Raw genomic sequence first — 274377 nt, 5'->3', positions numbered from 1 at the left:
TAGGCGGTCATTCGGTAATGACCAATTGGCTAATTGAAACGAATAAGTATTTATTGTTTCTTTGAAAACGCTGTATTACCATTTGCATGCCTCTGTTGCCTGTTTTCAAAAAGCAAATTCTGAAATTTCACTCTAAACTCGATTCGAAGTCGAACAATATATTTTTGATTTGGGCTAGCATGTATCTTTAAACTTTAAAATGTAAGGTTTCTAAAATACACTTACTTCATTAAAAGCAGATTCTATTATCGAATATTCTAAACATCCACAATGGACTTAAAATATAGTATTCAGCAAGACAGTGTTTGCGATCTCGACTGTCCAACTACTCGCGCAGTCATGGGCTGTCAACACGTAACAAGAACAGGCACTCGGAGGAATAAGCTAATCTGGTCGTGATTTATCTGTCGTTTTGTACTGTTACAGAACAGATAAGTTTAGATAGATACAAAATGTTGGAACACTCAAGGGAGTTTTAAGTTTAATGTTTAATTAAATTGTATTTTTAATTAAAAATTAATTGACACACTCACTTGTGACTACGTTAAGCATTTTAGCGGCAGTAAGGGCCTTATTACAAAAAACTTAACCCGGGATAAACACTGGTTTAAAATGTCATTTACATAGGTACCTACTAAATTCCAATTTAAACTAGAGTTTAACTAAATGTACCTAAGTATCTCCTCTATCTATTTACTTAAAATTGAACCTTCATTATTGTAACTTTATTTTCATTGCTATTTATATCACGTTGGCAATACAAAGATATTCAATAACCACCATAATNGACCATAAACTTTAGTCAACATCATTGCTTACAATCCTAATATCGTATAGGTACGTCATTCAAAGAAAAAACATTTCACATTCTAGACAAAATCTACATCAAAATAATCTGCCAGCAGCAGTTCTATGAATGACATTACCGACCCAACAGCCTGTCAACACAGTAACAGACACCGACCGGTCGATTTGTCGGGCATTGTTCCGACCAACTGACGTTCCGCCTTATCCAGAACGTACTCCACTAATTACCAGTGTATCATGCTGAGTTCTGGAACGGGAAAGTGGTTTCAAAAGTTCTAAATAAAAAATCTTTCAGTAGATTGGAGTTGGAGAAGTTGGAAACATAATGACGTAGTCATTAAGTTTATTACTGTCTTAATACTAAGTTATAGGATATTATGTTTTTTAGCTGTTTAGTTAGCTAATTAAATTTATAGTTAATTCAATGCACATTTTTAATGACTTCTAAATTCGATTATGTTAATCTTGAGACTAAGTTACACAATCTGTGTGATTGAAGTCATTGTAAGAAAAATGTATCTAAGTTTTACTCAATATCACTTTCAAAAAACAATTCTAGTTTGGAAATACGGTAAAAATATAGGTGCTGATTATATGATGCGACATCACACACGCTAGAGCCGTCATTAGATTGATTACAGGTATCCACTGGAAGGTATAGTTCGCAACAATTTTGTACATTTTAAAATACATTAAGTAATCAAATTATTTATCAAAATCACACTGTTTTTCCTCTTTTACTTGGGTCAAATAGATTTTTTTTTTATCCACAACGAGGAAGCTCTTGGCCTGTATCTCACCTGATGGTAAGTGACGATCAGGCCGAAGGTGGAAGCGAGCTTCACCCGGAATCCTCAACCACGGAGGAACGAGCTATCTTACCTCTAACTGCCGGAACACAACAATGCTGTTAACATTGTTGTTATGGCGACAGACTTAGGTAAGATGGTGGTAGCTAGCCAGGCGGACTTAGAACAAGCCCTACCACCAACCAAACCGAACAGAAAAATCTGCCCCCACTGGGAATCGAACCCGGGACCTCTGCGTCTGAAGCAGGTGGTCTAACCACTAGACCACAGAGGCGGTTAAACGATTTGATTTAGGGCGGGTTGGACGATTTGCGATGAAGTTTTTTTGTACCTTATTAACTCGACTTTTTACTGCTTGCACGAAGTGACTTGCTAGGTAGGTATTACATATTGCTAACAAACTTTTTTCAGCTGTTCGTATAAGTATGGGTTTTAAGAATTTTTGATATATAAAGAAGAAAATATGCAGTCTGTTTAATCTATACTAATATTATAAATGCGAAAGTAACTCTGTCTGTCTGTCTTGCTTTCACGCCTAAACCACTGAACCGATTTTGATGAATTAATTTGGCATAGAGATAGTTTAAGTCCCGGGAAAGGACATAGGATAGTTTTTATTCCGGTTTTCGAAACAAGGACGCGCGCGATAAAGTTTTTCTGTGACAGACAAAATACCACGCGGGCGAAGCCGCGGGCGGAAAGCTAGCTTGCGAATAAAGCACGTCCAAAATGGTAATTTCTGACCTCACATTAACCGAGCGGTCAATCTCATGAACTCGACCACGCGGTCGTATCGATTGGTTCCTATTTAGAATCCGAAACACAAAATTTTCAGCTTCCAGCGAAACTCCGCCTGATTGCGATGCGACGCGCGCCCGCGCTCGCCCGCGTCTGCCAACGCACGTGTGAAGTATACAGGGTGTCTGAAAAATACCAGAGAAAGTTGGTTACGAACNATTAAATTAATAGTTAATTCAATGCACATTTTTAATGACTTCTAAATTCGATTATGTTAATCTTGAGACTAAGTTACACAATCTGTGTGATTGAAGTCATTGTAAGAAAAATGTATCTAAGTTTTACTCAATATCACTTTCAAAAAACAATTCTAGTTTGGAAATACGGTAAAAATAGGTGCTGATTATATGATGCGACATCACACACGCTAGAGCCGTCATTATATTGATTACAGGTTACCAATCGTTCAAGTTATCTATTATAGTTATTACAGTACCACTTTTACATTAATAAGGACTACTAGGCAATCATTCTAATAATCCTCGGAAAAGTAAATTTTTCTTATACAAAATTCATCTACTGGAAGGTATAGTTCGCAACAATTTTGTACATTTTAAAATACATTAAGTAATCAAATTATTTATCAAAATCACACTGTTTTTCCTCTTTTACTTGGGTCAAATAGATTTGTCTCAAAAAGCGGCACTTCTCACGCCTAACTCTCAAACCTAAATTCGTTTGTTGAATTTAGCCTAACGCAAACACTTTCACAACGCTAATATTATTTTATCGCCCAATGTCAGAACAATAATACGATTTGACTATCCAAACTAATATCATAAATTCATATTTAAAGTTTTTGACAACAGTTTAAATTGTAGATGCAGTAGTCTTTTGATCAAGAGTCGTACCGGTACGATATTACTCTGTGACAGACCGAAATAGTTACCTATTATGTACTACCGAATTTACGAACAGAAGTCACTATAGCATGACTCTACCTACAAGGAACACGATAGAGGAAGTAAAGTCTTACTATTATTTTGTCAGACTTAACAGCCTTTGGGGTTCGTCCCACTTGCATCCAGTTTATTCCAGCTTGTCGCCGGATGTCATATTTTAAGTTGTCTTTGTCTATACTCTATATTATATTAATATTTCAACTTAATATAGAAAAAAGAAACGGCGCGCTATTCTATTATTTTTACTACTCTATGCCAATATTTAATTGTTTGCGCGCGTCAAGTTTTCAATTATGATAATTGAGCGGTCACAGCTGCATTTCTTGTCGCCGACGCGTGGCGTGGCAATCTCTCGTATGCAAACAATCAAGTGGGCTTAGAGCGGCATAGCGATAGCAAATATACTTACCGATAGCAGTTAGCTATCACCAATTAATATTTATGTCTATCATTTCGTTATTCAACTGTTTGATGGGTTGGTTTAATGACAACCTGTCATTATAACTGTAGGGAACAGATTCTGATTAAGTTTCGCGTGCAGCCCAGCTCTACGTCCTGGTATTTACTGGTAGCTTTATTAACTTGTCATGTCCAATCAACATTTCAACTATAAAAGCCCCCAACACCAGATTTCCAAGTGATGGTCAAATAGAACACATTTAAAAAAAATAAGTATAAAGACTCATCTCTCTGATCAGACAAATCTCATTTTATTTTTGCAAATGGGCTTTTAAAAAGCACTAATAGAGCAACTAAGTAAATGAGTACAGAAGGCCTATAGAGTGATAAAAATATCAATTACTCACTGGAATGTATCTACACTCCCAGTAACACCATTTTGATCAATAAGTCACAACGAAATAAATCCGAAACCAATAAATTAAACAAAATTTAGTACACTCCGAGATTTTACCTTAAACAAAAATAGCATAAATTGGAAACAATAAATTTCATCTTAAAAGAGTATTTGCGAATATTTACCGGTATAAAACAATGAACTCGCACGAAGTTCGCGCAGGTAGAGGTTTTGATATATCTCTGGCTATAAATTCCGGTCATGGAAAACGGAGGTTGCCATATTTTAAAAATTACAGAACAAAGTTTTCCATTTTAAGGACGAAATCTGCGGCGCTTTCAAATTCAGACCGAAGATGATTTTTACGTGAAATTGCCTCAACCGAGTGCTTTGGATGTTTTATGCAAAACGGTATTTCAAACGTCATTTGACTTCTACTTATGGAAGTAAAATTTCACGTTTAACTCCTGTATTAACGCTATTGTTATAACTTTGGTACATGTTATTTATTTTATTTTAATCCTATGTAAGCTAAACTGTTATAATTTTTGCCCCGCCTCTGTTTATCTGCTTGATCTGTGGTTAACTGGTAGAGAATGCCACCCGGCCTTAAGTCCGTCACTATACATCAGTTTTATGTGCAAAAGTTTAAGTAAATAAATATTTTTATTTACAGCAATTATTTCAAAACGTGCCTGTTATTCTAAGTAAAAAAAAATAACTCAGACATGCCGATATAATTTAAGTTTACTCCCACGAAAATATCAAAATTCATTCATTCATTCAAGTTTTATCAAAGTTAATAAAATTGCTACTTTAGATTCATGTTTTGTTGCTGAAAGCCAAACACGCTTCTCATCACCATTATGGGGAAAGGAAAACATAACCGCGAAAATTATTCCTATTTCTCGATAGTAAAATATGGCGTTGCCGTTTCCAAATCGTGTACAGGAAACCGAAGCTTCACACGTATGGACAATATTTCAATTCACGGGTGTCACTGGGAAAGATCAAAAGGCCCTACAAAAATGTATAAGTAATTCACATAAATGTTCCCCCATATCTCTGTTTGGGAGAGACCTAGGGTTGCTAGCTCAGAAGATTTCCACTAACAGTGGAAAAACAAAGGTAAGAAGGACTAATAAAAAATGTGATTGCTGTGATAACCAATTTTGTTTTACATCTCACTAAATTACATATTGAAACATTAATTTCATTTTAGTTTGCTTATGTATATACCTACCTAAGCAAAACTTTCCAGTGTGATGTCAGGATTTTGGTTTCTACTTTATTTTCATTTTCGTGCTCAATAATTAAATTACAATATGGTCAAACTATTTTGACATAATTAATCTTACTTTATAGTACTTTTTCATAAGTAACATTTAGTTAGGTATAGGATAAAAAACACGAAGCTCAAACATTTTCCACCATTTTTCCGGTCCCAGAGGAATAATTCTCACGGGTAAATATTGTAGGTGCTGTCATCCCCTCCGAAATCCCCGTAAATCCATTTTGGAGGGGACCTGCCTCCGGCATGCAGTGACTGAGACGTATGCAAGGGGATCAATGAGATAAATTGCTCGCCGCTGTCACTTATTTCACGCGGAATGGATGCGTCGACCGGTCGGCGAGCGCTGTTTGGGAGAGACCTAGGGTTGCTAGCTCAGAAGATTTCCACTAACAGTGGAAAAACAAAGGTAAGAAGGACTAATAAAAAATGTGATTGCTGTGATAACCAATTTTGTTTTACATCTCACTAAATTACATATTGAAACATTAATTTCATTTTAGTTTGCTTATGTATATACCTACCTAAGAAAAACTTTCCAGTATGATGTCAGGATTTCGGATCTACTTTATTTTCATTTTCGTGCTCAATAATTAAATTACAATATGGTCTATTTTATTTAATTAATTTTGACATAATTAATCTTACTTTAAAGTACTTTTTCATAAGTAACATTTAGTTAGGTATAGGATAAAAAACACGAAGCTCAAACATTTTCCACCATTTTTCCGGTCCCAGGGAAATAATTCTCACGGGTAAATATTGTAGGTGCTGTCATCCCCTCCGAAATCCCCGTAAATCCATTTTGGAGGGGACCTGCCTCCGGCATGCAGTGACTGAGACGTATGCAAGGGGATCAATGAGATAAATTGCTCGCCGCTGTCACTTATTTCACGCGGAATGGATGCGTCGACCGGTCGGCGAGCGGAGCCGGTGGGAATGCGCGTTCTAATGGTGCGCGTGGGCATTCGCACTGATCTAGCGTTGGTACAATGCTGTCTTTGCATAGACGTGAAATACGGCTTTGAATGTTAGTGGCGTGCTTTGATTCTCGTGTGGGACATATAAATGGAAAATATGAGGTGTGTTATAAGAAGGTAACGCAAGCTCATACCTATTAATCTGATAGATTCCATAATTCTACCGATAAATTTTTTCTTCAAAAGTAATGACAAACTGAAAGGAGTGTGGGGTACCTATAGTTATTTTCTTGGCTATTTTGTGGGTGATTGAGATGTAAGTACATCGGCACAGTAAGGTACATTGCTAAAAGTGATTCATATACCTCTTTATAATACCCAGAATGCCTTTAATCTATTGACTATATACTTAACAATCAAAACTATTAGTAATTTTCATCGTCCCACACATTACATTGCAATGAGAATAGTACGAGTACCTATGTTCTGTTAGCACTTTATTTAATTTGTATAGACTTTTATCCCGAATTACTGTAAAAGCCGGTGTATTTTCAACCGACTTCAAAAAAGGAGGAGGTTCTCAATTCAACCCGTATGTTTGTTTTTTTTTTTCTATGTTTGTTACGCGATAACTCCGCCAATTATGAACCGATTTGAACAAATCTTTTTTCGGTGTATAGGTAATACCTCAAGGGTGGTCCCATTTAAATTTAATAATAAAAAAAACAACCCCCAAGGGTGGAAAATTGGGGATGAACTTTTTTTAGGACAATGGAAAGTGATGGACCAGAATGAGGGTGATTAATCAGAAGCTAATAGTAATATTATGGATATTGAAAATAGTAAAACAGTGAAGCAATAATGATCAAATGATTAAAACAAAGCGCCTAATAAAAAAGCTCCTCAAAAGTTAATTAAATAATAAATTGTATTTATTTCAAATTAAAACAAGGAAGGGATGTAGTGTATAGACATTTGTCTCGAGCGCATACGTCACAGCCCAGTCAGCGGTGGGGGCATTCGGCGTCCGACCGTGGTGCGGGCAGGTCGTGCTGTGTGCGTTGGCGAGCCAAATAATAATCTAATGGCGGAGATAAAGGTGTACAATACAACCGTAAAAGCCGGTTATTTTACAACTGTGCTGTTTGTTTGTTAACGTTTGCTCGTTTCCTAATGAATGGACTTTCCCTACTTACGTTGTCGAACTGAATTGAGCTTTATTGGTCGGCCGCAGTGGCTACCGAAATGCATAATGGATGCAACAAACAAGTAATTATCATTAATTTGAAATTATACGTCTATTTCATGACAATGAAATAACTATTTTTTATATTTAGAGTGAAATGCCCGAATCGAAGAGTCAATATCATAACCCAAAAAAAAAGTTTGACCCATTGACCTTCTTTACCTGTCAGCATTCAGAAACTGCAAATTCGAAAAGATAATCGAATCAAGTCGTCACCTAAAATTTAATATTTCAACAGGTTTTGTAGGCCAATTATTCGAGAACGTCTAATCTCAAAAGTTAATCTGCACTAAACTCGTTGAGTATTCAGAGATTCCCTTTGAGGCAGAGGAATTTACATCACCATGAAATACCGCTTATCTCGTCATTGATAACGCCGTCAAAATTTCCACTCCCATTACTCTTGATTACATTATACAAATACAGCATGGAACTAATAGGAGCACTTGGAATTTTGCTCGCGAATTATTCTGTTATGAGACTACAAATAACCGCAAATTTATGTTGATAGCTATCAAGTGCTCCGCGTTACGTAAAACGTGTTTAAGACGGTGAGGGCGATAACACGACACTAGTGTTAACATCTGGGCTGGTTCCTCCCTTCGCAAACATGCCAGGCGGCTCATGTCTTCATTTGCATGTTCCGAGGCATCGGCGCCGCGATGTTGATGTGATTATCCGAATTTATTCAAAGTAGACGCCTCCCTAAATTGGAACGCATTTTCGGAGAACAACGTCCTATCCCACTGTTAGATGGAATTTGTAATTCTTCATCTGTACCGCTTTATTTGCATAACTTTTACGTTTGCCGATCGCCCTCAGCAACATACAACGACGTTACTTAAACGTATGGGAAGTGCAGATCTACTTAGGTAGCGACTACGTTTGTCCACATCGGTCAGGATTTCGTCGAGCAACTGAAATTTTCGCATAGCCCCAAACCAAAACGGAATTGCAAATGACATTCTGACAAAACCGATGGACCTCAAATAAATGGGTAGCAAGTATTTTGGAGACCGTAATAGCTTTTGCACGAGTATTACTCGTATTGGATAGCTGAGGCTGCATAAATGATATGAGAATTAACCTTGTTTGCTGGAACAACGACAGTTGGTCGAACTTTGCAAAACATTTCGTGACTTCTGTCGACCCAGAGCCACGTATGAAATATTCAGGTCGGAGTCAGCATCTCCCGTAAGAGATAAGTTAATAATTACTTTGAGACGTTCTATAGTAGCTAAATAGATATCTATCTATACTTATAATAAATCTGTAGAGAGGTCAATTCTGTACATGAAATATATTTTCAAAATAACTATCAGGGGGTGAATAGTGATCGATACTGATGCCAAAAATGCAATCAGTAAAATTTTTGTCTGTCTGTCTGTCTGTCTGTCTGTCTGTCCGTCTGTATGTTCCTTATAGAAACAAAAACTACTCGATGGATTTTAACGAAATTTGGTACAATTATTCTTCTTGCAAAATTCCCACGGGAACGGGAGTTCGCGGGAAAAAACATTTGTATGAAAAAATCTAAACCGCGTAAGATAGATGAAGGGGGTAAAACGGGATCCACGCGTACGATGTCGCGGGCGGCCGCTAGTACCTGAATAAAGTTATCGTACGGTTTACAATGATTTTCAATACTCTACTGAAAATAAAACACAATCAATCGAATTGCGTAACATTATTCAGATAAAAACGTGAACTCCCCGGAGATTGATAATAGCTCGATACAGCCAAGAAAACTAATCTATCCGCTACTGTGTAAGCATAATAGGGGGCAATCTCGTCGTAATCAAGTTCACTTGTCGTTTTCGAGTACGATATTGCGCTGCAAGTCAAATCGATAGCAAGCGGGCCCGGGACAATGGAGGCTCGTTTGACCGCCCCATAAAAGTGAGATATAACAATAACCCCCCACCGGCTGCATCCTTCTCCTTTCGGATAACTACGATTAAAAGGCCATTGTTGAACTTAATCCTTAATCTATTCGATTTCGCAACTTAATAAGACCCTCTCAGTTTAATAAAGTCACTCTAGACCAATTTTCTTATCTACAGAGAGTACCAGACAGAATAAGGTTGGCGTAATTTTCAATTTCCAATGTATTATTCTGGGTTACTGAAGGCAGTTGATTTTGAAGTCGACTATCGTATCTGCGATTGAATGTAATGACTGAGAGAACATTATTTCCTTTGAAAATATTTAAGACTTGATTTTAGTTTAAGGTAATTTGAGTAAAATTTACCGTCTAGCAGATATTTATTCCATCACGATGTTAGGGAATTTCAATTTATCGCTTAAACTTTAGATACCTTTACCTAAAAATATGAATATGTACAATAAGACTTGATATTAATTATATTAGCTTTATTAACATTTTACAAACTAAGTATTACCTACTGTAACTACTAAGTAATTCCATAATAGCATATAATAGAAAAATACGATTGAAAACAAGTTTCATTACGAAAACGCGTATTTGCGCCACAAGTAAGTAAATATTGAGCTATTTTAATGATTAAACGAAAACAAAGCGCCGCCGCCGCTCTGACAAATTTCCCAATAATCCTTTACTGCCTGTAAAATACTATTCGCGCAAAAGCGCTCAGTGCGAGCAGGGTTGCCAGGCGTCCGGCTAGAGCCGGACATCGGTAGGTAAAAATGCTTTTTAAAAGTACTTGCAAAAATAATTTATATTTTTATTAAATGTCCGGACAAATTGAACGGTGTCCGGCCTGTCCGGTTTTGGTAGGCTTTTCACATTTACCACTCACACATGCACGATTCATTATAATTTAAGAAGTTTTTTGGTAAATGATAAAACCTATTACGTAAAAATAATTTTATCGTATTATTATTAAGACACAAAATCCTTAATAATTAAGGGTGTCGGGCATTTTTACCTAAATGTCTGGCCAAACTGGCTGTTCTGTCCGGCTATTAGGTTAGACGACTTGGCAACCCTAAGTGCGAGCAGATTTTTCCGGTCATACTGGTTCATTGAATTTTTCACCGCAGAGGTAATTATTATGGAAAATATTGTATTGATAGAACGAATTTATTCGTGCACATATTAAATATGTTTGGTAATGTCACTATTGATGATGACAATTTATTTATATTGGAGCAAGTTAAAATGATAATAAAATCAACAAGCGACCCGGACATTTTGCATTTATTTATTAGCTGAAACTGTTGAAACTCATTCAAAATAATTAATTACAAGTAGGCTTTTTAAAATGGCATTTACACGTCCCAGTATTATTTTAACCCGACCACTGCTTCGGGACTATAAATGAGCCAGTGTTAAGAAGTTTATTGTTAATTTTTATATCATTCTAAGTTCATAGCTTCAGACGATTGAGTCGTGTTTTTTTTAAACCGGCCAGTAAGTACAGGAACATAATAGCAATGCATTCTTCTTGAATATTAATAACAAGACAGAATCTACGCTTGAGTTTGAGTCGAATTTTAAACGTTTTCGTTTCGACTCGGTTTACGAGCACCGTCTTAAATGTTGCCCCACATGAAAACAGATGCTCCGCCCTTACACTTAGTCACGTCATCAAACACCATACACTGTATCTTAATGGGGTGTTTGAGATAACTGAGGACCGTGGAGAAATTAAGCCACTAGTTGTTGTTGATTGTAAATGGTTGGAATGACACCCAATGGTATTATAATGAGCACGAAGCATGGTGTCGAAGTCTGGTAATTTTTAAAGAACAAAATTGGTGATGAAAACGATCATCTGAGTGAATAGAATACCTAAGTACTCTATGAAGAAAAGAAAACTAGAGTGGACAAGATAAGACCTAAAACTTATTTAAAAGGACAATGGGCAAAATGGTACCCGGCTCCAATAGATATGCTTCTAGTGTCATTTGAAAGGTCTTACCAAGACGAACAACTTTTACTATGACCACCAGCCTCAGATCTAGTTGTGTTCGAAGATAAACATACTTTTTTGCAGAATGGTATCCGGCTCCAATAGTTATGTTTGTAGTGTCATTTGAAAGGTCTTACCAAGACGAACAACATTTACTATGGCCACCAGCCTCAGATCTGGTTGCGTTCGAAGATAAACATACTTTTTGTGTAGTCGAAGTATCACACGTATCCATCGTATGGTACTTAGGNTTTATCGCTTTAACTTTAGATACATTTATCTACCTAAAGATATTATTATGTACATTAAGACTTGATATTAATTATATTGGCTTTATTAACATTTTACAAACTAAGTAGGTATTATTGTAACTACTAAGTAATTCCATATTAGCATATAATAGGAAAATACGATTGAAAACAAGTTTCATTACGAAAACACGTATTTGCGCCACAAGTAAGTAAATATTGAGCTATTTTAATGATTAAACGAAAACAAAGCGCCGCCGCCACTCTGACAAATTTCCCAATAATCCTTTACTGCCTGTAAAATACTATTCGCGCAAAAGCGCTCAGTGCGAGCAGGGTTGCCAGGCGTCCGGCTAGAGCCGGACATCGGTAGGTAAAAATGCTTTTTAAAAGTACTCGCAAAAATAAATAAGTTTTTTTTATTGAATGTCAGGACTAAATGGTGTGGCCTGTCCGGCTTTTGTTAGGCTTTTTACATTTACTACTCACTTATGCACGATTCACTAGAATTTAAGAAATTTTATGTTGAATGATAAAAGTTTTACGTTAAAATAATTTTGGCGTTAGACACAAAATCCTTCATAATTTTAGGGTGTCGGGCTTTTTACCCAAATGTCCGGCCAAACTGGCTGTTCTGTCCGGCTATTAGGTTAGACGACTTGGCAACCCTAATGCGAACAGATTTTTCCGGTCATACTGGTTCATTGAATTTTTCACCGCAGAGGTAATTATTATGGAAAATAATGTACAATATTATATGGATAGAACAAATTTATTCGTGCACATATTAAATAGGTTTGGTAATGTCGCTATTGATGATGACAATTTATTTATATTGGAGCAAGTTAAAATGATAATAAAATCAACAAGCGACCCGGACATTTTGCATTTATTTATTAGCTGAAACTGTTTAAACTCATTCAAACTAATTAATATTTTGCAAGTAGGCTCTTTAAAATCGCTTTTACAAGTCCCAGTATTACTTCAACCTTACCAATGCTCCGATACAATAATAGGCCAGTGCTGAGAAGCAGAAGATTGTATTTTTTATACCATTCTAAGTTCATCATTTCATTTGAGTCGTTTTTTTTAAACCAGACAGTACAGGAATGCATTTTCTTCTTGTAGGGGAAAGTAGTACGAGATGATCCCCTTAAGCGGGAATTGCTGTAAAATACNATCTTGTAGGTTTCGTGTCCAGTGGTTTGTTCGTCCAAGTACTTAGGTTATGCGAGGCATGAAGGGTTTACTGCTCCAGCATTCTTTCTTAACTCTATAATTATTTATAAGGAAAATTGTGAAATAAATATTTTTATTTGAAGAACCCCATGGTTTAAAATGTAATTTCCATACCAAATGACAATTTAAGCCAGAGTTCAACTAGGGTGTAACTTAATTTTATTAATAAAGGGGTTAGAGTTTTATTACTTCTTAAGGATTTTATTATGGGTTGCTAAAGCGAATAAACCCACAAGACCCAATAAGTCCACCCACAAGATGGACCGACGACCTCATAAAGGTAGCGGGAATACGCTGGATGCAGGCTGCAAGCAACCGGCCATTGTGGAAGTCAATGGGGGAGGCCTATGTTCAACTGGACGTGCTATGGCTAAAATGATCATGATAACAATGAAGAAAGAGAATCAAGGGTAGTTCGTCGTAGGTATAATCCTTTCCTTTTCAATGCTTCTTTTAGTTATATTAATAGATTGTAGTCATAGTACATACTCGTATACATGGATGATTGTGTTATACTTTCTTATTATACTTAGTGGAATTTCTGCTTTCAAAACGTGAATTAGAACTGGCCCCATAGGCTAGCAGATATTTTCCTACATCTAAAGGCCTTTTGAAATATATATTGGTTATGGCTATTGGAGCGGGTACCACTTTCCATACATTTGTGCCCATCATCCTTTGTTTGAGTAAACATTGATAGTAATAGGATATTGTTCTTCGCTAATTAATTTTGATTAAATGAATTTTCATTCTGCAAAAAGTTTGATCGCGCGTCCCTACGAATGATGACTTTCTGAAATAGGTATTTTATTTGCTTTTCTCTTTTAACTTCCTTTTTACTTCTCCATACTTTGTGGTTGCCTAGTTAAATTACCTATAGAACTATCCTCTATCTTGCGCCTGCTCAGAACAAATGATTTATTAGTTGTAGAAACTGTATCTCCTTTTTAATCAATGACTATCTAACATTAACAGAAGTCTATAAAATCAATCAAATATTAATCACGTACATTGGGACAAGATCCTAGCTTAATGACTAGGTTATCTGTGCTACACAGGCTACTGTCGTAAAATTACCCGCACTTCGGCGGAACTACACAAGTTGGTGTGACGGCAATTTCCGATAACTACCCGCGATTACACTGCCGGTCGATACTACAAGTTCCCAATCATTCAGGATTCATTTCATTTTATAATCGTTACAGCAGTAAATAACCGTCATTTCAGGACTGAAACAAAATGACGAAACCTTTGAATTAAAACTTACTACCGATTTTGATTCCGTAAACTCCCTGGATAAAAATGCGTTATGAAAAGTAGTGATGAGACATATTACAGAATATGGTTAGGTATGCATAATATTATTCTAATCGAAAATAGTTCAATTATGTTTATTTTTCACTGTATAAGCAGCGTATACTTAGCTGATGATAACAAACTTTTGTCATTTTGTGATTGTGTAAAAATCGAGGCTCTATAAAACATTTTCCTTCTTTGTTACGCCTCTTCTGTGTAAGTATCTAAAACGTTAATACTCTCCTGAGTCACAGGTTGTGACTTCGATTTCGATGGTGAAAAGCACTTTGTGTATTTCCCAGTTTGGCTAAGACATGACAATAGGCCTGATTGACCTAAGATATTGCATGTTTCGGAGATCGAGTAAAGCCATCGGTCAGATTGAGCCATCTCGGTCTTATGCGACTCATAAAATCGGACACTAGGGTTGTGACCCGAATTACAACGCACACAATTTCATGCTTGCATGCATGCGCACGAACAGAACAGGTATATTTTAAACTCAATAAATCACAGAAAGATGTGTAAGCATTTTGAAAATTTGTCTTGTTTTTAAGTCACGATAATAATTGAAATAACAAATCATTTTTATTTTTAAAACTGTCTTAGACACATCAGTCCATTTTTTTACAATACAGCGCTTATTACAACTGCTTAAGATGCCATAATAGCTTGATTTGCAATCTTCTGTGCTATTTAACTATGACTTGGTCATAAAACAAACTGAAAACTGTTTAACTCTTCGTTATTTATTTAAGCGTCCAAGAACTGTTTCTCATTATAGACAAGCCAACTAGAACTCTGTAAAAGTGACTACTTATAGTCAAAGCAAATTAATTACTCTTAGCCCAGCTCATTAGGCTATAGCTATTTAATTAAAGCTCTAAGTTTAGTACATTCTATGTTCCTAGCCCGTGAATGTGCACAGTTAATAAATCCGTGGTCATATTAAATATATTGTTTTAGCTATAACTCGAGAGCTAAACGGCAAATTGTACGGCATTACGAATGATAAACGGGTGAACTAGTTCCGTTCGATATTACAAGCAGGCGTCATAAGAGCTCATTAGTTCTGCACTTTAATAACCGAGTTACGTTAGAGATGTGCAGTATTCGATTAACGAGATTTGGATTACGATGATTACGATTTTATGGCACTGTCGCCTTGTCACAAGATGAAATGGACAGCAGACAGTTAACCTACAGCACTGTCATTTTTGCACAGTTCTACAGAAAGCTCATTTCTTTTTATTAAGTATTAGTTTATTTATGCTAAAGCTCGTGCTCAGGTCGTGTTTAATACTCATTTCAGAAACAGATAATTCTAGAGCGTAATTTCTTCGCAACCAAAATTTTCAATCTAATAACTTAAATGTAGCGTAGACTAAAAAAAAATAACTTCTTTATTTTTTCTTCTTTATCACACACATTGTTTTCTCTTCTATACTTAAGTTAGTTGCCGATAATATGCGAATGAAATCGTTTTACCACCCGAGAAATCGAGTGAGCATCGCATGGACATCCCTATTCGGGCGCTGCCGTCTGCATAAATTGAAAGCGTCTGTTATGGCTTCCATTAAAACCTTTTACGATTCGGCCCCCATTCTGCTTCCTCCCATGCATGTTAAGTTATTATAATTTGAGTGTCTACAGTGTGCACTGTATTGTTCTGAACAAAGTTCCGACAATATGATTAGTTTTCGCCACGTAAGCAGGAATGTTAAATTTATGCGAACGGTGGTTAGTTGGAAGCATTCTTAGATTATACACGGACAATAAGTACCTCTAAATCTAACTCTTGACCAAAGATTTGTCTGAAAAAACTAAATCAATATTCTGCGTAACTTAGTTTTTTTGTAGAAAAAGTTACATTCCTGTCACTCTATGTTTTAGGAACTATGTCCTAGATTAATTAAACCTTCTTATTAACTGCTACTTAACATAAGCAATTGGCAAGTAAGTATAATTCAAGGCATTTTAATGCCCTATGCAAGTGACAGCACTTTATTTTATGGGCCACTTTGACAAGGAAGAAAGTTATATGCCTTATATCCAGCTTATCAAAAGAATGATAAAAGATGGTTTCAAATAACAATAAATTCAAAAGACGAGACTTACTGGCGCGAAGGTATTAAATTGCATCGATAATTTTAATCGATCGATACTGCTCGAGGTGGTTTTAAATGAAATCGTAAAGCATCTAGACGCGTCATATTTTAGTAATTGACTCGTTTCGGTTTAAATCATCAAAAGGCCTGACGGGGCGAGCGTTCCATTCGAATTTATCCCAACTAATATTATAAATGCGAAAGTAACTCTGTCTGTCTGTCTGTCTGTCTGTCTGTCTGTTACGCTTTCCCGCTTAAACCTCGCAACCGATTTTGATGAAATTTGGCATAGAGATAGTTTGAGTCCCGGGAAAGAACATAGGATAGTTTTTATCCCGGTTTTTGAAACAGGGACGCGCGCGATAAAGTTTTTCTGTGACAGACAAAATTCCACGCGGGCGAAGCCGCGGGCGGAAAGCTAGTCGGATATAAATCGATCCCCCATAATTGTTTATGTGGGATTAATTGTTCGGTGGATACGCCGTCGGGAGAGCCGTATATCACGGCTGACGCGCGATTCAATTAAACCTGCCTGACAGCGATGGTCAAACGCGTAAAGTTCCGAGCCTAAACACACTAACACTAGAGCACTAGATCTGATAGCAAATATCTAGTAATACGTAATAGATACCGACCTGAGAAGGTTTAAGTTGCTATTGAATGGAACAACTGCTTAAGGTACCAAACCAACAATGAAGAGGACACGTTTTTACATGCGGCAAAGATAATGCATCAATATTTTTCTTTCTTTCTTCTTCCACAAAATATACCTCATTACCGTTCAGTTATGACGTCTTACTGTTAAATAACTAAATTTCTAGTTAGTCACTAATCAAACTCTAACGTCTATCGTTTCAACCGTGGTTTCAACACTCCTGTATCCATTTCCACGCTTACAATAACACCCTAAAATATCAAAACCACTATTATTCCATCCGTAAAGATAAGCTGTATTTATTTTAACGATTCCACTTCGTCTCTCTGTAAAGGAATATGGTGATGAGTAAATGAAACAAAAGAAAGAGTTTTCTCCTCCTCTAGCATTAGAGCACTAATTAAATCTGAAAATATCATGCAACTGGCTTCTTTCATTAGTGGCGAGCGAGTCCGAGCAAACGCAAACTTTTCTAGACCGGACGGGCGGGGGACATGCGAAAAAAGTGTCGTTTGCCTGGCTTCGCATGCGATAGTTACTGCCGGGGGTTACTTTTAGCACCGACGATTCGGTTGTAACAAATTTACAATTTAGTTTTTTTTACAAAAGTGACACTTTTTACGGACTAAGTAGGTGTGGTTGACACACCATATAGCTAAAAGTTAATTATGTTAAGTAATTGTAATATACATACACAATTATTTAGCAACAAAATGTTAGTGTTACCTTCCTTTAAGTAGGTATGTACCTATTAGTGATTGTAGGCCTATTTGTAAAAAAAAAAACATTTTCTAAGAAAATTCGTGAAGGTATCAAATTCATCCGGATTTCAAGCTTTTATATTGAGAGCTGTAAAAGAACCAACACAATAAACTTAAATCACAATTTAAGAGATTTAAGCGTTTAGGATCTGGCCAAAGAAAATCACTGTGCTTCGTGTATTCTCAGAACTGGATATAATCTGTACTCTGACAACACGACTTTTTTCACGGACTAGCCATCAATCGCCAAATGTAAAAATTGTCTATGCCTTAGTTAACAATTTGAATTAGGTGGCGGAGCATGATATCAAGTTATCGTCTCGCCCTAAGGGGGGTTGTTAAATCTCGCACAGATAATAAAGTGGACCGTATTTACGAGAGCTCGTTGCGAAGTTATAGGTCGATTCGATTAGCCCGATACAGTTTGAGCACACGTCCAAGTCCAACGTTGTGTATTTAGACTGCCGTTTATGGGCGTGCCTTTTAATGACTTTAGTTTTGATTAACTAGATTTCATGTTATTGTTTGGGGTATTATAATGTTTTGATGACGATCTGTTACTGACCTAAATTCGATTTAAGTTTACATCGTATTATACGGCACTGTTTTAATTAACATTATGGGGCTTATTACACAGTTAGACGTGGTTGAACACTTGTTTAAATTGACATTCAGTAAACTAAACTAAACACATTTTTAACGTGTGTTTAAATTCTTTTTAATTAGGCCCTGTCTCTTTAGCTTTCAGTCGAAAGTTCATCGTAAAAGTCAACATTTGACTGAAAGTGATAGAGCATTCATTTAAGTGACAGTAGTATTAGATTATAACTAATCTAATACTACTGTCACTTAAATGAATCGAATATGCGATTTGAAATCTGTTTGCTGATTGTTGAAATAGTAACCTATTTCAACAATCAGCAAACAGATTTCAAATCGCATTGGGTAAGAGATTTAATAATTCGCTCGAGATAATTTGCAATTAATAGGCTGTCTTCAACCGCCGTGTTGATGGGGACCTAAAACAACAGGGATATTCAAATGCTTCAGATAATTATTATGTTTTGAGAATATGTTTAAATATATCCAAGCTTTATTAGTAAAGACGACTTAAAATAGACAACGTTTTGATAGCTTTAAAAATAATCAATCGTTTTCTTTAGTGTCATTTTGCGACAAAAACATATAGACTAAGGCTGAGTTGCACCACCTAACTTTGACGGTAATTATAACGATAACCGGTGCTTTTTATATGGAGTTTGACAGATTTTTGACGTTTGTCAAAGTTAAAGTAAGATGGTGCAACCCAGCCTAAGAGTCCAACATTCTATCCTATATTGGGAGCATACGCTGACAAACGACCAGCTATTAGTCTAATAGTTATAATGATACTGCTAAGTTTGTTGATTGGTTTTCAAGACCATTTGATTATACTGCCATGGACTTCAGAGCAATTATTGTTTCATCTAAATATTTGAGCAGTTTGGCCACACCAAGTAGGAGCAGCTAACAGATTCCCTTAGGGAAGTTGTTCTACCAAACTCCCAAATCGCCCGGCTGCGGAGTGGTCACTGGTATTATTTATGTAGATTCGTGCGAGTAGGGTTACCAGGCGTCCGGATTTACCCGGACATACCTAGTTAGGCTTTTTGTCCGACTTTCTGGCTTTTGTTAGGCATTTTACTCGTACATTTACGTTCTTTCCCCCGGGATAAACTTGGTGGTTGAGTTTGTATTCCCAGTCAAGCTTTAGATCCTGACTACACATGAGTTGCAGCGATGGGAACGAGATGCGTTGTTAAAAGTGACTTTCGTACATTTCGTAAATGAGCGAGTGTCAAGAAAGATTTAAGTATGGTATAATCAAAGAAGCTTGATGATTGTGCATAAAAATCTTTTTCGCACCTATTAATACTGAAGAACAAAAAACTCAATAATGTAGTGTATCCGTCCTTACCCAAATGTCCGGCCAAACTCGATCTGTCCGGCTATTACGTTTAACAACGTGGCAACCCTACGTATGAGTCTGTTTGCGAACTATGCTCCGAAATATGTACGGGACTACGAGCTCGGATGGCTTGATTACCTACATTTCAGCATGATATGTATATTGTATGTAGCAGAATAAATAATAGCACAATCAGCAACAAAAGTTACTTCAGTTTGACGTTCGTGAAAAAAGCCCGGCAGAAGTTATTTGCGAATGAGGGTTTTTCATATTTCACTCCAACTGCTACGTGTACTGCTTTATGCCATTTAGGTTGATGAAAACCACAAATAAAAGTTTAAGCAACCTAAGTGGGTATTATGTAGTATTTTTCGCTGAAAAACTAAAAGTTCAGCCGAATTGTTCATGAAAAACGTTTATAAATGTCATGATTACCCCATACTTAGTAAGGTACTTTTTAAGTTCTTAATGTCAATATCAAGTATGCCAGGCCATTGAATTTTGTTTCGTATAAAAACTATTATTACAATAAGTAGTAATATACAGTGTGAGTCACGTTAAAGTGTACATATGAAAATAGATGAAACTAGACTATTTTTATCGACAAAAAAGAGGTCAAAAATTTTTGAGATTTTTTTTTTTAATTTTTTACAGATTTTTTTTTCTTCCAATTACTTATTGTAAAGAAAACGTAATAACTTTTAAACTAAGCGGTATATCCTGATAAAATAAAAACAGTAATAATGCTAAATAACAGGCGATACTAAAAAAATACATAAAATATACAAAAAAGGCCAACAAATAATAAAAAATGATACTTTTTGAAAAAAATCTGCTTTTAAATTCTTGTTTTTTTGGTTATTTGATAAATTTCTCCAAAAAATGCCCCTATAACCGGTGGTTTTTATTACTTTGTATTATTCTCTATCGTATTACCTTCGTAAAACCTAAAATCGNTGGGAATTTATTCTATCGAGTCAACTTCATCAAATCGTGTTTCCATCCGTTAATAGCCCTAGAAAATATCCTCAACTATGCCCAAAAAAAATCTTAGCCTTTCATTTTACTGTTTAAGACCTCAAAAATGAAAAATGAAAACCTCATTTTCGCCATTTTCTGTTACCCGGCCTTAACAACGAAACTGAAAATGGCTCTAGATTTGTAATTTTGATAAAGACAAGTTAGATTTCAAATAAAAACAAAAGATTTCGAAGTAAAATAAGCATTTTAGTTAAAATTAAAATTGTCTCTACCTGTAGCGGAGAATAATGTTTTGGCAGGCCTTTGTTCAAACGATCATAGCAAATGTTGTGATAGGGATAGAGACATGCGATTTTTGGTTTTACAAAGATAATACGATTGAGAATAATAAAAAGTAATAAAAACCACCTATTATAGGGGCATTTTTTGGAGAAATTTATCAAATAACCAAAAAAAAAAAAGATTTTTTTCAAAAAGTATCATTTTTTATTATTTGTTGGCATTTCGTGTGTATTTTATGTATTATATATATATTTAGCATTATTAATGTTTTTATTTTATCAGGATATACCGCTTAGTTTAAAAGTTATTACGTTTTCTTTACAATAAGTAATTGGAAGAAAAAAAAATTAAAAAAAATCTCAAAAAAATTTTGACCTCTTTTTTGTCGATAAAAATAGGTCTAGTTTCATCTATTTTCATATGTACACTTTAACGTGACTCACACTGTATAGGCACGCCGGGCACACATACTCTGTAACGTCAATGTATTCTGAGAACCAGTAGATTCAAGTCCACACTCAACCCAGCACGACATAAAACACAACACCGAACTTTATGTTTTCTTATAATTCTCCAACGACGTGTGAAATATAAGAGCGGAATAAACATAAAAATCACATCTACGGGGTTTTACGCCTCAGCAAATAAGTCATTGTCGAGAGTTCAAGTTTACTTGATCGACCGTAAACGCAACTTAGCCCTTATGATGCTGTTTACGGTCATTTTTGTAACTAAAATCCCCTGGCAACACGTGTGGATCAATCTGAAACAATTCAGTGCATTTTAACCTTGAGAAATTACAATTTATTTAACCCACGGCTTTAGGCAATGTACTTAGCAACTAGTTGCTCCATATTATCTGAAGTAAGTAGTTATTAAAAATCATATCAGTCGGAGACTTTTTTAACAATAATATCAAGTGTCAACAATTTCCCAATGGAGTCCCAGACCAAGAGCTGGGTAAAAGACATTAATAATAATGACGAATATGAAAATACATACGACAAAAAAACTTTAACTATTGTATGGAAAAGTATCATTTCATGACAGCATTACCCTAACATTGATAATCTGATCTAATGAAATCCAGATCGTAAAACAAAAGAACATTTCCGACTCAAATACAGAACAATAAAAGACATAAACCCAAGTTAACTCCTCGACTCCATAAAAACCTTCATAATGTAGGACCCATTAAGATGACACTCGAACGGCAAACAACGCAAAGACAAATTCTTCCATTTGCCAACACAATTTTACTGCTCTAGTTGCGGTTTTCATAAAATTAATATCTCGTGGTGGAACAGGTAAACGCCAACTTCGGGACGTGGAGCGAACTTTCTGGAGACAGGAAAGCAGAAAATTTAATATTCCCTCGGCATGTACTGACGACGGCACATCACGCGACTTCTTACGTTGTTGCAATAGAGGCTATTTTCCATCAAAAACGTAGCCTCGTGTGCTGATGACTGTACCTACTCCATGTTAGCAGAAGCCACTACGAAACTGGATCTTATCGAAATTAAAAAATAAAATGTAACCGCATAACCTACTTGCAGTTATTGCGTTAAAAAACAAATATGGAAGAAGTTTAAGTACGAGCTTTTGAACAAGATTAGTTCTCTCTGAGTCTTGAAGTAGGTACTAGTAATTATTGATACGCATTACATTATCAATGAAACACCTTATGTGCCTTATATTCTGTGTATTAATTAAAAGCAAACAATCTGGAAATAAATCCTGAAAAGATCGCCTCCTGTAGTTACACGACGCACATGTATTTAATAATCTGTACCTACATATTTTCTTCTTGCTTAGCCACCTAATAAGAAAGATGTCATTTCTGTGCACCCTGTCTATTAGTATCTACTTAAAAGTCCTAGCTTACAGCCGTCAAGTATAGAAACGCAACGCTGCACTCAAGACGCGTCTTAAGTTCTCATACGAGCTAACTATGAGCCACTGGCTTGGATCCTGTTCACAGAACGTTACAAGATAATATGTTAAGCATCCCAATAATTATTGTTTACGGTTGGAAGCTACCAGCTCCCCGATTTATCACAATAGGCTGTAAAGGTGATATACTAGGAGACGGACAGCTCCAAAGCTACCTCGTATAAGAAGGACATTTTATCGCCACTAAATTATGTTCTTTGGTGCATTACCACTAGTTTATAAGCACTGAAAGGGATATAGGCCCGTTGATGTATGTGTTGCGGGGAAAAATATAACATTCCACGCTTTATGTGTGCGTAAAACATGAAGCTTCTTTATTTTGTTGCTCACTCGGCGTTTAGCAGGTAGTAAAAAGTCCTGTGCATTATTGCTATCTGCGTCCAGCGCTTCCCTGTTCACCTACGATGTCGTCGGTCCACCTTGTAGGTGGACGTCTCACGCTGCCTTTTCCGGAACGCGGCCTTCATTCCAGAACCTTGCTGTCCCATCGGCCATCGGCCGCTACCAATCGATAAACGTGGAAAGCATTGGGGGAGGCCTATGTTCAGCAGTGGACGCCCTATGACTGAAATGATGATGATGATTATTGCAATCTACTTAATTACTGAACATTTTGTAAAGATGATGTAATATTTTAAAACTTTTATAATTAGCTACTAATGTTCAAAAGTGCCTATCTACCTATATTTTTGGAATAAAACGGTTTATCATGTGATATTATTTTCAGCTATTCATAACAAAGCAGGCCTTGTCAAAACAATATAAAACTAGGGTTTGATATAGGTCTGACAAAATTCGAAGAAATCTAAAACGATACTGATAATAGGAAGGATGTGTTATTGAAGACGACATTTCTTGACATAAACCTTAAACACTGATTAATATAAACTTATTTATGTAATAGGATAACTTCAAACTAATAATAAATAATAGAATTGTACGTAATTTATGTGCTCATAAATTGTTTGTTTTCATAGTAAAGAAAACATGTTTTCAGGTTGATCTTTTTCAATTTAATATGATATTGCTTATACATAAATTTGTTTAGGTTTCTTTTCGGTGCGATCAAATTAACAGATTATTAATAATAATAAGGAGAATATATTGTGTTGAATGGATAATTTACTGTAAAATTGTTATAATTGATACCTCTCATTAGATTACGGTCATGCTATCCTGACTCATTGACTTTTCCCGGCAACTATTAATTAATTGCATTAATATGTGTGCAGTTCGTTGAAATTTAATTATTCTGCTATCAACAGTTAGGCCATGAACGGTTAAATCTCAATATTGAATAGTGGCTACCGGTCAGCGGCTAAGGATGTGCATCGATCGAATACTTTATTAAAGTTTTTATATAGTTAAAGTTAAATTACGAAGTCAACAACTCATCGTTTAAGAAATGTAGTCGCCTATTTCATTATAAGTCCTATATTTATAATCATAATCAAAAATAAAATTATTGTAGAAAAGTTGATAAACCCATTTCATTCAACTTGTTTCAAAAAATTATCTAACCAAAACCTACTGATTTGAATTTTGAGTGCAGTTTTATGACATGGGCTGCAAGTGGAGTAGGTATGTATTTTTAGAAATTCAATTAACATCTTTAACTTTTTCTGTTTGTTATAAAACAACAAGAAATTCATCTCCAGGCGTTAAAATGTATAGTACCTAGTAAGCTGTCCAAATTAATTTCATCTTGGCCAAAAAAATCTTAATTAAATTGTAAATAATTGAAACACGCATCGAAATAATTTTAGCAAAAATACTCGAGTATGTGCAAGTGTTTGTAGCACTTTAGTACACGTATCAAGAACATCCCTAGCGAGTCCGCTACCGCGGCCCAACGACAGTTGATCCGCCCCGAGACTAATTACCGCCTACTCGTTTATTTACGCTCTTATTAAATGCCTTGGGAATGAATTTACAGATAAACCTTTACGACGATAGTACTCTATTACTACTACACCTACGCGGTATAGAACTTGCAACTTCCTGATTTTGCAAGTAGAATTTGGTTGTAGACGTCACTAGTCAACTAGCAAATTTTACAATGCCGATTTTTTTCTTCTTCTTTGTCTGCTAATGCGTTGTTGGCTTCGCAACAATTCGTATATTTATAATTTTTTTGCTAACTCAATCGACTAACATAAAAATTATAGTTTCAGTCTTAGTTATTTATTCTTTTTTTTATGTGACAGGAGGCAAACGAGCAGACGGATCACCATTCAAACAACCCTCCTTTATTAAAGGTTCTTAATTATTTTAAATGCCAAATTAATTAGTACATAAGGCGAACTTAATGCCATAATATGTCATTGTCTGCCAGTCTTCTTCGAAGCGTTTTAAGACCGGCCTTTCGTTGATAGTACTCTATTACTATACGCCTACGCAGGGCACGATTGCTGATTTCCTTCTGACTTCGTAGTAGGAATTAAAGCAAAATAAATATACCGACTGAGGCTATTTACTTTACTCAATATCTGTTACAGGTTTCTGAATAGCTAGGTATAGTTTATTAGATAAAGTTATATTTCCCCGCGATAAGAGATAAGAACAAAAAGTTCCAATAGTGGATAGATATAACGCATTCGGTACGTCCATTGAGTTGACACTTACCCACAATAAAAACACAAAATTCCCAGGCCTCGATAACAAAAGAAACTCGAAACGCTAATAAAAATATAATGCCAATAAAAACAAAATAAATCATTAATCCTTATAAGCAAGTGTACGATTCCTATTTTATATTTTTGTTACTTTTATTACAACTTTCTACGCGAGATTTACTAGCAATAAAATGTTCTTAGATTACCTTCAATTACACCGCTTTTGTAAACAGGTTGTGAGAAACTGAGTTTTCTAATAACGATTGATAACTTTTTTCTTTGTAGAGAAAACATATAAAATTATCACTTCACGGGATTTATTGCAACAATATCTATTGTTAGACAACAAATAGATTTTTTTGGCGAAGATGAAATTAATTTGGACAGCTTACTAGGTACTATACATTTTAACGCCTGGAGATGAATTTCTTGTTGTTTTATAACAAACAGAAAAAGTTAAAGATGTTAATTGAATTTCTAAAAATACATACCTACTCCACTTGCAGCCCATGTCATAAAACTGCACTCAAAATTCAAATCAGTAGGTTTTGGTTATAGATAAATTTTTTAAACTAGTTGAATGAAATGGGTTTATCAACTTTTCTACAATAATTTTATTTTTGATTATGATTATAAATAAAGGACTTATAATGAAATAGGCGACTCTACATTTCTTAAACGATGAGTTGTTGACTTCGTAATTTAACTTTAACTACATAAAAACTAAATAAAGTATTCGATCGATGCACATCCTTAGCCGCTGACCGGTAGCCACTATTCAATATTGAGATTTAACCGTTCATGGCCTAACTGTTGATAGCAGAATAATTAAATTTCAACGAACTGCACACATATTAAAATGTAATTAATTAATAGTTGCCGGGAAGAGACAATGAGTCGGTGCCATGACTGTAAACTCGAAACGCTAATAAAAATATAATGCCAATAAAAACAAAATAAATCATTAATCCTTATAAGCAAGTGTACGATTCCTATTTTATATTTTTGTTACTTTTATTACAACTTTCTACGCGAGATTTACTAGCAATAAAATGTTCTTAGATTACCTTCAATTACACCGCTTTTGTAAACAGGTTGTGAGAAACTGAGTTTTCTAATAACGATTGATAACTTTTTTCTTTGTAGAGAAAACATATAAAATTATCACTTCACGGGATTTATTGCAACAATATCTATTGTTAGACAACAAATAGATATTGTTGCAATAAATCCCGTGAAGTGATAATTTTATAGTAAAAAATGCAACATAATAGTTTAAAATTGTTAGGGATATATTAAGTCCGCTACAGAGCAATAAACACAGTGGTTGGTAGTAACATAATAAATATATTGGTATCAAAGCGGTTCCAGCTAGCCAGCTCTACGTTATGCAGCATGAAGGTGCTCATCAACAAAAATATTATATGAGAAAACATATTTAATGATAGTTTATTCCTTTTGGTATTTCTTACCTTTCACAGCAGCCTCGATGATGCCAATACTCCTCAAAGTCAGCGGCACCGGTTCCACAAGCAGGCTCAGTCGCAAAGTCCCCGACTCCAAATATTTTTCTGTCAGGAATATCGCATATGTGCGCACACGCAACGAAGGGCAGTTAAACGAATATGAAATCTCCACCATCACTGTAGCGTCGCTAAATCGCAACGAATTCGATGCACCGAACCGAACGGCCACTTCTATATCATTCAAATCACCTTTCAATACTCTTCGAATGTTCACTTTATACACTCGTGTACTATTTCTTGAGACGACACTAAACACTTTTCCCGTGAACACGTATTTGGACAGCATTGTGACGCGTTTGAGTTCGACTTTGTTTGGAATAGAGTTGCAATTGCGAGGGGTTTTTGCATCGTATGCGTTTAGGAAAGCAGCTGTCAAGAGTAGGGCGAGTAGGTTCATGATGGACGAGTGAAGTGCGCGCCTATTTCCGCGACACGACTCGCTTTGTAAACTAGGGATTTGTAGTGCGTGCGCGCAGGCCTGGGGCGCACCGGAGGCTGCCGCGCCGCGCCGGCTCGCACCCACACAATCCCGAGCGTTCACCCAACCTACCCTACATATTTACATACTGATTGGCTCCGCGTAAATAACACCACGCTTGTAATAGAACCCCGGTGATTGGACGCGACGTTTATCGAGACACCATCTTGATTTGTCCCCTGCATCATTATGGAAAAACCATTTGTTACCTGGACGTCTCTATAAAGTGTAATAGAACGCGCAGTTGTGATCTATTATGATAGCGGAGCATTATTTGTAATAGATATGAAATAATACAAATCTAACATTAAATTACAGAGAAAGTAAATGACTACATATTTCTTGAATCTTGGTAATATTGAGCGTAGTCATATAAATTAAGACGATTAATGACATCAATGCAATCCTAGAATTACGTTACTTTCACTAACTTAGGCAATAATAACTTTGTAGTTTCTAGTTGAAACACAATTACACCTACCCACACAAACGCATAAAACACTGCCAACGCATTTCCTGACAAATAATAGGCTTTTACTGCGTTTAATGCCTACTCGTCGTACCTACACTTGATTCCTAACCCAATGCCCGGTTAAAGCGAATATTACGTATCACCTACCATTTATAGCAGGTACTATTCGATATTGTGACGTGTACTGGCTTTGCCCGAGTTGAAAAGTCATCTGTTTTAAGTAAAAATGTAGGTACGTAGGTAATATTCCGGAATATTGTACCGCTCGAATGGTAAAACTCTTCAAATGTAGTGTAGTGTAGTGGTTCCAAATATTACCCTCTACTTCAAATACCTGCCTTGTTATGCATATAAAAAATAAAAACGTACATACAAACTCACAAAATTCTGACTTTTTCCATAATAGCATAATAGTAGGTAGTAGTAGTAGTGTAGATGTAAATATTTTCATGGCCTGTTCGAAGAATACAAAATATAACAACGATATTACGGTCCATTCCTAATACTCATAACTTTGTACTTTGTAANACTTTGTAGGATGATACGACCATCTGCATTAAATTGGGAAATCATCACGAAGGGGCGTCCCCTACGCCCACAATGACTTGATAAATTACAACTAAAGATCGACTAACGGAGAACTTAATTCAATCAATCACGGGTAATGACACAGAGTAAAAGATCCTTTTGCATAGGGCGGTTATTAAACTTTGTCGATAAATAAAGTTTTTGCGGCGCGACGCGAGCGCGGGCGGTTCCACAGAAAATCATTAACGCGACATCAAAAATCAATTTGTTTCTTGCGTTCTGATGCCATTCGACGAAACAAATATCTCTTGTAGAACATTAATTTGTAGAAGTCAATTACAGACATTACAGTTAGCGTAATTTGCCACTTAAATCAATCTATCAGTTCTAGTAAGGTCTTTGCAAATAGCGCAAATGAATTGGAATCAATACCGGCGAACTAAGTTCCAATCTCATAGAGCGAGCTCAGTGAGCGGTCTTTGCTTTTAATACAAAATTAATTACCATATGTACCGCTAATTGTGCTTTCAAATTCAAACAATGCTTTAAAAAATGGCAAAACGACGGATTTATACAACCTGATGTCAACATAAAGGTCATAAAATTAAAATTCATGCCTACAAAGGCGGTCTAGTGGAGTTGCAATTAATATGAAAATCTCTGGACAATATTTATGACACTGGCAGAGGCGAAATTATTGCAGAGTTTAATATTTACTGACGGCCCGTATTTTACACGTCGAGGGGATTACGTGCGAAATATAAACGTAAGCTGCGTTATCCAAATTTAATGGTCGCTATTTTGACACTTGATCATTCGACTTTCCTAGAATGGCTGGTGGCGAACGCGAAGTATAATAGGGCCCGTTTGTTACTGTCGACAGGCCGCACTTGTCGGGCGCGCGTTTATTTACGACTGCCAATTCATGGTTGCAGCTCCTTCGCTGTCCAATAACGCGGAATTTGCTGGCAGCCGACATGCAGGTATTAGTTGTTAAGGCAATAACGACGACGGGCGCGGCCTATATTCGGAGGCACTTCAAAGTGCCACGCAATGTGTGGCAGCGCTGGGACAGGCGGCTATTGCATTCTGTCGGCGCATCGCGCAGAAACTCCCAGAGCTGGCGGATAATTCAACGCAGCGATTACTTTCGCGAGTGGCGGCGGCAGCGGCTGCGTGAAATATGGCCGCACCTACGTTTACGTTTCAAATAATCCCCGCGCTCTGGAATTATAACCCGTGAATAAACATAAAAGGCCGCGGCAGCAGGCTGTAATTCCGCGGTGGAAATGTCGTAAATAATTGTCGTAGCTTTCGCGCTAATTCCTCGCCAGGAGTGGAATCTATGAGATCGCGAGCGTTGCAAAAAGTTACCTGTTGCGTTGTTTGCGAGAGCTTAGAATTTTATTACTGAAACTATTTTAAAAACTTGCTGTAATTTAAATTCCGACGCCTTTGTCTCGTCCACGTTGAAAGTTTTCTGCTTTGATGTAAAACATCGGCATAACACAACGAGGATTGTATGTATATCTAAATGGCGTCATTGTTTTAAAATAAACAATAAACAAACAACACTTCAGACGTCATAAAAACTCTCATAATGCGCCGTCAGGAGAATAGTTCCTAAAGAACATAGAACTATAATTGTAAAGTGTCATAAGATTCTTACTTTTATTGCAATAGTTCGTTTATGAAGTTCGCGAAAATGTCCCATGTTTTGTTTTCAAAAAGTAAGCACAAGTGTAGTTTCTAGTGCAAGTTAGTAACTTTGCAACAACTTAGGTTAAACAGTAATTATTTACTTCGTAAAAGTAGGTACACGTTAGAGGGGCGTACATACACGAGTATCGCTCAGGGTTGACAACGTCTTTCAAAGCACAAGGAAATGCTAATATTAACAAGGGAAAACTTTTCATATTTATTTTTGTACTGTTTTTGTTATATCGTAGATGTCAAAGGGCGGTGGCGTTTGTTCTGTGAAGTAAAAATAAAATAAACAATACATTTCTCTTAGAGGGTTTATTTTCGACGTAGAGCACTGTAGACATTGTTTGATCTTATTATTTGGGGTAAAATGTCTATTCTGATGTGTACTCACAAGAACCGTTATAAACTTTGTCGGAATTCTCGAGGACTATCCCAGATTAATGATAAAGAAGAAAAACAAGAGCATTTTAACATTAAAACAGAGTATCGCAAAGGCAAATTGCAACCATATAGGTGTTAAAGTTAGAGTCGTAAATTACCGCGCTCGCGTCAGTGCTGAAAATTATCATATTCCAGATTGATTAGCTGATAAATGCTGTCAACAAATTCTGATTTAAGCAGCGGCAGCCCTGTCCCGCTGATTGTTGGCTGAGCATGTTGGCGCCAACTGTCTCCCTCAGGTTGTCACAGCGCACAGCGGTAATTAAACATTCCTCAGTCTGATATTAACCCGTTTGAAAATTCTAACTATGCCGCCGCTAGGCTGTTCCTATGAAAATGTTTTGCCAGCGCGAACCAGTTAAGTGGTTACTCGCGCTCTCGATAATATTCGTACGCGAAATTCCATTTGATAGTAATTTTCATAATGAAACACGTAGAGCTTCGCGGTTGTCTGCGAACACCCAATTATGAATTCCTTGAACATCTTGTTGACACTAAATTTTGCACATTTAAGGTATTACGGTGAACTCGTGGTAAATATTTAACGTTCAGAATACAAAAGTTAATCTAGCCCAAATAAACGAAGGATAAAGCTTCCTAGAGCTTTTTGTAAGACAACCACTGCCTTCATAATCGAGGCAGTCATTATCATAAAGAATTCAAAAAGTAGGTACTTAGTAAAATATGATAATGACAGGGTTACAGTACCTTTCAACTTTATTCAAATGACTTGAAAGAACTAAAATCATTTCTTATAATTCCTCATGCGAGGCTAAAAATAAGATCTCATAAATATCATTGTAAAAAAAGTCTATTTATAAATTACAAAGGCTCTATAAAGTCACGAAGAGTTCTTTTATAACCAGTGGGTATGTCACAAGACGTATATCAGGCCACTGAATAATAAAGTAGAGTAAACAAACTCATATAACAACTGAAGCTTCCTTATACGAACGACACTTGCAAAATCTTTTGTCTTTTGAGGTTTTCAGAACTCCGCTAGGGAACCCTAATGCCTTCAGGAAACCTATAAATACTCACAGCCACTGAACTGAGCTGATAAATTTCCAAAGAAAATCTTAATCGTTTAGTAGTAGTAGTTCAATTAAGACAAAGTTTGTGTTAGGAGTTTTTAGTTTTTCATTTTATAACCAACAGAATAATAATTAGTTACAAGAGACATCTTGTAATTGTTCTAATAATCACACCAAGGTGGAATTGTGTAAAGTAATCGTTATCATTTGACAGTTCATAACGTACGATAAAATCCGTTAAACAAAGCAGTTCACAGAATAATCGTACAGAATAAGCAGCGTTGACAGAATCATCGTACGTTATGAACTGACAAATGATCGATTGATTTACAAAATTTCAACTTTGATTCAATAAAGAAAGTTATAATAATGTAACTTTATAGTAATATAGGAAATCTATTTCTAAATGTAATATGAGTCAAATTAATATCTGTTTCCATGTGCCTTTATTAAACTTGGTATAGTAACTAACAGCAAGTCACTATTGTGTAAGAAACGTGTAAAGTATTATGTGTAGGTACTTACGTTAAATCGATTTAACAGTGTTACATATGTATACCTAAATTACCTAAGCTTTAAGACTCGAGCGTTATAAGATCCTGCTAATCATGATAATATTTGTCCCCAACGAGATATGAACCCACAACTACAGCTGGCGTTGTATTTTGGACCCTATGCAAACCAAAAGACCTAAAGGTCTATTACTATCTACTTTTCTAAGGCGAACTCAATGTTTAAACAAACTTTGAACTTCTAAAAATCCAAGCCAGCCTTGCCAGTAACCTACAACTTACTTCCCTAAGCCCGCAGGCTATTTTCTTTCTAAAAAAAACAACGACCATCCGAGTAATAGACGCCTACATGGAAACATTTCTAAGGAACTTCCACGGCAATTTCTTATTATTTCTCGAGAAAAGTTCAATCGGATTTGTCACGGTTTCTATTTTATTCCACGTGACTTTCTCGAAAAACGTAAATAAAGGCGGCAATACACATGCCAGTAAAAAGGAACAGTGGCTTACATGATTGTTAATGGTATGTGCAAGTAACTGGTGCAATGTGGATACATTTGCATGCAATTTGCATCCTTGTTTCCAAGTATAAAAGTTTTAAATCGAATATTGTACTATCTACTCGCTTGCCAGATCCAGGCATGCCAGTTTAACGTATACACGTCATGACAATTAATGAACTGTTTAAGAAAGTGTACCAGTAACAAGCATGTGTAATGTGTATCGCCGCCTTAACTACAGCACACGCCTCGGATCAGAGAAATGAATAGAGCTTTTAGCAATATTACAAACGGTTACGCTAACGACTGTTATGACGAAATTAATGCCTCCACTAAAGGACTGCTCATATGGCAGCCCTCGATCATAATATCAACGGGTCGTGTTTGTCTTAAAACGTTATTGCTCGTTAACTCGCAGCCGTTAAAGGTCTTTTGTTTGGAGAAAAACTAGAATAATTTTTGTAGGAAGCAATTTTTAGGACCTCCCACAAAATATTGTACAGTTTTAGTCATCGTCTTCAAACGTAAGTTGGTGTAGTATCTTTGTAAGTTAGTTTTATCTGGCAACAACTTGCAGGACGCGCGCTGCGATGATGGTGATAATGTTGTAGTCCGCTATACGTTTTGCCTGCACTCTACCTAGAATCATCCTGAAATCGGTACTGTATCATACATTTCAAGGCAACATTGCCCCCGATAGTTGAAAAAGCTCATCTAACATTTTTTTCGAATATGAGTTATCTAAAGAACCGCTAAGAATTACCCATTTCAATTATTTGAAACTTTTTAAATCCTTTTTGACTTGGTATTAGATCTTTAGATGCGCCCTTTTAACTATCGGGGGCAGAATGATAGAGCCCATTGCCCTACGTCACTATTAGGGCGATTCCCGCTTGACCGGTGTAAAGTCCGGCTCTCAAGCCTTCATTTTCTCGTTACAGCCATTTCTGGCTTAATGTGACACCGTATTTGGTACCCGTAATAAAGCAAGAACAGGATATTGGTGGATATAATTTGGTACACTTTAAGTACACAATGTTGATTATGTGCTTTATTTGCGCAAGCGAATAAGCTTGGTAGTTACATTAATAAATAACCACATTATGTACCTAATCCTATATTCTACGGATGAGACTCAATTCTAACCTACGTAAAAATAGTAAGATTACATAGATTACTGTAAAGAATTTTACACCATGAGTTACGTTTGATTCCTTGAACATAAAAAATAAACATGACTATAGTAGTCTAATAAACGCGTCCATTAAAATATACGATTGTATAATAGAACATAAGTCAATACAAAAGATGAAAGGGAATTCTTGCTCATCTGTGAATGCACTAATCCTGAGCACAAAGGTTCTAAGAATCTTTAATTGTGTGCAACATTAATCAATGACAGACCTACCAAGTGTGAAAACGTCAAGATAAACGAGCTACAACACTGAGAAATTAGTTCCACGCATATTATTTAGAACGCTAATTAATAAATGGCAAAATGCGAGGGGCACCGCAGCCCTATATAAGACAATAGAAACATACACAGAGGGCTCCGTTCCAAAGTGACTTCATATAACTTTATTGTGAAATACACAAGGCAAGAAAATGAACGTTCGAACCCGAACCCGTTCATGTTTCAGTAGATTGCTAAAATTATTTGCTAGAAATGATCCAAATAAAAATAAACATAGAGAAAAAAATTATGTCGTATACCTATCTACTTAATTTTTTTTTTTGAATAGAACCACCTTTGGTCTATTGGAATTGATACTGCAATATTACTACATAATAAAACGCTACGATTTTTTTGGCTTAGCCCGAAACTTCTGGTAAACTGGCAGAAAATGCCTTGGGCATTAAGTTCGCATTATGTACCAATTATATATGACATTGAAACTTAAATAATTATTATAACTTAGAATCATTTCTAGGCGAGTGGCAATGGCAGCGCAAATGACTATTTCCTCGTGCATGTGTGGTTCGCAAAGAAGCAAGCTTTCTGTATCTAGCTCTATTTGGATATTCACAATGTGGTGAGCACACATAGGCTTAAGTATATTGTGTCTGTTACTACACACACTACCATTAATGAAACATTACAGCTGTTCTCGATGACGAATGTGAAAGAGGTGAGAATCCTTAGATTGGCTTGTTGCTTGGTATATTAGTTAATTAGATACCTCTAAGTATGAACCGGATGGACCCACTTTAACTTTTAGAGAAACACAGAACACTACCAAAGGCATGTGGTGACGTCGTAAGTGACAATATAATTATATTTCTATTTTTTCTATGTGGTTTTTGTTGAGCCTTGAAACTCGCTTGAACTCTGGAGAAAGACACAAATTAATTAAGTACCTTTTAGGTAATAAACTTGATGAAAAATGCCTACGTCATTTTTAGCGCAGCATATGATAGAGACTCTATGACACAAGTGGACAAAGCCACAAGCAGAAGTTGGTGTCAAAAGTTATTATTATTACTTACACTATTACCTACACATTGTTTTAAACGTTGCCTTTTGCAGTGTTGCTTACAATTTTAACCCATAACAGACAACAGATCCCGGCGTGGTTCAATTAAGAGAGCGCGATTACAACAAGGCAATATCCACCGCGAGTCTGTGGCTGCGGTTCTGTCAAAGCGGCGGGAATCAAATTGTGAAAAGATAACGGTAATTTCGCTAATTTGTACCCCGCTTTATAAGGAGTTGTGTTTGCGAACGTGTTGTTCATTTGTTTTTGTTTTAATAACGTAGTAATGAACTTTGATGAAGAATTTGGTACCAAAAGTTACACTATAATTTTAAGGGCTTAGTAAAACCTTTTAGCAATAGAGTTCACCAATAAACATACTATAGATAAGTATAAGTAATTTAGGTCTCATAGTAAAAATATGTCTGATTTCTAATCAATCAGTAAAGCCTTCGATGCATTAGAGGAGAAAGAACATTTATCACATAGAGCTCCAGAAACAATTGCCAGAAAATGCCCAGAATTTCATTTGTTTTTAGATGCAAGTATTCAATTAATGTGGAAGTTTGAAACTGCCGTTGCAAAGGAAGATACTTTTAATGCTTTGGTATAATTTTATTAGCGCGATTACAATCTAATAGCTCTCACTAGTCCATTATTGATAAGGAAGACTTGTAAAAAACTTTTTACGACTTGCTTTCAGTTGGTCGTCTAACAGAATAATGGCTTTAAATTTTGAAGCTCTGGCTTTTATGAAGTAGACAGCGATAAGGGGGATTATAAAAGGGAAGAGGGGCGAACTGTAGATAAGAAAATAATGGGGCGACGATGAAAACTCAGAGAAATGACTGGAAATTTATCCGTTCTTTTATTACGTATCAACATTAAAAAAAAGCGATTCAAATCTTCAACATTAAAGTACTGTGGTGTCGTTATGTCACTGAGGACTTGAAAAAGTCTCAAAGAATTGTGTTAATATTAATGACCGTGTTGAGTAGGTTAAATAAAAATAAATGTTGTTTTTTTATAACTGTATTATTTCAGATAGATTGTTACAAAACGCATAGATATGTTAAGTTAACAATATTTAGAAAATTCAAGTTAAGTTTTTAAGTATCACAATGAAGTTCGATAGTTTCAGTAAGTTTAGATAGGAAAGAACTTATTGCTCTAAGATTACATAAGAGAATAAGATTAGGATTCGAATAGCTAACAATAAGACATTATCCAATTTTAAAAGTCTATTTTATCTTTCAGGCTTTATTTAAACTTTCAATAAACTAAATGAGAATGTTAACGATACAATAGGTTTGCTATTTAAATAAATAAAATTCATTGGAAACTTCATTTATGTAATTGTTAAATGGTTAACTTAAAAACATAATTTTCTGTTTGTGCTTTCACTAAAAACTGTAAAACTATAATAACTGCCGTACTTTTAGTTAAAAACTATTTTTTAAGCCGGTACACACCTACTGACTCGTCAATTACTGGTCATTTTCTTACTTTTTCAAGTTTTGATACCTATCAATATTTTTTATTAACATACTGAAATGTAAATATGATATTTTTATTCAATAGGGAACAAAAAACAAGTAATAAGCGGTAAATAAAACACCATATTTAACGAATACCGAAATTTTCTTTCCTTCGCGCGCGATAATTCTTCTTTAAACACTCTCATTGTAATCTTATCAGAATAGCTGCCGAATAACGAGCATTACATAATTTAATACGCCAATTTACATCTTGTTTAGACTAATATTAAGCCTCATTTTCACTGAAGAAAAGAATGTATTTCGTGGATTTGGCTGGCGTCGCAGTTTCTACGCCTTTACGTTCTTCTCTTTTGGTCACAGTTTGGATAGCTTCCAGATACGGCAAAACCACCGTGTGCTGATGGAATGTAGTTTATTTCTATAAATGAACTCCAGTATACCTTGCAATATAGGCTTTGTTAAAATATTGTAGAGTTTAAAATATTGTAGTTAATCAGCTGCTGATTTACAGCAACATTAAAATCATCGACAACAGATTTAACAACAAATATTACATTTTCGGATGTTAATGTTACGAGTTACCTAACGAGTTATACATACCTACGAGTTATAGCCTCATCATCATCATCATTTCAGCCACAGGACATCCATTGCTGAACATAGGCCTCCCCTAATGATTTTCATATTGACCCGTTGGTAGTGGCCTGCGGTAGTGATACCCTACTAGTTACTCGTGTACTTCTCCTGACAAAAGGAGGTTAATGGTAAGATCAGTGTACTTAGCGTCCCGATCAAAGGTGCAGTTCGTAATACTTACCTACTTTAACAAAAAATGGTTCCCGCTGAAAACCAGCTTCTCGACATGGCGCTTGTTAAGTCGCGAATATAGCTGAGCGGACGCCTCTTCAGCATAGCTTGTACTTAGTTTAATGTTATATGTACTGTATTTTTATTTTATTTTCTATGCTGAATAAAGTATGTATTCTTATTCTTAAAAATGTTACTGTACCAGCAGCTGAATTCCAATTTCGTTAAAAATCAATGATAACATTGACAATAATCAACAATTCAAGGACATACAAGCCGGGCCAGATTGTGGGGGGTGCACGGACGGATCCCGTGCGAAGTGACGTGAAGCCCGCGCGATGGCGGGATGACGTCACGCCCGCTCACGCGCAGTCGGTGCACGCAGCCTACGAACCCGTGGAGGTTGGCGCCGGATAATCTGGAGAAGAACGGCTGTGTTACCAGTAGAAATGGCTGATGAGTTTAGTGAATTTTTACTTCTCGTCTGGTAGAGGTATAAGTACCGCCACAGAATAATAACTTATGTAGGTACTGTACTACTGGCTACTGCTACTGGCCAAAAAAGGTACAGTGGCCACAAACGGGGTTTAAACCCTACGTGATGATGATCGATTTATCTGCAGCTTTTTCTGTATACCTAACTGTATACATATGTGAAACTTAACTTCAACTCAAATATTTAGGTGAAGTAATTATATGACACCGCAGCATAAAAAAAAGTCAGAACTTGCCTATAAGATGACTAACTCTATACGAGTATGTGACGCTGAATCGAATAATATTATGATGGTTATTATTACGTCATAAAACATAACGCACCTCGTAACATTTTCAGGTGGATGGCCGACGTAGATGAAAGGGTCGACGTCTAGCGAAGTCATCCGACCCGGCGCCGACCCTCTCGCCGTGGCCGAGCCGACCCGCAGCATTGCGTCTTTCTTGTATCTCCTCGCTGACACCTTCGAGCGGCCGTCTATCTTCACCTTCCCAGAGTGCAGCTCTGCTGGTCCACTCCCCGAGTCCCATCGCAAAACAGCCCTCTCCCCGACGTAACCCAGCCACAAATGGTCCCGCGTCCCTGAAGCGCTCACTAGCGCCCCTGTCCCGCAAACAGCAGACACCTCCGCCCAAATATCAAAACGCTTCGCCGGCAACCTAGTCCGAGCCGTCATCCTCGCGCTCCCATCAAACAACGGCACCTTATACATATCAGATGACTCCTCCACAAACTCCTCGTACAACAAATAATCCTCTTCCACCTCATTCGTCAGCTCTTCCTCCTCAAAATCAATCTTTGGCTTCGACTTCGGCACACAGCTCGGCTCATCTCTATCTTCGATAACGAAACTCTCTGCGAATTAATTGTAATATCTTAAATTGAAATCTTAGATTAAAGTGCCATTATCTACTAATTAACGATCGGTGCGGAATCTACTGTCTAGCTCATAATCTAGCGGTATCCGACCGGCGGGAGGATGTCGACGCAGCTTAGCTCGGGGTCGGGGCTGTCGGGCTTGCCGCTATCGCTGGTGTCTACGGAAGCGTCGGTGAACTGGAGAGAGTTGGTGGAAGAGTGTTCGGAGTGTTTTAGTATCGATACGGGTTCTCTGATTGGTGATGGGCGTCGTTTTGTGCGGGGAGGGTCGGCTGAGCGGGTACCTCGCCTGACGTGGGGGGTTTCTTCTGCGCAGGGTCCGAAGGCCTGGGCGACGACGTCGGACTGGGTGCGGCAGGCGTGGGACCTGAGGTGGCAGGTGGAGAGGTAGGTGCGGCCGTCGCTGCCGCATACTGAGGGCCCGTCGGAGGGCGGGCACTCGGTGGCGCCGCACTCGCAGGTCGCGAGCCCGCTGCGGACGACGCAGTAGGCGCCGAAGTAGCACGTCATGCGGTCGCAGTTGGTGGCTGGCAGTTGGGTCGACTCCGCTGTAGGCAAGACATAAGAAATAAAAGCAAAGCAAATAAAAAAAAATACTCAAAAGACACAAATTTCAGACTTCCTTGTACTAACGAAGTAAGCATTCGTAAAGGCGTGTGGTCTATGCCGGGCTTGCACAAGCAGTGACCGGTCATCTACTCGCAGTTCTCGCGTCAAAGCGCGGCTCTGCCATATTTAAACCTTACTCAAATGATACAAAGTTCAAAATGCTACTAAACGGTCGAAGCAGCCGTTAGGGCCGAGCGTCTGCTCGTGGTTGGAGCACACGATGCACTTCTGCCCCTGGATGCCGGGCTTGCACATCTCACGTCAAGGCGCGCCTCTCCCCTGTATAATAATAAACCTTACTCTAAAGACACAAAGCTCAAAATGCTACTAACGGTCGAAGCAGCCGTTAGGGCCGAGCGTGTGCTCGTGGTTGGAGCACACGGTGCACTTCTGTCCCTGGATGCCGGGCTTGCACACGCAGCGGCCGGTCATCTGCTCGCAGTCTTCGCGAACTGAACCGAACGCCGAGCAGCCGCATGCTGGAACAAAATAACTTGGATAGTGCGGGAGGGCCTTTATATTTTGTAGGATGTTAATGCGGTAAATGTGTAAATTCGGCACTGCACAGAACACTCAATCATCATCATCATAATATCAGTCATGATGTCCACTGCTGAACATAGACCTCCCCCAACGATTTCCATAATGACCGGTTGGTAGCCTTCCTGCTACCTTTATGAGGTCGTCGGACTCAAGACAGACAGAAGACTCAATATCATTATGAATTAATGCCAATATTTTATTCTGATGTTTACTGTAAAGTTTCAGCAAAATTAGTTCAGTAATTTCTGCTCAAGAGTAGCAAAGAAATATTTCGTGATTTATCCTCATAAACTTTCACGTACTAATAGAAACCCTACAAATAATATTATTAAGACTTTTTTAAAACAAAACCTTCACCAGAGCCGTTTTCACCATCAATCCCTAATTTTTAAGTGACCCCTATGAAAACAAAATTCCTGTTACATATTTGTTGCCATATGGGTCACTTAAAAATTAGGAATTGGTGGTGAAAACGGGCATAAGTCAATCATAATTTATTTTGTGGTTTTAAAAAGTGTCATAAAACTGGCCACTATTTTAATTTAATTTTACTCACGTATACACCCAGTATGCCCCGTCCCAATCCTCGGCAGTCCCCAATATCCAGGCTCACATCTATCACACTTCAGACCACCAACGCCCGGCCTACACACGCACTGGCCGCTTTCGTCGCATTGCTCGGATACGGAACCCAGCCTATGGCACCCGCACTGCGAAGGGCACCCCACGCCGCCGGGCCCTCTCGCAGGAGTGACCCCGTCGGAGCAGCAGCCGTGCCACGACTCTTGGCACCCCTTGGTTTCGACTAGGCCTTTTTCTGGAACAAAATGTGCCGTAAATTATGACTAAAGTTACAGTTGGTTTCCCTCAAAAACTAAATAAAAACCAAAAGTCACCTATAACTTTTTCAACTCATTTTGAAACAACAATAAAAAATCTGTTCTAACTCAAACATCGATTCATGACTTGAATCTACCTTTGAGTGTCATTTTAGAAACATGCAGAAATGACTTTTCGAAACCAATCTTTACAACATCTAAACTTCACCTCTGTTGATGGTCATCATACCAATACACCGTTTATTAACATTAATATCTATGTACTAACGGCCACAGTTCGCTCTCATCAAATGGTGATTCTTTGCGATAAAACAAGACGACATGACCGGAAATGGATAGCTGAAACTGTGGCCGATAGTGCCTCATAACCAAGAAAAACCAGAACAAAAGAAAGTACCTTTTCTGCAACACCGAGCTGCCTTTGCAGTATGATGACAGTAGCTGCCAACAGGACAGTCTTTCCGGTGAGGGCCCCCGCCGCAATCCAATGGACGCCCATCAGAGTCCATAACAGGCTCGTCATCGCCACACGGCCTGAACTGCAAAGCAATAACAGTGGTACTAATAACCAAATGACCATGGAACTTTATATTTATGGATGTCACGTAAAAAAACTGTATCTAGTGCAACCAAAAATCTATTTTGAAGATTAGCGGGGAAATTTTGCATTCAAGGTGAAAGTAAAATTTTAACACTCGGAATTTCGTAATCGCCTTCATCATCAACATCATCATTTCATTCATTTGCTCACTGCTAGTCGATTTAAGCTTCATTCATTAAGCCGCTACCAGCTATCTTCTTGAGTTACTCATAAATACAGGACTCTTGCCGAGACGTGGTTTTGATTTGAGAACCACTTTGGTTCTTCAAAAACGTATTTTTAGCAAAACTTTCTGGTCAATACCTCTAACCCTCGACACAAAGGCAGCGGTCGCAGCCTCAAGTCTTCCTGTCGCCTGCAAGCTTCTAGCTTCATGTGGCACAGTGTAGGGTACAATCGCAAGTCTGATGCACACACTGGGGCTGACGACGCAGCCGCAGCCGCTGCGGCGGCGCAGTCAAATAAGCAGGCACATCTGGTAAGAATAATGGGTTTTCAANTCGCAGGTAGCCAGCCCGCTGCGGACGACGCAGTAGGCGCCGAAGTAGCACGTCATGCGGTCGCAGTTGGTCGCTGGCAGTTGCGTCGACTCCGCTGTTAACAAAACATTTACGTTTACTTTAGAAGGAAAATAAAAACCTTACTCAAAAGATACAGAGTTCAAAATGCTACTAACAACGAAGCAGGCGTTAGGGCCGAGCGTGTGCTCGTGGTTAGAGCACACGCAGCGGCCGATCATCTGCTCGCAGTCCTCGCATCAAAAAACGACCTTAGGTACTCAAAAGACACAAAGTTCAAAATGCTACTAACGGTCGAAGTAGCCGTTGGGGCCGAGCGTGTGCTCGTGGTTGGAGCACACGGTGCACTTCTGCCCCTGGATGCCGGGCTTGCACACCTCACGTCAAGGCGCGCCTCTCCCATGTATAATAATAAACCTTACTCTAAAGACACAAAGTTCAAAATGCTACTAACGGTCGAAGCAGCCGTTAGGGCCGAGCGTGTGCTCGTGGTTGGAGCACACGGTGCACTTCTGCCCCTGGATGCCGGGCTTGCACACCTCACGTCAAGGCGCGCCTCTCCCATGTATAATAATAAACCTTACTCTAAAGACACAAAGTTCAAAATGCTACTAACGGTCGAAGCAGCCGTTAGGGCCGAGCGTGTGCTCGTGGTTGGAGCACACGGTGCACTTCTGCCCCTGGATGCCGGGCTTGCACACGCAGCGGCGGGTCATCTGCCCGCAATACTGGCGTCAAAACGCGACCTTACTCTAAGGACACATAGTTCAAAATGCTACTAACGGTCGAAGCAGCCGTTAGGGCCGAGCGTGTGCTCGTGGTTGGAGCACACGGTGCACTTCTGCCCCTGGATGCCGGGCTTGCACACGCAGCGGCGGGTCATCTGCCCGCAATACTGGCGTCAAAACGCGACCTTACTCTAAGGACACATAGTTCAAAATGCTACTAACGGTCGAAGCAGCCGTTAGGGCCGAGCGTGTGCTCGTGGTTGGAGCACACGGTGCACTTCTGTCCCTGGATGCCGGGCTTGCACACGCAGCGGCCGGTCATCTGCTCGCAGTCTTCGCGAACTGAACCGAACGCCGAGCAGCCGCATGCTGGAACAAAATAACTTGGATAGTGCGGGAGGGCCTTTATATTTTGTAGGATGTTAATGTGGTACATGTGTAAATTCGGCACTGCACAGAAAACTCAATCATCATCATCATAATATCAGTCATGATGTCCACTGCTGCTGAACATAGACCTCCCGCAATTATTTCCATAATGACCGGTTTGTAGCCTTCCTGCTACCTTTATGAGGTCGTCGGACTCAAGACAGACAGAAGACTCAATATCATTATGAATTAATGCCAATATTTTATTCTGATGTTTACTGTAAAGTTTCAGCAAAATTAGTTCAGTAATTTCTGCTCAAGAGTAGCAAAGAAATATTTCGTGATTTATCCTCATAAACTTTCACGTACTAATAGAAACCCTACAAATAATATTATTAAGACTTTTTTTAAAACAAAACCTTCACCAGAGCCGTTTTCACCATCAATCCCTAATTTTTAAGTGACCCCTATGAAAACAAAATTCCTGTTACATATTTGTTGCCATATGGGTCACTTAAAAATTAGGAATTGGTGGTGAAAACGGGCATAAGTCATTCATAATTTATTTTGTGGTTTTAAACAGTGTCATAAAACTGGCCACTATTTTAATTTAATTTTACTCACGTATACACCCAGTATGTCCCGTCCCAATCCTCGGCAGTCCCCAATATCCAGGCTCACATCTATCACACTTCAGACCACCAACGCCCGGCCTACACACACACTGGCCGCTCTCGTCGCACTGCTCGGATACGGAACCCAGCCTATGGCACCCGCACTGCGAAGGGCACCCCACGCCGCCGGGCCCTCTCGCAGGAGTGACCCCGTCGGAGCAGCAGCCGTGCCACGACTCTTGGCACCCCTTGGTTTCGACTAGGCCTTTTTCTGGAACAAAAAGGTACCGTATATTACGTACTAAAGGTACGGTTAGTTGTTCTCTCTCAAAATAGATAAAAGAGAAAAAATACCTACAACTTTCTTTACACATTTTTGGAAGAACACTCAAAAATTCGACTGTAACACGAACATCGATTCATTTCAGTGTCATTTTAGAAAACATGCAGAAATTACTTCGAAACCAATTTTTGCAGCATCAAAACTTCTCTGTTGATGGTCAACATACCAATACACCATTAATATCTATGTACCTACTATCTGCCACAGTTCCAGCTACCCATTTCCATTTTTTCTCTCGCTCTCATCAAATGGTGATTCTTTGCGATAGAACAAGACAACATGACCAGAAATAGGTAGCTGGAACTGTGACCGATAGTGCCTCATAACCAAGAAAAACAAGAACAAAAGAAAGTACCTTTTCTGCAACACCTAGCAGCCTTTGCAGTATGATGACAGTAGCTGCCAACAGGACAGTCTTTCCGGTGAGGGCCCCCGCCGCAATCCAATGGACGCCCATCAGAGTCCATAACAGGCTCGTCATCGCCACACGGCCTGAACTGCAAAGAAATAACAGTCATGACCATGGAACATAAGCTATGGACAATGGCACATCAAAGGAAATATTAGAGCAAATGTCTGGTGTGCTGTCATCAATAACTCATGGCAAAAATAATCACACACAACATAACAAGCGCAGCCTTGGCAATTTTGGGTTGAAATGTCTTTATGGGCGCCATTTCGTAATCATTTCAAGGCCTTATCATCACATCATTATTTCAGCCAATGACAGTCCACATCTGTCCGTCAAGAACCATCACCAAGCTGCTGCCATCTATCTCTAAACCGTTTCCTCCAACTTTCATCGAGAGTTCTATGATTACATAGGTTTTATTAGTTCACAAAACTTTCTGGTCACATACCTCCAACCCTCGGCACAAAGGCAGCGGTCGCAGCCTCAAGTCTTCCTGTCGCCTGCAAGCTTCTAGCTTCATGTGGCACAGTGTAGGGTACAGTCGCAAGTCTGATGCGCACACTGGGGCTGACGACGCGGCCGCTGCCGCTGCTGCGGCGCAGTCGAATAAACAGGCACATCTGGTAAGAATAATGGGTTTTCAATTATTAGGATGACCAAGGTTTGCACAATGAATTAGATGAACAAATAACAGTAATAAACCACTTGCAGGTCCCCACAGAAATCCAGTAGGATACAAATCACATAATTAAGAAAGAGTATGTTTTGTCACTGGTAAATGACTCTTTCGAAAACCTGGATTTGACTAGCTTTATTCGCGCTCTGCTCTCTTGCACACACCGCGGTACTGGTTACCGGTTCGCTGAAGCTCTCCGCATCCTCCTCTTTGACGGCGCAAGTACACTATGCGGGAAATTGGTCGAGACGTAATAGTGTGAACACCATTTCGGTTACTTTCTCCTTCCCTCACCCGCGGATCGCCCATACTTCAGTGTGCGATCTAGCGCTTCATCTCGGTCAATTTTCCGCATTGTGTGCGCCATGAGGATTTCATTGCTGTCAACTATTCCATTGGACATAAGAATCAAAATACTCTTAGTGGACTGACCTGGGTTGTCCATTAGCGTCGACTGCGCAGGTGGCTTCATACGCGCACTGCACTCTTGCGCATACTGCTGTACTGGTTCCTGGCTCGCTGGAACTCTCAGCAGTCTCGTCTCCAGTGCGGATTTCATTGCTGTCCACTATTCTGACTGATTTGTTCGTTCCTGAAAGATAAAATTGAACATGAAATAATAGTCTAGTAGAGTCATAGACAATCGCAGGAAAAAGGGACAACAATCGAGAAGCGACGTGTATAGGTGGTTCTCTTCTCATGCGAATCTCACAGGCCGCTTTCTGCAGAGCGCATTCATACATAAAGGGCTACTTAGAGCACATCAGGTCTTCTATGTAGCAAATACATCATAACTAACCTGCAGTAGTATTGTCGTCAGCCGAATCAGCGCACTCCCCATAGTAAGCGACGTGTATAGGCGGTTCTTCTCTCATGCGAGCCTCACAGGCCGCTTTCTGCAGAGCACATTCGTGAACAAAGGTCTGCTTCGTATTGGAACACACTGGCTCCCTCTTTATTACAAATACATCATAACTAACCTGCAGTAGTATTCTCGTCAGCCGAATAAGCACACTCCCCATAGTAAGCGACGTGTATAGGCGGCTCTCCTCGCATGCGAGCCTCACAGGCAGCTTTCTGCAGAGCACATTCATGAACAAACGTCTGCTTCGTGTTGGAGCACACTGGCTCCCTCTTTATTATAAATATATCTTAACTAACCTGCAGTAGTATTCTCGTCGGCCGAATCAGCGCACTCTCCATAATAAGCGACATGTATAGGTGGTTCTCCTCTCAAGCGAGCCTCACAGGCCGCTGTCTGCAGGGCGCACTCATGCACGAAGGTCTAATTAGAGCACATCAGGTCTTCTATGTAGCAAATACAGCTTAACTAACCTGCAGTAGTATTGTCGTCAGCCGAATCAGCGCACTCCCCATAATAAGCGACATGTATAGGTGGTTCTCCTCTCATGCGAGCCTCACAGGCCGCTTTCTGCAAAGCACATTCATGGACGAACGTCTGTTTCGTGTTGGAGCACACTGGATCCCTCTTTATTACAAATACAGCTTAACTAACCTGCAGTAGTATTCTCGTCGGCCGAATCAGCGCACTCCCCGTAGTAAGCGACGTGTATATGCGGTTCTTCTCTCATTCGAGCCTCACAGGCCGCTTTCTGCAGAGCACATTCGTGAACAAACGTCTGCTTCGTGTTGGAGCACACTGGCTCCCTCTTTATTACAAATACATCATAACTAACCTACAGTAGTGTTCTCATCTGCCGAATCAGCGCACTCCCCGTAGTAAGCGACGTGTATAGGCAGCTGTCCTCTCATACGAGCCTCACAGGCCGCTGTCTGCAGGGCGCACTCATGCACGAAGGTCTAATTAGAGCACATCAGGTCTTCTATGTAACAAATACATGATAACTAACCTGCAGTAGTATTTTCATCAGCCGAATCAGCGCACTCGCCATAGTAAGCGACGTGTATAGGCGGTTCTCCTCTCATGCGAGCCTCACAGGCCGCTTTCTGCAGAGCACATTCGTGAACAAACGTCTGCTTCGTATTAGAACACACTGGCTCCCTCTATATTTTAATAAATTCATCATAACTAACCTGCAGTAGTATTCTCGTCAGTCGAATCAGCGCACTCGCCATAGTAAGCGACGTGTATAGGCGGCTCTCCTCTCATGCGAGCCTCACAGGCCGCTTTCTGCAGAGCACATTCGTGAACAAACGTCTGCTTCGTATTAGAACACACTGGCTCCCTCTCAGCATCGGCGCAAGGAGTAGCGCACGCGCAAGCGCCGCGCGCACACCACGTGCCGGCCGGGCATTGGATGCCGGCGCAGGATTCTGTGGAATGAACCTTATTTAGTGAGGATAGAGGTGATTTTTATAAATTTGGAACCTTTTTCGTAAAAAATAAAATTTGATGGCAATGCACACGCAACCGCTACATGCATACCAGCGCCAGGGCATTGGATGCTGGCGCAGGATTCTATGATAATCTTAAGGTAAAAGTGTTAAAGATATTTTTATTAGTTTGGAAAAAAAATCATAAGGTTCAAAATAGCAATAAGCTCGCCTTTTTGTACAGAACATTGTTGTGTGTGCAATAAAGTTTTTAAATAAATAAAATATGGTGAAAATAAAACAGCTCTCAGCAGATAAATGCTCGTCACTTTATGGTCTTATTGATTCGTTCGTTTCAACCAAATGACGTCCACTGCCGGACAAAGGCCTCCCCGAAGGATTTCCACAACGACCGTTCTTGCGCGCCCACATCCAGGCACCATGGTTTTATTTAGTCTGAGTATTTTCATACTATTATTGCTATGCAAAACACATCACTCACCGCAGGACCCCATATGCTTGATATGCAGCCTCCTCTTCTCGCGGCACGCTACGTCGCGTAATGCGCACACGCTGCTATACGTCTGGTTGTCGTTGCCACACACTTCTTCGGTCTCCTGGCAAAAACAAAACAATATCAATTACATACAATTTTATGTCAATATTCCAGAATCAATTCTTAACTTGGTCCTTAAATTCAAGAAAATTTATCAATGAGGCGGAAAATTAAGTAAATTATGTTTCCCAATGCTTACAGTGCCTTCTTCGCAGTGCTTGGGGCAGACGCAGCTCGCTTCCGAAACACCGTCGCTCTCGCAAACAGCGTAGAACTCGCACTTCTTGTTTTCGCAGCCGTCTGACGAAAAAAAATACGTTTTGAGAATCACAAATGGCACACACGGGCGCGAGCTCCTTGGAGCAGTTTAGCTCAGTACAGTACAGTCAGTACAAAGGTATGGGAACAGCACGGCAAGGTATTTTTTGTTACGTCAAATGTCAGCTAGACTTCAGTGGGTCTAGACAAAGTGCAAATTATTATCGCAAACCAGTCGAAAAGTGGTCGAAAAGCCCCTTTTTTGTATGGAGTTTTGACGGATTCGATTTTCGATTCGATCAAAAAGTGCGTTTTGTCTAGGGGGGCAGATATGTATGCTCTGTCACGTCATAATATGTCAAAATCACCCCTCCAGTGGGTCTAGACAAAGTGCAAATTATAATCGCAAAACAGTCGATAAGTGGTCGAAAAGCCCCTTTTTTGTATGGAGTTTTGACGGATTCGATTTTCGATTCGATCAAAAAGTGCGTTTTGTCTAGGGGGCCTGTGCCGCTCCCATACCTCAGGCACTGTCTGCGTTTGAGCGTCATTATGTCTTACTGCAGGGCCCGTCGTATAACACCTGCACGTCGCGGCGGTGCCTGGAAGACTCCAGCTGCAACTTGCAGCGGTTGCCGTACGAGATGCCGTAGGAGCCGCACACGGGAGCGAACTTGTTGGAGCAGCGCGGGCTAACAATAGTAGAGCTAATAATAATAGTTAAAGCGTCATCATGACTTACTGCAGGGCCCGTCGTATAAGACCTGCACGTCTCGGCGGTGCCTGCAAGCCTCCAGCTGCAGCTTGCAGCGGTTGCCGTACGATATCCCGTCGGAGCCGCACACGGGAGCAAATTCGTTGGAGCAGCGAGGGCAGCGACAAACGCCGCGCCCGCCCGTCGCTACGCACTCGCCGCCGTGGGGGCACACGCGGCCCGCGCAGACGCCGTTTGAACCTGGCAGTTAAAAATCATCTAGCAATAATTGTCAAAATGCATAGCATGGCTTCAGCCTGCCCTGTAGAGCCCGGAAAGTTTTAGTTACATATTGGCTGTCTTCTAAGAATTCTACATAACCTGCAGTATGGCTGCTCCAACGCAGCAAAAGCGCGTCTAACTGATGACTTTAGAAGGTACACCCTACCCTTGTTGTAGACTTCGTTCGTTTCCGCCAAATGACGTCTACGTCTGGACAAAGGCCTCCCCGAAGGCTACTGTTAGACTCTATGTAAGAAACCACTGATTCTAGAATAGATATAGGCTGTAGCATGGCTGTAGTCTTGAGTGAGAATTATGCCGCAGGCACAGCACGCGCCCCAATAGGTAGATAGTTCGCGGCCTAGCAAGCACGCGACGCGGCGCAGCTCGCACTCGCTGTCGTGCGTGCGCGCGTTGGTCCCACACACTGGCCCCAACACTCCACCGGCTTGCGACACCTGTACAGTAGTGCAAGGAGTCATACCGCAAGCGCCGGCGTGCAACACGCGTAGTTCGCGGCCTAGTAGACACGCGGCAGGCGCAGCTCGCAGTCGCAATCGTGCGTGCGCGCGTCGGATCTACACACTGGCCCCAACACTGCACCGGCTTGCGACGCCTGTAGTGTAAGGAGTCATACCGGCAAGGAGTCATATTGGAGTCATACCGCAAGCGCCGGCGTGAAGCGCGCGCAACTCGCGGCCTAGCAGACACGCGGCGCGGCGCAGCTCGCACTCGCTGTCGTGTGTGCGCGTTTCGGTCCCACACACTAGCTCCAACACTGCACCGGCTCGCGACACCTGTACAGTAGTGCAAGGAGTCATACCGCAAGCGCCGGCGCGCAGCGCGCGTAACTCGCGGTCTAGCAAGCACGAGGCGCGGCGCAGCTCGCACTCGCTGTCGTGTGTGCGCGCATCCGAGCCGTAACACTGCACCGGCTTGCGACACCTGTACAGTAGTGCAAGGAGTCATACCGCAAGCGCCGACGTGCAGCGCGCGCAGCTCGCGACCTAGCAAGCACGCGGCGCGGCGCAGCTCGCACTCACTGTCGTGCGTGCATGCGTTGGATCCGCACACAGGCCGCAGCGCCGGCTCGCGACGCCTGTAGTGCAAGGAGTCATACCGCAAGCGCCGGCGTGCAGCGCGCGCAGCTCGCGGCCTAGAAAACACGCGACACACTCGCTATCGTGTGTGCGTGGGTCGGAGTCGCAAACTGGCCGCAACACTGCACCGGCTCGCGACGCCTGTAGTGCAAGGAGTCATATTGGAGTCATACCGCAAGCGCCGGCGTGCAGCGCGCGCAACTCGCGGCCTAGCAGNAGCGAACTGGTTTTAGCAGCGCGGGCTAACAATAGTAGAGCTAATAATATAGTTCAAGCGTCATCATGACTTACTGCAGGGCCCGTCGTATAAGACCTGTAGGTCGCGGCGGTGCCTGCAAACCTCCAGCTGCAGCTTGCAGCGGTTGCCGTAGGATATCCCGTCGGAGCCGCACACGGGAGCGAACTCGTTGGAGCAGCGAAGGCTAACAATAGTAGGTAGAGCTAGCTAGTAATAATAGTTAAAGCGTCATCATGACTTACTGCAGGGCCCGTCGTATAAGACCTGCACGTCGCGGCGGTGCCTGCAAGCCTCCAGCTGCAGCTTGCAGCGGTTGCCGTACGATATCCCGTCGGAGCCGCACACGGGGGCGAACTCGTTGGAGCAGCGCGGGCTAACAATAGTAGAGCTAATAATAATAGTTAAAGCGTCATCATGACTCACTGCAGGGCCCGTCGTATAAGACCTGCACGTCTCGGCGGTGCCTGCAAGCCTCCAGCTGCAGCTTGCAGCGGTTGCCGTACGATATCCCGTCGGAGCCGCACACGGGAGCAAATTCGTTGGAGCAGCGAGGGCAGCGACAAACGCCGCGCCCGCCCGTCGCTACGCACTCGCCGCCGTGGGGGCACACGCGGCCCGCGCAGACGCCGTTTGAACCTAAAAGAGATTTTTTAATTATTGTAGCAAGGGAAATATAGGCAAAATGCTCATCATAAATTATATCCTCGCACTGCAGCAGCGCACTCCCTGCAATGTGTAACCATTTTGGCGACATCTATCGACGCGCAACTACAGACTGTGGCAGCCTTCAACCAATAGATGGCGTCGCGGTATCAGAGCTCTCTTCCCAGACAAGCATTATAAATAACCGAGATGGTAAACAACCGAACCTTGGTCCCCGAGCACAACACCCGCTCGAAAGGAAACAATTCCACCTTAGCTTCCTTATGTGGTTGATCATCAAATCCCACCCAATCCCAATGCAGCAAAGCTGAAGTGGTACATATCGCAGTGGTAGTGTAGTACTGTAGACTGGGTGTCCTACCTATCGCAGTGGTAGTGTAGTACTGTGTACAAGTCTCACTCAATGTGGGATACATTGAGTGAGACTTGAGACTTAGTGCTGTGTGAATCTAGGACTCTATCAGGCTGCAGCCTATAGTCATGCATGCGCGTATATAGCGAGGGGTTGGGTGGTCGGCGCCAATCCTAGAATAGTTGAATGCGCACTCCAGAAAATCTGAGAAAATGTCATACCGCAAGCGCCGGCGTGCTGCGCGCGCAGCTCGCGGCCTAGCAAGCACGCAGCGCGTCGCAGCTCGCACTCGCTGTCGTGCGTGCGTGCGTCGGATCCGCACACAGGCCGCAGCGCCGGCTCGCGACGCCTGCAGTGCAAGGAGTCATAATGGAGTCATACCGCAAGCGCCGGCGTGCATCGCGCGCAACTCGCGGCCTAGCAGACACGCGGCGCGGCGCAGCTCGGCCTCGATATCGTGCGTGCGCGCGTCGGAGCCGCACACTGGCCGCAACACTCCACCGGCTTGCGACGCCTAAGTGCAAGGAGTCATAATGGAGTCATACCGCAAGCGCCGGCGTGCAACACGCGTAGTTCGCGGCCTAGTAGACACGCGGCAGGCGCAGCTCGCACTCGCTGTCGTGCGTGCGCGCGTCGGATCTACACACTGGCCCCAACACTGCACCGGCTTGCGACGCCTGTAGTGCAAGGAGTCATATTGGAGTCATACCGCAAGCGCCGGCGTGCAGCGCGCGCAACTCGCGGCCTAGCAGACACGCGGCGCGGCGCAGCTCGCACTCGCTGTCGTGCGTGCGCGCGTCGGAGCCGCACACTGGCCGCAACACTCCACCGGCTTGCGACGCCTAAGTGCAAGGAGTCATAATGGAGTCATACCGCAGGCGCCGGCGTGCAGCGCGCGCAGTTCGCGGCCTAGCAAGCACGCGGCGCGGCGCAGCTCGCACTCGCTGTCGTGCGTGCGCGCGTCGGTCCCACACACTGGCTCCAACACTGCACCGGCTTGCGACACCTGTACAGTAGTGCAAGGAGTCATACCGCAAGCGCCGGCGTGCAGCGCGCGCAGCTCGCGGCCTAGAAGACACGCGACACACTCGCTATCGTGCGTGCGCGCGTTGGTCCCACACACTGGCCCCAACACTCCACCGGCTTGCGACGCCTGTAGTGCAAGGAGTCCTAATGGAGTCATACCGCAAGCGCCGGCGTGCAGCGCGCGCAGCTCGCGGTCTAGCAGACACGCGGCGCGGCGCAGTTTGCACTCGCCATCGTGCGTGCGCGCGTCGGTCCCACACACTGGCCGCAACACTGCACCGGCTTGCGACACCTGTACAGTAGTGCAAGGAGTCATACCGCAAGCGCCGGCGTGCAGCGCGCGCAGCTCGCGGCCTAGCAAGCACGCAGCGCGTCGCAGCTCGCACTCGCTGTCGTGCGTGCGCGCGTCGGAGCCGCACACGGGCCGCAGCACCGGCTCGCAGGCCGGGGGGCAGGCGCAGACCGCGCCCCCGCCCTCCACGCGGCACTCAGCGCCGTGGCGGCATTCCACCTCCGCGCACGGGTTTACCCCTATGATAAAATACTTGCTTGTAAACCAAATAAACTATTATGAAGATTAAATTCCCTATTCTTCTTGTTACAGTCAACTTCTTCCCATATTCCACAGCGCCGTGACGGCATTCTACCTGCGTGCACGGGTTTACCCCTACGATAAAGTCGGTATTATACTTGCTAGTAATCAAATAAGCTACGATGAAGAATCTCCTACTCTTTTTGTTACAGTCAACTTTTACCAATATTCCACAGCGCCGTGGCGGCATTCACCCTCCGCGCACGGGTTTACCCCTACGATAAAGTCGGTATTATACTGCTAGTAATCTAATAAGATATTGTGAAGATTCCCTATTCTTCTTGTTACAGTCAACTTCTACCCATATTCCACAGCGCCGTGGCGGCATTCCACCTGCGTGCACGGGTTTACCCCCACGATAGTCGGTATTATACTGCAAGTAATCTAATAAGATATTATGAAGATTCCCTATTCTTCTTGTTACAGTCAACTTCTACCCATATTCCACAGCGCCGTGGCGGCATTCCACCTGCGTGCACGGGTTTACCCCCACGATAGTCGGTATTATACTTGCAAGTAGCCCAATATTTAAAAATCTTCTAGTCTTCTTGTTACGGTCAACTACTATCTTCCACTTTACATTAACAGCAGGATAGATTAAAAACGGCAAACAAAAAATATTATTTTTGGCGCCCAACATGGTGGAGATAGAAACTTTTATTTTAACAAGCTCAATGTTGCAGTGAGGGTTTTAACTAAGGGGTCATCCATAAAGTACGTCACACGTAAAGAGGGGGGGAGGGGGTTGACAAAGTGTGACATGGTGTGACAAGGGGTGGGAGGGGTCCTAAGTTTCGTGACATCACATTTCAATTGTTTGAAATATTTGATATAATGTTGATTTCATAAAAAAAAATACTTAATTTAAATGGAAATAAGACTAATTTCGGAACTGCTGTTAATTTAATAATTTTCGATGTGAAATTGCAAAACATGTTACGTCNCAAGCCCTAGTCGGAGCCGCACACAGGCTCCAACACTCCACCAGCTTGCGACACCAGTACAGTAGTGCAAGGAGTCATACCGCAAGCGCCGGCGTGCAGCGCGCGCAGCTCGCGGCCTAGCAAGCACGCGGCGCGGCGCAGCTCGCACTCGCTGTCGTGCGTGCATGCGTCGGATCCGCACACAGGCCGCAGCGCCGGCTCGCGACCCCTGTAGTGCAAGGAGTCATACCGCAAGCGCCGGCGTGCAGCGCGCGCAGCTCGCGGCCTAGCAAACACGCAGCGCGTCGTAGCTCGCACTCGCTGTCGTGCGTGCGTGCGTCGGATCCGCACACAGGCCGCAGCGCCGGCTCGCGACGCCTGTAGTGCAAGGAGACATACCGCAAGCGCCGGCGTGCAGCGCGCGCAGCTCGCGTCCTAGCAAACACGCAGCGCGTCGCAGCTCGCACTCGCTGTCGTGCGTGCGGGCGTCGGTCCCACACACTAGCCCCAACACTGCACCAGCTTGCGACACCTGTACAGTAGTGCAAGGAGTCATACCGCAAGCGCCGGCGTGCAGCGCGCGCAACTCGCGGCCTAGCAGGCACGCAGCACGTCGCAGATCGCACTCGCTGTCGTGAGTGCGCGCGTCGGAGCCGCACACGGGCCGCAGCACCAGCTCGCGACGCCTGTAGTGCAAGGAGTCATAATGGAGTCATACCGCAAGCGCCGGCGTGCAGCGCGCGCAGTTCGCGGCCTAGCAAGCACGCGGCGCGGCGCAGCTCGCACTCGCTGTCGTGCGTGCGCGCGTCTGAGCCGCACACGGGCCGCAGCACCGGCTCGCAGGCCGGGGGGCAGGCGCAGACCGCGCCACCGCCCTCCACGCGGCACTCAGCGCCGTGACGGCATTCCACCTCCGCGCACGGGTTTACCCCTACAATAAGTAAATACTTGCTAGTAATCAAATAAGCTATGATCTTTTTGTTACAGTCAACTTTTACCAATATTCCACAGCGCCGTGGCGGCATTCACCCTCCGCGCACGGGTTTACCCCTACGATAAAGTCGGTATTATACTGCAAGTAATCTAATAAGATATTATGAAGATTCCCTATTCTTCTTGTTACAGTCAACTTCTACCCATATTCCACAGCGCCGTGGCGGCATTCCACCTGCGTGCACGGGTTTACCCCCACCATAGTCGGTATTATACTTGCAAGTAGCCCAATATTGATCAAAAATCTTCTAGTCTTCTTATTACGGTCACGTACTATCTTCCACTTTACATTAACAGTAGGATAGATAAAAAACAGGAAACACAAAAAAAAAATATTTTTTGGCACCCGACAATAAAAGTTTCTCTCTCCACCATGTTGGTGGAGAGAGAAACTTTTATTTTAACAAGCTCAATGTTGCAGTGAAGATTTTAACTTCAACTGTTTTTAGGGGTTCTAATAAAAACATACGTATTTTCGACAGACAAAGACAAAGTCAAAGTCAAAGTTTTTTATTCAGTACTTAAGGCCCTTTCCAGGACGCATAAACACGTCCCAAAAATAGCACCACCACTTCATGACAACATATATGGGCTGGTACTGAGAAGGAGTGACGAAAGAAACTTAGGAAAACTTCGGTTATGTTATGATCAACTTTACACTTTTTACATCAACAGAAAGATTTAAAACGACACGAAAAAAGTTGGCGCCGAACGTGTGACTGGCAACCTTTATTTTACACTTATTAAAAAAAGGTACCATACCTGAACTGCACTGCCCTTTGAATATGATCTTCAACTGTTTCCTGGCGCGACAGGACTCGCGGTGCATTTGGCACTCGTTGGAGTAGGTCTTCCCGTCGGAAGCGCAGACGGGCGAGAACTCGAGGGGACAGGGCTCGGCGCAACGGCAAGATGGCGCCCGGCGCTCGTCTAGTTGGCACACTTCTGGGTCTGGGCAGGTCACTCCAGCGCAGGGGTCTAAGAAAAATCTAAGCTGTATTGTACCTATTCTTATCTTAACAATTTAAAAGAAATAGAGCACTAAGAAATTAGTAGGAACTGTAGGAAGGGAACGACCACACAATAAGGTGGACCGTCAACCTCATAAAGGTAGCAGAAAGAAGCTCGATGCAGGCCGCTACCGATCAGGTCATTATGGAAATCATTGGGGGAGGCCTATGTACAGTCAGCGTAAAATACTTCGTGACACCCAAAGTAGCCAAAAAATCCGCAACACGTCTTTGTTACAATTGGAATAAGGTTGCGTTGTCAACTTTTTGGGTCACTTTGGGTGTCACGAAATATTTGACGCTTACTGTTTTTCTTGATCGCGCAGTAACAGCACTAAGAAATTAGTGGGAAGGGAACGACCACACAATAAGGTGGACCGTCAACCTCATAAAGGTAGCAGAAAGAAGCTCGATGCAGGCCGCTACCGATCAGGACATTATGGAAATCATTGGGNGAAATTCGTGTGACGTACTTTATGGATGACCCTAACAACTGTTTTTAGACGTTCGATTCTAATAAAACCATACGTATTTTCGACAGATAAAGTTTAAGTCTTTATTCAGTAGGTACTTAGGCCCTTTCCAGGACGCATAAACATGTCCCAAAAATAGCACCACCACTTCATGACAACATATATGGGCTGGTACTGAGAAGGAGTGACGAAAGAAACTTAGGAAAACTTCGGTTATGTTGTGATCAACTTTCCACTTTTTACATCAACAGAAAGATTTAAAACGGCTCTAAAAAAGTTGGCGCCCAACGTGTGGCTGGCAACCTTTATTTTATAGGTACTTATTAAAAAAAGGTACCATACCTGAACTGCACTGCCCTTTGAATATGATCTTCAACTGTTTCCTGGCGCGACAGGACTCGCGGTGCATTTGGCACTCGTTGGAGTAGGTCTTCCCGTCGGAAGCGCAGACGGGCGAGAACTCGAGAGGACAGGGCTCGGCGCAGCGACAAGATGGCGCCCGGCGCTCGTCTAGTTGGCACACTTCTGGGTCTGGGCAGGTCACTCCAGCGCAGGGGTCTAAGAAAAATCTTAGCTGTATTTTATTCTTATTTACGTTTTCAAAAAATAAAACTGAGCACCGAGAAATTAGTGGGATGTAGGACATACGAGGATAAGAGGTGGACCGTCAACCTCATAAAGGTAGCAGGAAGGCGCTGGATACAGTCCGCTACCGATCAGGTCATTATGGTTATCATTGGGGGAGGCTTATGTACAGTCAACGTAAAATACTTCGTGACACCCAAAGTGGCTAAAAAATCCGCAACACGTCTTTGTTACAATTGGAATAAGGTTGCGTTGTCAACTTTTTGGGTCACTTTGGGTGTCACGAAATATTTGACGCTGACTGTTTTTCTTGATCGCGCAGTAACGCACCATCCAAACTTAGCCTAAGAGTCACATGAGTAAAACAAACAAGAAACTCACCACACTTCCCATAATATTTGAACGTAATATTAGTGTTGGAGTCGCAAGCAGCTCTGCGCATCTCACATTCGCCGGGGTAGTCCCTGGCGTCGCTTGCGCACAGAGGCCTGGAGCCCTCGTGGTCTCCGTAGCTGGGACAGGACGTGGGACACTCGCAGTTGTATGCGTGGCCATCGGGGGTCGGCCGGCAGAGCGCGCCCGGCCCGCAGGACACGCCGCGACAAGGGTCTGGGACGTCTGGTGGGCAACAATTAGGAAGATATCAAAGAAAAAGACGTTACTTAACTAGGAATCGCTTGGCCTGCGACTAAAAATGTCTGTTTAGTGACAAATCAAATAGTTTCTTTCTTTCGAATGTGATACTACAGTCGGCGAAAACCGCCGCGGCGCATATCGCAAATGGTCGCTTAATAACTGGCGCTCTTCTAGAAGATCCCTCTTATATTTCGACAACAATTTCGATAAACAGTAGGAAATAAATATAATGTTATCCATTCCCATCAGATTAGTACGAGTATGTTTAAAAAATTATGCTACACGTTGGGCGCCAAAATTTGTCACTATTATTGTGCGGAAAATTAAAGGGATATAAGATATAAATAATGTCGTACACATTCACCACCGGGAAAAAGACCGCAGAACCTTTCTCCATCTGCACACGCCAAACACTAAATATGTAATGCTATATGTATAGTAAACTATGACTATCTTACATGCTGGGGAAGAGATAGCACCCGCTGGTGGGACAAAGTCTTACCACTGGAAGGAAGATAGTAGCACCCACCGGTGGGAAAGTCTTACCGCTAGGGCAGAGATAACACCCGCTTGGGGACAAATTCTTACCACTAGGGAAGAGATAGCACCTGCTGGTGGGACAGTCTTACCACTGGGGAAGAGATAGCACCCGCTGGTGGCTGCCACTAGCAACGCCAGCTGTGCCAGCCGGGCGGGCAGCATGGCGCGGCCGGGCCGCCGCCTCCGAGCCCCTTTACCACCATCACACATCGTACCCCGGGAGACAGCCCATTGCTGTAGGAGAAACGATCCGTCAATATTCATTTCAAGGTTGTTAAAAAACATNACGTCTTTGTTACAATTGGAATAAGGTTGCGTTGTCAACTTTTTGGGTCACTTTGGGTGTCACGAAATATTTGACGCTTACTGTTTTTCTTGATCGCGCAGTAACAGCACTAAGAAATTAGTGGGAAGGGAACGACCACACAATAAGGTGGACCGTCAACCTCATAAAGGTAGCAGAAAGAAGCTCGATGCAGGCCGCTACCGATCAGGACATTATGGAAATCATTGGGGGAGGCCTATGTACAGTCAGCGTAAAATACTTCGTAACACCCAAAGTAGCCAAAAAATCCGCAACACGTCTTTGTTACAATTGGAATAAGGTTGCGTTGTCAACTTTTTGGGTCACTTTGGGTGTCACGAAATATTTGACGCTTACTGTTTTTCTTGATCGCGCAGTAACGCATCATCTAAACTTAGCATGAATATAACTCACCACACTTCCCATAATATTTGAACGTAATATTAGTGTTGGAGTCGCAAGCAGCTCTGCGCATCTCACATTCGCCGGGGTAGTCCCTGGCGTCGCTTGCGCACAGAGGTCTGGAGCCCTCGTGGTCTCCGTAGCTGGGACAGGACGTGGGACACTCGCAGTTGTATGCGTGGCCATCGGGGGTCGGCCGGCAGAGCGCGCCCGGCCCGCAAGACACGCCGCGACAAGGGTCTGGGACGTCTGGTCAACAATTAGGAATATCTAAAAAATAAAGTCTAAGATCTAGACGAACACTGCGCTTGGCCCGCACCTAACAGTTTCTATTTATTTAGCAGGCGGTCGCTAACTAACTGGCGCTCGTCTAGAACATCCCGCTAATTATATTCAGCCAACAATTTATCGGTAGACCACAGGTACATTATTTGTTTACCGCTAAACAGCTTTCCAAGTAGGTATTTAAAATAGGCACCTAATCCTAAACAAAATGTTATCTTTCCATCAGACAAGTATTTAAATAATCACTTTACACGTTGGGCGCGTGTCCTACACGTTGGGCACCAGTCCTGTAACACGCTGGGCGCAAGACTTACTCGTTGGGCGCCAGTCCTATATTAACCACTATTAAGTATTGTGTGGAAAATTAAAGGGATATAAATAATTTCGTAAACATTGACCACCGGGAAAAAGACCGCAGAAGACCTTTCTACATAGCACTGCACACACCATACACTAAACATGTAGTGCTACGATACTAATGACTGTCTTGCCGCTAGGGCAGAGATAGCATCCGCTGGTGGGACAGTCTTACCACTGGGGAGGAGATAGTAACCGCTGGTGGGACAAAGTCTTACCACTGGGGAAGAGATACTCGTAGCATCCGCTGGTAGAACAAAGTCTTACCACTGGGGAAGAGATAGCACCCGCTGGTGGCTGCCACTAGCAACGCCAGCTGTGCCAGCCGGGCGGGCAGCATGGCGCGGCCGGGCCGCCGCCTCCGAGCCCCTTTACCACCATCACACATCGTACCCCGGGAGACTGCCCATTGCTGTAGAAGAAACGATCCGTCAATATTCATTTCAAGGTTGTTAAAAAACATAGTTTGGTTCACTTATACATGTGACACAAAAATGTAGATATTTGCTATGTATACTATTACCTTCATAATTAATTAGCAGTGTACGATTATAATTAATTAATTATTGAATTATTTCGTCAGCTGATCAATCGAACGAATAGCTACGAAATCTTTACAATATGCCAGGCCAAATCAAAACAAACACGAATCAAAGCAATAAATTGATTCTAAGTTTCATTTTGTTGACTGAATTTCGGGAAGGCTAGTTAATAAAGCCATAGAACGACATCCGCAGTCAAGTAAAAATATCAAATGATAGCTAATCCCGATCGATAAAAGCATACAGGTGTCATAGGATTGTAAATTAAATTATGTGCATAGAATGGTGTAAGTACCAAATTAGAAGCAAAAGTCGATAAAGTAAACACTTACCTAACGCACATCCAGATTTAAGCACAACTTCAAAGTAATTTAACTCGATACCACAAAGGTGCAACAGTGTTCACACAATAAATAATAGGGTAAAATAGAGATTTATTGGAAACTTCCCACCCCAGAGTCGGGGGGTAACTGTTCTGCCGTCGGGACGCATTTGTCTGAATGAACCACTTCGCACATGCGCGTTAAAAATCTTTAAAATATAAGCCGACCTTTTCATAGAAGAGTGGAATGCGGTCCTTTGTGCGAGGACGAATAATTTAAATTGATACGTGTAGCTAGCAAGTAGATAAGTTACTTACACAACAGATTAAACATTTCTAAAAGCTTTCTACTTCCCGGTAAAAACGTTTCATGTTATTATGAATAAGTACCTAAGTGCTGTTTTAAGTATCACCTTAATTTGTTTAGAATTATCTAATCATTAAGTATGGATTTTAGAAACTACCTAGGGTGACGGCACCAGTAATGGACACGGCACCAATTATGGACATTTTTTTCGTTGATCGAATTTATTAAGCAACTGTCGCAACATTTTGAGCTGGCAACACTAAAATCACAATCAATAGACGTTTGGGCTATCATATTGACACACGTCACCAAAATCGGCCACTTTTTTTTAAGATAGCTGCGAAGTGAAATCTCGTTGCGCGCGGTGGTCATGAAAATCCGTTTTTACTATTGAAAACGTTAAGGAAGTGAGTACATATTTGTGCATGGTGCTATCTTGTGTTGTGTTATAATGAGATTTGATGTTATTTTTACTGAATAATAATAAATAGCAAGTAAATTGAGCTAAGTTAAAAATGTCTTATCACAACCATAAGTTTTTTCTGGGGTTTGTTCATTACTGGATTCGATATTTTATGAAATTCAGTAATGGACAAGTGTCCATGCTTAAGTTTTTAATTTATTTTTTAGTTTATTGTATTAAATGATTTAATTTGATGCACTAAACATTTGGGTTGAGTTGATATTGTAATTGCTCTTTATTTTCCAATGATGGACGATGTCCATAACTGGGTATTTTTAACTGTCCATAATTGGGTTCTTTGTTTTGTCTTAGATGGCACCAAAACAAAATTACACCCCCAAACAAATGGGGAGAGACTGTAAAGGATGGGGGAAGAGATAAGCACGGCTGCCCTCGGGTTTGATGTTCCTCGAATAACCTGGGTTACCTCCGCCATATCGAATAACAAATGATCGAAAGTAAAAATATCAAACACGTTTCATCGAAAGCTCAAAACATCGAACGATTAAAATATAGAATTTACAAAATGATCGAAATAATCTTCAAAAGATGTCAAAGTCAAAAAGTCAAAGTCAAAATTTCTTTATTTGTTTAGACTAATAAATAGTTCTTACAAATCGTCATAAAATATGCTCTTAAGGAGCCTCTACATGTCTCATAATCTTTTTACCCTACCAGCGCTTCGAGACCATCATTTGGCAAGTGCTGAGAAGAAGCGCCGCAACAAACTCAGTCACCACTGTCTGCCGGTTAATATAAATAAATAGAAATAGTAGTAGTAGGTACNGTTTCAGAGTCAAGGTAAGCATCCTAATTGTAAGCATAATAACTAATATTAATAAATATTTTTAGTTATAAAAACAATAAATTTATTTCATTCCCAAAATATTTAATAAAATATAGGTAGAACCAAGAGGAAGTCACTAGTCAAGAACCAAAAATAAACCAAAACGGACAATGGTAACTATTTTACCACCAATATTTAATAATTTGTAGTCATGAATGGATAATGGTAAATTATTTACCACCCAAAAAACTACCCCTTCCCCTATTTTTTTATAAATTTTGATCAAAAATATGAAATAAGTGACCCACAATTACCCAAAATCCACTTCAACTTTGTAAAAAAAATGCATACCAGCTCGCGTTTGAATAAGGGTTAAGTATCACCTTAATTTATTTAGAATTATCTAATCATTTAAGTATGGATTTTAGAAACTACCTACCTACTTATTGCGTAGGTATCGATTTTTTTTCCAAAATTAAATGAGAAACGAAATAAGGGCTCTTACACATTAACGAGACAAAGAGAATTTGCAACATTAGTCAAAAAACAAAATGTTACAATTCATTTTTTAATAAAAATTGTGGTGCATACTGTTCGGTACTAACCTTTATATTAATGTTTTACGGCGTTTTAAATCAAAGGTCATCTTTAATTTACTATGTCAAATAGACCTGAGCCCCGATTACGGTAATTTTTAACGTCAACAATCCAGACACGCTTCTCGATTCTGCGATACGATTGGTCGTTCAACAGCGTACGTCAGCTGTTTTGACCAATCGTATCGCAGAATCAGAAACGCGTCTGGATTGCAGACGTTAAAAGTTACCGTAATCGGGGCTCTGAACAATATCATTCACTTTTTGCATTGTCCTCCTGCTTACGAAAACGTTCATCTCCTCCTTCAGTACTCCTTTTAGATTTGTTACTCTCTCTACCAGCTTGGAACAATTGGAAACTCGATTTGACTAAAATTCCCTTGTCTGAGGAACTTTTTCTTCTCTTAACTAACATAATGTAACAGTGCTGTGCCAATGGCAGCGCGCCGTTATCCCACACTGGTAAAAAAAAGAAAGTCGTGAGATAAAATCAGGAATAAAAAGGATGTTACAATATAAAATAAAACAGGGTATTTGTAATAATACACAATATTCAACTTTAATATGTTTATTATCATGGTATATACCATTAAGACGATCCACTCTTATTACATTCAATCNACCTACTTATTGCGTAGGTATCGAATTTTTTTTTTCTCAACGAATAAGATAAATAATATTATGCTCCGAAACAAATGTCGATTTGTACAAAATAGGAGTCTGAATTATTTTATTAAACATTCCAAAAGTGGTCGAAAGTGGAAAAGTGGTCGAAAAGCCCCTTTTTAGTATGGAATTTGACGGATTCGATTTTCGATTCGATCAAAAAGTGCGTTTTGTCTAGGGGGGCAGCTTAATTTAGCAGAAACACTTGCCTATCGGGCAGGACTTACGTTATAACAAAATTAAAATGAGAAACGAAATAAGGGCTCTCACACATTAACGAGACAGAGAATTTGCAACATTAGTCAAAAAACAAAATGTTACAATTCATTTTATAAAATAAAAATTGTGGTGCATACTGTTTGGTACTAACCTTTATATTAATGTTTTCAAATCAAAGGTCATCTTTAATTTACTATGTCAAATAGAACAATATCATTCACTTTTTGCATTGTCCTCCTGCTTACGAAAACGTTCATCTCCTCCTTCAGATTTGTTACTCTCTCTACCAGCTTGGAACATTTGGAAACATGAAATCGATTTGACTAAAAATCCCTTGTATCTGAGGAACTTTTTCTTCTCATAACTAACATAATGTAACAGTGCTGTGCCAAAATGGCAGCGCGCCGCGGCGGCGCCGTTATCCCACACTGGTAAAAAAAAAAAAAAGTCGTGAGATAAAATCAGGAATAAAAAGGATGTTACAATATAAAATAAAACAGGGTATTTGTAATAATACACAATATTCAACTTTAATATGTTTATTATCATGGTATATACCATTAAGACGATCCACTCTTATTACATTCAATCGCATGTAACAGAGAATAAGACTTTACATAATGTATAAAAATAGGACTGTATGAGCCCTGCATGACTCAGAAATGCACATAGAATGAGAAATTAATGCACAAATCAAACGCTCTTTCCCGTACACTGCTAAAATGCAATGACAAATGTATGTGCCCCTCTCTTTAAAGCTATACACAATTTTTTAAATCGCACATGATTTTTGAATTATATGCATACTAACAATTGCTTTTGTACATTTACTATGAACTATGAATATTATCACCAGTGTTTCTGTCAAATTAAATGTCTGTTAATTACATTGTGAGGCATCAAATAAATAGAAAAAAAAATCAGATTACAGATAAAAAAAATATTATTTAGTACCGGTAAAATCGGCAACAAAATTGAAACAATATAAAAATTAATGGTATTTGTCTAAATTCTGTACAATTAACAATCAATCGTCGACAGATTTGGTAATAAATAAATTTACTATACAGTCTCACTTATAAAACACAGTCACTAGTTAACGTCTCTAGTTTATATCGATGCGCTTATATTATCACATAGATAAAAACACAGCACTATTTTGTCACTTACACTTTACAGTTTTCACAGGCCAGTGTCGACGCGGAAAGAGATCCTATCGCTATTTACAGTAAGATTACATTTATTTACAAGCCCCTGGACCTTTGGGGGTTTACGTGGGCGGTGCGCGTCTATCATAGTCGCGCCTGTAGACCTCACGCTCGTAGTCCCGCTCGTCATACTGGTAGTCTGACGGCGGGTAGCCACGCCAGTCATCGGGATAGGGCCGTACAGGCGGGAAGCCCATGCCGCTGGGCATTGCGGCGCCTTCGTAGTACCCGCTGTACGGGCCGGCCATCGCGCCGAAGCCGCTGTACCGACTGAAATAAAGGTCGGATTTTAAAACATGATCAAAGTTAAAGCTTGTTAATCTGTCTTTTATCAGTCGGCATTTAGATCTGATCAACGACACCCTATCAAGTATTACATAAAAGTATTAAATCTCGACGACAATCAATGTTAATTAACGCTACATAATCTTTAAACGAAGATAATCATGACGTCTTATTATGGATATAGATTATGATAAATTATTCTTGACCACACAGCTTAGTCCCACAGACTTGACAATTAAATTGTATGTGCGGGGCACAAGCCCGCGATACCAAGCCATGCGGCCGTCGATAGTGGGACACAATAAGAAATACTTATTTAGGTAATATCTAGTGTAAGTACCTCCTCTTATCGTGCGGGCGCGCGTTCCGGTCGCCGCGGTACTGGCGCGGGCCGGGGTAGGCGGGCGGCGTCCAGCCCGGGTGCGCCGGGTGCTCCGCGTGCAGCGCCGTGGCGTGCGGCATCGAGTACGGAGCCCGGGCGCGCGGCCCGCCCACGCCGCCGCTGTCCCGCCGCGTCCGCGACCGCTCCCGCACCCGCTCGCGATCCCGATCCCGCTCCCGGTCCCGATCCCGCTCTCGATCCCGCTCCCGGTCCCGCTCCCGATCCCGGTCCCGCTCCGACCGGCTCCGAGAACTGTACATCAAATCGTCCCGCTTCAGGCTGCTATCCCTATCCTTGCGATCCTTGTGTTTGTGTTTATGTCTGCTGGGATGGAAGAAGCGATATGGTGGTGAGCATACATGGAGAGGTTAGCGAAGATGAAGAACGCTAAATAATGTTAAACAAAGAGAAGAAGCGGGCAAGCGAGTGACGTGATTATTTATGAAGTATTTTTGATATCTAGGTTAATGGTTATTTAACTGCATAAGTTATCTACTCATACAAATATAATTGAGGATGTTATACGAAGGAGTGATAAACTATCAGTTTTAAAACTAACATAAGTTATTATTCATTACTTTGTTGTTAACTAAGTCCAAAACCCTCCAATATTTACCTCTCGTGTCTTTTGTTTTCGCTAGGCTCGGGATCACATTCTCCATCTTCTAACTTCCTCTTTATTCCTGATGAGTGAGGAGTTTTATCATTTGCTTTGTCTGATTTTTCTTTATCAACTTTGGATCTTTCTTTTCTATCTTTCTTCTCATTGGATTCATCATGTTTTACATCTCTCTTCGCATGTTTCACATGATTATTTGAGTTGTGATGGTTTTTATTATTAGCCTAAAAATGTGCAATGTTTATTAGAGTCCATTTTCATATAAATACATGAAATAATTTCGAAATATAAAACTGGAAACACATACCTTTACATTTTCCTTATGTTTACCACCTTTTTTATTGTCAGTTTTCTTGAGACCATACTTATACAATTTATACAATTGTTTAGCATCAAAATTGGTGAATTTTGATACAAAATACCAGAGATTACTTCTCCATTCGACCTTCTTCTCGGGGTCAGGATAAGCTTCAAGGCATATGTCTATTTGGGAACCTATTTGCGTTAGACACGTCCGCGTTCTAGTGACCTGTTCAGACTCTGACAAGTTCTGATCAGGATTATCTAGTGCTCTAAGAGCTTTTTTGACAGGCCTCATTTTCTCCTTGCACTGGAAAGCAAATTAGGTTTTAGTAATTACACTTACACAACACTTAAATATTGTTTAGATATTCAATGACGGCCAGTATTGTAAAAATAGAGCAATAAATTATTTTTACCTCTTCAAATACAGATGGATCGAGATCCCCCAAAACCTCCAAGGCTCTGGGCTCGTTATTGGCAGTGAAGTGCATTGGACCCGCCGGCTTTTTCCGACCTTTTACTTTATCACCTTTCGATCGTCCCTTTCCATCTTTTTTTGTGCGATTCTTGAAGTTTTCTTTTTTGTCATTGGAAGTTTCATCGTGTGTAGATATGTCATCTAATTTTAACTTACCCTGCAAAATAATACAGAAAGTCAGCATCAATTTGTTAAGGATATGAAAAAGAAATTGTTTAAAAAATGTTTGTGAACGAACCTTATCTTTATCATTCTTCACACCCTTATTATTAGCTTTCTTATCATCCCCTGAACTCATATCATCTTCAATGATATCTTTTGTTACAGGTTCTTTGGTGCCGCGTTTGACTCTTGGTTTTCTCTGTTTCTGTTTGCCATTCTTCTGGTCTAATAATTTCTTAATTAATTTCAATAAATATTCTGCTCTAGACTGCAAATGCTTTGCTTGCGGCTTCTTGTCTTCATTGGTAAGAATTTTATCACCTATCTCAAACGATGAATCCATTTTGATGGCCTCCCAAGAACCCATACCATACTGATAAATACCAGCAAGTAATTTGGAATCGTCGGCGACACCCCATTCAACATCAAAGTTAGCTGGTCTCGTTCTAAAAGAAAAATAGGATATTGATTACTTCTGGACGCGATAATTTGGGAAAAATATGTGTACAGCAACTTGGGTAAGTACTACATTATTTACCTGAAATCCAACTGCCATTTTAACCTTTCTTCTTTCGTCTGAGGTAAGAAGTTATCTAGTGGTGCCAACTCTTCTAAACAGGCGGACAATGTCTTAGCATTAACAGGTACTCCTCCAAGTTTGAATGTCTTCCTGGTATTTTTGCGACCCTCATTTTGTTCAGCTAAAAATAAAATTAGTAATTAATAAAAAATATTTAACATAAAAAATAGACCGTAAGATGCGAGGCATAAAGTATTTATTTGATACTAACCTACTGCCTCCGAAGGATCATTGAGCACAGCCCTGCACCGCTCCTCGAGGATTTCTCCGAGTCGCTTCAGCTCAGCCAACGGCTTTTCTTGTAGCTCTGCGTCACACGCTATGCTATCCAAATGCTTCAACGGTGCAGAGAACTTCTTGTAGCTCTTGACGAATCTTCGAATCTAAACAAAAAATAATAAAATAAGTTGATTTACGCGATGATGATTTAATAATAAATATTTATTTACACTTTTACACACTATGACCGTCAAGTAACTGGAAGTAAGAAATTAGATCGCAATGAGGCATCCAAGAAAGTGTGCGAATTATGAGCCATTGTAACATTGAGCTACACAAGTTCATCACTCACTTTCTGATTCCAAGAAACAAAATTCCAAATAATAACATTTCATTGAACAATACCATTGGCTTTGAGTCTGATGACAGCAAGTCAGAGATGACAATAAAATCAGTGTCTCTTTTATAAACCCATGATAAAATATGGCCATTGATTCCAGTGAAACACGCTTATCAAGTTGGCAGCCTGCAGTATGTATGTCAACGTGAAATTGTGAACTCTGTCGATGATTGTAAACTAACAGTGGGTTAGGTTAGGTTAGATTGTAATTTAACTACGTCAGATTATAATCTGACGGAATTCACAATTTTACGGTGACATGTATAAGTCAAAAAATATTTATTTGCATGGACTACTAAAAATAGTGCTTACAAGTAAGTAAGCCCGAAGAAAGCCTTCAAGAGTCACAGTTTTGCAAATACAGGGTGGAAACGATAAGTGATCTCACCCGATTATTTCTAAACTATACAAGATATCGAAAAACTGGTTACTGATCCTGAAAGTGCTTCACGAGCTCTTTCAAACGGTGCTAATAATAGGTTTCAGAATACACTGGAACTATCCGAAAATTCAGTGTTTTCAGCTTCCATACATTTGGTAAAGTTACATAATTTTAAAAACTACACAAGATATCGTAAAACTGGTTACTGATCCTAAAAGTGCTTCACGAGCTCTATCCAACGGTATCAATATCAAGTTACAGAATAAACTGGATCTATCCTAAAATTCAATGTTTCCGTCTTCCATACATTTAGTACTATCACAGTCATGGCATTCATCTCTTGATAATTTTATAGCAAGTAAAGCCTGAAACTTATGTTTTTCACTAATAATTTTAAATAAGATGCAAGTTACGAGTTTATTTAACCGACATTTTAAGTTTATTAATTAACAAAAAATAAATTACACTTCTAATAATGTGTCGTCGGCATACATTTAGTATGGAAGCTGGAAACATTGAATTTTGGGATAGTTCCAGTTTATTCTGTAACCTATTATTGGTACCGTTTCAATTAAAAAGCTTGTGGAACACTTTCAGGATCAGTAACCAGTTTTTCGATATCTTGTATAGTTTAGAAATAATCGAGTGAGATCACTTATCGTTTCCACCCTGTATACTTGTAAATCCAACTCGCGTACCTCCTGGTCAGTGAATCCCTTGATCTTCTCTCGGTGTGAGGCGGGCGGACGGCCGCGCTTCCTCGGGCGATCATCGTCAGCACTGGCGTCGCCATCTGACGCGTCGCTCTCTGCGTCACCTTCGCCGTCCGCGCCGTCCATCCCCTCTGAGCGGCCGCGACGCTTACGTCCACCCTCTGCTTAAAATTCAACAAGTGTTAGAGCGCTTGTAGACGTCCGTTTTTTCACCGGACGACGGACCGTCAAAAAACGGATATCCTTTGTTTGCTGTCAATTTTCTAGCCGGACCCATGTTTTTCACCGGATTTAGCGGTGGCGTATGGTTTATAATGAACGTGTGCACATGCGTCGGACATAGGTCCGGCGAGAAAATTGACAGCAAACAAAGGATATCCGTTTTTTGACGGTCCGTCGTCCGGTGAAAAACGGACGTCTACAAGCGCTCTTAAAATAGCTATAGCACTAAATAAGAAAGATATAATGCTTCAACCACAGCAACGCGTGCAGATCGCCATCGCCGAGGCGCGATCACGGCGCGATGACAGTCCAATGACAGGTCGCGCGGACTGTCATGGGTCGCATAGACTGTCATGGGTCGCGCGGACTGTCATGGGTCGCGCGGACTGTCATGGGTCGCTCGGACTGTCATGGGTCGCGCGGACTGTCATGGGTCGCGCGGACTGTCATGGGTCGCGCGGACTGGCATGGGTCGCGCGGACTGGCATGGGTCGCGCGGACTGTCATGGGTCGCGCGGACTGTCATGGGTCGCGCGACCTTATTGGCCTATNTGACCTACGATTGCGCCGGCAATGGTGATCTGCACGCGTTGGTGTGTTTGAAGCTTTATTGTTAAACACAGAGGCAATATAGATAGTAGGAGTCGTAAACATTTTCGAGATTTTTAAAATCATAAAAGATGCGAGAAGATTAGATAAAATTCACGGCTTTACGTAACGTCTGAAGGACGAAATAATAATAGATATTATAAAGACGTTTAACAATTTCTGTTAATGTTAATATTATGAATGAACAGCGAGATCTCTTTTTTTGCATAACAAGGCAGGTAAGTATTCGACCGCAATCGCACCTGGTGTTAAGTGAGATGCAGTCTTGAGTTTCAGTAACTTCCATTGAATTTAAAAAATCTTATAAAGTACTTACTTCCATCAGCATTGTTTTGCTGCAAGTTCTTTCTTCTCGGTGGTAAGTACAAATCTTCCATTTCTTTATTCTTCTCTTCCTCAGCAATGGTTTTACGGACGTTCTCGGGAATAATATCGTCCTGCAAAGTCATACGAAATTATTTTTAGTATATTTTAATAATTTGATATTATTTTTGAGTAACTTACCTACATAATATCTATCTAGCTTTAATTTATGCTTACCCAGTCTTTAACATCTTCTTCAGCGTTTTCCTTTTTGACCTCCATGACAGCTTTATCTTCATCAAAGGCAAAACTGGCAACTTTGAATGCAGATAGTAGCTCGTCTCCTACCATGGCAGGTCCTTCGTCCCGAGTCTCGGCACGTTGTAAGATTTCATCTATATCACACTGAAAGAAAAATAATGTTGAATGAAATAATCTACAATTTTTATTTTTGTAATAGTTTTAGACATTCCATGACATTCTTTCTGCAAAGGTAACATTTCTAAACTATTCTGCCAATAGTATGAGATGATTAACCATTTAAGAAAAGATATTGTCTAGGTAGGGCAGGTAACCCTGTAAGCGATTTCGTTGCCATAAAGAAGGCGAGTTCGTACTGTTCGTGGAAGACATTGAAGGGATTAAATTGACTTATTGTCAACCTATTTTAAAACAAAAATATGAAACTTACGACAGGGTCCTCATCATTCTCATCGTCGTCTTTGAACAACTCCTCGGCGCCGAATTTCAAAATGGCGTTCAGGTCCTCTTTATTGAACGGATTGTTCGCCGTCGTAGCAGAACCATCGCGCTTGTTGAGAACCGTTCTGCCAGTCGTGTCCATCCGTTGTATGACCAGGTGGTCCAAGACCATTTTCCTTTTCGCCCTTTCTACAATGTCTTCTTCGACAGACCTGGCCGTTACTAGCCGGTAAATGTTGACCTGCATGCAACAAGAACTAATCAGTTACAAAGTTCATAGATATGTACCTACTATTTTTTTGACTAAAAATAGTCAAGAGATTAGAATTATTTACCTGATTTTTCTGTCCTATCCTATGAGCGCGAGCTTGAGCTTGCAAATCATTCTGTGGATTCCAATCAGAGTCAAAAATGATGACAGTATCGGCCGTGGCCAAATTGATACCCAAGCCACCAGCTCTCGTTGAAAGCAGGAAACAAAAGTCTTGAGACCCTTCAGCATTGAAGTGGTCTAAAGCCTGCTTTCTTATTTCCCCCTTTATGCTGCCATCAAGCCTTTGGAACGGGAAATGTCTCCTTTGCAAGTATTCGGCCAAGATATCTAACATTCTCACCATCTGGGAGAATATGAGCACTCTGTGCCCTGTTTCTTTCAGTCTACATAGAAGTTTATCTAATAGTAACAGTTTTCCTGAGCCTCTCAAAAGTTTCTGTAATGAGATAAACATTAAAATTAGATAAATATATCCAATTTAAGTAAAGTTATATAACATCTTAATTAATTTAATTTAAAGAAGATAACATAACTTACCTCTACAGCATCTGTTGTCGCAAGCGACGCTCTCGACTCGAAGTCCTCTGGCTTCGTCAAAAGCGCATGGTTACAACATTTTTTCAGTTCTATCACAATGTTAATGAACGTATTGATCGACCCTTTCACGCCTTTACGCAAGGCACTGTAATTCTTAGTTAGAATCCATTTGTAATATTGCTTTTGAATTGAGGTCATCTCCACCCTCAATATTTGTTCTACTTTAGCAGGCAATGACTTCTCAACGTCCTTCTTTTGCCTACGCAATATAAATGGCTCCAGCTGCCGATGCAATTTTTCGTAGCCTTTTGTTGATGCATCCTCATGGTCTTTTTCGAATTCCTCCCATGACTCGAATCTGAAATATAAATGGGATTTTATTTTTTTACCATTTAAAAAGAGTTTAATGGTAACAAAATATCAATTAACATTGTACCGGTTAATAAAACACTTACTTGTATGGCATAATGAAATGTAATAGAGCCCATAGTTCTTTGAGAGAATTCTGTAATGGTGTTCCAGTTACCAATAACCTATGGTTAGTCTCAAACTCTTTTAAGGCTTTGTATAACAGCGAGTCGTCATTTTTTAGTCTATGGGCTTCATCAACTAACAAGCATGCCCAACTAAAAGACCTTAGGAACTGTCTGTCTTTCAACAAAATTTCATAAGTTGTTAGAATGGCATTGAATTTCAATCTCTTTGAGCTGGCAAAACTCCATTCAAACTGTCTAATCTGTAATAGAAAGTTGCACATTAATACCCAATTTGAAAAAAAAAAAACTTTTTTGGAAAATATTGATTACGATTCACAAGCCCAGATGAGGCGAGCTTACTTACAATATCTCTGCTAACAACGTCGCCAATGTACGTAACTACGTTTATGTCCGGTGCCCACTGCTGGAACTCCCTCTGCCATGCAGTCATTGTACTCAAAGGCACCACACACAAGAATGGTCCATAAAGTTGTTGCGATTTGAAGAGGTAGTATAAAAAACATATCGTCTGAAAATAGTTTTCAAACCTAAGGTAAACATTCACATCAATTTAAAATTTAAAAAGTTTTAATAATACTATCAAAAATTATTGGAATTCTAGTTACCTGTATTGTTTTACCTAAACCCATTTCATCGGCAAGAATGACTGAATTGTCTTTACACCAGGAATGTATTAACCAGTTCAATCCATCCATTTGATAATCTCTTAAAAAATATGTCTGTAAATAAATAAAAAAACATTTAATCCAATATTCCAGTAGCCACATCATATCATCTTGAGTTAACACACACATCCAAGTCAAAGTTCGATAATATCTGACACAACATAATTTTATTAACGACACAAGTCAATTAAACACACAATGCCTATCCTAAATATCAATAAAATTATAAAACCAGCTAGCAGATTATTCAAAAAGAACCATACATTCGACATTACGGTAGAGACAAACCATTTAGCATGCTTTATTTTACATCTGCTTTGGCTTGCTAACTAAAGCAGACAAAACCTAAGTATCATAAAATTCGCGTGCAAGCCAACAGATGGCGCTACCGTAGCTGAGAGCTTGCTATTGCAATGGAAATTAGATTAGAAAAAATATTTCATACAAAAATAAAAAAATCTGCATTCAAATATTGGTGTTTTGTACCTAAGAACATTGTTTTTTTTAGTGACCAGTTAATAAATTATTACATTTATTTTTTTATTATTTTACATTGTAATTATGCTTAAAATATAATACAATAATATAAAAATACAAAACAATAATCAAAATATTTATGTTTTGTATGTTATCTTAATTTTTCTATCAAGTATTTGAAAAATTTGGATTCAATCATTACAACTGCTGTTAACCTATATTGATGCTGTGAGAAACACGAAGCCGCCATTTTGACGATACCTAGTTTTTGTATCAGCACGGCAAAAGCGATTGTCACAATTTGCGTTAATTTTTTTTTTACATAGGTAGGTTGTGGGAAAAGACTCATGAAAACTAACAACTAAAATAAAAAATTACTTGACAATCACATATTAGGTGCTTACCTATGAAATTGTCATCTTGTATGGAGAATTTGAAGGAAACTCAACGTTGAAAACAAACATATTTTTTCATTTTTTGGGAAGGATAAATAATTTTTTGGGCACCTATATGAATGAGGCAACAGTAATCTAACAGCATTTTTATAGCTGCCAGCTGTAAAAAAAATTACGAATCTTAGTATAGAAATGGAATAAAAACATAATTAATATGTAGACAAGAAATAGAACTTTGCAAAGAAATTTCGAACATTAAATAAATGTTGGAATCAATGGTTGTCTTGAAAATTACAGGAACTACGAATCTGTAAGAAAATTCGACAATTTCATTGGTAAGCCCTAATATTTCAAGATAATAAAATAGAAACTTACCTGATCTTTTCCCATGTATTCAGGCTGCTCCTTAATTTGATGAAATTTGGGCCTCCTTCTTAAAACAGGACAATGTCTAGACGGAGTAGTTTTGGCAGCTTCTCTTTGTTTAAAGTTGTCCACCTCCACTGGCCATCTCCGCTCTATTAGCGAGGAGTCCTCCCATGTAGCATCAGCATAAGGCAGAGACTCCCACTTGCAAAAATACTCATGGGCTGTTCCCCCACCTTCCAGTTCTCTTGTCTGCTCAGCTAAAGTTTAAGAAATATTCAATTAAATAAAAATCGCTAATCCATAACTTATCCTAAAATGGTTGTATTTGTACTTTTGAAAAGAAATTAAGAGCACAATGGATGGATGTCAATAATGAACAATAATAATTGCATCAGTAGTAGATATCTGCCTACTGGGAAGGCAAAGAGTAAAGCTTACATCTAGTTGCATAGAGAAACCATTAAATAACTTTAACAAATTATGTTGTAGATACTAGAAACACCTACACACTTATGACGTATTTGACGGTCGTTAAAAGTCATTAGTGACGTATATTCCAATGATCCATTTGCTACACAACAAAATAGACAAATTAACATGAAATGTATAGAAATATACCAACCTATTATCCTCTCCACATTGTTGTATGTTTTAACCAACTCTTGCTGGAGTTCAGATTGACATTCATAGTAATCTATATCCTCTGGGCCTGCTTGTTGTCTCCACCATGAAAGCTCGGCTTCTTTTTTAATATAATTCTCTAATTTCTTGAGACCCTTTACTTTTTGTTCATTTAATGATGCTTCAGACTCCCACGTATTATGAATATGTGACCACCCTTTCCATTTTATCAGGTACTGAGGTTCCGTTGTTTCTTCATCATTGGGGTTACATCCTTCATTAGGATCACCATGTTCTTCTATGTAATAGATGGTAGTCACATTCCCAGTGACTGCATAATGATAAGAAGATATTAGCTAAAATTTAACATTACATTTGCACCAAAATGCAAATTAAAGAGCATTATTGTCGATAATAATGATGATGACTCAACATGATCTTTGTTAGCACAGCAATGAAAGAGTTATTTGGAAAAACAATCATAGACTTTTTCATTTATTATCTTTTTCTAGGGTCAGAAAAACAAGTGAATAGTAAGTAAAATTAGGATCAGACATCAACATTATTCAGGCTCGGTTCCACTTTTCAGCCTTAGTACAACTCTTGATATTGACCAGGATTGATCCTAGCTTGTTTTAGACATCAATGTCTCACTATAATGCAGAAGAAGCAATTAAAACGAAAACCTTGACTCTCATAATTAGGATGATCACAAAGGAGGCAAATGGAATAGAACAAGAACAAATTGAGATTGTGGCCTGCACAAAACATCCACATAATAGTGAAAATGGCAATCTGCTATGATACTTTGATATTATATTAAATCATCACAAAGGTATGAAACTTGCTTTACAGAATTTTGAATGTCAGACTCACCTCCTTTCTTCCCCCTTCGAATTCCTAGAACTTTCTCAATTGTCTCACTGTGTTCTTCAATCTCCGGCTCAGCTTCACCTTCGCCATCAACCCCTTCCACTTCCAAGAGGTCAGAAGAGTCTGTTTGTTCATCACTAGCTTCTTTATAGCTAACTGCCGCACCTGTACGCCGTGTTGCTGTTCGACTATAGGAAGTACCAGTATGAATTAGGATAACAACAAAATTAACAGTGCAATATACTAAAGAAAGAAATGCCTAAATACCTTCGTGTATCTTCATCTGAAGCTTCTGTAGACTCCTCTTCTTCACTTGTGAATCTTCTTCTTCTCGCTGGTTTCTTTTTTCTCAATGGTACACTTCTTTGGCCTGGTCTTTTTGATGGTGGAGGTGGTGAACCCTTCATATCACTGTCACTCTCTGATGTGTCGGAATTCCATGAGTCACTATATTGGAAGAAACACTAAATGCTTATCAAAACCATAAAAGAACAAGGAGCTTATTAACTTTAAACAAGATGGGTACCTTTTTTTTCTGTTTTTCCTGTGTGATCTGCCTCTGTCACCTCTTTCACTTGAATCACTATCAGCTAATTTGAGTCTATCAGGTTCTTTTCTAGATCTACTTGACCTCCTGATGCCATATATATCAGGATTGTCTTCCCAAAGATCTGATTTGACTCGACCATGACCACCTCTAGACCTAGGTTTAGATGGAGAGTCATCATCTGAAGAGTCTTTGTCTGTATGGTGATCAGATTTTGAAGAGTTAGCATTATTGTGATGTTCGCTGTGATGTGATCTGTCTGCCAACGAAGACTTTTCTGATCCTGATCTTCCACCAGAACCTGATCCAGATGAGCTAGAGCCACTGTCACTGTAAATTATTTAGTCATAAAAACCTAAGCGTCCTTAGTTTTATAACAAAATGGCATAAATTGGAGTAAACATGTACCTTTCACTTCCGGAGCCAGAACCACTGCCTGAACCCGAGTCACTCTTTTCCCCTTTGTCACTTGTTGACTCACTCCCAGATTCATGCATGAATCCTTTCTGTAAGAAAGGATAGTGGTTAATTTCATACCAGATTAAACAAAATGTTATGTAAATTAATGTAATTGAGACTTTTTTTATTAATAAACATTACCAAATACTACTTATGGAGAAATTTTAAAAACTACAGTAAGCTGGGAGAAAATCTAAAACATTTCATAACTTTGCGTTAAACTGGGAGCCCAAAAAACATATGTTAATGTCAAATCCGATGTGATCCTATGAAAAACATCAATTGCAACAGTAAATTATGCAAAATCTATAATTTTATTTGGTCACTTTTGGTGAACTTTATACCAGAAAAGAACCTTTAAATACCATTGTCATTGAATTCACAATTCAATATACCTGATTACAAACAACCTAACCTCAATAATACCATGTTATAGGGTCAAAATAGTCTTAAAAATCAAAATTATAAATCAAAAAATGCTCCACTTTAGACAAAGGAAACATGGGAACTTGTGGCAATTTTAAGGAACCCAATATAAATATAGTTTCTAATAGAAGAATCATAACCTCAATAACATGTCTCCTGTAAAGTAAGACCAATTTTCAAAGCTAAATTGTGAAAATGGGTCCTATTCCAAAATTCATTTCATTGGTCTCTAAAGGACGGTTACGTAACCAAGAATCATCAGCAATGGTTTTTATCGTGGGACAGTAATGTTTTCATACATAAATTAACACATTTGTGTTGTAAACAATCCCAGAATCACCAAAATTCAGTATTACGTCTCAAAAATTCCCCTTGTTCAAGGGCCACACCCAGAACATCTAGAATATTCTCTGAATGTTTAAAGTCACTGAACAAGTTAAAAGTAAACAAAAACACCAAAACAATAATAAATAAAGCTTTAAAACACTTACCAGGAGCATTTTGAAGAAAATACAAGGAATACACTATAACTTGAGGAACGTAGGGGAAAAATACTTGAAAACGAAATATTTCATTGAGAAATGAGCTAGTAAATTATATGAAATAACATTTTTCAACACATTATTTTGGTAAGCTAGTAAAATACGAAAAAATATTTCGCAGGAAAATCTCGTCAAGCGACGCCATTTTGTCGTCGCATGAATTCTGGTGACGAAGGAAATGAAAAATTGGTAATTTCCCGACACAAATTAGGTTAAAACAGGTTAAAAAGTTACGATAATCACAAAAAAAATTAAAAATGAAACTTTACAGCCGTCGGAAATACTACGTTGTATGGGAAACGATGAGAGCACCGCACACTACCAGCGAAACCCGAAAGCTACAGCCATATTGCCGTGTGCCAGCTACTACTGCGAAAATAGGGATGTAAGTAAAATCGAGTTAACTCAATTAGTCGAATTTATTTTTAAAAATATGTTTTTTTTAAATTACCTTTCTCATGTCTTCCAATAGAGCAGTTTTAAACAAATTATTATACTCTTATTTCGCATTCTGTTGTTAGATAGGAAAGAAACATTATTTTTTACGAATTATTTAAAATTTGCGCGAAAACAGCCAATCATGTGGCATCTGCTGGCCGCGAACTCACATCACCCAAAAAACAACAAATTCAAATGTATTATAAAAGAAACTTCTTTTTTTTACAAAAAATATTGTTTCTTGCACTGCTTCTTCTCAGTACTGGCTCATTTATTGCCTCGAAGCAGTAGTGGTAGAGATAAAGTAATACTAGGACGAGTAAAAGGATCACAGTTAGCACACAACAGATATTTAATTTAAAAAAATAGGATAAAAAAAAGTAGCCTAAGTACCCTCATACTTAAAGATATAAACGAACGGTACCTATAATTACATTTAGTTCTTAAGACTGAAATTCACATTGCCTAAAAATGCATTTCTGTTGACTCAAAATGGATGGCTTACATTATTTTAATTTCTGCCGTTAAGGCGAAAGTTTCAATTATTAAGAGAGATTTAAAAAAAAGGAATGGAGTTAGCTGACACCCTGGTTTAACACATAGGCTACATTTTACTACGAAAAATATACCAGGGGTAACACCGTGGGGCACAGCTTGTCTTAAATAAACTGCTAATATCTTCTTATCGTGTCGACAACAAACCTACAGTGTCAGCCCAAAACTCCGCTACAACTACAAGAGAAGAGTGGCGTTGTCAGCAGCATTTATTAAATCCTCCTGCGTGCAGTTTTTCGGGCACTCAGGGCACTACATCATGTGCTTCATCGACTGGAGAACAAAACCGCACCTGCACTTCATATTTGAGCTGTCCAAGAATCCCCACCAACCCCCACTGTTAATATTATGCATCCACTTAAAACACAATTAGTCGATTTATTGGATTGCAGATACATCACTATCTCCAACTTCAAATCTAGGAACGATGATGTCACTTCCGATAACTGCGTTCACTAGTTAATAAATTAATAATTATTGTGATAAGCATACTGCTTGCAATGAGAAAGTCAAAGCTAAGGTCAATCAAAGCTTACGTCCGCCAAACTAAATACAGGATGTTAGGTATATGGGTATATGAACCGACACTAGCCCATGTTAACATGGTCATATTAAATGGTATGGTGAAGTCTGAAAATTGATATCTTCATTTTAATTATTTTATTTTTCATACAAATCGTATGTTATAAAATTTATTTTGTATGTAAATAAAAAAAAAATATGATATCAAATTTCTGACTTCACCATAATTACCATCTATCTATATGCCCATGTTAACATGGGCTAGTGTCGGCTCATATACCCATTTACCTAACACCCTGTATAGAGCTCCAAAACATTAGATTGATTTAATTATTATTTTTTAAATACTAAACTAATTTTTTTTAATCCAGTTGGGCTAGGATGCGCGCGCGCGGGGGTGCGATGGTGAGGGACCTCCCCGTGGTGCATCCCGGGCAACGTCCGTGTGTTCTGTCACGCGGGCGGCTGACTCCTCACCGGCGCGGCAGGTCGCGTCAACTCGGCGGGCCTGTCGGGCAACCCGTAACCCCCCAACGGAGGGGGGCCGGGGGCCCCGGCTACGGAAGTCGGGGCCAAGACAAGGAAAAGTCTTTAAAACCCCTAATCCTAAGGTCTGGCGGGGGCCGAGGGGATGAATAGCTAGAGGGTATCTAGTATGCTACCCCGTCGTGGAGGTGGGGCNGGTTCACAATGTGTTAAAGTATTTGTCGAAGAGAAATACTAAGGGTTCGGACAATATTTTCATTGAATAATGTTTCCGACAAAAGTTGTCAAATTGACTGACATGTTTATCGTATAGTACAGTCCACTATGAAAATTAGCTGTGGTTTGTTTCAACTACATATTTTAAAAATTTTGTCACTTTCTAAGTGTTGAATTTTATGGGATTGGGAAAGAAGTACCGAGTTTGAAGCGTTCATGAGCAGACATTGCAGTTGAATATTCAAGTTCTGAATTTGATTATTGATGAATAATAAAATAAATCTACTAGCTCGATTGATGGTTTCATTTAATTTATTTAAATCAGGTTACCTATAATAATATTATTTCGTTAATTTATGAAAATATCAAATTAGCCCGTAATCCTGAATCCTGATACATAAAGTTAGCATATTAATTTAACACAGGTACGACTGTACTCAGTGTTGCACTATCAAATGCAATTGAGGCGCCTCTATGCCAGGGTTTTTATGTTCCTGGTCAGGCTCATAAAGTTAATATTCCTTCGGAATATTAACTTTATGGTCAGGCTATACTAACATGGCAAAAATCGGAACCAGCGATCCGGTATTGACGGTGGCGCCCCACTGTCAATGTCATCGATAGGACAGTTCACTATTTTGGAACTATAAGCATACTGCTTGCAATGAGAAAGTCAAAGCTAAGGTCAAAGCTCACGTCCGTAAGGTCAGGTAAATGGGTATATGAACCGACACTAGCCCATGTTAACATGGTCATATAAATGGTATGGTGAAGTCAGAAAATTGATATCTTCATTTTAATTATTTTATTTTTCATACAAATCGTGTTTTATGAAATTTATTTTGTAAGTATGTAAGTAAAAAAAAATTATGATTTCAAATTTCTGACTTCACCATACCATCTATAATATGCCCATCTTAACATGGGCTAGTGTCGGCTCATATACCCATTTACCTAACACCCTGTAGCTCCAAAACATTAGATAGGAATAATGATGAATATTATTTTTTAAATACTAAACTAATTTTTTTTAATCCAGTTGGGCTAGCATGCGCGCGCGCGCCGTGATAAACTTCCATCCTTTCTATTCCTTCCTATCAAGGATTTTTGTCGACAAACGTATGGCCTTATCGCCTATAAGCCATAGGCTTATTATCGCATAGGCCAGGGATGGCGAACCAATGGCACGCGTGCCATCGATGGCACGCGCCACAATATTTAGGGCACGCCACCAATCACAAAATTTAACTTGTACTATCTATACCCCTCATTGATAGCATTAGGTGTTATTTGATGGCACGTCTATGACTACATTAAAAATTTTTTTCGGAAAAGTGGCACGTTGAGACATAAAGGTTCGCCATCCCTGGCATAGGCTTATCACGTTAAATCGACCCATCAAAAACAATACTTGTCAAAAAAACCAAGTCTCGCAACTCAGTTGTTCTACGGTAAAAAGTTGTGAGATCCATGTAATACCAAGTCCAGGCCAGGAAATCTTTAACGTTTTACATAAATTATTGACTTGGCCATCGCACTAAATAATTTAATTTACACGTGTTTTCATGCGATGGCCAAGTCAATATATGTATTTATGTAAAACGTTAAAGATTTCCTGGCCTGGACTTGGTATTACATGGATCTCACAACGTTTTACCGTAGAACAACTGAGTTGCGAGACTTGTTTTTTTTGACAAGTATTGTTTTTGATGGGATCTCATTTCTTTTTGTATTTTATAGACAGCAGTTATGTATCTAGAAAACTGGACCGAAATTGAAAAATTTTACTCTACTTGGCGGTTGCACTACCGTGCCCCCAAATATTTTAGTTTTTCCTTGATTCATACACCAAACACTACTTATATTCCAAATTTGAAGCTTCTAGGTCTGCTAGAAGTGCCTTAGAATTTTGATGATCGGTGAGTCAGTGAGTGACAAAATTAAGTAACTTTGAACCGTTATAATTCTTAAACTACTGGTTCAAATTGAATGAAATTTTAAATATACCGTATCTTTACAATGCCTGCATAGCTAATGAAAATTCAGCCTTCTAGTTTTATCCACAACAAAGTTACAGGCGGTCGAAAATGGCCTGAATTGCTTCGAGAAAAGGATGGTACGGCCGTGCCGCTTTTTTGCTCGACTTGGTGGGGGCACTGCCATGCCCCCAGATAAAACGGCGCGATAAAAGCTTATCGCCGTGCACATCCTAGGTCTACTGGACAAAATATTTAAATTTTTAATAAATTCGTTTTACAGTGTGAGTCACGTTAAAGTGTACATATGAAAATAGATGAAACTAGACCTATTTTTATCGACAAAAAAGAGATCAAAATTTTTTTGAGATTTTTCTTAATTTTTTATAGAATTTTTTTCTTCGAATTACTTATTGTAAAGAAAACGTAATAACTTTTAAACTAAGCGGTATATCCTGATAAAAAAAAACAGTAATAATGCTAAATAACAGGCGATACTAAAAAAATACATAAAACACACAAAAAAGGCCAACAAATAATAAAAATATATACTTTTTGAAATAAATCTGCTTTTAAATTCGTGTTTTTTTTGGTTATTTGATAAATTTCTCCAAAAAATGCCCCTATAACCGGTGGTTTTTATTACGTTGTATTATTTTATATCCTATTACCTTCGCAAAACCAAAAATTGCATGTCTCTATCCCTATCACAACATTTGCTATGATCGTTTCAACAAAGGCCTGCCACAACATTATTCTCCGCTACAGGTAGACAATTTTAATTTTAACTAAAATACTTATTTTACTTCAAAATCTTTTGTTTTTATTTGAAATCTAACTTGTTTTTATCAAAATTACAAATCTAGAGCCATTTACAGTTTCGTTGTTAATGAAGCATCGAATGGCGCGGCAGGAGAGGCTTAGTTCAAACGATCATTGCAAACGTTGTGATAGGGATAGAGACATGCGATTTTTGGTTTTACGAAGGTAATACGATAGAAAATAATACAACGTAATAAAAACCACCGGTTATAGGGGCATTTTTTTTAGAAATTTATCAAATAACCCATAAAAACACGATTTTCAAAGCAGTTTTTTTTTTTCAAAAAGTATCATTTTTTATTATTTGTTGGCCTTTTTTGTGTATTTTATTATTTTTTTTAGTATTGCCTGTTATTTAGCATTATTACTGTTTTTATTTTATCAGGATATACCGCTTAGTTAAAAAGTTATTACGTTTTCTTTACAATAAGTAATTCGAAGAAAAAAAATCTATAAAAAAATAAAAAACGATCTCAAAAAATTTTTGACCTCTTTTTTGTCGATAAAAATAGGTCTAGTTTCATCTATTTTCATATGTACACTTTTACGTGACTCACACTGTATTATTATGATACAAAAGCCCATTCGATGCGAGACTTTTTGTACTTTTTGTTAGATTTATGTTTGGAATTAAATAATGGATTCAACACCGTGATTCAACTCAAAATTGCACCGATAAAGAATCAGACCTCGGACGTTACGTGGGTATCGCAAGTCACTTGATCATTTTCGTTCCATTTATTATTTTATCAATCTAATAATTGACATTGAATCCTGATTTAAGCAATAATCTTTCGGTTGGCCCCCACAAGCTGCTTTTGATTTAGCCTTAGTTGCTTTCCTGGAAAACAGATTTCATAATAATTTGACATAAGTGTTTGCAGGAATTGGCCCCTCTGACTGGGAGTTATTGTCTGTGGACGAATCATAAAGTTAATATTCCGACCATGAAGCTAAAGATAAAATGGAGGCCACACTTCGAATACCTACTTGAAGCATAACCTATGTATTACTATCTCGCTCTCTGTGGGCAGGCTCTCTCTTTCTAAGTAGCCTTTTATTTATTTTTCTCAGGACGTCAAAGACTGATTTAAACGTTTGGCTCGCTACTTTAATTTTTCTAAAAGTTTAGTTTTTGTAATTACTGTAAAAATACCTCAAAATACAAAGAAATTTGTTTACAATGATCCAATATTGGAAATCACGAAATAAACACTTACGCGAGGAATCTTAAGTCACTTCCGAGACACCACGTATGATTCCAAAATACTGAACTGTCCTATCGATGACATTGACAGCGGGGCGCCACCGTCAATACCGAATCGCTGGTCCCGATTTTTGCCATGTTGGAAACCATAAAGTTGAACGATGGTAGCGCCCCCCTGTCATTGAGTTTGGCGGGACAGTTCAGCGTGGGTCATCTATACTACCGCAACCACGCACTACAAAATTTTGCACCATTTCTTGAGATAAAACAATGATTAGGTCCTGTGAAACATCTTAAACGAAATTAACTGCATAGTAAACAACTGCCGATGGGCCGGATTGGGCCGATGTTGCCACCTTACCGATTCCTCAGGAATTGGAATTGTAATTCCCTGATTCGCCAACACATTAAGACGAATTGGCCGACAATTTTGTGATTTTTTATTAAACTAGGTAATCGTAGTTTCAAATATAAATTATTATTTATTTGTTTAACTTCTGATTTAGTTAGTAAATTGGCTATTTAGAAGAATTTACTAGGAGAATTAAATAAGGAGATAGCAATAATACAGTCCACACTAAAAAGAGAGGTCGGCCCACAGAGAGCGAGATAGAGATAAGTAGGTATTTGACTCAAGTTTTTGTTCCAAGTGTGGCCTCTATTTTTATCTTTAGCTTCATGAACTTCACTAACCAAAATATCAGAAGTTAAACAAATAAATAATAGAACTGTTTTGCATTACAACAAAACAGTTATTATGTGTAGAATAAAACACAGCGTTCTGTTGAGAGAGCTGTCTATGATCTTTGCCTTATTTTAGTCTATGGTATAAGAAAACTTACCAATTGTCTCTGCTTTATCATCTAGTTTACCTTCTTCATACACCAGCTGGCACCACTTTCTATGGAAATTGGTGATCTGTCAACTTGACATTTCATAGTCGTCCAACACCAGCAAGCACTTGCTGGAACGCTGTGTTTTATTCTACACATAATAACTGTTTTGTTGTAATGCAAAACAGTTCTATTATGTGCCTTAATAAAACACAGCGTTCTGTTGAGACCTGTTTGTTATCTGCTGGTGTCAAGCACAAACGCTATGTGATATAAAATGTATTAAGAATGAAAGAATATAAAGAAGTTTAATATCACAATACAAAATAATACATTAAACAACTTATTGTACTCTCTGAGAAGCAGACGAACCAATAAGAAACTTATTAAACAAATAACCAGTCTTTAGGTTAAATAACTCAAATTATTTAGGACATCTCCTTGAGATCAACATTATGTCATTAACTTCTTATCAACCAATAAAATCATTCTGGTACTTATGGTAGGTTAATAGTAAGATCTCCCCATCTGAAAATATAAATATGTATAAACATAAACATGTTTTCATCTTGAACAATTAAAACATTACTAAAAACTTGTTATGAATAACATAACATTAAAGCATAACCTATGTATTACTATCTCGCTCTCTGTGGGCAGGCTCTCTCTTTCTAAGTAGCCTTAAATCACAAAATTGTCGGCCGTTTAGGCTTAATGTGTTGGCGAATCAGGGAATTACAATCCCAATTCCTGAGGAATCGGTAATGTGGCAACATCGGCCCAATCCGGCCCATCGGCGGTTGTATATTTTGTTTACTATGCAGTTAATTTCGTTTCAGATTTTTTACAGGACCTAATTATTGTTTTATCACAAGAAATGGTGCAAAATTTTGTAGTGCGTGGTTGCGGTAGTACGTGGTGTCCCGGAAGTGACTTAAGATTCCACGCGTAAGTGTTTATTTCGTGATTTCCGACATTGGATCATTGTAAACATTTTTCACGGTAATTTCTTCCTAAAACGTTTTACCAGTATTTACACTATTTAATGATACCTACCTATGTCAAGAAATAAAGATTTTACACTGAGTTTCATTGACTTTGAGCAAATTAATATTTTTTGTCTATTTAGAAAGAGAGAGTCTACCCACAGAGAGCGAGATAGCGATACATAGGTTGTGCTTCAAGTAGGTATTCGAAGTGTGGCCTCCATTTTATTAGCTTCATGGGACTGACTCTATGTCATAGGGATTCCTTGTATCGATATTCTATTGTTAAATGAATCGTAATACTTTGAATCGATTCGAATCGAATCAAATTAAGTAGGTAGTTAAAGAAATAGAAGACGGGGTATTTTAATAATATTTACATCAGCGTCATTTGCCTTAAAAAGTTAATAATCATCTGCCAAAAGCTGACAACTAAATTATTAACAAGTATGTTGTGGTTACATTTAATTATATAATTATAAAATGCCCATTTAATATACCACGCAATTTTGTATACCCATTCTTATAAAATACACCATACAAGAATGCGTGGTAAATTCAGTGAACTGCTCCTGAATCAAATGTACCTACTACTGCTTTTTCTACTTATTTAAATTAACCGGTAGACAGTGGTGACTGGTGATTGAGTTTGCTGCAGCGCTTCTTCTCAGCATTTGCCAAATGTTGATCTCGAAGCGCTGGTAGGGTAAAAAGATTATGAGACATGTAGAGGCTCCTTAAGAGCAAATATTTGACGATTTGTAAGAACTATTTAATAGTCTATACAAATAAAGAAATTTTGACTTTGACTTTGAATACGATTATTTTGCCGATCTTCGGTGCATGTCGCTCTACCGCTCTAGCAACGGATTGAATGTTATAATCGAATTCCATTGTATCGATCTATGTAAGTATGTCATTGGATCGGACATCCCTATGTGTCATTCATGAAGTGTCATCATAATGTCATTGTCGTCAGATTCTCGACGATAATTTCTCATACTCTCTAATCTGTGCACCAGTGTTGCCAGAAGGTTACTTTTGTAACCTTTTAGGTTACTTTTGTAACCTTTTAGGTTACTTTTGTAACCTTTTAGGTTACTTTTGTAACCTTTTAGGTTACTTTTGAACTGCTGTGGTTACTTTTAGGTTACACTAATGAAAAGGTTACTTTTAAGTGGATTTTTCAGAAATTGTAGAATTAACTTTACAGGTTATTCAGTAAAAAATATTAATAGTGACAATTTAAAAATTATGTCATTAAGTGCATTTNAAAAAAAAAAAGTATGCGCGCGCGCGCCGTGATAAACTTCCACCCTTTCTATTCCTTCCTATCAAGGATTTTTGTCGACAAACGTATGGCCTTATCGCCTATAAGCCATAGGCTTATCGCATAGGCTTATCACGTTAAATCGATAAAACGGCGCGATAAAAGCTTATCGCCGTGCACATCCTAGGTCTACTGGACAAAATATTTAATTTTTTAATAAATTCGTTATACAGTGTGAGTCACGTTAAAGTGTACATATGAAAATAGATGAAACTAGACCTATTTTTATCGACAAAAAAGAGGTCAAAAAATTTTTGAGATTTTTTAAAAAATTTTTATAGAATTTTTTTTCTTCGATTTATAGGTGTACCAGAATCTCATGGCAAATAGGGAAAATAAACTTTGTTGAGAGCAATACTGGGGAAATTGGATTAAACGACCTTGATACTGATAATAATTTTTTACTTTTATGACTTTAATATTAATGAAGTACGAATAAAATAGTAAGACACGGGTCTTAACGCGACGTTTATTAATGAGAATTACTATTTTAATTAATGGAACGCGAAAGTTTAAAATCTTATATGAAGTACGAATACACATTTTAGGTAGGTACCTATGTGTAAGAAAAATGTTGTTATAGGTGTACCAGAATCTCATGGCAAATGGGGAAAATAAACTTTGTTGAGTGCAATACTGGGGAAATTGGAATAAACGATCTTGATACTGTTGAATTTTTTATTTATGACTAATATTAATGAACATGAAGTATGAATGCCTACCTATACATTTTAGGTAGATATGTGTATGAAGAATGTTGTTGTTATATATCGGGTTTTTAACATAGAAACATGTCTTGAAAAATAAGTAAACCGTATATTACTGTAAATAATTTTATTATGTATCATACTTATAACTTATAACTTCATTCAGAACTAGAAAACAATTCTAAGATAAGAACTCCACTTGCATTTCTTGTTCTTCAATAGATGATCAAGTTAAAGAGGTATTTATACAGGGTGGAATTTTGTAATGCCACCTGGAGGGAAAGTACTCTTAATACTGTAGATATACAATTTTACTGAAAGAAAACATTCCTTTATTTTTGAAAAAAAAAAGAGAACTGCATTCAAAGATTTTCGAAATTTTTTCGAAAATTCTCTACTATACTTACCATACAATTTTCTGCAACATTATTAAAATAATTTAAGATTTCATGGTTTTCCTTTCATTTGATTTATCAAGTTTGTTAGAGAGATTTCATCCTTATACTTAACCCTAACGATCGATGTAATAAAAATACAGGCTGTAATTTTTAACAGTTTTTAGTTGGTTCGATTCCCGGGTGTGGCAAGCAAATTTTTGGAAATCTTTGAATGCAGTTCTATTTCTTTTCAAAAATAAAGGAATGTTTTCTTTGAGAAAAAATGGCAGTGGTGGTGGCTCACAAAATTCCACCCTGTATAATATAAAGTATTTCAATTACTCAAACTTGCTTGATGAAATCTTTTTCAATTTTCTTTACATGGTCATAACTTTTTCACTATTCCTCTGCACCAATGTATGAAATACACCTGAAAACCCCGATAAAGCAGCTATTATGTAAGAATAATATAAAAATAAACATGGGTTATGTTTATTTTCCTTCCTTCCATCCTTCTGACGCTGTTAGGTAATAAACTAAATGTATCAAATCATTTCACTCCAACTTACTGTCAACTCAACGACGCGCTTTAAAATCAAAGATTGACTTTGAATTATGCCTTATTTAACAATTGACATTGAAAACAATATGCCTTGCTTGAACTTTTTCGACTTTTTTTACAAAAATAACAAATAGTCAAGAAGAGATTACAAAAATTTTGCAGCGGCTCAGATTTCATAATTTTCTTTGACAGGTGACAATTAAACCATAGACAATTGCCATATTAAAAACACACTTTTCCAATATTTTTGTTTGCCATGAGATTCTGGTACACCTAAGTATATACATCGGGTTTTTAACACAGGAAAATGTCTTGAAAAATAAGTAAATCGTATATTACTTTATGTAACTAATTTTATTATGTATCATGCTTATAACTTATCACTTCATTCAGAACTAGGAAACGATTCTAAGAACTCCACTTGCATTTATACTTTCAAGTTTTATTAAAAGAAAAAAAAAATGGAAACTTCTCCATTATTCAATCTTGCTTGATAAAATCTTTTTCAATTTTCTTTACATGGTCATAACATTTTCACCATTCATCTGCACCAATTTGTACCTGAAAATCCCGAAAAAGCATCTATTAAGTAAGAATAATATAAAAAAAACATAACCCTCCTTCTGACGCAGTTGGGTAATAAATTAAATGTATCAAAACCACAGATATGGATAGATGCAGCATGTGTCAAAAATTGTATGAAGCCGAGCGTGCCACTTTTTAAACGTCATTAGTGTCATTTTAGCGAATTTTAGTGATTGCCGCAACGTAAAAGTAATCGTATCATCGTACTGCATTCGCAAAGTCATCGAAAGAAATCGTGTGACTCGATTCGAAAATTAATTATTTCCGATAAAACTGATATTTTGTTAAATTTATAGCTAGTCTGACTGTGGATTAAAATAATTTTGTAGCGGTAGACGTTATTCTATATCATACATTTTTTTATTAATTTGCAAATAATATTAAAAACAATCCTACTTTATAATTCTTCTACTGCTACTTTATTCNGGATTTTTTGCGTTATTTTTCACAATTTCTATTTTTAAAAATTACCTATCGATAGCTTTCTTTATTCTGATGAATAAATGTCATTACAAGTTTTTCCCTAAAACTGATAGTTTGGCTAGAAAAAATATTTTCTATCCACGCAGTACGCCGGCAGCGTTCGGATCGGATATAGTGACGTCATCGTCCCCGCGCCGGGCGGTCAGTGAACTTTTTTAGTAATTTGGCCATAACTTCGTCAATTTTTGTCGTAGAACAAAAATTTTTGAACTGTGTATTAAGGATTTCTTAGTCCTATAAATCTGCATTCACAGCTAAAAATCGAAATGATCCTCATTGGCCCCTCTGACTGGGAGTTATTGTCTGTGGACAGTAATATTTAATCTGCGACTGACTAAGGACCATGAAGCTAAAGATAAAATGGAGGCCACACTTCGAATACCTGCTTGGAGCATAACCTATGTATTACTATCTCGCTCTCTGTGGGCAGGCTCTCTCTTTCTAAGTAGCCTTAAATCACAAAATTGTCGGCCGTTTAGGCTTAATGTGTTGGCGAATCAGGGAATTACAATCCCAATTCCTGAGGAATCGGTAATGTGGCAACATCGGCCCAATCCGGCCCATCGGCGGTTGTATATTTTGTTTACTATGCAGTTAATTTCGTTTTAGATTTTTTACAGGACCTAATTATTGTTTTATCACAAGAAATGGTGCAAAATTTTGTAGTGCGTGGTATCCCGGAAGTGACTTAAGATTCCACGCGTAAGTGTTTATTTCGTGATTTCCGACATTGGATCATTGTAAACATTTTTCACGGTAATTTCTTCCTAAAACGTTTTACCAGTANTTCCTTTGTTTTTGGTGCAAATTTTAGTGTTTCGTAGCAGGTTTTTAAAATTTCTAAAGCTTATTGTATATCATCTAACAATGGATACTTTAGATAATACGTTTTCCTACATTCTGAATTATAATAACCAATGTCTGCTCATGAACGCTTCAAACTCGGTACTTCTTTCCCAATTCCATAAAATTCAACACTTAAAAAGTGACAAAAAACTTTAAAATAGGTAGTTGAAACAAACCACAGCTAATTTTCATAGTTGACTGTACTATACGATAAACATGTCAGTCAATTTGACAACCTTTGTCGGAAACATTATTCAATGAAAATATTGTCCGAACCCTTAGTATTTCTCTTCGACAAATACTTTAACACTTTGTGAACCACTTTTCTTTCTCGACTATAAAAAGATTTTAGCAATTTAATTCACAAAATCAATTGCGCGCATTTAAAATAAAGTTTGTTTACACTATGACAGCAATAGACTGACATGCAAGGTGACATTATAATGAAGTTTTCAGTTACTGTTGCCATTAAAAGAAATTAGTACCATAAGTTTTCCGCAACATGGCGAGGGTTTTTATGTTCCTGGTCAGGCTATAGTTAAAGAAATAGAAGACGGAGTATTTTAATAATATTTATTTACATCAGCGAAATCATTTGCCTTAATAAGTTAATAATCATCTGCCACAAGCTGACAACTAAATTATTAACAAGTATGTTGTGGTTACATTTAATTACATAATTATAAAATGCCCATTTAATATACCATGCAATTTTGTATACCCATTCTTATAAGATACACCATACAAGAATGCGTGGTAAATTCAGTGAACTGCTCCTGAATCAAATGTACCTACTACTGCTTTTTCTATTTATTTAAATTAACCGGCAGACAGTGGTGGTGACTGAGTTTGTTGCAGCGCTTCTTCTCAGCATTTGCCAAATGTTGGTCTCGAAGCGCTGGTAGGGTAAAAAGATTATGAGACATGTAGAGGCTCCTTAAGAGCAAAATATTTGACGATTTGTAAGAACTATTTAATAGTCTATACAAATAAAGAAATTTTGACTTTGACTTTGAATACGATTATTTTGCCGATCTTCGGTGCATGTCGCTCTAGCAACGGATTGAATGTTATAATCGAATTCCATTGTATCGATCTATGTAAGTATGTCATCGGATCGGACATCCCTATGTGTCATTCATGAAGTGTCATCATAATGTCATTCTCGTCAGATTCTCGTTTCTCTCTCGTCTCGAACGATTTGTGATTTTATTGATTGTGTTGTTTTCATTGGGTGGTAGCCATTAAACAGAATAATCATTGATTGTGATTGTAATGCTATTATTTGTATTCTCTAAAACTTATTGCCCTTACGCTCCACCGTGACTTTAGGTTGGTGGTATTCACATTCAGTCCGCAACTTCGATAACGATTACTTCTTGGAAATGGAAATTAGAAGTAGGTAAGTGGTAACCAACATTAAAATTAATTTTATGTATAAATAAAATTTTCTCTGAATCTGTTTAGATAACAAATTATTTTTATATAAATGAGAAAATATTGCATGCATCAAAAAGAAAAGCAAAACAATTTGATACAAAGTTAGGTGCAGATTAATAAAAATTGCACAAATACCTCTACCTACACCAAAGTTTTTTGATAGAAAACAAAAGAAATTAATTAAATTATCTTTGGTCATTTTAAACTGCACCTCTAGATGCAAACTAAATAAAGCTTGTAGGTACTATGGGGTATTAGACAAATGGATACATACATTATTATAAATAGAAAACACCCAACCAATACAATATGTTTATACACACAAACGTTTTTACCAAGCGAGAATTCAACCCGCAATCTCAGCATATAATTAATTGTTATTATTGTATTTTTGTTACAGAATAGTGTAAAGGAGGAAACTGGATTTGAAAACCCATGTACCACTGACATTTCACTAAGAAGCAAATCGGCAATGGGTTGGTGAATTAATTTCCTATTACACACATAAGTTACCAACTCATAGGAGTACTGTACTGTATGGTGCAGGAATTTTGTGATTTATTTATAACTTTTATAGTTAAGCTTTCAAAATGATTATTAGTGATTTACCAGAAGAAGTGATTCTCATAATTTTAAGGCAATTAGATTTGATATCTTTAATTAAGTTATATGACGCCTCAGATGATATTTTGAGAAAAGTTCTGACACTACCTTGTGCAATAAAGGAATGGCACATGTCGCTAAGTTGTTTGGCAACTGTACAAACTTTCAAATGTAATCTCTTTAAGGATGCGGCCCACCACTTACAAGTTTTGAATTTATGTAGTGTTAAAGATTTGCGTAAAACTAATATCATACCAGTCTTAAAGAGGATGAAAAATTTAAAATCCCTTGATGTCTCTTATACAGAAATTAAATTCTTAGACTTTTTTGACATGCATGATGCTTGTCCTACCATCAATAGTTTATGTATCAATTATAGTTTTGAAAAAGGTAAAGTTACATTTTCAGAAAGTCAGGTACTGAGAGGTCAAGATGTATTTGAAAAAATGGAAAATTTGCATTTAATTGGCAATGCCGTTAATTTGTTGTATACAAATGTACCGGGATATTTTTTGCAAAAAGCCAATTTGAATACTTTAAAATGTACCATAATAAATGAGCCGACTGGCTATGTAGAATGTGATGGAGAATTTGATGGAATTATTAAATTCAAACAATTTTTTGTTTATTTCATGAACTTAGAACTAAGTTATGGACCTTATTATGGCATGTCCATGTTCAATATGTTAATTAAAGAACACTATGAATTTATAATAATGTATAACAGAATAACTTTAGATGATGTAATAGTGTATGCTACTCCTGTATTTGAAGAGTTTTTTAAAGAAAAGTTTAATATCAAGATAAGAGGTATGCCTCAGTATAATAATCAACTCACTGGAAACATGGCTGTATTAATATTTAAAAAAGAAGATACTTGTTTTAACAATACATTTTTCTCGAACTTATTTCATAGGCTGAAAGACTGTTTTCCAGTATATTTCGAATATGGCAGTAAGAACCCTGTACCAGATAACTTTAATTGGTATTATACTACTCCTACAGTACCGCCGATAGGTGATTTCATTGTAGAGGAACCCTACGAATTTAAAAAAAAGAGGATCGGTATCCCGAATTTTATACTTAATTTGGATGAGCCTTTGAAAAGTAAAAATAAGGTTCAATTGACTGTTTCATTTCTTTTGAACTATGTTACCCCTATTACTTTAACACCAAGTTGTGATTTTTTGTCAAAACTAACGTTTTTAAGTTTAGCTGGTACTGTGCGATACAGTGTTGAGTTCTTCAATGTTCTGTTTAGATGCTGTGCAAATCTTGAAACGTTAGATATTGTAGCGTCATCTGTATCGCCGTGCGTGTCGTCTATATCCCGATCGGTACCATTGAGCAAAACGTTGAAGAACCTGCGCTTGACTGATAGGAGGTTTGATTATAATACATTTTTCCAATCTCTTAGTCAATGTAAAACATTGGAAAATATTCACGTGCTCGATCGTTCATCGGAAACTACGAATTTGGCAGATCCAAGCACCCTAATTAGAAATTGTAAAAATTTATATAGCATCTGTTTACAAGCATGTATGAGTACCGCAACCAAAAAGAGAATGATTAGTGTTTTTAATAACGCAAAATCTTCTATGAATATGCATCACTTGGATATTAAATTGTGCCAAATATTTTTGTCACACGACGTTGAAGGATTTGAGTATGAACCATTTATTCATGTTTTTAATGTTTATCCAATTAAAAGCGACTTAAAATTTTTATGAGAGTTATTAATCCTTGCCCTTCTTTGCGATTTCATTGGGATAACTGAGGGGTATACCAGAAAATAAGATGTAAACAGTCAATACAATGATGTAAATGCTAAATTCATATCATACTTTATTGTTTGATTGACCATGTTTTCGCCGGTTTGTTAGTTTTGTGATTGACAAGCAAATGATGCCAAGAGCGGCGCTGCCGCCGCAGGCGTAGGTTAGCACCCCTCTGTAATACTGCGGGCAATCCTCCACATTATTACATTTGCTGAAACGAAACGAAAACAGTTTTTAATCAGTTAATTTACACACGATTTTAGTTTTTTTTATTACTCTAATAGGTACGTACTAGTTTTCAATAGCGACGACGGCTATGCCAGTAACCAGCTTATCTGCAAAGGTCACTATTGAGTAGATGGCAGCTCCTTGGTGTGAATGAGGTCCGATCAAGTCAGCGGTGACACATAGGCTTGATACTAGTGTTATGGAACTACCAGCACCTGTAGGATTATAAATAGGTACCAGTAGGTAAATACGTGGCTTTAAAATACAGTCACACATACGAAATGTTGGCTTAAGTTGTCAATAATTGTGCTCTTGATACACAGAGTTTAGGTTTCCTCAGCATTTATAGTGCTTTAGCATAAAATAGGCCACTTTGGTATTATGCTACGAAGGACCCCCGTGTAGTTTAGGAATGATCAAACTAAACAATCGCTTTTCATCCACATCCATCAACATCTGAATTTTGGGACAGCATGACGTATAGGGTGGACCATCATTTTATGCATGATGCATAGGTAATTAGGTACCTAATGTAACTATGGCCAACTTACCAATAAGTGTGGCGACTAAATATATTTGCACAATGTTGGCTTCTGGGTCGATAGCCAATGCTATCCAAAGGCAACTGATCAGGCTCAGGGAACTTCCAATTAAATAGGCTATCTGCAAAAAAAAAAACAAGTTAAATATCTCACACAGTCTCACACCCATATCAATACAAAAAAAATAAGTTCATGCACACAAATGTTTGCACTGTGAATCGAACCCGCGAACTCTGGCATAGTAGGTAGTCCGGAACGACCCGGTATGGTAGTGCGCACATTACACCGATTTGGTATCGGATTCGCTTGATTTCTCATACAAACTGATAGCCGACTAAAAGTCTGACGGTTGCGGGGTGTATGAAAGCGTAAAATCACCTAAGTCTTTTAATATTGTTTTTATGAATTTACCTAAATAATGGTTTTATCCTACCTGATTGCCGCAACTGCTAATCTTGCTCTTGAGAAGGAGGGAGAAGAAAAAAGAAGAGATGTACAGGACTAGAGGAACGCTTGCGATCAGTTCTGACCCCTGAGTGGGGTTGACGGACAATCGTTCTTCTAGGAACAGGGGGACGTATACCAAGCTGAGGGCCCAGTACAGCCTGGAAAAGACGTATCTGAAACAATGCAAAATTTTATGATTTTAAGTGTCAGTTGCTTGCTACGTACTTTTCAAGGCACTGTGTAATTGGTCATAATTTCTACTTTTACTTATGTTATTTATTTTTATGATTGTCTGGCTCTTATTCAGAAATTTACTGCAACCTATATCGAAGATTTCATTTGTTCGTTTCAGCCAAATGAAGTGTCCACTGTTGGACAAAGACTTCTTCGAAGAATTTCCACAACGACCGGTCCAGTGCTTCCCGCATCCAGGTAAACTTACTATTCGCAACCTTCACCAGATCGTCGGTCCAACTGGTGGGACCCCTACACACACTTTTGTCGTCGCCACTCCAGAACTTTTCTGCCCCAACAGCTATCAGCTCTACATGCTATGTGCCCTGCCCATTGTCTAAGAAGAAGACCTTATTAAATGTACATAATATGTAGGTACTTCACTTACAGCAAACTAGTCTGGTACAACAACGGCATTTGTAGAAAGTGCATAATTTTACTCTTCCCAGCCGTTGCAGTGTCTTCTTCAGCTGCTGTCATTAGCGTGGTGGTCCCATTGGTGGCGTGGCCATTCGTCTTAGACTCCTTGTTACCTCTCAATTTGAATAGCAAGTGGAAAAAGGTGAATGCCGCAATTCCGATGCTTGAAATTATTAATGACACATCCTGAAATAACGGAATATTTAAATTTTCAGGCGTATTACGTAGATTTATGCTTGAATGAGTTGATATGCCATGATAATACCTAGGTAGGTAGTTAAATAAACGATACCTATCTACAACATAAACTATCTATGACTTCCAGTAAGCTGATGGTTAAAAGCTCGTAGGTACTACTTATCATAATAATAACATAATCTTTATCTTTATCATAATAATATCAAAATTATTAACATAATAATTGTCATTGGTAGGATTCACAAACTGCCTCAAACTTTGCAAGTGTCCTTACTTCTTACTTCATGTAAAATGCTCCTATAAAATTAACTGTTATACCTACCTACTTAGTTTTGTTTGGACTTACTCTGAACTTGTAGTCGTCTGTGGGACCAATGAATGTGCTGTAATTGGTTGCTCTCAACACCACCCACGTGATGAGGTAGACCAGCAGGCTGGATATCACTGAGGCCATGTACCTGGACATTTTGAGATTATTTTTATCAGGATATTAGCTGCAACATAAGCTTTGCTGAAATATAATTTGTTTCATTAAATTACCTTATCTACGATTCTAAAACTTTGGAATCCATATCAAAGATTTTTAAGTTAGCTCAACTGCCCTTTAAAAAAATGGATTATTTTAAATAAGTCTAACGTGTTAGTTCCCCGATAGAACTGATTCTGATCTAGGTATTTCGGTAGATTCTTCAGTTAAAAGGTGATCTAATAACCTGTTCAGCCTTGACTAGATTTTTTTTTAATTTTCAAAGCACTCAGTCTTCCTGTAAACAATAATAATACTATCATCCATTTGCTTAATATAGAGTTCTTAACTGCTTAGTCTATCAAATATTCCTGGAACTAGGTCATTCCCAATGCGCGTCAGCGGGCCCGATCGATTAATACACGTCTAGATATAGCTCTAGCTTGCGAATACAAAACATTTAAGGCTGAATTACGAGTAAGTACCTTATCGAGGTCAGCTCCGACCTGACTTGCAGATTATCAGTTATAGCTGGTATCATGGCCAAATGCGAGATCTGGACGATAGCCCATCCTATTTGGAAGAAGGCGATGAGGGTTGCGTAGTAGAACGGCATCCACCAGGACAGGTAGCTGTCGTCTGCCTTCATCCAGCAGCCCCAACATCGTATGAAGAGAAGGGGAAAGGTGCAGCTCACTAGGATCGATCCTGAAAAAAGTATAAGTAAAGTATTTGAATAGTGATCTATCCTGAACAAAGTTAAACAAGCGTTTGAAAAGTTGTCTTGAAAATTCGTTTTCTATTCTAACACCATTTGGAACGCAGTAAAATGTAAACGTCCAGGTCATGATTTATTGGCATTGTAAACTGCATTTAAATTGACACTGCAACAGATGCGTTAACATTCAAAATATAATGTGTAGCTTAACTATCCAAGGACTACCTAACCTGCTGAAACTTAAAGATACTTAGCCTAATCTACAAACTGTCATTAATAGTTAAAATAAGTCATTGGTCAGAGAGTTGCATTACCTCTGTTCTGGATTCGAGTTTAAAATGGGACAGTGGAAACACAGGATAAACTTCATTATACTTTACTCGTAATTATTACATGGCAAAATAAATACTAGTAGGTAGGTACTAGTACGTACTCCAGCTCCAGTCTTGCTAAGATATCTACACAAGCAGGATTGATTCCACTTGATTGTTCAAGAGAATATTTCAGGAAAGCGATTCTTTGTTTTCAGGAAAATCTAATGTTAATTTAACATCATCTAGAATTTAAATTAAGACCTCTTACCTGTCAAATGCCAGGATTTCTTTGTGCCATATTTATCTGCAAGTATACCCACAGCCGGCGTCGCTAATGCATCAACGACCTGACCTGAAACATTTAAGAACAAGTTTTACTAAGTAGGTACCTACATGACGTAGAGCGATAGGTTTAAGGCTTAATAAAATAATTAGGTCATAATGATATGAGTCAATAACCGCAACTCACAAGCTTTTGCATAAGTTCTACGCTACGAGTAGGCTAGTTAGGTACTTTCCCCTTCTGACCCACCGCACTACCAGTAGTGTCGTGGGGAATATTTTTTCCCTTCTGCACTACCAAGCCAGTAGTGTCGTGGGTAACATACATCTTCATTCCCATCGACACTACTACCATATCTAAATGTAAAATTTTGGATTGTTTTGTAATAAATTATGTTTACATGGTCATATAAATGGTATGGTGACACTAGCCCATGTTAACATGGGCTAGTGTCGGCTCATATACCCTTTTACCTAACACCCTGTATAGGTATAAGCCCTTTTAGGTAATATTTTATTTTCAGTAAATTCCGTCAAACTGCAAAATTGCACAGAGGTTAGGGTTGCATTGCATATAAACATAATTTATTACAAAACAATCCAAAATTTTACAAATTTTACATTTAGTTATGGTAGTAGTGTCGATGGGAATGAAGATGTAAGGCCCTTAAAAATTACCCACGACACTACTGGCTTGGTAGTGTAGAAGGGAAAAAATATTCCCCACGACACTACTGGTAGTGTGTTTTGGTAGTGCGGTGGGTCAGAAGGGGGTACTTTCTACATAAATACGAGCACATTGGGTCGGATAGAGCCATAAATGCCATAATAAATGATTCGGTAAAAGCAGACTTATGAAATTCTGAAATGTACACCTACTAACATAAATGCATGACGTAATCCTGTGTATTTGGAAGTGGTTTTCGTAAGGATTCTCATAAAATATCAATTTTAAACGTCTAACGTACCTTACATTGAAGGGTAAACTAAGGATAAACAAATAAAATTTATGACAGACAGGTCATTATTGGTGCTTTGATCTTCAAAGCCCTGCAGCAAATTTGGCTGTCAGCTGTTTCTAACTTTACTTTCAACACAAAAAAAGTTCTTCGATAGCCATTTATCAAGTCAGATTCTTATCTGACCTTTAAGATACTAGAGTGGCTCATTATCGGAATTCTTAATTGAACGTTTGGGCGCAAAACTATGCGGGAAATTGATTGAGACGAATAGCGAGCACGCACACCGAAGTATAAGCGATGCACGGCGAAACGATCTGAGACTGAAGTGCGTGTTTACACTATAAGTCTCGATCAATTTCCCACATAGTGCAACTGCGCCATTTAATGAAGAAGGTCTACCTACCTAGAAGCAGCATGGCGCCGGCGACCGCAGCTCGCATTTCGAGCACCGCTTGGAAGAATAGCATCATGTAGGAGAACCACATGGCCGCACAGAGATCGTTGTAGACATGGCCTATACCGAATATGACGTTTTGACTGACCAGCCATCGCCTTCGCCTGTAAGGCTCGCTGAAAAGAAAACCAATGCTCAGGAGCCCCGAATTTTGTATTCCTTGGGTCAAATTAAGGATGATCTGGTATTCTAATACAAGCGCATCATGTAAGACGGTATCTTTGTATAATATGGCCAACAGTCGTCAGTTTCGACAGTAGGGGATACCGAGGAGATTGTGACATTCCTACTTAGTCGATTTATCGATCTTTAGAAAACTATTTAGGCCGGGTAGCAGAGAAAATGGCGAAAATAAGGCGAGCTTACAGCACGTATTTATTAGCTCGAGACTTTATCTAAAAACGCACTGTTACAACTCACCTCGGTCACCCCTAAAAACGTCAATGCAACATTTTTCTCAAAAACTTACATTTAAAATAAATTAACGTGATCACATCATACTGAAGTTATGCTTACATAACATTAAAATCTTTTTTTCACCCGGTTACAAACCGGTTGTGCGACTCTAGGAAAAATCCGATCTTTGTTTCCAAAGCAAGTGGCCGCGTTGATTTTCATATTTTAAATTAATTAACATAAAATGCGAAATACTAATAAAATTAGACTTAACTTTAAAGGACAATTAAGTAATCTAACACCTATAAAATCTTACCCTACATTACATAGGTCTTTGCTAAAAATAAACTGCTGTAGATTCAATTACAGGATAAAGTCACTATTTTATGCTGAAAATATAATGTAATTTGTAAACAAAGTGTGCGAACACTGATAATCCTGATAAAGAAAAATCCTGTAAAGAACTGAATAAAAGTTCTCGCACTAACAGAATTATTTCACCTTTTGTAACTCGATCGAAGCCACATTTTAGTAATTATAAACCACTGTAATATCGCATTACTGATTCCAAATGAAACTGCATCTTAGTAACGGTTAACACTGAACTCTCTATCACGTACTCTCCAATAAATCTTGGTAACATACATTGAGCTAAAATGTTAAATGAGGCATGAAGTAAATCGCGATTACGAGTTAATGTTGTGATCGCATTTTCCTACTAATATCGATTTACAAAGTTGGTTCATCCTACTTCCTACTAATAATAAATGCTAAAGTTTGTGTGGATGTATGTTTGTTACTCTTTCACGCAAAAACTACTGAATAATTTTGATGAAACTTAACAGTATTATTGTTTATACATCACAATAACATTAGGCTATTATTTATAATGATCAGGACTAGTTTAACTTCACGCGGGCGAAGCTGTGGGCAAAAGTGACTAATTAATACACACTTATCTGAAAGTTCTTTGGTCTCCGGTTCACTTATTCTATTTTCAGACATTTTCAAACGAACACTAAACTACAAATGAACTAAGTGGCCACTGCGACCAGGATCTCTACATATCTGCACCTCAAATTTCCTCTTTGTGTCCTAATTTAGTTAGCATGTCAAATGGTGCAATTGTCGGAGACGAGTACTGAAGTACTTAGATGAACGATGATGAGAAACGTTAATACGCTGATTACCTTTGAAGAGTTCCCACGTCCGTTTGAATATCCTTCTCCACCAGGTTTTCTGTGGCACCGTAAGACGCACTCATTTTGGCCCCAAAATATTTGAATCACAAAACCAATTTCAATGGATAGTTACTCCTCGTGTGATTAAAAAAAAATTACTTATCCATGACTAAGACTTACTACATAACGCATAATTTAGGAACTATACGGAAACGCGTGTCGTATGCCGGCAGGCCTCAAGACTTATGACATCGGATAAGCCCTACTCAGTCGTCCAGTCATTGGAAAAAGGTACTCATATTAGAACCGGCATGTAACCGGTTCGCTAACATGAAACAAAAAACAAATGATAAACGATCATTTTCGGAAAAAACCATTATAAAAACTAATCATTTGTCAAACATACCCATTTCGCAATTCAAATTTTGTTTTTAATAATAACGCTGTTCTAACCATGGTTCTGGCCTCATAGGTCGCGTTTTCTAAACCAAACTAACAACTTCGGTTAAATTGACCCTTAACCTTTATGATTCCTTGTTCAAACCGTAACCTTGATCCATTAAAGTGTAAATTATATAATAATAATGTAATTTATATGTATAATCGTTTTCTATTTTTAATTATATTACAGTAATATAGTTATAACAATGTAATTTATATGTATCTATAATAGTTTTCTATTTTTAGAGAGTTATTTTTACATTTAAACATAATTTGTGACAGGGACGGACTTATTTTCTACCTTGATGATTAGTGAATAAACAAATTTTTGATCTTGCCCTACCGATTACCGCTGCTACCGGTAAATTTCAGTCTTGCTACGGCCCTGTCCTGTGACCACTGTATATTGCACTCATTGTCTATTAACGAGCAGATTCGTATTGGCGTTCGCTGACTTGAACTTTGGCCATTTAAACCCTTTTTCTGCAAAGGATGGAATTATTGTCAGTTAAATTCGCATTTTCTAGACTTTCTGAGAGGAGTCCTAGCTATGGCTTTTGATCTTTCGGGCACTTATTCATTTTATTTATAAGAATAATAGAGAATATAAGTAGAAGTGTTTAATTATGATAGAGACTTTATGGTAATCTGCTCAATCTTATGTTATGGTTGCAATTGCCTCAAGAGTTATTGCAGAACCATTTTCATGACGTGAACCCAGCNTGACGTAAGGTCCAGCGCCTACGCTGAACAATCGAACTAACTCAAAGACAAAAGACGAATTTAAATTAAGGTTCATTATCGATGGTGAATGAAATAAGCATAGAAGCATAAAACGGTATTTGATTTCACTAATCATCTTAAAGCTGCCATTCTTCTGCAAAGGTTTGGTCTGTTTTTCCGCTACCGTCTGGCACCTCCTTTTTGACCTAGCTATTTCCCATTATTTGGGGTCGGCTCTCCTCGTTCTGCGGCGGCGGCAGAATACCTGTACTAATGTTTTTAGTTTTTCAAGTTAGCAAGTTTGAGTACTTCAACTTGAGAGGACAACACTGTATTTTTTATGACAAAACATGGTCCTTTTTTGAATATTCTAGAATCTAGAGCGTTACATTCAAGGAGAACTTGCTTCTCCGCTTTTCTCGCTAGCTAAGTGCCGGTCGACGGCTGGGGTGTCATACGAGTAGGCTGCTTAACTTGACAGTGGCTTCCGCGGGTGTCGGGTTTCCGCCCCGTACCGCACTTCATGCCTGGCTGCCCACGGCGCTGGTTTGCTGACCCGGACGACGGGGAACTGTCTAACTGAAAACTTAACAGATTACAGAATTAGCATCTATTTAACTATACCAAATGAACCTATTGTTTTTGAAACAGATCGTCCATGAAATTATTTATGTTTTATTTTGTGACTCGTTTGTAGACAGTGAATGGGTTAATCCTGCCTTGATAGGTACAAAAAATGTAGAGTCAAAGGATTCGATTTCGATCCGATTCAGATATAATCTTGTTCAGTGTTATGCAATATATTGTTTTACAAACAAAACCTACCTAACTTCAATTTCAATGTCACCTTTCCTGAAATCGTCACAAATACCTACTACAGTTACGAAATATTAATCACATTGTTACTTAGTTAAGAGAGAGACGTTCTGTTTGGGATACTTTATCAGATTAACATAATTATGTAGGTAGAGCCAGTCAAGGTTATACAAATAAGTAAAGTAAATACTTATATTGATATTTAATTTTACTTTTGAAATAAACATAGCCTTCAAATACAAGTAAAATGATGACTGGAAAACGTACGTATTTAGCTTTTCTAATATTGAAAATCAATATTTCAAGCTATTTTATGAAACTCGGAAAATGCAGTAAAAACTCCATCTTGTAACGAATGAGCCAAACATGTTCTTGAGTAAGTAAAGTTTGGGCGAAGAAATTCTTAGTTGGCGGTAGAGACCAGCAAGAATGTGTTGATATCTTACTTTCTCGCTAGATGGCGCTACGAGTATGTTACTGGCAAGTTTTGATGTAGAGTCGGCTGTTAATTAATAAGAAATAATTTTTTAGGCAGCCTATTGTTACATAATGGTGCTTAATTAAGCATAGTCCTTCCAGAAAATTATTCGGACGTGTTTAAATTAGCTAATTGCGAAAAAGCATATTTAACTACATAAAATTAATCTAAAATCGTTGAATATTGAAAGTAAATGTAATTATTTTTGAGTACGAAGTATCATAAATCATTTTATTATAATAATATTACAAACGTAAGTGAAATGTTTTCAGTATTAATTAGGTAGGTACTTATTCAACACAAATATACTATGTAGAGTTCCGATAATTTAAATATTACAATAGGTAGAGTCTTCAAGAATTTATTTTGTTGCATGTGGATAATTAAGATATGTAGTTATGAATCACAATTGCAATAATTTGACTGTTATTTCATAGCCTCGACGTGCAGATAATGCTTATAATTACAAAAGTTACCTTCACACACAGCTTTATTACATCTTAATATAGCACAAGTCCATTTCTTATCCTTAAGTAAATATTTACGGCGGGTTTTACAAAGCAGCTACCGGTTTTGACGTTGAATTATTCTCAATTACTTAATTGTAATTGTAATAAGCGTTGACAGAAAGGGCTTTAAATTAATGTGGGCCTTGTAATGTTGTTTTCATTTAGAAAATTAAGTGAGTACTCACATTCGTAGTAAAAATAGAATATGATTTTAATTTCAATGCGCTGATTATTTTTCCAACGATTGAGTTCAGAAAAATAATTACGTTAAATATTTCAATAATTTTAAATGCTAATTTATAAATTTTTCGTGTTAATTTATAGCTTATAAGAGTGCCTGGTAAAATATTAGATTAATTTTGTTGATTTTGCATAAAGTTACTCGTAATGTGTGTGAAGCACGTTTCACATTTCAGTTTTTATGGGCACGTATTCGCGATCAAAAAATTGAAATCTCTTTTTATATTCGAATAACTGTAATAAGTATTGAAATATGAGTAAAGACGAATATTTAAAAACTTGGAACCCCGCGGAGCGTAGCGGTCAGCCGGTCATGGAGAACCGCCATCTTACAACGAAATGATGCTTGGTTGGTTTTGGGGAAAAAAGATAATTTAGTGCACGAATAAAACTACAATTGTTACTTACTACGAGTAGGTATTTTCTGTGTAAGAAAACCAATATGCAACAGTTACGTCGGAAATCGAAGCTTATCAATAAAATAACTATACTTCATTGGTTTAAAACTTTAACATTGTTTGATTAAGGTCTTTATGAAAGACAAACATAAACTCAATAAACTTATTTTATGCTGTTTACTCATACCTACTTGTATATACAGAGATCATTTCTTCAAAAATGTAGAGTTAGCTTAGCATTATTGTGTCCTTATTTAGAGGAATTCATTAATGAAAGATTCACCTCCATCAAGTTTTATGTGGGCTTACAGAGATAACTTAAAATTAACATGTTTATAAATATTTCAAAATAGATGCGTGTGAAAAACACTGGGCGAACAAATTTATGGTGTCTTGCCTAATAATGTTTAGTAAAGTCAATAACCATATACTTTATACGGGTGCCACTGCGATAGCTTACTTTACGGTACAAGGTAAAATAAAAAACCGCAATTTGAACATGCGAACGAACCGAAAAGAAAAACTTAAGTCTAATAAAAATTAAAGGCTCCGATAAATAATTTTACAGCTTGCGGAACACAAAAAAGTTTTGAAAAGAGCAAAGTAAAGTATCTCTACATAATTTATGTTGATTGAGTCGTGTTTGCAATTAAAATAAAGATTCCAGAAGCGCTTTGATTGAAGCGCGAAGCCCATTATTAGTAACGTTATTCTTGGTCGTGACTCTTGAGGCTCCGAGGAGTCCTATTAAGACTCTGAAGAGGTATTTCAGAGTGTGAGTAGGTACATTATATTGGTAAGAACTTAAAAAAGATATACCTATTGGATAAAGAAAACCGTGTAAATATCTTTACACGGATACTTATCTTCGTAGGCTAAGGATATATTCGATGAGGAAAATCAGGTGAAGATTTTAGACGAAACGTTACAAGAAGAATGGAGAATGCCGAAACTCGAAGAAGTGGTAGTGGAGGGAGAATGTAGAGACTCGAATGGTGTGCATCAATTGAGACCTGTCCTGCAAAAGATCAACGTGACCTATGACATGAACTTAGTACATAGATAATAATATGTAGAGCGTGCAAAAATAACCTTAAAAACTTATTTTTTGTAGATCGATAGAAAACTGCTCATTTTTATTCTGTTTCAGCAGCTATCGAAATCGGAGTGACGCAATCAGATAGACCCGCGTTACTGCCATTCAAAAATGGCAGCCTATTAAAAATAGGCTGATCACGATCGGTCACAACCGATTGCCCAATCGAATGCAGTATAAGGTGCAGTGACTGCGCTCGCTTGATTTATGCGACCGGCGGTAGACAGTCGTGGCTAGTGATGTGTGTAGTCGCTAGTATTTAAAGTATCTACGAACTGATGCAAAAAGTCTGAAATTGTGCAAGCTTGAATATTCGATTTTTCAGAGGACAGTTTTAAAGAGGGCCATATTAAAGCACTTAGGTTTCAGCACGATTACATTTTATAACTTTGATAAAATGTATATCGCGAGCGAGGCGTCGCGTGAATTTCAATTACACGTTAATCTCGTGTTTTATTACTTGATTTTCCAAGCTTACCCGACAGCAAAATGCATGTTACGTGTAATATGAGAACATTTTTCGAGTAAACAGTTAAAATCCACTATCAAAATGATACTTATTGCGTTTGTTTGCTGAAAATAACAACCCATATAAGTAAACATTTATAGTTCGATTAAGCCGTATGGAGCGAGTACGGACATACATTACTCGAGTCCGGAGAATCTCGAGCGTCGGCGCAACGCCAGTCGTGGTCTGCCGCCCTTTGCAGTCACGATAATTAAATCCAACATTAATTGATATAGCGGCACTAATGGTACTTATAATTTATTGCATTTGCCCCGATTGTCCGGCGTACTGGGCCTTTTTGTACCACAGCTACGGGGCTATTTGCCACCCACATTTTGTACCCTTGGTGGGCTGGTACTCACTATATTATGTTGGTTCACTTTAAAATAAATATTATCTCAAATCTGACAGGTCCAATGTGTATTCACAATTTCTTATTCAGACATATGATTGAATAATTGCTTGTTTTATTACAATTAACACACACATGTAGAGCTTGTGAATGACACCCACGCAGATATTGATGATGTGACGAAAGACATAAATATTAATACTACCAAACTACTTCTCTCATAAGGTTTTATAAATAAATATTAATGCTGTAAGACATTTAAATTCGCATAAACAAAAAAGCAAACCTAATTCTAAAAACTCGTTCATAGAATCAATTGACCTCGCCGTGTTGGGGTCACCGCTTTTAATAATTACTGCAATTTGCATTCATAATCAAAGTTATATTGGGGGTAATCAATAAAAGTTTTTGTTTGCTTAAGGAAAACTCGAGAGAGTGTAAAAAAAGAGAAACCCAAAGCGGTGACACGGGTTGCCGAGGCGTGCATAAAAGGTCAAACTGTGAATGGCTAGGGTTGTCAAGGTTAAGAACTTTTGAATTTAAAAGTAAGTGAAGGCACGACATGTATAAATTATGCATTACTTTCAATCTAGCTTATTACATTATGTTATTTATTAGTAGTTTTCTTAAAGGTTATTATTTTTATAGTCATTCTACTCATAGCTATAGTTTCATATTCACAGCTTTGCACTGGGGGAAGCGATATTCATTCGAACTCAGCTTTTTTCTTATGATTAATTTCTTTGATTGTCCATTGACATTTTCCTGGGCAAACAAAGCCTCAATAGTTGAGTCTTTAATGGCGGTTATAATGCTGGATACACATGAGAAACAACAGTGAAATCAAGTTGGGAAAGGTCTCATTTTTAAAGGTTTTTTTATCTTTCGTTAAAAGTATACATGTGCCTGATCGAGTTCTGTCCATGTACTAAGCATTATTTCCTAGGTAATTAGAGTTTAATCCTATACATCAATGGTCCACACTGCGGTAGTGTAACTCTAGTTCAACAATTTCATTAACATAGATTGAGTAGAGTTGCTCTACCGTTCGACAACGTTTGGCGTTCCACTGCGGAAAGTAACGCTGTTTACTTGGTGATTAGTTAGTTCCTAAGTCAGCTTGTTCCCACATGATCCCTCTATTTTGTTCCCGGTGGGAGCATAAGATACTTAATGTGTATGCGCCTCAGATTTTAGGGAAGAAAATCCGGTTTTATTCCCATAAGATCTAGCCATATTCAAAACTACGCGGTAAGCGGCCCTATTCATTATTTTGAGGAAGTTTTGGTAAACATATTCGTTTGTTTTGTTCTTTATAACATACTTCGAGATTCGAGTATCTGCATATAAGTAAAAATAAATTTGTCCCTATTTAGAACAATGTCGTATAATCCTTAGATTTTTCTGTGCTCGCAACGAATAAAACTTTTTAATTTGGCCATACGAAGTCTAATTATTTGGATCTATCGGGCGTTTGTCAACCCTATTCCCTCCGAATAAAGATTAAACTGGTTCCGAGAAACTTTCAATGACAACTGAAGTAAATATTAACGAGTTGCAGTTCAGGTGCAGACGCGGTATGTCGTGATGGAATATAATAAGACTTATAAGTCAGTCTCGTTCCAAGCAAATAAGGATCAAGTTGTTTTATTTCCTATTTTATTATGAGCCACCAATATTTTATTCTTGGACTTCGATTGTGAGAAAATAATTCTTTGATATTAATATGAATACATAAATCTAGGTAATAATCATTTATAGTAAGCTAATCATCAACAAATGTGAAGGTAATTGTGTAATTAACGTAATGGCCGTTTCAAAATACAATTACAGTAATTTGATACCGCTATAGTTATTAAAAAAACGGTAAGGTAGGTAAACGAAACAACAGCTAATTTCAAGTGAAGAGTCTATTTTAGGAAAAATATTAATAACACACTATTTCAATTGACAGAAAAGGATATTTGCATCTCTATAATTGTATATGTAATGAAAATAGAATTTAGAAGAAATGAAAATTTAGCTTGGGTAAAGAAGATGAGTTGATAAGACAGAGAGCCAAGATTCCAAGAACAGTTTTAGGTGGCTTTAGTTTAAGGCGGGCTTTAGTTTAATTAAAGGTACGAATGTAGACAGTAGCAGATCTTACAAACAATCTACTGAATTTCATCACTAAAGACAGTGACCAAAAAAAAATCCGGGTATTAAAATAAGATCCTTCTCGACCAAGATTAGCGCGAAAGTAAACGAGGTATTAAAATACTGAAATCTAGAATTTACATTGTATATTAAACTAGCGGCCGCCCGCGACTTCGTATGCGTGGATCCCGTTTTACCCCCTTAGGTGTGGAGTTTCGTAAAATCCTTTCTTAGCGGATGCCTACGTCATAACATCTACCTGCATGGCAAACATCCCGATCCGTCCAATGGTTTGGGCTGTGCGTTGATAGATCACTATTTCAGTCAGTCAGTCAGTCAGTCAGTCAGTCAGTCAGTCACCTTTGAGTTAATATATTTATATACATATTATCATCCCTCCCTCCTATAGCAAAGTTCGATTACTTTGCACCTGGCGCGATGGCGTACGATTCCTTTAGGTAACGCGTAGGAGGCCGCACTAAATTACCCGCGTTTGACACTGTTATGTATTTAGGTCTATTGTATGAATTATTTATTACGTTTCGAAATATAAAGAGCCCATGGAGGCTGGTTATGTAAGGGTATGATCGTACGCCTTTCATTCATTCAAGTATTACGAAGTGGTTTACGTTTTATGTGCTTATATTGTCACATTTTGCAATTTTAGTACATTTATTTGGGTTAAATGGTTTTGTAAAGGTGGGGTAATCTAATATGGATTCACAGTCACTATGTACCGGACTAACGATTCGAGAGGTTTACCGATCGATCGTCATCGTTAGCTGAACTTTTGTGATGAATAGTATTCCGGAACCTTGAAAGGGTAACGGGAGTATAAGTTTGTGTACTTATCACAAAAGAAAACTAAAAGGTACTCTTTACGACTCTACATACTCGTAAATGGTCGGTCTCAGCGTACTGAGGTCAGCTTAACTGTACTGCATACTACATCCAATACAGATTAATTATTGAGCACATGTAATTAAGTGAACACTACTACACTCGCGAGCAAAACTATGGAATCACTTACATGAAGTTGTTTCCACGCGAACTTGTGTACTAACGAATTTGATAGTAAGAAAAAAAGTAGCACCATTTTAAAGATTAAACTTTTATCTTTAAATTGATACCAAATTCATTTAAATCACACCAGTATTTAAAAATATATCCCGGCTGATGTGAAGAAGTAACGAAAAAGACATGTATGAACTGTTTGATACGTCGCGAGTTGCGGCCTATTTACCCCCTATAAAAGCACGCGTTTTTAGATTTTTGTTTTCACACGTTGATTCATACACATCTCCGCTTCTTTTGACACTTTACCTGGGATTCTACACCTTCAGAAGCAGCATAAATCGTTGCACTATTGCAAGAAAGGCTCAGCCAGCGGGCTGTCGCACTTCAGCGCCACATAAGCTAGTCCTGGGTTTCAAAAGTTTCAAGACGCTTTCGGGAGACTAGTGGCTTTATCCCGAGACCAAGTTCTAAACAGCGCCGGTGCACATCGCAGAGGGAAGACCGTTTTTTCATGTCAACCTCTCTATGAAATCGTCATTTGACTGGAATCGATGTCCATCAAGAGCTCAGAAATGTTCGCAAGATAGCTGTTAGCGAGTGGACAGTTCGACTAAGATATAAGCAATAGAATTTGACTCCAAAAAGGCCTGCCACAGGCTCGAAACTGACGGCAGGTCACCGATAAGCACCCTTTCAATTTGCTCGTACACATCTCGATGGGAAGGCGAGTAATGGAGGCGAGTTCTGTTCTCCGATGAATGCAAACTGTGTTTGCAGAGCAGCAGTCGAAGAGGTCGGGTTTATAGGCGGCCTGAGGAGCGATTTGTGCAGTGCTGGTTCGCTGAAACAGTGGCTTATGGGGGTGGCTTGCTCGACTTAACATCGAGANAAATAAATGATATTTGATTTATAAAATCAAGGAGTTTGCAATTAAAAAGATTTTAATATGATAGGAGCAGTGGAAATATTCCATTCCCGATACTTTTAGTGCAGCCCTCGTAATTAGGCCATACGAAGCCTAATTATTTGGATCAATCGGGCGTTTGTTGTCAACCCTATTGCCTCCGAATAAAGATTAAACTGGTTCCGAGAAACTTTCAATGACAACTGTACCTCTAGTAGGAAAAACTTTCGAGTTCGTTTCGTTGCGTATTCAAAGTGTCATCGAAAAATTTTGTATGAAAAATTAAACAGCGCCCCCTAGGGCGGCTATAATATAGGGGGCGCTGTTTAATTTTTCATACAAAATTTTTCGATGACACTTTGAATACGCAACGAAACGAACTCGAAAGTTTTTCCTACTAGAGGTACTGAAGTAAATATTAACGAGTTGCAGTTCAGGTGCAGACGTATGTCGTGATGGAATATTTATAAGACGGTCTCGCTTCAAGCAAATAAGGATCAAGTTGGTTTATTTCCTATTTTATAACGAACCACCAATATTTCACTCTTTGACTTCGATTGTGAGAAAAGTAGAGTTGATTTTATTTGAGAAAAGAAGACTTATAAGTCAGTCTCGTTTCAAGCAAGTAAGGATCAAGTTGTTTTATTTCATATTTTATTATGAGCCACCAATATTTTATTCTTGGACTTCGATTGTGAGAAAATAATTCTTTGATATTAATATGAATACATAAGTCTAGGTAATAATCATTTATAGTAAGCTAATCATCAACAAATGTGAAGGTAATTGTGTAATTAACGTAATGGCCGTTTCAAATTACAATTACAGTAATTTGATACCGCTATAGTTATTAAAAAAACGGTAAGGTAGGTAAACGAAACAACAGCTAATTTCAAGTGAAGAGTCTATTTTAGGAAAAATATTAATAACACACTATTTCAATTGACAGAAAAAGATATTTGCATCTCTATAATTGTATATGTAATGAAAATAGAATTTAGAAGAAATGAAAATTTAGCTTGGGTAAAGAAGATGAGTTGATAAGACAGAGAGCCAAGATTCCAAGAACAGTTTTAGGTGGCTTTAGTTTAAGGCGGACTTTAGTTTAATTAAAGGTACGAATGTAGACAGTAGCAGATCTTACAAACAATCTACTGAATTTCATCACTAAAGACAGTGACCAAAAAAAATCCGGGTATTAAAATAAGATCCTTCTCGACCAAGATTAGCGCGAAAGTAAACGAGGTATTAAAATACTGAAATCTAGAATTTACATTGAATATTAAACTAGCGGCCGCCCGCGACTTCGTACGCGTGGATCCCGTTTTACCCCCTTAGGTGTGGAGTTTCGTAAAATCCTTTCTTAGCGGATGCCTACGTCATAACATCTACCTGCATGGCAAATTTCATCCCGATCCGTCCAATGGTTTGGGCTGTGCGTTGATTGCTATTTCAGTCAGTCAGTCAGTCAGTCAGTCACCTTTGAGTTAATATATTTAGATACATATATTATCATCCCTCCTATAGCAAAGTTCGATTACTTTGCACCTGGCGCGATGGCGTACGATTCCTTTAGGTAACGCGTAGGAGGCCGCACTAAATTACCCGCGTTTGACACTTATGTATTTAGGTCTATTGTATGAATTATTTATTACGTTTCGAAATATAAAGAGCCCATGGAGGCTGGTTATGTAAGGGTGTGATCGTACGCCTTTCATTCATTCAAGTATTACGAAGTGGTTTACGTTTTATGTGCTTATATTGTCACATTTTGCAATTTTAGTACATTTATTTGGGTTAAATGGTTTTGTAAAGGTGGGGTAATCTAATATGGATTCACAGTCACTATGTACCGGACTAACGATTCGAGAGGTTTGCCGATCGATCGTCATCGTTAGCTGAACTTTTGTGATGAATAGTATTCCGGAACCTTGAAAGGGTAACGGGAGTATAAGTTTGTGTACTTACCACAAAAGAAAAGTAAACTAAAAGGTACTCTTTACGACTCTACATACTCGTAAATGGTCGGTCTCAGCGTACTGAGGTCAGCTTAACTGTACTGCATACTACATCCAATACAGATTAATTATTGAGCACATGTAATTAAGTGAACACTACTACTTGAGTATACCCGTCTGGGCGCAGAGCAAACACTCGTCGCATTTGCAAAGCGGGGAACCTCGAGGGTGGACGCGTGCTCAAAATGGCGACTGAAAGAGATTTTGAAGATCTTGGCATTATCCTTTTGGACGATGAAAATCCAGAAAAAAATGAATCTTACAGGTAGAGCGCTCAACTGAGTATGTTTTAAAGCTTCAGCAATTCTGCATATTTGCTGTAGTCGTACACCGTGGTAGCTCTGTTACGTTACATGGCATGCATTAACCGTTTCACAGTGAAGCAGTAGTTCGGCGGAAGTGTGGTAGTCCACAGGAGTCTACTCATTTTAAGCGCTATACTTACGGAGTTTTATAATTATCTTCAAGTTTCGGATTTCAGCTGAAATGTCCCTAAAAATCGCTATACAGATACTGAACTTAGGTTAGTTGTCCTGTATAAAAATATTTCCCGTTTATTTCACCCTCCAATTTAATCCGAAGTTATGAAGAATGTTGTATAAAAAGACCAGCAAAGCGGAGTTTATGCACAAGGCGCAAATTGCACTGTCAACAACGTACGTGTGACAATGCGAGTGGGTGTCGGGTGAGCCGTTGCAGGATGTGGCACGGCTGTGCCCGGATCACAGACAAATGGTTTCATAGTCACTTCATTAAACGAAAATGGTCGAAAATCGTCCAAAAGGATAATTCATCAAGTACTTACAAAATGGGTGTTTTTAAGTTTGGACGATGAAATCCAGAAAAAATGAATATTACAGGTAGAGCGCTCAACTGAGTATGTTTTGATAGTTTCAGCCAATCTTTAGATCTATCTGTTTTAGACGTATACCGTGGCAGCTCTGTTACGTTAGATATGGCATCTCAGATCATAGATGATCTGAGCATGGCATGCATTGAACGCTTCACAACCACAGAAACCAACTCACTTTTAAGTGCTATATTATACATGGAGTAAATGTACATATCTTCAAGTGACTGATTTCAGCTGATATGTCCCTGAAAGCATACAGAAAAATCGCAATATACTCATACTGAACTGAACTAATTTAGATTAGTTGTCTTGTACAAAAATATTTCCCGTTTATTTTACCCTCCAGTTTAATCTGAACTTATGAAAAATCTTGTATAAAAAGACCAGCAAAGCGGAGTGTATGCACAAGGCGCAAATTGCATTGTCAACAACGTACGTGTGACAATGCGAGTGGGTGTCGGGTGAGCCGTTGCAGGATGTGGCGCGGCTGTGCCTGGATCACAAACAAATGGTTTCATAGCCGCTTCATTAAAAGAAAATGGGTCTTATTAAGTAATTAATGAACTATGATATTAATAGCTATAAGTAAAGGTAGTTGACACATGGCAAGTTTAGTAGCGTAACTCGTAGCAATAAAAATTTCTATGATCAGCTACGGCCAAGTCTTTTTGAATTCCATTTTACTTGTACATACTTATTATACTGTGTAATCGAACTCCATTAGGAATATTCATATGTCAAGTGGCTCATTTTTACCTTGTAATGTACTTATCTAGAGTGGGCAACCTTACTTGATCATGTTTTAAATGAGTTGTTTTATCCACTGGTATAATAAGTAAAATTTTATAAAAAAAAAACCGACTCCAAAAAACCTAGGTAATTAGTAATTATTTTTCTCCTTTTTTAGTGTAGGTTTTTTGGAGTCGGTTTTTTTTTTATAAAATTTTACTTATTTCTTGCTTTTTAGTTAACTNGACGATGAAATCCAGAAAAAAAAATTATTACAGGTAGAGCACTCAACTGAGTATGTTTTATAGATTCAGCTATTCTGCAGATTTGCTTAGACGTATACCGTGGCAGTGACAGCTCTGTAACGTTACATGGCATGCATTGACCGTTTCATAGTGAAGCAGTAGTGCGGCGAAAGTGTGGTAGTCCACAGGAGTCTACTCATTTTAAGCGCTACTATACTTACGGAGTAAATGGCAATGCCAGATTTTGTATGGAAGGTGGCGTCATTTTTGATTACAAAAAAGGGTAATAAACCAAACTTACTAGACGCCAATTTCCGGCATTGACTTTTATATCTTCAAGTGTCGGATTTCAGCTGAAATGTCCCTAAAAATCGCTATACAGATACTGAACTTAGGTTAGTTGTCCTGTATAAAAATATTTCCCGTTTATTTCACCCTCCAATTTAATCCGAACTTATGAAGAATGTTGTATAAAAAGAGCAGCAAAGCGGAGTTTATGCACAAAGCGCAAATTGCATTGTCAACAACGTACGTGTGACAATGCGAGTGGGTGTCGGGTGAGCCGTTGCAGGATGTGGCACGGCTGTGCCCGGATCCCAGACAAATGGTTTCATAGTCACTTCATTAAACGAAAATGGTCGAAAATCGTCCAAAAGGATAATTCATCAAGTACTTACAAAATGGGTGTTTTTAAGTTTGGACGATGAAATCCAGAAAAAAATGATTATTACAGGTAGAGCGCTCAACTGAGTATGTTTTGATAGCTTCAGCCAATCTTTAGATCTATCTGCTTTAGACGTATACCGTGGCAGCTCTGTTACGTTAGATGGCATCTCAGATCATAGATGATCTGAGCATGGCATGCATTGAACGCTTCACAACCACATAAACCAACTCACTTTTAAGTGCTATATTATACATGGAGTAAATGTACATATCTTCAAGTGACTGATTTCAGCTGATATGTCCCTGAAAGCATACAGAAAAATCGCAATATACTCATACTGAACTGAACTAATTTAGATTAGTTGTCTTGTACAAAAATATTTCCCGTTTATTTCACCCTCCAGTTAAATCCGAACTTGTGAAGAATCTTGTACAAAAAGACCAGCAAAGCGGAGTTTATGCACAAGGCGCAAATTGCATTGCCAACAACGTACGTGTGACAATGCGAGTGGGTGTCGGGTGAGCCGTTGCAGGACGTGGCGCGGCTGTGCCCGGATCACAGACAAATAGTCTCATAGCCGCTTCATTAAACAAAAATTGGTCTTATTAGGTAATTAATGAACTATGATATTAATAGCTATAAGTAAAGGTAGTTGACACATAGCATGTTTAGTGGCGTAAACTCGTAGCAATGAAATCGTTTCTATTGACTAGCTATGTCAATTTAATAATTTGAATTCCATTACCTACTGTGCAATCGAACTCCATTAGGAATTCATATGTCGAGTGGTCATTTTAAGTTTTAACCTTAGGTACCTAATGGTCTTATCTCAGTAGAGTTGGCAACTTTACTGGATCCTGTTTTGAATTAGTTGTTTTATCTACTGGTATACAAATTGCATAAGTGCATCATATTATACGAGTAGTATGATGAATGATCGATTGAGAGGTTAATTTCCATATTTGGTAGAGCGGCTGACATAGTAAAATTCTCATCATCATTTCAGCCATAGGACGTCCACTGCTGAACATAGGCCCATACCACTGCTTTCCATGTAGATCGATTGGTAGCGGCTTGCGTCCAGCGCTTCTCTGCTACCTTTATGATGTCGTCGGTCCACCTTGTACAGTAACATTCTACATCAGATTAATTAGAAGATGTAAAGCTAATAAACATACCCAGCAGTATGAAAATTCAACATACTTAGCATGCGTCTATAGAGTTAGGTGGTCTATGATTCAGATGCTCTGTAAATCGCATTAGAACACATGCCAGTTGCGATAATTCAGCGTAGGCCTGCTTAGAGTACCTAATCTCTCATTTTAAAGCATCTACTGTATTTCAGTCATCCTTCATACACATTACAAAGCTTTGCTCTACAAGTAGGTACTATTATCTACTCTTTTGATATTTTTACTCTTGAATAAATTTAATTTAATTTCTTATCATGTTTAAGCTAGCTGAGATAAAGAGATTGGTATAAATATGTAATGATATGGCTTTACAGAAGCGTGTCTTAGCATACACAGGGTGTTATTACAAGCGACTTGCTGAGACGTGGGGTTGGTTGATAACAATTTGATTATTATGCGCCCCGCTACAGTATAAGAAAAACCACAAACCCATTCTGTACAAAATAGTAAAGTGTTATATTTATTTAATATGTGTTATACCTACTTTGGTTAAGCTAACTTTGAGTCCTGGAGAAGGTACGAAATTGATTGCATAAGACTATAGATAGCAATTACATAGGTTTATTTATAGCTAATAAATAATTTATTCAATATTTTTTTCATATTTGCGGATGGTAAAATAATAATAGGCACTCTTAAAATCATCTTAGGAGCTTTCCATCTCCACTATGAATCGGTTATGTCATGGAATGAAAGGCATTCTAGCCCTCCTACAAACTACAAATTACTTATCGATGATAAAATGCCTACGTGAAAAACGATTATTATCATAGCTTAATAGATTAAAGGAAAATTCCTCGTCTCATGATTGATTTAACCGTTCTCTTTGAACTGTGCCCTTTACGGTTAAGGTAATCTTACCTAATGATTCTGGCCTTACCCTTCGCTAAAATAATGTCGTATACCCAACAATTTATTGGGGAATTAGTTCTAAGATTGTCGTACTAAGTATTATTTTCGATAGCGTCTTAAATATTGTTTTATTTTGCTTATCTGGTGCTTCCAGTTTAAAATAGGGGTCTGAGTATGTATAACCCTGAATTATATATCAGAACAGAGATTAAGTAGTAAAGTTAATTCTTCTTGTGAGGGTCGTGATCATTATGTATTTAATATGAAACATACATCTCTTTGATGATAATCTACACTATTAATTATAAAGATGAAGCGTTTGGATTGATGTAGCAGGACGAGCAGGTAATATTTGAAATCATTTATTTAATTTATAACTGTGCTTAGGTAAAACTAGTATAAAAAAAAAAAATTTTTTTTATAAATAATACATACAATATAAAGACAGTTAAACTCCCTTCTACGGTTTTATGCCACTAAAGTACGGAGGTAACGGACAGTTGACAATAACTCATACAAAATAATGCAAAAAGTAAATAATTATGAAAGTAAACAGCTCCTAGCAAAAGTTTATTTGCGGCAGTAATTCAAACATTTGCGTTGAGGCAATGTGTGAGACGTACAGTCGGGATCGAAAATATCATGTTCTTGTTTTTTGCTTGTCTTGGTACGATCAAGTTTCCAAAAAATAAAACTACTGCTGAAAAAATACACGAGGGAAAATGTAATTTATAGGTTTACTGTACCTATTTTATAATATTTAGTATTACGTAATAATACATTTCATTTTCTATCTTTCTCCTTTTAAGTTAATGTTTAAAAAATAAAGTTTTTGATTAAATCAAACACTAAAGTTCAGTGAGCAGCTTAACACTTTTGTTTTTCGATTTGCTAAAACTGAGTGAGTATGTAATTTCAATACTTTAAATATAAACAAGTTATACAAAGTGTGGAACAAAAATGATTCCGACTGTACAGCATCAGATGTAGGTCATAATCCAAGGGAGGTAAGCCAACGACGTTAACGCCTGCCAGTGATCGCAAAAACGATCTAGGTGCCGGATTAAAAGTGTTTTTACACTATTTTTAACGGCGCCCCAGTTTGCGATGGTCCTTATTTTTTGCTTATGTTTTGTTTTCCTATGATATCTCAACGACATTTTATTTTGCGCAGATGTTCTTGTGACTGATGTTACCCTTTTAATCAACTGCATAATCCTTTAGTCTTTCTTTACATCTATACTTATAATAAATCTGTAGAGAGGTCAATTCTGTACATGAAATATATTTTCAAAATAACTATCAGAGGGTGATTAGTGATCGATACTGATGCCAAAAATGCAATTAGTAAAATTTTTGTCTGTCTGTCTGTCTGTCTGTCTGTCTGTCTGTCTGTCTGTCTGTCTGTCTGTATGTTCCTTATAGAAACAAAAACTACTCGACGGATTTTAACGAAACTTGGTACAATTATTCTTCATACTCCTGGGCAGGTTATAGTATACTTAGTATTCCCACGGGAACGGGATTTAGCGGGAAAATCCTTTTGTATAAAAAATCTAAACCGCTTAAGTTAGACGCTTGAAATTTGGCATGCAGGTACCTTAGTAAACTTAAAGCTTAGTTACAACAGGATATTGCAAAATTCCCACGGGAACGGGAGTTAGCGGGAAAAAACATTTGTATGAAAAATCTAAACCACGTGAGATAGATGAAGGGGGTAAAACGGGATCCACGCGTACGAAGTTGCGGGCGGCCGCTAGTCGTTAATAAATCATTTAATAAATAGCAAATTCAACTCATATTTTTACCCGACTACGCCAGAAGGAGGGTTATGTTTTTTCACAAGATAAGTGTTTTATAAGACTAAAAACTGTTAACATATTATTTTCTAGGTTTTCTTAACTTATTAGAAAAGCCAGAAATACTTTTGAGACATGAAGTTCTGGAAAGTTCTGTCCTGAAGAGATCTTTAAAATGGCAATGTCCTTACCCACGAACTATTGTAATTTTAGGTTTTATTCAACCGAGTAGACATAAATAATTTATATTAGGGAAGAAAGACTTGAGCTGCTATAATTTAAATAATTTATTCGTGTAAAAGGACTTCGATCTAATGAAAATTATGAATAAACTTAAATAGAGGCACTTCAGCGGGATCAGCGTATGGGTTGAGTATGAGAGCCATACACAGATCTAATTAGGCGCCGTTGGTTTAACCTCTATGAATGCTCTATCGAAGTCTATATATAGGACTATCTAATGTGAAAACGGAATGTATAAATATACCTACTAAAGTAGTAAAATTACTACTAGGTCTATTTACTTCAATTAACAAAATTGGTTTTATCGTGCACTTTATCTAATTTTCGGTAAAGCAACAGCCGCCATGTCAATGCATGAGTTCTCACATTCGACGCGTGCAACCCAAACAATATTCGCGTTAAAATAACAGATGATGGACAGCAACAACCGCTGCATTTGGCACTTCCTGCGTTTCGAAACGCTATCGAGCGAGCACGTCCTATCGGACGAAATTAGATTATTATTTTATCAACATGCGCCCGCCTCTAGCGATGTACAGTCACGGAATGAAAAGGTTCGTCAGTTTTCAAATTGATTCCTTCAAAGAATCGCGAGCACATATTACCTTTTGAAACTATGTTACAGAATAATCTCGAGTTAGAGAAAATAATCTTTAACTGTTCGTCAGTAAAGTTCAAAATTATTCAGATCAAAGTTGTTTGACGATTTATGTTGTCAAGAAGATTATTATGATTGATAAACTAAAACCTTCTTATTGGTTCAGCTTGCCATTATTATTTCTATTAAATAAAATAAAACTATTGTCAATTGGTCAATGTTTTCATTGCATTGCACTGATGAGATAGAAAAATAAACAAGCTTTGACTCTTACATTACCTAGTGCAAGCGAAAACCGACACTCTAAGGTGACGAACCTTTTCATTCCGCAACTGTACTACAAATCGACTAGTGCTCGACCTACGAGGTCATGTTCCACTGGACTTCGATTCGAACAGACTTCGAACCACGTGTATCTACTCGTAGTTTATGGTAATATCATTTTGCAAATTAGCTATACCAGCTAATTAAGACGAGAGAAATCGTTTTCCGAGTAGAGCCATATTGAACCTCAAAGTAGTATGCACTATGCATATACGAGAACATACTTTCCAGACAACTATACAATCTCTGCATGGGACTACGTGAAGCTAAGGGTTCAAGCTATATGTAAAGATCTATACTATTAATTGAAACAAGTCCCTGAATATCTCTGATCAATGTAAATAAGTAAATCCGCGAGATAGCTTTTGAGTCTAAAAGTAACGCAGGTCTTAACATTGATAACTTCGAAACCTAAGTGTGGTTTTAATTCCTTTGGTATGTCGATAAAAACAAACAAATAACGGCCCATCACTACTGTATAATACTTATGTAAAAAATATACAATAATACCGACCAAATGCCAGATTGCGAACAAACCGAAACTTAGTACATATTTCATTGTAACGCAAGTTTTTGTGGGTAATATGGATGTGGTGCCTCTAGAGGACGCTTGGAAAATATTGGTACGCACATGTAACGTTACACACATTCGTGAAAATAATAATTAGTATTTTTAGTATAAAAATACTTTGGTTATGATTATTTTGAAACAATTGAACACTATTGTTAGTAGACAATAGTGTTCAATTGTTTCATAAAGTATTTCGTGGTGTAATTCTTAAGGCATACATTATTCGAAATAAGGAATTAAGTACCTTACAGAACCGACGAAAGGTAGAGCAATGGGGTTCTCGAATGAAACCACGACTGTTGTTGAGATGTGTGGGACGCCCACCTGCTCGTTGGACCTATGATGACTACAAGAAGATAGCTGAAAGTGTCTGGATAAAGAATTCGGGATATCGAGCTTTGTGATGTTTCTAGGGCTTACTACAGAAGTTCCAGTAGTAAGTAAGTAGCCAAACATAGTCCCGCAAGGAAAACAAATGAAGATCTATGCTTCTATAAGGCTGAGTTGCACCACCTAACTTAACCGTAACAATAGCGATAACCAGTGATTTTTGTATGGCTTCTGACATATTTTTGACGTTTGTCAAAGTTAAAGTAAGAGTTTTTTGTTTAATAAATTCAGGCACACTGCCATAGACCGTATGGACTCTCAAAAGTCTCAACGCAAGATAATCTACAAGTTATCTTTCCACCTAAACATGAATACTCAGCCAAGTTTCCTATTTGTCAAGAAGAGATGTGGGATACGAAATTGTATTATGGTGTGAACATATTTGTTTGTCTCATCGTAGTGCAGTGGTGGTCCATTCTCGTTATGCCGCCGCAATTGGAAGCGCTCCAATTCTATAAGTACGCCGATTACAAAGCTGCATAAGCTCTGGAGGGCTTTGTTTGTTACTCTGAAAATTGGAATCGCACACCATATTTAAGAGTAATGCTGTATTTTATCCTGGAGTTCCTCTGACCTGTAGGACGCGGATGGTCCAACTAATTTTGCAGGTGAGTTTTCCTTATACTGTGCAGTAGTAGTTGGGAATATCTTTGTTAATTTTTATATCAGGAGGTTAATGTAAATATGGTTCGTCTAGCTAGATCTACGTCGGCCGTTTGGTGTAGTGGTTCGAAACGGACTACTATTCCGGAGGTAGCGGGTTCGATTCCCGCACAGTACAAACATTTGTGTGCACTGTGCATGAACATATTTGTTTGTATTGGACTGGATGTTTTCTATGTAGGTATAATAAGTATGTATTTACAAAAAAAGTATTTAAGTATGTTTATATCCGTTGCCTGGTACCCATAGTACAAGCTTTGCTTAGTTTCGGACTAGAAGCGCAGTGTAAAATGTCCAAGGATATTTATTTATTTATTATGTATTTATTTAGATTCATGGTTGATCGTGTAGTTAAGTATGTGCCTCAGCTTTAATAGGTATAGGACTAGGTATATGTATGTATTTATAATGTTCAGATTATTACCTACTTTAAGTTGCAGGAAGACAGTAATTATTTGAATTTTTTTCGCAATCCTCAATTTCTGCTATCTCTTAAGAAATATCATTAAGTAATTTATCTTCAAATACTCTACTAAAATCTAAACTTATTGAACAACATTTGCCCGTTATCTGAAACAGGTCCCTAACAATACCACTGATATTAGTTCAATTCGATTAACATGAAAATCTAATTAGAAACATTTATTAGTTTGCGAACTCGGAACAATGGTTCCCGTTCACCTTAGCAACATACAGTTGGCGAAGAATAATACGGCACACTCGGAAGACACACACAGTCGAAGTTGTGTGTGCTTATTAATTTAGTGCGTGCGTGTTGGTGTAGTGGCCACAACGCCACAACGATTTCTACATCTCAATAAACATAAAAATAAATAAAAAGGATATTTAAAATCACAAAAGACTTTTTTCTAAATGCATTATAAACAAGACTAACTATGAAAGTCATTTTATACAATATTCCAGATCGCATGGCTGGGTTGAAGAAGATCGGCAAGTCTTGGAGCGAGATCAAACGCAAAGCTCAAGACCGAACGCGATGGAGGACTGTTGTGGATGCTCTCTGCCCCATCTAGGGGACATAGGACCTTAAGTCACATGGCTGGGTTCATTTTGATTGGACTTTCACTGACACCTAAAACAATAATTTAAGAAGAGTAGGTTATTAGGCTTTTTAGAAAAATCAACACAAATAAATACATACGTTTGTTGAACTCAATTGTATTACTGCTGATTATGTATTTTTATTGACTATGTCCCAAATTAGTTACTGCTAAAATAAATACCTTGTTAAACTTTGCGTCCAATGATCCAATCCAATCTACGGAATGAGATTTAGTGAATCAATTTATACCTGATAATAAACTCCATCGTCCGGCAAAGTGGAAACTAAACAAATATGCATAAAAAGCTTTCATTGCACTTTGATTTTAGCATGGCCATTCCATCTGCATAATTATTTTCCTGAAAATGTTTGATAAAATATTCACAATCCTGTTTTTAACTGCTTGTTTAGATTTGGTTTTGAATAATGAGTTTTATTATAATAAACCTTAAGAGAAATGACATACGGGCGTCGAAGACGTTGCGTAACCACAACGCACCGCAACGCCAACGCACTGTGCGTTGCGGTGCCGCAACGGTGCCCGCTCCGTAGACATTACGTGCGACGGCGGTGCCGCTGCAACTGATGCGGTGACATATCTCTAAGTAGGTTTTTGTAAGTTAAAAACCTCGTGAAATGCAGCAAAGCTAGGTTCCAAATCTAACTGGAAAAGGTTATATTGTCTGGTCTATTTACTTTGTCGCCTGTCGCATCGTTAAGGCGACTTAGTCTGCGACCCTGCTGTTAGACAATAAGCTATTTGCTTTTAGACTGTATTTGCATAGTAGGTAATTAATCGAGATCGCTTCGCTTCTGTTCTGTGCTTAGATTAATAGGATTCTGGAACGCTACTTGAGCGGAATTCACTTGAAATGGAAATCGGTTGTATGTTAGTTCGAAGTTTATTATTGAAGTTATGTAGGCTATTTTCTTATTTTTTATAAGGAAACTTTGAGGCCGAAGTTCATCACCAGACAATAAACAGCAAGAAAAAAAGGAAATAAAAAAATCTGTACCTAACACAAAGTTTTTCAGACTATTCAACTCAATAAATCTGGTGGACTACGATCTCAATTTATTATTATTATAGATAATTAATATGCGTTAAATCCGTCAATAGGGTACTAGATAACCACCAATCAATAAAATTGAAGTAATTTTATAAGATGTCAAAAAGCTCCTTTTAAGTAAAGTTTGTAGATTATTTACTTTTATGTTTGCGTTCCATAGACTAAAAGATTATTGATTTCAAAACAAATGAACATTTATGTTTATTGTTCAGCCAGCATTTTTACATGACTTTACCTTATTTCTTTTAAACTGGCACGAAAGAATCAATTGTTTCTTTTTTAAACCTCTTTACTTTCAAAAACAAAATACCTTCGACGGTGTATCATCTGGTGAACATAAAGTGGCACGGCCTGGCCCACTTCGTCTAATGCAGCCTTATCTGGCCTAATGTCTAATGGAGGCCGGTTACATAAGGCGGCTCTTTGGCTGCCATGTCGTGATAGCGCGTTTGACAGCCGTTTGCAAGAATGTACGAGTACATTTATTAGATTAGTTAATCTCTGTTTTATCTTCATTCGAATACTGTTTATTTAGTAGGTAGGTACTAAAGCCGATTTGCAATTAATTTTGCGAGGTCAAACAGTATTAGTATTAGTAGTTTCAAGTCGATAAGTTTGTTTAGTGCTGCAACAATATCAGCATTGGGAAAAGCTATGCGTATGACGTAGGCAAAACCAAACTATGAAGCAAAAACAGAACCCTATAAAATTGAGGTGACATCGTTTTTCTTCGCACTGTTTTTAAAGGCTTGTGCTTTATCACTTTCAACTGAAAGATGCGACTTATTATACAGGGTGTTACTTTGCATTCTTGCCATATTTACAGAGGTTACTATATTACTGATACTGAACACAAATCCGTAAAAAAATAATGCCCAAAAAAATTTTTTTTTAATCTTAAGTATTTTATTTTATCGACAATCTGTTAAACACACCACTAATTATCGTAACGCATGCACATCACTTGTTGGCGATGGCGATGGAGACTTTTTTACTTTTTATTGTATTTTTAAATATCTTTTGCAATCTATTGTCTTTAAAATGTCTTTTTGACACTTGTAAAAAACTGAGAAATCCATCAATCACAAATCACGTTATTAATAATACAAAAATGACTGAAGTGTATTCAAACAACGAATAATTTAATCAAAATGGTGCTTGGAGTGTCTGCAAGACGTCTTAGACGAAATGCTTGATGACGTACCCTTAGCGTTATCTACACCCACCAAAAATGCTCTACTACCAGCAGGATGGTGCTCCCCCACAATGGACGTCAAGTGTGCGAATAATACGTTTAGTGAACAGTGGATTTGACGAGGGCTCCTAGCTTGGCCACCACGATCCTCGGACCTGACACCAATGGATTTTTGGAGAGACTTGAAACGACTGGTAGCGCAGAAGAGATAAACAGTGTAAACGCTTTACATGAAAGGATTGTTTTAGTGAAACTGTGAGACAAAACGTTTATGTGTTGCGAAAACTAAAGCGAAAAACCTACGCTTCGCCGTGCTAGACTGTGCCTTCATCAGATGATCAGAACGGAGGACACTTTGAACACTTGCTTCGCAGTACGTAAACTTTGTAAGTAGGAACTTATAAATAAATAATTAATTGTGAATAAGGTGATTTCATTTCATACTTAATTTATTAATTTGCAAAAAATAGGGTACAATGTTATAAATTAATTAAAACCCTAATAATTATTACGTATTTTTGACGGTCCTAAGCCCGTAAAGTAGAAAGGAAAATCTGAAATGAACTGAAGAGTAGGTATTTTAAAATAATTATTATGATTGGATAAAAAGGATGGTACCCAGAGCCATAAAACAACAGATTATTAAGAACTAGGCCACGCCCACTAGGTTTATTCCACTTGCACCTGTAGAACGTGCGAGACAAAATTGGTTTATTCCAATTTGTACTGAAAAAACAAATTTACTAAAATCTTAGTGTACTTTCTTGATGGGAGTCTCTTGTTTATCTTAAATAATAGGTATTGTTCCCTACTTTTATCTCTGTGAATATGGCAAGAATGCAAAGTAACACGGTGTATGTTGATATATGGAGGAAGGTTGTCGAAAAGATGTTCCCACCTACAACTCAAAAATTTTTCTGTGCAAGTCAAAGTTTTCTTAAGTTAGGTTACTCAGAAATATCTGACGACGATAGTAATATGAGACGCCCATCCTTTTATTGATTCTGTAAGTACTTGCCTACCTTTGTCCTTGCGCCATAGACCCTTAACCTTTACCCACAAAAGTTTAACCAAAAAGTTGAGAACAACAACCTAGATTGGCTACAAACTTTTTGCTATTAAAACCTAAAACGGGTTCAGCTATCATCACGCCATCTCTATTCAGGGCGCGTGAGACAATATCATGGTAATGCCCTGTATAAGTTCGCGGGCGTTTTATTTATGATGTATTGACGCTACACGCGACTCTAATAGTTAACGAGTTTACAACTAAACTAGTTTCACAGTGTTGCCAACAAAAAATAAATTGGCAAAGTCGTTCTCAACTTCAACGGTTTTTTCTCAGGGGACGGTTTTGAGTTTCACTTCGCGACGTGGAAAGTAGTCGAACACAACACAAGTTTAAAGTTATAATGTATCGCCGTGAGAGGGTTGCGAATGGCAACATTGACTTCAATTATGTATTTCTTTGAAACTCTTTCAGAAGCATGACCAACATTTTGAAATATTTAACGGCACAAATCGTATGACATAATTTGAACTTTGTTGTTTTCAGAACTGATACTAAACTATGATAAATGTGTAGTCTAGCTAGAGCTTAATACACGTAATTACACGTTCATCTTAAAAGGTTTAAAAATAAATAAGTAATTTACAAACTTACCTGTACAAATTACCTGTACAAATTTAGTTTGTTATTGTTTAATAAAGTCGGAACGCATAAATTTTCAAAAAAAATTTACAAACTTCATAGCTGAAGTCATATTTATGATGCGTTTGGTCAGGCTAATCTGCCTGGGTAGGAGTTAGATCAATTAAACTGCAGTAGGTACATGAAACTTACACATTGCTACCTGCCACAGATGAAATAGAATGTGAACGAAAATCATATTCAATTATCTGCCCACAATTCTCGTTAATTTATCGATACTCTATTAAATGCAAGCCAAAATTTAAANAATTTGAAGTACAGCTGCACAAGCTGCGCTTAGGCTGGTATTAGCATAACGAGTCGCTGATCTGAGTCAAGATCGTTCAACACAAAGGCTCAGTTCGGTGTTCGTGATGTAATTATATAATTATGCGGCAACTAGTTTACCCCCGCATTTGATTTTAAGTGTAACCTAAGCTATGACGAGATTGACCAGGTATTAATAAAGTCCTACGTTATTTATGATACTGCAGTCGTACCTATAAGTTACTTTCGAATCACGGAATGCAGTTAGCGCAATAATTACCTTCTTTCTATTATAACTACTAGTAGCTTCGTTTGGGTCAACACGGCGCCGTTTAAAATAACCGAGGATATTCAATATTCCGAGACGCGGGCAAAATATTTTGTCAGTTCTATATAGTACACAAATTATAGATTAGTTTCGGGACTTACGAGGCGTTAAAGCATCGTATATTGTCAATAATGTAAATTACATTACGCATTTAAATCTTTCCAAAATCTCCGTATTCTCGATTATATTTATCGGCGATCGTAACTAAGCAGCCATATCCACAGTATTTTGTTTCAAACACGTTTCACAGAGTTCTCGGGTCTTTAACGCCGATTGTAAAATAAATTTCCTATCAATTCAAAATATCTAATCTCGGTATAAGTCGCGCCGGAGCGCGGGTTCGAATCCAGTTTTTCTAGCACCCGGGAATGCAGTTGAACGCACCTGCCGGCCACTGATGTAAATTCTAATTGATAACTCTACTAATCAAAATAAAACGTATACTTGCTTGGTGGGATAAAGCAGTTGTTTTATTCTTGTCGCATAAAAATAAAGTTTATCAAGTAGTTTTATATGATGTGTGGAACATGGAAGTTCTTTGTATAAAATTATGATTTTATCTTATGTGAGTGCTTTAGAGTTGTTTCAAGCCCATTAAGATTAGTATGAAGAAATGTTTGCGTTTATACGGTATCTGTTTAAAGCTATCATCATGAAGAATAAAATCGTTTAATATATAAGTGCAATAAATAAAAGAGATCGAGAATTCAAGCCGACTTAAATATTACGACACAAATAAGACGCAACAAAACTAATCGAACAAAATGCTTAAACTTTGACCCCTCAGTTAGGTTTTTTAAAGGTCAAACTAATGTGTGAGGCAGGCCTGATGTAAACTGTAAGTTAATTGACGTGGCTGTTACCTGTCTGTGTTATAACACCGATTAAAGTTTAACTAAAATTACTTACACTGCGTGTAGGGTCGGTGTTAGGAAGTGTTACACTGAAAGTCATTATATGAAATTAAAGTTACCTACCTACATTAATTTCACATAATGGTTTTCCTGTAGTGTAACACTTTAATACAAAGATGTTTAGGACCAGTAGTGGTGATAAACAGAGAATTAGGTACAGGCGATAGCACATAAGACTATTTTTTTCTAAAACTTGCATTTAGTTGCCAGTCTACGAGTAATAGCTGAACCGCCTGAAAATTAACCATAGGTCCTTACAAAATCGTAACAATTTTCTTGACTTTCAAACTAAGTATAATTACAAAGGCATACTAAACTATGTTGTCTACAGAGTCATAAGCTTGTTAGGTACAGTCTAGATACTTCTATGAGCCTTTCGCTTTGGTACGATATTAATTATTTTTATTTATTCAGACGATATTACTCGCGTCATTTGCACCAAAAAGGGATTATCCAAGCCATTAAAGCTGGGTACTCCTACAAAGATACGACGATAATTACCTTGATATAATTTAAATAAAGATGTTTTACCTTAAGATAAGTTCTCGAATCTTCTCCGTGTGGAATAGGTATCCTTTTATGCCAACGGGAATTTCCTTGTAACTCGCGATGGGGTAACTAACAGGTTCTCACACACGGTGTATATGGTAGTCCTCCATTTTGCCATGCCAAATTGTAATCTCATTATGCTAATGCAGCGTGCATGGCGTCAGGTCCGCCGTGATTAGCACAACTCATGGGATCTGGTCATTTACTGAACGCTTATTAACATTCTATCGAATTTACATCTAATAACCTTCGCGTGCTCGCAGCTCTTTTGGACATAGTCATTTGCATAGAAAATTGCATTCCATTGTCTGTCATTTCAAGCAGAAATTTTAGAAGACCGCGAGATAAATTTGAATTAGTTTGAGCGTGAACAACAGTATTTTACGGGCAAAGTTGTGAGGTCGTGTGACGTGTCCTGAAAACTTATTGAAATTGTATTAATGTACTGTGGTGTGGTATTAAATACTACATACAGGGTGACCCAAAAACAATGGATAATCCTGCAACTATCGATAGGCCTCCTCATGATCTCTCATTATTAAATGTTGACCTTAGTAAAAATATAATAGTTTTCAAGTTTTTGTTTTTGTATTTTTAGAAAATTGCTACCTGTGATTAGTTTTTCCCATGAAATTCAACAAACTAGTCCCAAACTATTTAATCTTATCGATATTTACAAGGTTATCCATTGTTTTTGGGACACCTGTATAGAGTGTAGGTGTTGTTTTTCAAACTATTGTATCCACTTTTAATATTCCCACATTTTCGTTACGCAGCGTGTTTTATTTGAAAGTATTCATACGTAGAAATGGACGACATTGCTCTTTGTCTCGTCTGCCCTTTACGCCCCAGACACTCACGCAAAATGTTATCACTAAGGCGGCAAAAATCGGCTATCAGTGTGCTTTCCGTGAGTTTAGTTGATTGGGTGTGCTCGCTAGCGACTGTGTAAAAAAATGACATAAAATGCACTCAGGCGATTAGATTATCTTGCCACATGTCGTAACTGCCATAAGACATACAGTCATCCGTTTACCTGTATGATTATAATTGATAATTGCAATATCGCTTTCACAACAGGTAATACTCGAATCACGTAGGTACAGGCGACAGCAAATAAAGCTATAAAACTAAAACATGGATTCTAATGCGATTGTAAAAAGAGCGATTTTGCAACGATCTGATGTGCTTTTGACTGTAACATGTAAGCACAAACACCTGTTGAAAGTGAAAGTAGCTTTAAAGTATCTCTTTATGTGTGTCGTCTATGTCTAAGTCGTATAATTAAGTCGCTAAGCACTAACTTAACTTTAATTTGAGTAACCCTTATAGAGGTGGTAGATCAGAAATATAAATAGTGATTGTGAGTTGAAAGATTTAGCAATAAACAAAATATAGAATGTATAAGTAATGAAGTCCTTCAAAGTAAATAATCAGAAGCAGATTTCAGTAATTTCTTTCATGGTACAATTTGTCCTAACAGACAAGTAAATTTTTAATCTAAAATCGCCATAAATTCATTAACGAACTGTTATCTGCGTAGTAAGCTTTTTCTGTATCAACATCTAAGTTTGAACTTCGTGTAGGTAGCATGTAGCAAGCAATATAAAGCCTTTTATAAATATTTTACGAGGAATGCAAACTTTCTGGAATAATCTTTGAAAACTACATTCAATTATCTTTCAGTGTATTTTCTTTTCTATACTAATATCGATACATGTCATACCAAGTCTAGGGCGTTGGAGGTCATACGTCAGAGTTCAAGTTGAATAACATCAGTCCATCATTACAAATTAAATTCTAAATTGAGAAACGCATACGAAGCTGACGCCCGTATTCACAAACGATGCTTGCTTAAGTGAAGCTGCAAATCGAACGCACAACGTTGAATAGAGCTCTGTGATTGGTTCGTGTGTCACCCTGTGCGTCCACGCGCACTGGCAAACCTCATAGTAATGTTTGTGAATACGGGCGTGAGACGTGTCTTCTCTTGAGACTCGTTTCATGTGTCACACCGTCACACGTCATTATTAATATGTATTATGAATAGGTAGTTAAGATTGGTTTTATGTTTTAGTAATCTTACAAAAAAGATTTCAGTGGTGGAAAACTACGTTGTTGCTGTTTAACAAAAATATTCAAATCAAGAGAAATGTGATTGTAGCTCTGTCTATCTTCTTGATAAATAAATTATTGATTTTTGTTGAAGTTATAGAGTGATATTAAAGAAGGAGAAAGGAACTCGAACAAAACCGTGGGCTTAGGCTAGTACTTAATGTTATAAACGAAAGATGGATCGTATGAGCACTTAGAGGATAGAAGGGCGTTTAATAATACCAACTCTATCAAATCCCGTAAGTTTAAGTTTCAACAACACCTAGATTATAGAGAATAATTGAGATATTGTTAGTCTCCACAAGAAAACACATTTAGACTTAATGATAGGTATTAAGGAGCATGTCCATTTGAAGTAAATGAGGTTCGTACTAGTGGTTTTATAGCTGATTATTATGCGGCATGAATGAAGTAACGAACCGTGGTTTTGCGATGAGAAACTTAAATACCACTTTAAAGTAAGTAATAGGATGGGACATCAGAATTATAATGTAGAATATTGCTTGGAAAAATATTCCATTAAATACTTACTAGACGGAGCTTGGAAGTGATGAGAGATAGATAGATGTATAGAAATGAAGGAAGGTACATGACAAAAAGGTACCTATAATTAAAACTGTGCCAACAGCAGCATTTATCGTGACATGCTCGAAAAGAGAAGAAAAGAAGCGTTAGCAACTAGAGAGTAAGTAAGGTAGATAAAGTTCATTAGCCTTATAAACTTGACAGAATAGGGTCATTTCAGGGGATCATTGACAAATTCTATTATGCTCGGGTAAATAGGTTTATAATGAACAGGTATTTCGAGCGGCAGGGTCATTGGACCCCTAATCAAGTTATGAATAGAGCAGCCAGCTGTTTGAAAGCAAAATTAATGTATTTTATTACTTAAAAATAAACACGCCACAAAGTATCATTGTACGTTACTGTGAGCGTGAACTTATTGGTTAGTTGAAAAAGTTCATTGTTATAATTGAATACAATTAAATCAGTGACATTTGAACCAACTCTAATTAAAGAAATGTATCAATACCTATTTTTCAACCGACTTCAAAAAAGGAGGAGGTTCTCAATTCGACCCGTATGGTTTTTTTTTTCTATGTTTGTTACGCGATAACTCCGCCAATTATGAACCAATTTGAACAAATCTTTTTTCGGCGTATAGGTAATACCTCAAGGGTGGTCCTATTTAAATTTAATAATAGAAAAAACCACCCCCAAGGGTGGAAAATTGGGGATGAACTTTTTTATACGCAATATCTCCGCCGATTATAAATCAATTTGAACGATTATTTTTTTGTTTAATAGGTATTATCAAAAGGGTAGTTTCATGCGAATTTGAAAAAATAATTTCACCCCCAAGGGTGGAAAATTGGGGATGAACTTTTTTATACGCAATATTTTTAATTTTTGATTTTTTTATTTGTTCACGCATTTGAAGTCGGTTTTATTTTTTTTAAAAGTTAATTATTCTTTAAGCTTTCGGCTTTTTCTCGATATTTTTTCATGAAAATTTAGTTTTAGTGAATATTTCGGGCGGTCACTTTAAAATACGAGTAGATTGCTTGTTTCCGACGATGAAAGTTTAAAACACGCACCATATCATTGGGCTTACAGTTAGTACATTGTTTTGAACATTTATTTATAGTCAGCTGTTTCAATTATCTTCATTAATATATTGGGTACCTAAGTAGATACCTATACAATAATTGACGTTTGTATCGTCAGTAATGCAAGTTGACGTCAGTCTTATTTCCACAAATCAACGTAAGATGTACCTAAGCTGATACTGACAGAAGCATTCATCCCCACAGGCTTGTTCAATTGATCGGTGAGCAGATATTTTTAGATTATTACTTGTTTGTTTCAACCTATACTCGTACTACTTATTAATTTAATCTGTAGAAATCTAGTTAATTAGCCGATGAGTTACACTAATCTGAAGGTTCTTGTTTTTTCTCAGATTAGAAATATAACTGACGACATTCCAAGATTGCCCTGATTTTCTGAAAATAACTTATATTTTCGAGATAATGATCTACTTAGACCTAATTGGGGCATGTCGGACGTCTGTAGGTAGTATTAGAGGCCGGTAGATCTATTCTCATAAATAAAACACTGGATACTCATCTTTCACATTATATTGCCTTATTTTAGATACATTTCATCACTTAGCACAAAAGCGCGCGGAGTCGTCTCCGCGCGTCCCTCTCTTCTGACGTTTGATTCTCATGTGACATTGACAATACGTCAATGTCACTATGACAGCAGCTCATTGGCTATAACGATACCGCTATTTTAACGTTTTATATTTTTCACAATTAACAGTAGTAAGTACTTAGCCCTAATTTGTTGTAATACCTACCACACACGTGGAAAGAGCTATAACAATAATAAACTCATAATTACCCGTTAAGATTAGCGCTACACTTGCCCAGTTGGCTCATAGGCGCAATTTGCATTCGGTCGGAGCCATCGTACATTCATTAGTGAAATTATTTTGCTAATTTGTACTGGGCCCCACCGCGTTACTGGCCAAGGGTAACGCGGGCTTAATCTACTTCATTACACAGGCTTTAGTGATAATTAACACGGGCTCTGTACAATTTCACGCAATTTAGTGTTTCAGTCACGTACTGTTATTAGTACTCCGCGGCGGACTTTCCGTTCATTTGCTGTGATAAGGCAGTTGTTATGGGCAAGTTTTCACGTGCTTGAGCTAACGGTTGTTTGTATGTTGTTTTGTTATTAATGGAAATCACAATGTGTGAACACGTCACGCGTGACTAATTGAAACATAATCGTCGTAAAGTAATTGGCGTTTGAAATTGTTTTAAAACATCATTTTGTTTATGAATCTGATTCAAAGTTCAGCCGGCCTAGGATGCGCGCCGTGTAAAATCTTATCGACGACTTTAGACGACTGACATGATCAGTATAAAAAATAACACCTTATATGAGCTTATCGTTTAAAATCGATAAAATGGCGCGATAAACGCTTATCGCGGCGCGCATCCTAGCCCTACTGGAAAGCTTTTTTGTAAGAACTAGAAGTCCTTCGAGGACCCGGGCCTATTCCGTAATTAAGTTTCCGTCTTTTCGGCTTTCTATGTCTCTTATCTCTCAAGGATATCAATATAAAGTCCGGAGATAAAACGTAAGTAACAAATGAAATTCGGCTACTGTGTAGCTTTCATTGTTAACATAATCGTATGGTAGGTATTTCGACAAAATTATTTTGTTGATCTGCTTCTTACGAGTACTTAGTAACAGTTGGTTAACCATAAGAATGGCTTTATTCAAATAAAAAATGAGGGTTCCATATAATCGTATGCGCAACTTAACTTTAAACTATTGATTTTTGTGATTTTGGACGAGCCGATAATCGTTTTGCCTCGTTACAACAGCTTCACATAAAAACGTTAAATGAAGAATAAACGTTGGAGAATACTTTGTCGGTCATGCAAGCGTTGTTCACGTTCTTTGAACTGAACAAAATGCCTCTAGAGACCAATTTCTCTTTTTAAAAGGGTGTTATTTACTCGCGTGTGTTGTTTAGGGCCTGGGCAACGCACAAATGAGCATTTAGGCGCTGAAATAACGGCTGGACAAAAGTAATTCCGTTCGACTGCCGCTGAAGCCTTTGAGTATGAGTAAACGCACTTAGTCGTTTTGCATTTTGCGCCCCATTTCATCAACCGCATTGTGGTGTAAGGGTAAGAAGCCTGTTTAGATGTGGTGGCAATGGTCAGGGGTGTGCGGTGCATAAGTGCTTAAAGAAGCTTGTATGTACCAGGCAAAAAGTGTTTTTTTTTTGTGTGGATTTAAAATAAATTATCATGGGACAACGATAGGTATACTAGGTTTACCTAACTATGCAAAGTGACGATTGTATATTCTTAGAAAGAGATATTCTTGGAATAAAGTTGTTTCCGCTCAAAATAATATTGTGATGTTGTCTTTGTCAAAAGTGACTAGCTTCAGTTTGTCTATCCCCTTGATGTCTGTCACTTACCCCCCACATTAGTGTTGGATTTAGTCCTATTTTAGAACAAATTGCTATTACCTATTTATTATTTTATTCTGAGGACTGAATACGTTTTGTTTAAAGTACTTCTCTCATTAACCTAGCTTGAAAGTACAAAACAATAAATAACTTTGTTCTAAAATTCTACAAGCCTATAAGAATTACTTAAATATCGGCCCGTCGAATAAGTTTGACATTTACTAGAATAACGAAAATACTTGTTTTATGAGACAACAAAGGTAAACGTTCCAACTGAGATGAATTTTGAAACTTTCCCTGTTAACCTAAATAAAAGACATTTCAAAAGTATCTAGTACAACTTTCGCTATATTTAAATTTGATGTAGCAATGACCCGTGACACCTAAAAAGTTAATCAAATCAATTATGTTGTTTGTTTTGGTCGTAGTTAACTGCAACCTCGGACATTACCGACCTTTCACATTTGCGTAATCTTTCTGAAACTTAAAGTTTAAAGTCACCTACAAATGTAGATTACTTATAAGTTGTAATACCACAAGTCATTGGTTAGATAGGAGATTTGAAAAGTAAGTTACATTATGAAATAGTTCAGCTAGATACCATTCGACAGTTTATTTACTTGCGTAAAATAAAAATTGTTTGATAGCATCTTAAATATACCTATAACTAATTTATAACAAACATAAACGCATTACTTAAAAAAAACTACGTAACAAAAATTATTATGCCATAATGGTCATGCCAAAAGCTTTTGTCTCAGCTTTTTGTCGTGGCAAAGAAAGAACATAATTTTTCATTATGTACAAGTAATAATATTATGTAATCTGTTACATTCTAATTGCCCCTGTCATTTTATCCATTCATAGTAACAAGTTAATTCGATTTGAACTGAACTAGATGTTTACAAGATCAATGTTGCTTCCTCAGTGAAAGTTGTATGGGTCAATGTCTCTTATGCCTCGGTACATATGACAAGGATTGACGTACCTCATATATCTTTCAAGAGCCTCTTGTAAAGGCTCAATGCTGGAAATAAGTGTTTGAGGTTAAACAATTTACTGCAAACTTCATTCAAATTCTTTATAAGTATGTCCTAGATTATTTTTTAGAGAAAACGTATAGGTACTTTACGTGTTTTTAAGTACACGTAATAAAACATAGCTGACCCTACAAACGCTTCGGGACAACTTTTAGGATCGACTGCTGCTGAGAAGTGGCAGAAGTAACTAAGATCGACAGAACATTTCAATAAAGGCTTGTTCTTAATTTAACCACGGATCTCTTTGTTTCAGTGGGATTATTTCAGTTGTATAACAGCCAGATTACAATTTATGTAAGTGCCGTAAATAATGGATTGAATTATCTATGATTGGCGGCGGGCAGGAAGCCGGCCGTCCGCGCGGATAGGCAATTGCTTGATTAAATGTAACAGATACTAGCCGTCGATTTAGATCGCGGGACGATTATTTCCGAGAAAAAAATGGTGTCGATTGTGATCATTGCTGTAGATTTTTCCCAATCAAAAAGGCGACCTGTAAAAGTACACAAGGTGAAACTAATTTCCGAACTGAGATTGGTTTTGTTGCCTTACGATATTTCATAGAAAGGCTTTGCTAGAAACCTTCCACAAAGAAAATATACGTAGACAGACAATATTGTGACTTGACTTGGGTAATTTTAGTTGGAAAACACGTAAATGAAAGCCAACTTAACACACCATTCATAATTTGATCTCCAATAATAATTAGAAAGATTAGAGAGCTAGTCTCTAAATTTATCTTTAGTGGCTTATAGTCCAGTCAAATTAGACATGAACCCTGCAATAATTCGCATACAGCTGAAAATTGGTACGAATGTTCAGAGCACCATTGTGAATTAACTGTGAAAAGTTCCCATCGATCCGACATGTGTTAAAAAAAATTCAAGGTGTATATCTTGCAAGTCTCACTCAACACATGAGCCAAATTTTAAGTGTTAATGCACAGTACTTTTTGAGTGATGAGGAGTCAAAAGTGGCTCAAAGTGGTTCGTCTAAATATACGCACGGTGGAGTCCCCTCCCTGGAACTAGGCTTAACATGCTCCCGCATGTCCAGAATGATTGCTCAATGTTGATTTAGTCGATTTTCTCCTGATGGGAACATGTAAGACAAAAATAAAATTTCCAATATTACACACCTTCTAGAGCAGATGCCGCGAAAACTATACAATTTATAGAAAAACTTGACTATCTCACCTGTAGCAAATTGAATAAGCTTTTTTTGGTTCACAGTAGTCATGTCACTAGGACGCATAGTTTTCGAGGATTAAGCGAAAAACCGAAAAGTGGCACCTTTAAACCTCCCTCACCCCACCGGCTCAAGGGCTAAGAGCGGGGACTTTTGCTATGTTCACCTCCTAACTAGTCTAAATAAAGTCCTGAAGTCAGAAATTGTTCTACAGTTTTCCATCTATAATGCTTTATTGACTGGACTAAATTAAGACATTACGATTCGTAAAAAATGGCGTCATCAAAATTAAAGCCATTAAATCTATTTATTCTACGATCTGCCCGTGGCTCGTCATCTCAATTTTACCATTCGATTGTGATAAATAACCCAATTTTTATTCGGGACTTTTCCAATTATTATCCGAATATAAGGCTTCACCAAGGACAGTAAATAATTGATCAAACAATCGGGTGTGGGCAATTGAAGTTCCAATAAAACGCATGCCCAGATGGGGTTACGTATATACGAACCGATCTCAGTCGCGTCAGCGAACTCGGCAATATCTGCAGTAAGAATCTAATAACTTTTTGTTTTCTGAATTTACCACATCTTGTGCATCTTGGTGTGTTTGCCTCTTTTTACGAGATACTTACTAGAGGAAAAATAAGTACTTAGTCATTATCATTTTCATTACCAAAATTGTTTTGTGGTTTCTTGCTTGGGTGACCTATGTTCAGCTGTGGATTGCCATCGGATGATAATCCTTTGCTTATTTCTCCAATCCTATATTATCTACAGGTCAGACGATGTTCTCCAAATCTGATAAACAGCATCCTATCACATTTTGTTTTAAGTTAAATTACAGACTGGTATATTGTTACATCGTGAGATACCGACGCCGCTCAGTGAATAAGCGTTGGAGAAGTACCGGCGCGTGGTGCCGGTGGCAAATAAAGGGACCTCAGTCGGCCACTCGCCGACAATTAATTCTGTAGTGTAGCAGCCCCTTCATATGTATTTGTTGGGCAGGTTTGCGCGGCGCAAACAGCTCTAACAAGTGTTCAAGACGAAGGAATTGAAGTGTGTCAGAACTTGGGATCCCAGTTGGGATCTAGTTCGTTAACTGATACAAGATAGGTATTATGCAGTTAGGCCGGAATGCCACACACAATTACGAAATACCTGTATTAAGTCAATATGTGAGTCATTTGCAGCTGTATTTTTAAGCATTTTTAATGTGCATAAACTGCTAAAGTAATCTAATAGAAAGACTTGTATAGCTTTGGATATTTCTCGGAATTCCTGATGTTTAAAAAAATGTAATACCTAAGTAATTCGCACAATTCTAATTACAGGTTCATTGTTTCCTAAATTACGAATTAATTTAGATTTTCCTGTAAACGTTTAACAATGTAAAGAGTACATTGTAGAGATTCTATGTTTGCTAACATTACCAATAAACCATCGAACATTACGTTTGCACCAAATTTAACGACTAGACCAGTCATTTGGAGCAAGTCACGTACATCTATGAGTCATAATGGTAGAAATAATCCCTCATTGGAGCTGCGTCGTGCCTGAAGGGATTCGATTGTGCTATTATTATATTAGCATCCAATATCGGGATCGTGCGTGTTGCCGCGCTAGTGATGCACCGATAGCGATGTAATTGAAGAACAGCGTGGTTACGATTTCAGAAAAGATAAGTAGGTACTATACGCGGGGGCAATGACTCCGGGTCCATTACCTTACGATCTTATAATTTTATTGCATAACTTAGTATGCTGTAAGAAATAAGATAAATAAATACACATGGTACAAATCAGTAATTATTTTTTGCTACAGGTTAGGTGTAATTAGGTGTAACCTAACTATGTACTTAATGAATTAAGAATGTCTTCTTCCCTTATTAAGCAGCCCAACACATTGAATTGAATCAAAATGATTTGACTAAGTTAAGCTCAGTGCTCTTATAGTAACGAAACGGCTGTAACACATATTTAGGCTAAGGTGTATAGTTAGGGTGTGTAGAGTTAGGGCTTAAGGAGCTCTCTACATGAGATCTAATAACTTTTTTACAATGCGAGCCATTATGGTCTCTTCTTGGCAACAAAACCCATTTTACATGAAAGTTGTCAACGAAAAAGTATATTTTTCTTTATATCTCAAAGCATTTATCTCTTTTGATGAATATAAGTGTTTCTATGGATTCAAATTCACATTAAGTAAGTTAAGTGTTAATTTGCAAGAAAAGCAGACGCTTCCTGCACTAGCAGCGACAATGGGTAGGTATCGACGTTCCAAAGCAATCAACATGAGGGGGCTAAGTGCGAGGGTGTTTGTTTCAATTAAACAAGGGATGTCTGCTCAAAGGGAACGAGATGGAACCCATTGAATTTTACTGTTTTTTCAATGAATGAAGTTTACGTAGCCAATTATTTCCATTGGTTATGTGAGGCGAAATGACGCACGAGTCCGCACGACTTATTGGGAATATTTTGATGTAGAGGTCCAGCGTGGAATGATGAATACCTAGATAAGTAGTGTAGGTATACAAGATAAATAGATTGCATTATTTCGCACACTCATCTACTTTAAATAAACAAGTATTTTAAAGTAAGGGAATCTTCTTACAGAATTCTATTAGTCGTTGCAGACAATAATTACTTAGCGATTCTTTGATGATATTAGTCAGAAATACATACTTATCTACTTACTCACATGAATTGGTCAAGAAGATTTAGAGATTATTACAATGAGAGTGTTTAATGGTTTTTCCTTTTAGTCTAGGGTTGATTAAAAAGATTAGTCAAAGCTTTGGCAATCTTGTTGCTTTTGTGAAGTAAGCCTAGGCGTGACCACCACCACTGACTTTTAGTTGGACAGTTAATCAGTATGGGCAATAATGGGCATGTACGGAAGTGAGCACATTACACCGATTTTAGATTTCATTATCAATTATAATCGGGCCCAACTATCGGCCGTCAAAAAGTCTGTAGTCTGCGCCTAGGCTAAGAGTGTAGAATCTTACAAGTAGTACCTACTAGGCACAGAAGTAGGTCTATGCTTCATCGAACACCTGAATAGCACACTCTTTTCAATACATCCAAAACGCGGTCGATATTAAAATTGTGTACGTTCGTAGCATTGTGATTGCAATCAGTCGCATTGACACCACACCGCGTCGAGACTGCATTTTTCATTCCCGACACCCGCTCTGTTAGTCTGCCAAATGTATGCCGGTGCAGCCCGATGGATGGGCTCAATAACTCTGTCGGGGTGTATCAGTGTACTATAACATATGTCATTGACTATAACTAGATATAAAGCTGACTGATGAGGGAAACATACAAAAAAGCATGCCGATAGTCAATTGTTTAATTGCCTGATACAGCTAGGTCTGTAAACGCACAGTTCGTTGGACGCTGAAAATTTTCATTTAGGTATGGTAGTGTATGACACAAGATCATGGATCTTACATAGTTTTCCAGTAAATTTCCTATTCAACGTTACTTAATTTATCTACCTTTAAATATTAAAATGAAATCTTGTTCAATTTTCTATTGAAACCGTCGATTTGCACCATGATAAAATTCATAATTTTAAATGTTACTACTATAGTGAAAGTTTCATCGTTCAAGTTTTTTTAATTCGCTCTGTGTTTGCAAGTGTTTAACGTTTAAAAAACGTAAACTCGATTCACAGCTAATCGTTCGCTCGAGGCCCGATATGATCGAGCTGGAAGAGCCGTTCATCCCAGCCTGTTGGGTAGACAACAAATTGCCTGCCCGCCTCATTATCACTTGCAAACGTACAGCACTCAAGCTAAATATTGTGTCATCTTATGCCGTTGCAATAGGTGCGATTTTGCAACAAGGCTTGGATCTGCTGTGACGTCGACTGTACTATAAACGCCGTGTGAAGCCGAAGAGCATTAGTTATTAAACTTCAACTGCAGTTCTCAACCTTTTAGAGTATTTTATTTTAAATCGAACGTTTCAGGAGTGAGAAAGATGTTTGATTTCTGATTCGTCTTACTGAAGGTAGTCTTTTTTTATATACGATTGATGGGATGAATCGGTGCAAATAATGAGCAGACTAACATTTGGGTATCTGAAAACACTGAAATTGAGCACCCTGAATACTGTAACTCTTGTAATTACTTGTTTTTGTTAGTAGATTTTTCTCAAAAGTCGCATAGATTAATGGAGTAGGTATAAGGTTTTTCCTGTTGCTGTAAATGTTGTTCGATCTTAGTCCCATATGAACATGAAGAGGCAAAATATAATAATGTTGGGCATCACTAGCCGGCGTTTGCCTGAAACTNGTAGGTACAACGCGGGGGCAATGACTCCGGGTCCATTACCTTACGATCTTATAATTTTATTGCATAACTGGGTACCTATGCTGTAAGGAATAAGATATGAAAAGACACATGGTACAAATCAGTATTCGTTTTGCTCCAGTTTGGACACTAACCATGAATTTAATTGAAGCATGCACTTTTCCCCTTTATTAAGCAATGCCCAACACATTAAATTGAATCAAAATGATTTGGCTAAGCTCAGTGCTTTCCTGTATAGTTCTTGTAGTAACGAAACGGTCGTGGCTCGTGCCACATATTTTGGCTAAGGTTTAGAATTTAGAGTTTGTTTAGTTAGGGTCTGTAGTGTTAGGGCTTAGGGAACTTGGCTCTACATGAGATCTGATAACTTTATTATAATGCGAGCTATTATGGTCTTGTGTTGATAACATTTTGCATGAAAATGTTTTTGTTTTTTTCTCTGTAACTCAAAGTATTCACATCTTTTAGTGAAAATAATTATGAGTGTTTCCAGGGATTCAAATTCATATTACGTTAAGAGTTAATTTGCAAGAAAAGCAGATGCTTCCTGCACTAGCAGCGACAATGGGTAGGTATCGACGTACCAAAGCAATCAACATGAGGGGGCTAAGTGCGAGGGTGTTTGTTTCAATTAAACAAGGGATGTCTGCTCAAAGGGAACGAGATGGAACCCATTGAATTTTACTGTTTTTTCAATGAATGAAGTTTACGTAGCCAATTATTTCCATCGGTTATGTGAGGCGAAATGACGCACGAGTCCGCACGACTTATTTGGCATATTTTGCTGTTGAGGTCCAGCGTGGAATGATGAATATCTAGATAAGTAGTGTAGGTATACAAGATAAATAGATTGCATTATTTCGCACACTCAATATCCTACTTTAAATAAACAAGTATTTTAAAGTAAGGGAAAATCCTTACATAATTCTATTAGTCGTTGCAGACAAAAATTACTTCGGGATTTTCACGCTAACTTACTTTGATGAATTAGTCAGACAGATCTGAAGTCAGACGTAAATACTTACTCACATGAATCGATCAAGAAGATTTAAATATGATTACAATGAGATTGTAATTAGGTACAACTCTAGACGGATAGAGTTCAGTCTAGAGTTGATTAAAAAGATTAGTCAGAGCTTTGGCAATCTTGTTGCTTTCGTGTACCTAGTAAGAGTGTAGAAACAGTAGTCCTAGGCACAGAAGTAGGTCTGTGTCTATTCTTTCTGCATCCAACACCTTTTCGATACATCCAAAACGCGGTCGATATCAAAATTGTACGTTCGTAGCATTGTGATTGCAATCAGTCGCATTGACACCACACCGCGTCGAGACTGCATTTTTCATTCCCGACACCCGCTCTGTTAGTCTGCCAAATGTATACCGGTGCAGCCCGATAGATGGGCTCAATAACTCTGTCGGGATGTATCCGTGTACTATAACTAGATGTAAAGCTGACTGATGAGGGAAATATATAAAAAAGCATGCCGATAGTCAATAGTTTTATTGCCTGCTACAGCTAAGTAGGTCTGTAAACGCACAGTTCGTTGGGCACTGAAAATTTTAGTTTATGGTAGTGTGTGACACAAGATACCTACTCATAGATCTTACATAGTTTTCCAGTAAATTTTCTATTCAATGTTACTTAACTTACCTACTTATCTACCTTTAAATATTAAAATGATATCTAGTACAATTTTCTATTGAACCCGTCGATTTGCACCAAAGATAAAATTCATAATTTTAAATGTTACCACTATAGTGAGAGTTTCATCGTTCAAGTTTTTTTAATTCGCTCCGTGTTTGCGAGTGTTTAACGTTTAAAGAACGTAAACTCGATTCACAGCTAATCGTTCGCTCGAGGCCCGATATGATCGAGCTGGAAGAGCCGTTCATCCCAGCCTGTTGGGTAGACAACAAATTGCCTGCCCGCCTCATTATCACTTGCAAACGTACAGCACTCAAGCTAAATACTATGGCATCTTATGTCATTGCATTAGGTGCGATTTTGCAACAAGGCTTGGGTGTGCTGTGACGTTGACTCTACTATAAACGCCGTGTGAAGTCGAAGAGCATTAGTTATTAAACTTCAACTACAGTTCTCAACCTTTTTGAGTATTTTATTTTAAATCGAACGTTTCAGGAGTGAGAAGTATGTTTGATTTCTTATGCTCGAAGCAAACTTTCATAAAGTGTCAAGCTGGTTTTACGAGTACTCTAGGTAGTGATTATTTTATGAGGGGATGAATCTGTGCAAATAATGAGCAGGCTAACATTTGGGTAGGTATCGGAAAACACTGAAATTCACAGCAAAAACAGGATTCAGGGTGCTCTACCTTGAATTCTGCAATTCTTGTAATTACATATTTGCAAAGACCTAGTACTTTTTTCAAGAGTCTAACAGTTTCATATTACACTGTAAGTATAGCTTTTCCTCGCGTTGTAAATGTTATTTAATTTTAGCCTCATCTGTAGGTATAGGCAAAATATGTTGGGTACCACTGTAGCCGGCGTTTGCCTGAAACGCGCAAATGAGTGGTAAAAAGAACACGGATGTCGTAAATTGCTGTACACGGCTGCGGTTGCTGGGAAGTAGTATTTAACTATTTATAGAAGTGATACATTGGCGTGATAACGCGTTCGGAAAGTGGCGTTCAAAGGGAGAGCACGAGAGGAAATCGTTGCCCATTGAGTGTTCCCGTAATCACGACCGAGAGCCGCACAAATGATCGGCCGCCGTCGGTTGCGGATAATGAATTACCGAGCCATTACTTGCTTGCAAAATCTAGTCGACTCGTACTCGTAAGTAACGAGGTTAGAGAGCTCTCCCGGCCGCGGCGTCGTGACTCGGGATGCGTTCGGGAGCATTCATGGGCGAATTATCTTCCAAAATGGCCGCTATAAATTATCTTTAATGGATTTTATTGCTTGAAATATTGTATTCCATTTTCAAAACTCATTGAAACTTCAATAGGTTTTTTAAAAACTGGAGCAGTCGTAGCAAATTACTCTGAAACAGAAAGTAATCGCCCAAGTGTGGATTCGATGAGCCGCTTTTATCGAGACTTTTACGAGTGTTTTCGCACTATCCCAGCTATAAACGCGAATCAGATGAAGTGGGAAACCGCGGGTGGCGAAAATAACTCTATTTATTTCGTCCTACATAAATATGATAATACCAGGAGATGAAAAATAAAACGATTTGTACTCGTAACCAGCGATGTTGCGATCATACATTTCAGCGCGGATTTTGTTAAATCAAACCGCTTTTGTTTTTATTAGGTACTTTTATAAGAGAGAAATCATGGTTATTTCATTTCTATTCTAACTCCATTGGTATAAATCAGCCAAACGAGAAGACATTGAAAATCAGCCGAATCGTCTAAGGAGTTTGAGTCAGCGATAAAGTGGGAAATTTACGGAGCTCTCCGCCGCAGATTCTGGTCCATCGAGAGCTAGTACATTGCCGTGGAGGGCGTACTGAATTACCACCAGGCTCGAGATCGGCTGCCGATGACGCTAGTTGGCCGCCCGAAATATTGTGCCAACAGAGAAAGAACCTTTTTCTTTTTCGATTATCGACTCTTATCACCGTATTCGTATTCGTTTAGTGACTGTACTGACTATATTATATGAACAATTTAATGTAGGAATATTTATGGAACTCAATTACTTTGTTTATCGCTCAAAGTTGCTAATTAAAATTGCTGTGAGGTTGTGACATTAAGGAAATACTAAATTGCTGCAAAATATGGTGACAATAATTTTAAAAGGTTTTGAGTTTAAAAGTTCAAAGTTGTGATCTTTAAAATTGGATCAGTTGCGTCACACTCGTTTTAGTGTCACAATTGGGTTGTCCAGGGTCATTTTACGGGCGTAATGAATTTGTAACTTAATTAATGGAGGCGAAACTTGGCGGGTCGTGACGGCGCGCGGCATCGACCCCCACGACTATGGAAATTCAGTTAACTGTTGTATCACGAAGCCACTGCCAAATTTCTATAAACATACCAATTTTGGACTTAATCGTCTTGAATGACAATGAAATTGTGAGTTGCAAAGGTCGACTTTTACGGCCGTGGGAGTTTCGAAACATTGATCCCTTCAAGCCTATTGTTACAAAAAGACGAAACGTTCCCATTCAGTTTCTGTAGGAGCTTTTATAAATAGCTTATAATTTAAACACTCGTAAAACATAAGTTAATGCTATCTTTGACTAGAACAGGTCCATTTATTCTTGGGAATATGATATTAACCTAAGTCTCTGGTCATTAACATGCTAATGAGCCGTTATGTTCTGAAGTTTATTGTGATAAGGAATGAAAAATAATATACGCTGCTATAAATCTTATGTTAGAGTCATCTTGATAAAGGAACCTGTATCCAAAAATCTGTCTTATGCAAGATGTTAACAGGTAATACGTTATACGACTAAGTAGTTTCGCATTGCGTTGAATTGTAAAAATAATTCATCGAAATGTATGCGTATTGAGTATCGTTTCACCTTTCCTTTCACACAACACGGCGTCATTCACCCGTTGCACAAAAAAATTAAAATCAACTTCTTTGTTACCGAAGTTCATTAAAAGAGGGCTGAATAAACACTGTAACAAAATCTCATTAGTGCGTGTCAGAATTGGACTTTCACCTTATTAATAAATCAATCTCAACTTTCGGCCGTTTCTTATTCTCTCCAGTTTCGATTGGGTATCGGTTCTCTTAAATTAATATCTTATCGTCACTTTTCTTGGATGTAATAAGTAAATTAAACTGGGGCATGAGTAGGATATTTCATGATGGTCTTTGAAAATAGGTTTCTTCAGCTATATTTTTATTGGACGCTCGTGTTTGCTGTTGGTAAGTAATTGAATCATCTTAGATTTTATATAAAAAATCGTTTTCAGGAATCATAAAGCAATATGAATGCTAGAATCTGCAATATAGCGATTAGCTATCTTGAGTTTTTGTTAAGCATAAAAACAGCGACGAAACAGCAACAAGCACAATTGTAGGACTGGTTTATTGATACACGACTTGTGGCCAACAAGAGGTATCTTATTATCGAGATACAAAAGCGGCATTTGAACATATTATTACGAAGCATTACACGTTCTGTCATTCACGTAACAATTTTCACTTTGTCATGTTGAGATACAATTTTTTACACTGCACTTAATAGTATGATATGAGAAAAAACCACTTGTTACATAAGGTTTGGTTACATAATTTCAGTTATGAATACGGTTTTAAAAGTTCAGTTATTGATAGAATAACATCATGTATAGTTGTTGCAATTCACGAAGGCGAATGAGCTTTAGGAACATGTGTGGTGGTTCGCTATCTGTTCGTTTTTCAAAAGTTTTGATAGCATTACACTATCGTTATGTGCATGTACACGTACACACACAAGTAAAGCTCACTCGCCTTCGTGAGTTGCAAGAACTATACCAACATTGTATTATTCCTAGTTTTTGTATGCAAAAATGAATTATGTATTTTCAAAAGGCAAATACGAGGTGCGAAGCCGGAAAACATATTTTATTTGATAATTATGATGAATAAATAACTTAGACTTGTGATGTAGACGATACAATATTTTTATAGAACTGGGAATACATTTTACTCTTTATTATAAAAGATCTTTGAGATCTTACACTATGCAAAAAGAATTATGAAAATATGTTTAATACAAAATTTTTGTTCGTATTATTTATGTTTTTTTTCTATTTCAGTAGGTATTTTCACTTCTATACTATCGATAATGATGATGTTTAATTTAAATTTAAAATAGCTGCTAAATGCTGGGCCAATTGGATTGTTCAGTTAATTAATAGGGTCGTGAAAACTAATTGTATGTTGTTTGGTTCGTTCCAAAATTTGCATTGCGTGTATGATAGTAATCTGTAAATGAATAGCTGTGACCAACAATGGAAGTACTGCTATAGATAAGTATTTTAATAATTTATTTATAAAAGCAAATTAATTAACGATTGATTTATATTTGCATCCTTAGGCAAATGCCATACAACAATGTTGTGGAATAAGTAAGATTGTTGATAATCAAATATCGAGTTGATATCAAAGACCCAATTATTGTCAATTTTCGAGGTAAATTTTTTCTTTCAGATTTCTTTCTTTCTTTCTAAATAAAACACTGATAACTATACATAAAAAGTTAGAGTAGAGACAATCAAATTGGTAGCTAAATAGCATTCGGCTAAGACTGGAAGATCAATCAATCAAGTCAGGTTGTAAAAGAACCTTAATTCCCAAAAAGCCACCTTTTTAAAAAAATATGTATAATTTTTAATCGTTTTTATTTTCATCTGTGTAAATCATTTCACAGCTGAGTTACGGTTGACGCGTCTATAATCTCTTGTAATACTTCTACGGCTATAAAGAAATATTCCCCATATAATCCAAACGGGAAAACCTTATTCCGAAGCTCATTTTCTATAGGACATTACTTTTAATAAGATACTTTGGGATAGCTCCGATGTAAGAGCTGCTTTAAGCCCCCAAATATTTCTCGTCTTCCTGGTACGAGGCCGTAATTTTTTAACACAAAACAAGCTTTAAGCTTACCCATTTGTATGGGTAATGACGAAAAAACGGCTCTATAAAAATATCATTTAGTGTAAAGTTTGATTTTCTTTGTGGTATATGAAACTTAAACCTTTCATAAAAGTATCAGGCATTATAACTTTCACAAAGCATTAAAATAAATCAATTAATTAACATTTTAAAACTTTGACGTAATAACAATAATCTACTTCGATATTATTACGATACTCATATTGGGAGCAGGTACCTATGCTATAATAAGAATCGGATCCAAAAAAACGAGAACACTTAAGCAGCAATCTGACATCTGGCGTTTATTTTTTGTAGAAGATCGAAATCTGGTCTAATCGGTGGTGGTTAGTTTTTGAACTTTATTGGTATAGAAATAAGGATATCAACCCACGCCTGTTACAGTCAACGTTAAAATTAGATGGAAGCTTTGAATCTCTGCAGGAATAAGGAATAATTCTGCGTGGGTAGTTTCGGTCGTGAAAATAAACAATATGTTAGCATTATCCTGCGGCTGACTGTACCGTTTATAGCAAATAAAAAACAGCCCCACTTTACCCGTCAAGTCGTTAGTGCAAGTGATGTACTTTGTTATCTACACAGTCGAGATTGTGAGGCGCGAAGTGTTTACAAATGAGATAAGCGTAAAATATTATGGGTAGGTACTACATAGGTATATGTAGAATGCGTTTGCATTACTAACCTTTCTCAGGGTTAACATTTTCACTTCCATCAATTTCTTTAATGATGTGATTTCAGTTATCCAAAATTTCTCTTTTCATTTTGTAAGGTTTGAGTTTGAGATTTCCAATAAGACAAATAGGTTACTCGTAGTTCCTACGCACCTTTATTTCGAAACCAACTACGACTGGTCTACACGATCGTTATTTTTATTTTTTCCGGACCCAACTCTTGGGTAGGTAGGTAGGACTTAAGATTAGAAAAGTTAGTACCTACTTAATGTGTTTCAGTTCACACATTGTTAAATTAAAGTAGCGTTTGGGAATTTAATGCTAGATTAAATTTATAATGTAAAAAACTCTATTTCCTATACTATAGACTAAGCATGCGTCTACAATGTGAGCAATCCATTGTCAGGCAACCTTTTCACAGCTCTAAATCCTTCACGAAAAGAATAAATCCCGGCTGCATTCAGCGCTCGCGATCATACAGATTGCGGAGCGCCACTATTAAAGTCCACTCTTTACACATTTGGCACGTTCTCAAGGCAGATGTCCGGAACCGTTTTTGGATAACGGCTAAGTTCGCAACTTTTCGCATTTCCTTGGCCGGCGTGTCCCGCAGACATCGCACCAGTCGCATGTTGCGAATTCGTTATCCCCTTGCTGGATTAACGAGCTGCACCAGTGTTGCCAACTCGGATTTTGAAAAAGTCGTAGGACAGATTAGAAAATTACGTAGAAATGGTACAATTTCCATATAGAAAATACGTAGATCTACGTACTTTTTTTTCTGAGTGAAAGGAAGACAGTAGGGGTAGATAAAAGTAATAAAATGACAATTTATATTACCCTAAAAGTAGCAAAGAGTACACTTTTATTGTGTATCATTTTCAGAAATGTTTTCAGACAAATTAAATATTTACAGGGGGGCGCTGTACAGCATTTTTTCTATGAGGAAATGTCAAAATAACATTAGTTCCGACTTTTGCCACATGCCAAATAAGCAAATAACCGTGATCGGACTTAAAACCCATGTCACATGAGTCATCTGTTTTGGCGCGATGTGTTGAGTGGCGAGGCAAATGGTGTGCGTTAGTACCTATAAAACGGAACGTTTATTAACTTTTTCGCGAAAGTAAAGGAAACGATGCCCATTCTACCTATTTTGCAAATTTGATAGAAAATACGTAGATTCCGGGACTAAAGTTCGTAGGTTTGCAAGGAAGGCTTAAAATACGTAGATCTACGTAAAAATACGTAGAGTTGGCAACCCTGAGCTGCACTCGCTCTCACTCCACATGAAATACTTCTTCCGTTTAGAATATAGCTTATGCTTAAACCGCAGCATTAACGCTACGGTTATTCCGCTAGGTAATGTTATAATTACCACATTCATTACTTAGGTCAAAAGCGATTTATTTTGCATAATGGTGTTTGGGTGAGCGCAACAATGGTCGGGCGCAATGCGGCGGGAGATATTGCCACCGCGACCCGTCGGCTGCAAATTGGCGAACTTGACCAGCGATAGCTTTGTCTGCGGGCATTCCCGCTCTTTGTTTACACCGGCACAATGCTAGCCTAGCTTGCCAAAACAAAGATGAAACTGTTTTAAATTTGTCCAACGTTTTTTTCCCTGTTTGTGAAAGTAGGACCTTAAGATGTGCGACAAAAAGGGGTAAAAGTATGAGCGCAAACTAATTCTAACCGAGAAAGATTAGGGTAGCCATTTTTCTCTGCCCTCTTTAGCGGGGAAAGGCGGCATGTGTGGGGTGAACTTTTCAAGGTAAATCATTTGAATACACAAAAGCGTGTTCACCTATTAGCCGAGCGAAAGAGTTTAGTCCAAGCTTTTGTCGCAAGCCGTTGAAGTGGATTGTTAAATCGTTACTGTCCATTTTCTTCGGGGGCATTTTTTGCGATATAAAAAATCATCTAGAGAAAATGGGGTCGTTATTGACGAGCTGTTTATTGACTCGGAGCACTGAACAGGAGTTTTTTGGGAGTTCCGTGACGTTTTTTCGATATCGCTGATATGGCTCGTTTGGGGCGGAAGGGTCCGATGGCCGGGGGCGCCGGAACCTTCGGCTCGCGCACTCATTTGCGAGGTTCTCGACGAACGGAACTGTGACTATTTCACTTGATAAGAAGTGCCTAACAGTTTGATCATTTTACCTTTCACGGGTGCATGGTTCTGCCTGTACTTGGGTACTAAAATATCTAAACTTTTCTTTCTTTTTCTATATGTCTCGTATTGAAATGGACGAAAGCAGACTTTTCTTCTCTGCTTTGTAAGCACGCAATTCTGTGATTCTCTATTTAAATTCAAATGGAACGCGAAAGTTAAAAATGAATGAGTCTTCTTTTCATCTCAACCAAAAGCTATATTCATTGCTGGACAAAAGGGCCCAAATATTTCCACAATGACCAATCTTGCGCTGTACGCATCCAGGCGCTTTCCACGACCTTCACCAGACCGTCGATCTATCAAGTGGGAGTAGGAATAAAACCTACACTCATCAAAAATATTTTCTTATGATCCCATGACGATGTCGCTTAGAAAACTTGCTTATTGTTAACGGAACTTATGTTAACACACGCTGCAATGGACGACCGAGTTTTGTGATACGAATGCAACGTGAACCGCGTGAGAGCAATCAATGGTCGTCGTATATATTTGACGATTATAGTTTATTTATGCAAGTAGACGCACGATAACTGCTTTTTAATAGCGTTTCTAGTGTTGAGCAAGCACAATATGACGCACTTTAGTGTTAATACGTGATATATCATGGAGGTAATCATATATCAAAGCGGCAGATTTTACTTGATGTCGAATTACTCTCATAGTCTGTGACTCTAGAAGGTTATAATAATAAGATGGTTACACGATCTAATGTAAAGATCCGTGATTCCGATAGATGATGGTTGCAAATATGGATGGCGCCAGAGTGGCGTGTCAATTATAAGGCTTGTGTCAAAGGCGAATTATTAGCAACTTGATATATCTTACTACAAGTATACTTGCTTTTCAAAACTCGGTGAACATAAAGCTTTCTAGGCAAAATGTTCCAAAAGTATGAAGATTACCATAGTTTTAAAACATTGCGGTTCCTCAAAACGTGAGTTACATTACATAAAACAGTCCCACAAAATTACAGCTTATGCAAATAATTGTGCAAAGACATAAGTGCTACGTTATAACAGTATGCAACAACGCAACATGTGAAAGCAGCCTAAAATGTAACAGCATTGTAAGGACGCAAGCAAATTAATAATTTTTAAAACCTAGGTAATCATGTTGTTCTTTATAGTTTTAGACAACTTCCAAACATTTATAAACCGATATTACGGGTAACACAACGTCTCTATCAACCATGATTATTTCAAAACAGTAATTTTCCTAACCATGTCATTTACGAAATCATTTTCAGGTGATGTCTAACAACTAGTAAACGGGTGTCTGGGAACTAGACCATCAAAGCTTGCATGGCATTCAAAACAAATTATAGGTGCTATTGACAAAGTAATTCTCAACTAGATGACATGTCATAAAGAATAAACCAATAACCCAAAATCTCAGTGGCATACATGTCTACTTATTATGCCTCTCTACTCGCCGGTTTACTGACCTTTGGGCCACTTCAATTCAGTTAAGATACCAGCTTTGGATTTCGTCCACGTCTCAACATAAGCTTACGTCCATAAACTTGTCCAACGTTTAAGCTTTGTCGTCTTGTTTCAGCTGCATTTTGCTTTGATATTGAAGAAATGGACAAGATGCCAGTCATGCCAGTGCTGGTGCTCGTATTCATAAATTACGTACAAATCATCGCTGCGACCGTACACTCGTATTATTGAACTTTGGTCGTCGTTTTCGTGTTCCTTTTGGACATAATCTTAAAGAACATGACCATTATACTGATGAGTTTGAATTTATGGAGACAAGTTCAATTTCAACCATTAAGTTCGTTCGTTCGTTCGTTTCAGCCGAAAGACGTCCACTGCTGGACAAAGGCCTCCCCCAAGGATTTCCACATTAAGTATCATATTTTAAAAATCTGTACTTACGGCTTAGAAATTATGTAATCTTTCCAGCAGACTCTTGAGCCATTTTGTCTTTTGACATCATTTTGTCACTCCTGTTCAGCTTTTCAATAGAGGAACGGTTCGGCCTCAATCCTAACATGTGGGCCGACGTTGTATCTTCCAATGCTAAGCCCCACTAATTCATTACGGTTTCAAAGTCGGGTAACTGACAGCATCGTTAAAACTACACCTGCCTACTCGCAGTAGGGAGTCTGTGTACACAGACGTCAGCACTTCAGGCTACAGATTTTTGTTGCAAAATCGCCCGTATTGCAACAACATAAGATACTGCTGTGTATAGCTTGATGTGCCGTCGTTTGTACTTAGGAGGCTCATATGTGATCGAGCGGCTCGAAGCCAAAGATGAGCCATGTTTAATGTAATTTCGCGTGTCTGATAAGATTAATAGCAGTGACCTCAAGCGACCGATGCTTTCTCTACTCGATCCAGTGCCGGCGCAGCGATCCTAACCATCAATCTTAGACCTGATGTCAGAATAAACATCAAACCCCAGTAGGTCATCCCCAAACCGCAGAATTATTATGGCGAACTAGATTTCGCGCACCTTGATGAATTTTAGATGAAGGCTTATTAAAGTCGCCATTAGGGTAAACCTGATGACTAACTTAGGCGATGTCAAAAATAAGATTTTAAACTACGCTTCAGAATTGAAAACCAATTTAAATTTTTACTGTTGCAAAACACCCATATAAAACGTTGCATGAATAACCAAACACTAAATCACTCTGACACAGCGGAAATCGTATATTGAGTAGCCAAAGAAAGAAAGAAATAAAAATATTGGCTTTTGTTTCCGGGCAAAAACATACTATTCATATTGCCTGAGAAAATGGTTTGAATTCACGATACAAGTTTTTGCCATATTGACTTATTTGATCACATTAAAGCCGTAGTTAAAATATTTGTTTTGTAAACATACAATTCTCATCGATTTGTTCTTTGAACTGAATCTATTTGCACAATAATCTTACTTGAAATACGACATTACGATAGCATAGTACTGTGATTATGCAAAACTATGCGAGACTTCCTTCAAGTTTGAGAGATATATCATTGCATTGTCTACGTGGTCTCATCCATTTGTATACTCCGTGGGGTCGCTCTGCTATTCCCATACATAGTGCAAAAGACAGATCGTTAATAAACCAATGATATAAATGGATCGACTTAATACGTATTGCTTGCAGTAAAGAATCCATCAAACACAGGCAAGATAGGCTGACACGCACTCGTAAACATTACATATTGTTAAGTTATTGTTTATATGTATTGTGTGTGTAAAAATTACTTGGTTAAAATAAAATTTAAATCCCAAATTCGCAGCGAATATTTCTCATCATCATCATTTCAGCCATAGGTCGTCCACTGCTGAACATAGGCCTCCCCTAATAATTTCCATAGTGACTGGTTGGTAGCTGCCTGCATCCAGCGACTATTTAATTTTGTGATAATACAGAAAAAAATGAAATAGTGTTTAAATATTTGATTCTAATTAATTCCTTATGTCCTCAGTTTCCAGCAAAATAATTATTTAAAGCTCTTTTAAAGACTCTTCCTTATATCACAGGACTTCTTAAGATACAGTGAACAAAGTCTAAGTACTAGACTTAAGTTTCTAGTTAGGTTCATCCATCTTGCTTTTCTTTGTCGTACAATTGCTCAGTCTGATCAATAACTATCAAGAACTGCGAACAGTTTTTCTTCAGTAAGGTAGGAAGTTATCTGAGGAAGCTTTTGAAAAAAGTTTGGAGGTTATAAATCAGCTTTTTGCTTTGATTTTTCTTCAGGAGTTGAATGTCTGGAAATATCTAAATAAAACACTTTAGTAGGCCGAGGAGAGTTGGAGCAATTTTCAGGTAATCTATTATGACCGTTTCCTAAGGTACACGATTTAGCAAAGTTACAATGAGGAAGCCTTAATTATTCACAAAATGTTAACGAACTTATGTCTTTGTTTAATCCTTTATCGTTTTGGTGTAGTGGTGTAGCATACCTAGGTCCATAAACGAACGACATTGCGACAAAACATTGCGCCAAAAATGTACTTGCAAACACGTCGCGCCATTTTAGCACCACGATGCGCATTTCCTATCATCATTAAGGCAATGAGGGACGACGAACAAAAGACACATTGACTTTGCGATGAGCACGTATCCATGAACATATTAATATTCATAAAACTAACACGAACAATCTGCGTTCGACGAATTGCATATGAATTCTGTATGGATTTGTGGTAGCTCATGCATTTTATAGAGGGTATGTAGCAGGAAAACTGTTTATTGTTAAGGCTTGCGACGGAGGCTTTGTATTGTATTGAGCGGAAGTTCATAAATAGATAGGCTCGCGTAGTCAATGAGTCCGAGACAAATCATATTTTTGCTCGTATTTAGAATAAGCTTAGAACATAGGTACTTACCTAGATGCAGAAATATCATCGTTGTTTCAATATCAATACTTTTCCATGAAAAGAGCCTAACTATATCACTAATATTAAATTTCATTAAAAAAAATAGTTAATGATTTGACATTTTTATAAAACTCTATTTTTTTCTGTTTTCATTCTATTGGCGGACAACGATGTTGGCGTATAATGATTTCACTGTCCGTCCAAGATAACGCAATATCACAAAACAAAACATATGACGGCCGTGTGCCCTGGTATTTCGCGTGTCCACGGCAGCTGCCGTTGCGTGTTCGATTCCCGCTGGGGGCGAATGTTAGTGTTGTGTACACGACCCTGCGTCATGGCCTTCTGTAGTATCCACTTTTAAGTAATGTTTTCTTCACGTAAAGTATCATCATACATTTGAATTTTAAATAGATACTTAATACATAAGGATAAAACCATCACAGGAAAGCTATTTAGGTATAGGCTTCTTTTATTCGTGATGTTGATGAAATGTTTCACAAATACGATACAAATAAATCAACTATTGAAACTTACTCTCTAGCGACGCTCGACGACGCTGACGAACGAAAAATACCAAGATTAGAAAAGGTCTATCTATCAATCTTATTTTCCCTTGAACGGGAGGAAAAATAGTGTAATGAAAAATATGATTACAGAAGCGTTTGGGGGAATAATACTGCAAGCGTGTTTATATTCGATAGTAAAGGACCGTAATAAAATGCCAAAATTACAGATCATAAAAAGTGTTTGCAATCGGGCCCTGCAACCCCAAAGGACCTTGAGATGTCCGCTTATCCTGAACTTTATTTGTATTCAACTCAATTTGAAATGTCCACATCTTGTAAGCATATTTCAGTTTATGATGTAATAGGTATGGCACATAAAACATAACACTTTTTGCTGAAAGGGTAAGTAGTGCAGCGATTGTGGCTTGAAGTAATTGATTTAATTATCGATTTTAAATCAGCCCAAGTTCCAAATGGTTCGTAGAAAATTCGCAGTTATAAAATGGTGAGTTGCTTCAGCAAAGTTATGTCTTCAAATAATGGCCGATGTTGTCAATTACCCAAATTAGAATTCCGGCACCATCGACAATTTATTTATTTACTGTATTAACGAAACCTGATCTTGCATTAATGGTGTTTACATTATTCACAGTTTATTAAGAAATGCTAATACACCCATTTTGACGTAGACCACTGAATATTGTATGGAATTTTAACGTCGAGCACGGCAGGCCCACTTGACTTTGAATACGGTCCGAAATATTTCGTAGTTAGTCTTTTCAAACCACAGAAAAGGTCGGAATAATCTCTTTGACGCGGCTAACCCATAATTTTCGCATTAATCTAACTACACATAAAAAGTAGAACGTTCGAGTCGCGCTTTAGACCGATTATTGATAAACCGATCTCATGGGTCTCCAACTTTTCTTAACATTTTGTTGGGTCTAAAATACGTGTAGAAGCTTAGGTACTTGTTAAAGATGACTAAATATAACACAGGAGATGTTTTTATCGACTCTCCTAATGGTCAAATTTCATAAAATTATGGAGCTATTAGTACTTAATTAACCTTATAACTACATCAAAACCGGTATAAACGTGAAACCTTCAGATGAATTAACGTAAACCCACCTGAAAGTGTGACGCGGTTTATGAATACGGCGATCACACAATAATGTGTCCCACTTGCCTTGATTTGTTCAAATTGAGCAGTTTCCTAGATTTATTTGACCTAGCTCACAATTTGCTGCAGACTCGCCTGGAATGCGTGCGTATGGATGTCTCCGTCTCCGTTTGCAGTGAAGATGAAACGTGAATGATCTGGATCTAGGTTTTTATCTGGATGTGGAAACAGAGTTTATGTTTTTTCTATGGTACTCTGTAGTCTAATCATGTCTATGGTGCCAAAACTCTGACTGAATGCTGAAGGTTCACAGATTTTGATACATGAGATGTCATCAGATTATCGTGGTTTAAAAAGGGTCAGCGATACAATATGAAAAGTAGCATATAAAAAACAAATGCCAATCCAGTCAGTCTCTACATAACATGTAGCTACGTTTTTCATACAAACTAAGAAGTCGCCAAATTAAGTACCTACTTACGGGAGGGGAGCGACTATTTAAGCGGAGCACAAAAGATATAATAAACAAGATAATTTAAACAAAACTATTAATCTTTCATACAACTTCCCACTCGGGGAGATCATCCGTGATTATAGGTGATAAATAACCTATTATAGCCATAAAACATGTTTCTAAATCACCATAGGAAATATTGTTCATAATAACAATGTACCTACCAGATTTTTATGTCAACACATTGCAAGGTCATTGTGTTTCCTTGAAAATTAAGCATGGAAAATGTTGACGTCAAAAGAGTTACTTTGTAAAACCTGTTGTTTTAAATAACAATACAGTTGTTAAGCGTCAAGATTTACAAGAAATATTGTTCACACATATTTCACAGTATTTTACAAAATTAGTGCTGCCGTGACAATACCTATAATTTTTTGAGATGAGTTCTAAATCACTCATCACTCTAGTTTTCAAATGTGATTTTCAGTCTATTCAGAAATTAATAAATAGCTGTTAAAAACTTTACACGGACTTTAGACCTTCCTTCTCACGCGGTTTCGGCCGTGTTGCCATACCTATTTTGCCTATAAACTAGGCAGGTGCAATAATTGCCTACTCCCTGGCAAGTTCAGCTTCATAGGTCAAGTACTTTTCCTGTCTAGGTGAGGTCGAATCGAGAACGCTGAGTGGGGAAACGTCTAGCCAGTATTATTGCCGACACGCCGCTTGATTATGTCCGCGACAATGGAAACTGGCAATATTTAAGCGACAATAGCCCAATGGTGTCGGTGTCGGACTGGCCGAATCAAGACCCGAGGAACTTCATTTGAGTAAACCTATTTTTGATAGTGAAGTGAAATTATTTAGGAGTCGGTTCAATCTCTGTTTATCACATTCATCATTCATCATTTCAGCCATAGGACGTCCACTGCTGAACATAGGCCTCCCCCAATGCTTTTCATGTTGATCGATTGCCTGGCCTGCGTCTAGCGCTTCCCTGCTACCTTTATGATGTCGTCGGTCTACCTTGTGGGTGGACGCTGCGTTTTTCAGTACGCGGCCTCCATTCCAGAACCTTGCTGCCCCATCAACCGTCAGTTCTGCGAACTATGTGACCTGCTCATTGCCACTTCAGCTTGCTAATCCGTCGGGCTATGTCAGCGACTTTAGTTCGTTTACGGATCTCCTCATTTCTGATTTGATTTCGTTATATTAACGAATTTTATCACATGCATTATATGAATGAAATTGCCAGTTTCTATTGGGGCAGAACATAGAAGCGCTCCCGAATTAATTATGCGACCGATGAAGTATAAACAAGTTGCGCCGGCCAGTCGCCGTCAGCTAGACTCCGTTGTTTCCTAAGAACTTTTAATGCACTAATCATAAGGCATAAACAGCTTTAAAGTAAAATACTTGGCTACATTTCGCGATTGAAGATATAGTTATGTAAATACCGAAAGGAATCCTTGTTGTTCTTAGTATTTAAGAGAAAATAAATATTTAGCAATTTAAAAGATGCGAAGAAGGTGAAATTCCAAGCAAATACCTGAGGTACCTACCTACTTAACCTTATTTTATTATTTTACTTTTCAGGACAACATACTTGTTAGTTACTCAATTATTTAAGTTTTATTAGTGTTTGGTGTTTATTTTATACTTATTTTCATACTCGTATTTACCCCTGTTAATATACGATACGTGTGTAAATACAGTAAATATAATCATTGTATAAATTTTGTAATAAAATTTTCCTCGTCTGCTAGTCGTGTTAAAATCAACACAAAGCTTTTCAACCGACTTCAAAAAAGGAGAAGGTTCTCAATTCGACCCGTATGTTTTTTTTTNCACAAAGCTTTTGTTTGGTTTGCAACACGTTTTTGTTTACCGACGCTTTGATTTTTAAATATTTATGAGTTTGATCTGTTACAATCCATGTTAGTTCCTACATAAGCATGATAGTTTCACACGTAACTTGAATTGTTTTAGAAAGTTCGGTTCGAATCCATTATTCATGATAAATTATTCTAGTTAATTTTATAACGGAGTGAAGTTTCAGGTACGGTCTTCAACAAGCACTGTGGTACCTTAATATAGTAGCAATAGGTACTATTATACAGCAAAAAGATGTAGGCTGTTGTGCGGTCGACTGTACAATTACAATGGAAGCCAGCCAGGGGTGGCGAAACGGGAGGGTAACCTGCCTTGAATAACTTTCGTATTCAATAACTATAGCCTCTCAGATATGTAAATGCCTATCAATTTCCGATAAGGTTTACGGAATTATACCAATTAGGACATTAAGTCTTTAGGATTAGAAGTAGGTATCTATTGATTTTGTTGAGCTTTATCATAATCATCAACAGCCCTTTACAGTCCACTGCTGGACTATGAGCCTCCTCCACTATACTGGAGGGTTTTGCCATAATCTCCACGCTTGGCAGGCGGGTTGGAGATCGCAGTTTAAAAGATTGATGTTTTTCAGAGAGTTTTTTGAGCTTTATAATTTGGAGTAATTTGAAGTTGTAGCATCACATCTGTAGGACTTTTTTGAGCTTTTTGACCTTTAATCTAAGTACTAATAGGTGCTTCCTTTTAACGCAAATATATTATCCATTAATTAAAATCTTCATTTCAAACTTCAAACTTTAAACACTTCAATGTTTGTTGGTTGTACAAGTTACATTTGCATTGTGTCATTGTAAATAATACCGACATGTATGCATGAGTGTACGTGATCCCACTGGATAAGTTGTAGCATCGCAAGTTCGGGAGCAACGCCATTATCTTGCAAGTTGGAGGTTCGTGGTAACCGTTGCCTATAAATTGGTATTAATCACAGTACATGCAATGAAATCGAACCTTCATAAACTTCTATTAATCGCTTGTCTATTGTTTTTTATAATCTTTTTAGCCTTTAAGTAATTAGAGATTTAATTTTAAATTACTTTCAGAACCAACCATTGGAACATCGAACAGAATCATTAATTGCGTTTCGATTAATATCGAAATAATTTATAAATAATACTTCCTTTGCTGTATTGTTTTTGTAATCTGTAAAAGTTGCTGGTTGCATTATATTCGAATTATTTGTCGGTTGCGGATGGGCGCCATTAATTAGCAAAGATTAATTGATAGCAGTTGCAGGTGATGACATTATCGCGTGACCTGTTGTAACAGGAGTGGGAAAATGTAATTAAGTATAGCCTTTGATTGAGGGACGTCGAATGAGTAAAATTCCTATGCACATGTGATAATAGCGTGACACGAGAATAGCAAAATGACAAGATTAAGCTGCGCTTAAATTGTGGTATACTCTTGCCGACTGCACTAGTGACACATAGCTCGGTTAATTAATAACGGAGCAAAGTTTTAGATACCCACGGACAACGCCACATCAAGCACTGTGGTATCTTAGTTGTAATAGATTCTGTATTGTAACCAATAGGCTGTTGTGCTGTCGATTATAGAGCTGTAATTCTAGCTAAAACGAGAGCCATTATATTACTTAAAAACATCGCAATAGAATTCTGATATTATCTTTCTTTCGGTAACAGAATGTAAGTCACTGTATAATAAATAACCTCTCAGCTATAGAACATAAAATAGATGTAAAATGATGCCGACTAAGACTCATCAAAGGCCGCACTCCGCAGTAATTTCGTCTGCAATCGGTACTTTCATTTTTTATGATTACTCTTCTTCAAAGTTATTATCCTTCAAAGAACCTTTTCAGCAAATCCAGTCTAAGTGGTGAAGACAAGTAGGTCGTCCTTTATCTTGTGTAATATTCATTTTTATATACCTTTATACATCAAGGTTAACCTTAAGGACTCTACAAACGAAGGCCGCCGACAGCCCAGCTTGGTACTTTCTATGATTTTTAACATGTCAAAAGTCGAAGACCATGCCAGCGGTTTGGTGCGTAGACCGCATCGTACTAATATTATAAATGCCAAAGTTTGGATGTCTGGATGTTTGTTACTCTTTCACACAAAAAATACTGAACGGATTTTGATGAAACTTTACATAGTAATTAGTTTATAACCTAGAATAACATAATATATAGGCTATAATAAAATTTATGACGTTCTGTGACAAATTTCACGCGGGTGAAGCCGCGGGCAATAGCTTAAACTATAAGTTTGTCTGTGGAACTTAGTTCAATTGCACGGTACATTATTAACGTCACTTTTCGCGTAAATTACGTAATCTAGCTAAGTATTAATCAAGTTTAATTACCGTGTATCCCTTAGGAGAGCATTTGCAAGTTCAAAGGCGTGCCCCGAGAGATTCCTGGGCCGACTTTTAAAGTTCGACCTCTGGGTCAAACCAACCTTTCCTTCGAGGATAGAGCGCTGGATAAACTTGTAGGATTTGTTTAATTAGATACCCGCATGTTATACGTGCTTCTATTTGCATTTAATTTACCATAGCGCTACAAAAACATTTATCAATCATGTTTCACAATAAAAATGTATTTAAAAGAAAATAATAGACTCGCTTGTTTAACATAGAGCGTGCCAGGCGTGTAAAGGTTAACTTCGACTAGAATAAAATTAAACGAAAATATTAAAACTGCATACTTAGGCCCAGTTTTTTGATTCATAGTTAAAATAACCAATAGTTAAATTTGACAGATGTCAAATGACAAGTGGTTAAATATCAGAAAAAAATTTTTTTCAAACAATGGTTGGCTTGACTTTTAGTACATTTTTTAACTATTAGTTTGCTTTTTGTTAATATTTAACCATTAGTAGCAAAATTTAACAAATAGTTATTTTAACTATAAATCAAAAAACTGGGCCTTAGAGGTTGATAAAAAACAGGCAATAATTCATCCTTGTCAGTTCGTTCGTTCGTTTCAGCCGAAAGACGTCCACTGCTGGACAAAGGCCTCCCCCAAGGATTTCCACAAAGACCGGTCCTGCGCCGCTTGCATCCAGGTAATCCTTGTCAGTAATCACGCGTTAATGGAATAGTTACTACTACTACTCAACCGTAGGGGAAGGGGGGGCATGACGGGGTAGCGAGGTAAGACGGGGTACCGCACACATAGAAGAAAGTAGACGTTTGTGAATGTAAAACAATAAGCCAATAGGAAGCCTCATTCAACCGACGGTTAGTGCGAGAGAAACTGTGAGCTGGAGTGCACGCGTCTTGTGTCCACAAACGAAAAACTGTTTTAGTGTTTAGTCGATCTAATTTTTTGGTAGGTTAAACGTCAACATTTTAAGGTAATTATGATCACCCCATTTATGTCTTTTTGATCTTCTGTTACTAATGTTGTTTATTTTGATATAGTGTGTTATTTGCAGGAATCCATCAAACATTTTGTTAGTTTTTTATTTTTTTGTTCAGAGCGACCTTATGAGGCAAGATGGGGTATTGGGTGTGGGGTATAATGGGGTATGATCCTCGCCTCAAAAAGAATCATAAAAACAAACAAAAGACCAAACCCTCAGCCAAACAACACAAGAGCAACGTTGAAGATGCCATATGCTTATATTGCAATGATGTAAACAACAATTTTTTGACATCGTCAGAACCTTAGGTAGGCTGCCAGCTCTGTGGACGTTGGGCTCACAAGTCACAACGCTTGTGCTGGCGTGGACGATGAAGATCCGGAAGAAATACATATTTGTTTGTTTTGTGAGGACTAGCTTATCACATCATGCCCCAATTCCGTTACCCCATCATACCCCATAGTATGGGGCAAGATGGTTTTTCATAATGTTTCTATTAATTATTAATTATTAAAAATTGTGATAGGTTGATTTTCCAAAGACTGTACCAAATCATAGTTAGATTAATGACATAACGTGCCATAAATTAATGAGGCCAATAAACATATTGATTAAGCTGTATTTTTATTATTTCGCTTAGCTACCCCATCATGCCCCCCCTTCCCCNCTCAACCGTAGTTACTTGAATTATTTTTAATTAAAAGTAAAAACGCGCGTTTTCAGGCATTTAAGCCCGTCTCTTCTTGGTCATCAAATGTAAACTCGTATTTATCTTGAACTAGCTATGCCCGCGACTTCGTACGTGCGAAAATAGTTTGAATAATATTTCCCGTTTTTACAACCTTTCAGCTTAATAATATAAGTATTTAGATTTTGACATAGATATTTTTATTTTACTTATTTCTAAAACGATGCAATGTATCGCAGTGTAAACTATAGGTAGATAGTTTATGATAGGTAATTTCGAAGATAAGTTATGTTAATACTCTACGTAAATAAGTATTATAAGATTCTTATAAGTATTTAAATGTTTTGAAAATACTATACTCCTTGTGAACACGTACAGAATGTTATAAAGTCGCGTTCTCAGATGAACGCCTCTTTTGCTCGCAAAGGACTTCCTCACACAAGCCGTTTTGAATTTTCACACCATTGTGCACTACACTTTAGACTGTTGACGTTGATATATTAAAAACTTACAAGATTATTTGCCTTGTAATTTAAAGTATTTTCAGATTCTAACGCCCGTATTCACTAACATTACTATGAGGTCTCACAGTGCGCGTGGACGCAGAGTGTGACACACGAACCAATCACAGAGCTCTATTCAACGCTGTGCGTTCGAGTTGCTGTTTCACTTAAGCAAGCATCGTTTGTGAATACGGGCGTAAGTAGGTAAATGTTCATCATGCTTGTTTATGAACGTATACGGTTATCTTAGGTGCTACATTTTTGATACAGATTCTGCTTTGGAGATTTGATACAAGATAACTTTGATCGAGTAAGTACTTGTGGGAAACACCGCCAGACTAGTACGTCACAAAACTCATTTTTCCATGATTAAAATCGATTCTCATCCGTGGTAACTTTTTCATATAATATTCAGGATACAGGTTTACTAATAAATAGATACCTGCCAATATTGTGCGTTGTTTTTGTGACACTTTCAATACATTATGTAGTTTCGACGAGGGTTGACATTTGTTATTTGTTCTATCCGATATAGGTAACAGTCGTAACTAGTGCCTACGTCTAACTCGGAACAAGAACTATTTATTTATGTTTGTGATGTAATAACTGTCAGTTTGTATTGGAACTATATTTGTAATTTAATGCTATTTAAGATATAATACATTGTAGGTACGAGTACCTACTTATCGTCGATCGTACAGTCGACAGCAAATCTCACATACACAAAAAATATACAGATAATACCACAGTATTTGAAATGTTAATTATACCGTCGTATAAAATCGCTGAAAAAATAAAATACTTAGCCTCTACAAAGCCAAGTGACCTAGATCTAACGCCTGTAGACAATGTTGTTTTCTTTCGATTCGACAACCATTAAATGTATGTGATACAGCTACTGTTTTGTTAAGGATAAGGCATCTATTATGCCATAAAAAGTACCTGTATAAAAGTATTTCTTACGATCGATCCAGAAAGACTTGTGGAGGTGTATGTAAAGCGGTGCTATGTCCAATTGTAGACTTCTAGAGATTGATGAAGAAGATTTTTGCAAAATATGAACATTTAAATCATTATTTGATCTTTTTAATTTTCTAATAATAATAAACTTGTCCCTAATTATGTATTCTCATTAAACCCACTTCTTTCGGGCCCACAAATCAAATAACTGTTTATTTATCAAATTAAAATGAATTGAATCGCCATAACTAATGCCGGTCTCACGATATTACCGCAGGGTACAAAGTGGAGAGTAAAGGTTAAAGTTAATCAGATTGCCGGTAACAATGCATTGGGGACATTAAATTGATAAGTATTGCAATATTTTAGCATGAACGGGCTAGTTGCGATACAAATAGCAAACTAAGTAGTACTAAGAGACACTTATTGAGGAATTTATATGCATATCTAATTTTAAATTGTGTCCAATCAGTAATGAACGGCTGATCATGCTATAATGATACTATATTGTTTACTTACGTAACATAATCATATATCATTTGATACATGGATACGGCAAGGAAACAATTGCACTTATATTACGAGTATACCTACCTACATTATGTATAATGGTTTACATAAGGGGAGTAGGTAAATCTTTGAATTCACCATCCTGTTTGTAGGTACATACTGGAATCTACGCGGATTAGTATAAGATTTGCTGTTTTGTACGCCATGGTAAGCACCTAAAATAACTTCATTATGAAAGTTTTCATAGACAAGATGTGTGTTAACAAAGGAAAAATCCTAGTTCCATACACGTCAATTATGAAGGAAATTGAATTCCACCATCAAAGGTCCAAAATTAGAAAACACTAAACGAAATCACAACCGTGTGGAAGCAAACAGCGAACAGATTCCCATCTTTTGTGCCCAGTATTTGCTGAGGCAAGAGGGGACGAAAGGAAAGAGATCGCCAAGAGTGGGGGCATAGTGATAGACGGAAGCGGGCATGGAAATTACAGACCAATTTTTTTGGTACTTAAAAAATAGTAATTACCTATCATTCCCATCTTTTGTGCCCAGCATTTCTTGAGGCGAGAGGGGATGAAAGGAAACAGATCGCCAAGATTAGGGGCATGGTGACTAGCGTAAAGGGGCATGGAAATTAGTATAGACAAGAGTTTTTGCCCTGAAAATTTAAGGGGTACCTATAATTTCTATATTTGCATCAGCTATTGACTATGTACTATATTAGCTCCTGTTTGCATTTTTTTTACAAATGATGTTCTATAAAACTGTAAATGCAATTGATTTGTAATACTTATAAAGCTTTTAGATATACAATCAAAAAGCCCATTAAAATTTATGTCAGATTGTCAAAATTTCAATTGAATAAAATGAACGGACTCGCTACCGCTTCCGCTCTCATTCGTCAGCATGTAAAGGGTTAACGAAAGCATACGTGGATGTTGCGTAGGCGCCTTGGAGTAAAAGGCTTGTAAATTAATATAATCCCTACTGCTATACAACCTAGGTCACATCTATACAAAGAAGTGCAATATGGCTCACTCACAACCGCAGTGAAAACAAAACCGACTCGTTTTTAGTTGGTTAATATTCCAAGAAAATGTAAATGAAGGTCTATTGGTTTTATGTCAAGACATAGAGGTGATATATTTCAATTAAGACATGGAACTTTCCAAGTTTGTGCATATTAAAGTGATTAACATGAATTTAGAACATAATAATATCTCTTGCCCTATTTACCTCAGAAATGAAAGCTCTGACGTTGCGCTGATACTAAACTAGGTGGCGCTATGGGTATTAAAAGCTGTAGTGGCTGTAGGTCCAGTTTATTAGAATATGTCATCTTGCTTTAGCCTAGCTAGGCGCAGACCATCGATTTTTCGTCGGCCGATAGTTAGTCGGGCAGTTGATCAGTATCACATTACACCGATTTGATTTGGCCGATTCTTCATACAAATTAAAATCGGGCCCAACTATCGGCCAACTAAAAATTGGTGGTCTGCACCTAGGCTTACAGATAGGTAGGTACGTTAATATCATATTATTATTTCGATGAGATGATGGTACTGGAACTATCCCATTTTGATTGAGTTAACGGCACAGCAGACAGATATTATTTTGATATGGGCTTAAAAGAAATTCGGTTGTGTTCAATCTAGGTAACTTTCAGGAAGAAAATTAGGGGAACGTCCACCCTTTCTTGGTCAAGGAAATTAGGGAAACGTTCAAACACTTATCTGAAGCCTTTGTGAAGTGTAGAGCAAAGGTTACAAGCTGTTGAAATAATAGGACGAGTGGGTAATAAAACTTCATAGTGTTGTTTTTAGTAATCAAACTTTATACTTGTTTTTAGGGCAATACTTGCGTATTATCAAGTCGTTACAGACTATCAGTAAGGTCAAATAAAGTCAAAGAGTTTTATTCTAATAGCGGTCAAAAGCCGGCCCAAAGACAATAAAGCGAAGTTAAAGTAAACTGCAGTCACGGTCAAATCGCGGAAACGGCTACCTCGGCGGTTCCCGCGTTTGATTCGCCTCGGCCCGGTTTGAAGTGTTGCCAGTGTAAATCTTCTGAATTTCCCAATTTGAGCCCATATAAATTTTAAGGAAGGTGCAGTGAGAAACTGATCTTATAAGTTAAAACGGCCACAACTCTTCCTAGCGATAAGACTGCCTAAATTGTGCCGTTTCGATTTTGTATTTATTTTTTATTTTATTTTGTATTATGTAATAGAGAGCACTATTTATCTATCTACCTACAAGTATAGGTCTCTTAACGAAAGTTTAAAATTTAAAAAATGTTAGCCTATTGCATGCTACATACATTAAACTTATTTTAGACGTGGATTAGATTAAAAGGATACCCACCCACCCATCCTTATTCCCATTAGCCCGTTACATAATATTATTATAATTATGTTAAAATACCACAAGATCCCCATTCATGTTTAGATTTCCCGCAATTCGGGGAGTTCCCCGCCAAATGGCAACGATGTCGGTTAGGACCACGGCTAATCGCTCTGGCCGCAATTACACGGGTATGATGAGCACAGTTAAGTTTTAACTGTTGACAGTTCAAGATAATTGAAACATGACCAGAAGTATTATTTTTATTTGCGATTCGCTTAAATAAACAAACCTGAATTAAAAAATTGCCGGGTGGCAACGTAATCTTACCAAAAAAACCAACGTAGCCATAATGGAAATGTTGATCTCGTAGGTATTCATTCAATAGAAATAAATAAATAAATAAATTATAGTAAATAAATCTTTGGACAATTTCACACAGCGCCAGCTAGCCCCAAAGTAAGCAACTTAATGCTTGTGTTATGGGTGCTAGCTTAACGGATATACTACTTATATACTTTTTTTTTTTAAATACATACATATTATACATAGTAACACCCAGACCCGTCACAGAAAATAAAATTCATCATTTCAATTTCTGCCCGGCCGGGAATCGAGCCCGGGACCTCTCGGCATAGTAGTCCGCTCTGAACCACTACACCAAACGGCCGAAATATCAAGTATTTTTATGAATGGTATTGTTTATTACATAATGAGAATCATTCATTCATGTGCACAGAATTCTGTATATTTTATTGCAACCTAAAGTAGATGAATTTTGATAAACATAATTTCAATTAGTTCGACAAAATAAATGAACACAGTGAAACTTAACAAAGTTTAGACGTATTTTAACATTTGCACTGAACCCTAAAAACTGATTGAAACGAACAAACATTTGAACAACAAATAAATATAATCGGCTAACAGAGGGCCCGAGAATTTTGAAACGCTTTGTTAGTTTTTTAGATTAACTCCTATCTATGTATTAAACAAATCGTTCTTTAGAATTTGGTCACAATAACAGATTTTTATAGTTACAACTTTTTGGTAGTAACAACTAACAATATTATATACCTTCTGATCCTACAATGCCTGTTGTATAATCCTTAAAAACTCAGATTTTAGAACAAAAAATATTTCGGTTTTTATATGTGAATGACTTTTCTAATAAAGCACGTGTGAATCAGTTTTACAGTCAAAGAGAAAATGCAATGGAAAATCTATTTGTAATCATCGTTTTTGCTGACAAACTACTGGCACGAACAAATGACATTGACTTCAACTTTTACCACCACAATGAGTTCATTATGTTTAGAAGACGGCAAATGGAAATAAAAACGCTTTGATCTAAAAGCAACCACCTTTATAGACTTCAGTTAATGACATTCTTAACTTTAATGGCTTAAAATAAACTCTATCGTGGTAAAAATAAGAGCTATGCGCTCTTATTGAATGCTTTTTATAATATTTGACTTTCGCTGAGCATAATAGGTGATCGCTCAGTACAATTAACGATATGCACTTTAGCAAACACTTTCTCCTATCGTGACGTTTACAAACATTACAATGTCCAGTTTGGTTTCACAATGAATTGACTTAATAGAGTTAAAGATTGGTTTATAACAAGTAAGTAGATAAAACATCTTACCATTTAAATCGCCTTAGTAGCATCATTGTCAACTGAAACAGACACAAGTTTATTGATTAGCATAAGTAACGCGCGTGACTAACTTTTAAACATAGCCCAAGCGAAACCCACAAAATCTATAAGCTATTTTACCTGTTAACAAATTTTTTTCGTTCTATTTATTAGTCACATAGTGAATCACAATAAAGTAAAGGTTGTGTTTACCGCGCCAGTTTCCCAGAACGAACGAGGAGGCGACACGAAAGTCGCGCCACTGAGTCAGCCTCCGGCACCGCGGCCCGATGGACTTTCGAAATGGTTCCGTTTTTATTATTCACCAAAGCTGTCCCAGATGATCTGCGCGGCCATTTCAGTAATTAATTCGTTATTTTTGTCCCACTAGATATTGATCTTGGTCGTATTCCCTAATTGCGGCTTTGTTTGCCGGGGTTGGGTTTTCGTGGGCGTACTCCTGCCTGTCTAGTCCGCTTCGCGTTAAGTGATCTTAAAATGTTGATACCGCAAATTATAGGTCTATTTTTCGTTATGATACGAAAAATATCTGTTTTTAGTCCATAACACGTAGTTATTTATGATTAGAATCAGCAAACAAACTAAAAAACGCTCTTTTGAAAAGTTTGTAAAATGTAGCCATAATTCTGCAGTTTGTTTTAACGAAAGTCATTGACCAACGATAAGTCGTTTCAATTTGTCACTCAGTAGCCATGGTAAGTTACCCGCACAACGGCCGTGTAATAAAATATCGGAGAAAAAAGCAGTCGCAGCGAAGGAACTGAGCACATGACTGGCCACGGCTGCAAAAAGTTGTAATTACTGCGACCGCGATATAAGGTACACCAGCCGCAGGGTCCCGTACCAGATACCAGATTATATGAAGCGCATCGTACAGTTAGTTACCCGGTAGAAGTAACTATGTACTTATTTTGCTTTGTTTCTCTTGCTGGAGTCAATTCTCTTTAAGATTGCAATTTGGGTTCGTGCAAATTAGGAGTTGTTTTTCAAGCAAATGAGTTCGGCAAAAAAGAACGCAAAAGCGTATACAAGAAAAACCTACCTAAATAAGAAAAACTGTCATATAAGACTGTAGGTACTAGACTGGGCTCTACAGTTTCTTACAGACGGTTTTAACTGCATCCAGTGGTCTAGAAAATTAAAAACTCATAGTTATTCGTGGTGAATCTTTTTGAATCATTTCCTCGAGTTTCGAACTCGTCCCATTTTGTTCTGATTGCTTTCGTTGCGCGTACAAAGTTTAACTTCCCACTGGGACTAATTCAGGGATATTTAATGGTTAGATTTTTTGGCAGTCAAACTATAGTACATACTTACCTACACAATCATTATCTATGTAGAAGATTCATAAATGTCATTATTTTCAGTACCTAATGTTGCAAGTTGCATTACATCTACTTATACACTCTGTTTTATCTAGTTTTTCGCTGTTGGCTGTTGGGTGGCTCTATAAATAAAATCGCTGTAAGTCTTCTGTTTTTGTATGGTTCTACGGAATCCTAACAAAACGAGCATTTGACATGCACTTAGCAGGTAGGTTCTAATGAACTTTCCGTTATAAAAATACAACACCGTGTGTTGCTATATCAGCGAAAGCTTTTTTTAATTCAAGCTCATATCGACGGCGGTTTGCATTTCGAGGGATCCTCGCGCACGTTAAAATATTCAGTTCCTCGGTTAGGGTTTGACCTTTATTTAGGTACGGTCAGCCCCACGTTTCGTAAACACTTTCACTGTAATTCAACCCTTATGTTAAGAGGGTCACGGCTGAATCTATTCTTGTATACTTTCCTTCGCCGGATGGCGCGAGGTAGGTAACTGTAGTATCTGTAGGATAGCGTATACTCGGTGTAGGGTTGCACCACGCTACGTAGGTAAGAAACTCAACCCTTTTTCCTTTTCTCGGCAGCCGCGGCCGCTGGACCGCAAGCCGTGTTTTTCAAACCGGATTCTCATTCTCCTCTTCCAACTATATTGCGCTCCCTTTATGAATTCGGCCCGGAGCCGCTCCTCGGATACTAATGGAAGATAACAAGCTCGGTTTTTCGCTTATATTCATTTGTTCATTTTGGAATAGTAGTCTTAGAACTGAACGATATTGTTTCCTTTGTTTTTATCGAGTTTAAAAACCCAACGCCCTGCGGGTCGGGTCTGCGTCACCCTGAAAGAAATTTAGTTTTTACGGGTAGAGATCACGTATAACGCGTTTTATTCATGCGAAATTTGCTCGGATATAATTTGTCAAATGTTTTGAATGTTGAATTTAGATTAGGCTGGTATTCCTGGCTGAGTTAAGGATCGCGTAAAGTGAAAATTAAATACGTTCGCAGACGCAAACAGAAATAAATTCCCTCAAGAGTTTATTTTAAAATGGTTTTATTATTTGTAGCCTAGAGTGTTCCATTACAGTAAAGGCCTCTCCGACCCTTTCCACAATCGTTTTAATCTTAATTATACTCGAATCAATGTGTATGCTTTAGAGAGAAGCCATGTCTCAAGTGTCTGATTGAAAATGGCTATGAGACTTAAATATGCCACTAACTGGTTTTGATTGAATGAGAAAGATGAGTGTTAAAGTTTTTCCTGAACCTACGCGAGTCGAAGCCGCGGGCTGCAGCTAGTTGACATACAAAGGGAACGGGTCAATGGTATCAACGGTTATATCACGGGAATCGGTTTAGTTACGGTTAGAACTGCAACGGACGTCGCCCGTGCGCGTGAGCGTGACCGTTGACCATTGCAGGTCGTGAAGTAAAATAACACTTATTACCGATACATAAAATACTATTTTTAGCTTGACCTGCTGTCGTCTGTACGCAAACATTAAGCGTAACAGTTACATTGTAAAAGACGCTCTTATTTTGCTGGGTAAAAGGTGATTTTAAGATCATATAGGTATGCAGAAATAGAAAAAAATGAGTAAAATGCAACATGTATGAATGTTCACAACACAATCTTAAAATACGATTCGATATTGTTCTGCTTTGCTGTGTGGTTTTACGAAATCCAGAATATTATTAAACTTCATGTAAGAATAATAATTATGACATAAAATTAAATAGGTATCATTTTCCCTCTGAGCGGAGCTTTATTGCTCTAGCACACGTAATATGTATAGAATTGTTTGTTAGCAAAAACTAGAATTTAATTTTCGGATTATTATGCTAATTCTATCTCTCGGCAAACATAATAAAATAAATTCACATTTGGAATAAAAAAAAACAAATAGTGGATTTGAATATCGAATCTCCATACTATTTATTATTGTTTTGAGGCAAACACAGACAGAGTTTACCTATAGAATTTGCAGTTATTAAAGTCAATATAGTTTAACTTGATTTGGCCAATCTAATCTTTGATCAGTCTCCATCAGCCAGATTGTATTTGATCTTTAGATAGATCAAACTCAAAATTTATCTCCGATAATCATGTCTACGTGATATCGTGATACTATAACTCTTATTATTAAAACACGACTGAACATTTAAAGTAATATTTACAAATAGCCCTCATAAAATAAATATAACATTGACCATTAATATGTCACGATATGCCACGTGGTATTGACATTAATATGTTCGGAAAGATAAAATACGATAAGTATCTTAATTTAGTTTTACGGATACAGCTTTTCAAAATAAAGATTTGTTATAAATTTTGTGTTAACAGTTAACCAATAAATGGTTTGATGACACTGGTTTAAACGTTTCTATTTTGCCGGAAATGATTAAAATAATGATGTTAATCGGCAAACCCAGCGTGGGTGGAACAACGAACTGGTTTGATGCTCGCTCAATTTTCCATGGTGTTTTAAGACCATTATTCTTTAGTATAGCACAGAAATGTTGAAAACAAATTCGTGCGGTCAACGACCGAATTAATTTCGCGTTGAATTATCGTCACGAAAGCGTGTTGGTTTTGGAAACCACGGGTCACTTACCTATGAAATTGTGAACCTCCCTAATAGCACTGACTTCACCAGTAAACTCTAGTAATCTAGAGTTATTTTAATGTATGTCCTGATATCACGCGTTCATTCATTTGTTTATCAGAAGATAGGTAAGTACATGGTGTCCCATTTTAAGTACCTAGTTTCATTTGTATGAATCATTCTCTTTCGCATTATCTACATCGTTTAACAAAAACAACTGCATGCCTTAATCGACGCTTTACCAGTTTACCTTTCGAAATGTGGTTTCAGTAATACAGAACCTAGGTATGATTTAATGTTGTAGAAGTAATTTACTTAATTAATATTTAGGTATTACTACTACTCGTATTAAATTTTTAATTTAATTTATTAGTACATGCACTAATTCACGATTGAATGTAACTCAGAAATAAGTAAACAGTATTTTATTATTGATTAGCAAACCGTACATATTTAGAAAGTCTATCGCAAATCCTTTTTCATTGCATAATAATATAATTGTCCCTTTGATATTAATCACAACGGATGCTAGACAATTTACACGAAAATAACTGCTTCATTAAATGCAAAATGAATTAGTTAATTTCAGAGTTACAAAGAATTAAATATTTACGTACCAATGTAGGCATTTTTTTAAAAGTTAGGAGTGTTTAAAAAAACATATAAGGTTTTAAATTAGCGGCACTAAACGGTATAGCTGTCAGGTTTCGTAAACCTTGATTTATGAACTGAGAAAAGTAAAGAACCGTAACTAAACCAATAGCAATAAAATCGAGCTGTGAAACATAATAAAATAAAAAGTATCTTTCCCGTATCTGGCTTTAAAAACTTAAGGTGCCTTATTAAAGAAACTGATAATTTAAGAACCGGCGACTCGTCACACCAGAGTCTGAATAGCATAGGCTAAGGATGTTGGTTCATAATATCATCGTATGTTATCGATATAGGATTTTTTTGTTGTGTAAATCAACGCCCTGTATAATGTGGTTCACAATGCGGTATAGGGTACACGTAATATGGAATTGATATCGAAATCGTCACAAATCAATGATTTTTTAAGTCGTCAGGTGTAAGTAGGTAAGTGTACCTACTTTTCCTATTGCGTTAAACATTTATAGACATTTAACAATATCTTCGTAAAATTGTATTTTTCAATCATGTTTTAGGAAATGCTAAAGGCTTAAAAGAAATTATATTAGGCAACTCAAATTAAACTAGTCCGTGAAATATGTTACCGATAAATCAATGCGTTCAATTTAACTTCAGCGATAGGAATCGAGTTAGTTCATTATTATCGAGTCGATAATTAACTGCCGGGCATCCCTAGCCGGCCACTTAATCGCGGTCATTATCTGTCAACTGTGATTTCCTGCCCCTGGCGGCCGAGTCGCTTAATATTTATTATTCAGCCATTCTCCCTAATCTTCAATACATTCTGGACGTCGGCCATGTTTTACACTTCAATCTTAAGCTTATTATAGATGTGATCTTTTCTTATCGACATAATTTTGTCCCGCGGGATGAAGATGCGTGTGGCCCCTCTCTATAGGGCTTTGAATTAATTTGTCCTGTAGCGTTTCCATTTTCGTTAAACTTTATTAAATATGGAACGTTTGAAATTTTTTTTAATTATTATTAAACACGACAGTAATTTACTAGTAAAACGTTTATTAACGAAGTCACTAATAAATTGTGTCCGTACAATTTTATAGACATCGGTGTTAAATCTACAACTAATTTAAATTCAGTGCTTGGGTCTACTAACTATTATCTGATCTTGAGTACAAACAAGCTAGCTTAACTGTAATTTGCATATCGGGGTAGTTAAGTAAATAGATATTATTAATAGCAAAAACTTTCGATAAGCATGGAAATCAAATACCTACGGTATTAATACTTTATATCATTTATAACTACATGCTTTATGGATAATATCCGCCGAGTAATGGAAGACTACGTTTTATGACATAACACCATTAAGTACTTGTGGTCATTGAAGAAATAGCAAGGCTTTCTCATTTGCATTTGAAATTTTTATATCGAGGGTTAGGGTTAAACTTTAGTTAAGTACTTATTGCTTTAAGTTGAGTCGTCATTTTACTGTTGAATTATAGTAACCTTGCATATTTTTGTCTTGAAAGTTTTTCCTCTTTCGTTGCAATTGGAGATCGAGACGAGACCTCTTTAATTCAGTTTTTCTGTAATATGACAGACATTCTTCAAGACTCTTCACTGCATCGCCAAAGATGAAGACAGAATTATTGAAGCACACCAATGCACCACGAGCTGTAGCACTGAGAAGTTACTATACACTATTTTAATTAAAGAAGGAATACCTCCTACCTGAACACCCTACCTACGAAATTCACAAAGGACTTTGGATTTTGTGTGTTGATGTTAAAAATCAAGTTTGTTTAAACAGTATGTGCTAGATATTTAAGAGCCAGTGATTACTACCCCACTTCACAGGTGATACTACTCGTATAAGTACATATTGAAAATTATTTGAATTCCATGTTTGATAACTGCCCCTTCACTATGTCAACAAAGCCAAGTAGTAAATGATCTTATCACGAAGCCTATGTAAGTATATCAATTACAAGTAAATATTATAATGACAGATATTAATAGATCGGCCATTGATTGATGTGTTCCCGTGTCTTTGTTCCGACAATAGCCACGAAAACAATCAGCTGTCCGTTATCTCGACATCGAAATATCTAAATATAGCGGAATCACGCAGAGGTTTTATTGCCTAGTAAACGATTAAGGAGTGTTCACACTAGATACTACGATACTCTGTAGCTTGGATTTACAGCTTGACCGCCAATAAAAAGCCAACCAGTGAAGGTCAAGTTTGTCCTGGGGGAAAGTTACTTTGTCATTGGACCCGCAACGAAATTAATCAGAAGAACATAGGTGGAGTTCGAAGCTAAGGTTAGACTTCCCTTCAGTGAAACACAACTCTACTCACATGACTACTATACAGGGTGGAAACGATAAGTGATCTCACTCGATTATTTCTAAACTATACGAGATATCGAAAAATTGGTTACAGATCCTGAAAGTGACGGAAACATTGAATTTTCGTTTAGATCCAGTTTATTCTTTAACCTATTATTGGTACCGTTTGATAAAGCTCATGAAGCACTTTCAGGATCAGTAACTAGTTCTTTCATATCATGTATAGTTTAGAAGTAATCGTGTAAGATCACTTATCGTTTCCACCCTGTATAGCTGATTGAGGGATCTCACTCAATCAGCTCCCTCAATAAGACCGCTCAATTTGTGCAGGTATCTTTCTTTTCTTTTATTACTATTTTGTGTGGGGCATAATTAAGTGTTCAATCTAGATAGATAGAAAGGACACTTAATTATGCCCCACACAAAATAGTAATAAAAGAAAAGAAAGATAACTGCACAAATTGAGCGGTCTTATCGCTATAAATCTGTAAATCTGTTGATAGAAATTATGTTTGAGATATGTAGAAATTCCAGAACTCACAAGTAACATACTCAAGGTTCTTTTCAATTTCTATGGAATGGTATTATGAAATCAGTATTAATGTACATTCGGGAACTCGTAATATTTTTTCCTGGAAATAAAAGGTGAACTCCTTTTATTAAATTCTACTTGCGTAGCTTGTTTTGTTTTGCTTTTAACGATTTGAGATGGGTAGTCTATAAAAATACCCATGTTGTAGAATTCAGACAATCTTGATTTTTTCCTGGAAAACATCAACTGAAATTATTTCTGCTTCAACTAAGAAGAGTTCGAACCCACTAGAAAGTTATACCCATTTCCATTTATTGGCAATCAGGTTAACCAATCAGTAAGTATTTATTCCGTACATAGTCATTTGAGTGTAATAACAATGAAGTGAAAACATGTTCCATCAATGTTTCCATTGTAACGCGGAATGTAGAGCATGGCATTAACATCGTTATTGATGGAATTGACGAGTGCTCGTGTATTTCTTCATAATTGTTCCCCTCTCTTACCTTACGATTGTTCAATTCATCAAGATTCTTTAGACAATACTCATTTGTTTTGTAATAATAGTTATTACAATTTTCACCCATAATTCGATAAGCTGTTTAAGATTATAATACTAGCTGATCCGACGAACTTAGTGTTACCTATGTTCATCGGGAAAAAAAAGGATTCTAATGGTGACAGAAGTTTTCAAATTGGTCCAGTAGTTCTAGAGCATATTCAATACAAAGAAACAAACTCTCTCTTCATAAGTAGTACCTAATTATGTTTACTACTATTACTTATTAGAATAATGAATTATTTCTTACCTATTCGGTGTTTTCTCGCTGATCTTGTTTTGAACAGCTCACTGTACCGGTCCAAGGTTACTGCAGAAATCGGCGCCCGCGCAGGCGATACGTCACCGTTGCGCAACTCACTCCTTCACAACACTCTCTGACCGACCGAAATTAATAATCACACCAATACGAAACCAACGAACATTCGATGATGAAAGCCCGAACTCAGTTACGAATATTGTAATATCGAACTTCAAACAATTTCTCGCCGGCTAAATAGGTCTACTTATCTGCTCCTCAGAATTCCGGACCGTTTTATGTTAACGAAACTATTTTAACTTTTCAAGAATATTCTACAACTATCTGCATTTTAATTACACTGGTTTCTTAGTCGGGAAAAATCCATAAATTTGCACTCACAATTATAGAAGGCGTGTAACTTTACTGCATATTTCAAGTTGTATTTTATGTTGCTTCGAGTGTATTAAGTGCGTCGTTTTCAATTACTATGTATGTTTGTGCTTAGTTTATGACTGTTTAAATAGCGTCCACGGTAATGTATTGGTTGGTTCTATGTTAAATGTTACGTGTTATTTTTAACTGCAACATTTTTCATGAAGGGCGACAATTTAAGTTTTTGCCCCAGAAACTAGATGTGGAAATTAGATTTTCACGAGCGTAATGGGACGTTTATGCAGATTTAGTTCGTGAACGTTTTCGCCCGGGTTATGAATGAGCGTCCCAGATTTGCGCGTGTAATCTTCAGGCGCGCCGGAGCGGGCCGCAGCCGCGGAGCATAACTGCCGTCACCTCCTATTCCTATGTAAATGTCAGGAGTATCCATAATACGGATGGAATTTGCATGTCTTGCTCCTTTTGTGGTCGCTAAACCGGCAGCAGAGCCCAGCAAAATGGTATCGCTTGTCGAACTAACAAGCACGCTGATAGACAATGGTTATTGAGCACGGAGTGATTTGGCATTCTGTGAAGCCGCCGGAGCGGCGCAGCGGCAGCGGGACGTATAGGAACTGTTAGACCGACGTGATCTGAATAATTTACCCCTCGGCGCCATGATACGGCGCTACTAACTCGATATCATCACATTAATTAATTAAAATTCGATATGCTTCTGTGGTTCACCATTAATTTAATTTATGTACGCTCTGCATACCGTCAGGACTGTACGGCGACATGGCAAGACCTTTTCGTACACAAAAAGTGGGTGACTCCAAAGAAGGTAGCAAATATTTAGAAGTCCAGTCCATCTAATTGTGTGAGCATTTGCTGCTGAACTTTAAACAGTCTTTGTTACGTACTAAATAAGAATCCCAAAAGGTTTAATATTTTTCTCTAAACTAAAAACGTGTCATGAAATAATAAAAATATTTTATAATTAAAATGCTTTTCAGGCACGCAGACAATTTTTTGTCGCGTTTTAAACAAATGTTACTCTTTGTAAACTCATTGCTATTCCACACACCCACATCTAGCCGGGAGACGTTTTTAATAAGCAGCCTCCATAACAATTATAAAAGATGCGTGGACCAGCTCGTTTGCTTAATAATACGACTATGCGTTTGATAAATGAATGTGTTATTTATTACCTTTTTATTGATGCAATGCAGCTAAACATTAGGTATATCATTTCGACGGTTCGACTGCAACTAAAAAGCAGCGTTAACGGCTTCGATATTACAAGAATTTTGTGATAACCACAAATATTTGCGCTCTGGTACTTATGTTGTGTTAGTATTCAACAATGGCACATAAAAAAACTTAGTTGCCTTTAGAAAAAACACTAGATTTCTTGACTGTGCCAACAACTAATTGAATGGGTCCAGAAGACAGCTAGCATTATAAGCTGTCAGCAACAATTTTGGAGTCTAGTATTAAAAATATTGTTTTAACGTATAAGTTACTACCATTTTCAGGAAAGAATGGTTCAATACCATGTGTAATGAAGAATCATACCTACATAGGTAATTAATACAAAAAGTGTGCCCTTCAAAAACTTGTCCGCTGGTTGTACAATTGGAATTTTATACCCCAGTGCTACCACTTACTGTGAACTTTACACAAGGCTGTGTTAATAAAAAGCTGTATCTGTGTTTTTGTTCCATTTAATCAGGTGATATCTGATAGCTAATTACTGGAAACATTCAGTTAAAGCTGGCCTTAATAGGTAATATGTAAGGAAACCTTATCTGTGCCCTTTTGAATTCATGTATTTAATGTATGTCTTTGCGTTATTTCTTGAATAAATTAACACCAACACCAATTAAAAATATCAATAAAAGACTATCGTATATAAAAATTACCTAGCTACAGTGACATGGTGATTTTTTTCTTCTAATTGATCGCAAACTGAAGTGTAACATAACGTGTGATAATGGATTCAAAAATTAATTATTTATTCCTGAACTCAACATTTTAGAAATTTTATGAAATAGGTAAAACAGCTTCATTATTTGAAGAAGACATCACTTACGAAAAACAAAGAAACAATATGAAAGTACAAAGTGAGAAATAAAAAGACTCAAGTTCCAAAGTATATTTAAATTTGTACTCGAAGAAAATTTTATTCTACAAAAAGAAGCTCTCGGCTCAACACAAAGCACTTGAAAAATGCGTTCAAGCGTATTTGACGGACTTGTTCGGGCAACATTCCGATATAAAACGGATATTCTAAAGCATTTTTATATTTAAAGCAGGAGTATGATCATTTTTATTTTATTAAATACTAATATTTATTTAAAAGTATATGGTAGACATGTATAAGAAGTTTAATATTGTCGTGCGTAAACAAAATGATTGCTCTACCAACATAATATTTTTTATGTGTATGAAGGGAGGTTTTCGACAGTGAACGTCTAGGTACGTCTAGGTACTTCCAAAAGTAATTTCTGTTGACAAAGGTACTTTTCATGTACATTCACATAGGTATAGGGCGAGACACTTCACGGAGAATATTAGTAGATACAAAAATAGACGAGAAATCGTTATTCTAGATGCATAATAAACTGTCAAAACGATCATCTTGGATTTACCCAAGGACACCTAATGAGACGAGCAGGTAGAGCCTAAGATTATACTAATATCACTTTAAGTCCATTCGTCCCACCCGCTTAGGGCTGCCAATCCAAAACTTCAAACCAAAAGCCGAACTTACCAACCAGTACAACGGGAAGTTATTAAAGTATTTAATACTAAATGGTACACGAGTACAACATGTCATTAAAATAACTAAAACCTCCTAAGGGGTGCTACAACTGCTGTATAAAAACTTTTATCGAGGTCAGTTGTCGTAGGTGTTTATGTTTCTCGTTTTGCGTTTAATTACACGAATAATGATAAATAAATTGATTAATGTACTCACATAACGATTATTAATAATACGCTATATTTCCTGTCAATCATATTAAATAAGTACGTGTAAAATAAAGAACTACTGCAATCAAATAATTAACTACTTAAAAGAAATCGTAGGTATACAAATTACACAATGGTCTAAATTTAAATAAGTTTGACCTCCCAGTAGCGAATGAACCACTACCATTACGCAATTTCTGTTTAGCATGCCAGCCAGCCCTATACTAGCGCCAAACAGGATCGGTGCGGCGATACGCGGAATCAATTATGAGTTTTTCCCTCAGGCTAGAGGCATCCGGCGAGGGTTCTTGTCCTCAGATTCCACAGCTTAGCTGCGATTGCACAGATAGTAATTGTACTAGTGTCTATTACCCTGCTTTCTCTAGAACCCGGTTACGCGCGCAATGGATGACAGTCTCATTTCAACTGTTTAGCTTACTGTTATAGTAATGAGAGTCGTCCTGTTCTGACTGCTTTAGACGCCATGGGTGGCTTTAATTCTGAGTTGAATTGTTTGGATTATTGTAAGTTGGTTTTTGTTCCACTTCTCGTACCATGGAAACAAATAGACAAAACAATCGATGCCTTTACATTCTTTAAACAAATCCTTCAAACTTTAGACGGCTTGCTCAAAGGAGCATTAATAAAGGAACATTATTCAGAGATAACTTTAAGTTAACATATTACATAGCTAAGAGCCTAGCCTATATAATTCCTTAAACATATTACAGTAAATACAGCTAAGAACGATCATCAACCTATAATGAGATGGACTACCAAAGCAGATCAAAGAAATCCCAGCGCCCAAGTTCCAAACACCTTAACGATATTTAATGTAACAAAAGAGTCGTTACTATTAATTCAGATCATGAATACCTTCCACCTACCATCGATCGGCAGCTCAAACACTTAATACTCTATATAAAGCAATTTGTTTTCGGCTCCCGATCCAGATTACCATCGGTAAGGAATGTCGGAGCGACTTATCAATTCGATATGCCGACTTTTTCTTCAACAAAGCAACGCTATTATAGCGCCGCAATGTAATGAACTATAAGGTACAGCCCTAAGGGCACTTTAGATGGGAGCGGAGATACGTCTATCAGTAATTAGAAGTGGACTTATTTATTCATACTTAATTTCGCTTTTTTATGAAGCACTTTGTTGCGGAGTTTCGCTTGTTCTTTACAAGAGTACCTATCTCTGCGGTCTACAATCTCAGAGTATGACACTAATTAAGATTTGCACCACTTATAAATACAGAGGGCTTTTTGGCTGCTACCTTTTATAAAAATCATTCTGACATTTTAGGTCAAAAATTCGGTTTTAAAGCGAAGACGCTAGATGAAATGCGATATAATTTTACGTTTGCTTGTTTATTTTTGAAGCTCTCACTCAAAGCATCAATGATCATCGACAGTAGTCTCAATCTCAACCGTTATTGATCAAAGATATCGACATACAATAATGTACTTACTCTCTATATGGAACTAGTCCAGAACCATTGTACTGCAGCATACCACCGGAATCGGAGGCCATCGACGCTTGCTAAATACCAGAGACATCCAGTGAGGTTATCGTGACGAAGATTTACAAGGGACCGGAGTTATGCTCGCGGCGACCTGTGTATCACATAGTATACAACGAAACAGTAACTTGTAATGAAAACTATCATTTTATTCGACATTCAATAAAAATTATGGTGGCATGGAATATAGGACTAATTCCAAAACTATCTCTCCTGAAGGCTGCTTTTATCCTGCAATTTTTCTTATAAGTACACACAGCCACAGTGTTAACTATCCATTTCCGTTTTTGCTCTCGCTCTCATCAAATTCTTTGCGATAGAACGAGACGACATAACCGGCAATGGGCAGTTAACACTGTTGCCGATAGTACACCTACCTATACACGTAATTTGTCAAATCAAATTGTCAAAACGCTAGCTGGAAGCTCTACTTCGGTAATAAACTTGGTTTCATTCTACATATGTCTTCAGCGCAATTTAAGTCAGTCTTTCAACACTTAAGGGTATTTCAGAAAAATGCAATTTTATTGAATGGCCCATCCATTCAAGTACAATAATGCGCCAGACTCACAAAAAGGACAAAGGAAAAAACGCCTTTCCTTTGAGACATGTAGATACGTGACGGACTTCGTGACTGAAAAGAATTGCAGAAATGACCAGCACGAGAATGATTTTATTTGTATAAAGCCTATCTATGCTATGATAAGATTTCGTTTGAAGCTTAAGATGAAATAAAAGTAATATTACGCGCTTTGTTCAAAGGTACTCCACTGGTTTTGTTTTTGATTGTGTAAACGTTCGATAAAGGCTTACAGAGAAAGTTCTTCCGTGACATATTGATCCCATCAAATAAGTTATATAAGTAGTTGAATAATCCACCTACATTTCATTTCCTAATAATATAATGGATACAACTTTAATATATAAACAAACTTGATATAGCAAGTAATTCACAACTAAAATGGTAGAACTATTTTTACTACCGTGAAAGCTGAGCTTGACCTTTGAACTATAGACGCGTTTCGTCTAGACTTTGTCCACGAACTAAGACTAGACAAAACGCGTCTATAGTTCCAACTTAGAAGTTGTTTTTATAGTTGTTGTTTGACAACTTTTAAAAGTTTGTATACAGCTCTGACTGGTTTGAATTTTTGATGAGCGTTTGTATCTAAGTTGTTGACTTGCCGGCCTTATAAAATTTAAAATCGTCTATCTGCTATGAAAAGGGTAGGTAGCAAATACTCTTTGTGAAATTACGAATTCCTAGAAAGTGTTTTATAGCGTTGATACCTAAAAAACAATGGAATAAAAGCTTTGGCGTGGGCGAGCTCTTACGTTAGTAAGAGCTCGAACTTATTTATGCAGCGTTCAGTTCTAAAAACAGCGACGTAGTTTTTAGTAACCACAAGTACTAGAGTCAAGGTTGGTTAATTGGATTTGACTATAGCTTACGGCGATTCGTTTCGTGCCAATCATAGCCTTTACTACCGGCTCTTTCAGAATTCAAACTAGCAAGACCATTAATATAATGCTGGCCAAATTTAATGATAATGAAAGTATATTGTTACAGTAACAATTCACTTATTATAATTTGAAATATCATTGGAAGTTGCGAATTTTAATGTTATGTGATTGCTGATATTATTCAACTAAGGTTGGGGATGGAAGATGAGGATAATAATATTGAATAGACGATCATAATAAAGATTAAAATATCCCTCTATCCCTATTTAACTATCCCTGTTACCTAACGCACCAAGTCTACAATATGTTATGAATTTTGAACATAATATCTCAAAACACAAACATTGACTTTTACAAAAATGTAAACATTATTTAGCAAGTTTCAGTTATGTAATATAACGGTTAGCTCTAGAATCTGTCAGTCTAGTAATAAATTCATCTATTTCGTTGGAGGTATTTTCTATTAACTCGTAACTTTTACAGAATCCCTCAAGGATTAATAATTATTTACGCAGCACTCACAGACATGTTATAATTAATTACATATTGCGTAAGATGGCTGATTCTCTCTCTTATCTATTTTTGATGAGATCAACTTAATTAATTAACTTCACAATAAAGACTTATATTAATTATAATGGGAAGCGTCTGTGTTAATTAGGATGTAACAAGGGTTTTGTCTATAACGACCTATTTTCCGCGGAAAATGAGAAGCAATTTATGGGCCTAATATTTGCGTCTAATATTTTTGTTACGAGTAAACAATAAAGGGTGTAATTTTGGGGAAAATTTAGTAAATTCTTGGTTGAATATAATTGTGCAATCTTATATATTATCCTGCATGGGCAATCAAAAGTCCCATTGAGGTTCGCAAACTCGTGATTGTTAAACGTAATCTTCGTGTGTTCGTATTTAAAAAAAAACTCTAATTTATGTTATTATAGCAAGCCTTGTATTATAAAATGATACTCAAGTATCATGAATACAACTAAAAATAGATTCAATTACCATTCAGGTCTGAATTTAGAGTTTGAATCGTGTTACAAACGATAGGCCTTTATTTATCAGGCCATTGTATAAACTAATTATATCAATGATTATTGCAATACTGAAATTAGGTCATGCATCAGTATTCATAATGTACATAATTATTTCCCAGTTCATCACAATACAGCCTGTATATGCCTATTATGTTATCCTCACGATAGAATATAAGTTATGAAATCGGCTTATTTATATCCTTCTTACTTAAATCCAACTTTACCTTTACGCGTGTCGACTCGCCATAACTTTTTACGTATATGGTATTCGGCCATAAATCTTCTTATTATTGGCGAAATCCATCCCTTACTCGTCCAAAGCCTAAATTTGTTACGTGTTACAGCAAATAAACGAAAATAGACAACGGTTACGTGATAGCGTACACTTTATGATTCGTATTCAAGTTCATACATACAAATACCTGAATCTATGAATCTTCTTTATACCTACATAATGTCAAACATTACCTAATATCAATTTTTTTTTTCATAAAGTAATAATCATATTAAGTAATTGTCTTTATGTCTAAAAGTAGTAGAAAATAAAAACAATGTTTATACAGACGTATTATCTACATGTTTATGAAAAAATATTTATATTAATAAAATAGTACTGAAACTTAGATGAAAGCATTTTATGAAAATGTTATTTTATCAAAGTATTTATTAGATCAAGTAGCAAACTTGAATAGGGCACTTAATTTAATATTATGTGCAAAGGTGTACGAAAGTCACCTCTATCAGTAAAGTTCATCAAAAGCTCATTCATTCAAAGAAAGTTTGATCAGTGGTTTCTTCGTAAAACCTAGCATTTGAAATTAGAGATATCAAAATTATTAGATTTATATTTACTTAACTAACTTAGAGTAAGTCACACAAATATTGAGTTTGATATCAATCAGTAAAGCTGTGTGCAGATGTGCGATTGTTTTAATATTTTAAAATAGAAATGTTACATAACATTATAGTTACAGTTCCAAATAAACCAACTTTTAAAACACTGAAACGTTTTCATTTTCAACTTTACTGAACTTGTACTTTATGAGACAAGCTTTTGAACTATTATTTAGCTAGAATTAATATGATGGAGTGCATATTTAGTAAGTTTATAAAATGGAAATATGAACTTGGTGTGCATGCAAAGCGTACGAGATTATCTCAAAAGAATGTACGCAGAACTTTCAACTAGCAAAATAGTAAAGTATAATTAGGAACTGGTACTTATCTCAAACCGAGAGAGAAACAAACGCGAATAAATATTGCGATAAGATTCTTTAACTTTTGAAACGAGCTTAACGAGTTGGGAACAGCCAGCGTACCTATTTTATCATTCCAAGAAGTGGTCTGGTTTGTAGAGTTCAGATCTGCATACCGGAGTGCCGGACACATCTCTGGCACAAAATAAATAGTAACAGAAGACAATCACTTGTATGTACCTACTTAATTTTGCATACGCACATAAACACACGGGTATTCGAGCGCGCTCGCGCTCACACTGGTTTAGTCTGGTTTGCGATTATTGGCGATATCGTGAGTGTTTTCTATGTGCGCGAGCTCACTTTGTATGTTGATTGTCTTCTGCCCCTATCTATTTTGTGTCTCGGGGCTCAAATAACTGAGATATCTTCCAGGTCCTGTCCCGGCTTACAATGCTGCCCTAAATAGCCGGCGGTTAGTCTGTCTCCACGTCTAGCTTTGTGATGTGACTGGGGTACACCTGAGGTTTCGTTTAGATTTGTAGCGCAAGAGAATGTCGCCTTTGTTGTCAGATGGTTTTTCTAAATATTCGACTATCGCGTGAGTTGTAACAATTGAGCTTATAAACCTAATGTCACATTGATTAAGCTGCGAGTACCCGATATAGCTCAATCGACAAATATGTTGATTCTAGCCCGCAATGTCCTAACTAAACTGGGAACAAATACATTAAGGTTTCGGTCTCTTGTCAGATAAAGGCGTAAATAAGTATTCCTTACGAAACATTTTTTTCCACAGAATACGAGTAACAATGGTTAACATGCGATGTTGAAGCTTCAAAAGTTCGTTATTCATTCATTCGTTCGTTACTTTTGTGACTTAATACAAGACATGTAGGTTATTGTTCGCATAATGCTCACCAAAAATAGGTAAAACAATTCTCTATATGACTAGAATCAAATTTCATTATCAAAGCACTTGTCTGCCCGAAAAGCGTGATTTTCTTGGAAATTCTTTGTTGGTTTCATTTGTTTCTATAAAATTAATGTGATTTTTCCCTCAACGCTACATTTCAGAAAGAAAAATAGAAAAAACATTATTTGAGAACGCCTACTTACGTACAGGCTTAAGTTGGGACTACAAGTAGAAAAGTAATACCTGGAAGTCAGATATCGCGTGGGACAATGACACCGAGAAGGTAAATTCAATAAGCCCTCAAGACGGCGAGTGAAAAATCAGAAAAAATAACTTTCCGGGTATTATTATATGGCAGACTTCACGCACGAACTCTTGTTCGCTGACCGTTAAATTGTATCAAGCGTTTAAATATTATCTATGTCTTACGTAAAAGTTTTCTCAAGCTGTTGTAGTTTAAGTGCCACATCAAATTGGTGGTTTACTTTTTCGTATTCTTTGTTTTTGGAAAGGCATGCTCGAAAAAAGAGTATGATAATTTATTTGTGACAAGTTTAGGTTCTGCCAGCAGCTTTTTGCATCGATGTCCAATCAAAAGTCATAAAAATAAAATTTAATTGAGTTAGCGGTTTAGGAGTCAATATAGGACAAAAACAAATATGTACGAGTAGATAGATAGATCCGTCACTTTTGCATTGCATATTTATTTATTTGAACCCCTCTTTATACATAAATCTGGTTCACAGGACAAACTTAACGTGGTGTTTTCTTTACCATTCGTTTCATTTCAAGTTCAATCTAGCGTACACTCATACTTTCCTTGCGTTGTCGTGATCTTGCTCTAGTAATGCAAAGCAGTTGAAGCAGGCTGGGTTCGATCAATACTATGTATATACACACGGCCTTACCCTTGCTCAGAAACAGTAACATAACAAAGTAATTACTGGCATGTAGTTAAACACGATGGATCCCCCGAGCCCGTTTCATTACAGTGTGACGTACCATCTTACAGCTGTTTACCTTCATAACACACTGTCCGGAGTCAGAATTATACATTTCTGAGAAGCTGCACACTTCATTTGATCTTGTTTACTGACTATTCTAATGAGGCGACTAAATTCTGACGGCGACTTCGCTTATGTGGTCCTATACTTTTCAATCTCCAATCTATATCATAATAAAATACAGTGATTTAGGCGTGAACATGTAATACACAAACAGACATTTCCATTTTTCACATTTTCCATTTTCGTAATAACTACCTACCTGCCTCATATTTATGTCCAACATAAAAAAGAAACAATATTTTACAACTGAATAATCATATTTAATGTTTTTATATTTGACTAAATAATTTTCAGAGTATAAACATATTTTCCAGTACTAATTGCCAAAGAGCTGTATCGTCGTAGCACAATATTTCCTCGAAGTAAGATTTCCTTCGAAAGCTCGCAAGTGCCAATTATTACCATTTTATTATTTTTATCAACTTCAATAATCCCCACGGAATACTGCAAGCATTGTGGATTGGCTTCGAAAGCTCTTCTACCTGTTCTCATCGAACTATTTGTTGTACAAATACAATACTGATGAAAACTTTTACAATAAAAAAAAAAATGCAGTGTCGGGAAAACTACTACTATCATATTTTCCTGACTAATGAAATCAGAAATGCAGACTAATGTATTTCTATATCTACATTCATTAACATCTGATTAACAATAAGTATTGTTACGTGGTGTGTGGGTCTCATAAAAATATCGCATGTACAAATGACTATATTTTTACTGCAAATTCAACCCCAATCACAACATTAAAAGATTTAATTTTAGCTTGACCATTATTTTGCTAGAATATTTATTAACCTACTTATTATTTCTCTAAAGAGAACGAAGATTTCATCACAAACAATAATCGAATTCCGATAATGTTTTTCATAAGGTCGATTTCAACGAAAAACCAATTAATTATATTAAAAGTCATATTGGTTTTGTTGCCATTTGATCTCGTAACCCGAGATATCGAAGTAAATCAGCCAGTTAATTCGAAATAACATTATATTAACCAAAAACGTATTTATTTCATTAAATAAAATGACACAGGTGTAAGTTAATTTTATTACGAGTATCTACACATTTTAGGCTACAAACCTTTTGAAGGGCTAGGTTTTATTAAATTAATGTGTTGGGATTTCAAAATCTGTTTTATTTCTGCTCGTCTAGTCGTCATTCATTGTCATCTATTTTACTTTAATATCGTAAGTAATGTTTCAAGTACGAGTAATTTGAAGTGTGCAATATGAACATAATTTCATAAACGCTATTGAATATCAAATATAAGAATTACCTCCGAGATATTTAGAAACATACTCGCGCTCGTGTCTAATCCTTATCTAATCACAAACAATAAAAGTTGTCCCGGACGCGCTCCGATATGGAATCACATTTTGTTTGTACGTTTTACTGATAATTAGATTTCAGCGTCGTGTTTCTAAAAGCAATGATCGAATTCCCTTTACAAATTAAATATCTCGCATGTTTGTCGTACAAACATCGAATACGATTGAAATATAATAATGTCACAAAACTGTATACCTAAATTCTTTAGAAATTTCCTTAAATGTAAACAAACACTTCTGCACACAATTACACCATAATCACTTACGTGTTCATAATATCATACACATTATTTCACAAGCCCATGAAACCAATTTTATTCTCACGATTATACAAGTTTGGAATCAATCTTTAAACAAATTATTTTAGCAAAATATGTGGACGATGAAAATTTGTGAGACTTGTCAAATTGACTTGAAGTTTAATATTATGTGTTATCTCCATGTTGTCTCTGACACATCAGTGTTGTAACCTGTAAGTCATAGACAATAATCGGTAAATTTATTCGATTTTATTTCAATTATTCAATCATTTTGATTACTGATTGCATTTAAATAGATTTAAATAGGGTCTTAATCAACAATGTATTTTTTCTTCATTGAATGTACTACTAATTGTTTAATGCATTGCTTTATAAAGCATTATAAATTCTTTCTATAGGTACGTAAGTACTACAATAATTTCAATCCGCGATTAACGAGAGGTTTTGTCGCCTCACTAGGGCAGAGATTAAAAATGTTTTAATGTCAGTTGGCCATATTTGTTTACATATAGGGAAATTTCTAAAGAATCTGACTTTAAGTCAGTTGGTTCTTGCCATGAACTTCGCGCAAGGGCGGGCGGCGTTCGCCACGCGGCCGCCCGCCCAGTGTCGCCCGAGCCGCCGGCCAGTAACCGCGCGCCCCACGCTGCCCTCCGCCGGATCTTTTCAACGAGTGACGACAACACTTTGTACGTGTTCGCGAACTATTCTCAAAGTCGAAATATAATGTTCAAAACAAATGAATGAACTCTAATGGAGGAAAATCCAACGAGAGGAAACTTTTGCTCAGTTTGTTATTTAGTATGCTTGCGGTTTTTACTTTTGTAGCGAATGAAAATTATTAAAAACTCGTATTGCATTAATTATGCAAATTACAAGTTATATGAAGCATGCCTTAAGCTATTATTAAATATCCATTAGTTAATATAGTATTATATGTTACTAAAATGTTTTTCTGAAAAGTAAAGAATACATCTTAGAGTCTAGTATTTTTGAGCTTGCTGATTATAGGGTATGAGTAAAATATTGGTAACTAAAGGAAGGCCTATTTGTTTAAGTGTAGGGTGTTCAAGTGGTAAGGAGCCTTATCCTAACCACACACACGCTATAACAAGTATCTACAGAAAACTTTTGTGTGTGTTTGATTAATAATTCTAGTGTCCATAAATATTTCATAACTAAAGTGATATAACTTCACAGCTTACAAAGTTATATCGCTACAAATTATGCGAGTGTTTATAGCGAATCTGAAAAACTGAGAGCATGCCACGTTCCTTTGCAATTTCATTTTGTAACGCAATTTTTTCCGGCTCGGTCTTGGATTATTCTTTGATACTCCACTGAAAGTGCCGGAGTAACTTCACAACAGTTATTAGACTTTTAACAAAGATACGATAAAGTGTGCACATAGACGGTACAAAACAAAACTTTTCGGATTTACCTCCAAGTTCGTTGGGAACTTGACGCCATTAGTAACTAAATGGGAAGTCGCTAAATCTTCTAAGCAAGGTAAGTAAGATATTTATTTTCTACTTTGCTTTTAACTCATCGAACTACGTACCTCGGAGTATATTTTTTAATGAAATTTTTGGTAAAATAAATATGGGTTGTAATTTAACAATTTCAAAACTAATTTCACAGAAAATGTAATATAACTCGCGTAACGTAATTTAAAAATGGCGTATGTTATTCCACAAAAAGCAAGAATGTACGTAATTGCGCTAGCGACGAGATAATTTAATAAGGGTATTATTCAACCGTCGCACCATGTTTTCATAGGCTGTGAATGTTTTCGTCGTAATGAAAGGTACATTTTCTTCTTTTCAAAGCGCGATTGCCCGTGAGAAATCTTTTAATTACATCTGTATTGTTTGTATCTTAACATTCTGTCATTATGGCCATGTATTTTTTACATGAGAATGGAAAGTTTTGGATTTGTTTCGCGAAATCTTGAACTATATCTTGAAGTAGTCCTCTACGCATATCTAAGCGTGAAAGTTATCGTTACGTCTTAAATTAAGTTCGTGAATGTGTGTTTCATTGTTACAATGAAAGGGAAAAGGTGTGATTTTGTTTGTTGTGCGGATAAATGTTCCCATTTTTCTTCAAAAATAGATCTGACTGATTCAGATTAGGTTTACCGCAAGAGCTTTGTTGTAATCCATCAGCCATTGTGTAATCTGAAATATTTATTTGACACAAAAAGATTACTGTATTTCAAACAGAAAAACGGTCTAGTGTAATTCGTGCAATATTCAATGCTCCCTAAGGGTTTAGATTGAAATTTTATCAACTAAAATGGAACTAGGTTTTGCTCAACTCCACACGACGCGACGTAGCGTCTGAGTGATTGACGAACTGACAGACGCTCGGAATTCGAGGATATTCCAAGCTGTAGTGCCGGCTTCCAAATAAACAAACGAGCTCCTAAAAAAGACGTTGCGGTAATTCGTGTTTTGTTTTGGTAATTACCGTGAACAAATCGGTCGTCGCGGCGTCGCTTGGTCCAGCTTTCGACCAGTCGTCAAGACTCAAGAGGCGTGGGAAAACAAACAACTGCCGCTCTCGTTAACGACCTCTTGTCCTCCGCGGAGCCGGCGAGGAGTGCAATTGTCACCCGAATTATTGTACCAATCCCAACTCTAACCTCCGGTAATATGGCGCCCAACTAGAAACATGAACGGAACCAAAGACAACTCGGGGGCGAGGTCTGTAATATTTGTTCGGGTCTGTAAAACGTAGCGACAACTGTTGTATCAGAGTCAAGAAAAACAGTTGGAAATGTCCTCGCTATGTGTTTAGGCTTCAGAGGGTTCAAGCTAGTGATTTCGTTAGGTGCGTCAAGTTAGCTACGCACACGGGTTTGCTAATTTAATTATATTCGTAGTTGTCTCTTACATCAATATCCAGTATTTACCCATACTGTATGTTACATACCTATTATTGTAAGACTCTTCGAAGAAGATAAACACTAACATTGTATTCGACGAACCGTTTTATGAACCCTAGCAGAGAGAAGAAAAAATACAGTCAAAGTTTATCTTTCACTCAATTAAGAGACTTGGGTCAGGCATGAAATGAGATACTTTGTATCACACGAAATCATTTATTTTTATGAAGTCTACTCAAAATGTCGTTTACGTCAATGTGAAAGAGTTCGCAATATTTGTCGAATAAATTATGGTGATAGCATAACTGAGCCGTGATGTTTACCATTTGCCGGTTGATGTCGTTTTAACGGTGCCGGTGCTCTGAGACTTCGGGAGTTTGTGTACGCAATATAAGTGCCAGTCTTTAGGTCAGCCCGCCTCGTGCGCTGTGCTTCTAAACAGGCTGTTTATGCTAAGTGATGCACAGAAATGTTAATACACTCATTCAACCGGCACTTTAAGTACACACTAATTAATTCAAAATAGCTTTTTAATATGAAACTACCTTTAAAATTATTACTTTTTTTATCTCAATTGCAATCAAGTGAAAAATACTTAATGTTTTAATTTCTCTTTTCGTGATGTGTGCTTTTCGCTTCAGCAATAAACGAGCATTTATGTGCAGTAAAAACTTTATTAAAATTTCATTTTATTTTAATGGAGAGCCACCGCCCGTGTCCATTTCCGTTCTGTAACAGTTTCCTTCCAGCGTTGCAAGCGCAGCCCCTTATAAAGCTCGTTTCGAATGGGTTGGACGATTATCTATGCATGAGTTTGAGTTTTTATTTGTAAGGACTAAGTTACAATACAAAACCGGTTCCTCGTCGCTGGAGCCGAACGGGGAAGACGTTTCTGTTTCTTTTTAGTTCAGTGATCTAATCTGAGTCGGGTTCGTCCTGGGTGCGACAGGGATGGGAAAACAGTTTCCTTGTCTGCGTGCGTGGAAAACCGACGAGGGCCGAGTTTACCCGAGGCGCTCGCGCCGGCTCTGCCGTGTCTACTACGCTCGTGATGTTTTTGTCCTATGACGTGAATTCATTGATATTTTTCCGCGCTTATTGTGCTGACTTTGATGTTGCTGTAATGGAAGTTTATTTTGGGAATGAACTACGTCAGCGTTGAACTGAAGTAGGTACCGATACGCTTCTGGTTTCATAATTTTTAAACACGTTTAAAATTTAAAGCTTTTAAATCCATGTAATTGACTCGGTGGACATTTCACTCCTAGAATAAAATTGCAAAACTTTTTTTGACAGTTACATGGCCATTAACAGTGAACTCTTTGTCTGAACCGGTTCACATGATTGAAAGTGGGTGACTGTCAGAAATCGGTGGCGTACGGCGACGGTGAACGTTGCGCGAGTTAACATTGAACACGAAGGTGAGACCAATTAACTTGATTCTATAACAGCTTTGCTGTTTAAGGCACTTTCAATTATTCAACCAATTTTCTTACACTAACCAAGTATTTCAATAAAGTCATTAGTTAATGAATAGCTTGGCATTGTGCTCACTTTATCAAAAGCTCTTTGAAATCAATTTGTTAATATTTAATGGTTGATCTAATAAATGAGAAGCCTTACAAAAATTAATTTAAGTTTGAATCTAATGCCTACAAGATATTATAGTTGAACAAGTCGGCATTTGTGTACTGAGTTTGTAAGGGACATGAAATATTTTGTTGTCTTCTTTGTAGGTACAAAATTTCTAAGAAACTGAACACAATGAACGCTGAAAGAAAAGTTTGGAACACGCAGCAGTATGTTATGATCCGAAACGTTTATTGCTCGTCTTGAATATTGTCAAAATTGAGCATCAAAGCAATGGCTCGAGGCAACGAGATATAAAACAAGAAAAATGTTTTAGAATAAATTGTGATTTGATGCTACCAGACGATATTCGTTGTTTTGTGGAACGAAGAACAAATTGGAGTTTGTATTCATGGGAGTTCACGGCGGCTATGGTGTGGAACAAATGAAAGTCGAAACAATACAATTTTGTTTTGGATAATCGAGATGATTTTGTCATAATAAATGAAGATCATTATTATTACATATATTTATAGTAGTAATTAGGTAGGTACAGTTAACTTTCATAAATGTTTCGATCTTATCCACAACGCAACCTCGTCTGGAATCTTCTGGTCTTGATCAGAAATGTCCAAAGGGCTATCGATATCTCCATGCAAATCGGTCAAAGGATGAGAGCACCGTTAAGGGCAAACAGTGGGAGATAATTTCCTAAACACAGCTTTTTGATAACGGTGCCGGTGTGTACGCATCGTTAGAATCTCTGTAGATCTCGACCTGCAATTTACATGCGCTATCGCAGCGTGACCCCGCGGGAAAGCCAGGGTGATGATATAATAATGAGATGCATTCTCTGTACGCGCACAATAAAATTGAATATAGTAAGGTAACAAATGTTTAGTATTGGCCTGATGAACATACACGAGACCTTCATGGTAAAAAACTGGATGGTAGCTCCGGTAGGTACAAAAATCATTGAGTATATTGACTAAATTCTGATAGACCTGTGAAGATTAAGCAGCTTTAAACGCATAAAATAAGGTTAGAGGATATCTTACCTTTTAGTGTACCTAGATCCTAATGACCAATTCAATTTGCTTCATCATTAAGAAAAATCGATGGCGACACAACCTTTACTTATACTTTAAAAATAGAATCAATTGTCCACTTCTAATGGACACGACTGGGTCGGGTGAACTTAATGAGTTATGTGAGTGTGTGTGCAAACAAAATTAAACACAGTTTGGAATGCTCCTACTCTGTCTAATTCCATTGTTATTCAAATGATGCTGAGATAAATACCTCATCTACAGTAAGTTTCCATGGCATCGCGTCTTAAGATTTAATCGATGGATTTATAAATTACTTGGAACTTGGAAAACAACTATTATTTATTTATTTATTTATTTAAGGATAGTATACAGCACAATATCAATCTGTAATAACAATGTTTTTTTAGTAGATTTTGTAGGCCAATTATGACTATCCAACATTAAACATTTCTACATACCTTCTCGAGTGACAACCATTATGAATTTAAATATCCTACTGAAGGGGGCCCACTGTGCTTAGTTTGAAGAAACTCTTTGACTTTTTACTGTGTAGAGAATGTCAATGTCAAATTAATTTAGAATAGTTCTTAATTATTATGAATTACTAGCTTTCCGCCCGCGGCTTCGCCCGCGTTGAATTTTGTCTGTCACAGAAAAACTTTATCGCGCGCGTCCCTGTTTCAAAAACCGGGATAAAAACTATCCTATGTTCTTTCCCGGGACTCAAACTATCTCTATGCCAAATTTCATCAAAATCGGTTGCGAGGTTTAAGCGGGAAAGCGTAACAGACAGACAGACAGACAGACAGACAGACAGACAGACAGAGTTACTTTCGCATTTATAATATTAGTTGGGATGGAATAAATCTTGGTGGTTGCTGAATCTTCATTAATCATGAAATCAAAGATAATCAAATTAATGCGAAGTTGCGCTTGACTGATGATAGCCGAAATAACATCGTAATCGGAAACTCATTATAAACAAACCATATATCGACACGATATAATCAACATCAATACAAATACGGGCGAATCATCGCGAAGTTGTTAATTACTGAAACATAACCACAACCGACTCGATACATCGAAGAATCGTGTGATTACTCGATTACTAAAATTCACACGCTAAATATGCAGTGTTGGTATTTTTATTCATATTTTTATCTCCATACTGAAATGTTAATATTTAATCGGGTAAGTAGTGGCTTAATCGTAATCTTAATAAGAGCAAAAGCTTCAGCGAAGCTTATAAAGTTTATAGCTTCATTTATTAAAAGACGTAGGTAAGTCATATTTTATGGAAAATTATATTGAAATGGTTGGATAGAAAATCTTATCTTATGCTGAAATTCTTCATCACCAGAAGTTGAGGATAAACTTTCAAATATTCTAATACGACTATTTGTTTATTTGACTATCTTGGTACTAATATGTATTTGTGTGCCAAACTCCCGCGTGGGAAGCGAAATCACTGTGTGTTCATCTGTTGTGGTAGAGAAGTGTACATTCGGTTCGCTAATGACAGAAGTTGGTGAACTTGGCCCATATATCCGGCTTATTAACTGACAACTAGCGCCGACGTTATTGAATACAAACAGTGCTGATAAACATAACTGATATGAGATAACATTGGCTTTTAGAGATTTCAATCATCTGTCAACATACTTTGAATTTGATAGTTGGGTAAAGTACCTACCTTAATCTACTCTTACGAATATGACTTGGTGAAAATTTGAGCTTAACTCTATTTTATATTCACTATCACCAACTCCAAATCAATTCAACTACATACCTATATTTTGCAAATGCACAATGGCTATATCGAAACGATATACCTACCATACCTATTTTGTGCATAAAATACTGTAGGCAATTGTCTTATTTTATGTTTTGTTTACTATTCCGTGAATGTAGCACACATACATTTAACAGGCGAAAAAAGGGCAAGTAGGGCACTGAATCATTGAGTTTAACACGTCTCAATGTCATTACTAATGTTTCTGGGAGGCCGCAAAAGTGTCGCAGGAGGAATACTCAATTGGATCTAGTGTGGGTTTCCAAACAATATCTTCCCCTTGACTTACATTAGCACTTATTGAATAAATGTCAAATGACAGTGGCGTAATCACAGATATGGATTAGAGTAGATACAGCAAGTTGCTAGTCAAAGCGTGCCATTCCGATATGTCCAAATGGACATACATGGTCGAGTGATGTTCATGTAATCCGATTACAACAATCGGATACGATGATTTTACGAGGACAGTAGTACGAACACGGTAGAGAGAAGAAATTATTTACGGATTGAGAATTGTAATTAACAGCAACGAGTAACAAATATGTAATTAATTAGAATAAAGTAGCAGAAGAAGAATTATAAAACAAGTTAGATCAGTGATCGCAGTATACACTATTACTACTATGTATACGACGCCCGAGATTTTGTCGTTTAGAAATATCTTCAAAACTAGGTACCTGACTTAGCTTTATGAAAAAAAAACGTATTGGCAAAACTACGCATTTTTACATTTATTAAAAATAAAAAGCTTGAGTAAAATAGTCTTTATTTTATGAAAGTAGGTCATTTACTTACTAGGATATTTAAAAGTATGGAATTAAGTATGAATTACTAGTAGTACTATTTAACATAATGGAATAACGATCATTACTTTCATAATCATTAGGCACAACAAAAATATTATTTGCAAATTAATAATGTAGAATTGTAGAATAACGTCTACCGCTACATAATTATTTTAATCCACAGTCAGACTAGCTATAAATTTAACAAAATATCAGTTTTATCGGAATTAATTAATTATTGAATCGAGTCACACGATATCATTCGATGACTTTGCGAATGCAGTACGATGATACGATTAATTTTACGTTGCGGCAATCACTAAAATTCGCTAAAATGACACTAATGACGTTTAAAAAGTGGCACGCTCGGCTTCATACAAATTTTGACACATGCTGCATCTATCCTTATCTGTGGGCGTAATCAAGTTTTGTACTCATCATTCATGTTGGCATAGTAGGAATTTAACAAAGCGTACAAATTTTCTAAGGTCAATGGTGTAGTAAATTACCGGCAAGCAGTACCATAACGTTATGGTCAATAAATGGAATTCCCTACCTAAGTATGACTTATTACAAACATAAATTATTAAACACTTGTTAAAAATTGTGATAAGTAAAAAAATACTGAAGCCATTTTATCCGGTACGTACGTACCTAACTAATTCGTCATTGGCTTTAGTGAAAGCGCTAGACAGTACTAGTTGTACGTATATACAATAAGGTATAGGAACGTAGGTTAAATAAACATTAGAAACTAGTATAATCATGTTTTTGTTATCATCATGCGATGACGTTAATTATGTTTTAATTGATGTAAGTAGGTCACTCAACGGCCGTAACCGCCAAATCGAAGACAGTGACAATGATGCCAATTGTTCAAGACTTCACTTCCACCCATTCATTTCATCCAATTCATCCATTGAGCCTCATTTGTTGTTGTCCTCAAACGATTACTGATTGTCTGATTTAACAAAACAGAACGTCACTTCGTGTTATAGCGTAAAAAATTTAGGCAGACGTTTTATGGGTCACAGCAGTTTTAGGCAAGAACGTTTATAAAAATGTTAAGCACTGTTTTTGTGAAAGGTTGTAATATGGACGATTGCGTGTTTTAATTTTGCTTTGAAGTCTAAAAATATTGTTTTTACAAACAAAAATCAAACTTTGATATAAATTTTACATTTTTTATGTGTTCACTCAAAACCTCTGTTTTAAACAGCGTCGGTGATATTGAAAAACAAATTTTTGCACTAGCTACTTACTTTCACGTAGTCTAGAAGCAATTTATTTTATATGCAGATTGTATCTGCTACTGTTTCCAATGCCAAAGTACTTTCAAAGAGCTTTCGATAGTTGCATTTACGAAAAACTGATATTACATTTTTGTAAGATTAATTTATTATTAACAAAACAAAATATGATTTTACAATGAATGCAAATTGTCACAATGTTATGTTAATAATCATCATTGTATCACATGAAAATTATGTCACACAATAACACGTGCTTTCCTTTTACATTGTGAAATTCGTTCTCACAGCTCAATACTCAATAGTCTTCATTGCTTCCATTGTTATTGTCTTGGTTGCTCATTTACTGACGCAAATATAGTTACCTATACGCAAGTATTTTTTAAATTCAGTGATATAAGTAGATATCTGAAAATGTAATTTCCCATTTCAATTAAATACCCTTATCTAAGCGATACTAACCAAGCAAGTCCGATGAACGTGTACAAATCCTCCCACAACATTATATTGTACTTTATAAAAGTGGGTCAGTGCAAGTCGCTGCGGTGAAACTTTATAGGGACAGCTATCTCCTTCTAGTCCTAAAGCCTATCATTATAGCATTAGGTAGAGTTGCCTTTAAAGGGATAGAAAGTGGAAAGATATATCGATACTTACATAAATCATTTGCATGAAAATCTTGGTTTATCGACCACATTTCACAACATATAAAAGTTTTGCAAAATATGAAAGAAAAACTTTGTAAGAACACAAAAACGTTTTTGTCTTATTATGGGAAATTCGAAAAGCTTGTACAAAATTGTTGAGTGTTTTCAGAAACTTTCAAAACATGAAGACGAAACATTTCATAACCTTTATCTTAATTGTAATAAGTACTTAAGTAGACAGGTCTATGTATGATTATACAATAGTAACTCGTTACATCACTTTCAAGCGACTTCACAAAGTAGACTCTATTATCATATAACAAATAGACAACAAGTTGTATTTGTACACGACGGATGTTGCCATACATACAGAAGATTTCTCACGAGAGAGTAGCGACTGAACAAGATACTGTCAACCTTCGAGCTATTAATCTTTTTGGTGCATTTTATTAACGTCTTGATACAATGGGAACGCTTACNAACGCTTTAATCGTAAACAATCCTCATAATCCAATTAAAAGCTGATCATTATTTCTCACAAAGACGATTAATTCGTAGTCTGTTTTTGATGTTGTTTATCGTTTGTGAAACTTGTTTGTGAAATCTTATTGAATTTACTCTAATTCTTAAAATTAAAAAAAAAAATCTTACTCGTACATCTCTCTCATATGATTGAAATTTTACTAAAATGTAAAGAGACGAAATCAGCGTTATGGTTGAAATGGTTCTAGAAACTGTGTTAAACGCCAACGAAAGCAAAATTAGATGTGTTCAAAACAATTTTAATTACAGCCAAATAATTATATGTTTACGGACTTGAAATGATATATTCCTTTAGCAATATGAAACGTCTGAAACAGTGAGTAGATTTAGTATTCTATTAATTATTTCAATAGCATTTCCAGTTTTAAATACACTGTATACTGTCCGCAGTAATATTTTATTTTGTGTTAGAGCGCTCAGCTCGTGGCAATGACCCCGTCATGTTGATATTTCGGTGCCTTCGCCAGTTCGTGGTAGACTGGTTATGCATGGATTAAGTTTAATAATAAAAGTAGTTAAAATTAGACGTATTTTTGTTTTGGTTTCAGATAAGTGAACGTTTTTCTACGAAAACATATCGCATTCCAATAAATCTTTGTTTACGAGTTAATTAATAGTAATTGAGTAGGTAATCCAAGACCTAAGACTAATTAATCACTGTTTACTTTCAGAATCAATTATGATTGCTTAAAGTCTTACGAGCATATTACCATGGTCGTGTAATGCAAACCCTGCTTAATGAGAAACGTATCACGCCAGCTATGTTTGGTTTGGCACTTGATTAAGTCTAGGACTAATTGTTAAACCGTGAACGTTACAGCACATGTAGTGTAGCACATTGGAAACCTATTGCGATACTGGACGGCAACCTTGAACTCAATTTTTAAATTGTTGTTAGAATGAAACTGGGACAATTTAATCAGATGTCCACGAACTCAAACAGGATGAAATTGGAAACGTGCCACTAACACAGGTCGTTTCTATTGTGTGTGATGCGACTAGGTATGAAAAAGAAAAATGATTTTTGCTGGATATATCGAAAAAGTGAGATGAGCAGAGCTAGCATCTTAGATAAAAATAGTAGATAAAGGTACTCGTAGAGGATCGACTGCTGTAGTAAAGATTTTACAGGTATTTTAGCATAAGATGACGTTGAAAATATTATATTTCTTTCAAAAAATCATGGAAGTTTTATAACTAATGCAAAACTGCAAAGCAACCAGTTTTTTTTTCGTAAATACAGAAAAGATTCGGACTAGTGTGAAGACTTCTTACTCCATGCACACTAGTTGTACGAGTATTGTGCCAAGATGAAAGATCCAATCCGCGACTTGTAGCGTAGTAACCGAGTTCTGGAGCGAGCAATTGATTCGCGTCTTTCGCTAGTATCTACCTGTGCAGACCAAAAATATTGACACCACGTGTCTGCACTTGCAACCAATATTAAAAGAGTCTGGAACAATGGTCGCCGTGACATGACTCTGCTAAGAAAATGGCAGCTATAGATTATCGTTGGCGTTGCGGAACGTGACCAACGTGTACTTAATTCGAAATTTGGTAAAAGTCTTATTTCGGGAACATTTCGTATTCAAGACGTAATGAAATATGAATAAACTCGACATAAAATGGGCCGTGTATTCGTGATCGTTGAACAAATTTGGGTTTTGATTGAAATGGAGAAAAAAATTGGACACTTATAACTTGAACATTATCCGAGATGTTCTTTTTTCACTTCATCCAAACGGTGATGAATTTGGGTTCTTTACCAACACACGTCATTGTGGACACGTCATTGTCGCAAGCATAGTTTAAAACGAAAAAAGAAAAAAAAAAGACATTATACGACACTAAAATCAATTTTCCATACTCAACTCATTTTAAGTTACATAACTAATTTGAATTGTATTTCATAAATATCACTTTAAACGAAAATAGACGTTGACACAATAGGTAAAGAAAACCTAATGATTATTTAGTGCACTGCTTTCTGGTTAGACGTATACGGAGTGGAGTCAGGTGGGTGTGGAAAATTCTAGATGTTCTCGTTAGTTGAATATGAAAGGCTAGCCGGTGCAGCGGGAGGATCGTCGTTTAGAGGAAGTGGTCTCATCCAATTAAGAGCATGCCCGCTGGATTGCTTCCAACGTTTTTGTCGTTTTTGTAATTGTCTTCTTTGGGTTTTCCTTTTGCAACTGCGACATTGGAAACGCATATGTTCGCTCGTTCTCAGCTTTTCGATTTTCTATAAACTCTAAGGCGGGGTTTATTAACTCTGGTGTTGTTGTCTCTTTGCGGTATTTTAGCTTAATTTTATTACGTGACTAATCTAATTAGTATTGGATTGTTTTAATTAATTATTTAAGATAGATTCCTAACAGTTGAGTAGCATAAAATACTTTTATTTTTCTGAAGCACTCACCTGNCTCATCTCGAAGAAACACTAGTTCTGTTCCACAGAACTCACAATACCCCAAAATTTCCCTCCGCTTTTTATTCAAGTGTAATCTTGCTAATAGCAGACGAGACGTAAGCCACATAGGGCGGATGGTACGCATAGTGGAGTATGCAAATGAGGGGTATTGGAAGTAAGAGCTTCGAGTCCATTGTCGTCGGCGATTACCTATGCGTACGTATACCGGCTTAGCTGGGTTAGGCCCGCTTAGTGCATCCTCAGTCGGGAACGCTCCGGCCGACACGACCGCTCTTGAAGTGCTGATGTAAGATGCAGAGCATCGCTTAGGTAAGCTAGGGTTAGGCAGGGATTAGATACTTAGTTCCCACTACCCCTGCACCTCTGTCAGCACCTCGGCTTAAGCTAGGCTCCTATCGAGTCTGTTCGGGTGTAGATTAGAAAGTCTGATCCTGGTTTTAGCAAGCTCAAACTTGAATAACAACTTACTGCTACTGTCATTGTATTTTACGATCTCCTCCTAAAAACGCAAACAAATTAAAGCCCTGAAATAATGAGCAAAGAGCGTTAAGTTAAGACAAATTAATCGCAGCAATTAACTTTAAGCGGACCCAGCATACATAAAGTGCTATTGTAATTACTTTGTCTTTAGTTTGTAATATCCATGTTGTACAGACAGCACATCAGTTAAACACTCAAGGTCTTAATTATGAAGTCGATCTTATGACAAGAGTGATTTTGAAACAAAAATTAGTGTTGGACGTGTTGTCGACTGTACGAATAGGGACAAGACCACATTGCGCGCCCGTTGGAATGACAAAATGGGAACACCGTCTAGTACGGTCGTGATCGGCAGGTTCTTGCTCGTATTTGCACCACGTGCATCAGCCCGCGCTCGTGACTGATCTAAAAACCCTCACACGTAAATAACGCACGTAATAACTGTACCGCAACACCTAAACACCGGTTTCTGCAATTCTTAGCAGTTTAACTCATAAAAAGACGGCTAACTGTAAGCTTAAACGAAAGTAGGCTACAGAATCTAAACCTTACACATTTCATTATTTTTGCTCGAGCAATAAAAATTGCAGAAATTCTCGTTTGCGCCGAACGGCACTTTCGTGATGTGTCAACATTCAATAAAGTAAAAGCTCACGCTAGAAAAACTTACATGTTACAACAACGTTGTTTTAAACATAGTGATTAAAGTATGAAAATAGTTGGGGAGGATATTTTCGCAAAACCTACAGCCGTAATTTCAAGTAAAGTATACATGCAAATTGGTGCCTTTTATTCAGCAGCACGCGATAACTGGCTAAATAACACGGGGAATGGAACGCTGTTCGGCGCGCCAGATATTCCGTTTACAAGTTTATTTTTTTGGGTCCGCTTTACTTAATTTAATAGACAATCGAATCGTATAGAAAACGGCCCGGATAAGGGTAAAAGAAACAAATATTTTCAAGCTTCCTGAATACTCGTATAGACAATATCCATTTTTGGAAGGGTACCAAGCACCGACCCAAAATGGTACAGACTTCGCCAACAATATTCATAATGCAAGCTTTAAAAACACTTGCATTTGATTTTTATTAATTGCTTGCTATAAACTTGTAAGTTAATATTATTTTAACCGATTGAGTCCCAGACGGCATTAATTAATGTCATAACAATTGATTATCTATTGTGTCTAGATTCGCGGAGCTTGAAGGAATAATACACAACACACTATGTGAATTATGTCTCTAATCTTTTTGTTAGCGTCACAATAGAGCTGATTCACTCATGCTTAACATGAGTGAAAATTCAGGNAATTCAGCGTAATCTAAAGATTATCTCATACACAATTGCTGGATCTACAGCGAAATCCTAAAAGCCAGGACAGTTGTAAACAAAGCGTGTTCCACCCTAATCCCACAAACAAACCATCTCTGGGCTTGGCTCAAAACAGGCGGTCGCATAGAATTGGAAAAAACAAGTGAACGTAATCACGAGATGCGAATCTGTCGAGAACGGCTGCTCCTAATTCTTGTTTAATACACCACAGAGCGCCAGTTACAGATACGAGCAGCTGTAGTGTTGCCAAATAGTTCACGATAAGCGGGATTGACAGTACAACGACACAGTTATGAATAAAGCAGTAGTGCTATTACATTTACCTATTTCAACATAGCTTTTCAGCGTACATTGTAACAGCGCTGTTTATTATACAGGGTGTTAGGTAAATGGGTATATGAGCCGACACTAGCCCATGTTAACATGGGCATATAAATGGTATGGTGAACTCAGAAAATTGATATCTCCATTTTAATTATTTTAATTTTCATACAAATCAGATTTTATAAAATTTAGTAATATGAAAATCAAAAAAAAATAAATTATGATATCAAATTTTTGACTTCACCATACCATTTATATGCCCATGTTAACATGGGCTAGTGTCGGCTCATATACCCATTTACCTAACACCCTGTAGTTTGCCACGAACGGTAAATCAATCTATTAAGGAATATAGGTAACTGCAGATTGTGAAAACCCTTCATCATCATGATTTCAGCCATAGGACTTCCTTTGCTGAACAGATTGGCCAGTTGGTAGCGGCCTGCACCCAGCGCCTTTCTGCTACCTTTATGAGGTCGTTGGTCCACCTGTGGATAGAAAAGACCTTAATTAAGAAAAATATAACTAAAATAGTAGAAGTAAACCGCAACGCAGCACTACCGCAGTACCGCGCACCGCGCACTAATTTGCGTATCTAAAAACACGGGCGTTAGGTTGAACAGCGTGCCGTAACGACGGCTGAAACGACGGGACATCCTATGAAAACCGTAAAATCTGGCAACACTAGCCAGGACGCACTCGTACGTATATACACAAACCGTTAAAGCTCGTGCGGTCGTGCCAAATCTCTTCATTAAACCGGTCGGCTCGGGCGAATCGCTGCGGCACGGCACATCCCTCGCCTATATTACCGCTGCCTACGGAGCACGAAGCGACGAGCTCATCAATCCACCACTCGGGACAATTAAATGGATACCCTATTTATGTTCTTTGGGAAACAATCACGAATACAAAGGAATCGCGTCAATTGGCCACATGATTTGGGTAGAGCCTACAGCTCTATGGATCAGTTAGGATATTTTCAATATTTTCGGTCTGATCCCCTAACTAAAGTAAGTTAAGTAAAGGATTCAGAATGAAAATTATAAAAGATCAAATGAATTTGTACTCTGTTATGTAGTTGCCAAAACGCTTTGCAGAACGCAGTCACTAACTCGTTAATTGCTAATGCGAAAAATATCCTGTCTACTAAATCTCCGCTGCTCTAGCTAGACAAAGTGAAACTCGTGACAGATTTAATTTCGTAATCGCTTTGCTAACTCTTATTATTGTTCTTGTTTCTTTTCGTGAATTGACCACGAAATTAAGTCTGTCACGAACCTTGTCTAGACTGTAGAGAGCTGAAAAGGCGCTAGAGATTATTCCAGTAGCCTAATAAAGCTCGTCCATGCACTTGCGCCGTAGTGACTCCATTACATCTTTACAAGTCGCGAACAATGACATAGTTTGTACATAAGTCCTGCTGTCAATGCTATTGTTTAAAACGTATTACTATCCAGAACATTGAATTAAATACTCATTCGTAGGCGGGGGGTGTCACGGCTTATTTGGATGCGAGCTGGGCCGCGCGCCGGCCGCTCGCCGCGGGCCGAATGACAATGTACAATTATATTTAGCGTTTGCAATTATTGCATGTATAATTCATTAAAAGTATGTCAAAACACGATAATTCACGTTTGTATTCGAATAACGTGTTTAGGCACATTTACTGTGCAAAGGGCAGGTTGAACATCGTGTAAGAACGAAATGTCAATATACATGTGGCAGTATAACTTAAATTTCAACATTCTAGCCCTGTATTTAATATAATCAATACTAATTAGCTCAAATAGAAAGAAGAAATTATTTCGTTGATACAAAAATTTATAAAAAGACGTGAGGTCAATTCTAAAGTTGAATTTTTATGCATGGCAGAGACTCTACATGTCCCTTTCTTCATCAATGCATTGAACCAAGCGAATCAAAGCGTGTCGCCGACCAGTAGACAATACTCGAGACTGACAATGAGTTTCTCGGAACGAAACTCACGTTGACAGATTAAATGATAATTCACTAAATAGATAATGAGTTAATTTACAACGGCATAATAGATTTTCAAACAATACTGAGACAATAAACGGGCGTGGTAGCCCTCAGGCATTGTAAAGGTGAATGTACCAACAGCTGTCACTTGGAACTTATTATTAAGCTCCTCCGAAGACTAATGTGTCAACTTTTGACGGGAAAATTATTAGAAATGAAAACATGATTCTAGAAAATTCGTTATGGATGTCAAGCGAATGAATAGATTCATCAATCGCCGAACTTCAGCTTATTTTCGTATGTTTTATTATTTTTGGTGATAATATTTCAAAAGTAGGTAAGTACTTACCTAAACTCATTCTAATAAACCTTTTCATATAGCTCCCCAACTCGATGATAGGGCATGATTCCGAACTTTTACGTAAATCTAATAACAGTAAAAGTTGTTTGTACTGCCGTGCATAATCGGCGAATATTGAACACGTTGAAAGCTAGTAACGTGTATAAATTACACCCGCCACGACAGAATCTGAATAATAAATAAGGATCAGAGAAATCGCGAGCCCAATCGGAGCTGGTGATCTATTTCTGCCCAGTGATTACTGATAACGTTATGGTCTGCTCGATATGGGATTAATACGTTATCAATGCTAATTCAATGTTTGCCTCGGCGCCCGACCGGTCAAGCGACTAAATTTTGCTGGTCTGCTGCGCTTGAATGCGACCGAAACTGGCTTGCTTATCTTAATATGCATCTATAACGAAATATTTTTGCAAAATTAACTTATTGGTTTAAATATTTTAACGATAAAGCACGGGCTGCTACGAAGTAATGAACCTGCATTTTAGGTAACAATGTAACATGCTACCAGAACCATGAGTTTTAAAATACATAGATTAAATTAGTTTTTTTTTGCAACCCCACACTGACATATCCGAGAATCCAATCCGGGACTCTGCTGATATAAATTATTATAAAATTGGATCAGATCTTGTTATGTATTAATAAATCATAGTTAACAGTGTTGTAAATAAATCAGGAAACTCACACTTCTTAGTACAGTGTTTTGCACCTAGATGTTTTCCAAGGAAATATGAAGCATGAATTATCTCAGTAAACATGAATCTCTTGCAGTTTACTGCTACATCGCCATAATTGCAACAAGAAAGCACTGCAAATAAATATAATATATCGCGGCTATAAAATAAATCTTAAGCAACTAGATGAGGAAAACATACTTATACAGGGTGGAAACGATAAGTGATCTCATTCGATTATTTCTAAACTACACAAGATATCGACAAACTGATTACTGATCCTGAAAGTGCTTCACGAGCTCTTTCAAACGATATCAGTCACAGAATTAACTGGTTCTATCCAAAAATTCAATGTTTTCAGCCTCCATACTAAAAGTATGCCACTATGCTAGCCACACAATATTAGAAGTGATATTTTTTTCATTTTAATTAATAAACACTTAAAATTAACTCGTCAATTGCATTCTTATTTAAAATTATTAATGGAAAAAATTGGCTTTAGGCTTTACTTGCAATAAAATATTATCAAGACATGAGTGCCATCATGACTGTGGCAGTAGTAATTGTATGGAAGTTGGAAACATTGAATTTTCGGATAGATTCAGTTTATTTTATAACTTATTATTGGTACCGTTGGATAGAGCTCGTGAAGCACTTTCAGGATCAGTAACCAGTTTTTCGATATCTTATATAGTTTTTAATATCATGTGGTTTTACTAAATGTATGGAGGCTGGAAACATTGAATTTTCAGATAGATCCAGTTTATTTTATAACCTATTATTGGTACGGTTGGATAGAGCTCGTGAAGCACTTTCAGGAGCAGTAACTAGTTTTTGGATATCTTGTATAGTTTAGAAATAATCGAGTGAGATCACTTATCGTTTCCACCCTGTATAATACTTGACTAGTTATTGATTTTTGCATAAAAAAGACGCATGTCAAATTTTATTTTTAAAACCTGACAAAGTATTTATTTTACATAATATATTATGTTACTCGAACCTTTTCTATATTGTTATTAACTAAAACTCGATCTGCTAAAACAAAAAAATAATAATTTTAGCTTGGACATTTCAAAGTTGTTGGACCACTGCAATTTAAAGTCCATATACGCTAAGACCACAAAGTTAGAGCCTAATGAGCTAACCAAATTAAAGTTTTAATGGAAATGTTCTGAAATGCGCATTTTTATTTTCTTTGAAATTCATAAGGTTCATTTTTAATCATTATCACATGAAAACTTACGAGGTTTTGAATTTTAATTACAAACACTTTAATCAGCTGATATGATATGGCTTCACTAGCGAATTTTCTTAGGTTTAAAGAAAAAAAATTTATACTAAAGAATAAGTATAATAAGTCACGTATCAAATCGATAAGTTTAGTGTTACTACGAATCAATCAATCAATGCCATCAATGCCTTCTTAAATCGGGTCTCTATGGATTTAGAGCTACGAGTAAGCACTACTTATCGATTGCGAGGTTCTGGAGTGGAGGCCACGAATTGAAAAACGCAGCGTAGGCCGTCCACCCACAAGTTGGACCGACGACTTTATGAAGGTAGCAGGAAGGCGCTGGATGCAGTCCGCTACCAACCGGGGGATATGGAAATCATTGGGGGAGGCCTATGTTCAGCACTGGACGTGACATGATGATGATGATACGTAAAAGTTTCGGTTCTAATTCGAAATGTTTTGTATGTAGGTATGTACTTATAAGTACGAAATAAGTATGTTTGTCCTATTGATAGACTTGGTTTTTCGTAGCAGACCTGCAGCGCTGCTACGAGTACCTATTATAAAACTTCCTAATGTGCAGCCACCTTATCCGCCACCGCATTCAATGTGCTTACCATGAGTTTATGTTAGGTGTGCTCGCTAGCGACAAAAAAAAATGACATTTAAATGTATGACATATTGTGCAGCGCCCCTAGCGGCTACTTTCAAGAAATAAAATCTTCAAAGAATTTTTTGATGTATTCGCTAGCGAGCTCACCTAACGTAAACTCATGGTAAGCACACAGAAGTATTGCTGCCACTCGCGCAGCATTTGTCAGCTGGCTGAGACCATTTGCAACGTTCAGCGGTTCAGCAGTCGAGCTAGACACCGATATTGATACTCACCCGCTTCCTATCCAAACAGATATTAACTTGCCAATACTCTCACAAGAACTGCATGTTAAATAGGTACAAAGAAAAATAACTTACCTACTTGAGTACTAACTTTAAGAACGCTCAGTAAGATTTTTTCCTTTTTTCAGCATTTTATTATAGGCTCACAACACTGTACTGCGATGCGTACTTTATCAGCACTAAGTACTAAAAATAAACTCGGCAAATCGGCCGGTTACACATGCTAGGTTGATAATGCGTGTAAATAAAGTAGATACAAGTTTTTTCCTTATTTTCTCCATTAACGGATAGGCTTACATTGTAACCGCACGAGTAGAAACAAGATATTAGAAAGCGAGGGCTGAACTAGGCAAAAATAGCATGTAGTATTCAGTTCTGTAAAGTGCGAGATTGTTTATCTAAAGCTGGTAAGGTCTAAGTATCGTGTCAGGTTTTGAATTGAGTTTTTTTAAACGTTAAATGCATGTTCTGAGAATGGATGTTCGTGTCGTTAAGTACATAGGTAAAACTGTCTCTTTTGGCCACGACAGATTCGGCCTAGTTTTCTCTGAGCAGTGTCTGAAATGAACTTTTATGGCTTTTTTGCTAGATAAGTATCGTATAAATAAATAATAACGTTGATATTATTTAGGTATTCTAATACCGTGGAACTGGCATTCCACTTTTCTGAGCCTAAAGTATACACATAGCTACTACATAAGGTACCAAAATAACCTAATAAGTACGTACCTATTTTAGTACGCAGCATATAGGCAGAGATTTATAAATTTTCTGTGTTACATAGTTACCTACTTATAATATTTAGACCCGTGTAACTCTGCTTTTCGCACAAATGCTGTTCTAAGATATAAATACCTGATACTGTAAGCTCATTACGGTATTAATTAATTTCAATCGTTGCCTACAGTGAATGGATTTAGGCAACAAATTGATGAAGATTTTACCTAACCGTGATTTAGTTACTTAAAGTTAGTTTAGTAGACCCCTGTAGTGTCTTGTATAGCTCGATCAAGTTCTAAAAAATACATGTTCAATATTTACTCACCCGAGAGGTTAGCAAAAGATTGAGGGGTCCAGTAAGTCAACAAGGAAACCTAGTAACGAAAGTCGATCAATCACTTCGAGGCTGTTTGAAGTGGGACCCCCGACGGAATGGGACCCCAAAGAAAGAGTTTACGGGCTTTTGATACGTTGCGTAGAAGGTAATGATACTTGGACATCCCGTGTACATGTTTACTGGAATTACTTTAGATCGATAAAAGATTTTGCTTAGGTGTTAAAATACCACAAACAATAAAAAACACATTGATGATGTAACTCGATGACCTTTCAATAGATTTTGTGTGCTAAAAACAGGTCAGTAGAAAAACTCATGTCAATTTTACGAATGATATAATAAGGCATTAAGACTTATTAATTAATTATATCCTTAGATATTGACACGGCTATTTTGTCGTAGTTAAGTTCTCAAGCACCAAACTTTTTAATTAACTCTTTGACTAGAACTTATTAACTATACATACTCAAAAATCAAAATCAAAAATATTTTATTAAATTTAGACCAGTAATTATATCTAACGGTAATCACATTATCTCACCGTTAATATGATAATATTCATTTTGAAGTGCATGTAGGCTGCAGCAATAAAGCTCATATTACGCTGTTATTGATGAACGACTCATCCGCTCGTTGTCTAGGTCAGTTTTTTATGACCAATTACCGCACTTTGTAGTGGTATACGACCTCTATCAATTTGCAGTTTTTTTCTTTTTCCAACTCGATTTACAGCCAATTGTTATCGGCTCACCGACTTATAAATTGCGGGCGACCCTTCAGACTTTTGAAACAAAGTAAATAAAAACCCTGATCGATCACATCTATAAAACTAGTAACGAGGCATACTCCCGTATATCAGAGTCTGGTTCTGCAAACGGAGCCATTTATAGCAGACTAAGATTAATTTAATTCAACCAGTTTCCGAGATATCTGAATTTAACAAGTGTAAATTCCACCCCGAGTGCTTACTGTCTTATTCGTATAAATAATAGAAACGTTAAAAGACGTCTTATTTTCTGGTCGCGAATAAATTTCGAATAAAGCTAGTTTCTGATTCCGATAGTCGTAGAAATAGCTGCGCGTTTTATGTGCGTTCTCTTAAAGGTAAGATTGCGGTGATTAAATGCAATCTTATGTAACTGCCCTTAATGATGTTACAATGGCGAGTCCCGGGAAGGCTGGCGGGCGGCGCACGCGCTGCATACTGATGCAGAGAAGGGCGGATCAACGCTTTGGATCGACGCCCGCTGCCCGCACGCCCAATATCTTGCAGCCGACAACAAACCATCCAGTAAATACTCCCAGCTTCAGGGCTCAACCGGGTTTAACGTCCGTGCGTGGAACACAGCCAAGCAATAAAACTTCATGTTTATACAACGAGTCTGCAGCGTACTAGGTTATGGATCGCCGGACTTAGCCCGTGCACAGACACACTGCAGACCGGTTGTGACAGAGCTAAATGTTACAGCGTTTAGCTAACTTACTGCTGAATGGAAACAGTAAATCTGGCTGGATAAAAGTTTTCCATTTAAATGTTTCATCGTTGATTTAATAGAGGGTCAGACGGGCGGCGTCTGGTGGCAAGTGGACTGTTATTGTTTCAGTTAACGAGGCCATTGTTCTGAAGGGTAGGTTAGGAGAGGTGTCATTCGAGCCACATTGTCTGACCGCCAAGTGTTTTAATATCACCCGAGCCATTGTTAACATGAACGAAAGAAATGTTTTGTTAAACTGCCTCGTCAATTCCCGATAGTGATCAAATGATTCAAACATTTTTAATTCTGTCTGAATTGTTAGGTTTAGAACGATATTTTGACTGTGAATAATTTATGGGGAACTAATGGATTTTGAAGCTTCCATTAGTGAAATACATTGGAAAATGGTTAAATAAGGTTTTTAATAATATTTTTGAAGTTTTCTGCGCGTAACAATTTGCGCATTTATTTTTAATACTTATATCGTTTCAAAAGATGACAAGTATTAAAATTATCTGTCTTTAATTCTATTGTTGACAATTTACCGCAAAATATCGCTGTCAGATTTATTCCACTTGTCGCAATATATTAATGTTTTTGCCAATTGAAACAAAGCCATTCGTGTCTGACACCACCCACCGTCCGATCCACATCCTCATGCTTTTTGTCCGCGGTGCATCACGCCACAGCACGATTATCCACTTCAAAACAATCGCCGTTCGCTGTTTACCTAATGATTAGGGCATAGGCCAGGAGCTGCGGGCAATTTTAGACGAGGTACTTTTGAAAGAATAGTTAGCTATAATAAAGAAAGAAAAGAAAGTTTTATACCAAAAAGCATTAAAACGCTCTGTAAATTATAATTATCTACCAATTATGCAAAATAACAATTAAGTAATGTTCTATCTTGATTTTTCAAATACTTTAAAAAATCTTATGGTAATAGAATACCTAGTGTACGATTTCATAAATTAATTAATAATTAATCTTCTATTTTTGCCCTTTTCAGGTTCGAGTACGAATTTTATACTACTACGCACAAAGTAACGTGAGTACTACCAAAAGTTTATTTTTGAATCATTAAAATTATATCTTGTTGACTAGGTAGGTACATTATGATTCTGCTACATATTTGCATGCTAATATTTAAATGGCCAAGTAGGAAGAGTTCTTATTATAATCTCATAACATCACCATTGTGTACATACGCTATTTAAAGCAAATAAAGATATTTGTAAACAAATATAAGAAAGGAGAGTAAAGCTTTCAGGGAATATTGCATTTCTAGCAATATTTTTTTAAATAGTTTGTTGAGCACAAACTCCTTCTCTAAAAATGTCGCCGGCGCCTAGACTAACGGTGGACAGAATGAACTGAGCTATTTACATTCCACCGGGAGAAAGTATAATGTCGAGTGCACTCNGTACATTGAGACCATATTCTTCATGTCTAGTGTAAAATAATATTCCCTACTAATACAGGTTACCATATAGGAAACCTAAAAAGACCTTAAACCGTCAGCCCACCTTAAAAACATGAAAAAATACAACTGTTGGTCTATTTGTACCTATAATATTTTAAGAATTATCCTCCAACTCCTAAGCATTAAGGAGTTGTACCTACCATGACCAGTTCATCGTGATGAGATGATGAATATCTGATGTAAACACTTGAATAACTTTAGAAACTATACTTATCTATAAAATTAAAAGAATTATCTTCCAACTCCTAAGTACTAAGGAGTTTTACCTTCTATCATCAGCTCATCAATATGAGATGATGATTTCCAGGAGCAAATACTTGAATGACTTAAGAAAAAGTTTGAAAAACGATATACGTGCCTATAAAATTTGAGGGTTGCCCTCGATTTCCCTAGGATCCCATCATCAGATCCTAACTTGGTGACAATGGGACCACCTCAGAAGTGTACCCTATCGAACAAAAAAAGAATTTTGAAAATCGGTCCACAATTGACTGAGTAATCGGTGAACATACATAGAAAAAAAAATACATACAGTCGGATTTAAACTATGCTTGAGTTATATTTAAGTTTTGATTGGTGATTTACAATTCTAGCCCAAGAAATCAATTTTTTCTAATGACAATAAATATTTCAGTCAAAATTACGTATGTGTTTCGGTCAGCAAATATTATTAAGACTTTCATTGAACGTAATGTACAGATTATTGCAAATACATAGATAAACTAATCCAATTTATATAAACGATGATGAAACATAGTCCAATAGCGGCTATAATCTCAAATAATCGCAACGCTCAGAACAAAGCACATGACGCATCCCTCGAGTCACAAAGGCATTTTAAATATTCGTCTCTATGTAATCACATCACCCAACCCGAGGCCATTGTAGATCACTATTAATCAAAAGATATCATTAACCTTGAAACATGGTCTTTAATATTTTACTAAACATAACATTTCTTGCTACAGTACCTCTAGTACGAAAAACTTTCGAGTTCGTTTCGTTGCGTATTCAAAGTGTCATCGAAAAATTTTGTATGAAAAATTAAACAGCGCCCCCTAGGGCGGCTATAATATAGGGGGCGCTGTTTAATTTTTCATACAAAATTTTTCGATGACACTTTGAATACGCAACGAAACGAACTCGAAAGTTTTTCGTACTAGAGGTACAGAAAACAAGCACGGAAAGTACGATGCTGTTTCGTTTTTGTTTTCATTTCGTTGACCTCTTGGACTACACTAAAGTACGGTAAGTACCTACACTAAAAGACTTTTACTTTAAAAACACTCTCCGGTAATGAGTCGTTAGACTTTAGAAACTAGTACATTATAAGTTGACATGAATTTACACTAAAATACTTTTACTTTTTAATTACCCGTTTAATAGACGTGTTACTAGCTATAATACGTGTAGTTCCTAGCACGAACTTAATAGGTACCAATCTAAAAACNGCTCCTTATCCAGTTTCGGTTAGGAGCTCGATTCTCGAGATTGTTGACAAGTAAGTACGTCTATCTCGGACAAACGATCAGCTAGGTAGTTAGATGCAATTTCGAGAAAGAGGTAAATCGTCGAAAACGAAGACGAAAGTATTCAATTGTTGTGTGTTACCAGTGATGATATACGGCTCGAAAACGTGGCCTTTGAATATAGGGCACAACGTGCTTTGGAGAGGGATAAGCTTGGTGTTTCTTTACGAGATCTAATCAGAAATGAGGAGCTCCGTAGACTAACCAAGGTTGCTGACATAGCCCGACGGATTAGCAAGCTGAAGTGGCAATGTGCAGGGCACATAGTACGCAGAAGACATGATGACGGTCCATGTCCAGTAAAATTAATGTTTGAAAGGGAGTTGAGATGTCGTTCTTTGTTGACCAAGTACCTATGGCAAATGCTAAAATTGATTTAGAACAAGTTAAATTAACCATAAATAATAAAGATTTGAGATATTTGCAGTGGAACAAAAAGTGATGGTGAGAGACATGAGAAAATCATTGGTCTTTGCCAATCATGTAGGTACTTTGGGCTTTGTGGCAGGTTGTGGCGAGTTTAAACGCTTTGTTTAAAATCTCAATTATAATTTTTATCTGATTCCGATATTACGATATTGAGTCGCTCAATATCGGAATTGAAATATCGGATCTCGCAGTCCGAGATTCCGATATTACGAGATTCCGAGATTCCGATATTCATGCCCTACTCCGAATGAGGCACCATTGATTCTGTAATAGGACTAAGTAACGGCCAGCAAACGGTATAAAAGAAACAAGCCCTAATATAGATCCCTATTACCATAATAGATAGTATTGGAGAGCTAATAGAGTGATTGAGTTTTTTTTTTATATTATCTTCTTAACCGTTTTGTTAGGCTTTAATGACGCCAAAAGCATCTGACATGGTAAAATCATAAATGTGAGCCTTAGGAGCTATGTGATGCACGAATTCTTCTTTGTTTTTTCAATGGAATTGATTCAAGGCTCCAACACAATGTCCTAAACAAATCAAACAAACAAAAAGTGTTTCTTAAAATGTGTCTCATCTAGGATTATTTCAATCTAAAAGGGAAAGTGTTAATATAATCCAGACACTAGATCACAGCGAGAAAGTAACTAATCTGACTGAATAGGCTTTTATTATACAATCCACGGATTTTAGACGTGAACCGAAAACACCGTGGCTGTATTGGCAACACGAAATAACTTTGTAAAATCCTCACAGAATCTATTCAATGGTGAGTGCATATTGAACATTTCAATGACATTTAAAGCAGAAAGTGTGAAATGTCGAGCATTCACTGGTGAATAGCATTGACGGCGGTTATGTCAACACTAGCTCACGTCACGACCGATGTTATTTAAATTCATAACAATTCACCGTTAACCGACTATCTAACAATATACTTTGGTTGTAACATTATTATCGTTCTATTTAATGTGGATGTTAATTTATATGCAGTATAATATTATCGTTTCATATTTGACTATGAATGAAGGTTCGTATTCCGAAACTATTCTCTACACAATTCAAAATGAAGCATAGATTTTAACTATGCTTGAGTTATATTTAAGTTTTGATTGTTGATTTACAATACTAGCCGAAGAAATAAATTTTTACTACTGACAATAAATATTTCAGTTAAAATTACGTATGTGTTTCGGTCAGCAAACATTATTAAGACTTTCATTTAACTTAAATACAGAACTGCAATTACATAAACTAATCCAATTTATACATATAAACGATGATGGAACATAGCAGGATGTCCAATAGCGGCTATAATCTCAAATAATCGCAGCGCTCAGAACAAAGCATATGACGCATCCCTCGAGTCACAAAGGCATTTTAATTATTCGTCTCTATGTAATCACATCACCCAACCCGGGGCCATTGTAGATCACTATTAATCAAAAGATACAATTAATCTTGAAATGTTCTTTAATATTTTAGTAAACATAACATTTCTTGCGACAGAAAAGCACGGTAAGTACGATGCTGTTTTGTTTTTGTTTTCATTTCGTTGACCTCTTGGACTAAATTGGTAAATGGTAGTGACATAGGTAAGTACCTACACTAAAAGACTTTTACTTTAAAAACACTCTCCGGTAATGAGTCGTTAGACTTTAGAAACTAGTACATTATAAGTTGACATGAATTTACACTAAAATACTTTTACTTTTTAATTACCCGTTTAATAGACGTGTTACTAGCTATAATACGTGTAGTTCCTAGCACGAACTTAATAGGTACCAATCTAAAAACTAATTAGGTTTTCATAAGAACTGGAACTGCGTAATACTAACTGAGAAACTTATAATTGATTTATTCACACAGAGCGGCGCATTAATCAACATGTGAAAGGCAATCGAATAAGTATTTTTCAATACGTCTAGCGCAATCAATTAGAATAGCGTACCTAACCACTGGTAAATGGCATGCTGAAAGTTTCAGTGAAAAGACTCGTTTCCCTCATTGAAATAACTGTCAAAGCGGTTAAACTCAAAAAGCGACCCTTACTAGACCCCAAAATACGAATGTCCCGACAAAATGTTCATTATATCTTCAATTTATTACTCCTGTCATTCCAGTGGCTACGCTTTTGAAATGAATCTGCTTCAATTGACAGAGATTGATTTTCGCTTTTAAAACGTTGAATTTATTAAATGGCTCTTCATTGTTATGTTCCACCAGCATCCACCTATATTCGTGTATGGGCATCCGAGTTTTCGTGTATTGAAGGCACGCACCTAATGCAAATTTAGGTGGGTCATATCATACGTGCTCGTCTGTTTCTGTTCAGTGAATTTCGCGCGATTTATTCGTAAATTCGAAGATTACAAGACTGGTCGACTTCGAAGTTCTAAACTCGAAGGCAAAGCTACTTCACTCTGTTTATTGAGCCGATTAAGCGACGCACGTAGGTGGTCATTTGCTATAATTTGCTCCGAACTTCGAACACGAAATGGTCCCGCCATTGATAAAGCGCGCTGATAATATAGAAGCTGCTCTCTGCAACGGCATTGCTCGTTTGCAAACTGGTAAATATTGCAACGTTCGGATCAAGCGGATTTCAATGAATTGTTCGTTATTTATTTAGATCCTTTTCTGCCGTTTTACATTCAAATGTTATCTTTACCACAATATTCAACTTCAAATAGTTTATTTCACAAAAGATGCTACCAACAATAGTTAATCCTTCTTTTATATATTTTATATTTGGTAGGGCAATATACACCTGGGACGTGTATTGTTTGAATTTGATATACAAGATTTGATACTAAAATCAGATAAAAACAGTAACAAAAGCATGATATTTGACAGCACTTATTTCTCTTCGGTTAAAGTAGACCACCTATTTTATTTACATTATCATTGTCAAACATATTTAGCGTTAAAATAGAAATCTTTATTTAGAAATCAGCCATATAATATTGAGTTTCACAGTGCAACAAAATCATAATTCGATATTGGCAATTGATTAAGTGAGGCCTAACCATTGTTGTGTTAGTTTACTTTTAAATCGATTCGTCTCAGATAACGCGAAGCCATTTCTCAACGGCGGTCATAAAAACTTTTCTTTTTCTAAAAAAAAGTCTGCCTAATCCGCAACATTATGAAATGCTTTTTCAACATCAGCAAGTTGCAAGTTACAACACATTTTCGAACACATATTTACATATCTGTTTGCTAATGAGCCGTTCGCCAATTAAGCAGCGCTATCAATCTTCGTTGTATCAAACGTAATTACTTAATCTTGCTAATTTGTTGAAGAGGTTAGTTTATAAGGACAGGCAAAAGGTTATTATGACCTCGGGATAGCATCATCTTGATTGTATAAAATAAAAACTTGTTTCGGTGTGAGTCGGTAGTGGATTTACGGCGCATAATGTACGTATCTTGGGTCATTGAGCGCTAGAGATGTCCTTGGCATATGTATGGTGTTTTGTATTGGGGGCACGCAGTCTGGCATGTTCGACGCATTCGTCGCAATAGCATACACACACGTAGAGGAGTGCCATCCCCTGATAATACTCTCAACCTGAATAAAACAGTTTGTTAATTACGATTAAGTACATACAGATTACAAAAATCTACAAATTTTGTTACGTGAATTTTGAATTTCTTTTTCACATTTCATTCTTTTTGTATGTTACCATTTTGTTTTGATTATGTTTCTTCTTTTCCCCTACCTACGGCTTATGTGACCAGACCTTTATCGTTTTTCTAAAAACCAACAACTTTTTTAATTAGGTACAAATAAACGAGCGTTTTTAAAACCAGCCAGTATTTTTAGAAACTTAGGTAGATTTTTTTTGTTATAATCGAATCTTATTGTTGATATTATATAGATTTCTAATTCTGTTCTAGCAAGATATGCGGAAACATCATTAAAGAAAAGCCAGGTCTAGAAGATTAAATTATTTCATAAAACTGAAAAGGCAGTCTAAAATGTCACACAATGAAAATGCAGGCTGCGTTATGATAACTTTGTTCCTTCCTTTCGATTTGGTTTTAAAAATAATAGCCCCCATTCTTCTCTTTAATCAAATTTTAAGTTTTTTCCAAATAATATTCGGAAACAATAGCATAAAATCCATTTCCAATGTAAAGAGAAGCTCATTCAAAGCATATGATACTCAGATAGCTGAGTAGCAAAATTTACGGCTCGATGGAATGAAATGGGTTTTTATTACAAAGGTGCCTTTCACATCGAGTTATCTAAAATATTGCATTGGTAGTCCTGAAAATATGCGACTAATGCTCGGAAAATAATCCGCTTCAAAATAATGAACTCGAGATATTATAATGAATATTATGACGAAGGAGTTTTCAGCTCTATTTTTAGAATTCGAATCCATTTCTAGGCAGAATTTCTAAAAGGGCCTTTATTCAGGGGATGTGGGTTGCCCTTTGTTTTATTCATTAAAAGCTACAACACCCAAAGTAGACTCAAAGTAAGTTTCCAGAAATAGGCCAAATAAAGCACGTAATTTCTTTTGTAATTTACATAAGAAAGGTCTAGACCAAGAAATACCTATGTTTAAACTTTTCCATTATTATTTACTTTAACCGCTGTTAGTTGAGTTTTCGTGCTGAAACTTTATCATTTAAGTAACTCGTAAACTTTTTGTTATTTGGTACTAGTAAGGTTGTTTCAAATCTTTATAAAATAATATTTAGGAATCTATTTGTAGGCATTGATATTTGCTGTGCTGAGGCTGCATGGAAGGAAGTTTGTTACTTCTTTATGCGAAAACTATGTAGGTATGTACTAATAGACGTTGCTTACAGCTGTTACTAGTTTAAAATTAGGATAGCATATAGCCTTAGCATTTGTTAGGTTACTTTTTATCTACTCAGACGAAGTCACAGACAAAAGCTAGTGCCAAAATAAGGCATTGCAACAAAGTAGTGTTTAGCCCACTTCTCGCGAATTGTTTTCGGTTATCTATTCCATGAACAAACATTAGACCTCACGTTAACCACCTCGGCTAATGGGTCGTTATCGTTTTACCGTTAATTACCGTTAGATTTGGATAAAATATTGCGACTCTATTTGGATTGGTATTAAATTAAATATTAGGTAGAGCGTACTTGATGTGTTCATGTGTAAAGGTAATCTAAGAAACAAAAGATTCCTCGTTGGAAAACATAATTAATTACTTACCGCGAAGGACTTTCTTTTTATATTATCAATTCTGGAGTCGTAATCTTGATTGATTTTTCAGTAAATAAAATAATTTTAGCTGCTAATTATTTAGTTGGACAAATCCATGAGCTTTTAATTACTCGTAGCCCAAGCTCGTAGCTACTAAAGCCTGGTCCGTGAGTACGTATAATTTTGTCCAATGAAAAATTCAACGTGCTCACGGACCAGGCTTTAGATAATGATTAATAATGACATTTGATTTGATATTGATTCCCTCGTCACGTTCTGTAAAAAAATTCGGACATTCCTGGCGATAATTGTATAGGGTTCAACTGCTAGCTTACTCACTCGATTAAAAAGATAATATGAATGGCATTACAACTCAGAACTGACTCAATTGTGCAATGCATTGTCATTCATTATAAAGTATGTATTTTAATTGATATAATAAAGCTAAAGTCCAAGTTGTGATAATTTCATTACGGCTCTATTAGTTTTAGCCCGTGGCTTTTACTGCGTGAATTTCGACGAATCAAAAGTGTCTTTATATCGCGTATTGCAGAATATCGTCATCAAAATAGCACACTAAAATAATTGGCCAATACTACTCACCCGAGTTAGAATATAACTTTTATCTTTATGGGCAGTTACTGATAGGGTTTATGCGAATGTCTCTAGCAGCTGTTTTAAAGTTGTTGGCTATGCTAATATAATCCTTTATAGTCTTTTTCACCTAAGATGATTCGTATGACGTTTCGAGTTTGAAAGTTATAGAGATGTCACATAACTAAACCATAGCGATTTATCTATCGATTTTTTTCTAAGAGTTAGTAAGACCTACTTTTAGAGAAATATTTTGTATAGGTGTTATTTAACAAAAAACTGTTGTTTTTAATTACAAATATTATTGTCACAATTTTTTATTGATAATATTCAAATTCCATGGACTTCGTGTTAAAAAAAACGATTCCTAAAAAGTACTGGTTCTGTTTCTTTAAATTAAAAACGATTAATTTATTTTCAATGCGTTTATTAAAGTCAACAATCGAAAAATATAGTTGATTTTTGTGATGTTTTTAATAACTTAGTATTCACTGCAATCGATTAATGAACCGCGGAAATAATCGATATTGTTATACACCAAGTACCTCAGCACTAAATCTATTCCGTTTCACACATTGCGTACATTAAATAAAAAATATTTTTACATCGTATTTAATCAAAATAAAATCAATAGACTCAGATTTTACTATATATGTCAAGACAAGTAGCTCATTTTTTTTTATTATATTGCTAATAAAATACAAATATTTTTTCAAAAATATTCTGCATATGTAGTATGCGTAATATGGATAACCTTGAAGTGTCATACGGATCATCTTAGGTGAAATGAACTATAATCGCAAACATACGCGCTAGAACTGCGCGAATGTGCCTGACAGACGGTTTAATTGCACTCGTGTCTTAGATCTTTAGGGTTGCCAAAATACCCTTAGAGTTTTATAAGACGTCCACATACTAGTCCGAAAATATCAGCACTGGACAACGGATATAAAGAAACTTAAATACTTTTTTACACAAACTCGGGAACATTATTAAATATTAAAGTTATTCGTCCACGTATGCTAGCTACTCGTATTACTATTTATTTATGCATATAAAATAAGAAAATATATTACAACCTACCTTACCTACTACTTATTTGAAAAACATAATTNTGAAGTATGCCCGTTTGTAAGTCGATTAATTCCCTGAGCTAAAGTCGTGTCACGTCACTGCTAAGCTCAAGGCCCTACTTTTAGATAAGATTTAAATAGGTTTATATATCGCTCCGGAAAATTGCACAAGCTGGCAACCTTGGCAATATCTGGGTGCATCTAGCGGCCCAGAGCTCCCTGATGTCATAAAACGGTGATGAAACAAGCGTCGCATACGATCACGTCCTGTCGCGTGACTAACCATGGAACGAATGCGCTAGATGATAAAGTGCCCCCAGATAAGAATAACCAAAGAACTTTTATTTCATTGCAATTTCAGATTTAAGCTCAAATCACTAAGGTATCTAAACAAAGCTGCATTACAACAATACTTAACTTCTAGCTTATTAGCTCCATTAATTATAATACCAAACCATGCCATAATTCGCCTAGTTTAAACTACATCAAGATTAAATATCTAAAACTATGCAATAGATATCTTAATCTTACAACAAATTATAATTAATTAGAACTAAATCAAAATTACGACGCTATTATAGTTACTCGTAATACCTACCCTAAATTCTGCTGTTCATAATTATTTTGGCATAATATTGTCAGACATAATCTGGTATTCGTATAATGACGGAGAACGAAGAGATATCGCAACTTAATCCTGATTATAACGAATTTAAGCACAATAAATAACAAATATGATAATAGAGTATGGGTGTGGCTCGGCGTAGGTAGGCTTGAATCTAATATCATAACGGGCATTAAAACTATGGCAGGTAGTGGACGCTGCCACAACTTCGTTGCAAATGGTAGGCCCACTCATATCACAAAATATGATGCTTGGAATGTTAGATGAACAAAGCTGCTTTGAATTTATCTTAGCTTAGGAATTACTTACTACTTACTAATCTTATCATAACTTCTACTGGAAAATAATTTGGATTTTATTTCCGCATAACCATAAAAAAGCCTTTTACCATGCATACCTAATCGATGTGTATATTTTATAGATGACTACTAAACGTGTTACAGGAAACTTGCACTCTACAATTCTTCTTAAAAATTACTCTCCCTATTTCCTGAAAGTTCTTGTAAACACTCTCTTATCTAATGGCGTATAACTTAGTTTACATGGACCTATTCATTCTGTCTAAAGAGGTCCTACCTCTATCCCTTATTTTACGTCACACAGTGGACGTACCGCTGCGGTCGTCTCGTGGAATGCAGCGCTGATGCAACGAACACCTGCGCGCGCGCCGCCAAGCGGTCTTCCATACGCAATTAATCTCACGTCAGGAATTTACTTAGGCCTTAACAGATCTGATAGCGTATTTGGGCAAGACCATATTGTTTGAACACATCGTGAATAAAGAAACACGTTAACGAATATGTAATTAGGTATTATTTATAGATATGTACTATTTATTCCAAAATACCAACGCTAAGCAGCATTGTAATCAGCTTACCCAAGATACCCAATTAGAATACTTGTTTCTAATTAAATACCGGTAAACAATGAGATTTGCTAAGTAAACCGCTAAGGAAATTTGAAGCGTATAAAGTAAATCAGTGGCTGTTTCTTGCACAAGCAACAATATCGAGTATCGATATCGAGTGATTTAATGGCGCATGGCGCATGCGGTGCGCGGGACCCGTTCACTATAAAATTGCCAATGACCGCATTTAGATAAAACGCAACGCGATCTAATCGCTGCAATCATTGAAGGTCTGAGGTCACTGCTCTACAGACAGACACGATAGCTCTTACTTTTAATCGTATACGTAGTTATACTAATAAACAATCTAGTTACTTGAAAGTGTAGGCCTAACTGGCTGGAATAAAAAAAATATAATGGTGAAAAATTCTGGACAAAATGGAGTTAAAAAAAAATTAACATTAAAATTTATAGATAACTTGATTTTAAACTACTAAGCGGATTATCATGTTAATTGCATTGCCTGATAGCGCATAACTTAAATTAAAATATAGGGCACAGTTTAAGTGTTTAAAGTGGAACTGGAAATAATATTATAAATAATACTGTCGACTCTACGCGTGGAAATAATTCTTCACGCGTAGAGTCGACAGTATATCATGCTACTTCAGTTGCAAAATAGACTCTACATAAGTCGTCGCAGTGTCAAGCTTGACTTGCCGTCGTCAGAATATTCCTAAAATATTCCCAAAACTCTGACACATGCGTTTGTCGCGTGTTTAAAGTAAAATTTTCTACGAATTTATTTCAGTTTAACGAGCGAGGTTACCCAACCAGTTTATTAAATGCGCATTGCAGTAAGTGCTTAATTTTCTTGCTAATTTAGAAACACGAACAAAGCATTCGGTTTACAATCAATTGATTGCTTTTTGGCGATATTATTCTAGCCAGTTAATGGAACAAACATCAATTTCGCTGAAAACGATCAGTTATCCATAACCCATTATAATAAGGGGTTCTAAGAAGAGTCAAAATTCAAATGTGTTTATTTATCATTATTATACTTATGAGGCAGGACATTAGTGTAAATAAAACATGAGCGATGGCCGGCCAAGTAAACATGGCACTGAACAACGTCAATTTACGTTTGCATCTAAAGGACTCTACACACCAAGCCCGCTGACAGCCGGCGGCTTGGTTTCGTGTCTGTCTGTGGCTTTAGTCGAAATAATCATGTCGACGACTAAACTTGTACTTTCTGTATGACTTTTGACAACTTCTCAAAAGTCGACGACTCATGTCGGTGGGTTCACGGGCTTGGTGTGTAGAGTTCTTAAGGAAACACGTTCTATTGAGTCGAAGCTCTCGTTATTATCTAGCTTTAAGACTACCGGTGGGGCACAAACCCCGTAATCAGTATTCTTAGAGCGCTATTTTATAAAATAACCCGCTTGACGTTTTGATTAAAATTTATGCCCTGAACAGCTGTTTGTAAAAATTATTAGCTGGCATTTCCTGTGTCACACTTTATGACGTTGCATAGCATCATATTGCGGTCGCTATTAAGAAAGGTAATACTCACGAGAATCTCCTTCGAAAGTTTGTTCCTTTTTACTGCTGATTGTGTGGGGAGCGCACCTGAGCTCACAGTTCCGCGATTGTTGCCGTTTATTTTACGTGTTCTGTAGTGCTGATAAAATTTAAATTTGCAAAATACAACCAAGTGAGAAACAAGTGTTTTTGACACCAACATTCAGTCATTCCAATAATTATTCTATACTAGCCGAGTGGAACTAAATGAACAGCTAACATTATTCACTCCAGCAGCATTTAACATTTACATAATTTATGCAACGATTTCTATCATAATAGCCACCAATCATTTAAAAAAATACTTTTTTATCCATATGCCCAAGCCCTGTATGGTATTGACTGTAGTTATCGGCACGTAACTTAAACTGTCTACCTACTCAAACATCCAAAAGCCAAATTCACGTTGAATTAAACTCGCCTTATAAAGTTGCATCTTAGTCACCTGAGTCAGCTTCAGAATCGATTCGACACTCATCTCGAGATGTAAAACAGGCATTAAACTTAATTACTACGAATAAAAGTCGACGGAACTCTGACCAGAGCAGAAGTAATTACATTTCTACAGGCTTTGAATTTTAATCGTTTGCGAGTCGAGGCGGCGCACACACTCGCGGATCGCTTTCTACATTCAATTTGTTTTGAAAAGGCTAGTTGTAAGGTAAATTAAACACTTAACGTGGGTTCTTCTTTTAACCCTGGATTTCGGTCAGCGTTTGTACTCGTATGTTAGAAATGAAGTTGGACTAATCAAGGCAAGTGGTTCAAAGGCAATCGTATTTGCATGGCACTGCCATAGTGGAGTAACTAACAATGCATGCACTGTAGCTGTCTAAAAACTAAATATTGTCTGAATCTTCTTTGTTATTTATTAGTCTGAAACTTTGTTGCACAAATATTATGAGGCCTGACATTTGGGTGACCACATGGGTTAAATAATAAATTCAATCACCAACGGGATCAACTAAAAATATCAAACTTGAAAAATAAGCATTAATAACTAGACACATGACAGTTTAAATTAACTATCCTTAGTTTTAAAAATTAATCCTTAAGCAAGATCCATGAAGTTTTATTATAAATTAATGTTCTGGTGATCGCATATAGCAGCATCTTACATATTTTATGGCCATGTTGTCTGATAAAAACTATCGCTCCTTCATTTCCTTTAAAGCCTCGCCATTTATCGAAGGGTTCAATAATATCTAAACACCTTTCTCACGCAAGCGCTTCCTCTTACGCAATTTGGCCTATACAATTATCCGTTCCCAACTTGTAACTCAAATGCAATATGCAACGGGCTTCATTAGAACTTCCTTTGCGGGCAGGTGCAAATGACGCGGTGTTATCGTACAGGCGACAGCACTTAAGACTATATATTTTTGTTGCAAAATAGCACTTAATGCAACTGCGTAAGATACCCCTGTCTGGGCATACAACGCGCGTCCTGATTGGTCGAGAAAGATGCGCGCGCGCTGATTTACCGCTGTCGCGCAGCTGCCTCCTAACTACGGAGTCAGCTTAGTGGTCGGACGAAAAAGGAAGATGTGAAACAAAATATCACTTTGTTAGTCCACATAATGCTAAACAGAATGCAATTTCCGTTCAGTTTTAAGTGGCATACTCCTTTTTGGGTGCCATGTGAAATACCTAAGAAAATACAGCGAGCAAGACAAACCCTTTCATGCGTACAAAATACCTAAGCAATTTCGAGAAAGCTGCATTACTTTGTATTTCGAAATCGATTAAAAAAGACATATTGATTTCAAACCCCTATTTTTCAAGAATAAAACGCCTTTAACCAGGTAGGCACTAATTGCCTGCCTATAATGCACAGCACAGTCCGCACGACACTAAGTAGAAACGGCAATCATATTGTTAGAAAACAAATTGCAGTAGATACCTACTTCAAAAAGCCGACGACTATTAATTAAACATTAGGTAACCTTGTTTCAGGAACCCGACATTTATCAATTAGTAATTAGGATAATGTGTTGTCAAGTTCAATGGCTTTACTTATACTTGTGTCCTCTGAGGTCGAAGCAATTTAAAAAGTATTGAAAGCTTTTGACGTTCTATTTCACTGAATCAATAGCATTTCAAATTAGTCCTGTGATTAGTTATGCTAAAGTTCAATCATTAAAACTTAAATAATAAACTTAAATGAGGTTAGTAGTCAGTACGAAATTTGAACCGTCAAAGTTGCAATAGTGAATACAAAGCCGTAGCCGTAGTTATGTTACTTAGGCGTGTAATTTGGCACTTTTGTAACCGAATGCAAATAAGTTTCTGATTCACGCATCGTTCCTTTCGTACCCGACTCTGCTGGCCTTGACATTAAATACAATGTAATGTCAACCGGCACAATTGTACTACGATGGTGCGTGTAATTTTTTGTTCGATTCTGCTGTCAGCTCTAATTCTTTGATTCAAGTGTTCGTGACCTTAAAGAGTGAGTCGTAGTAACACGTGTGTAAATTAGGTTATATTATTAATCTGATGCGAAGCTTAAGAGCTTTTCTTCTCTTCCTATGGAAGGCCAATGAAGAAAAATTTTGATTTTTGTAACCATGACCATGACCAAATGATGTATGTAATGTAACTTGTACTCAGTCGAGCAATACTAGACATTAGATGAAAGATAATATTTCTATACAAGGTATGAATTTGGCATATTCCGCATAACGACACCGCGGCGAACGTGACCCGGGACATGACAGCGCGGGACGCCGAGCCAGGCACGGGGCGCGGCACGCGATGTCAGCCAACAGAATACCGCTGAAAAATGCGCGATTATTATGAAAATACCGATCCAGCTCTGCGGCTGTAATACCGTTTTTCATTGCACCAGTTTTTCCCATAAACTCATTCTACATTCTACAATTCATTTCCAACACCAACCGTAACCAATTTAAGTTTCGGTGAAAATTGATTAGCTATCTTTATGTGTAATCGTGTTCGCGCGAGCCATTACCGAGTACGAGCAGTCGTGACTGCGCTGTTCTAAACAATATGCATGCCCGTATCAGAATTAACACTGACAGGATTATCAGAATTGATTAAGCGCGTAAATCTGTCAGTGTTTCACCTACCAGATGGTTAATTAGTTCGAAGATAGAGCGTCTGGTGTGGAAACAGTGCTCGTTGCCGGTCGTTTGTCCGCGTCATCTGCACGACGCTTCTTTTGTCGCACCATTCATATTCGGAGGCTTCAGCCGCGACTGGCCGCGAGGACTGATGCCCACAATTACTCCTCCGAGCCCACATCTCTATGATTAATGTTAATTACACCTCGATTTTCCTGCGGATAGCGATTAAGAGTGCCATTAGACTATCTCCAGCGGCGATCGTTACTCTTNTCGTTACTCGTACTTTTCAAACACTATACGTTTTCTTCCCCGCGGTAAAGCTATCAAAGACTAATATTTCGTAGAACTGTCCAGACAATTCCCACTACTTAAAAGCGATTGTGTGTTCAATGATAATTCCTTATTTCTTTAATCGTTGCATTAATCTTGAAATGCAACCGTTAAGAAGTAATTATTTTAATGTCTAGCAATTATTCTATCAGCAATCTTATCCGATTGCTCAAACGCATTGCCCGTTTTGGTCTTTGTAAATAATTACCTTTTACCCGCTAACAAGGCTGACATAGATAACGAAATTGACGAGATGTGCGTTGGAGATATGAGGATGGTTTGAGTTGGGGTAATTGAGCCGTCGGAGCAGCGGCTCAGGCGCACTGATTAACCTCGGGTTTGGAATGCTCATGATGCGTGCGTGACCTTATGTTTCTTCTCATCAAATAACGGTCAACGATTTGCTTCAAGTTCATTTACTTTGTTACAAGCAATTTGTAACTCTGAAGGTTCCTATCATCATAATTTGAGGCGACAATTGCCGACTAGGCTATTTTTATTCCCACGCGTCCCTTTCGGTATTAACACGAACACGAAAATAATATTTGAATTTCTGGCATGACTGTGTTTGCACATCGTTCGTCCCAATCCGGGATTATAGAAATATTATGTTAAACGGGAAAAATAGGATTACGCTCTGTAGTAACGAATTTCAGATCCAGCAATACATAATGCTTTCTGAAAAGAAGAATTTAGACAAAAACTCAGTTCTTTCTACGTTAAATTATATTAATTATCTTAGGGGTGTTTTTGGTGGTTGGTGTTACGTTCTTGGGAAAACACCCCTAAGATAATTGGGAAAACAATATGAAATACAAGTTCATACAACTAAAAACACTACTAATGGTGCCATAAGAGTAAAATGTTAATCTTAGGGATTATCATTTTACATCCGTACGATGCCTCTATCGTTAAAAGTTAACACATTGAATAGAATACGCAACATTAAAGTTTGAAAGTTTTTAAACAAAACATACGCGTTTGTTTCATTCACGATTTATTATTTTAATTTTTTAGGAAAAAGTAAAATATAGCGAGAAAGCACGCTTCAATTTATCGGCAGGCTGCCAACGTTTCAGTGCCCAAAATTATGGCGGCAACTCCGCGTTATTTGCCAAGCCAATCTAGTTGTTGAATAAAATATGCAATAACCAACAACGGTTTAGTAATAAATAAGCCGACGCAATCAGCCGATATTGTTAGTGATGCCTAAGCATTATTTAACCTTAGTAAATAAGCAGATGAACTAGCAGATGTTGCGGACTTTATTTACTATCTCGATAGAAAAATATCCATGTCAATGAGACATGGTTACCTTTTTGATCACTGACCAATAAGGTAACTCATTTAACTGGAACTTTTAAATGTAATGTTTCTTTTTCATCATGGTCTGACTCAGCAAAAATAATACTTTAATATTTTATCATTATCATATTGTCCCAGAAAACCTAGTTCCAACTCACGATTGTCTCAACCAGTTGACATCACTGATCTAAATCTAAAGTAGCCGATATTACAGAGCAGTGACGTAACCAGACGACCCGGCTCCGGTTCACTTGGCCGGCACAATCCGATGCTTTTTCCGTAAACTAAACAGCCGTGAAATTCAATTACGTGATTTTGACAGTAATGACAATTGGAGTTTGCTGTCATTTCATGCGTAAGAAGTTGCCTCCTAACGATTGTAAAACGCTAACTAGATTTTGCGACACTTGTAGCTAACCCTAGCTTTCAAAGCGATATTGATTGGCAACTAACCTATTAGTAAGTTAAGTAAGTATTTATCAAAAATGTTTAAGAATTATTTTGATAGGTATACCTACCTACTACCTACCTACTTCATTTCATACAGCTGACTATCACCTGACTTTAATGACATAATTTTTCGTTAAGTTTTATGATAAAATTATTGCCTACTTAACTGTCGGATTTGTCACAAATACCTACATAGGTACCTAGGTTAGAAAATTATTGCTTTCTACTATANTACTAATCGTTAATTAGTAGATTTTCTAATTGCCTGAAAGTGGAGAGTTTGATTTTTGGCAGTTTAACTACGTAATTACGGCATAGTTAATGATACTTTATAATTGCGTAATGTAAATGGCTGACATTCATTACTTAAGTTATTCAATTTGTAATTTATTAGGGACAGTGAGCTTAAAGCTGAACGAAGAGATTAAAATGTTCCTCGTCACGTTTTCTTCTTGACTGGCCTTCAATGCTTCAATAATCAAGTTGGATGTTATTTAGCCAATAACTGAAATGGATCAATATCCACTCAGTCTCGTCCCGTTACGCAATTATTTATTTGCCCGTTCATTGTTCTGTAGCTAATGAAAACAAAATTGAAAAAACGTCTTGGATGTTTGCTGTTTATTAGGTTTGTTTTATTTCTCGATGTTGCTGTTTTATACAGTTATTTTAACAGAGAAGAAATAATAAAAGATGTTTGTAAATAAGTTGTATAATGACAGTGGATTTTTTTAGGACTAAGAAATAAAATGTCTTTAAGTAGTTTCACTTGAGTTATTTATTATGTCACTAACCAAAAACTGTAAAGCACCAAATATTTACTAAATTTTAAAAATATACAATGTTTTAAAGATGTTAATGAGTTAAATATACATTTTGTTCACTGCTAGCAAGTTATTGATTAACGCTTTTAATTATTTTAACAAATTGCACTAATGCTGACACGAAAAACACATTTTCGTCTAATAGCGATATTTTATTGCGTTTTAAAAACTTAATGTTCAAATAAACTACCACTTACTTGATGTTTATTTTCATCTAACATCACATTGTGTTACCAAAACTATTATCATTGGAACATTAATTCTAAATTCAAGGTCCAAGGTTTTCCCATCCGCTACAAAAATATATTTTTATTAACACCTTAATAGACATATTTTGATGCTTGAGACACATCAGCTAAATCACTTTAAGGCCAACAAAAAGGCCGTACTGATTTAGCTTCACCTGAATCTAAAATACGAAGAATGCTACAGGTGGGTGTTTTCTGAAATGACACTCAAATATGAGTTAGTCCTTAAGATTAGAATAGAGACTAACCAACAATTTTTAATTATGTATTGAAAATATCGAAATTCAACGAAGCACAGGCTTAAAATGCGTTAATAGTGTTTTGTACATCGTTTGAAAGTACGGTTCTTAGTAAGCTTATCAGGATTATAATGTTTAAGGAAGTACCAACGTCAACAGGCTTTGTGCGGAAAGTCATGATTTACGTTGCGAAGGCATTTTAGTAATGCATTGTAGGCACACACAATAGCCAGGGTTTGCACTGCACACTACAAGTGTGCAACATTTACATACAAGTCCACGTTACATGCAAGGATTCGAACATCCTTAAAATGATTCACGCACCGGTTTTGCTTATAGTAATACCTATTATGACTACGTGATACTATGTGGCAAATGGTAATGCACCAAGAATAATTAATTTGTGTTATATTACGTGTATGCATGAATGAATTACAAAGCAATAAGATTTTTTTTAAACAGAACAAGGTGTATAGTAGACCACCTATAAAACATTTTAGTTTTCCATCTAGGTGTTTTACACAATTTAATAACGTCCAAGCTACGGTAAAATTAAGATCATAAGTCAATTATTAAAAACTACGCCATTAACGTTAGACGATACGTAGTGTAATTTTAAACGAGTAACTCTTTATTAAATACTTTTTATAGAATTCCTTCTGCGACTAAAAATAACCTTTGTCAATTTTCTAGGTCCCATATGCCTATTATCAAAAATTAATCAAAATTGGTTCAGCGTCTTAAGCGTGTAAACGTGACAGAGTTAATTTCTCATTAAGTATAGTTAATTAATGTATATTTCTAGATAACGTCTTCTCAGAATCTTCACCCACATTAACAAATGGGCAAATGGAGATGAGCCGTTAGTTCCCGAGACCTCGTTAGCACAACTTATTAGGTAATTGATTGCACAACACTACACAGTGTCAACTCCGCTGACCCCGCGTCGCGCACCCACTGTCACAATGCATAAATATTCTAACGTGACGTAAAGCAAGCTTCATTTGCAGCCTTTATTTGGCTTTGAATTGCTTAGTTAGTATTTTAAATATATAAAAGTTGCCCGTTTGTGGACGCTACCCACGTGGGGCAAATTTTTGCGTTGATTTACACAATACTCGCCAACACGTTAAGATTTATTATGTGAATTCAGATGTCTCAGCACGGAACGGACCCATATAAGTCCTTATATGGGTCCGTTTAAAAGTTGAAAGTTAAAACACATCGTCTCGTCAAATAAACACATTAGGTATATCTAATTAATAATGACGAAATTAAAGACAAGTGAATTCTTCAATAGACCAGAAACGTTGCCTGAAAATGATAGTTTTCATGAACCAATTGCAGATAACTCGTATATGGCTCATTTTATCATCATCAATCATCATCAGACTCATTTAGTCCCACTGCAGAAATCTCTAATTTACCATAAGCAAATTCAGGCAAATGAAGAATTTAGCCTGATATTAGGTACGTATATGTGGCTCAATCAATGCTCATATAAAAGAAATAGTAAGTGAAACCTTAAAGAATCTTTATTGTTATAGTTGAAATGCTATTTCCATCTAAATAGAATAATATGCATTGTACACTTTGTGAATTCTAACGCTAAACTGAAGCCAATTAATCCAATAGTTGCTAATCAAGGATTAGTTTCCATTTGCCAGTTCTGAGAAGTCTCACGGTTAATTTCACTAAGCTTAGTTTGTGGAATGACTTATGTATTAATTGAACTGATTTATTAATTATTTCATTAATTCAGTAAGCACTGATGTGTAGAGCACACAAGTGCTACCTATCCGATCATAGAAAAACATTAATCCATACTAGACTCTACGAAACTCCACCAAACAAATAACTTTTTACATGGAAAAGATCTACTTAAATTTTTAAATGCTGAAAGCAATAACTTACTACAACTTGTATAAATAACTTAAAAAGTGAAGTGAAAACTCAGACTGAAACGTTTTATGTAAATCGTAAATATTTCAAAACAAAACAAGTCGATTTAAATGTTTGTTCCAAAATTATGTCATGACAATGACATAACAGTAATCAGATGAAGAAAACTTTAGATTTCACGGATTTGACATGCGCCGGACGCCATGTCGTATCAATTTGGAGACATCTGCGCTTGCACAGGCAACGTTTAGACGATTACCTATTTATACTTATTTTATTCTGTGATAAATAAAATAAGATAAGAAAAAAATGTTGAAACTAGTGTTAGGTACACATAAGAACAAAGAACTAATTGCGTAACAACAAATTAGTGTGAACACAAAGGCATACATTTTATTGCAATTTAAATGCTGATAAATTGCTAATTAGAACAAGAATACATATTCACATTTTAAAAATCAATATACTTTAATGCAAATTAAGTAATTAACTAAAACAAGTGCCATCTACATTTATTACCGTACTACCTACCTAATGTAATGAATCCTAAACGCGTTTTGGATGGCCTGAATAATTACCTAAATAATTAAGTTACTTAGTATCGATCGGGTTTTAATTTGATCATAATTTAACATCGGTAGCTATTAGCCGTATAAGGGTATGCTCACACTGTCACACTGTTACAAAACTTGCCTTAGATTGGCATTCATATGTCTCTTAAACCAGTCCCAAAATAAGCTAAGTTCGGTAGAGTACCTACGTATGTAGCTATGCAAAAATGTACCTATACCTTTATCTTCACGTCTTTAAAGGTATGAAAGAATACAATTTAACGAATAAAATATGTAATTATCTTTGTTGCAGAGACCCGACCCAGTGGAAAAATCAGTCTAATGCAAAGAATTTGGGAGAAAAGATACAGGTAAGTTTAGAATATTTTTTTATATTTCTAAATTTTTCCCTCAAAATTCACACAAAATAAGTCTCGCAGTTACATTATAAGCTACCCGTGTATATTACTGGTCCTTAATTATATTATTTATATGGCTATCAGACGATCCCCTTGCTTTTGCTTTCAGCATTGCTAAGGTTTACGATCAACGAGAAAATTGAATATTAAATTAATAATTCGAAGCAATCTCTGTTTCTTCTTTTACAACAGTATAAAGACTCGAGCAGTGCCTATACTAGCGTAAATACGTAAAGTAAGTAGGTGTTAAATCTTGGGAGCGGGGAACTTTCTCGGAATTAAATGTGTATCTTGTCACTCAGTTGAGTTTATTGTAGAGATGTTACGGAGGTTCGAATCGGATCCGAATCTTCGGAACTTCCGATTGATTTTGCATCAATTCCGATTTCGGTTCTGATAAATTTTAATCGTATATATCGGAGGTCGATATATGTATAGCAGCGCGTTGGCTGCGGCGGCCAGTGTTAGACAGGTTTACACTTCTTAAGCCCAGTTATAAACCCACCAGTATTTTTGAACTAATAAGAATATAACTGACGAATGATGCATCTCTCTTCTGTAATCGCCTCCGATTCCTGTTCCGACAAACCAAATTATAGACTCCGCTTCCGAATTCGGTTCCGCGTGGCTCCGCTATAACATCCCTAATTTATTGTTTGGAAGATTAAGATGTTCCTTTCGTTAACAAAACATCCCGATGACACTGAATTAATAAGTTCACAAGACTGTTGAGTGGCAGTCGTAAATACGAAGTGTGTGCGGAGATAAGGGTCTTGCGGGCTTAGCGCTGCGTGGGGCAACTGATGAGACGCCTAATGTAAGCGGACAGACTGTAATTATAGATGTAATATAATAAGCTCTTGTAACGTTATATAACAGAACGTAGCCAACGTTTATTAATAAAACATTTTAATGATTCGGTACGAGGCTCTAATTACACCTCGCCTGATTCGCCGCAGAAATAAATAAAAATAACGTTTCAATAATCAAACTAAATAAAATATTATTGATCCACAAACATCACACGTTACGTATTTAATGAGCCATGGTTTTATGTATTTACAATGCTCTTTTAATTGGCACCAATGGTGGCGTCATTAACGTCCGCCGTAGGTACTTAACAACCGTAAAAAACCGTACTGGCTGCCCGCAGACGTATTATTTTCAAGTTTAATTTTATTTTTTGCTAATCAACTTTCTAGCTGCCGTCTATAAAACTGTAATGGGATATAGAATATTAGAAGCCATGCGCTGTGCTTTCTTCTTTCGTTAACGTTGATAGAAACGAAATACTTGAGCTGAACAAGAGCTTGCGATCTAATAACTGCTTTCGCTTAACAAACTTATGAAACTTATTTGTATTCATTAAATATTTTACCATAAACAAATGAAAGCTCGTAAACTAAATAAGCATTTATTATTATCCGTTGTAACTAAACTTGAACTCGCGCAAGTTTTCGCTTACAATAGACTTGTAAGTTATTGAATTGTTTTACTAATACAAAGCAAAACTAATATTATAACAATATCGATAATCGCAAGAATAGAAGCGATTACCTTGTCTAAGGGCTGGCATAGAAAGTCTGAAAACATTCGAGTGGCTTGCGTAAGTAATACTTACAACAATCGAGCCGGCCTCTCATGCCTCTATTGAAGTAGATTGACGCATGTTCGATTGCATTGCATCAAGTGTATAATTAGTTAGTGTAGGGTCTCCAGACTTAATATTTGTTTGAGGATTTTTAAAATTTAGAAACGGATTTTCCAACGTCACGCTATTTACACTAGATGTGATGCAGATCAATAGTTTTCGTTATGGATTTAGAAGAAAAACATTATATGTACCTATTGCAAAAAATTACATGCTTCGATTGATCTAAAACCAGTAATTATTCAAACATGAACTTTGTTTACCTATCAGCGATGTGTTGATTACTCGTAAAATGCATGTCTTCCCAACTAAAGTGTATGCTAAAATAATTAATGCTCTTTATTTTAATCGATATGTTCATTAATTTGGCCGGTATAAATACCCCGCGTTTCTGGTCGCAGAGAAATTATCCCATTATCCCACATTTGTATGCATCGAGTCAACTTCACGATTGCCTATTATACGGGAATGCGTTTAATAACGGAACACACTATTATCATCGTTACCGTAAAAGCATGATAATTTGAATTTTCTTTTATTTATACTGCCGGTCCTATAAAGTTATGACTGTTGGTCATCATAGTTAGAAGGTCCACGTGCCAACGCAGGAGCGAATTGAAGCAAGCGGAATGCGCGTTCAAGGCAAACTGCTGACTTCGGAAAACGCCGTGCAGGAAAATTGATAGATTTACTATGGGGCTATGACAGACTGTGCGGCGACTCCGTAAGACTTGGAGCTATTAAAATTGCTAATATATTACATTTATTGGAGCCTGATTACCAATTATGACTCTAATCTCTTCAATTGATTAAAATGACTAAATATAGAAAACTAATTTAATTTACACATAAACGATCCGCTAAACGAACACCTAAACTTTTTATCAATTTGTGATGGCAATAATATAAATTAGTTCCAAAATCCGGTCGTTTTTTGGCTCACATGTGCCTTTTCTACCTAAACAGTTCCATAAATCACGTATTCGTAATCATGTGACGAGATCACGATTTGTAAAACAGGTGAAATATGGTTCTGAATGCTAAAATGTAGCTCAACAATTGCAAAACCATGTCGTGTCACAAACTTTGGTTCCGAGTGAGAAATAAAAGTGGAGGTCACGTCAAATGCCGGTATTAGCATATGCATTGTCGACGAACTGCGAAACAAGTAAAGTGTTACGTCAGGACAAAAGGTGGATTTTAAAAGAATAGGTAAAGGTAATTTTGATGATGCTTAGGTAATAATGTTGCGTGAAATAGGTCAGAATTCTTTTTCATCTTCAAGGTTGCCTTAAGTCTAGGTAGGGGCCACTTTATATCTTTTTGATGCAAAAATAGTGTGTAAAAAAATTGGTTGAGGTAAATGGATCCAGACGGTGTATATTTTTCCAGCCGTCTAAACTTCTAAGGCTTAAAGTTGAAGGATTATTTAAATTTTATTCAAAGCAAAAATAGCTTCATGCTAAGACCCCGCCCAAGCCAGACGTATAATAAATTCTGAAAATAAAATTAGCTTTTCAGCTGCTAATCTGGTCTTACTGGCTGACGAGGGTTACAATCACAATATGTAGGTACATTTGAACCGACTAAAAACAAAAAGGGCTCGTGCCCACGAATACATTCGTCAGATTTGGTTAAATGTAGAGTGACCTGGGGCAGAGGTATTGTAGAACAAAACGAGCACATATTTTTCACAAAATAATACAGCTAACTGGCAAAATCAAGGCAATCAAGCAAAGTTTTAAGTTTAATTTGCTTTGTAATTAAATATTGTGGGAACTTCGGACAACTACACCAAATATCTCAACACTTTACCCACGACTTTTAAACTTTGTAAAAAGGGATATGCCCAAGATATTAAAAATATTATACATTTATGTATTTGGAAATCAAACCATAAAGATAGCTGTAATTAAACGTTCTAATATGTTATTAATTTGCATTTTATGCCAGTCGTGACCAAAATAGACTTTGGATTTGTTGCCAAACGAACATTTAATAATTAAAGAAATTAACTAGTTTTTATTAATTTGAAAATCAATCAAAGTTACATAATAAAATTTGCAAAATATCATCATAATTATGGTGTTGTTTAGAAGCCGACATCATCGTCACTAGCAAATCGTGGATGTGACCAAGAACATTCTTAAACCACAAACAACATCTGATTTGGGTTTGTTATGAAGTATACGCGTAACTAACTAACATGAACTGTTTAAATGTTATTATTACATCCTCGTAATCATTGTGGTTTTTTCCGCAATCACACCAACGATTTCCATGATAGGAATTTATCGATAATTGGTACATTAGTTTCTTAGAACACCTTAAATGCCACGTGTCCGTCAAAGAAAACAACGGGTAAGGTGCAATTTCCAATCGAAGGTTAATCGAAAGCCGTTGGCATTTAACTTAATTTTAATTAAACTGAATTTATGATGATGCGCATGCCACCTGCGCTGAATGTGTGCGCATTGTCCGCAGTGTTGAAATTACTGGCGATCGATGGCCCATAAATCCCAAATTAAGAGTGATGAAGGGCGGATAAACATGCATGATATATCAGGTACTTGGGCCATTGTGGTGGAGATGGTGTGGATCGAAGCACTCGGTTGTACTTACACCCGATGATTGATGTTTAGAGCCTCGGTGAGCACGCGCGGATCAAACTCGAAATGTGTTAAAGGGTAAGTGCTCAGAGAAGATTTGCATTAAGTATATTTGACATGAATATACTGCATTAGCATATTGTGCTCTTTTTAGTAACGAGTTCTGCGGCCTTCGCCCTTGGAATTCTTGGGGAGATGCGACTTACTCACCCATTGCCTTGTAGATGAAATAAGTAGGTTAATGACTTAAGTAGCTTAAAGACGTGTCTTTTGGGATTATTATTAAAGATATTCCTCTACTACAATTGGTATTTACATTCGATGTTGATGCAAGGAAAGTAAAAAATATACTACCTACAGCTAGCGCATTGTTGGCACAAGTGTCTTCGTAATTTATCTTGGGGCTGCATAGACTGACTAATTAGGAACGCGTGCCGTTGCAGCTGCCCCTCACCTGCCCACTGCACTAGCTGACCTTTCCGTATATACACTTCTGTCAACACCTGGCGAATTTTAATACTCATAGGCAGATGCTGCTGCGAATATATTAATGATGAAACGTCTTTTAATTATCCTCTATTCCAATGTTTATGCACCGCTCGTTTACCATCTCATGACTGCGAATTACAGCGAACAACCCCGTATCTCCAACAGGGTTAATGCCAGAACCATTTCAGCAAAACGAGCACTAAATCCCCCTCGGGGTAGATCCAATATACAAAGGAATCCGTAGTAGTTTCTGAGATTAGCCCAGACTGTCAATCAGATAGGAGAGCTTCAGCAACCTTTTCGGTGAAAGCTTTTTAACAGATTATTATCAAATGTAAAGCTTGTTGCAGAACACTTATCTGATAATCGATTTTTAAACGGAAGAAAAGTTACTGCTAATTTCACAAGTCTTCAAAGTCCAAAGGGGAATCGTTTTTGCAATTCTCCATGCCCTTGTGCCATTTTTCAAAATTATTATAAGATTAACATTCGCGTCGCTATCCACCTGTTCCAGAACGATCACTGCCGTCCTGTTTTGGCATTTAAAGTCCAGGTGGTGCTTCCATCGAAAATTTTTTTTCTTCAACCTTTTGCAATACGTTTTGCCTCGCATTCAATTTGAATTCATTTTAGATTAAATCTTAGGGTTTAAATTCAGCTTGTGTTTAGTAATTATGAGCCAATGGGCGTTGTAATAATTTTTTTTTGATGACGATTGTGCATTGGCACCTTAAGTTAGGAAATATAATACCTATGGAAAACATAATGAAGCTCTGCATCTGATATAATCTAGAATTTACTGGAACTTTAAAGAACACCTGTGTTATGCCAAAATCGTAAACTGGTTCAAAATGCGCTCTGCCACGAGTTATTCGTCCAATCTGCGAGCAGGAAGCAGAAACGCTCGCTCACTTCTTTAACTTCGTCAGCGCGTCAATAATGCAATGCGATAAGAAGCAAACAGTTACTCGCATTACAGTCTATGGCAATTTAGTTAATAGTTGGTACTTTTTCCTGTGCAATTAGTCGGCGAGATAGGGGCGGGCTGCGGACGCCGAGCGCAGGGTGGAGCGGGATGTCACCGTTATAAGGGATTTACACCGAACGACTGAGGTTAAAGATCTGGCCAGAAGCTGTGGTCGTTTAAATTTAATCTGTGGATCAAAGATAGTGAGAATTGGTCCAAGGGCAGAGGGCGGTTGAAATGTAGAGACATCCGTCGCTAAATCTAAAGAACATAGGACATATTGTATCTAAGTAGCCCGTTCTCTTTTGTTTAGATCTTTTTACTATATTTTTGGACGAAAACCCCCTAACGAAAAAAAATTTCACAATTAGTGTAAAGTTTAGTGAAATCTCTTATCCTAATGAAACCTATCTTTCAAACGCTGGTCAACTCTGCAAGCCTGATCGTTCGTTAACTCATAGAATAACACATTTTATCCCAAAGATTTTTCGATGAAAAGGTTTGAAGAATCTCAGTTCTTCAATCGTTTTCAGCGAAAAATCATAGCCGAAACAAAGTCGTTCCCTGTAAATCCACCTAGGGCCACCGTGCACCGCTCAGTAATTAACCGCAACACGATCATTTACCCACTGGACCTGGCACCGAAGACCCAGATACAGAAGAACTAAATTCAATCATTGAAACGCGTGAAACGTGTACCAAACAAACAGTCCTTGCGACCAATCGGGGCTCCAATTGGTTACAATTTAGGGAATTAGGCCAATCGTTCAATATGCCAACGATTGCAGCTGATACGAATTGATATTGATTTTGTATTATTAATTGAAGTAAATAAATGGAATTAATTGAAAAAAAAAACCATGTAAGTACCTACCTAAAGACGCAACATTATAAATTATTGAAAGGAGCTAGAAACCAAAACCCTTTTGTTGTTCCTATGTTATTTAAAACACTGTCTTAGTAACAGTTGAGCTAGCGTATTAAATGCATAATATCTATTAGATAAATAATTTATAACTAGCACGTGTCATAAAGGTTATAATTCTAATACATATAATAGCGGATCTTAAGTTAAATCATTTCTATGAATAACAACGAGGCATTAAATAAATCGAACATTACATTATTATGAGCGATGACTGCTCGCATGACGTTCAGAAATATTATACAAAATAGATAGATAGTACTAGTTTCAAGGGCTCGCGAATGTACCTCAACCCACGCGGGTCCCTGATAATATCTCATAAATATATCAAACTTATGTAGGTACCGCCAACTAAGAGAATGGTATTGATATTGAACTTCAATATAACTTTAAGTATTTGTATTACTTTGAAAGAAGAATAGCTTCGATTAATCATTGAAAAGGAAAGCGTTCGATCAATCGTAATCCCCAAATACCCTCTATTGATCCAATTGGGAAGTGTTTCTTCTAATGCCATTGTCTTTTTTACTAAGTAATTCTTTGAAAATCTGGCAAAAATTGCACAAGTTCCAAAATACCTATAATATGCAGATTAGGTTGAAAATAAAGCACATTCATTACAGCCACTAAAGAAACATTCATGTAAAACTATTTACTGAACATTCTGTGAAGATCTAATATAAAATATCGATATAGTTCCAGCTGACATTTTAAAAGCACATAAAAGTAGCCACAAACACGTTAGTATAGATTATTATAAAACAAATATCAGCGTTATTACATGTAAAAAGTGAAAAAACATTAAACTAAAACATTTATCATGTTTTACGGCTGTTCTTAAGTGTAACAGATATACTTTTATCACACGCACCTAGTCGTAATAGTGTTTACGCGTCAAACTATACGTAGCTACGTACACTACTGTAGTATGACCATAGTAAAAAGAAACATTAAGATATCTTCGAACCAACGACGAATCACTCGATTTTAAGAGGCTTTATACCAGACCAGTTTTCCCAATACCGTGACTCAATGGCTCTCCATTTAGTTAAAAAAGTTTTTTTTTTAATTTGCGTATCGCCTCCTCTGAAGATCGAACCCAAGAGATCCAAAAAAGATCAACTCTCAATACTAACTACAGAACTCTACGATAGCGTGATTAATAGTTTGATCCAAAAAATACACGTGTGCAAAAAGGAAGCCATAGAAGATAATTTACCACTCTCTTTTACTATGTCACGACAAACGTCTCAGCTATCGACTTGTCCGAGATGTGACTTTTTATGTTTGCTCCGAGAGTAAATATCCATTAGGGGACTAAGTAATGGCTGTGGAACATTAGGCAGCCGACTCCAACTTAATAAGCCAACACTCACTCACTCCGGGAAACTTACCGAATAGTGAGAGGTCGTTACGCCCCGTGTGTGTAGGTACAAAAAGATCTTGTGTCAATAATGAGACCAGGCAATACCGTTAGATGTCTATTCTTAAGACCCGTGTAAAGACAAATTTGGATGTTAACGAACCGAATTAAGTACTTAAAACGTTCCAAAATAAGAACCGTTTGTGAAATTTAAATTAGCAAGGAGCTTCACGACCTCACTCGTTTTTACTGGTCCCTGCGAATAATGAACGTCTCAATACTAAAATCCTTTACGCATATCATTATAATTACCCGTGTTCACTAAACACTTTGTTACAATAATGACCCGTATTTGAGAAATAATAGTGAGTAATGATGACTAAACAAAATACTCTCCCTAATACCTTGTTATCAAAAGCTTTGCACAGCTTAAATCAGATTTCGCTCTTGAAATCCGAAATAACAAATTACTTGATCGGGCTTTATTCGCATTCGACTAAAAACATTGATTTTAATTGAAAGCTCTTTTTGAAACTTAAACGTGATTCCAGCTTGATTCTGAGAGCAATTAGATAATAAACCTATCGTATTAAATTAGTTGTGATGTCAGAATGGTAATAAGCGTTTATCTTGGACGTTTTGCGTTGTAAAGAGCCCTCGGGCTATGAATTTCACTAAGGCTGAGACGGGCGGTGTGTGTGTTGGATGGGAGAAAGTTCTCGAATGCCGCCTATGGCTAAACGCCGTGGGTACCAGACGTCAGTCCAACTAGTCCGTTAAACTCGCTGGGTTGGCGGCATAAGCCGCACAATACCGCAGCGTTTCTAAAAACAGCAACCATGTAGTCTTGCATTCGCAGCAGACGCACAGTGGGACAATTTAGGCTGGGTTGCACCATCTTACTTTGACAAACTGTAACAAACATCAAAAATCTGTCAAACTCCATACAAAAATCCCCGGTTATCGTAATAGTTACGGTCAAAATTTGGTGGTGCAACTCAGCCTTACTGTCAATCTAGAAAATTAGCTCAGAAGTTTCCTAATAAACTAATTTATCCTTCCAGTAAGCTGAGTAATCAATCCTTGAGATTAATTACACCAGTTTTTGCTACATGAATAGAACTTTGCTACATAAGTAGCGTTATTCGTTTTATCACTTAGTTACCTTAGGCTGTACATTTCCACTACAAAACGTATTATACTGCTGCCGTTATGATTTTATCAGTAAATTGAGATTTAACTAACCCACTGAGTTTCATACTCAGTGGGCAATAGTAATCATCGAATAATAGAACTTAAATCATAAGGTTATCGGTTCTGAATGTCAACTCAATTACGGATTAAAAGTAACCTACGCAAAATAACTGAAACATACAACATAACGTGAATTTTATTTCAGCTAAATGAAAGGAAATGTTTGTTTCCATACACTAAACTCATTACCCAAACTGGTCAAGAAATCCAGTGATTTCATGAACCGTATTAGGCAGGCGTGCAGTTGATAGTGAGCCTCTGTGCGTCGCGCCGCGTCCGATTCGATTTATTTGCGGCGCCCGCTCTATAAAAAGACCCGCATGTCTGCCGCACCGTCTCCTAGTCGGCCGAGACAAAATAAATAATATTTCACACCGTCCACGACCGGATGATGTTTGTTTTCTAATCTAAAAACTCACACATGCCACGTAAAAGTTGATGTTAGAAAATATTCACGAATAAAACTAATAGCAACCGGCCGTATTCTTATTTCGATGACATCTATCCTATTCTCAATAAAATAAAGTTGAAATGGTTTTGGATCCTCTAGAGATGGTCCCGAAATCGGACCGGAATTCAGCTTTGACTTTGAACCCAAAGAGGGTTTAGTTTTAAGTTGATATAGCCAAAGTTCCCATCTTATTAACTTTAATAGCAACAATCTGTCGTTGCTATAATAGCCCTATGACCAAATGTTTAACAACATAATTAGGTAACACTAAGACCAAAGTAGGCAATGTCGTGACCGACGCTCACTATACATATATCGCAAATTCGCTTTACAAACTGACTTTTGCGTGTGGTTTTGTCTAGATTGTGTCATAGAGTTAACATATTCTGTCATCATAAAGAACCATGTCTGAACACAATCGTAAATGCTATAAATAAATGTCAACACCTTTCTACTTCTGACACTAGTTAGCTTTTATGGCGTCAATCAGGCCAATCGTATCACTCATTCACTTATATTATGTTTTTTCACTTAAAATATGTTAGGTATATTCTATTAATAAGGCTTGTTTTGACCATTAAAGGCAGTGGATAAGTACTTTAAGGACTTTAAGGAAATAAATACAAAGTGAACGGTTCGTATAGTATTGTCTTAAATATTGATAAGTATCACGTTTGCTTGCTTTTTATTTGAATTTGCTATTATTACATAAGGTAATTGTATAGCATTAGGGTAGATAATATTACCGTTACCTAAGTCAATCCATAATCATCACTTATGGCCTTGTGAGCTGTGCTTGAGCCAAACCACAAGCTATGAAATGCACTAGCATTATCCTGATGGGCGTGCGGCATACTCGTACAGTAATGTTATGAAATGGTGTTGCACATATGAAATTAAATCTTCCACGTTCCCACCGCAATGTTAGACACTTTTCCGTAATATTAAGAAGGTTGTTCTGCCATCACACGAACCATTACGAAAAATTTAGTTAAAATCCCCACTGGCGTCTTATACGAGTTCTTTCTTTGCGTTTCTGCTCGGAAAAAATGCGAACAGCAAAGTAGAATATTATTACACTTATTTATTAGCATAACTACAGACTAGAGTTAACATATCAAAGTCGTTCCGAACACGAGGTACTGGGCCCCCACCACAGGGCAGCGTCTGCCCTCTAGGCCATGAATTTCAAACAAAATTAAATTGTCCTTTGTCCTCGTACATACCGAGAATAACATGACTCTACCTACATTACTCAGCGTAAAACAGTTTTAATACATTCATAAGTGAAGCTGTGAATTTCACTCATCTACGTAACCTTCATACGAATTATCCAATCCTGTAAACAAAAAAAATGTTAATGTCAAGTACAGTAATACTTTTGTTTTGTTTAATGTCACTTACATACATTACTTTTGATTTAACATGTATTTTTAGTCGTTTAATTATTTGCTATTATGAGTTGAAGACTACGTGTTAACTAAGCTCTATGTAGAGCTATGTAAAGTTGCAATTGTGAACTCTTACTATTTCTTCCTCTTATTATATGAAAGTTCATTTGGCACTAACTAAAAGATCTAACCGAAAGTTTCTATAAAAAATATCTTGCAGTTAGATCAAATATTTAAATAAAATTTTGAGTCATAAATAAATCCATTGCTAACGTCTGCCGCAGTGACCCATCATTGTGATGCATAAAAAACGCTTTACTGCACTCTCCTCTATTGTATCCATCTACTAAAACTGTTGGAACGGTGGTATACTCTGCTAAACTATTTCGATATAGGTACTGGTTCGGTACTACAAGTGAGAGATGGAGTTACGCAAATCGAATACGTTTTCCAAAGTAGACCCCCAGCTGCTAAATGTGCATCGGAAACTCGAAGGAACCGATATTGAAAGTTCCTCTCTATCACTGTCCGATCGGGCCTGACCGCGCCAAACGCTGCTTACACATGAATCATGATAGATTTTCCATCTTACCGGACTGAAACACATTTCTTTAGAAATACTGACCCATTTATTGTTCCGATCCGAGATACTGGTAGCATTTATTAATTTTGGAAGGTACCTACTAATACTCGTAGTATTTTCTTATTTGACAGAAAAACAAAATACATCCATATTATAGGAGTAATAAAAGAGATATAAAGTTTAATACTACGAAGGCCTATAAAATACTTATCGTAAATTTCGGTCCCAAAACCCTTCTTAATATGCGAATTATTTAACTCGAAGATAGTTTTTAATAAAGTATTTTAATTAAAAAGCAGTGACTTGTTTATGTCAAAAATTTTATGAATTCGTCGAAGCACAAAAATATTTTTCATGACATTTTTATAGGTAGGTAAATGTCAGTTAATAAATTGTGATCCTGTATAAAATATTTTGCCTTGGGATGACACCGAAGATATATGAACTGTAAATTTTTACAAAATATTTTCCGTATTGACGCTGTTAAAGACCTAGTATCAAACTAGGTCATTTTACATATTTTATGTGTACCTACATAATTGTATAAACTTTGGAGGTATTTGTTATTTAGGTAATTTTTAATTTTGTCGTATGAAGTTTCAGAATCTCAATGTATATCTTACCTCAGTCAGGAATATCTTTGAAACATATGCCTTCCAAGTAGAGTTGAGACAACTACCAAGTCCCAACATTCACCAATACGGAAACCTGTTAGTCTATTTTGGGTCTTAACGCCGTCTAGTTCAAAATGTATGTGGCAGCGAATGCAGCGATTGACTGTTCAGTGCCCGAAAATAACGAGCACAAGTAGGCACGGTGAATAATACCTACTGCAGTTGGATTTTGGCTCTTATGTTGCACATCTCAAGTGTAAGGTTTTAACTGTCAATCTTAGCGTGCACTTGTACAGTCATACAGAGTTTTGTTGGCACGCTCGTCAGCCGATGTAATTTTAAAGTGGGGTGGGCAAGACGGTACGTGGCGCGGGCGCCGTCTCGCCGCATGAGTCACCGGGCTCCCCGCTTTCCCCTCCCTGTTTAATCGGCCCCGTTTTACCCCATAATTGTTGGTGTGCCCCCCGCTGACACCATGGGTATTGATTAGCTGCAATTAAGGGGTCAGTAATGAATGCACTCCGTAACTAGCCGGCAAATGAAGTGACGAGTCCTGTGTACAGATTGTGGTGCTAAAATTACGACGAGATTCACGTGTTAATTTTAGGCATGATTAAGTATANGGTTAAGTTAATTTAGAATCTTTGAGTTGATAGACAGAGGTACATCTAAAGTTATTTAATTAGTTCTGATATCTTTCAACTTCTTGTGGTTTTTATGAACTGCAATAGTTCACTACGGTTGCAAGTTAACTGAGACGATGGAAACTCGCATAGATCAAATGTTTCTATTTCACTAAGAACTTCGAACGCTCAAAGCTTGGAAAGTTTACCAAAAGACAAAAGCGCAGATAGTTAGCTGAAAGATAAATGAACTTTGGATCACTCTTGGTAGAGGTGTTCTTAGGGACGCGTTTTGTTACTATTTGTCTTAGAAGCGAAAGTGTTTACAGGAGTTTTTCCAAGAGAACAATCAACTCAGATAAATATTAGAAATAAGCAATGGTAAATTAGATACCTCAAGTTAATTCTATATAGAAAATCGGAGCCAGTTTGACATAAAGACCAGCAATTATGCCCTACAAAAAAGATAAAAATCATCACCTTCAAGTTGTAGTTACAACTTACCATACTCGTATTATGAACACCAAACCAGTATATCCAGATGCTAAAAATTTGTTGGTATTACCACAGGTATTACCTGAATATTAAAATTAAAATCTTGCGCAACCGCGTGACAACTTTTTATAAACTTGCAAAGTACCGAATAAATTAATAACGATTGGTACTTTAATTTTATGGACGAATGACAGTCATTTCCTATTGAACTTGTACGTGAATAGCAAAGCAGTGTTTTCCCTGGTCCTATGAATATGTATTAACCAGTGTCTGTGGACGTGGCGTGACTTGATGCCACCTTCGGGCGTGCACCGAAGGAGGGTGATCCGAAAACACATATTTTAAACATTACTCAATGCAGTTTGGGGGGTTGAAATAGTAGCTAAAGTAACGACTTATTAATATTAAAGGAGTAGAAGAAGCAATTTTATTGAAAAACCTTTATTTTATCAAAAAAATACCGATCTATAGCAGACCATGATATCCAGTTCTGCGTGTCGCCTGATATCGGCACCCTTCCGAGTGGCGGTTGAGTGCTCGCGTGTGCCACCTTTTCTGAAAGTAGAATAAAATCGCTGCGATTACTAAATTGCACCATTGCCATTGTAAGAATTATTATTAACGTCCATATACAGAAGTAACTAATGTATGTAGTATATGCGCCAACAAATAATCGTTCTAGAGACATCGCACTGTGGTGTGTAGGTACATAACGAAAGTAACCAATAAAAACTAACACCTTTAAGTTATGCCTCTATAAAGTATCGTTGTAATATACCTACTTATAATTTTCAGATCAAAACAGATCACCTTTATGCCTTAATGGGATCGCAAAAACGTAGGCACCTCAAATATAAAATGTAGATAAAGTGCTTTCGTGAAAAAGCATCACGCAAACTCAACATCATTTTACAAGTGCCTACCCTCTTTACTTAATATTAGCTGGTCCTCTTTTATGAGGGGTTCCTATTTTATTGACTCCGTCATCATAAAGTCGAAACTGTAACATCGTGCTACAGAAATGTTGCTGCTACTGGCCTATTAGAATCGGCCGATTTTAGTGCGGTATTCCTTCTCAATAAGATTGTCATCATTACCTTTAAGTGTTATGGGTCACACCAATTTCTCCCAATGATATCGGCTGTATACTTTGTAATTTTAACTCTCAATTATACAACTCTTTAAACTTAATGTGACAATAAAAATTTATGCCACGACATTTGTTTAATATTATGAGACTGCAGCATTGTTGAGTGAAAAATTGACAATAGTTCCCAAAGAATTCAAAATATTATCAACCACATTGTAAAATACATAACAATAACAAACCCTATATGATGCTTTGTTAACCGCAAGAGCCTGTTTTGAAAACTTGTGGAATATTTGTCACAAGTGCCCCCGTAACTTGCGAAAAAGCGATTTTCCTTGCCGTGATATTTCCTTGGAGATGCAAAGCAATTTTCTGCAAGAGATAACCTCTTTAAACGAGTTTCCTACACGCAATATTTGTTTGAAAAACAACACATGACAATCTTTTTTGCCGATATTGTACTTTTATGGATATGGAATGGATATACTACTAAATTCTATGCAAAGCGATTATATTTAGGCATGTTGGCACTGATGTGATATCTTTTCTACTCGTTCTTCAATAATAGAAGGAAATGATATTTTGCAAAATCAAGTATCAACAACCTGCGTAAATTGTTAACTTGAAAAACTGTTATGAAAATACTTATAGAACGAACGAACGAAATGGTTAGGTACGAGTATATTACCTACTCTATTCTATCATGCGAATTTTCAATCACCGAGTAGAATCACTCATAAACCACTCGTACACATGGCGTACGAGTAGTATAATAAATCGATTATTTTAACGCATATTTGAAGAGGAGATAATTTAAATACCGTAGTCGATGAAATAAACAGCGGAGTTAACTCCCGCCATGAAAATAAAATCGAAAGCTAACACTGAGCATCTGGCTTAATAAATAGCAAACGTTTTAAAGCGGAATTCACAAAAGCTATTTTATCCATTACCCCGGATTCGGAGAGAATTCTCAAATGGTTAAATCAAGCTTTCACGGAACAACAAATAAAAATGTCCTGTTGGAACGGTCCTGGTGAAGAATGGCTGGACACTAAACATGTTAGTGCCGCTATAAACCAACACGGGTTGTACGACGACAGACATTTTGTTCGTTGCTTGTAACGTCGGGATTTAAGGCCCGAAATATTAACGATTATGCCGCACTGAGAGCCTGCACCCCTATAAACCCGCCATGAGATGGCCAGTGACGTGCATTAGTTTTACGAGTTAGACAGTAGGTTCCGACAAATTTCAAGGCATTGATTTATCATCAAAGGATATCGTAATAATCTGAACTGTTTAATTAAAGTGGGGAAGATATTTTTATTTTCCATGGTTCCATTTCCATAATATACTTGGATCTTGTCAGGTAGGCACCGTTTAAATACCTATGTGTACTGCATATACATAGCCACGATTCTGTGGACTGTGGTCTCTATTGTTGCGCCGAGAATGGCGCGCCATCGGAAAGTTTCTCTCTACCCTAAAAGGTGAACTAGTGAAAGTTCATGAATTAAGTACTTTTTAACGAGTATTGTTTTCGTCCTCATAAATAATTGCTTCGATCGACCGCAAAAAAGGCAAGGAATGTGTGATAGCGATGACTAAACGTAGGTACCTACTAAAGAACCTAAAGATATAAATAACGAAAAAACTATTTTCGCTTGACAAAAGACGCCGAACAGTCATTATTGTAAGTTATGGAAAAAATCTTCGTAGGCGAAGTTCTGATATAACTTTGCTACCTGTGAAGAAAATTTGCAAAACGACTTTTAAAGTTCAACCAATAAGCCTGTTATCTAGAAACTGGTGGAAGCACGACAACGCGGTTATTTGAATTGGCATGTTTACAAAAACTGAAAAAAGTAAGCATAGTTAGTTTATAAGGTAGCACAGACGAGGATATAATAAAGTGAATAACTATATTACCTACACGTGAATAGAAAAATCAGTTTTAGGTGCGTTTGATAAAATCTACAGTACGCAGACTGCGAAAACCGTATCAAATGAAAAAAATATACCTATTAAGCTACACGATGTGGAAGTCATTGGGGGAGGCCTATGTTCAGCAGTGGACGTCCTGTGGCTGAAATGATGATGATGATGATGAAGCTACACGAACCAATCAAAACACACCGCATGCAAATATAACAGCATTTGAAGTGGTGGATTAGCTATCGTAACAGCATTGGGGCCAATGAGTCATCTGTTTGATGTTGTAGATGATAACATTAACCAATGGCAAATGGGCGTTGCATTTGGGATCATTCTATACCGCGATCATGCGCGTATCGCAAGCAACCGCAGGCTCACGGCGAGATTAGCCGAATGGAGGCTGGCATTACGCAGAGATCGGCTCCAGGGCGTTCGAATATATTTCCCAAGAGCCGACTAAATCACGCATTTCACGGGAACGTCAGGTACCTCCAAACAAATATACCAAATTGTTACGGGAAATTATCCCGCTACGAGTTCTGTAACGATATAAATTAACCCAAACTCGGGCTCCCGAGGTCTCTACAGCTCCCCGTTTTGATGTCTACTTCGAAACAACGCATTGTTTGCTTTTAACTACACAATATTAAATTCGTCGGCACAGTATTTATTTATGCCTTTAAGTACAAACAACCAATGTTTATTCGATGGATCGCCTCGTCTTTGGAAGTTCAGCGAAATATAATTTAATTCGGTGAAACGGAGGCGTGTTTACTGTACTCGTACTGTGGTTACGTAAGGACTTTATGAATTTCAAAAATGGAGCCTTATATCCAGCACTCAGCAAAAAAGAATGGTATACACCTGTGCTCCCGTATTTGGACCGCTGCCATAAAATACGGTTTGATGAAGGCCGGATTCGGGCATTTTAGGGTCAGTCCCTGAGGACGGGCTCCTAAAGTCTAGCATTATGTGCGTCGCATCACCGCCCCACCACTAATAGAGTTACGAGCGTCGAGCTTTTACTAACTTATGATTCCATTTTACGGTCATAATAGACCTAGAATAAACAAGCCCTCGTAAACGTGTCACGGTATTATACTGACCACTCACTTTGACAAAGGGTTAATAAAAGACAACGTTGTGGTAGGTTGGTAAAAGGAAATTCAATGATCGCAGTGAACAACATTGTGTTAGAAAGCTTTTTAAAAATCAGTTTGCCATCCAGCAACGTCAATGCTTAGATTAGATCGTTTCCTAAACTTTACTGTAATATTATCTAGACTAACGTGTTATAATTGTCGAATGTCTTCATTTCTACAAGTAGTCTGCGTCAAGCATAATTATGTAGAACTCGCAACTAGGTACAAGTACCTATCCAAATTTCGATTTACTGTTTAAAAATTGGTAAGTTGCTGATGAATAATGAACTAAAAGTAACTAGTATTTTTAAATAGATTATAATTAACCGTATCACAGAATGATACTACCAATTAAAAGTAACCTAGTTCTAGGTTACAGTATAACAATTAAAGTAGGGGAATAAATCTAGGATTGCGAACAACAAGTACGCGGCATTCATTAGGGCATGTAAATTAATACCGTGGTAGTATGGCTAAAGCCGTTTATTAAAATTAAACCGGGCTGGCGTGGAACTAGGAAGATTAATGATCCCTTGAATACGAAGTTATGTAAAGAGCAAATGGAGTGGGGCTCGACGGGCCATGTCCTGGCATCATTCCAAAATCACTTATCTCCCTTTATTTCGTTAACAGAACCTTGTAGTACGTACAATGAACCCTACACCCATATTCATAGAGCCTGGATGTAAAAATCCATATTTCATAGTTGAAAAGTTTTGTGAATATAGTAAGTACTACTTACCTAGTTTCATTGAAATAACGACTTCGGTCTTCTATTTAACCCCTTCGAGAGTGATATTACGCTGTCATACGTAAACCCGCTTTAAAATTACTTTGCAAGAAGCATATTTTTATGTGAAAAAGGTCCTTCTCACCGCAGTAATATTACAGAGTTCCGAGTTGAAGAGTGAGTCGGCAGAAGTTTCCATTTTTCACCTCTGTTTAGTTCATAAACCGGGATAAACTATACTTACTGCTATCTGTGTATGGTGTAAGTATGTTGACAGCTACCTAGCGTAGCTACCTGACTGCAACGTTAGCTGGTCCAGGTTCAAATAACACCGAGGTCGAAATTTACTTTGATGAGTAGGTACGATCATATACCGAGAGACATAGAAGATTGTCGTTTAAATAATAAATAAAGCGAACGATCATCTTTTTCTTTATCCTGACCATTTCCTATTACTATTATTTGGGACAGTCTGACCTGACTCCTGAGTAGTTGAAACATTTGGTGGGGTAAGCTCTAAGCTAGTAATCATAATGTTTTTAAACATAAATGTATCTAATGAATTTGTTGCTGTCACGATTTCCTTTCCAATGTTCTTTGCACCTTATTGCAAACATTCAACTTACTAAAGAACTATTATTTTTGACCAATTACCAATAACAATTTACTGCTCTCTCACTTTTGTTTCAATATTTACCAATTTACCGGCGTCAGTAACTTACAATTGGTTAGCCAAGCAAACTACCTACTTTCGTTTTATTTGCGTTACCAGTCATGACCGTAGTGACTTCAGGGAATGTTATTTCCCTCCAGTTACACTACTTTTATTCTATTACAAATAAGTAAACAGGAATGTTTCCTCTGGAAAAATATTCGCTTCCTCAGTAACACCTCATCTTGTTATTTTAGAAATATCCAGAGACTAATAGGGGAATTCTAAAAAGATGTAGACTAGTAAGGAAAACCACAGAGAATGTGAGTATTAATACACATAGTTTTTAGGAAATTACAATGACATAACGGTTATTAGTGTAGTTAGCGTAAAACAAATTTTTAGTGCGTCAATGCGTTTCTATCATTACCGCAATGTAATAAACTATACCTACTGCTGTTGTATAGTGCGTTGTATAGTAAGTAGTAGGTGTATCAGCAAAGACTTATTAATCATCATACTTGTTTACTGTCATATTTGGACTCAATGAAAATGTGTATCTAATATTATTTCTGACGTCGACTGTACCTGCCTTTAAGTCAATTCCCCAGGAAAGATACTTATTAGGAAAACCACATTAATATGAGGCCATGTTCATGCTTACGTGGGATAGAGCATATGCCAATTATTTTCGAATTAACATCCAATCCAAAATACAGGATGATTAATGAGGGGTGGCATTTTACACCTTTTCTCATGGGAACAAGGAGGTGAGGATGTGTTGTCGCTGCATCGAGACGTGCAGTGTACAATACTAGCGGGACAACTTGGTTAGAGTTTGCGGATTCCACTTATATTGTTCCCGGTGGACTGGAGCAAATAGGAAACAGGCAATAAAAATAGTTCCGAGCAACCGTCAGCCGGGGACGGATTCCGACCAAAATTACGTGAGCAAATTAGACATTCCGGGACATAGCCGCTGGAATAATTGAGAACCCCCGCCGCTGGCCGTTTGTCGAGAATGCTCATTCGCGGCCGCACCTCGCGTTACGTTTCAATTATGTTCGATAGATATCGGTACGGCCTGAATAGTTTCATACGCCGTTATAACAAGGATAAGAATCTAGCTATTTATAAACTGCTAACCGAAAAAGTGTTAGCAGTTAAGATCTTTCGGCTGTAACAAGAATTAGAAAGTCTAAGTAGCTAATTTCCTACAAATATTTAATTTCAAGGATAGATCAAACAAGTCCTGGTATTCTAAGCCGCTCAAAACTCATTCTCAATTTCTCAATCCTGTGCTTGGTGGAATTCCTATATTTGGATTAGGCTTGACTTCACCCTTGTGTCTTGATTTAGAATATAAAGCCTTACACGCATTGTCACACACAAGACCCCAATATTGCTTGCTTGAATGGTTTTGACAATTTCTGCAGAAGGCGTGTGGACCGGAGTGTAGGTGTGCGCAATGATGCACAACACTCGCTTATTCCATCTACGTCTTGTTTATTCAATATTCTGATATTTATAACGATACTCAAAAGTTATTTACTATTAATATTAAAGATTAACATTAATTATTGCCTGTAGGTATTCTATGGAAATTGTTTGCACACGAATCCCAATCATCTTTTAAAAACAATTCACAGAAATAGCCAACAGCACCAAATTGAATCTTAGCTTCATCAATTAACATGAATATTAGAATATTAATGTAATGCTATAACTGGTTTTTAAATGAAAACATTATTTACAAAGCCAGTTTTGTTTAATTGAAATATATTAGTCTAGATAAAAGTTTATTTATAGTCAAGGAGTTTATAGAATTGTAACAGCTCTTAACACGTAGTTGCCATTAACACTGTTTTATAAATATTACCTAATAGCAGAAACATAAATTATACAACTTTATGAAGTTTCTTATTCTATGAAGTTTTTAATGCTCTAGATTTTACTCACATAATGGGCATGTACGTGGTTTAATCAATAGCTCCAAGTCACCAAATAGTAATATGTACAAGTAATGACGTCACAGCTTCTTTTGCTACACGTGTCGTGGTAAGGTAGTTTTTAAAAAGGACAAAATGATTAGTGCTGTCAATTTCCTAAATAATAGGCTAATTGGCCTTTAATAAGAAGTCAAAGCTTGAGTAATTAATAAAACTCCCGATATCGTAAAAGTTCAATTATTTTCCGCAGTTCTTGACGTTAAACGTATTAATAAGTACTCAGCTCTAGTATGGAAATAATTAGAGGTTCGAACTCTTCGGTCACGCTGTGTGAGCCCGAAGAAGTTTTTGTAATTAATAATCTACTGGAGGTGGACGCTCGGAAGACGCTCGTTACAGTACAGAAATAGCGAACAGTAACTTATAAAAGCTTAAAGTATAGTAAATTGAATACTTCAACCATTGTTGAGAAATATCAATTAATCAAAAAGTCAAAGATTAGAAGTCACTACGTCTCTACAAATATTCTTGTTTTAATTGTTAAGGTTAAGATTGAAGAAGTACCTACCTGTTTATGTAGAGACTCATCATGCTAAACGTGGTCGCATCTTATGTATTTTGTAAGAAGTGCGATTTTGCAACAAAATTTTATAGTCCAATGCGGCTGTGCATTACCACAATTAATTAATTCCAAAAAACTGTTAACCTTTATCAGCACTTTTTGTAACCTTGTTCGAAGTTGACCTTCTGGTTCATTAGAATATTTAGACTCACCGACCGTTAGTTCAGCATCTCGATGCGCTCTGGTTACGGTAAAAAGTAATCGCCATGTTATTAATTTATTAACCCCATAATTCAGCCATGACGACCGTTCCACAAATCAGAGAAGAAACCGCAAAGGCATAAACAAATTAAACAATATACATATTACTCTTATGTCGTAGTGAAAACTCTTTAAACGTAAAACTTGGCCATTGTTATATTTATGTCACATAATATACATAGAGCCCTTGGCTTTGCTAGTTAATTAATTTGTATTAATTACTAACCACAACAATCGTCACTAATGACTGACTCATTACCGTCCACAGTACTGTGGGAAATTGAAATTTGGTATCATTATGACTAATAAAATAATTATAAAATCTCATAATACGAGTATAACTTCTTTTTGCATCATTCACCCATTAATCTTTTTTTTTTAATTTTTCAAATTGAATTTACCCCATTTAGGAATTTGGTAATGACCAAATTCCTAAGATAACAGAAATACGAGTATCTATATTTGATCAATGCTTACTAACCACTACTTACGGATTAATAAAATATTAACAGCCAATTTAACAGTCTGGCAGTTAACTTAGTGCTCGTCATGAAAGCCTGTTACGTCCTACATCTACCCACGGTAGCATCTGTCATTACGTATTTATGTTAGTTCAGTTACACAAAGCATGTAACATTCAGAGTAGGCAGTACGGTATTGATACAAATGTGGTATTTGGGCTGAAGCTAACGCGATTACGCGTATATGACAGCCATGTAATACGATAGGATTGGCGGCAATTCGTACGCGTTAAGTCTAATACCCACTGCTGTATTTCATGATTTTTCCGACTTCAGTGCGTGTTTTTGATAGGGTTGCCCGCAAGACACAGTTTCTTCTATTTTTATTCAGTTTTAAGTTGGTGATATTACAAACTCCACTTAGTATCGTTTGCAGGGCGGTATTGGTAAATAATTAAGTCACCCGTTTCTTGCTCATAGCATGTCATCTAGCAAGCAGCTATACTTGATACGAGTAAATATAAAAACCTAGTCCCATTAAACCCTCCATAGGATTGGGTTCACCACAATAGTATAGCGGTAACGGGGTTCGAACTAATGACCCTCGAATCGTCTGTCCGACACTGATACATACACATATTGGGCTATTGTCACTCCGTATACCTATATGATTTTTGTACATTTTTTGCCCATGTTATTTTATAACTGAATTCCAATTAGGGGCGGGACGTGTCGCTGCCAAGTACACATCTCAAAAGGCCTATATGATATCTGATGACGTGTGCCTTAAAAAGCACTTAGCATATCAACAAAGGCCACGCCCATATCAGGGTATGTTTAATAACAATGTTACTGGAGATGTCAAGACGGAGTAATATGATATCAAGTTCGCAGACGTATTTGATGACAAAAGGGCAAATAACAGATTCTTCTTGGTGAATTAAATTTCTAGAAGCATTCATCTCATATTACTATATTACAGTGTATTTAAGGGATTCTATTAAGGGATTCCCCTTTTGGATGTTAGGAGAAATATGTCATCTATGGATATAGAGAACACATAACCACTGATGCTTCTCGTGTCTCGCTGTAAAATGATGTGATTTAAAATGTTAAAACTTGCGATCTGGAAAAAAGTTCCAGTGATCGTGCTTTATCAGCCCTCAGACTGTCAGTTGAAAATGAGGGTAAACAAACACAGGCAGACACTAATCTTTAATGAGGGGTAAACCTTTCATACGCCTTCCTGAGGCAGCCCTTCTTCACACATGATCGGCCCTAATGAAAACTATCCTGCGCCCTCGGCTTGCTCGTCAATAACAATCTGCGCGGACCCGCGATTTGCGGACTTTACTCTGGACCCAAGAGCCGTTCATCCCCTTTGGCTTGGGGATGGATTTGAAAAACAAACGCAGAAAAAATACACATCTTTCATAGGTAATTCATATTATTTCCTGAGACAACCCTTTATTCACTTATGGTCTCTCATATAGTAAATGTTTGCTGGAGTTACGCCAGAATGGTAAAACGGATCACTAAATCTACTTTTCTACTTTTTATGGTGGAAAATGTACGGTTTCCTCAGGATAGATTTATTTGAGACAGGGATGATATTTTGCATACCTGAAAAAAATAGTTTAATGTTCTTAACAGGAAAATACAAATTATAAATGCACAAATAGGCCCTCAAATACATGCACACCTTTCAAGTACATAAGGATGATTAATCTTCCGCATACATAAAAGGAATTTCGAATTAACAAACGGACCAAAACAATAATTACTCAGTAATAGTCTGCCTTCGAGTATGCAAATAGAACGTTGTTGATTGATTTGTCTATAAATGTAGGGACAGGTTCAGAATAGTGGGTAGGCCGTGTAGGCTCCGAACATTAAACATTGGCTGATCGATATTGACTCTTATATCAATGACGATAAAAGTTTTCTGAGCTTTTTCTTCGCCTTGAAAACAATATTCGATTGGAAACAAATTGCGCGGAAGCCCGCGAGGCTCACGCGGTCGGGTCACGACTACACTCCAAATCTAAAATTAATTACATACAAAAACGAGGCAGTCCTATACCTACTACAATCACGCCGCGCATTTGTGAAAAAAATCCTTACTGGCCATTAAACTTAATTTATTCACGAGTGTGATGTGTAAATCTAAAAAATAATTTCCGAAGGACACCAAAAAAACGTGCGAGCAAAAAATCTCCACATTATTCTCTAATTGATAATAACCGTATCAAATGCGACTATACAGGGTTACATCATCATCTACTTATAGAGAGGTCAGAGCAAGTCTTCCCTCAACTTTAGGAGTCAAAAATGGTTTCGATATTTTGAAACGATATGAAAACAACGAACGATACGTGCTCCGAGTTCGGTCGTAGCTTACTCTGAGAAATGTTCGCAATCTTCATTGTTTATCGAAATGTAGACTGTTCCTTTATTTTGCTACAATTTGAGTACGATACGATGATCGCTGTGATATTATTCTTACGTTGGACCTGCTGCTCAAATAAAACAACTAAAACGTTCGTATAACGCTGAGCATTTCTGAACAATGTATTTCTATCATTAGGAGCTACTTTTAAAACATAGGCCTTATTAGAAACTGGGACTTAGACGAACCGAAATTATTTACCTTCTTAAAAGAGCCTATATTATTACTCTACAAATAAAATAACAAAGAAATGTTTTGTAATACCCACAAAACAATGTTAGCAATAAGAGATTAAACGTTGAAAGTTCTATGTACAATATCTTAACATATTATTAATATTAAAATAACCCTGTATAACAAGACAGTACCTTTTATTATTAATGATCAAAGCCAGACGTTAATGCGATGAAGCACTAAACGTTGTCGTGTAATTATTCGTCTTAAAAAAACCTTGATTACAAGTTATACGTGTAAGTCAGCTCCGCGCAAAAAATAATGGCACCTGCGTAACTTTTAATTTACGATTTAGTAGTCATATTTATTCTGATATTTCGTGATGTAAATTGATTTAACCTTTCCATTTACTTTAATTATTAAAATCGAAAAATTGTATTAATTAGTAAGTCAATCAAATTATAATCGTACGACTTCATAATTGGACATTATATGGTAAAGTATCCAAGACAGAAACTATGTTGATGTAACTTAATCAATATTTCATTAAATTTTCCTCATGAAATTAATAAACAAAGCAACATTATTATTATCACAGACCAGGTAATGGTCTCTTGTTAATAATAACAAAGTCCGAGATAAACCGTGCCGTTGAAATGGCTTTCATAAACACGCTCTACATATTCAATAGATATGCCATAAAACTGCTAACTATCATTAAAACCTAAACTTTATTGACGAGGTGAAAATACACATACAATAAAAGCCGGCTGGTCTGTTTCGATTTTATGTTCGGCGAGAATAATAAAGTACTTTATTACGCACTTAATATTAATAGTTTCAGGTAAGTTTTGTTACATAACACTTTCATTAGTAATTTTGACTTTTATGAAAGTACTTATTATTTCTAAACATTATTTAGTAAGAAATGGGACATAATAATTACTGTACTCTACAATATTCTGCTCTAAAGCTTTGACCTTCGCTATAGTCACGGAACTTTTAAAAGTTGTGTAACACCTACCTACTAAGCCAAAGGTTTTGACGCGTGAGTGTTAAACGATTTGTGGGTACCACAAAACGCACCACAATAAAACACATGCGTGCGTTAACCCTTTGACATACGTCTCAAATGGATGCGTAATTTAACTTTAATGTTCTGTAAAATGGCGCGTAAAAGTGCGTGGAAAGAAAGATGGCCGCTGTATCAACCACCTTGCGGTATACAGTCTGCGGTGAGCAATTCACGACTACGGCTATTCCTAAACATTAACTCTACATAACGGTTGGTTGTCTTCCGCGTCTTGCGGTGGAGGCAGATATGAACAAAACATTATAATATGTAAACCGAGGGCTTCCGAACTTAATACCCTTTGGTATAATACCTACATATAATCTAGCTTAACATTTACAGTCATCCCGCGATTAGGTAGTTAATCAATTGATGGATAAGTTGCTCCATTATAGAAAAGGACTAAGTTTGCAGTCTTGTGACGTAAGGAGGACGTGCAACTGGGACAGTAAAATAAGTAATCTCTTGACATATGAAATTACTTCCCAGCTTGATAAAAATATATGACAATTCATCAAAATGGTTTATGCATGACAAACTCACAACCAACAGACTGGCAGACAGAGTCGTTTTTACTTTATTAGCATAGATTATGTTCATCATTGAATAATGATAATGGCACTTAATTACTGCCTACATTACGACATACTAACCTGACGATTACCGCAATTACTTCTTATTATCTAGGGATTATTCGTTTATTAGTTAATCCAACATTAGCCGGTTATGGCCGTCTCTAGTACCTACCTAGTAATTTGAATATTACCTAAGGGATGATGCTCAGTTACAATTAATATTAATTAGCTGAAAAGTAAATCTGACACGTGCATGCATAGCTAATTGGATGAGTAGCTGCTAATGAGTAACATGCATGCGAAGTTTTCCTTTAAGATTTTATAACATAAAAATATACTTGCTGGGTACTTCATTTCTGCTTTGTATCTCAAATCTCGGCAAGCACAGTTATCTCCACACGATAACAACCAAGAAGATGAGAATTTGTATGATACGTTAATGACATTACACACACTAGAAGCAACTGTGGTACGAAATATCTTGACAATCACCATTTAAGAAAGCTCAGGGATAATGACCCTTATGCTCTACCAACCATAATTGGAAGCTATATTAAATCTACTCTCTTCTCGTTTACCTTAACTCTCCGGGAGTACAAATTGAGCTTCTTATGTACCTAGATTATAATATCTTGAGAGCCAAAGGAAACATTGACGTCATATACAGGGCCTCTATACACAATTAAAATTAATAGTGCTCACGCATTCAGAAAAGTTTAATAAAGCAATTGATACCTACTCACATCAAATTTTATCTGATAAGTCTCAGGCCCGTATTGTGAATCGAAGCTCGAATTATATTCAAACTCAAGCATATATGTACGTATGTCCTACAATAAATCAGCTCTATTGTTAAGATGGCTGGTCCATCAAGATGAGGGGTGTCTCAGTAAAATCCAGCAATAAATAGTGGTATACAGCCAAAAGCTAAAGAGCAAGCTAATGAAGAGGCAATTGATTAAATTAAGTTTTAAGGGATTCATTTTCTTATGGCCAAAGCTACGACGATTTGTATTTTACCAGTATCTGCAACAAGGACGTGTTTTATCCTAGGAAAAGCCGGCGTAATACGTAAAATGGAAATTGAGAATTGTTCTCAAAACATGAACCAAGTAATAGTCGCGGTTCAGCCATTTGAGCCGGGTCCCGGGTCCCGCGCCCGCGACACTCGGGCTAATGTAATTAGTTCATTACTTCGTCCCGGGATGCCGCCACTTTGTACGTCTCGCAGATTTATGTGAACCCAACTCTGTTTTTCTGCGGACGTGAATGCGAATACGACGGCTTTTTTCGCGCCAATTGACAAAATATGCACACAATAATAAGCCTCGAACGAACGGGATTAAAGGATTAAACTCGAAACAAACATTTGTTTTTATCTGAACGTCATTGCCGATTGGTGTCGAATTAAGGTCGTTTGTCGATCGTTTTAATTAATTACTCGTTTATTTTGGACCCTACTTTTTGTTTCAAAATAAAGTATTAAAATGAGAAAGTACACGATTAGCATTCAGAATCAGAGGTTTTTGTCGCGTTGTCCTTTGCAGTAAACCTTAGCAAATGGAATCACTGGACCTTGAATACAGTGTTACGATATCCGACAAAAACAAACGACAAAAAGTAATTCTGGGATTGCTTATAAATAAATAATCGAATAACGTGAAGCGTTTTTGTGGTCTGACAACGTCGCGGCGAGATCGGGTTTGTAATACGAGTTTGATTAGTGCTGGGACTGGGTGTCCCGTTAATGAATGCATGATGCTAATGAAGCTACACCTGGCGCGGCCGTGGGACGATTGTCGCGGCCGCTGAGTATCTCGATTCATTGCACATTCGGATTTGGAGTAATAATAGTAAAAACTAAATAAATAAGAATCAGAATTAGAGCTAATTGCATTGTCATTTGTCATTTAGGGGACTAGTTGCATTATCATTCAGGGGGCTAAAAAGTTAACGTTATACATAATATACTTAGTAACAATAATATTTTGCCTTGATTATTTGAGAAAAGTATCTTACCTAGTTAGATATTCGTCTTCTTATAGTTTCATACAGGTATTCGTTTTCTGGTTGAATATAATTTAACAAAAATAAGTGTAACACACATATTCCTTGCAAGCTACGTCAGTCATTTTTTTTTCACCCTTTTAAAACCTCTGAGCTAATAGGCAAACGTATTGTTTTTGACTGTTTTTAACGTGGCATGTGTGGGCCGTCGCGTCGCAGTCACATTTAATGCGATCCCACTCTCACCTGTCGCACTAATCTGTTTACCGGCGGATCCATACATCCCCGACTTTTACGCGGATTTTCTGCCCACGCTTATAACGAAAAAACATCAAAAAAGCCTTTTTTAATGTTTTAGTGCAATCACTCTACCAAGAGAACATTCAGAGAGAGATTAAAGCTACAGTATCAGTAAGTACTTGAACTTTTAACGCTTAAGAACATAAGGCTCCAAGCTTGACAACCGTGGTCTTCCATTTAAAGGTTCAACGTATTAGAAGTTATTGTTCGGTTCAAAATAAATCAGAGCTTAACCTTCCGACATATCGTGATCGATATTCGTGACTGCGTATTTTTTCTCGTCTCTTACCGGTCGTATTGTTTTATGCGTTTGTTTGGCTGATCGTGTCACGAGAATCGCCGGCGGTGACGGTAAGCCGTCTATGCCACTCGCGTGGACGGAGTACGCAGAACCGGCCTCATCGTTGACAGCCAATTAGCCCCTTGCCCCGCGCCTCACATCTCCCTAACCCGCACTCATAGACCCATTTATCTTTATTCGACATTCGCCCCGCACGACTGACGTACGATTTAGATACGAGTACGATTCGCCCCACGCACCTCTCGCCGCGGGTACATGCACGTGCGAGTGACGCGTGTACAAAGAATAATGCCTATTAGAATAAATGATCTTCACTTAGCAGCATCGTTATTTTTTCAATGGACTGGCACGGTAGTTCTATCTTTGATGACTCTTTTATTATGAGAGTCATGAGAAACTAGGTAGCTGGTAATATTTTAACACATAGCCCGTTTAATGCAATGCCTAATTACTACACGTTCAAGCAATATCGGTTCCATCCAATTTAATAATCTAATTTCTTCTTCAAAGAGCTTTTTCTTAGGTATTTGTCAAAAAGGCCAAGTCAAAGATTTTTAAAATACAATAAATCATTTTAAATCCACGAAAATAATGAGCACTTATAATTCCATTTCGGATGTAATTTATACGACAAAGTCATTACGACTGGAGTCAAACTTATAATTGGCCGCTTTATTTCAATTTCCCCCCATTCAGCTTTTTCCGCACTCTTTGAATTGAACATCTTTTCCTCCGAACTCTATTAACTTATTACAACATGGCATTTTTGTAAAAAGCCTACACGTGCTGATAATTATTTAGAACCGTTTTCCACTTTTCCACTGAAAGATATTAATACGCCCTTTCCTGGAAACTGAATGATTTTCAGTAAATTCCTTTAAATTGTTGTTTCATGTTTCAAACACATCCAAACTTTCAGGCTGAAAATCCTATAAAAATATCAGCTGAACGATTGCTAAGCACTTCGTGCTAGACTTCTCCTAATTAATATGATCGTAATAACATAATTAAAATTCTTCATCGTAGTAACAAATTCTAACTCTATACTTACATATTTACTCCAAATCAATTTTAACTAGTAAAAAATCATAAAATAGGCTCTTAAAAATAGTTTTCACTCCAAAAGTTACGCTGCTCCTGAACTAGGCTACATACTCGTATGTACAGCAAAAGTGCGTATACCGAAGTATATTTGCAAGCTGATTGTCAAGGTTAACGCTATTCTGAGAATATCTCTCAGCGCAGTCCCTGAGTCAGTTCTTGAGCATGACTCATGGACAATACATCACTCCACGATCGTTTCCTGATAATTTGTTCTTTTACTGATCCATTTAAATACCCTGAACAATTGGTGCAATTCTTTTGTCTCGCGCGGTCACATGGAGACTCGAGACATGCGTCTGGGTCCTGCGGTAAGGTCACTTGACTTTCGCAAATGATTACCAACACCGCCGCAAAACAAGATCGGTATGTAAAGAAAATAAAAATTTCAACTTGTGAAACCCTCGATGTAAAAATCAAGGATATCGGCTTAACATATTGCAGTGCAAGGAGGTTGACGAGCAAAACATAATATGTGCATATTTAAGTGGTATTCAAAGTACCTAAGCTTTAACTTTTACAAGTAAAAAAATCAATCATTCTACTGCTTGTTACTTAACGACTATTATGGCAAATTAACTACCACATTAACAGAATTTAGGAACGCATACTAAATAGTAGCATCTCTTGAACCTTACGATTTATCAAATACGTCGATAGTCATCAGAACCTAAAAGCTCTCTGCAGAGCAGGTAGCAACGATATTGTACCTGCTACTGGGAGGCTCCCAAACTGCCTGGTGTATCGACACAAAAGTCCGCAAACAACCAACTTTTAACATTTGGGAAAGCCTTTTAGAAATTAGCTGCCTAATGTTTCGAGTTTGACCAACAAATATAGCACTAATATGTTCCCTTATTACCCTTTTAGCATAATGCTAGTTATTTGACTAGTATTTACAAACCTTTTATTAGTTAACTTAAATTAAAATACTAGGTAGTACACTGTAAGGTCACTTTACTCAGCTAAGCTCTTAGAAAAATCAAATGTCTGTCGGATAAAAATATCATCTTCAATTTAATATATCAAACTATGAAGGTAAAAGACCAAGGTAAATAGTCACTTGTTTGTAAATATTTAAGCTCGCAAAGCTTCCTACCTACTATGGGTCGCATAGTTCCCAGTACATCTTATTGCTAATCTAGGTGATCGGCATTCGGGCGATTACAAAAATGTGATATTTTTAATATATCAGTCATTATCCTATGAATAAATACAAATTCCTGATGATGCTAAAAAACCATTTCTATGACACACCACACCAATTTCGCACCAGTCGAATAACGGACATACCAACACTAATTCACTAGTATAAAAACAACTCTACGAGAGCAGCTCCAATCCAACTGCGTCAGCAAAATTTAATCTTGACAATGCACGACACTCACGAAAGAACTAAAAGCAAAATGTGTACCAATTTTAAGTTCGAAAAATCACATTTAAGAAATATTTTGTACTAGCTTTCCGCCCGCGGCTTCGCCCGCGTGGAATTTTGTCTGTCACAGAAAAACTTTATCGCGCGCGTCCCTGTTTCAAAAACCGGGATAAAAACTATCCTATGTTCTTTCCCGGGACTTCACTAGTATAAAAACAACTCTACGAGAGCAGCTCCAATCCAACTGCGTCAGCAAAATTTAATCTTTACAATGCACGACACTCACGAAAGAACTAAAAGCAAAATGTGTACCAATTTTAAGTTCGAAAAATCACATTTAAGAAATATTTTGTATTCGCAAAACGAATCAGACTTCAATAGACGAGTCGCAAGTTAAGAAATGTCAAGACGGGTGCTATATGAAAAGGATTTGGCCTCGCAGCTGACATTCAGCGCAGTGCAATAAAGCAAGTAGGTATTATGCAAAAATGGCTGATGCAACTACAGCCGTAGGAGAGCATCTTCATTCTCGCGGAGCGGCTTGGCATTCACGTCGGCACTCGAACAAAGTTCTCCTCACCAATTTAATCTTTATGCTCATCGAGTTAAGAGCAAACTATTTAATCAACTACGCCTGTAACTAGTACGTGTCTAGGGATCATTAATCCATTTTATTTCTAGACATACATTAAAGTCACTCAATTATATCAACGTTCCCACGTAATTTATAACACTTCGTAAGACTCCTAAATTGAAAGGTCAAATCAAAAATAGATTGTCATACCTGCCGGGACTCGAAAACTTTTTACTTGAATATTTTGTTCAAACAACAAAAAAGGAAAAATATTAGGTACTCAACTTTTACTACAAAGAAAAACGATTGAGCTTTAATAACTTCCAAATTCTTTCTATTTAGGTAAATTTGATACAAATATTTGAGATATTACTTATAAAAATGTAAGATAAAACTAATCGGTAAATTACTGAAAATAACTATCAACTATTACGTTTTAGTATTCCCATGATAAAAATAATTTTATTACGAGTATATGCCGAATATAATAAAACGGATCATATCTACAACTGTCTGGAATTCTTCCTTCAATATTAGAACACTAGTAAATATTGTAAATGTTTTTCTCAGAAACAGTTACCATTGACTTAAAACATTCCATGGCCACGAATTAACAGGTTAACATTAATTGGTTTAATTAGGCAACTAACTGAATTAGAGTTACTACGAGAGCGATGTCTGGCGTTACAAAAGTTCAGTTGTATCGTGTAGATCAGCGGTTTCCAAACTTGCTTTGTCTACAGCCCACTTTGAGAATAAATTCTTTTTAGCGCCCCCATTTGTAGTCGAGAGTCGAATGCTCAGTCGGTGTTTAAGAGACCTCCTAGTAAATGACGTCTCCCAAGCCTCTACACAACGTCCCGATTTTTTTTCTGGGTCTCTTACCGCCCCCCTTTAATCCTGCAGCGCCCACAAGGGGGCGTTATCGCCCACTTTGGGAAAGACTGGTGTAGATTCAAATAAAACACGATGTTTATTTATAAAACCCCACTAGAAAAAGCCATTAAGTATTTTTATGGCTCTACTATTTGGACAACTTTTTCCAGTTTGCATTGTGGTTTGTATTAATTACTTTCAAACTTTCGCGTAGCGTGATTAGGTATTACAAGATAAATCGGCTACATTAATGTAAGTGCTTTAGTTAAATTAGTTCAAGTTGTAGTTTTAATAAGGTACATTATTTTATGAATAATAGACACAAATTACTATTAAGTAATTCCATTTCGATATAAAAATATTTAAATATAATTTATCTGTAGTAATAATTACTTAGGTCAACAAAGGGAAAAGAAAAAAGCGTTTAATGCATAAGATTAACGGGGGTAAAGGTCTCTACTAGGTCAAGTACTAGATAATCAAATTCAGTCTAGACTTCAAGGCAATTTTAGGGCACTTTTTTCTGATTAACTATTCATTAATTTTTGATCACTAAGCTGTCTCGAATTTAAAACATTCGATATATTAATTTCTTGGCAACTTAATTTAAACGTAGTATTAGATAAATATCATAATAACCTTACAGTTAGTAATAAATCAGTCAGCATAAGTCATATTATTAGCTTATAAAAATCTATGGCTTTCCACCCCAGTATTTCACGTTGACAAAACATTTCCGCAGCAAAAGAAACAGAGCTGAAGGTAATCTCTCCCTCTATAAATAATAGTCAGTTGACTGATCGCGACGTTTCAGATATCCGGTAACAAAGAATCGTTGGTTCAGTAATAACGGCGCCGCGCTGAAGGCACGGGCATAGGGCTGCCAACATGAACTATGTTATAAAACTTTAGAATTTAACGGCAACAACTTGTGATATACCGCGACATAGACATGTCAAAGTCACTGCCGAACGTAGGCGATTTTACGAAGTTACGCAACATTGTCAATGATGTTAAAGACGAGATTGTGTAGGTATAGATCGCCCACGAAGGGTCATCTTCTTGACCCAGCCCTCTGCCCACTGACTTTCAGACACAATAATATAATAATGTTAAAGATTAAAATAATCAGCAGATTTTTCATTTAAAATGGCCATTCTCATATCAGTAACTTGTCAAACAGTACATTTATTTTCATGAGGCAGGAAAATGGAGAAAGATACCAGTTTTACTTAGGAGTAACAACCCTAGGGACAGTAGAAGGCGCGGGCCGCACAAACGCGGGACGAACACGGCGCGCGGGTAGTAACAAATGATGCGACCCGCGCGATCGCCGCTTCGACCCGCGTCATATCGCCCTACGTCGTTAATTTTGGATCGTTCAACAAACTAGATACTCGTAACTTCACTTCCACTTTTAACATTTTTATTAAAGCCCTATTATTCTGAAACACAATTTTAAAGAATCGTAAGGTATACCTACACTCCAAAATAGAGTCAAGTTTGTGAATTGATTTTCCTAAATGCTGAAATGCAATGATTCAACACCCGCTTCAATTTATACTTGAATCATGTTTTCAGCGTTATTTCAAAATACGGGCTCAAGGACATAGAGAAAAACCACGATTAACATTATTTTTGACTGAAAGAATTAAGTCTATTGGGACTCTTATCGCTGAACATTTTTAATAAATCAGACTTAGCTATTTGGACAACTCACCTCACGCGCGGTAACTACAAAGCTACATTACAATGCCTTTGAGCATAGTCTGTAGGTACAAACCGAGCAATGCCAATTCACAGCTCTGTCATGGCGCATAATTAAACTCTTTTAGCGCTAACGGCGCGGCGGAGCTCCTGGAAAGAGGACGTTGTTTATTCCGATCGCATTTCACACGTACGCTGAGTACTTCCAGTAATAAAGGTCGGGTTGCGACCCATCTCGACCGTTGTATGAAACTTGCATGTCCACCCGCAGTAAATTGCATAACCTTCACTGGTTCTAAAACGCCCTAGTTAATGTACTTATAGATAATTAAGTCACTCATGCGGTGACGGAAGGAGTGGCGTTTTTATTTCAATTTAAACTTCATACTAAAGGCAATCAGGTGGTACCGAGGTGTCGCAAGCGCGTCGTGGGAGTTGCCTGTCATGCAGTCCGAATTGGATGAGTGAGACCAACAATGAACTAAAATATCAATGTTAAAAAACAAAACACGCAATCGTAATTGAAATCACAAATATATTTCAATCGCTGACCCTACACTTATATCATTACATTACACAACAGATATTCCATTCTTCGCAGTTGAGACATCTCCAAAGAATTGCGTAGATCCTAACGCCGAACGATTAATCTTCGGCTAACCAATAAAAACGTTTGACTCGCACTTTCGCGTCTAATTTCTTCTTCAAGTATCTCAACATCTATATTTCAATTCCCTGTGTCAACGCTACGGGAAAGAAACATTTCATTTTTTATAAAGTTTGCTCGAGCTGTTATTCTCCGGCGCGGAGTCCTCCCTTTTTGCCACGCTTGATTGATGACTTTTCTTACAGCGTGACACTTTTTATTTTTTCGGACTATGTCCTACGAAATCACATAAAAGTCAATCACGCCTCAACAGTGGTTTTTGTACACTTCTCTATTTCATCAAATAAGTGGCAAAGATTAGTTTTTTTAGAGGTATAATCTTACGCCAAATTAGCTAAGTTTAGGTAGATCTCTCCGATTCTACGATTTTATCAGATTCAGGCCGTATCAAATCAATGCTCAAAACTCGATTTAAGCTCGAACATAAATTCAAACCTGTAATTGGTTAACTTTCATATTTAAACCAGTACTAACCAGGGACCAGACAATCTATTCCTGGGTCATATTTGTGCGACGTTTTGAAATACGGGCCTAAAAAACGGAACCAGCCAAAATTCGAATGTCGTTTGCTGCAGAAGCAAAAGTAGAAAATTTTAATAATTCATGCGTTAAGGTTTAACGGTACAAAAAATATTCACATTTAATGACGCAAAAATAACAAAGCTCTAGTAAATCTGCTTTTTGTGTAAATGAAACCGCATCATTTGCTTACAAAGCTTGTGCTTTAATATTCATGATACAGTCAATGAAAACGGAAAAAAGCGTCAGTCAGTTGGCATTCCGTCGCCTACTGATGTACTTGCTTACCCATTTACGAATGGGGATTTGTTGCTGAATGATGAATGAGTTTAACGTAAACGTCATAGATGCGGTCGTCGCGCGTGAGCCTCGTGACCTCACGCATCTCACAAAATTCGGAGCCCATAAGCCCAGTACGTGCGTGAAAACGTCGACATGGCCACATCGTATTATTTCCCTCGGGGAATGATTAGGTAATCGGGAAATGCATTTTAGGCTAATGGGTGACTTGTGCTTTCTGATTTCGACCCTCGCGTTGTCGTGACTATGACACGACACGTAACATGCCTCGTGCGATAAGATTCGGCAAAGCTATTGTATCTTGCTTGACAGTTCGTAGAACTGATCAAAATATCATGATCGTAATAATATTCATGGTCACGATGCTTTGTGTAAAATTATTTAGACCTAATGTGTATGATAGTAAAGACAATTATTAGAATAATTATTCAATGGACTTTCCTGAGTGGATACTTACATGAAGGAAGGAAGTAACGTAACGTAAGCGTAACGTTACACTCTGTGATCAAAAATACTCATTACCTATTATATAACATTGTGGCTTTACCTACAGTTGTAAAATATAATAATTAATAACAGGATGTTTCTTTTAATGTCTAAGTAGCTGGTAAGATAATATAGATTACAATACAAATACTTGACTTCTATTTTGGTACAACTTTAAAGAATATCTTGTTTAGCGAACTACCTAGGTACTCCTTACAGCTCTAAACGTTAGACATTGTTAATCTGGCAGTATGACGATAAGCTTAACATCTAAACTACCTACCATGAGGTAGGTACTCTGTAATTTCTTTATGCAAGAATCATCATGTAAGGAAATTATGTTATTGGAAAATTACACCTTGCTATAATCCTACATAGCCTAGGTACCAACTTTACCATGTTAGAATTAATATCAATTTGCACCAGTTTTTACCGTTAAGCGCTTGGTTCTACCAGACCAACCCTGCAACCCAGAAGTTAATTGGGATAAATGCTAACTATGGAATGTTAAACATAGTTAAAACCATTAGAAATAATTGGAAAAAACTAGTTTGTGTTGTGCGTAGAGGCAATAGATATTGATCCGGACTTATAAAGCCGAGGAGCCTGCCCTACAGACAAGGATAAACGATTTATATCAACGCAAACAGCATTAAATCTGCAAGGGCAACATTCTTGCACGCATTTACCGTACACCATCAATTAACCTTAGAGAAATAAGGTGCGCAAGCTACAGAAATTCCCATTTGTAGGCTTACAAATGAATGGGGCAACACTATTGTATATTTGTTTTTTCATTGACAATTTCGTGAACTTGGTTCGTTAATCTGCAACTTGTCTACAGACGTGACTAATTTATATTTCACGTGAAGTTAGTATGCCCATATTACTAAGTATTCTGGCTTTTATATGTCCAAGTGCTGTCACAAAAAATGAGGAAAAAAGCTGCTATGCCTTAAAAGCCTCGCATAGGCAGAAATGGCACTTCGTTAGAGGCTTTCGCTGCGAAACTATCCTTAGTAACAGCAATCAGTCACTGCCCTGAACAAACACATCATTAGTATCTAGAACCGGTCCAGTCATTTATAACTGGGCCTACTGGGACCATTAAGAAAAACTTGTTTGGGAAAATGAAATGTTGTCAGGTTGTCACATTTGCCAACTCATAAAAGGGTATATGTAGAGCTTTTTTGATCGTCTCAGTTCCTGAAAATTATAAAACATTATGCTAAATAAAACAGGTTTATCTTTTGTTAAGTGATTTTAACATAAAAACGCATAGGCTGTTAAAGATCTTATCTCCCAATATCTTCCTACAAAGCTTCAAGGCGACTTTTTACAGCCCGCGTTAAAGATATAAAACTGATTGATATACAACTATGGCACCGGCCGACTATTAAATTTAAAACATTTTGAACTTGACTGGAGCTATTAAGTGTTATTAAGTTTGGTACGATGTGTGCCTGTTATGGCGCGAGGCGAGGGAGCGTCGGAACGTGTTTGATGCATAAGTGATCAAAATGAACTACACAGTGGGACGGGTCGATGCTTCATTGCGCAACAACCCGTTACCTATCTATTTAAATTGGGTTCGGATAAATTTGATGTGCCCAGTGCGGGCTGGCCGGCCCCTTGGGCGGTAAGATATTCGTCTCGGCCGAATGCAACTACAATAACAGACAGATTACACATTGGGTAGGGGTACGTGACTGGCGACCGCCACACGGAATTATACGTCACCAGCCGCCAATGACGTTGTAGCAGAAATACTCTCTTCACAATGTAAGGTATTTTAATGTTACTCTCCTTTACGTGACTTCCGAGTACTCAGAATATTATGCGTAATTTAAATCCGCCATAATTAGGGAGGTAAATACACGAGCACTTTGCGAGTCGAAGAATATTGAACCAGACCAATAAACCGTAGTCTTTTAACAGGCTCATCAAGACCCCGGAGATTTTAATTTTCATTAAGTATTCATGTGATAATGTTTGCAAAATTAACTCATTCCCTGTTCGTCGTTTATTAAAGAAATAAGCCGGA

General features: G+C 37.2%; 5 protein-coding genes across 14 annotated transcripts; 1 reads left to right on the top strand and 4 right to left on the bottom strand.

The window, feature by feature from the left end:
* Positions 1 to 21682: 21682 nt before the first annotated feature.
* LOC114349730 (uncharacterized) lies at positions 21683 to 27477 on the bottom strand. The gene is made up of 2 exons (XM_028300207.1): positions 27027 to 27477; positions 21683 to 21746 (listed from the first exon to the last, which is right to left on the bottom strand). The coding sequence occupies exons 1-2, from the start codon at positions 27475 to 27477 to the stop codon at positions 21742 to 21744; spliced, it is 456 nt and encodes a 151-aa protein (XP_028156008.1). The 3' UTR covers positions 21683 to 21741.
* Positions 27478 to 36581: 9104 nt separating this feature from the next.
* Positions 36582 to 60894, bottom strand: LOC114349846 (agrin). Its single transcript, XM_028300423.1, has 17 exons — positions 60598 to 60894; positions 59991 to 60135; positions 59094 to 59330; positions 56957 to 57172; positions 54857 to 55069; positions 51006 to 51218; positions 48210 to 48310; positions 47957 to 48071; positions 47215 to 47454; positions 45592 to 45751; positions 44932 to 45103; positions 44427 to 44568; positions 43739 to 43999; positions 42968 to 43114; positions 39192 to 39455; positions 38352 to 38883; positions 36582 to 37950 (listed from the first exon to the last, which is right to left on the bottom strand). The coding sequence occupies exons 2-17, from the start codon at positions 60109 to 60111 to the stop codon at positions 37794 to 37796; spliced, it is 3291 nt and encodes a 1096-aa protein (XP_028156224.1). The 5' UTR covers positions 60112 to 60135; positions 60598 to 60894; the 3' UTR covers positions 36582 to 37793.
* Positions 60895 to 64148: 3254 nt separating this feature from the next.
* On the bottom strand, positions 64149 to 78231 carry Chd1 (chromodomain-helicase-DNA-binding protein 1). Of its 6 annotated transcripts, none has more exons than XM_028300197.1 (24): positions 77824 to 78231; positions 76856 to 76953; positions 76427 to 76777; positions 76168 to 76347; positions 75904 to 76088; positions 75029 to 75358; positions 74413 to 74663; positions 73106 to 73219; positions 72844 to 73008; positions 72459 to 72739; positions 72004 to 72361; positions 71528 to 71902; positions 71182 to 71433; positions 70728 to 70895; positions 70504 to 70624; positions 69342 to 69520; positions 67854 to 68025; positions 67601 to 67763; positions 67139 to 67508; positions 66839 to 67057; positions 66427 to 66729; positions 66117 to 66343; positions 65459 to 65821; positions 64149 to 65103 (listed from the first exon to the last, which is right to left on the bottom strand). In XM_028300197.1, the coding sequence occupies exons 1-24, from the start codon at positions 77830 to 77832 to the stop codon at positions 64896 to 64898; spliced, it is 5442 nt and encodes a 1813-aa protein (XP_028155998.1). In that variant the 5' UTR covers positions 77833 to 78231; the 3' UTR covers positions 64149 to 64895. The 6 variants fall into 6 exon arrangements, with proteins under 6 accessions (XP_028155998.1, XP_028155996.1, XP_028156000.1 ...); XM_028300195.1 differs by having other exon boundaries at positions 64183 to 65103; positions 65459 to 65824; positions 77824 to 78230; XM_028300199.1 differs by having other exon boundaries at positions 64747 to 65103; positions 65459 to 65752; positions 77824 to 78230.
* A 13718-nt stretch (positions 78232 to 91949) lies between these two features.
* LOC114349839 (uncharacterized) lies at positions 91950 to 94595 on the top strand. Its single transcript, XM_028300411.1, has 2 exons — positions 91950 to 92207; positions 92646 to 94595. Exon 2 carries the CDS (start codon positions 92836 to 92838, stop codon positions 94576 to 94578), a length of 1743 nt encoding a protein of 580 aa, XP_028156212.1. The 5' UTR covers positions 91950 to 92207; positions 92646 to 92835; the 3' UTR covers positions 94579 to 94595.
* Positions 92634 to 178023, bottom strand: Bm-re (major facilitator superfamily domain-containing protein 12-like). 5 transcript variants are annotated; one of them, XM_028300417.1, is made up of 11 exons: positions 177994 to 178023; positions 169746 to 169777; positions 99841 to 100007; positions 98462 to 98545; positions 97647 to 97869; positions 97042 to 97153; positions 96466 to 96683; positions 95830 to 96016; positions 95406 to 95517; positions 94919 to 95069; positions 92634 to 94837 (listed from the first exon to the last, which is right to left on the bottom strand). In XM_028300417.1, the coding sequence occupies exons 2-11, from the start codon at positions 169769 to 169771 to the stop codon at positions 94687 to 94689; spliced, it is 1431 nt and encodes a 476-aa protein (XP_028156218.1). In that variant the 5' UTR covers positions 169772 to 169777; positions 177994 to 178023; the 3' UTR covers positions 92634 to 94686. The 5 variants fall into 5 exon arrangements, with proteins under 5 accessions (XP_028156218.1, XP_028156217.1, XP_028156214.1 ...); XM_028300416.1 differs by lacking the exon at positions 177994 to 178023 and adding an exon at positions 173698 to 173708; XM_028300413.1 differs by lacking the exons at positions 169746 to 169777; positions 177994 to 178023 and adding an exon at positions 101478 to 101706.
* Between the last annotated feature and the right edge of the window lie 96354 nt (positions 178024 to 274377).

Source organism: Ostrinia furnacalis, unplaced genomic scaffold (genome assembly GCF_004193835.3).
Source record: "Ostrinia furnacalis isolate ACB-3 unplaced genomic scaffold, ASM419383v2 OfSCF0710, whole genome shotgun sequence".
NCBI lineage: Eukaryota > Metazoa > Arthropoda > Insecta > Lepidoptera > Crambidae > Ostrinia > Ostrinia furnacalis.
This window is presented reverse-complemented; position numbering and strand designations above follow the sequence as displayed.

What these genes read in the sequence shown, in the direction of transcription:
- LOC114349730 (XM_028300207.1), bottom strand. Translation starts at nt 27,477, where the DNA reads ATGAACCTACTCGCCCTACTCTTGACAGCTGCTTTCCTAAACGCATAC.
- LOC114349846 (XM_028300423.1), bottom strand. Translation starts at nt 60,111, where the DNA reads ATGTGTGATGGTGGTAAAGGGGCTCGGAGGCGGCGGCCCGGCCGCGCC. An exon ending in TGACGAGAATACTACTGCAG is followed by an intron (nt 45,752 to 47,214) that starts GTTAGTTATGAT and finishes TTTATCTTTCAG; the next exon opens with GAACGAACAAATCAGTCAGA. An exon ending in TGCTAGGTGTTGCAGAAAAG is followed by an intron (nt 44,000 to 44,426) that starts GTACTTTCTTTT and finishes TTTTTGTTCCAG; the next exon opens with AAAAAGGCCTAGTCGAAACC.
- Chd1 (XM_028300195.1), bottom strand. An exon ending in CATTTCATTATGCCATACAA is followed by an intron (nt 72,362 to 72,458) that starts GTAAGTGTTTTA and finishes TTTATATTTCAG; the next exon opens with ATTCGAGTCATGGGAGGAAT. An exon ending in AAGAAGATGTTAAAGACTGG is followed by an intron (nt 70,625 to 70,727) that starts GTAAGCATAAAT and finishes ATGACTTTGCAG; the next exon opens with GACGATATTATTCCCGAGAA.
- LOC114349839 (XM_028300411.1), top strand. Translation starts at nt 92,836, where the DNA reads ATGATTATTAGTGATTTACCAGAAGAAGTGATTCTCATAATTTTAAGG.
- Bm-re (XM_028300413.1), bottom strand. Translation starts at nt 101,551, where the DNA reads ATGAGTGCGTCTTACGGTGCCACAGAAAACCTGGTGGAGAAGGATATT. An exon ending in CGGCGCCATGCTGCTTCTAG is followed by an intron (nt 98,546 to 99,840) that starts GTAGGTAGACCT and finishes TAAATGTTTCAG; the next exon opens with GTCAGGTCGTTGATGCATTA. An exon ending in CAGACGACTACAAGTTCAGA is followed by an intron (nt 96,684 to 97,041) that starts GTAAGTCCAAAC and finishes CCGTTATTTCAG; the next exon opens with GATGTGTCATTAATAATTTC.